Here is a 228,028-nt window from a genome sequence, read left to right as displayed (position 1 = left end):
AAACAACTCAGTACATCGTTTCTGCAAAGGGTAAAGTTGGAGTTTAATTGTTAACTCTATTCGTTCGTCGTTCGAAAGCAAGTGTTTGAACGTCTTGCGCCACGTGCACTACTCGAAGCGGTTAGAAAGAGAGCGAGAGAGAGAGAGAGAGAGAGAGAGAGAGAGAGAGAGAGAGAAAGCTAATCCCGACAGTTGCCGAGTTTACACGAATTCGCACGAAAAATGCACCACTTTTGTGCTCCCGAGACAGAAGTGCGCGAGGCGGGGAGGCAGGCAGTCGGCAGCTGGGCGCTGGAGACAGCGGACGTGTCTGCGGCATCGCTCCAAGACGGTGAGAACGGGCGCGGTGTCTCGCTGGAGTTCAGGCCTTGCCGAGAGGAAGTAATTCCTACCTTTCAGTCGTGTTGTCATTTAGACGAGTGTTTCACCTCGTCATTCAGTCGCGGCTTGCAGTCAGTCACTTCTCTCGCGTGCGTGTTTTCTCCGGTGGTTTACGAGTCGCGGAGTTCTTTTTGCAGACTGGATATTCACCATTGCTTGTACGGTAATTTACGGGCCCTCCCGGGCACCGTGTTGTCTGGTCAGTCGTTCAGCTTATGGGGCGAGTCACATAGAGTTCAAGTCTTAGCGGCGCGGGTATTGCTCGTCACGAACGGGACGTCACGTATTTGTCCCATACAGTATCAGTGCGCGGAACCGGGCTTCGCCCTACAGAATTAGTCACAAGCGGAAACGCGGCAGCCCCTTGTAAAGGGTTTGATTTACCGTATATAAAGAACCTGGAAACTGTCTTCGAGTGTGTCAATTGTTATCCTGGTGACTAAGTCCCTTGGCCACGCGGCCCGAACCCCTCTCTACCGAACACTGAGTAGCCGGCAAAATACTATCATTCAGGGGCTAGTCGGACAGGCGACGACAATATTGATGAATGGAAAAAGGAAAAATGTCCAGGACATATTTCCTTGTTCCAATCAATAAACATGAACTGAAACAGTACCTACCACAGTTTTATCACTTGGCAGCGCCACGTCAATAGCTATAAGGCAACTTCTTTTTACATAAAATACGGTTTTCAGTACCTGCAACACCTTGTTACATTATCTGTTTGTTTTGCATGAAAGTATAAACACTGCAGCAAAGTAAAGTTATTCTGGTGTGTTTAGTTATGAGTGCTAGTGAATCAGAATTTGAAGATCGTAAGAGAAGAAAGAAAGGTGTGAGAAATACACATGAATATGCGAAATAAAAGAGGAAGTTAGCTAAAGCAAGAGGATTGCATTACACAACATCAAAAGGGTTTCTTGTACATGCTAAAACCACTGGTACACCTTGTAGGTGAGCATATTATCATTGTTGTATTTTGTCTGGATTTCTTGAAGGGGTCTCCTTAGATAATTCAGTGTGGAGGTCACTGGACACCTAAGAAATATGCATATATTTGGAGAGTGTTTGGAAACAGCCTTTGCGTTAATGTGTAACATAGGCCTGTGCTTGCTAACTGCACACAGTTAAGAGCATTAGTTTGCTGTATATGTATAGATAAAATGGCCAGTATAAAAATATTTTATTTAAAGGAAGGTTTGAACTTTGCAGCATTTATAAGGAGAGGGCAAGCTCATACACCAGGACATTAAAATTTTTGTCTTTCTTTCTAGTTTTCGAAGGAAGTGTTCCAACAAATTCACAGAAGAAGAAGAAGAACAAATAGCCATAATTTCGGATTTGTACGATGGAAAAACTAAAAATGAGCAAGAATTGTACCTTTGTGAACTTACTGAATGCCTTTTAATCGCAAGATGGAGAAACAGAATAAAGGAACCAGCCTTTGTTAAAACTTCAGCTTTCAACTATTACGTAAAAAATGGGTCACAAACGATTCATGTCTGTCGTAAGGCATTTCTAAGTTTAAATCCAGTTGGTAATAAGGCTGTTCATCGCCTAACATCACTCTTGGCAAGTGGGAAGTCCCCTAAAGACAACAGAGGAAAACATCTTAATCGGGCAAATGTTTTATGAGGAAAAGTGATTGCTGCCATTGATGACCATATTAAGTCTTTTCCCAAGCACTATACACATTACAGTGGGAAACCAGCCATTTACCTGGATGCAGTTTTAACTGTAAAAAAATGTACGAACTTTTCTGTTCCAAGTATTCAAGTCTTCATGTTAAGTATGAGTTCTACCTGAAATACTTCAGGGAGAACTTTAACTATAGGTTTGGCCGTCCACAAGTAGATGTATGCTCTACATGTGAAGAACTTGGGGCCAAGTTGAAATCCACTTTTCTCAATGAGACAGCGAAAAGGGTGGCAGCGGCAGAGTTACTCATTCATAAGAGATGTGCATCAAAATTTTACAGAAAACTTCAAGATGTCACCAAGCTTTGTAAGGAAAGAGATGATGTAGTAGCCATTGTATTCGACTACATGCATAAATTGCCTTTGCCATGTCTACCAGTTCAGGAGATGTTTTACTTGAGAAAACTGTGGCTCTATGTCTTCGGAATACATAACCTAAAGAACAATACAGCAACATGTTATTGTTATCATGAAGGGCAAGCAAAATGTGGCCCAGACGAAGTGTGTACATTCCTGCTCGACTATTTAAATGACCTTCCACCAACAGTTAAGGAAGTATATTTATTTAGTGACTCTTGCGGTGGTCAAAATCGTAACCATAACGTAGTGAGATTTTTACTTTACTTAACTGTCAGCAAACGATTCAGTGTTATTCACCAGTATTTTCCAGTGAGGGGACATTCTTTTTTACCATGCGACCGAGCTTTCACAACTTTCTTGATTATCGACGTCTTCATTTGAGTCCTCATCTTCAGTATTTCCTAAATCTTCATCTATAGAAAAATTCTAATTTCTAAAAAGAAATTCGTCAGAAATTTCTTGGTTATAGACGTCTTCATTATTTTTCAACGTAGATAGTTGGGCATCATTCTCAATGAATACTACATCCCGAGCTATTGTAACATCAGTTGGATCGTCAGGATCAATCAACTTATACCCTTTTCTATCCTGAGCATAACCAGTAAATATATAGTTTTTACTTTTGAAATCTAATTTATTCCTTTTATTGTCATTTATTCTCATTTATGTTTCACATCCAAATATACGTAAATGCGATAAATTAATTCTTCTCCCGGTCCAGGCTTCTTCCGGTGTCTTACCAATTAAAGCTTTAGTCGGTGTCCTATTCTTCAAATAATTAGCTGTACTTACTGCTTCGCCCCAATAACGCTTTGATAGGTTGGCATCATGTAGCATACACCTAACTTTTTCTATCAGTGTTCTGTTAAGGCGCTCGGCCACACCATTTTGTTCGGGTGATTAGACAACTGTTTTCAGATGAATTATTCCACTAGAATTAAATAGTTCTGCAATTCAAAATTAACATATTTACGACCATTATCTGTTCTAAGAATTTTAATTATTTATTACTTTGATTTTCAACAAGAGCCTTGAAATTTTTAAACGTCTTAGTCACATCCGATTTATTTATAAACAAGTAAACAAAACTTTTCCTTGTAAAGTCATCCACAAATGTCAATAAATATTTTGCACCATCCCAACTCGGTACACACATAGGACCACAGAGATCACTATGTACTAATTCTAAAATAGCTTCAGCCCTGGTGCCAACCATTTTATAAGATCTCCTGGTTTGTTTACCCATTACACATGAAATACACTTTTCAGAATCCGCATGTCCTGATATATTGATGTCATCGGCCATACTATCAATTAATAGTTTCATTGAATACTTATTGGCATGACCCAACCTACTATGCCAAACTTTATGACTGGAAGTACTATAGAGCATCCCACTCTTAGATTGCAGTGTGGAAGTAAATGGGCGCATTCTCTCTCTCTCTCTCTCTCTAACACACGCCGATTGCCATTAGCGCTGTCGTTTCTTCGTGCGTTGTTGCCAAATATCAAACTAAATTAAAATTTTAATTTTTCGACCAAGCTTTTTTTAATATTGTATAGCATAGAAATATGCATCAGGAAATGCTTATTTTCAATACTTAAAAATATTTTAAGTGTCCGAAAAAATTAAAAAAACATAACTTATTCACTGCGAACTGTTTTGAAGTATTCCGAGATGTTTCACATCAAAAAAAATATCCTACATGTGTAATTCATTCGGATTTTTTAATTAATAAATTAATGCCTTAGGACGCCACCGAACAAATGTTAAGACAAAAACTGTACAGGTTTCACTTAAATAATTTTTTTAGTATATTGAAATGCATTTTCTCACAAACTGACACATCAAAAAGTTATAAAATTATGTTTTTTGTATGAAAATCCTTACACATGTAGATCTAACATCGAGGAACACTTAAAAAAAGTTGGTTTGCAATTATTTATTTTTTTGACATGGCAACTTAAGTTGCCACTGGGCTGTAACATAGTCGAAAATGGATAAAGTTTATCATTACAATATAAAATGTATGTTTTACTACATATTTAAATTCCAAAATAGTAAATAAAATATTTTTACAAAATTTTTATTGGTTTATATATATTTATGACATAATAATTACTTGAACTATCAAAACATGTATGTACAACATTTTCATATAATGAACAGAATTTGTGCAAAGTTTTTTCAGCTTGATTGTTTTGAAATTTACATTGTATGGAATGCTTTGAAACACTCATTAGGGTGAAGTGGAGCATCACATTTCTTGCACACATAGCTTGTCCTGTTAGTGCAAACCTTGCAGCGCCTGTATTTCGAACCTTTTGTGATTATATGATCAATACGGTCGGTGCGGATTTCTTCAAGAACTGATGAGAATGCCAAAGATGGACGAACTCCTGGAGAAACTGCAGTTTTGCCATGTGTTTTCAAGAGGTTAGTTGCACACTGACGACGAAATTCCAGTAATGACAAGTCGTAGCCTAGTCTTCGGTATAACAACCAGCTCTGAACACAACATACATCTACAGTCCATGCAAAGATTGGCCACCACCACTTTTTTGATCTGATACCACATCGGTATGTAGATACAAATTGATCACAAAGGTCCACACCACCCATGTTGGCATTATATTTGGCAATTGGTCCTGGAACTTCAACATTTACAGTTTTCTTTTCAGCGCGAGAATAGCGGGATGACTTTTTCTTAGGCTCAACTTCATCACAGTTTGTAAGAACAGTTACAGCATTATTGTCATTCCACCTTACTGCAAGGAGGTCATTACATGATGACATTGCCATGTCTCCTCGTTTGTTTTTTCGGAATGCTTTCATGTCTGGTAGCTTCATTACAGCTGCGCACCTATTCTCTCTCAGTGTCCCTGTAGCCCCAATGCCATTAGATTTGAGTTTTCTTAGAAGCGCAATAGAGGTGAAAAAGTTGTCAAAGTACAGCCTGATTCTCTTTTTGAGTTTCAAATGATCTACAAGACCCATGACAACATCGTTACCTTGCCCATAACCTGTGGTCGGAAATCGAGTAGATGTACCGCAGTATGGTTCAACATGGAAAATATAGCCAGAGGGATCAGCAGCTACCCACAGCTTGAAACCAAATCTAATAGGCTTTCCTTGAATAAATTGTTTAGCACTGTGACGTCCAAAATATGGAATCATACGCTCATCTATGCTAACTGAATCACCGACAGAAATTTGTTTGAAGACAGAATTCAAATGATCAAACAATGGACGCACCTTGTACATTCGGTCTGTACCATCCATTTTTTAATTATCTGCAATGTGTAAATATCGCAAAATTTCATCGAAGCGATTACGGCGCATAGCTTCTGCAACAATAGACACATGAACATCTGAGTAGTATATAATAGGGCATACTGCTACCGGCTTCTGGCTGTGGTGCCTGTGGTGCCGACCGCCATCTTGGATTTGTGACGTCACGGCGGCAAAAATTCCTCAAAATTCCTCAAAAATGACTCAAAATGACTCAAAATTTCCAGTTTTAAGAAAAAATTTCCCGTTTCTGAGGGAAAAATTCCCGATCCGAGGGAAAATTTCCCGTTTTATTCCTCAAATATCCCAGCGGCTGAAAATTCCTAAAACTGGCTTAAGCATCCTTAACTCAAGCCAACGTTAAGCCATTTATAGGATTATGACGTCACCGTTGCAATTTCCATTACGCCCGCCATCTTTAACTTTTTTATTTATTATCCGATTTTAATGAAAAAAATTTTAAAATTTATAAAAAAATTAAATTAATAAAATTTTAATATATTTTTTATAACAAATATACTTTTTAGACACGGAGTTCGGAGTCCTCGGTTCGAACCCGACGAAGTCAAAAAAAACCAAAAATGGCGACAGGCTCCTTCCACCACGGAAGTCACCTACAGACTAACCTACCACCACCAATAACAAGGTCAACTAGTATGATGTCATGACCGCCATCTTGTCTTCGTCTGCTGGTAACCATCATCATCTTGTTATCGTCGGCGAGAGTGCGCTGACGCCATGTTAGTTTAATTCTTATCCGCTAGAGTACAGTAATCATTTATTATTGCTGTGTCACTCGCCATCTTGTCATTTGGCCGCCATCTTGGAATCGTGTAATTATTTAGCTAGAAATTCGGGAAAAATTCCAAAAATTCATTAAATAAATCACTCATTAATTTACAGATTGATTCGATCAGTTTCAGTCCTTGGTTCGATACCCGATCGATGCAATAATGTTTAATTTTATGTAAAAAATAATAATTTCACTATTCCATGTTCAACATTCTTAAAGAGACATTAAAACCTCTACTGTCATCATCATCCTATAAGCCATCAACACCAACATATTGGTAATTCATAATTTTAATGCTAGAGATTCGGGAAAAAGTTCAGAAATCATTAAATAAATTTCCAATCAATGTACTGATTAATTAGATCGACTTAGGTCCTTGGTACGATTCTGGACGATGAAAAAAAATATCAATTTAACATAATAGTAACAGGTTCGAGGAATTAAACACCACAAGTTCTTTCACAAACATAATATTTATTACATAATTTCTATTCTACTACAGGATCACTTACGAAAGCCAGAAAATTTACAATCATTTAGTTCCGCAGCGGTGTGAAATGACTAATTCTTAGCTCCAATCGGTTTATACTAGACAGAGTCCAGCCAGAACCTTTACAGACATAGTTCTCCTCTTCTGGACAGAGTTTCTGGATACCGTTTTTAACAGTTTGCTTCACATCGTCAGAACTGTAAATTACTGCAGCCGATGTCTTGAATGCACACTTCTTCACTTTGTCATCTAACGGATACGGCTTTCCATATAGACAGTCCAACCACAAGTTATATTTCAAAGGTCCGTTTGTCGCTACGTCATCAGTAAGCTGATTGATTATGTTCTGTCTAATATCATCAAGAAAAGTACAAATGTCCTTCGACTCACCGAACGTATTTAGATAATAATAGTCTTTCAACGTTCCACGAAATGCAGACTGCGCCAAGTAGAATCCATTGTCGTTTACTTGTAATGCACCGAACACAGTCTTAGGTTTAGTTCCATGTCCAGACGTCATAGCAATCGGTTTCTGCACATCTGTTTTTTTGCTTGTACGCTCACGAGTCTCCAATCTAAAGCGAGGAGTCGAAATGTTGACAGGTAGTTCAGCAGGAGCACAGACTCCACCTTTACATTTTTTCGCATGATGTCGCAAACTGTCAATTCGAGTAAACCATTTAAGGCACTCATCACAGCGAAACTTCATTCGAGAAGGATTCTTCGTGCATTTGCTCCGCTCATGTCTTCGTGCATCATGGGAAAATGCGAACGACGTATCACAGTAGCTGCAAGGATACCGTGGTGATGAAGACGAGCCTTTCAGACCTGATCCATATACAGGCGTTGCAACAGTAGTACCATTTCCAGGCATACTCTTATGCACATCGATGCATCGTTGTTGCGCCGAAACCTTTACTTTCTGCCGCACAGCAGGACCTTTTGCATGCCTTCATGTGCGTTTTCATATTATCTTTTCTGGCAAACTGCTTATGACATTTCTCACAAACAAACATTTTACGATATAGGTTCTTGGCACATTCGCTCCTCTCGTGTCGTCGAGCATTGCTGCTGTTTGAGAAAATCTTGTCACAGTAACAGCACCGATGTTCGTTAGTTGTTGTCGATTCGGAATCCATTGAAGCCTCCATCGAGGGCGAAACGAAGTTCGTCGAGTTTTCCTGCACAGCCAGCACTACCGGCATTAAAGTCTCTTCTGCTGGTGGTATCGCGTCTGATGTGTTGTCGTCGTGGTTGTCAACGGAATCTGCTCCTTCTCCGTCGTAGCTGTCGTCAAGGTTCCCGTAGTCGACGGTACAACCTCCATCGAGTTCGACGTTAAAGACGGTAAAGATGCCATCGAGGTCTCAAGAACAGCTAATTGACACGACTTATGCACCAGAAGAAACAAACTAGACGATCCTTACACCGCCGACGTCAGTAACAAACTGAGCGACCTACTGTCTAGGACTCGCTTATATACATGCACCGTATGGAATAATACGCTAGTCAAATCAAGAACCATTTACAATAATACTAGAGTCAAATCTACAAATTAAAAAAGAGGATCATTTGATCGAAAAAAAAATTCGCTCTCTCCAATATACGCCAGGCTCCAAGAGCTACAATTCACGTCATCAGATAAATCTACATTTTGCTCCTATGCTTCAATTGACCATTAGCTGAAAGCGCTCCAACAGCTCCATCAGCTCCAACACGTAATTTACGCAATGTACGCACAATACATGCAATTTACATGCAATAAATGTAATGATCACACAGTACACACAGTACACACAGGAAACGGAACGTACACACAGTACACACAGTAAACGGAACGTACACACAGTACACACAGGAAACGGAACGTATACACACAGTACACACAGGAAACTGAATTTACACACAGTACACACAGGAAACGGAACGTACACACAGTACACACAGGAAACGGAACGTACACACAGTACACACACACAGGAAACGGAACGTACACACAGTACACATACAGGAAAGTGAACGTACACACAGTACACACAGGAAACGGAACGTATACACACAGTACACACAGAAAACGGAACGTACACACAGTACACACAGGAAACAAAACGTACACACAGTACACACAGTACAGACAGGAAACGAAACGTACACACAGTACACACAGGAAACGGAACGTACACACAGTACACACAGGAAACAGAACGTACACACAGTACACACAGGAAACGAAACGTACACACAGGAAACAGAACGTACACACAGGAAACGGAACTTACACACAGTACACAAAGGAAACGAAACGTATACACACAGTACACACAGGAAACGGAATTATCACACATACAGTAGCGGAAACACACAGGCTTAGTTGGAAATCAGAATACAAGAAATAATAACACTAAATTTTTACTTTCAATATTTAATTACTTCTCAACATTACACAAATACAAGTAAAAGAAGCCATTATTGTGAAACGCCCCTCGTGTCCTTGTTATTAATATTTATTAATATTGACAAGATGTCGACAAAACAGGCCTTGGAAGTGGCGGGCAGAAAAGAAATAATTAAGAACAAAATTTTAAACATCAGAGGCGGACACGGGGTGGGTCCAAAGAAAATTTGTAAACTCCCTATCAAGACCTGGGAGCATAGTGTGGATCGTTATTGCCTTAAGTAATAAAAACAAACAGTTACGTTTATAGGCATCCTTTTATTTAAGATCAAAGTTTGTTTTCAAGATTTTCTATTACAAGTTATAAAGAGAAAATACTTCTATCATTTAACCATTATTAAAGAGATCTCAGTTTACCTACTCATTTGCCGACCCGGGCCGCGAATAGAAAATTATTTTTCCAACACATCATTCTTAAAGAAACCGTAAAGTTTTAACATTTTATAATAATCTGTAATCACCATATTAGCTTATCATTGGTTAATTATAAAAATTTCACATATACAATTTCGAGATGGCTGAAGAGACCAAAACTGTTAAACTGGTTCGAATCTGATATCTGAAATTACATTTGGAAATTTACAAACAAAAAAAAACTTTCACTGGCACTCGCTCTCACGAACTGAAGATTTTCTGGCGGTTCGTAGCTGATGGTGAAAAGGCCGGGAGTGAGGGCTTCCAGTGGCGAAACCACCCATTCAAAATTGGAGGTCGCCGGGCTTCCTTAGTTCCCCATGATGGTTTCTTTCTCTTTTTGGGGGGGGGGGGGGTTCTAGGACCCTGTCTGTGGACAGACCAAACCAAAATAAATTAGATCTGCACCACAGACAGAACAAGGTCGGGTCAAAAAACGACCGCAAGAGAGACAAAGTTCAAAGGACCGAAGAGAGAACTTACCAAAACAGGGTAGTAGTTGTTGTTAGGCACAGCCATGTTGCCTGGTTGGAAGATGGAGGGCGATGCGCGGCCGACGTCGCGGTTAAAAGAAAAAAATATATGCGGCACCAGACAAGAAATTTGGTCCGCGGAGAAACTAGGATTACTACGTAGAGGCTATGCTGAGATGACTAAAATAAAAAAACAAAAGTTAAATAGGGAAACATCCCTTTTCTGATCAGACTACATCTTAGTACTGTTGCTCGGCGTCAGCTTTGATTTAACTTGACGGAGCCCGAAACGCGATCAGCGGTCTACCGACGCGGTCGTTCCAGAGTGCAGAGCAAGAGTCCCCTCACATCCGTGCCGCGTCGCTAATTAAAAAAAGGACTTCGTCTTAGAGGGTGGAGGGGCGTCGGAAACCTTCGGCAACTCTCGTCGTCTGGCCCGAAGTGAACTACCGTAAAAGACTTCCCTCTGTCGGAGTATGCAAGCACTAAGTTCGACCAGGGGCGAGTCGCGGTTCAGTCGACTTAAAAAAAACTACACCCTTATGTAACCAGATAAATTTAAAAAAATAAATTTTCCCAAATTAATTTAAAATTATTGTAAAAATTTAAAAAAAGGTGTCGAAATGCCTAATTTCCGGCACATACTCCCCCGCTTGAATGCGGAGCATATAGGGAACATAAAACACTTCTAGTTAGGCGAGTAACCTGGTTCCCCTGTATCCTACTACTAACTTTTATCGCGCGCGCGCGTCGCAGTCACGTCTCAAGATCAGGTTTTCCAAGGTATTTGGACTTCGTAGGGTATCATGAATTAAAACTTGGAAATACTGTTAATATTATAAACTTTAGTAGGCACTAAATTAATGACGTGAAATTTAGACGTGGTTGATCTCGATGATTGGACTAGCTGTAGATTCCATCTGTTGGGCACTGTGAGGGAGGCCATAAGGCCACTGAGGCGAAAAAGGTACCTGCGTCTTTGCACTCAGTATAAAATGGAGACTATACACTCCTTGTAACTTAAAACTAGAACGGGAATTAAAACCCCTGTACAAAACATCTTTCCACAAGAAGCCGAAGGCATTGGGACTCAGCCCTGCTCAATCAGGCTATGGAGAAGACTTGATGCTTGCTAAAAGCGAAGCAACACCTCGGTCCCGGAATCTACGGATCTTAGCTAACGTAGGCTCCGTATGTCCGTGCACTGATGGTTGATCAGACCAACAGGCCGGAGCAAAGAGACCTACGAGGGTTTTTTCCCCAAGCTAGACTGGGTTCGAGACCCAAAACGATCAACCACATTAATAAATTTGAAAAGGTAAAAATACTGTGAATGAATTTAGGAATATTATTAATAATAGCTTTGATTATACCTCTAATTAAAGTTAATGTAATGAATAAGATATATGATGTACGTTTTAAATATTTAATCTTATAGAGTGATGACTGCCTTGTATATTTTGCTTTTAGGGATTTAAGCCTCAACAACACTGATGTTTTTAATATAATTAATTCAATATCTATTATTTAAAAATTTTCTGCAAACAAAAAAAATAAATCAACTACTCTTCGCACTCGAATTTAAATTATTTAAATATATATATCGCAATAAAAATATATTAAACAAAATCTAAAAATGGGTGAATTACAATTGAGCGGTTCGACCTTCCATGACTGCTGATAGATTTCACACTGCCAGTAAGGGAGGGTTGGACAGGTCGTCCAAAGTAGAGTGCTGGGGATTTGACCCAGGGTTCACTCCAGTGGTCATGGAATATTTCACCCAGAGGACCCAGTCTTGGCTCGTTGGCTCAGAGGACTGATTTTTGTGCTGCACTGTGGCCAGCTTGACCTAAGTCCTACTTTTGAAAACACATATAAAAGAAACCAGTTTGCCGTCTGGAAGTCACGTAGCTCTTACTTAAATAAACAATGTGATCATTAACGATGTAGAATAAATACGACTTTGGGGGTAGAATGCAAAAGATAAAATAAAAAATGTCTAGATGTGACAGCTTCTGTGCTCAGACTCTATATACGTCGCTGTACATCACATTTACGTATAAGGAAAATAAAAAATATAAACTTTGTTAAATCAAAGGTCAGTTAAAAAAATTACTACAAAAAATTATGCTTGCTTACTTTACAGATTATTATTATTATAATCATTATTATTTTAAAAAAATGAATGTAATCAAAAATTCACTAGATAAAAAAATCGCCGGATAAAATTCATGAAAATTCAAAAGGCATCAGAGAAGTATTACAGAGTAAAAAACATTAAACAAAAATTAAAACTATTTACGTTAATCATTTTGCTAATGACTGAACTGAAGTATGTAAAAATTAACAATTAAAGTATCTTAAATTACCTATAGTGTGCTAGCCTATAAACGGGATGCTTAAACATACACAAATTAATTTAGTGGACCTCTCGTTGGAGGTTGAAAAGGATTTCACCACTCTCGGTGATTAGTATAAATATAAAATTTGCTAGTCACCCCGTAGGTGCTTACTTGAGGTGAAAAACGTTTTTTAATACGCTTGATTATATTATTATTTTAATACTATATTATGTTTTCAAGTATTACTACTTTAACACTGTAAGAAGTTAAATTTTTATAAATCAAATGTATTTAAGTATAGGTTGAAATAATTATTATGATGGGGGAGGGAAGCCCTTGAAACGTAGGTATATTAAAAATCTATGTTTAACTAGTACTTGCGTGTTCAACTAGTAAAGACATTGGTACCAGATAGAAAAAAAAATACTCATAACGTATAGTTCTTTGTTTACCACTAAACTTTTTCCTTAAATTTAAATACTTTTAGCTAACTACTGCGGGACGACAGTAGCAAACGATAATTTAGATAATTCTCCGTCGTAAAGAAACTACGGCGGGCGGAGATAAACAAAAACCGGCGTCACTACAAAGACGTCAGCTTTGGTCAGCCCTAGAAGATAAGACGCCGGCGGGCGACACATGGCGTGAAACGAGGAGGGGATGTAACAACATGGCAGCAACCACCTGGCTATCAGAAAAAAAGCGTGAACTAAGCAGTGGCTCACGTGAAAATTTACTCTCCAGGATTTACTGGGCATAAATTTTAAAATCATGTCGCAAGCGATCGTCTTGCGCTAAAGAGACGAAAGGGTCCCGGGGAGATGGACTTTGGGTACCCCTGAAGAAGGTACGAATAAGCTAACGCGACCCTAGGCGTCAGCAGGAACCGGGGGTGGGTGGGGGGGGGACAGGCGTCGACGGCCGGTAGAGTTACAAGCGATAAGGCAGGCGCTTGCTCGGCCGGCGTCGCGCGGCACCTCGCGCAAGCTTGCGTGGGCGTTGGAAGCTACGACGTTCACCGCACGTGAAAAACTACGAGAGAAAAATAAATTTAAAACATTTAAAGAAGGACAAGAAACTTGTTTGGTGCCAGCTCCAGCTTACAATATATCATACAAAACAGGTCTAAGTACCAAAAAAAATTTAAACCTTTTCAAAAAATTTTCTTTTTTTCTTTTTTTCTACGTATGCCTATTCAGGTATGCCTATAGACGAAACCATGCTCTGCTACCAATTGAAACGCCCCTCGTGTCCTTGTTATTAATATTTATTAATATTGACAAGATGTCGACAAAACAGGCCTTGGAAGTGGCGGGCAGAAAAGAAATAATTAAGAACAAAATTTTAAACATCAGAGGCGGACACGGGGTGGGTCCAAAGAAAATTTGTAAACTCCCTATCAAGACCTGGGAGCATAGTGTGGATCGTTATTGCCTTAAGTAATAAAAACAAACAGTTACGTTTATAGGCATCCTTTTATTTAAGATCAAAGTTTGTTTTCAAGATTTTCTATTACAAGTTATAAAGAGAAAATACTTCTATCATTTAACCATTATTAAAGAGATCTCAGTTTACCTACTCATTTGCCGACCCGGGCCGCGAATAGAAAATTATTTTTCCAACACATCATTCTTAAAGAAACCGTAAAGTTTTAACATTTTATAATAATCTGTAATCACCATATTAGCTTATCATTGGTTAATTATAAAAATTTCACATATACAATTTCGAGATGGCTGAAGAGACCAAAACTGTTAAACTGGTTCGAATCTGATATCTGAAATTACATTTGGAAATTTACAAAAAAAAAAACTTTCACTGGCACTCGCTCTCACGAACTGAAGATTTTCTGGCGGTTCGTAGCTGATGGCGAAAAGGCCGGGAGTGAGGGTTTACATTGGCGAAACCACCCATTCAAAATTGGAGGTCGCCGGGCTTCCTTAGTTCCCCATGATGGTTTCTTTCTCTTTTGGGGGGGGGGGGGGGGTCTAGGACCCTGTCTGTGGACAGACCAAACCAAAATAAATTAGATCTGCACCACAGACAGAACAAGGTTGGGTCAAAAAACGACCGCAAGAGAGACAAAGTTCAAAGGACCGAAGAGAGAACTTACCAAAACAGGGTAGTAGTTGTTGTTAGGCACAGCCATGTTGCCTGGTCGGAAGATGGAGGGCGATGCGCGGCCGACGTCGCGGTTAAAAGAAAAAAATATATGCGGCACCAGACAAGAAATTTGGTCCGCGGAGAAACTAGGATTACTACGTAGGGGCTATGCTGAGATGACTAAAATAAAAAACCAAAAGTTAAATAGGGAAACATCCCTTTTCTGATCAGACTACATCTTAGTACTGTTGCTCGGCGTCAGCTTTGATTTAACTTGACGGAGCCCGAAACGCGATCAGCGGTCTACCGACGCGGTCGTTCCAGAGTGCAGAGCAAGAGTCCCCTCACATCCGTGCCGCGTCGCTAATTAAAAAAAGGACTTCGTCTTAGAGGGTGGAGGGGCGTCGGAAACCTTCGGCAACTCTCGTCGTCTGGCCCGAAGTGAACTACCGTAAAAGACTTCCCTCTGTCGGAGTATGCAAGCACTAAGTTCGACCAGGGGCGAGTCGCGGTTCAGTCGACTTAAAAAAAACTACACCCTTAGGTAACCAGATAAATTTAAAAAAATAAATTTTCCCAAATTAATTTAAAATTATTGTAAAAATTTAAAAAAAAGGTGTCGAAATGCCTAATTTCCGGCACAATTGTATGTAGCCAGCTTTCCTCAGTTCTTTGAGTATGAAGGATATTTCTTTGATGCACGAATAGTTTCCTGCACAAAGCGAACCATGTAGAAGTCTTAGCCGGTCAACCAATATGTTTGGATCTTTCCATGATGTGTAATCAATCTCTTCTACAACCATCTTACTTGCTTGTTTATTATAAATACTGTTAATATCACAATCGTCCCAGTGATAATAATAAGCATTATCAGATTTATTATAACACGACGTTTCTATCGTTTCGGTCTCAGGACATCGCCACATTCTTCGATCTTGTCAGCTCTAGGTGCTTCATCACAGTCTATGCCTTTGTCAACAGCCTCAGAGTCACTGTAACAATCACTGTAGAAGACATCCTCTTCACCCAGATTACCGTAGGAATTCGCTATCGATGATGTCGAAGTGTCTTCATCGTCTTCATGCTTCCTTTTTAGGGGTCCATCATTTTTACAAAGAATGGAGGATCTACTGAATATAGGCTTACAATAATGGCTTCTTTTACTTGTATTTGTGTAATGTTGAGAAGTAATTAAATATAGAAAGTAAAAATTTAGTGTTTTTAATTCTTGTATTCTGATTTCCAACTAAGCCTGTGTGTTTCCGCTACTGTATGTGTGATAATTCCGTTTCCTGTGTGTACTGTGTGTATACGTTTCGTTTCCTGTGTGTACTGTGTGTAAGTTCCGTTTCCTGTGTGTACGTTCTGTTTCCTGTGTGTACGTTTCGTTTCCTGTGTGTACTGTGTGTACGTTCTGTTTCCTGTGTGTACTGTGTGTACGTTCCGTTTCCTGTGTGTACTGTGTGTACGTTTCGTTTCCTGTCTGTACTGTGTGTACTGTGTGTACGTTTTGTTTCATGTGTGTACTGTGTGTACGTTCCGTTTTCTGTGTGTACTGTGTGTATACGTTTTGTTTCCTGTGTGTACTGTGTGTACGTTCCGTTTCCTGTGTGTGTACTGTGTGTACGTTCCGTTTCCTGTGTGTGTGTACTGTGTGTACGTTCCGTTTCCTGTGTGTACTGTGTGTACGTTCCGTTTCCTGTGTGTACTGTGTGTACATTCAGTTTCCTGTGTGTACTGTGTGTATACGTTCCGTTTCCTGTGTGTACTGTGTGTACGTTCCGTTTACTGTGTGTACTGTGTGTACGTTCCGTTTCCTGTGTGTACTGTGTGTACGTTCCGTTTCCTGTGTGTACTGTGTGATCATTACATTTATTGCATGTAAATTGCATGTATTGTGCGTACATTGCGTAAATTACGTGTTGGAGCTGATGGAGCTGTTGGAGCGCTTTCAGCTAATGGTCAATTGAAGCATAGGAGCAAAATGTAGATGGATCTGATGACGTGAATTGTAGCTCTTGGAGCCTGGCGTATATTGGAGAGATCGAATTTTTTTTTCGATCAAATGATCCTCTTTTTTAATTTGTAGATTTGACTCTAGTATTATTGTAAATGGTTCTTGATTTGACTAGCGTATTATTCCATACGGTGCATGTATATAAGCGAGTCCTAGACAGTAGGTCGCTCAGTTTGTTACTGACGTCGGCGGTGTAAGGATCGTCTAGTTTGTTTCTTCTGGTGCATAAGTCGTGTCAATTAGCTGTTCTTGAGACCTCGATGGCATCTTTACCGTCTTTAACGTCGAACTCGATGGAGGTTGTACCGTCGACTACGGGAACCTTGACGACAGCTACGACAGAGAAGGAGCAGATTCCGTTGACAACCACGACGACAACACATCAGATGCGATACCACCAGCAGAAGAGACTTTAATGCCGGTAGTGCTGGCTGTGCAGGAAAACTCGACGAACTTCGTTTCGCCCTCGATGGAGGCTTCAATGGATTCCGAATCGACAACAACTAACGAACATCGGTGCTGTTACTGTGACAAGATTTTCTCAAACAGCAGCAATGCTCGACGACACGAGAGGAGCGAATGTGCCAAGAACCTATATCGTAAAATGTTTGTTTGTGAGAAATGTCATAAGCAGTTTGCCAGAAAAGATAATATGAAAACGCACATGAAGGCATGCAAAAGGTCCTGCTGTGCGGCAGAAAGTAAAGGTTTCGGCGCAACAACGATGCATCGATGTGCATAAGAGTATGCCTGGAAATGGTACTACTGTTGCAACGCCTGTATATGGATCAGGTCTGAAAGGCTCGTCTTCATCACCACGGTATCCTTGCAGCTACTGTGATACGTCGTTCGCATTTTCCCATGATGCACGAAGACATGAGCGGAGCAAATGCACGAAGAATCCTTCTCGAATGAAGTTTCGCTGTGATGAGTGCCTTAAATGGTTTACTCGAATTGACAGTTTGCGACATCATGCGAAAAAATGTAAAGGTGGAGTCTGTGCTCCTGCTGAACTACCTGTCAACATTTCGACTCCTCGCTTTAGATTGGAGACTCGTGAGCGTACAAGCAAAAAAACAGATGTGCAGAAACCGATTGCTATGACATCTGGACATGGAACTAAACCTAAGACTGTGTTCGGTGCATTACAAGTAAACGACAATGGATTCTACTTGGCGCAGTCTGCATTTCGTGGAACGTTGAAAGACTATTATTATCTAAATACGTTCGGTGAGTCGAAGGACATTTGTACTTTTCTTGATGATATTAGACAGAACATAATCAATCAGCTTACTGATGACGTAGCGACAATCGGACCTTTGAAATATAACTTGTGGTTGGACTGTCTATATGGAAAGCCGTATCCGTTAGATGACAAAGTGAAGAAGTGTGCATTCAAGACATCGGCTGCAGTAATTTACAGTTCTGACGATGTGAAGCAAACTGTTAAAAACGGTATCCAGAAACTCTGTCAAGAAGAGGAGAACTATGTTTGTAAAGGTTCTGGCTGGACTCTGTCTAGTATAAACCGATTGGAGCTAAGAATTAGTCATTTCACACCGCTGCGGAACTAAATGATTGTAAATTTGCTGGCTTTCGTAAGTGATCCTGTAGTAGAATAGAAATTATGTAATAAATATTATGTTTGTGAAAGAACTTGTGGTGTTTAATTCCTCGAACCTGTTACTATTATGTTAAATTGATATTTTTTTTTCATCGTCCAGATTCGTACCAAGGACCTAAGTCGATCTAATTAATCAGTACATTGATTGGAAATTTATTTAATGATTTCTGAACTTTTTCCCGAATCTCTAGCATTAAAATTATGAATTACCAATATGTTGGTGTTGATGGCTTATAGGATGATGATGACAGTAGAGGTTTTAATGTCTCTTTAAGAATGTTGAACATGGAATAATGAAATTATTATTTTTTTACATCAAATTAAACATTATTGCATCGATCGGGTATCGAACCAAGGACTGAAACTGATCGAATCAATCTGTAAATTAATGAGTGATTTATTTAATGAATTTTTGGAATTTTTCCCGAATTTCTAGCTAAATAATTACACGATTCCAAGATGGCGGCCAAATGACAAGATGGCGGGTGACACAGCAATAATAAATGATTACTGCACTCTAGCGGATAAGAATTAAACTACCATGGCGTCAGCGCACTCTCGCCGACGATAACAAGATGATGATGGCTACCAGCAGACGAAGACAAGATGGCGGACATGACATCATACTAGTTGACCTTGTTATTGGTGGTAGTTAGTCTGTAGGTGACTTCCGTGGTGGAAGGAGCCTGTCGCCATTTTTAGTTTTTTTTTGACCTCGTCTGGTTCGAACCGAGGACTCCGAACTCCGTGTCTAAAAAGTATATTTGTTATAAAAAATATATTAAAATTTTATTAATTTAATTTTTTTATAAATTTTAAATTTTTTTTCATTAAAATCGGATAATAAATAAAAAAGTTAAAGATGGCGGGCGTAACAGAAATTGCAACGGTGACGTCATAATCCTATAAATGGCTTAACGTTGGCTTGAGTTAAGGATGCTTAAGCCAGTTTTAGGAATTTTCAGCTGCTGGGATTTTTGAGGAATAAAACGGGAAATTTTCCCTCGGATCGGGAATTTTTCCCTCGGAAACGGGAAATTTTTTCTTAAAACGGGAAATTTTGAGTCATTTTGAGTCATTTTTGAGGAATTTTGAGGAATTTTTGCCGCCGTTACGTCACAAATCCAAGATGGCGGTCAGCACCACAGGCACCACAGCCAGAAGCCGGACGCAGTATGCCCTATTATATACTACTCATCTGGTTGTGTCTGCCAGTAGATCCTTTTATGAGGTAGGGAATGGTAACCAGATAGCAGCATTATACCTAAAACTGTAAGTATTTCGCTCAAGGAAACATTTAGTTTATGTTCGAGATGCTGACCTGCATACCGATTTGTTTCTTCTACAATGAGAAATACAAGGTCGTAACTGAAAAAGGATGTGAATGCATCAAGCGGACAATTTACTTGTTGGCGGAGAAAATCTTCAGCATTTGGTAGAAATTCAACTTCACGCTCTGGAATTTTGCTGGAAAATAATTTATCGTGAGGTAGCCAATGAACTGTTTCAGGTAAACATCTGCGCTTTGGTGGTGGCATTGCTTTGAAACCCCCATTGTTGCAGTACGCCTCTCTGTTGACGTACTTGGTGAACAATTATCAACACCAAAGTCAAAAACATTTTTGTCTGCAGTGTTAGAGTATCTTACTAATACCTGGCTTCTCAAGACACGACTCGGTAATCTGTCCAAATTACCCTGTGCTTCTCCATCGGATTTATCAGAATCTTCGTCGCTGTCAGCGCCAGGTCCTTCGTCAGGTGGAGAAACAGCTGCACTCTAAGGAATTTCCCCATCATCTTCTTCCTCAAAAGCTGCCAAAATTTCATGAAGAAGCAGTCCTTGACCATCTCTTCCTCTGACGAACCTGCAAACATTGATGCGTACACAATTTGTATTACATCAATGATGATGAAAATAATATATTATAATATTTTCTAATTATGCATGAGTTCTTGAAATAATAAAAATCAATTTTAAAGTAAAACATTGAACTTACAGAATAACTAATATTGTAACATTAAAATGAATATAAACCTCTTACTTCCCAGTGGCAACTTTAGTTGCCACAAATATTTGAGAAGCTGCAACAGTGAATGAATATATAAAAACTGCCAGTTTAAGCACACCTAACAAAAAATTATGCTTTTCTGTTTATTTAAGTAATATGTAAAGTAAAATTATAAACAAGATAAAAAACAAACTTACTTTGAAGGTGACCATGCCATGATGATAATATCCAAGCATGCGCAGTCTCTCACAAGAACCTCACTGCACCACAGACTGTGAAGAACTGAGCTCCACCAAAGAGATATTCTTCAGGCAGAAGTTTCAATGCGTAGCTAAGCCAAGGAGAAATAAATTCTAATCCATAGTTAGCAAAGCACACAGCTGGTATTGGTATGGCAAATAAAGTTGCCACTGAGCTTTAATGGATTAACCCATTGGGGACGAAAGCGTGAAAAATGTTCACAATGAATTGAATTAGTTTTTAAAAGCAGCTCCATCTCAATTGCTTTTACAGTTCCCGTGGAAATAGCTGTTAAAGATGTATCTTATCAGTACAAGAGCGCGCTTCAATAGAGGTTTCTCTCACAAGCTGCCGTCGTAAGAGGAAACAGGGTCGTGTGTTTAGATAAGTGGGGTTCTGTTCTGCAAGCAATTTCAAGTACATGGCTTCCTTAGTCAACCATGTATTTCCTTAGACACGCATTTCTGAAAACCAGCCTGCCAGTTAGTATCGCGTCTCGCGACGAAGCAACGCGTTGTGTCTGGTGACTCGTTAGGCTGGGTTCACAATTGAAAAAATAACAGTAACAGTAACAGTAACAGTAACAGTAACAGTAACAGTAACAGTAACAGTAACAGTAACAGTAACAGTAACAGTAACAGTAGGTCGTGTGCATAGGATATGAACGCCATGTTTCCTAACCTAACGATTCACAATAGCAGAAAGTTGGTCGTGTGCATGGGAGCGAGGTCGTGCGCATAGGAGTGAAATGAATATATTTTATTTCGGTCGCGTACGCATGGCAAAACAGCCAATGAGAGAACAGCAGGGTGTTTATTAGGCGGCACTAGAAATATGTTTATATTAATTAACCATTATGTGGTAAGAAAATGTCGAGATAATAATAGTATTATCGTTATTTTGAAAGTTAATATCTTTATTTACTAAAACTGCAAACAGATGTCGCATAGTTCGCAAAATTTCATTGGCTGAAATTAACAGTAAGAATTCAATTGTGAACCGATTTCGCAGTTCGCACAGGTCGTGTGCACAGGTCGTGTGCATGGCTTGCTATGCACTCGCTTAATTTTTTTAATTGTGAACCCAGCCTTACAGTTATAATTTTGACAAATTAGGCCTGTATATTAAATTTATATTATTTATTTATATTTATATAAATATATATTATATATGTTATTCTTCTGGTCAGCTCTGTGTTACTCTTATGGAAGGGGTATCAACATTGGTCAGCAGTAGCGATAGTGATTAAAAGGTATGTGATGTTATTAATTTATTAATCAAGTTAGCGTTACATTTATCGTATAAGTTCCTATGAATGAAATGTGTGTGAACAGATTCTTGCTATAAGTTAAAATTAGAAAAAATTCCTTATCGGCACAGCCTAACGGCGCAGGAAGATTTGGATGATTATGTTTCATTACATTAGAAAAAAAAGGGATTTTTATATCCTTAAACCCATATTTTTTCATCCACAAGAATACATCCGGGCGTATGTACAAGCAAGACATCTGTTTTAAAAACTGATTGAAACTTACAAAAACAATTACATTTCTCCCATATGTGTGTGTTTTTTCCCCTGTTCGTGACGGGAAAAACAGAACTAGTTAGTCGATATACGGAGTTGTTTCTACGAACACCGAGTTATCTGGGGGAAAAAACGTTTGTTTCAAATGAATTCTTCGTTGAAAAATCCCGTACATTTACTGTAATTTCTAAAAATAAAAAAATGGGACACTCGTGGGTTCGCTGACCTGTACAGTAGACTCATCATTGCTCAGAACATCGTTGCTACAAAAATATTTATAGCGATCATAGTACACAATATTGAATTATTTTTCTATCCTTTTCAACACCAAGCATCTTATCAAACATTGTTTTAGACAAAGTTTTGGAAAATAATTATGATATTTACAAACAATTTAAACAGATTTGATAAGGTGTCTACTAAGACAGTTATGTTTTTTTGAGCGGTGAAAATTTTTTTCGAACCCATGCAGTTATGGCTGGTCGTATAAAAAATTTATTTACAAATTTTTTTCGGCATTAGGTACTCCGAGTTATCATACGTTAAAACGGATTCGATATTGTTCATATTATGGGAGTTGTTGCGATTTTTCTGTTTTTCAAAAAATCTTCCCATTTCGACCCAATTGTTCGGATTTTTCCCATAACTTACTCGACCGAGAATTTCCATTACCGTATTTTATTTATCATTTTGGACATGACTTGTCCAAAAATACGGCCTTTATTGGGCCCATGAAAATGTTATATATATATGGGATTTTTAGAACATAAAAGAAAACTATAAGAAATTTTCGTCCACAATAGGTAGTTTTTATTTGAAATTTACATAAAAGTGGCATTATTACAAATTTATATGTGTAATAGTCTAAAATATTATAAATTAAATTATGATTTCTTAAAATGCTTCTTGTTCAATCCTATTTAAAAAGACATACATTTCCTTAAATTCGTAACGTGTTAGAGATTTGGAAACAGCGCGCGCCATAAGCCGTGTACTGCAATCTAAGAGTGGGACGGGCTATGGCAACAAAACTTTTAACTTCATGATCATGATTCTTTAATTTATATAGACCATTTTTATTCTCCCCTGATGCTATCAACTCTCTTTCATTTAAAATTTGATACTCATTCTTATCAAAGATGACTGTTAGTCCTTTATTGGTCAGTATATGGAAATAACCGATTCAAGGACAGGCGCAGGAGCCAGGAGCCAACCGCCATCTTGGATGACGTCATCGGCGGCCATCTTGGATGACGTCATCTAATCCGTGTGCTAATCCATGCTAATCCGTATGCCAATCTATGCTAATCCATGACAATCTATGCTAATTCGTATGCCAATCTATGCTAATCAATTCCAATCTATGCTAATCCATCCGCCATTTTGTATTTCTGAAAATTTCCACCAACTTCGAATCGTGATGTCACCGTATCACTTTTTGTCATGGCCGCCATCTTGGATTTTTTTTTCCAACTTCAACTTTTCGAAATTCGATGTAAACATCAGCCGCCATCTTGTTTCGTCTACTGGTGGCCGCCATCTTGTTTTCGTCTGCTGAAGGCAGCCATCATATAGTTCTGTTGGTCGCCACCAGGTAGCAGCAGGGATTATATATTTTTTTCTTTAACTAAAATATTTTCAGTGCCGAGGCTGGGATTCGATCCATTAGATGTGAAAACGTCGAGGACGTCGAGGTTAGAAAGCAGGCACCTTACCAACCAGACCACGAGACCAGTTTGGATATAGTTGAATAAATAATATATATATGCTACGTACTGACAGCACATTTATGATAAATGGGGGGAGGGGGGTTTTACCTTCCTTAATGCATACCTAAGGCGCCACATTTGAAATTAAAATTATTATACAGCCGCCATCTTTAATTTCAGCAGAGACTACCAGATGGCGCCAAATTCAAATATTAGTTAGGGAGTCGGCAGACAGTGTCGCACGCCGCCATCTTGGTTCTCAAGTTGGCTGGTAGATGTCGCTAGTATCGCGCGCCAAATTCAAAAATTAGTTGCCAGAGGCGCCGCCATCTTGGTTCTCAAGTTGGCTGGTAGATGTCGTTAGTATCGCGCGCCAAATTCAAATATTAGTTGTCAGAGGTGCCACCATCTTGGTTCTCAAGTTGGCTGGTAGATGGTGCCACCGTCGCCATCTTTTAGTTCATATAATCGATACCAGATGATGCCACCATCACCATCTTTAGTTCCTAGTGTTGCTACCAGAGCGTGCCACCGTCGCCATCTTTAATTCTTAAAGTTACCGCCGAAGCGCACCAAATTCAAATTTTAAAAAAACCTAGTTGGTAGATAGCGTCACTAGCAACCATCTTGGCCGGAGAGGTGTGGCATGCGTCAAAGTATACGTACCCTTATGTGCATCAGACACACACGAGCATTTTCATTGTCAAAGTCCCTGAATGTATGCTTATTGGGGATTACTCGTTTAACTGTATATACCTTTTAAGTAAATAACCTACAATTGTTATGTAGTCAGTCGAGACAAGTCGGGAACGAGTCGAGACAAGTCTAGACAGAGTAAGTCTAGACAGTCGAGACAAGTCGGGGGACAAGACGAGACAAGTCGGTAGCCTGTATTCACCAAGTTCTCCGTTGCCGTCACAGCCACCCAGGTATCTGACGAGTCCTAATTAATATACTCGTACACATCCTACCTCTATGACTTCTACAAACAGACTGACCGTACCTACTCCAAAAGGACATGTATATATATTACACCCACATACAAAAATAAATTAACCATCGCTGAAACAAATTTCCTAACATTAATTACAATAAAAAAAAGTCCGGTAAGATACTGTATTTTGTCTATAATTTAATAAATGATGATAGAGTATTTATAAAATATTGGTGTTTTGAATAGTGTTGTGTGGAGTCTCTCTCTCTTCTTCTCGTAGTGGTGGAAGACATCTCGAAGGTAGTGTTAGAATTTATGTATTAAAGCAATCACTCTAGCTGAGGAGGTTAATAACTTATAGTTACAATTTTTTTTAAAGTACTCTGAATTTAAAACAATTTTTAATAAGAGGGACCATTAAATGTTTTTTTTTTTAAATTAAAGCAAACATCGTTAATGTTAAACACATAGTTATTTAAATCTTATTACAAACAACAAGGGATAAGAAAAATCACTGATTTAAAAGAAGTAAATAATGAGTAATAAAAATTACATAATATTCACACACTACACATCATAGTGAAAAAGTTAACATAACCTATTTACATAAATAAAACCAGAGACTCAATTATACATAGTAGTATGGATGGTCGAATAGCCAGAATTTAAGTAGCTGAACATTACAATGGGCGCAATGGAATTTTCCATACATTTTTATACATTTATCCAGTCGGTTTACATAAGTCTTTAACAGTTTGTTGAAGCTAGGACAGTTTCTTTCATTATGTAAATCAACAATGTTGGCACTGCACAGTTTACTCAAGATAATTTTTTGTTTGTCTCCTAGGACGTACACTACATCTCCTTCTTCAGGGTTGACGATGTCACATAACACTGATGAGATTTGGTCAAAGCTCACTTCACCTTCGTTCCACGAGAGTCCATGCACTTCATAAGTCAGTTTACTATTCTCGCTTTGCGACTGTCTGTCTAGTTCAGACTAGTCACACGGCAGTTTGAATATGTATTCATAGGTCCTCAATACATTACCGTCCTCGATGAACATTGCTGCAAGTTGCTTAGCTACATACCCCTTTTGTGATGTGAGGCACTGAATTTTGCAGAGAAATAATGACATTTTTGCCAGTAACCACGATAACTGATGTTTAAAGCTGCACGTAGTTGATATTGAGAGCTGTCGAGTGCTAGCTCTGCAAGGCTGATGCTAGCTCTACAGGTATGACTGCAAGGCTGTAGTGCTGATGTTGTCTCTAGGATGCTTAATGTCAGACTGGTTGTAACAACCATTGGTGTCGTAGTACACACAAATTTATTATTCGTCTTCATCACTATCCCCCAAGCCACTGTCCGTTCCTTCATCCACATCTTCGTTCGCCTCTTGCGCTTCCTTTGCGGCCTCGATGTAGGTCATAACCGCATGATATAAATAGGTAATAAATACCTCTTCCTCAGGGAACTCAGCGAGAATGTTGAGGGCGGAGGATGTAAGGTGGTAATGTATATCATCAAAGTCCATACGTATGTAGCGACGTACTACCTCCATTACAAATTCCCGAACATCGTCCATCGTAACACTGTTTAAATTACAGTCACAAACACTCTCCACGCAAACACTGGTGGAAGCCATGATGATAGGAGTGCGGTTAGAAGCAGACTACCACGTTAGTGGAGCGATGCTGTGAGGCCCTAGAACTCAACCTTCAATGCATTCCCGAAAGTTAACAATAGCCTCAACAAACCGTTACACATTCCAAACCTCCCCCCCCCCTCTCTCTCTCTCTCTCTCACGAAGCAGACAAAACAGACGTACGCCACAGGAGCTAGAACAACCGAATAGCCAAATATATTAATGACATGAGATAATTCCTGTGCGATAATCATACTTTAAATAATGTAATGTATGTATAAACAATAATCATTCTTAAGTACTAGAAAAAACATGTAAGTGAGGTGTTATTCACCTTTAGCGCTTCTCGATTTCTGTATCTGCTACCCATGAATTAAATTGAGACAGGAAACCCCACCATTTCACAAAGGACCGGCCATTTCTTCGTTTGAGAACTTTTTCCACCAAATATGTGTCCGGATACATCGTAGGCTGGATCTCTTCAGCATAGAAACCACCACGAATAGGTTTGTGGTCCAAGTCTTCGAGGTAGTAGGTCCTGGGTTCCGATTCACGAACGTGTGTCGCACGGAAAAGTTCAGAACTCCAATTCGCTGTGAAACATTTCTCAAAGACACCTTTCTGCTTGGAGATTCTCACAATGTCACCAACATTAGCTTTATGCTTTCGTGTATCTTTCTTCTTCGTGTTGGTGAATACAGTCCCAAGCAGACGATCATCCTTTACATCTTTAGGCTTCAGTTTCGTGGTAGAATGCGCTGTGGAATTATATTCACTTATAAGTTTCGACAAAAGATCCAACCACTTGTAATTACCATTAACTGTGAACTGACGCCACATCCTGGTGCGCAATGTTCTGTTAAACCTTTTTACTACAGAAGCTTTAACATTACTAAATGTGGAGTAGTGATTGATAGCATGCTTTTTCATCAAAGCCTTGAAGGCTGCATTGTAAAATTCCTTGCCAAGATCTGTCTGTAGGTGTGACGGTATGCACCCATCACGCAGAATGTCTGCCATAGCCTTGGTTACATCAGCTGCATTCTTCGATTGTACAGGTCTAGCCCAGGCAAACTTGCTAAACACATCGATGACTGTAAGCATGTACTTGAAGCCCTTGTTTATTCGTGAATATGGAATCATCTCAACAAGGTCTGCCTGAAATAAATCATTAAGACCATACACTATAACCTTACGACGTTTGTAGTTCCGTCTTGCAGGAGCATGAAGCTCTCGGGCAATCCTAGCTTTACTCATGATATGTAACCTGCTTCACGCAGTTCTTCCAGAATAGTCAGTATTTCGTTATTGTGACCAGTATGTCCGGCTGATTGCGAAGCCAGTATCAAGCGAAGTCGAGAAACTAATTCATTTGGATCATCCCAATAAATATAATCTTTTTTGCACTTCAAATCAAATGTTTTTTGCACCAGTCCACTACCTTTCTGCTGCGATCCGATACCTCCAAACATGTGATATATAATGCCGAATTTTGGATGTTCCAATGTCTTATACTGTCCAGTCAAAGCATTATTATTTTTAAAATATCCATTCGTGATTTCAAGTAAATGTCTATACTGTTTTAAGGCCATGTCGGAGTATACAGATGGATCTCGTGTGAATAGTAGTTCGTATAAGCCAGGTGCAGCCCGAACAACTTCATCATTCACACGCACCTCACTTCTGGGGAGAAAGAATATTTCTGAATTTCCTATAAACCATCGGTTTTTGCGACGATATACTCCATATATCACATCATTTACTCTAGGGTTAAAATTACTTAGATATGTTTGTGCTTCATTGGTATTGGATTCATCTGATTTAGTAGGTTCTGAATTCTGATGTTTCCTATACCATAGATTCAGTGGTAAATCATCATCGCTGCTACTAGATGTAGCCTTAGGTTGAGGGTTTTTAAAAGTAGATTGTAAGGGTTCTTGCTTCACAATGGGCGCAGGTGCTACCTTTTCAAGTCGGGAAGTAATTGGTTGAAAAATAGCTTCATTGATTTCATTACGCTCTAAGCGAGCCCATTTTGCTAATACATATTTAGCACGTATATTCTTAATGACGTGGTCTAGCTTATCTGCCTCGAGCGACATAACTGAAGACAAACAAGATAACTGAAGTCTTATATAGCTCTAAACCTGAACCGATAAATGTTAGATCGATCGCACTTGTGTACCCAGATTTACATCCTACGATGTCTAAGGCCTAGTACGGGGAGCTATTGGATTAGGAGTCGCAGGCTTCGGTAGAGCTAATGGTTTAGGAGCAGCAGGCTTCGAACCTGTATTGATGAGAGAAAGTAATTTATGAATATCATTCTTCATACTATCGATAGTGCGAACCATTTGTGTAAACCGCTGAGTGTTGCCTGTGCTACTTACACTTATTGACTGCAAAGAATCTGTTAAGTTTGATGTTAGAATATTTTTAACCCCAGTCAAAATCGATTCACGCAACTTTCCTTCAAATGAAAAGAGCTTATTTTCCAACAACGAAGTAAACATGTCACTGAATTTTATTAGCATTTCAGAAAGATTTTTATTCAGTTGATCCACCGAGTGCTGCTTATTCGTTTCCATAGTATGCAAGTAGTTGGTAAGCTCTAATTGTACACTTCTCATGTCAGTGAGTGAGCTATTGAGTCCAGTAAACCGTTGCTTCAACTCATCCGAAATGGTTCTTAAGGCATGAGTAATCAATCCGGAAATACAGTCAACATAGTTTTTATTAACAGTATCATCAGGATCTCTAGGTGTGGCCACGCGTTTCAAACGTTTACCACCCGCACTGCAGTGTCCATCATATTATGTAGGAATCAAACACGACTCATACCGATGTTTAAGACTCCCACCACCAAACTTGGAGACGCTATAGTTCATTCTTCAATGATGCACAACTATGAAGTGGTCGAAACCGCGGCGATACCTGCCTTTTTGTAAAGGAAAATCCGTTACAATGACAAGAAATCCGTGCTTAATGCTCCAGCATAAGGAGCACATATCTTTAAATTTCTGAAATGACATGTCGGTGTTTACATGATCATCATAAGCGTGACGTAAATTAAGTTTGTTCATGCGGAAAAGTACTATAAAATTCGCGTTATCGCGGAGCAAAACTTTTGGGTATACGGCTATATGTCTGACACAGGTCCTATATGCAGTCTACCATGGCATGTCTGCCCATGGAAAAGTACGCTTTAATTATGTCTTGCTTCTCACACGCAACATCGTCGAAAATAATCACCGAATTTGCCCTTGCATTGTCAGGAGACACGACATCTGTATTATCGCTAAATGGAAAATATTCCAGTCCATCCACCGATTGTAGAATCATAGCCAGTCGCTGGTACTTTGGTTGTTGTAGTGATTTCAAGTATAGGTACACGTTTTCGAACCAAAGACCGTTTGATTCCTCTAGTAAACTCAGTAGTACACACGTTTTTCCACAGTTGGATGGGCCTGCGATTATGCATCGAACAGTTGAGGGTAATAAAGACCCATGTCGCGAGTCACAAGCATCGACTTCATCATCATTAGTGATGCGCACTGGTAACGACTCGCTCTGTGCTACGAGCTCCATGACACTAAGTGGAATCTATAAAACAGGCATACTTATAAAGAATACTATCAGTTCGTTGTTATGGCTCGAGCAAGAAGGAAGGTACAGAAAGGTGGAGGGTTAATAAATTATGTTATTAACAAACTACCAATTGAACTACACCTGCCAGGATATCAATACTGTGGACCAGGGACGAAATTACCGAAACGACTAGCACGTGGTGACCCAGGCATAAATTCTCTCGACAAAGCTTGCAAGCAGCATGATATTAGCTATTCACAAAGCAATAATCCAAGTGATAGGCACCTAGCCGATGGTATATTAGCAGACACAGCTGCGCAAATTGCAAAGAATTCAGGGACAAAATTTGGGGAGAAAGTTGCGGCTTGGTGTGTAAATAAAATCATGCGTGTTAAACGTAAACTCGGATCGGGTATAAGGCACAAACCCATGAAGAAAAAACAGAATAGGAAAGCCCACACAAAGAAGGGTGGACTGTTGCCCTTTATTTTCCCAGCGCTGGCTGCGCTAGGTAGTTTGATTGGTGGAGCTGCAGGTATAGCCAAGTCTGTTAACACCGCTAAGAACCAGGTGAAATTACTAAGTCAAAATGCTCAGCATAATGCTACAATGCAGGCACTAGCACACAATTAAAAAAACGGGTCCGGACTCTTCTTGCAACCTTACCCAGTTATGAGAGGAGGGGGAAGGCAGAAACCCAGAAGCAAGAAGAAGGGAAACAAGAAACAATAATAAATAACTTACCGAAACATCCTCTTACCAACGTAGACTTAAAGATAGCAATAAAAAAATTAAAAATTCCATACTTTAGAAATGTGTTTATGTGGAACAACTTGCCAAGAAAACCATGGCATAATGAATGTGCTATAATTAATTTAGATTCCTCGGAAGGGCCTGGAAGTCATTGGGTTTCCTTTAACAAGAGGGGACTGAATGTTACATATTACGATAGTTTCGGAGATTTGCCTCCACCATTAGAATTGCTACGATATTTGAAACAATCTAAAATAACCTACAACTATACTAGACAGCAGAGAATAAACTCATGGAACTGTGGTCATTTATGCATAAAGTTTCTGCTCTCTGTATATAAGAAACACAAGTAAGAGTTTAGGCTCACAGTTCAAAAACGAGGGAAAGTTGCACCACGCAGAGAGACGTAATCGTATAACCTGAAATGTCGATCACGTTAATACTAACAGGAAACAGTTCGGAACTATGTTCCACACACTTTCCTCCCCTAGAAAATAATGGAGGGGAGTGGGAAATGGCTCTTGTTGACTTCCACAGCTATAATAGCATTCTTAATGTTCATGAAACAAACAATATATTTCGATATATCCTAAAGGGCGAAGAGCAGCCACGTGAACTGGTTCTACCAACAGGCAGTTATGAAATTGCAGACATTGAGATGTACGTGAAACAAATGCTACCTACTGATATCTCCTTCACATTAAGAGGCAACCCCAACACACTACAGTGTGCAATGTATAGTGATGTAGCAATAGATTTCCATGCTAACGATACACTACGAAGCATGCTTGGCTTTGAAGCTGGAATATACAAGGAAGGAATAGTATATGAATCAACATTAGCTGTGAATATCCTTCCAGTGAACGTCATACGTATTACAACCAATATCGTCGGCAACAGTTTTCTCAACGGAAAGATAAACAGCACGCTACATGAGTTTGCTCCACTTGTACCACCTGGATATAAAATAATGGAACTACCAAAAAGTCTCATTTATACTCCAGTCACCATCAAGAGAATACAGGAACTGATTGTGCGGGTTGTTGACCAGGACGGTTACCTAATTAACTTTCGAAACGAACAAATCACTTTACGTCTACATCTGAGGAAATATGGGCGTGAAATACTTTAATCTGTATAAAGGTAGGGGAGTGACGAAACCTAGAGTCAGTAGATCACGAGACCTCAAGCGACTAACACGTGTAAACATACGCTTACTTAAGAATTTGGGGTATAAAGTTAATCAAAATGGCCGATAGTATTTTAGAAATTGAACAGCCGATACAATACGATGATGACATTACCAAAAGTGAATACCATTCTTATAGGCCATTCCTACATGGTCCCTATGAAGCAAGCTCTGAGGTAAGAATTTCAATACAAAATGCTGATATCTACACTCTAATCTCCAAGAGCATTCTACGCATACGTGGCACTTTCACCAAGGCAGATGGTACAGCACCGGATAATGCAAAAATTATAAACAATGGAATAATGCACATGATGAGTCAGATAGCATATGAGCTGAATGGTGTTCAGATTGATGAGTGTCGAGATGTGGGGACTGTATCTACCGTGAAAAACTACTTGTCACGCACAAGTGATGAAAATGGACTTAGTAAAATGTCAGGGTGGAGTCTCGAAGACAACTGCAGCCTTCCTGTTACTGCAACTGGACAGTTTGAGATTTGTGTGCCACTAAACCATCTGCTCGGATTCGCAGAAGACTATAAGCATATTATCATAAATGCAAAGCAAGAGCTAGTGATAGTATTGGCAAATACATTTATTAATGCTATTGTAGATGTAAGTGTCCAACCACAACAAGTGTCACTAACTCTAAATAGCTTCGAATGGCTTGTTCCACAGATCACTGTTTCACCATCCCAAAGAACACGGCTTCTTCGACTGGTGGAGAAGGGAAAAAATATCGACCTAGCTTTTAGATCGTGGAGCATAGAATCATATCCTAGTTTACCACATGCTCAAACAATTTCTTGGAATGTGAAATCGAGTTTTTCCACAGAGAAGCCACGGTATATAATCGTAGCATTTCAAACCGATAGACATAACACCATTAATGCAGATAAAACGAGATTTGACCACTGAAATGTAAAGAATATCAAAGTATACCTCAACTCAGAAAGCTACCCCTACATTTATTTAGAAAACAATTTCACTAATGGATATTTCTTACTTGCATATAACATGTATGCAAACTTCCAGTCGAGTTTCTATGGACGGCAGTGTGCACCACTGTTGACTCCTGAGAGTTTCAAAGACAGAGAAACTCGGTTCATGTTTGATGTATCTCGTCAGGATGAAAAGATTGCATCAAATGTAATAGATTGCAAAATTGAAGTTACAATTTCAAGGAACATCCCTGCTTTAACTCAAGCCTTTGCGATTATACTTCATGATAGACTTGTATCGTATAACCCAAGAGACAAAACTGTTAAAATACTGTCCTAGAAAGGATATTGGCTTAGTCTCATCTCGACCACCATGACGAAATGTGTAAACCTCCAAGGCTTCTCTAGTCAGTATGGATTTATTATCAAGGAACTTAGCATTGCAGATGAAGAAGGAAACGTAATAACACGTAACTTTCAACCTCCATTTGAATGGCGATATCTCACCAGGAAGCATCAAAAAACAAATGCCTGGCTCACTAGAAATTTTCATGGTTTACAGTGGGAACACGGACTCTTTCCTTATGCTTCAATACCCGACATATTGGCAAGTCATCTGACCGGACCTGTATTGGTTGTAGGAATAGAGCATAAATGGTGGCTAACTAACTATTGTAAGCAACATTTGCTAATATTAGATGTCCAAGCAGAATATGACTGTCCATCATTGAAAGAATTAAAAAAATTGTATGCGTGCAATAATAATAATAGATGTCCAGATCCGATCTCAAGACACAATGCGAGCATGTTTAGGGCTTGGATGGTTGATCACCGCGTTGGAATGTTGGAGGCCGCCAGCAAGGCGGTCGGGACAACAACGGAAGCAACGGTACATGTGACTGGACTGGAGGGGGGTCCTAACGGTATAAATTGAGGTCAACACCCTAGACACAGCAGTCAACACATAGTCGTGTGGGTATAGAGCTGCTGCTACAAATTCAAGCAAATGTCGTTCGATCCGTCTGCAAAGTACGCGGAAGTAACGCCGGGATTCCGCCGTGTGAACTACATCACCGAGGATGGATACTTCCAACTAGAGGTCTGCAACTTCGGTCATCACTGGACCAGTGATTGTGACGAGGAGGCTCCGGACATCATCGAGACATCCTGCAACAAGGTAGATTGTGTCGTCCATTATCTAAGACCCGACAGTACATTCCCTACAACATTAGAAGCGCTTAAGGCTGCATCAGCGACTGAAACTATAAGCTCGGAACCAGACTATTCCTCAGTAAGGTGCGAGTTGCGGCGCAACACCGATCCGGAGGCAGTTATTAGTTGGAAGGAACAGTGTGACGGGTTTATTCACAACACCACCTACGTTAACCATCATTGGTACACATCCTGCAGCTTTCTACTGTGTAGGCTCTACCGCTTCTTTCCCCACAGTTAAATTTGTAAGCTAAGAAGAAATTTGAGGGTCTCGTGCGGTTGTTATTATGTCTTCACGCCATGACATTGATTTCAACAGATTGTGGTGGAATATGTGTGAATGTATTAGGACCATACCCTTAGAGGACATACCAAGAGAAGCAGAGGATGAGGAAACATTTCTACACAATTGGTTTGAAATCGAGTACTGCAGACAACGAGGGCGACGGTGGTCACGTGAAGAGCCGTGGGGACGATCCCCTGAGCGTGATCGTTCACCAATAGAGTCATCACGTCAAGTTTTTGCAGACATAACCTCAAATCATCCTGCTCGTGAACCAATGTTACCACCAACCATCGTTAATAACGATGCTGTCGAACTACTGCCAATTGCATCTCGTCAATCACCTCCTACATCAATTACAGAGAGACCATCACCTCCATCAATTGTGGGGAGACCTGCACGGACATCGCATCTCATTCTAGGAGCGAATCTAACATCTAACTGTATGAACGAGAGTGAATTGTCATTTAACATCTCATAGAGTCTAACATACATCTGAAAATAATTTTAACAATGGACTGTTCTAATAAATGCTCTACTCTATGGAATTGCATAACATACATATTTATCCAAGGGATACATATATTTTTAAATACGACCCTCGACTCGTGTGATGGCAGTCGAGCTGAAACTGTGGTGGTGTAAGGACCTACAGCTGAAGTAGTTAACCAAGATGTCTAACTTTCAACCGAATAGGATATACTCCAGTGTAACACCAGGGCTAGGCACTCTTGAATATAGTGAGTGGATCGACGGGGTTTTAAAACGTTTTTTCGGAGAGTTGTGACGCTGTGTTTCACATGAAACAGGTTTTAAACCCAGGGCCTCAATATATGCCTCTAGAAGTTATCAACTGTCTGGGCTATGGACATTGTAGTGTGAATATGATGAGAGACGATACAGTTCTCCCTGCAACGCCTGAAGAGGTTTTCGCACATGCATTCAACCTACCAGCTATTTAGTCACCGCCAGCATCTGCATGTGGTCAGACTTCGTCAGTACAGTAATCGACTGCCTGTACCCAGATGAGTCCTACATCGCCAGCACCTACCACATCAGTAGCAGTCCAGCATGAACGCCGGCGTCAGCTTCGCCTTCCTACATCTCGCAAGAGTCGAACCCGAGATCTCAGTCATCTAGGTCCGATCAGTGAAGACACCACTCAAGTATGTTCCACAGAATACACTAGTGATGAAAGAACTGTTGAAATTGCTCGTGTAGCAGTGCGTTCATTACTTCTGGAACTATTAAGCAAAGTATAGTGAATATTATGTAATTTTTATTACTCATTATTTACTTCTTTTAAATCAGTGATTTTTCTTATCCCTTGTTGTGTGTAATAAGATTTAAATAAATAGGTATGTGTTTAACATTTACGATGTTTGCTTTAATTTAAAAAAAAAACATTTAATGGTCCCTCTTATTAAAAATTGTTTTAAATTCAGAGTACTTTAAAAAAAATTGTAACTATAAGTTATTAACGTCCTCAGCTAGAGTGATTGCTTTAATACATAAATTCTAACACTACCTTCGAGATATCTTCCACCACTACGAGAAGAAGAGAGAGAGACTCCACACAACACTATTCAAAACACCAATATTTTATAACTACTCTATCATCAAACCTAAACATATAAAGGCATACCTAAATAAATAATAAACATAGTTTAGAATATGGCTACAGGTTCAAACTTATCTCGACTTGCCTCGACTGGTTACACCTTGCATAACACTTGTAGGTTTTTAAATTAAAACTTGGCGCCATCCGGCGACAATGCCTTGAATTAAAGATGGCCGACAGTGGTGCCATCTGGTAGCGACTTTATGAATTAAAGATGGCGGCAACGGAGAACTTGGTGAATACAGACTACCGACTTGTCTCGTCTTGTCCCCCAACTTGTCTCGACTGACTACATAACACTTGTAGGTTTTTAAATACAAACTTGGCGCCATCCGGCGGAAACTTTAAGAATTAAAGATGGCGACAGGGGCGTGCTCCAGCGGTAACTTTAAGAATTAAAGATGGCGACAGTGGCATGCTCTGGTAGCAACACTAGGAACTAAAGATGGCGACGGTGGCATCATTTGGTATCGATTATATGAACTAAAAGATGGCGACGGTGGCGCCATCTACCAGCCAACTTAAGAACCAAGATGGCGGCGTGCGACACTGTCTGCTGACTCCCTAACTAATATTTGAATTTGGCGCCATCTGGTAGTCTTAGCTGAAATTAAAGATGGTGGCTGTATAATAATTTTAATTTCAAATGTGGCGCCTTAGGCAGTGGCGTAGCGTGGGTGGGGCGGAGGGGGCGGCCCGCCCCGGGCGGCAGCCCGCGGGGGCGGGTCGCCGGTGAAGCGGGTTGAGATCTGATCTATGATTCATTCATTACATGTGTCAGACACACTTTAATGTTCCATTTTTATCTAACATTTTGCGCACCAACTATTTTTTAATATTTATTTAAAAGAAAAACTGTGAAATCACTGACAGAGCTCTTATAACGTTTGTTTGTTTACATAGGAACGGCAACATCGCATCACGCCGCGCGAGCCGAGTTGAGCGGCACTCATTATTATGTTCATTACTCATACAAAATCATTTGTTTCACGCGTCGGCCCGTTTCGATGCCTCTCTTTCGCACTCATTGAATTTAGTACTACGCATTGTACTGTAAAGTTTGACCTTAACCCAGGGCAAACCAAACAACTTCCGCAAACCGGGACACAGTAAAACTCATATATTGCCCCGTACCGCGAGCGCAGGTAAACCCAAAAAAATATTAAAACCCAAACTAAGAGCAGGCTTAAAAAATACTAATAGGTTGCGAATAGTGAGAGGAGGCAGCAAGTTAAAAAGACGCAAAATTTATATGACAACATTTAATAAATATATATATCATAAAATCGTTTCATCACAAATCGGCGCATCCATCATAAAATACATACGCTATTACTACTTATAAAAATAGCTATATAATAATACTAAAAAAATACTTTAACAATTCCCCCCAAAAATTATAATTTGATCATATACTTCGGAGCTCCGAAAATTAAATATAATTACCAAAAAGGCATTTAAAATATATAAGAACATATTAATACAAATACAAATACAAATATAGATACGCACCGGGCGTATCACCGCTGTAAATACCAATTAACATAGGCGAAATCTAGCAAAAAATGGACACACCTTAACATGCAAATAAATATACCAAAAATTTAGCAAATTACAAATTATGGGTTTACAAGCCCTTCTCAGTTAAGTCATTTTCTAACGGTTGACGCCTTTTTTCTTCTAGGTCTGGCAGGGATTGGGTGAAACACGCTGAACGTAAAATCCCTGTTTCAGTTTTATTAGTCCGTTAATTTAAATCCCAAAAATCCACAAATTATAGTTTCGCACCAGGGGTCAAAGGGGTCAACGGGGCAGTGGCACGGCTGGCACTTACTTGCTTTTTGACGTCGTGATGTCCGGTCACCAAATACACTCGTTTGCTCACGAGTGTTTTTAATGGCAAACCCTTGCCATTATACGTTACCATAGCTGCAGTTAATTGTACGGATATGACGAATCCTTCGCCATACCGTCTTGGAGTTTATTTCGGTGCACATAATTCATCCTTGGAAAATCCTCGCGATATTCACACACGCCTCACCAACCACTCGCGTTCATCGTACCAAAGCGTTCTAAATTATATAAATGAACCCCGTTCATATTCAAAAAGGAACACTCGTATACAGTTACTTCGATGTGGAACCAATACCATGGCCAACCCGCGTTTTACTTCACGTGCGCGCCCGCCTGGGCCTACCAGGCGACTCCGCTCGCCCGTCTCACCTGACGTCACACAATCAGCTGTTCTACTCGCGCGCCGTCTAGCGCAGCGATTACCAACATATTCGGTAGTGTCCTCGAACTTTCCAGACCAATTTAATAACTTAAAATCTTAAACTTAAAAATAATAAGACTAAACAAGAATTACAAATTTCTTTTTTAAAACAACATATAACAAACTTAAATCCAAAATAACTCGTATTACCAGGGCACCCGAAAGATTAATAAAATACGTTAACCATTTCTGCCAACATAAACATTATCAAAGGTAGCAGCTGTAGCACACATGCTACAGTACTGATCTTTGTTTGTTTTAGTGCATCGTGAAATACCGTTACGCAATCACGCTTTACTCGTATGTTTGTTTCGCGAGAGTTTCGGATACGGAACGAAAGTCATTTTGATTGTGTTTCGATCTTTTAAATACTGTTACGATCGCGCTTGGCTGCAGTGCTTGGCGTCGCCGCGCTCGTTCGGCCTGTCTGCGCCCCCTTCCACCCGCATCCTCTCCCTGGTATCTCGTGTCATACTATCTCGCAACATCCTGACTGTCGCAGCGCGCATCTGCCTCAGATCGAGTTACTTAAAAGAGGCCGCACTGTGGCATAAAAGGACTCAAGACATGTTTATCGGCGCATTTTGTGGGAACCCGATGCTGTTGCGTTTATCGGCATTCTTTGAGCAGCCGCCGCGTCCTTCGCCAGGACTCACGACGCGTTTCTGGACATTTCGACGGCGAAGGTCGCGCGATATCTCGGAGACATACCCGATTGTTCTGGACGGGAACCCAAGGGCTATATAAGGAGGTAGGCCCGAGGACGTCAGTCAGTCTGAGTCGGAGACTGAGTGAGTTCTCCCGCGGCGGAGATCCGGGCGATAGTGCCGCGGGTGCGGCAGAGTGGCGAAGTCCTTGGACGAAGGTTCCAGGGCAGGGAGTGAGTGAGTTCAGTGGAGTCGGGAGTTTCCGGGCGATAGAGTTGCGGGCGCGGCGGAGTCCCGAGTGGAAGTTGCGAGCGAGTCGTCGTGTGGGATCTCGGCGAAGGGTGTGACGGCGGCGGCGGAGTGCGGCGACGGAGTCCCGCGGCGGAGACCCACGAGAGGTGCTGCGGCGAGAGTTGCGCCAGAGGTGCGGCCCAGCGAGGTGTGTGGAATGAGTGACTGCGGAATTGACATTTATTTAAGTTTAATTAATTATTTGCTAATTTAGAAGATTATTTGTAAGTGACAAGTAGTGGTAATAAATAAAACTGTGTGTGTGAAATAAAATCTTTTAATTGGGCTATCCTTTACGAACCCGCAGGGAAATCGTAACAATACTGTTGAATCTTCTAAAACTAAACATTTAGAACTTTACCCAATCTTTGAACTAGTTTTTGAAAATGAAAAGAGTCAAAGAAAGCGGTGCGGGATTCCGCAAAAAAAAGGCTAAGAAAGAAGCAGATGCGAAGAAGTCTCAAGGTGCATTACTGAAATATTTTAGTTCCATTTCTGGTTCGAAAGCCACGTTAACGTCTTCGGTGGCATCCTGCAGCAGCGGAAGTGATTCCAGTGTAAGTAGGTATATGATTCCTCCATCTAGAATCATGCATGGCCTAGAATTACTCCAGTTATTTATAATTATTATTTATTTATTGTTTACAAAAGTTACAATATTTCTTACATTAGTCTCGCAAAACCTATTCACCTAGGTTTGTCTGCGAGTACGGAGTCACACTCGTTCATTAAATCTTATTTTATAATACACTTAAAATTGCTCTAATAGCTGTTTGAACATTGATAATTGTTTAAAAAGTATGGAGTATATTAACATAAATTACATTGAGTTAAGGTACATCTTTTTAAGTTTACGACTGAATTATGTCCTGCTACTTGAATTTAAAACTTCAATAGGGGATGTTTTGTAAATCAGGTAGTAGTCTAGGAATATTATTTTTTGTTTTTGGATAACTTGATTATTGATGGTACCTGTCATACAAAGAAAACATAATTTTTCATTTAGCTCAAAAATGGCGCCAACGATTTTTCTCAAATTTCTCGTCATTTTATCTTTTAATAACATCTATAACATAGCTTACTCAGTCAGTTTTTACCGGGAAACTCTAAAAATGGTAGCTGCCATACAAAATCAATTTTGTTTGTAAATTTTCCTATAAGCCCGGAAAACCGCGCCGTCACCAAAACCACTTTTGTTTTGTGATAGATAAAATATTTATTTGAAATTCGAACGTGTCCTCCGGCCAATATTCATGGGAATACATAACTTATTTTACAGGTACAAGAAGAAGACGTACCTGCCGTCGCAGTTGGAAGTAGTTCTGGTCCCACCACAGAGCAGGGTCAAGACGAAGTCGACTCATCAAAAGTACCTCAAGCATCTAGTCATAAGCCTGCAGAAAAAGTGAATGTTGCCAAAGAAGACATAATTGAAATCGTGCCTTCTGCTCCTGCCAAAATCAAAGATGTGAATCTCGACGATGTAGGTTGCTGGCCTTCTCCTATGACCGACGAAGTAAGAACGCTTCTAGTACGTCGCGGATCTGACTCAGTACAGCACATCGATTCCAAATTTGCCGATGTTGTTCGCTCAGGGACTTCAATGAAAGGCGGTACCCGAAAACTATCCAAAGAGTGGTTCTACAAACCATTATCTAATGGCGAAAAGGTTCTCCGAACATGGATGGTGTACTCGCCTTTGAAGCAATCCTTGTATTGTTTTTCTTGCAAGCTGTTTGGCAATTCAGGCTCTAACTTCGCATCTGAAGAAGGATTCAACAAATGGTGGAAGCTAAATCCAAGAATAGGAGACCATGAAAATAGCCTGGGCCATGAACAGAGCTTCTTGAAATGGAAGGAGTTGGATGTTCGCCTGAACTGTAAAGCAACCATCGATCAGAAACAACAAGAAGTTTTCGAAAGTGAGGAGAAGAAGTGGAGGGATGTACTGTACAGGTTGCTGAATATTATCCAGTTCTTAGCCAAACAGAATCTGGCCTTCAGAGGACATCGAGAAGACATTCGAGGAGATGATAGTGGCAATCGCGGGAACTTTCTGGAGTTAGTGCACCTCCTAGCTAAATACGACCCTCTTCTAATGGAACACCTGACAAAGATAAAGCTGGGAGCAAGAGTCTCAGTTTCGTATCTATTTCCAGAAACCCAGAATGAATTTATAAACTTACTGGGACAGCAAGTTCGATCCACCATCATCCGTCGTATTCAAGAAGCTAAATATTATTGCGTAATCTTCGACAGTACACCAGACATCTCCCACAATGACCAAATGAGCCAAGTTCTGCGATACGTACATATCGAAGGAGAAAAAGTCGCAGTGGTAGAATCTTTCATTGACTTCTTCGAACCAAAAGGAAAAAATGCAGAAGATCTCAGCAACGATATAATCGCGAAGATAACATCAGACGGACTGGACATACAGAATCTGAGAGGACAGGCTTATGACAATGCTGCCACAATGTCAGGGATCCACAATGGAGTTCAAGCCCGGATTAAAGCACTGAATCCGAAAGCTATATTCGTTGCATGCACAAACCACTCACTAAACTTGGCTGGGGTACACGCTGCTTCTAAATCAGTGGATTCCGTGACGTTTTTTGGAACTCTGGAGAAGCTGTTTGCCTTCTTTTCCGCATCAACTGTTCGATGGAACGCTTTAGTTGCCGTCACAGGTCAAGCAGTAAAACGAGTCACTGAAACGCGTTGGAGCGCTAGAAATGTAGCTGTCAAGATGCTTAAAAATAAGTTTGAGGTAGTTCTTGAGGTACTGGAACAATTAACAGATTCATCTCAAACTTCCGAAACAAGATCGGGAGCCAGTCTTCTCCTGACAGCCATGCAGTCATTTAACTTCCTAACTTTTCTTGGCTTTTGGGCTGCAGTGATACCTGAAGTAGATGACGCACAGATTTACCTGCAGCAACGAGGACTAAGTGTGGATAAGTGTGCTCAGAAACTCTGCGCTTTGAAAACCCTCTTAGTGGAAAGTAGAGACCGTTTCGTGTAAGAAGCAATTGACTTTGCTAAGACTCTCTGCGAAAAACTCGGAATCGAACTCAAAACGAGAAGAATTCGCAGGAAAAAACGCATGCATGGCGATGAATCTTCTGAAGATGCAGCTTTGTCTCACGAACAGGAAATCCGTCGCGAGATTATCGCATCATTCGACAAGATCATTCAAGAAATGACGACTCGATTCCAGCAAATTCAAGAAATATCGGACAAGTTCGGATTTTTGATGCCAGCGAAACTTTTGGACAGCAAGTTCGAGTGTGATCTTTCCCATGTATTAGAAGACATCGACAAGGACGAGTTTCAGATGGAGCGGAAGCGTCTTCAGCAGTTTGTTGTTGTTGCCTGTTCTGAATCAGAGGAAGATATAAGTGGTAAAGGACCGCTGGAGCTCCTCCAGTTCATTCAAAAACTGAATCTCGGAATTTCGGTTCCAAATATAGTCATCTTGATTCGTATATATTTGACTTTGGCGATTAGTGTTGCAAGTTGTGAGAGAAGTTTTTCGAAGTTGAAGCTAATAAAAAATTACCTCAGATCTACTATGAGCTCCGCTAGACTATCAAACTTGGCTATATTGTCGATTGAACAAGAATTGGCTGCTAATATTGATTTTGACAAAGTTATTTCTGACTTCGCTGCTCATAAGGCCCGTAGAATCCGCTTGTAAAACCGCTCATCCTATTTTAACTTCAATAAAAGGTACCTCATTGCATGTGAAATTTAATTTTAATTAAGCACCTATAGAATGGGGGCGGCAAAATGGGTCTCCCGCCCCAGGCGCCGAGATGGCACGCTACGCCACTGGCCTTAGGTATGCATTAAGGAAGGCAAAAACTCCCTCCCCCCATTTTTCATAAACTTGCCGTCAGTACGTAGCATATATAGATTATTTATTCCACTATATCCCAACTGGTCTCGTGGTCTGGTTGGTAAGGTGCCTGCTTTCTAACCTTGACATCCTCGACGTTTTCACATCCCATGGATCGAATCCCAGCCTCGGAACTAAAAATATTTTAGTTAAAGAAAAAAAATCCCTGCTGCTACCTGGTGGCGACCAACAGAACTATATGACGTCACAAGATGGCTGCCTCCAGCAGACGAAAACAAGATGGCGGTCATCAGCAGACGAAACAAGATGGCGGCCACCAGCAGACGAAACAAGATGGCGGCTGATGTTTACATCGAATTTCGAAAAGTTGAAGTTCGAAAAAAAAATTATAATCCAAGATGGCGGCCATGCCGAAAAGTACAATGGTGTCGTCACGATTCGAAGTTGGTGGAAATTTCTAGAAATACAAAATGGTGGATGGATTAGCATGGATTAGCATATGGATTAGCATAGATTGGCTTAGATTGGCATACGGATTAGCATAGATTGGCATGGATTAGCATAGATTAGCATACGGATTAGCATGGATTAGCATACGGATAAGATGATGTCATCCAAGATGGCGGTCGGCTCCTGGCTTCTGCGCCTGTCCTTGAATCGGTTATTTCCATCTACTTTGGTCATTTGGCTAACTGATAATAAATTATGTGAAATGTCGGGAACATACAAAGCATCACCTATTTTTAAATCTTCAGTTAATTGTACATCACCTTCTCCAGATGATTGTATTTTAGTATTGTTAGCTACTGTTATATCTAACGTTTTAGGTTTCATTTCTTTAAACCAATCCTCTTTAAGAGACATATGGGTGGTTGCTCCACTGTCAATAATCCATTCATTTTCTTTAACTAAATCTGTGGACAATTTTGTTGCATATACATTTTTAGATTGATCATGACTTTTATCATTATATTTCCTATTGAAATTGGGGGAGGGGAGTGGTTTATGTTTGGTTTGATTTCCTTTAACTTTATTTTTATTAGGACACTCGAAAGACTTGTGCCCTATTTTATTGCAAGAGAATCATTTAAACTTGTCTTTTCCTTTAGAAAATAATTCACCCTCCTGAGGTTCATTTTTAAACTCTTTTTATAATAGCAATTTCCTAACTTGGTCACTTATAATAGAATCATTTGATGCATCCAAAGCCATAATTAAAGGATCGTATTCTTCCGTTAAACCATTTAACATAATGACACCTACAAACCCATATTCTATTGGTGAGCCAATATTATTTAATTTCTGAGAGATGGACATCATTTCATTGAGTTAACTTTCCATATTAGTTTTGAAAAGCTTTCTAAGTAGGAAGAGTCTTCTTCCCAAGTCTTTATCCTCATAAGTATTCTCTAACTCATCCCATACCTCTTTAGATGTTTCCAAACCCATTACTACAGGGTACAGATGTTCTTCTATCATTAGGTTAATCCTCGATTTGGCGAATGCGTCCTTGGCCGGATCTGTTTTTTCGCCGGTAACATACTGCCAAAACTGCTCTCCAACAAGGCAATCTTCCGTACCGAACTTCCATTTTGAGTAGTTGGCCCTTCCTTCCAACTTTCGAATAGCTGGGAGTCGCGATGCAGCCATTTAAAGTCCGTAATTGTTGAAAAATCTAAACGGTGCGATAAGTCCGATAGACACTTCCACTCTAATTACTTTTTTCTGAACTCGCGAACTTTAATTTAACACACTATTAATGATCTGGGCCCATAACCTGATGTAAATTTAGGGCAACAGTGGAGAAAGAAAAAAGCCATAATATACTTAAGATAAACGTATCTAATCTGAAATTTGAGAACGAGCAAAGGCCAACATACTTAAACACAAGAGAAACAAAATATAGAAGCGAATAAAGGTATTGACAACAATCGATATATCCAAAGAGGTTGTTCATATAAGTACATTTTCCAACAAATAAAATCTTGAAAGTCGATTTTTACCTATTTATAATAATCGTATCGATTTGAAACTTAACAAGTATATTTAATCCAGATAACAATACAGTAATTTCGTGTCTATAACCTGCACAGAGAGAATGGAGGGTCATAGGGGCAAAAAAATCTACTTTCGAGCTATGGGCAAAAACTAGGTCAGGGATGGTGGGAAATTTGCCCGAAGTTGACTGCCCTCAAGAGAAAATTTCAAAAATCGATTCTCTTTCGAACTGTAGTGTTTCCGAGCCATTCGGAGACCTGAAACTCCTCCCCACTCAGAGGAGAGGTAATTTGCCCCCGACTCTTTTAAAGCCCGGAAAATTGTTGTACGTTGATTTTGACGTGCTTCCGAGGCCTTCGGGCACCATCGGACCCCCCATATTTTCGGCACTTTGAAATTGATCTTGTGGTGCATTTCGAGATATTTTTATATAAAAAAATTGTTTCAATATAAACTAAAAGTAAAGAATCTAAGTAGTATAGCATAGGGCATCCGAGGACAGGCCTCAGGCGGTGGTGCCGGTGCCGGCTCCGCCATATTGGATTGTGACGTCACGGCGGCCATCTTGGATGGTTGTGACCTTGACCTTTGACCTTGACCTTGAATTTGATCCTCAAAATCCGCCAAAATTGGGCAAAATTTGCCCAAAATTCCTCAAAAATCGCCAAAATTTCCATTTCTGTGGAAAAAAGTTCCGCCAAAAAATCTCAAAAAATTCCACAAATTAAAAATTTCTCATTTCGGGGAAAAATTTCCCGTTTCGAGGGAAAAATTCCCGTTTTTAGTCCTTAAAAATCCCAGCGGCTGAAAATTCCTAAAACTGGCTTAAGCATCCTTAACTCAAGCCTCAGTTAAGCCATTTCTAGGAATAAGGATACCATGACCGCCATCTTGAATTATGACATCATCGTTGCAATTTCCGTTACGGCCGCCATCTTTAAATTTATTATCCGATTTTAATGAAAAAAAATTTAAAATTCATAAAACAAATTAAATAATAAAATTTTAATAAAAAATATTTAAAAAGCATACATTAACGACACGGAGCTCGGAGTCCGCGGTTCGAACCCGGTGGGTGCAAAAAAAATTAAAAATGACGACAGATCCTTCCCCCTAGGTGGCTGCTGGCAGACTGACCCCCACCACTTTTACCAATGCACATATACCATCAGGTAGTATGACGTCATGTCCGCCATCTTGTCTTCGTTGCTGGAAGCCACCATCATTGTATCGTCGGCTAGAGTGCGCTGACGCCATGCTAGTTTAATTCTTACCCACTAGAGTGCAGTAATCATTTATTACTGTGACACCCGCCATCTTGTCATTTGGCCGCCATCTTGAAAATCCGTAATTATTTAGCTAGAAATTCGGGAAAAGTTCCAAAATTCATTAAATAAATCACTCATTAATTTACATATTGATTCGATCGATTCCCGTCCTCGGTTCGATACCCGATCGTTGCAATAATGTTTAATCTTATGTAAAAAAAATAATTTAAATAAACCATGTTCAACATTCGTAAAGAGACTCTAAATCCTCTACGACCACCATCCTATCAGACATCAAGACCACCATATTGGAAATGTGTAATTTTAATGCTAGAGATCCGGGAAAAAGTTCAGAAATCATTAAATAAATTTCCGATCAATATACTGATTAATTAGATCGACTAAGGTCCTTGGTACGATCTAGGATGATGCAAAAAAAATTAAATATAACATCAATTTAACATAAAAGTAACAGGTTCGAGGAATTAAACACCGCAAGTTCTTTTACAAACATAATATTTATTACATAATTTCTATTCTACTACAGGATCACTTACGAAAGCCAGCAATCTTATAATCATTTAGTTCCGCAGCGGTGTGAAATGACTAATTCTTAGCTCCAATCGGTTTATACTAGACAGAGTCCAACCAGAACCTTTACAGACATAGTCCACCTCTTCTTGACAGAGTTTCTGGATACCGTTTTTAACAGTTTGCTTCACATCGTTAGAACTGTAAATTACTGCAGCCGATGTCTTGAATGCACACTTCTTCACTTTGTCATCGAACGGATATGGCTTTCCATATATACAGTCCAACCACAAGTTATATTTCAAAGGTCCGTTTGTTGCTACATCATCAGTAAGCTGATTGATTATCTTCTGTCTGATATCGTCAAGAAAATTACAACTGTCCTTCGACTCACCGAACGTATTTAGATAATAGTAGTCTTTCAACGTTCCACGAAATGCAGACTGCGCCAAGTAGAAGCCATTTCGTTCACTTGTAATGCTCCGAACACAGTCTTAGGTTTAGTTCCATGTTCAGACGTCATAACAATCGGTTGCTGGGCATCTGTTTTTTTGGTTGTACACTTTCGTGTCTCCAATCTAAAGCGAGGAGTCGAAATGTCGGCAGGTAGTTCAGCAGTAGGAGCACAGACTCCACCTTTACATTTTTTCGCATGATGTCGCAAACTATCGATTCGAGTAAACCATTCATGACAATCATCACATCGAAACTTTATACGAGAAGGATTCTTTTTGCATTTGCTCCGCTCATGACTTCGTGCATCATGGAAAAATGCGAACGACGTATCACAGTAGCTGCAAGGATACCGTGCTGATGTAGACGAACCTTTCAGACCCGATCTAGATATGGACGTTGCAACAGTAGTACCAATTCCAGGCATACTCTTATGAACATCGATGCATCGCTGTTGCACCGAAACCTTTACTTTCTGCCGCACAGCAGGACCTTTACATGCCTTCATGTGCGTTTTCATATTATCTTTTCTGGCAAACTGCTTATGACATTTCTCACAAACAAACATTTTACGATATAGGTTCTTGACACATTCGCTCCTCTCGTGTCGCCGAGCATTGCTGTTGTTTGAGAAAATCTTGTCGCAGTAACAGCACCGATGTTCGCTAGTTGTCAAATCAGCATCCATTGAAGTCTCCATCGAGGTCGTATCGTCGATCGTCGTGGTTTCCTGCACATCCAGCTCAGTAGTTATTAAGCTATCTTCTGCTGGTGGTATCACATCTGTTGAAATCTCCTCCAATGTTGACGTCGTCGTCGTTGCCAACGGGATCTGCTCCACCATTGTCGTCGCTGACGTCAAGGTTCCCGTAGACGATGGTACAACGTCCATCGAGTTCGACGTTAAAGTCGGTAAAGATGCCATCGAGTTCTCAAGAACAGGTAATTACGCGACTTATGCACCAGATGAAATAATCTAGGTGATCCTTACACCGTCGACGACAGTAACAAACTGACCGACAGTAATAAACTGATTCTGCTAGCTTGTAAACTTATCATTGTTGAGCAAAGATAGAGTTCTAGTACAAGCCAGAATTTTATGTATTTTTTGTTTTTATTTTAAATTTTTTTATTAATTTATTTTTATTTTTAAATATTTTTTTCCTGTAATTTTATGATATCAAAGAAAACATGTGTCGTTTTTCTCCGTGTGCTCCTGATTATTCTTGCCAATATTATGATGATGGTTTTCTCCGTGTGCTCCTGATTATTCTTATCAATATTATGATGGTTAATCCGTGTGCTTGCGATCATTCCTGCGGTTTCGGTCAAAGGTCAAAGTCACACCCATCCAAGATGGCAGCCGTGACGTCGCAATCCAAGATGGTGGACCGTGAGAAATCTGAGAAGCACTAGCAGGAAGGACGAACTTCCTTCTCCTTGAAGACTATCGATGCCATTCTTCTTATGCGACCGATAGTGAACAACCCGCATCCCGCATAAAATAAATAAATATTATTTTACCTGCAAGCAAACCATGACGTCATCTGATGTTGAAAAGCGGAACTGCTTGCAGCAAGTACCTTTGCATGAAATAAATTAACTCTCACCACTGAATAGTGCTATTGTAGTCAGTCAGAGACATAAAGTTTCGTAGCCATGCGGTCAATTAGTCATGTATTCTCGTAACCATGCGTTCTGGAAGCTTTGTAGTCCTATAGCCTCGCGATGACGTAACCTTGAAGACTTGCAATCGCATAGTCTCGTAACCTCATGGTTCGTAGTCTCGTAGTCATGATGTATTGGAGCCTCGTAGACTTGAAGCTACGTAAGCAAGTAGCTTTGTAATCTTATAACATAATGCTGATGGTGTAGATGTAGCAAAAGAGAAAATTCCATCGAAGACAGATGTGCCAATTGGAGCCTTGCAGACGAGTAGCTTCGTAGTCAAGAACTCATGCAGACTTGTATTCCAGTATCCACGCAGTCACGTAAACTCGTTTTCTAGAGGCTTCGTAGCTCTGTAGCCTCGCAGTCTCGTAAACATGAAGATTCGTAGTCACGTAATCTCGTAACCTCATGGCTCGAAGTCGCGTAGTCATGAAGTCTTAGGACCTCGTAGAATTGAAGCTACGTATCCAAGTATCCTCGTAGACTTGAAGCTACGTAAGCAGGCGGCCTTGTAATCTTATAACATAATGCTGGTGGTGCAGTTGGAGCAAAAGAGAAAATTCTGACGAAAACAGATGCTGTAATTGTAGCCTTGTAGACGAGTAGCTTCGTAGTCAAGTACTCATGCAGACTGGTAGTCCTGTATCCTCGCAGTCACGTAAACCTGTGTACTAGAGGCTTCGTAGCTCTGTAGTCTCGCAGTCTCGTAAACTTGAAGATTCGTAGTCACGTAGTTCTGTAACCATGTGGTCTCATAGTCTCTTAGACTCGAAGAATTCTAGCCTAATATATTTGGAGCCAAAAGACTTTTGGGACCAAAAGACTGTAGTTGTCAATGACTGATGGAGCCAATGAATATTGGAGTCAATGAATATTGGAGCCATTGAATATTGGAGCCAATGAATATTGGAGCCAATGAATATTGGAACCAATGAATATTGCAGTCAATGATTATTGGAGCCAATGAATATTGTAGCCAAAGACTATTGGAGCCAATGACTATCGGAGCCAAAAAACTGTTGGAGCCAAAAGGCTGATGGAACCTTTTGGAGCAATTCGAGCCAATTGATATTGGAGCTCATGGATATTGGAGTCAATGAATATTGGAGCCAATGAATATTGGAGCTAATGAATATTGGAGCCAATGAATATTGGAGTCAATGACAAATTAATGTGCTTCCTTTTCGTCGATGGTGCTGCCTTTTCGTTGTCGGTGCTTCCAAATGTGCTTCCTTTTCGTTGGCGGTGCTGCCTTTTCGTTGTCGGTGCTTCCAAATGTGCTTCCTTTTCGTTGGCGGTGCTGCCTTTTCGTTGGCGGTGCTGCCTTTTCGTTGTCGGTGCTTCCAAATGTGCTTCCTTTTCGTTGGCGGTGCGGTCTTTTCGTTGATGGTGCTTCCTTTTCGTTGTCGGTGCTTCCAAATGTGCTTCCTTTTCGTTGGCGGTGCGACATTTCGTTGTCGGTGCTTCCAAATGTGCTTCCTTTTCGTTGGCGGTGCGGCCTTTTCTTTGTCGGTGCTTCCAAATGTGCTGCCTTTTCGTTGTCGGTGCTGCCTTTTCTTTGTCGGTGCTTCCAAATGTGCTGCCTTTTCGTTGTCGGTGCTGCCTTTTCGTTGTCGGTGCTTCCAAATGTGCTGCCTTTTCGTTGTCGGTGCTGCCTTTTCGTTGTCGGTGCTGCCTTTTCGTTGTCGGTGCTGCCTTTTCGTTGTCGGTGCTTCCAAATGTGCTGCCTTTTCGTTGTCGGTGCTTCCAAATGTGCTGCCTTTTCGTTGTCGGTGCTGCCTTTTCGTTGTCGGTGCTTCCAAATGTGCTGCCTTTTCGTTGTCGGTGCTGCCTTTTCGTTGTCGGTGCTTCCAAATGTGCTGCCTTTTCGTTGTCGGTGCTGCCTTTTCGTTGTCGGTGCTTCCAAATGTGCTGCCTTTTCGTTGTCGGTGCTTCCAAATGTGCTGCCTTTTCGTTGTCGGTGCTTCCGAATGTGCTGCCTTTTCGTTGTTGGTCCTTCTATTTTTTATGTTGTTTTGACTCTAGTATTATTGTAAATGATTCTTGATTTGACTAGCGTATTATTCCATCCGGTGCATGTATATAAGCGAGTCCTAGACAGCAGGTCGGTCAGTTTGTTACTGTCGTCGACGGTGTAAGGATCACCTAGATTATTTCATCTGGTGCATAAGTCGCGTAATTACCTGTTCTTGAGAACTCGATGGCATCTTTACCGACTTTAACGTCGAACTCGATGGACGTTGTACCATCGTCTACGGGAACCTTGACGTCAGCGACGACAATGGTGGAGCAGATCCCGTTGGCAACGACGACGACGTCAACATTGGAGGAGATTTCAACAGATGTGATACCACCAGCAGAAGATAGCTTAATAACTACTGAGCTGGATGTGCAGGAAACCACGACGATCGACGATACGACCTCGATGGAGACTTCAATGGATGCTGATTTGACAACTAGCGAACATCGGTGCTGTTACTGCGACAAGATTTTCTCAAACAACAGCAATGCTCGGCGACACGAGAGGAGCGAATGTGTCAAGAACCTATATCGTAAAATGTTTGTTTGTGAGAAATGTCATAAGCAGTTTGCCAGAAAAGATAATATGAAAACGCACATGAAGGCATGTAAAGGTCCTGCTGTGCGGCAGAAAGTAAAGGTTTCGGTGCAACAGCGATGCATCGATGTTCATAAGAGTATGCCTGGAATTGGTACTACTGTTGCAACGTCCATATCTAGATCGGGTCTGAAAGGTTCGTCTACATCAGCACGGTATCCTTGCAGCTACTGTGATACGTCGTTCGCATTTTTCCATGATGCACGAAGTCATGAGCGGAGCAAATGCAAAAAGAATCCTTCTCGTATAAAGTTTCGATGTGATGATTGTCATGAATGGTTTACTCGAATCGATAGTTTGCGACATCATGCGAAAAAATGTAAAGGTGGAGTCTGTGCTCCTACTGCTGAACTACCTGCCGACATTTCGACTCCTCGCTTTAGATTGGAGACACGAAAGTGTACAACCAAAAAAACAGATGCCCAGCAACCGATTGTTATGACGTCTGAACATGGAACTAAACCTAAGACTGTGTTCGGAGCATTACAAGTGAACGAAATGGCTTCTACTTGGCGCAGTCTGCATTTCGTGGAACGTTGAAAGACTACTATTATCTAAATACGTTCGGTGAGTCGAAGGACAGTTGTAATTTTCTTGACGATATCAGACAGAAGATAATCAATCAGCTTACTGATGATGTAGCAACAAACGGACCTTTGAAATATAACTTGTGGTTGGACTGTATATATGGAAAGCCATATCCGTTCGATGACAAAGTGAAGAAGTGTGCATTCAAGACATCGGCTGCAGTAATTTACAGTTCTAACGATGTGAAGCAAACTGTTAAAAACGGTATCCAGAAACTCTGTCAAGAAGAGGTGGACTATGTCTGTAAAGGTTCTGGTTGGACTCTGTCTAGTATAAACCGATTGGAGCTAAGAATTAGTCATTTCACACCGCTGCGGAACTAAATGATTATAAGATTGCTGGCTTTCGTAAGTGATCCTGTAGTAGAATAGAAATTATGTAATAAATATTATGTTTGTAAAAGAACTTGCGGTGTTTAATTCCTCGAACCTGTTACTTTTATGTTAAATTGATGTTATATTTAATTTTTTTTGCATCATCCTAGATCGTACCAAGGACCTTAGTCGATCTAATTAATCAGTATATTGATCGGAAATTTATTTAATGATTTCTGAACTTTTTCCCGGATCTCTAGCATTAAAATTACACATTTCCAATATGGTGGTCTTGATGTCTGATAGGATGGTGGTCGTAGAGGATTTAGAGTCTCTTTACGAATGTTGAACATGGTTTATTTAAATTATTTTTTTTACATAAGATTAAACATTATTGCAACGATCGGGTATCGAACCGAGGACGGGAATCGATCGAATCAATATGTAAATTAATGAGTGATTTATTTAATGAATTTTGGAACTTTTCCCGAATTTCTAGCTAAATAATTACGGATTTTCAAGATGGCGGCCAAATGACAAGATGGCGGGTGTCACAGTAATAAATGATTACTGCACTCTAGTGGGTAAGAATTAAACTAGCATGGCGTCAGCGCACTCTAGCCGACGATACAATGATGGTGGCTTCCAGCAACGAAGACAAGATGGCGGACATGACGTCATACTACCTGATGGTATATGTGCATTGGTAAAAGTGGTGGGGGTCAGTCTGCCAGCAGCCACCTAGGGGGAAGGATCTGTCGTCATTTTTAATTTTTTTTGCACCCACCGGGTTCGAACCGCGGACTCCGAGCTCCGTGTCGTTAATGTATGTTTTTTAAATATTTTTTATTAAAATTTTATTATTTAATTTGTTTTATGAATTTTAAATTTTTTTTCATTAAAATCGGATAATAAATTTAAAGATGGCGGCCGTAACGGAAATTGCAACGATGACGTCATAATTCAAGATGGCGGTCATGGTATCCTTATTCCTAGAAATGGCTTAACTGAGGCTTGAGTTAAGGATGCTTAAGCCAGTTTTAGGAATTTTCAGCCGCTGGGTTTTTTAAGGACTAAAAACGGGAATTTTTCCCTCGAAACGGGAAATTTTTCCCCGAAATGAGAAATTTTTAATTTGTGGAATTTTTTGAGATTTTTTGGCGGAACTTTTTTCCACAGAAATGGAAATTTTGGCGATTTTTGAGGAATTTTGGGCAAATTTTGCCCAATTTTGGCGGATTTTGAGGATCAAATTCAAGGTCAAGGTCAAAGGTCAAGGTCACAACCATCCAAGATGGCCGCCGTGACGTCACAATCCAATATGGCGGAGCCGGCACCGGCACCACCGCCTGAGGCCTGTCCTCGGATGCCCTATGCTATACTACTAATCTATATGTTTAAAAACTAAAAAAAAAACAACAATATTATTCTCCGTGAGCGAGATAAAAATAAAGAGTTGCGGAACTTTTATGAGCGTTTCCTGACGTCGTCACTGAGCATTCAGGCAAGTGCGATATGCTGCCGTACAAATTTTATTTAAAGAATGACTCACCTGTTACAGCAAAATATCTGAAGGTTTCTCCTCCTAAGTTACAAATCATGAAAACTATTGTAGATCGGCTATTTAATGCCGGAGTTATCTCACAGTCAGTGTCAGATTATTGTTCGCCTACATATTTAGTGCCTAAAAAGGATTCAGGCAAGTACAGGAAGGTTCACAATTTTCAGCTATTAAACGAACGTATTTTGGAAGACAAGTTTCCGTTACCCAAAGTATATAGCACCCTGTAACATCTGGGTAACGCAAAAATTTTTTCTGTCATCGACTTAAATTAAAGTTTTCACCAATGTTTATTACATCCAGACTGTCGCAAGTATACTGCCTTATCAACCCCTTGGGGACAATACCAATTTAATCGTATTCCTATGGGAGTAAGTTTCGGGAGCCAGGCTCTCAGCCGAGTTTTGGACCACGTGCTTAGCGACTTACAGTATAAATTTGTTTTTAATTATGTCGATGACATTATAGTGTATAGTAATATTTGGGAGGATCACTTTAACACATCTGCGTGACGTTTTTGAGCGGCTAAGGGCAGCGAAATTGACTGTTAACCCTGATAAAATAGATTTTGGGAGGGACCATGTAAAATTTTTAGGTTTCATCATTTCTCAAGGTCATCTTATTATGGATACTGATAAAACATACCCCATCGTTAATTTTCACCACCCGAAAAACCTTAAGGTTGTTCAAAGATTATTGGGTATGATCAGGGGCGCAACAACTTTTTATAAAGAATCATCGATCCCCCCTATTGAAGCGGGGGGTCCGGGGGTCCTCCCTGGGAAAATTTGTATTTCAAGGTGGAAAATGGTGCTATTTAAGCAGTTTTACTATCTAAAAATTGATTACACAACACTTTCTATGCCCCCGTTTACCCCCACTTCAAGGTTTCAGAGGGGGGGGAGGGCAAAATACCCTTGCCCCCCCCCCCCTGTTGTTGCGCCCCTGGGTATGATGGGGTATTATGCGCGGTTATTTAGAAAATGGGATATTACGGCCAATTGCTTTCGTAAGTCGAACCCTTCTGGAATCTGAATGCGTCTGGGTAAATTTGAAAAAGAGGCTTTTGCTTGTCTATTTTGAGTGGAGAAGTTTGAGTCGTACATATATTGTCGTGAGTTTGACCTGTACACCGATAACCAGGCGGTTAGCTGGTTATTTAACCATCCTCACCAGCTGGGAAAGCTCGGACGATGGGTTTTGCTTTTATCGCGTTTTAAATTTAAGATTCACCACTTGAAGGGCAGTGACAATGTTGTCGCTGACGCTCTATCTAGGATGTTTTCCTTTGAAGAGTTCGTGTCTGCTGATGTTTTAATAAATTCCGAGTTAGTTAATTTAAATGTTTACAAGATTTTCCCCGAGTTTTTCTTCAATTTGCGTGACTGCCAGCTTGAAGACCCTTGGTGTGTAGAAATTATTCGTGATTTGCGCGCCAACAAGGTCATGCCTTGTGTGGTGGAGGATGGGATCATTTATTTTACTGGGAAGTCGGGACGATCGCGGAAAGTTGTTGTTCCTGTCCTGTTACGCCCTATGGGTTTCCTCCTTAATAGGTGGGCATCAGGGGATTGATAAGACTCTAGGGCGTATTTGCTCTCATTCGGCTTGGCCCGAGGGTCGTGCGGTCTTGTAAAGATTGTCAGCTTTCTAAACCTCCTCAGTGCGCTAAGGTGGGGCTCTATTGCGCCGATCCGCCAGTGGCACCCTGGCACGTGATTCATGTGGACATTTTTGGTCCGCTTTCCCGCACTAGAACAGGCAACAACTGTATCCTGGTGGTGCTTGATATCGTCACAGAGTTTGTGGTGTTGATACCGTTAAAGAACATGAAAGCTAATTATATTGTAAGGGCCCTCCGTGAACAGGTCTGGAAGGTTTTGGGGGCGCCTGCCATGATAGTGATCATGTGCGTTACTTCCAGTCTACTCTATGGAAGGACATGTGCCTGGAATGGGCCATTCGTCCGACCTACAGTAGTGCCTACTTCCCCCAGGGCAACCGATCAGATAGAGTGAACAAGGTGCTTAAGGGTATTCTCACCTCCCTCTATAGATATGATCGGTCGCCCTGGGATAGCGACCTTGATTTTGTTAACGTGGGATTAAATTCTGCTATGCACTCCGCAACTGGTTTCCCTCCTTCAATCCCTTTTCTGGGGCAGGAACTTACCCATCCCCTCCTTAATCAGTGGGGACTGCCGCCCCTGGATCCCACGACTGACGATTACTCACAGAATGACGTAATTTTGAAGGTTACGAAAAATTTAAGCAAGGCGCAGGATTTTGTTAGAGATCTGTATAATTTTCAAAGGAGACCCCATAACTTTAATGTTAATGATCAGGTGCTGTGTAGAAATTATATTTTTCCCTCACTTGCCGACATGATTAATGTGAAATTAATTCCGCCTTATTGTGGGCCGTTCAAAATATGTAAATTTTTAAATGTAAACATTGTCCTGGTAGAGAATACAAATGTTAAAGGCAAGTTTAAGAAAGCCCATGTATTACAACTTAAGCGTTTTCATTCCCAGTTGCTAAACTAAACTTCAGATAGTTTATGAGAGATGCTGAACCAGGGATCAGCGCTTTCTCCGTGGAGCAGTCTCGCCATGGATCCTTCTTCATCTGAACTTTGTCGACCCACGTACTTCGGATTGTGAATTGTATAAGAGATATGTTTACAAAAAAAAATTACAAAATTTTTTCAGCGCTGGAAAACTTTCGCTAACTTTGCATTAGAATCTTGTTTCTTGGTAGCAGAGCATGGGCCCGGCTGAGCAGAGTACGGCAGACTTTGAAGGGGAGGGGGCAATCGCCGACAACCCTCCAGAATGCGATCGAACAGTCCTAACAAAGGGCTCTAAGCTGGATTAGAAAGGGCCTGTAAAGGTGTGTCGAATTTATGTCGATACTCAAGTATTCACTTTAACACAACTATGTGCAGGTTTATTAATATGAACACTCTTGGCTCAACAATGAGAAGTTTTAGTACAAGCCAGAATTTTTAGAATTTTTTTTGTAATTTTTTTTTTTCAATTCAAATTTTTTATTAATTTATTTTTATTTTATTTATTAAATTTTTTTCTGTTATGTTATGAAATCAAAGAAAAGTGAGATCGTTTTCTTCTTGTGCTCCTGATTATTCTTGTCAATATGATGATGGTTATCTCCGTGTGCTCCTGATTATTCCTGTGGTTTCTTCAAGTGCTTCTGTCTATTCTGAGAAACCACTCTCTGCATGAAGGATTTTTTTTACCTAATGAGTTGTGACATTTTAATTGGAGTTACATTTAATTCGAGAACTTCTGCTACTAAATCAGCACTTGCAATTTTTTTTTACCAGGTGGAAATAAAAAATAAACAACCATTACTCAGTCAAATAATATACCATGAGACATCTGTGAAGCACTAAAATGCTAGACGAACTTCCTTCTCCTTGGTGTCTAGCGAAGCCATCCTTTTTTTGCGATCGTTAGTGAGCATCCAGCATCCTACATAAAATAACTAAATAATATTTACCTGTAAGCAACATGTGGTGACATCTGTTGAAAATAATCGACACTACTTTAAACAGATTATTTTGCATGAGATAAATTAACTCTCACCACTGAATGGTGCTATTATAGTCAGTTAGAGTCATGTAGTCTCGTAGCCCCGTAGCCTCGTGTCCTGGAATCTACGTAGTCCTGTAGCCTTGCAGTCTCGTAACCTTGTGTTCTGGAAGCTTCGTAGTCATGATGCCTTGGAGCCTCATAGACTTGTAGCTACGTAACCAAGTAGCCTTGAAATCAAGTAACCTTGTGTTCGGGAAGCTTCGTAGTCCTGTAGCCTCGTAATCTCGTAACCATGTGTTCTGGAAGCTTCGTAATCTTGTAGCCTCACGATCACGTAACCATGTAGACTTGCAATCGCATAGTCTCGTAACCACATGACTCGTAGTCACGTAGTCATAATGCCTCGGAGCCTCGTAGACTTGTAGATACGTAACCAAGTAGCCTTGTAATCTTATAACATAATGCTGTTGGAGCAGTTGGTGCTAAAGAGAAAATTATGTCGAAGACAGATGCTGTAATTGGATCCTTGTAGACTTGTAGCTACGTAACCAAGTAGCCTTGTAATGTTATAACATAATGCTGCTAGAGCAATTGGTGCAAAAGAGAAAATTCAGCCGAAGACAGATGCAGCGATTGGAGTCTTGTAGACTTGTTGCTTCGTAGTCAAGTACTCATGTAAACTTGTAGTCCTGTATCCTCGCATTCTCGTAAACTTGTGTTCAAGAAGCATCGTAGCTCTGTAGCCTAGCAGACTCGTAAACTTGAAGACTCGTAGTCAAGTAGTCTCGTAACTCATGGTTGGTAGTCGCGTAGTCATGATGTCTTGGAGCCTCGTAGAATTGTAGCTACATAGCCAAGTAGCCTCGTAGACTTGTAGCTACGTAAGCAAGTAGTCTTGTAATCTTATAACATAATGCTGCTGGAGTAGTTGGAGCTTTGTAGACTCGTAGGCAGTTGGAGGAGTCTTGTAGACTCGTAAAATTGAAGCTTTGTAGCCAAGTGGTCTTGTAGCCATGTAGCCTTGCAGTCATTTGGAGCCGAGTAGACTTGTATCCTTGTAAATTTATAGACATGTTGTTTCGTAGCAACGCAGCCTTTTAACCTATAGTGCTTCCTTTTTGATTATCGCAGCCATGTATAACTCGTAACCAGCTAGATCCTTGTAGACTCGTAGCCGTGTAGCCTCATAGTCTCTTAGACTCGTATCATTCTAGCCAAATATCATTGGAGCTGTTGAAGCAAAAGGCAGTTGGAGCCAATGACTGTTGGAGCCAATGACTTTTGGAGCCAAAATACCGTTGTAGTCAATGACTGATGGAGCCAATGACTATTGGAGCCAATGACTTATGGAACTTCAAACTGATGGATTCATTCACTGATGGAGACATTATATCATAACTTAACATTGACGATCGCATCCTACAGAGTTGAATGTACGTGAGAATGTTAGTCCTTTTCGTTAAATGAACTTTCGTTTTGTAGAATGTGCTTTCAAATGTGCTGCCTTTTTGTTGATGGTGCTTCCAAAATGTGCTGCCTTTTTGATGATAGTGCTTCCAAAATGTGCTGCCTTTTTGATTGCGCTTCCAAAATGTGCTGCCTTTTTGATTGTGCTTCCAAAATGTGTTTTTTTAACTGTGCTTACAAAATGCGCTGCCTTTTTGATTGTGCTTCCAAATGTGCTATCTTTTGGTTGATGGTGCTTCCTTTTTGTTGATGGAGCTTCCTAAATGTGCTGCCTTTTTGATGGGATTCTTGGTCCTCTTGTAAGCGTAAAAACATGTTACGTCGGTTTAATTGAATATAATGAGCTGTCGATGAAGAAGGTCGTGAAGTTCGGAAATAACTGGTCTATACGTCGGACATTGTTTATGACCCGGTCTCGCGGTCCGAAGACGTTTGGTCTATATGTATGTATGGCTTTGTACATGAACGGATTAGAGGTTATTCTAAGTATCGAAAAACTAGACTTTCATGTTAGACTTATCGGCAACGTATTTAATTCGACGAACATTGTCGTACATTGACTTGAGTTTTATTTTTGAAGAGAGAATGATTAATAAACTCTATGAAAGGTAATGGAAACCAAAATATAAAATTTATTTAATATTTAGTTACACTTGACACTGTTCAAGTATCTAACCAAGGATAGAAACTTGTCGAATCAATTTGTAAATTGATTGTAATTTTTTTTCTTTAGTTTCTTGGAATTTTTCCCTCATTTCTAGCTAAATAATTACACGATTCCGATATGGCACCCAAATTTCAAGATGGCGGGCACCTCAGTAATAATAAATGATAACTGCACTCTATCGGGTTAGACTAAAACTAGCATGATGGAAATGCATTTTATAAGGCGAGTACACACACAAGTTGGTGTTCTCCAGCAGACGAACACAAGATGGTGGCAATGTCCTCTAGCAGGTGGTAGCTCCTGGTAGCATATACTGAACACAAAACGTATGATCCATGATGGTCTTCAAGGTCAAAGTCAAGGTCAAGGTCAAATTTCAATTTCAAGGTTAAGGCCACCATTCAAGGTTAAGGTCAAAGTTCAAGGTTAATGTCAAAGTTCAAGGTTAAGGTCAAAGTTCAAGGTTAAGGTCAAAGTTCAAAGCCTACAGTTGAGGACAAAGGTATGGTGAACAGAAAATTATACTAACATGTCATCAGCACACTCTAGCAGACGAAAACCAGATGGTGGTCTCCAGCGGACGAAGACAAGATGGTGGAAATGACGTCATACCAGCTGACGATATATATACCTTGTTATTAGTGGTGGTATGTCAGTCTGTATGTGGCTTCTGTGGAGGAAGGATCTGTAATTTATTATTTTTTGCTCTTACCGCTTTCAAACCAAGGACAGGAATCGATCTAATCAATCAGTATTATAATAAGATAATTTTTGGTAAATTTTGAACAAGTTTTCATTAAAATCGGCTAATAAATAAAGATTTTCAAGATGGCACCTTTCGCGATAATTGATACAAGTGGTGACATAATTTAGAATGTCGCGTGAGGCGTAAGACATTTTTATTACTTTTTATTGAGAATTTTTTTATTATATTAATAAATTACTGGTTTGCTCACACCGGAAATCGAACATAGGACCGAAATCGTTTAATAACTAAACATTTTAACTAAGCAATTTTTTTAATATGTTTTGGATTTTTTTTCGGAATTTCTAACATAAAAATTACAGATTTTCAAGATGGCGACCATAACAATAATTGCAACAGTTACGCCTTAATACAATATGGTGGTTCTGACTCGAATAGGTGGTGCTATTATTACTTAAAATTAAAAAAAGTACAAGTCCCAAAATGCACGTTATTTTATATATATCTACCTTATTTAATTCTCAGTCTGGTAAATGTCGCGTTGGCCGTGCGGTTAAAGGCGTATGTTTTCCAACCTACGGATCAGAGCTGCGATGGTTCGAATCACAGAGCTTCCAATGTATTTTGCATAAAAAATTAAATTTAATATGCCGATAAGGACCACTAGAGCTCTGGTAGGTAATGGAACATCGACCTTATGTGATGAGACAGAGCGACGCTGACACTCTCTAGGAACAAACAGCAGAAACAAAGTCAACGGTATCCAAGATGGCGACCTCCAGCAGAACAAAAAAAATCAAGAGCGATGCTGGCGCTCTCTAGGAACAAACAACCGACGCAAAGTCGATGGTATCCAAGATGGCGGCCTCCAGTGGAAAAGAAAAATAATCTATATGGCGGCTGTGACGAAAATTTCATCATGAGTGAGTGGGGCACTCGATTTAAAGATTGCGGATCCAAGATGGCGGATCCAAGATGGCTGCCGAGGTCAAGGTCAAAGGTCAAGGTCATCCAATATGGCATCCGTGACATCACAATCCAATATGGCGGACCGGCTCACGGCTCCAGCGCCAGGCGCCTGGGCCCGGAGCCCCCAATACATACTTCTCCTGCACATAAAAGAAATTGCGAAATAAAAAAGATATATTATTGTAAGTTAAAAAAATAACTTTTTTTTTCGACTTACGATCATAATTTATTATATTACCATGTTTTATGTACATAATCTTTCGACGTACAAATTAAAAGAGAAAATATCATGTACCACAGGATCAAGCCAACAGGAATATGCCACCAGGTCCATCAGGATCTTTCGACGTACTGAATTAAAACCGCAAGCATCATGTACCTACCACAGGATCAAGCCAACAGTATCATGCCATCAGAATCCGGGGATAGACGTCAATTAGCGTAATTATAATTCTCCGTAATTGGCTACAGTTGTATCAAACAAAGAGATACACAATCGCGGATAAACAATGAATGGCGTTGGGAGTGTGAAAACACAGGTATTGTAATGTAAGCTTTAAACTATTATTTTTCACGAACTAGTAAGAATTAAGAAACAACTCCTTCAGGGTAAATTTAGGAACGTTTGTGAAAACCATGTTTTCCAATTTTTCTTTCCGTTATAAAAATCCGTGACGTCCGATAATTACGATAAATTTACATCACAAGTGGTGAAATTAATAAATATAATCAGATTTATTTATCTTGTGAAAGCTGTAACAGCATAAAACTTGAAGAGAAAGTAGAGTTTACACACATTTTTCAAATAGTGGCTTCCATGGATGAAGTATCCGTCGCCATTTTTATTTGGTCTTCACCAGGTTTGAACCGAGGATTTCAAGATCCATGACATTTAAATGACATTAAAAAAGTTGTATTAAAATTTTATATATATTTTTATAAAATTAAAAATATTTCTCTTTAAAATAGGATAAAAATAACGAATTTTCGAAATGGTGGCCGTTACGAAAATTGCAACTTTATAGAATCAAATATGGTGGATGTAAAGAAAAGTGCAACAATGGTCTCATACACATACAAGATGATGTGCATAACGAAAAGTGCAACATTAGTGAGTGGGGTGCTCGATTTCAAGATGGCAAACATTTATAGAAAACAAAATTATGGAAAACCAAATGCTGGTAAGTTCTAGAATTCAAAATGGCTGAAGTCATAATGACGGATACAAAAGTCAAGATAAGGTCATCCAAGATGGCCACCATGACATCACATTCCAAGATGGTGGATCGGCTCCTCAGATCCTCAACCTGGAACCTATCCCTGAACCATCCAAGATATACATATAGATATATATATATAGAAATTTCGAAATAAGAAACATATATTATTGTAGGTGAAAAAAAACTTTTTTTTCGACTTAAGATCATAATTAATTATTATATTACCATTTTTATGTACATAATCTTACGACGTACAAATTAAAACAGCAAGTACCACAGGATCAAGCCAACAGGATTATGCCATCAGGATCTTTCGACGTACTGAATTAAAACAGCAAGCATCATGTACCTACCACAGGATCAAGCCAACAGTATCATGCCACCAGGATCCAGGGATAGACATCAATTAGCGTAATTTTAATTCTCCGTAATGGGCTACCGTTGTACTAAACAAAGAGATACACAATCGCGGATAAACAATGAATGGCGTTGGGAGTGTGAAGACACAGGTATTGTAATGTAAGCTTTAAACTATTATTTTTCACGAACTAGTAAGAATTGAGAAACAACTCCTTCAGGGTAAATTTAGGAACGTTTGTGAAAACCATGTTTTCCTATTTTTCTTTCCGTAATAAAAATACGTAACGTCGGATAAAGATCATTGACATTTAAATGACATTTAAAAAATGTATTACAATTTATATATATTTATAAAATTAAAAAATATTTCTCTTTAAAATAGGATAATAATTACGAATTTTCTAAATGGTGACCATTACGAAAATCGCAACTTTATACAATCAAATATGGCGGACGTAAAGAAAAGTGCAACGATGGTGTCATACACATACAAGATGATGTGCATAACGAAAAGTGCAACATTAGTGAGTGGGGTGCTCGATTTCAAGATGGCAAACATTTACAGAAAACAAAATTATGGAAAACCAAATGCTAGTAAGTTCTAGAATTCAAAATGGCAGAAGTCATAATGGCGGATACAAAAGTCAAGATAAGGTCATCCAAGATGGCCACCGTGACATCACATTCCAAGATGGTGGATCGGCTCCTCAGATCCTCAACCTGGAACCTATCCCTGGACCAACCAAGATATACAATATACATATATATATATAACTTTACTGGGTCTTCTCAGTTAAATTTGTCTATTAAAATATCAAAGCTGGCAGTCTCTCGCAAACATTTTCAATTACTTTTAGAATATCAAGCTCATAAATTGCATTGAATAATCTTTCAATTTATTTATGGCATCTGTTGCATCTGGTATTTTATGTTAATACTTTAGAATTAATAAATAATTTCAAGTGTCTTTTCATATACGTATTTGTTCAACCGGCCGAAGTTTACAATGTTGGTATGACATGAAAATACTCTTGTCATGCGGCTGACTTATCTAATCTAAATTCAGCGTTCTACACTCTCAATACTTATCAGATTAACGTATCAGGTGTAATTACTCGCTTTATCTCCAACGCTTCAGAGATTAATTTCACCATATCACCTGTACACTGACACCGTTCATAATGTTCACAATATATACTTTCTTGGGGTCTGTGCCATGTCGTATCTTTTCTTTCGTTATTTTCCAGTGGAGTTAAAAGCAGCTGACTTTATCTCTTTAAACATAGGGGAGATTGACATAGGCGTGCCTAAAAGGGGGGGTGGGCAGGTGGTCCATGCCCCCCTCCCTAATGTAATCACTCAGATCGGCATTTTCTCTAATGCGTTCGTTAATATTCGTATATTCCTGGCACTGTGACACTCATACTGTGTGTCAGTGTTGCAGCATGCTAATTAACAATGTTTTTAAACATTTTATCGTTCTGGAAATACAGCCCCCTTAGTTTATTTAAAACATGAGGTCCCTTAAAATGGCCAAGCAAAAAAGAAATATTTTAAGAGGTTTGTTAAAGTTCTGTTGTCTTAATTGCTGTGTTTGCATTCACTAAAAAGAAGTTCATTTCAAGGTAGATCTGGACCAAGCTATTGGAAAATTCGAGGGGGGGAAATGTGTAAGTACCCTTTAAACATTGTCTATGGAAAAAAAAAAACATATTATAAGGTTGATAAAATTATACGGATATAAATATTAACTAGTAAACATATCTCGTTGATACTGCACAAAAATATAAATAGGTTAATGGGTGAATGTATTTAGGCTATTTAACATTCTAAATTCAGTTTCTGATTTAAAAATTTAGCAGGGCCCCCCTAATGGAAATGTCTGGGCACACCTATGGAGATTGAGGCAATAGCGCACCTACACTCAAGGGAAAAATAATACCACCTACTCACTTATCGTTTTTTTTTTCTTGAAACTGTTACCAATTATTTTTATATCATTCTTTCATTGATTAATATTTTTTTTTCAAATTATTTTCTTAATAATTGTAGGTTTTAGTAAAGGTTAAGTGGAACCATGTAAAGTACGGAATTGCCCCGATGTTCGGGGCAATGACGTACATAATTTTACAAAGTGAAACAAACTATATTTGACATTGACATCAATGAACTAAATTAAAATATTTCACTGCCTTTGACAAAAGTCACAAACAAAGTTCTCAGCTGTATCTGAGGCACTGAAAGCTGCGTGGATCCAACCAGAACAAGAAACACATCTGAACCACATCTCTCTGTCGTGTCCAAACTCGCCACAGATGAGGCAGATGTCATTAGATGATCCAACAGTCTTCTCTCTTGATACTACTGTAGAGGTAGCAAAGCTGAAGTGTTCCACATCATACATTTCGTTGTCATCACAAAAGTTCAAATTATCATTTCCATAATCTTCATCAGACGAACTAAAATAAATATTTCTACGGCATCCTATTTTATTACGGTAATCTTCCCAATATCAACTTTTGGTACAGAAAGGCATTTGGAATTTGTTTTTCTAAATCTGCTTTGTCCTTTTGGTTTCATGTCAACACATTTTCCTATCTTTTTAAAATAACATATATTATAAGCCTTTGGGTTGGATTGCGCCTTGGGGTAATGCCGTACACTTTGTACGGCATGGCATTGTCCGGAGTCGACTTAAATTCAATATGAAATCATAGCATAACCAAACATAAGAAAACAACCGTTACCAATACTTAATTTTAATGTTAAAAATACAAGGATTACGATGAAATTGTTAAAAGTATTGTATATGTTATAGAATCGCACTTACCTCCTAAGTAGTCAACAGCAAAAATTAGAAGGAAACCATCAAAAAACTAAAAAATATTGACGAAAACAACAGACGCTTACTATCGCTCAGCTTTCACTGCAGAAGAGTTTAGCATGGCTTCCACTAGGTAGCAGCACGACCCTGAGCGCTCTAGTGTCTTTATAGGCAACTAAAATCGCCTGTACGGGATTACCTCAATGTACGGCAATACCCCACTCTCCCCTAGTAGTCTTGATTAATATAAAAATGTAATGTTTTGCCAATAATTAAAAGCCTATTGGCTGCCAAATAATAACACAAATGTGAACTACCCACATACAGGGGCGCAGCCAGGGGGGGGGGGGGGTGTTAGGTGTTGAACCCCCCCCCCCCTTATCGCCAAATCTTTAATTAATTTCTTATTCATCACTCAAACAAATTTCATATTAAAATTAATAAAATATTTACCATTACAATATTTAAATTTAAGTACCGAAAACTGCTAAAATAGCACTATTTTACACCTTTAAATCCAAATATTCCCGGGGGAGGACCCCCGGACCCCCCGCTTTAATACAGGGGAGGGGGGGGCGCCATGCTTCTTAACACCATCCATACACAAATCCTGGCTACGCCACTGCCCACATACAACGAACACTTCCGAACACACGGAGCCGGGTGTAGGTCTGATTTGACGCTACTTAATATTTATGTGATTCATTATACTTTTATATAAGCGTGTTATGATGCTGTCAGTTGTTAGTTTGTGTGCTGTGCAAAGACACACAAATGAAAGTCAAACATGTATCCATTATTCTGTGCTATAACTTATTTTGTTATGAAAAAACTCTGGTTATTTAACTCAGCTATTCAGTGTTCAAACAGAAAAAAAATATATCCAGTCATGGGTATTCCAAACAGAAGTGAAAACTTAAAACTCTGTTTTTAAATGTGTAATATGACATCATTTCTACGTCAAATGTACGGAAGAAAATAATTTTGGTATTATATCAGTACGATGTCAGCATGATATCATTTATCCTTACATCATTTCTTAGTTACAACATATGTCAGTGGTATGTAAAAATTATGTAAAAATTCATTACCTAGCTATGACTTACCAGTGATGTCAGACCTAGGTCATGTATTCACGTGGTCAAATTAACTTCACGTACTGCTACTACAGCATGTCGGTGATGCGAACTCACAAGATTTTACCCATCCAAAAGAGTCCAACACGCACATGATACAGTCGAGTATATACAATGTATTAGTGTATATATGCGTATACATGTACACAGGCCGCTGCGATTAGCCAGTCTGCCGCAACACGTCACTAGCATGTCGGTGACGCGAACCCATAAGTTTTGCCCCTACCAAAAATCGATTAACGCGTTTAAAGAAGTTTCCACTTCAAAACATTTTGCAAAATTGAATGACTTGGTTTAAGTGGCTAGATGGCACATAACGAACACTATAACCTGCGCAAACCCCAGTGTCAGGCGGCGGTCACGTGATTCTCTAGCGGAGTGGAGTGGAGGGGATCAGTAGACGGTTGTGCTTCCTGGATACGCCGCTCCCGAGATAGTGCTTCGCAGGTCGGTTTACACGATACGGTTTGCGTTATGGCTTCAACTTCAGGAATTAAGTCACGCATTTCAGCCGGTACACCATAACGTGGACAAGCAAGGGAAATCGTTTACAATGTTTAACACATTTAAAATAACAGAAACGTTTATATAAATTAAATTACGTCACAGAATCGGCAAGTGCGGCGACAGGTGTTTCGCAATCGCAATCAACCATTTAAAGTATCATTGCGGAAGGTAAAATTAAAAGAAAAAGTATTTTATCATTTTCCACACCCACGGGTAAGAACAAAGACCGAAAGAAAAGAATTGAAGTTGATGACTTTTCCGAATGTGCGATTCGTAGGAAAATTCATGAATTTTATACCGTTAGAAAAACAGTGCCGACATTAAAGAATTTGACAAAGTCCTTACGAGATGACGGTATTGTGAACTGCAGCAAAGAATACTTGCGCAAACTGTTGAAACGTCGCAGTTTTCGATGGAAAACATGTCAGTCTAGAAGAAAACTTTGAAAGAGAAACCTGAAGTTACCGCATGGAGAGGAAAATATTTACAAGACATTCGTGCGTACCGAAATGCAGGACGGAATATAGTATATATTGATGAAACATATCTACACGCTACTCACAGTGTAAGTTCTTGCTGGCAATCCAGCACTGAACTGGGGGTCACAGAATCTATCGGTAAAGCGCAACGATTGATAATTGTGCATGCTGGTGGCGAACAAGGCTTTGTCCAGAATGCGTTATTGATTTTTAAATCAAAACAAAAATCCGGTGACTATCACGATGATATGAACTATGCAAATTTTTCGTTGTGGCTAGAACAAAAGTTGCTACCAAATTTGCCAACGTACAGTGTCATTGTTTCAGACAATGCTAGTTACCACAATGTTCAAACTAATAGAAAACCTTCATTAGCTACTCTTAAGCATGACATTCAAGATTGGCTTAGGGAAAATAGCATCCAGTTTTCTCCTGGCATGAACTAAGCAGATTTGTTGTGTTTGGTGAAAAAACATCCTTCCCCAAAAATATTCAAGGTAGACGAAATCATAAGCAAAAATGGCCATGACGTGATTCGATTGCCCCCCTACCACCCGGATCTAAATCCGATCGAGCTAGTTTGGGGGGACATAAAGAGGAAGGTCTCTGAGGAAATAGGTAACTCGTTGGACGAAAAAAGAAAACAATGTGAGAAATTATTTGCTTCGTACTCCGTCGAACAGTGGAAAAAGTGCTGCGAAAATGTTAAAGGTATTGAAGCTGAATATTTCAGAAGTGATCGAATCATGGACATCGAAATCGACAAAATTATTGTAACACTTCAATCATCATCTGATGAAAATTCAACTGGAAAATATACTGCACATAGCTTCGATTCGGACAAGGTAAGGTTAATATTTCCTATGGTTATTCAAAATATTAATTACTCTTTCTAATGGTTCTTTTGCAGCTGTATGTGATAACGATGCAGGTCGCATAGCCTATGCGAATTAATGTTATATTGGCTTGATATATTAATATTACTTATTAAGGGGAATGGTGTACTTATACCTGACAGCAAACATTTTGACTCAACTTTGTTGTCAATTTTGTTTACATTTAATTGACACTTTACGATTGCCGGGTGCATGTAATGTTTAGTTTTTTATGTCAAATGCCCTAAATAGACATGCAGTTGTTCCTCAGAGGTTCCAATGTCCTATGAGACTTTCATAGGTGACAGTGACATTTCATTAATGGGATATATTTAGAAAAGTTAAGTGCGTGCTTCTATAGATGTGCCCGTGCATCTTATCAATATGTTCATCTGGATATAGAAAAGGGAATGAATATGTAGTTTTCGTAATTTTTAGGGTTTCCAAAATACGTTTCAGGAGTCTTTTCCCTCTCGATTACCGATGTCGGACGTAGATTTCATTATTGCGTCAACCAAATGACCCCCATAATGCTGCGTCAAACGCAACAAATATTTCGTTAGCGCGAATTCCTTTCAGCTTCATCGCGAAGCGAGTGAAGTGCGTTCGTGTAAGTTGTCCTTGAGGGAGGAGTGGCCCTCCCCTACCTGCAGACGATTCGGAGGGGTGGGAGGGGTGGAAGTTAGGGAGGGAGGAGCTGCGCGGAACAGAAACGTACAAGGTCAATTACTAAGTTGCCGGGCTATAATAGAAAGCAAGCCACGTGTACACTATCTGTTACCAACAAATGTTTGTAATCTGGCAACAGCAAATACACCGGCGATAAATGCAGGGAAGAGTAGGTACTGTATGGGCCAGGAATCTTGCGAGCTGTCTGCGCGGGGGTGAAGGGGAAAGTTTTTTTTTTCCTAACCAAAGTTAAAACTAAGTGTGTAAGGGAGGGGTCTAGGTAGGGAAGACTCTAAGTGCGTCTCAGGGCAAGCCCTATACGCTCTAAACATGCGGGTTTTTAACCATGCAGAAAAGGTCACGTGCATCATGTGCTAGGAGGGGATTGGCCAGCCATGGCAGACGTTTTCGCCATGACTAACTCCCCTCACTCTTAATTGTGGACTAAAACTAGATAAGTTGGGCCCAGGTAAAACCTCCATAGACAGAGGGAAAACCCTGGGCACATACATGCGGGATGCAAAGGTCATGCATTATTACAAGCAGGTGGATTACAGAAATAGAAGGATGGTCCTGGAAGAAGAGTGGGGCGTGGTAGATGTTCTACTATGCAAAGGGTGGGGCACTTGGACTTTTAGTCCGCATTGGTTTGGTCAGGTCTGGTCTTTTGGGGGCGGCTTATGCCGTTTCCCGTCGTGCTGCCAGTTAGCACTTATTGTGGCTGTGTGATATGATCGTGTAAGTGGGGAGGTCGTAAGAGGAAAGAGTGGTTCAAGGCCGACAGGGGAAGTAGGGGTTGAAGGGGAAGGGAGTGCCATGCGATAGGAAATTCCGTCTCCCTTCCGCGTTACTAACCGTGTGAAGTATATTGGCAGGTAGTGTGCGACGAGTAATGGAGGCGAATGTAAAGCGTAGGAAAAGTAATAAAGTGATTCACGGCAAAGAGAGAGAAATTATTAGTAAAGTAATATCAATTTGTGATCAAGAAGCTCGTGAAAAATGCCTTTCGATTCCTATTCAAAAAGCAACGGAACGTGCTGCAAATTGTACAGCTGTAAGCAAAGCAACAGTGATGCGTATTCGAAAGAAACAAATTGCAATGCCAAATGAACCGCATACAACACCAGGAAAAAAGAGGTAAGCTATGCATTTTAAACATGTGAAATGTGCATTAGTGATATTAAACAAAGGGTATTTATCATTGGTTATGTTAGTTTTACAAAATATATCAGACGTGCATATGGTTTTTTTATTATTAAGATTGCTGCAGCATAATTTTTTTATATGCAGGCCACGAAAAAAAACGCAAGATCGAGATCGACAGCTTCGATAAACGTGTCATAAGAGACACAATCCAGGAATTCTATGAGGTTAAAAAAGTTGTTCCCAACAGTACGCAAATTGATTGTCTTAAAGGAAAAGATAGGTTGGCAGTGGAGCCCTTCGTCGCTCAAGAGATTATTGAGAAGTATGGGCTTCGTCTGGAAACGGTGCGAAGACAGGCGGCGTTTGTTAATCGAACGAGCTGACATAGTGACGTGGCGCTCCAAGTACCTCACTCAAATTAGACAGTGTAGGTCTGAAGGTAAGGAAGTGTTTTACCTTGATGAGAGGTGGGTGGATACTAATCTCACATTCCAGAAATGTTGGCAACGCAAAAATGACATAACGGGAGTAACTAAAGGAAATGCAACCAAGAGGCCAATATTGGTTCATATTGGTTCAAAATGTGGATTTCTCCCAGGGGGATTATTCATATACAAGTCAGGTACGTCAGTCGGAGATTATCACGGGGAAATGAATGCTGCTAATTTTGAAAAAATGGCGGTCTGAACGTGTTCTACCAAACTTGCCGCCATATTCTGCTGTAGTAATGGACAATGCGCCATATCACTCCAACACAAGAGGATAAGCCTCCTTCTAAATACAGTAAAAAACCGAAATGATTGCATGGCTAAAACGCAGAAGTGTAGAGTGTGATGAAAACATGCTGAAATGTATGTTGATGGAACTAGTAGAAAAACACAAACCAAAGGAGAAAATATTTCGGGTTGATCAACTTTTAAAAAATGCAGGACATCATGTCATTCGACTCCCACCATAAATGTGTGAGTTCAACGCTATTGAATTAGAGTGGGCGAAGATAAAGAGGTGCATTCGGGACTGCAATACCGTGGGAGAGTTCTCTGCGCATGCACTTCAGACGCACACACTGGATGCTGTTAGCTCTGTAACAAAGGATGACTGGGTAGGCTACTGCAATCATGTTCAAAAATTAGAAGACGAATACTGGAAGAGTAACTGCATCATAGACATGGCAATGGACCAGTTCTTAATAAATTTACATGACGACAGTGACGATGACGAATTCCTTTCATCAATAAGTAACAGTGTAATGGACAACAGTGATGAAAATAGTGATACTGACAGTGCTACACCGTGCTTGGCTCAGCCTTTGTAAGAACTGGTATTTATTCTTTGACTTATAGAGCTCTGCTAATATTTTAATGTTTCCATATCGCCTCGTTTCACATAACTAAGAGGTGCAATTTTGCCACTCTTGGCTTACATGAGCTGCGGATCTAACCAACACTGCCTTCATTGTGGTGAGTTTCGAAACTTTAGTCAAAATTTTTTTACAGTCACATCATGTTAGTGTCTATTCATATGTGTCCAGTGTAACAAAATGCAATTACGTTATTACAGATACACAATTAAATGTTGCTCTTTCATTACTGCGCTGCATGTTTTTATAACGCCTAATATATAGCCGGGCCGTGCCTAGTTCCGTGCGCGCCGCCCCGCCGCCGCTAGATGTATAGACAGGGCCGGCGCGTCCATACAGGCGAACCAGGCAACCGCCTAGGGCGCCAAGTAGCTGGGGGCGGCGCAGCACGACACATAACAGCTGATACAATATGTTTAACGATTATTGGAACTAGATGAAAATGGATTTTTGTAACAGTTTGGAATGTTTATATTGATATAAGTAATTATTTAAAGTCCACGGTGACCTGTTTATGATTTGTAATAAGTAAAAAAGTAAAAAAAAAAAAAAAACACAAGCCTGCTTACATTTGATTGTTGACAAAATCTTATGCTTGCGTGTTGTATTTTGAGGCAAGGAAATTTTTTTTGGGGTGTCCAGCCGGGGGGAAGGGGGAGGGGGGCATTAAGGTTTTTCGCCTAGGGCGCCAATTTACCTTGCACCGGCCCTGTGTATAGAAGCATCCGAAAAGGTATTCACTACGTGTGTTTACTTAACAAATAATTCCTAATCACTTCTACAAAGCGATAACACAAAATAAGACATGCTTCGATACTTTTCACATGCTTCAAAGTACAGCTACGAAAGTTATAGTAAGACATGAACTCACCATTAATACTCGATTCCAGTTTCACAGACAGAAGTATGTAGAAGTCGTGTGTCGAGGGGCGCAAGTATGAATATCAGATATGCAGTTGTTGACGAAACGTCTATATTGTAATATTTGTTATTTGTTATTGTATACCGGTGTTTACATAATTATGGTTTTTCAGACATAAATAAAACATATCACTTCACTCTTTTCTTAACATTTTTCAACGGCCGCGCCAGTTCTGACACCGAATCAGTATTATCACTCGGCACTGCAGCACATGATGACTCGTCACTATCAGTTTCAGAGTCGCTGGCATCACTATCCAAGTTAACAATAATGCTATCTATCACGTCCGGAATAATTCCATCTCTCTTCCAATATTCTTCCTCGACGTTCTGCACGTGTTTAAGAAATCCCGCCCAGTCTTCTTTCGTCACTGATGAAATTAAAGCTTTTATCAAGTCTTTAAGTTTCGTAAGTGATAAATCGCCAGTGACATTCTTCTCTCTAACTAGTCTCTTGATTTTTTCCCCATGGTAACTCGATTGCATTTAGAACTCACATGTAAAGAGGCAGTCTGAGTACCGTGTGACCAAACTTAATTGATGTATGCTTTTTATTTGGGCTTATGCAATTATACAAGCTTGTACAAATCTACTTTGCGCATGGTCTCGTTGTATTCAACCCCGTTGTTCTTCGGCCACAGCATAATGTCGTTTCTTACTGCATACTTGGACGGGACTTTATTTATCTCCATACTATGATATGGAGCATTGTCCATCACAAATACAGCATTTGGTGGAAGATTAGGCAATAATATTTCGTCTATCCATTTTTCAAAATTCGCGTTATTCATTTGGCCGTGGTAATCTCCCGTGGCAGTTCCTGCTTTATAAATAAGCAGTGCATTAGGAATGAATCCATTCTCAGTACCTGCATGCAACAAAATAAGACTTCTACCTGCGAATTCATCTACATGCTGCCAGGATTTGGAAACAGTTAAATTACTGTCTATCCAACTTTCCTACAGATAGACAATATCTCTGCCAAATACGCGGTAGTGTCGTATTTTGCGAAGGTAGTCATTACGCCATGTCACTATGACCGCTCTTTCAACGAGTAGGTATTTTTCTCTTTGACCTGCACTTCCTCCACGTATATCCCATGCTTCTGATCAAGCGATGTGGCGATCTTGATCCCCATGGAAACTCCATTTTGTTCTTGACAGGGGCGCAACAACTAAATTTCCAAATTTATAAAGTATCGTCGATCCCACCTATTGTGCGGGGGGGGGGGGGGATTTGTATTTCAAGGTGGAAAATGGTGCTTTTTAAGCGGTTTTATTATCTAAAAATTGATTACACAGCACTTTCTTTGCCCCCGTTTACCCCACTTCAAGGTTTCAGATAGGGGCAAATTACCCTTGTCCCCCCCCCCCCCCTTGTTGTTGCGTCACTGGTTGTTGATTATAGGCAACAATTTCGGTACAGTTGGAATTTTCTTCTCGCGAACATAAATGTCATGTATTGTATTTCTGATAACGCATCTATCGAAATCATCCACAACCATGGTAGTGTGTTTTCGCCAATCACTTCGGTTTTTACCAGGTGTTGATAACGAACTGTTAGTAGGTATATATAGTTCATATGGTGGCACCGGAGGACGGAGGGGGATTCAGGGATTATGTCACTTCCTTCGACCATGCACACACGAAAAAGTGTCCCGTTACGTTCATCAGCCATGTACGCACGAAAAAATGTCCCGTTGCAGTAGATGGAAATAGCCGGTTCTGGGACAGGCGCAGGATCCAGGATACGACCTTGACCTTTGACCTTGACCTTGAACCCTAAACTTTAACCTTGACCTTGACCTTGAACCGAGTCCTTGACCTTTGACCCTGACCTTTGATCTTGACCTTTGACCTTAACCTTTGACCTTGAACTTTGACCCTGACATTGAAATTCGACCCTTGACCTTTAACTATGACCTTGAACATTGACCTTGACCTTTGACCTTGAACCTTAACCTTGACCTTTAACTTTGACATTGACCTTGAAATTTGACCTTGACCTTGAAATTTGACCCTGACATTGAAATTCGACCCTGACCTTGTAATACCCCTAGTGTCTTAAAGAATAATTAAGTAATTAGATAAAAAGATTTGGAAACTCTGAACACTGGGGCCCCTCAATTGATAGCTATAAAAGTCAACAACAGAGGCGACACTAGGAGCAAACAAAGCAAATTTAGAGACTCCCTACGAACACTTGGGAGAAAAAGGATCGTTATTATATATTAAATAAATAAAAACAACTGTTACGTCTATAGACTTCCTTATTTTATTAATCATTGTTCTTTCTTTTTTTTATAGATTAAATTTCCCTTAATAACATCTGTTTTTCATTGATAAGTGATCTTATTTAAATTCCTCACAATTACAATTATTATATTATATTCTTTGAACTTATCTCCTATCGGGTCGGCCCTGAATGTTTAACAAAGATAACAATACTTAAGCACATTAATGAAATCAACATTGGTAACTTTAAGGGTTGTACATATAGTCCTTGCAAAACATAATCTAAATTTCTTCTCCTCGACTTGCTTTTACTGTCCGCTGTCTTAACTGGGTTACACTATTTTTGAGTTCGTGAATAAAAAGATAGAATTATGCGGGTATCACCCGGGGCTGTAGGTAGACGGTGAGCGAGGTAGTTGGCCTAAAGGTGGTGGGGTCTGCTCAAGAACCGACTCCAGAGGTTCTGGCAGAGGATTTTGGCTGCCCCAAACTTGGAACCCTGTCTGAAACAGAAGTCCAAATTCCAAAGAATTAGACCTGTTTCCAGACAGTATTCTTAAATGGCGCAAAAGGCCAATAGAAGGAAAATAAAAGGGGGGGATGACGTCAAGACTTACCAAAACAGGGTGTTGGTCCTGGCGCTCAGGAGAGGGCGCCTCGTCTCCGAAAACTCGAACCACGATTCGCGGTAGCCACGGAAGTCATCATGTGTAAACAGAAAATAATTTATATAGAAATACTAAGTTTATCTACTTTCAACTAAACTACTGACTGGTTAATAATTTTAGCTAGGGACTCCATCCCTCTAGTCTGAGCAGACTACATAATATACGGTGCGATGTCGATGATTCGCCGAAGATCGCAACTACAAACGGTACCAGTCAGTCAGGAGGCGCGCACCGAAGTAAGTTCAGAGCGGGATATCACCAGGATATCATAAGCGCGGGGTCTCTAGAGAATGGGAGGGGGGGTAGGCTCTGAGCCGAAAATGACCGAGTCCACCCGAAGGTGTCCGGCATAAAAAAATTAGATCTTACTGGAGTGACTGCGCGACTGAGGCGCTATCTTTTGGTGGCGAGAGGAAGTACTAATAAATCGACTTGTGACCGACGAGAGTGTCAAGCTAGGGGGTAATGGAGTAACCAGTGGTGCCACCTAGCGGCCTGAGACATAAGGAGGGGAAAGGTTGTCGTTACCTCCGCGCGAGCGCGGTAGTTTCGGCGCCGCCGACGCCCACAAGTGGCTTTAGTGACCACAGCCATCACTAGATGTCGTTAAGGTGCAGAATCGTAACTGCGGCTGTTAAGCCTGAGATGGCCTTGACTCCGGTTAACGTCCCCGTGCGGTCGTCGCTCCTAGCCACACTTCTGAGAAGAAAGTGGTGGGTGAGCAGTAGGGGGATGGCTTCAAAAAAACGCATGGTCTGTGGGACACAAGGCCCACGGGATCCTCCTGTCGTGTCTTGCTGCTAGTGAACCTTATACCGATTCGTGACAGAGTTAGCAGGGCTCAGCACTGCTTCACAAGCTGCTATAGGCAAAAGAAGACCCGCGAAGAAATAACGTTACCGACTCCGACGTGCCTGGAGGCGGGAGAAATATTAGCCAGAATGCTAGCCTAGCATGAGGCTGGGAAAGAAAATCAGCTCGCCTCTGAGAACAGAGGCTGAGGGCCTGGCCGTAAACAAAATGAGATGAGAAAAAAAAATATTTCCAAAAATATTTAAGTTTACACAATTTTAAATAACGTGCCTAAATCCCTAATACACGGCACATACTCCCCCGCGTTAAAGCGGAGCTTAGGGGAAAGCAAAAACAAAAACCAAAAACTTCAGTAGGACGAGTACCAGGTTCGCCTGTATCCTACTACTTACATGCTAACACACAAAAAAAATATTAAACACTCTTATGAACTAATGTGCACATTCTTAATGACTAACATGATTAAATTCATTAACTTAATTAAAATTATTAACTTAAGTGGCCACTTAAACTAACGCCTTATATTAGGTTTTCTTACAAACTAGTACCATGGATTTTTATTGTGACTTAATGTTACTACCTAGGTTTTGTATTCTTCAGTTAAACTCCTTATTGAGTCTTAAATATATATATCTGGCATGCCAAGGCTTAGAGAAAGTAATCGCTCCTATTTTAAATTCGGATGCGCTTTCTTAAGGTGGGAGATGTGCGCTCGTGTCACATACTCTCCGGAACTGGGGTCGGCTAGACTCACAGTCACTGGGGTTAGAAACCGTTGGATCTGTAATGGTCCAGTCCAGCGATACGATAACTTGGCCGATCGCTTATCGATGGCCTTACTCTGCGGATGTGCTTTGCACATTACCGTGTCATCTACCCTGTAGGGGTTAGGGGAGCGGTACCTATTGTACCTTCTCTGACTTGTTTGGTGAGCCAAATTTAAATTCCTACGCTCCTTTCTCCAAATCTCCGCGATGTCCTTGGGATCATCCGGCAGTAGGTCTTCGAGAGACCAAAGATTGGAAAGTGGTGTGTTGGGCTTATAAGTAAACATAATCTCAAATGGGGTGGATTTGTGTCCTTTATGTCGGGCATAATTAAATGCCATCTGTAACCACACCAAATTACTGTCCCATCTTTCCTGCGCATTCGCGTGGAACGCTATGAGCGCCGAACGAAGATTTCTATTAAATCTCTCCGCGTGCGAGGGTTTAGGGTAGTATGGCGATGTCGTCACATGCTGTATACCATGCGAGAAACACATGTTCTTGAAAGTTCTGGATGTAAACTGTGTTCCGTTGTCGGATACAATTATGTTCGGTAATCCTGAAGTTTTAAAAATATGATTTTGTAATGCACGCACAGTGGTGTCAGCTGTAGCCTTACGGAGTGGGATAAGCCAAACAAATTTCGAAAAAGCATCTATGCCCACAAGAAGCATAGAGTGTCCGGATTTGGATCGAGGAAATGGCCCTACAAAATCAATAAAAAGTTTTTGCATAGGTCTTTCGGCTACTTCTGAGGCAAGAAAACCGTACTGTGTATTTTGTGCAGGTTTACTTAATGCACATAGCTTACATAACTTAACTCGCTGTGTAATGTCCCGGTGCATTCCTTCCCAAATAAAATGGCGTCGGATACCTTGAATGGTTTTATAAATGCCTAAATGGGCACCGAGAGGTGAACTATGGTAATATGTGAAAATCATATCACGCAGATTTTGTGGAAGAACAATTTTAAGGTGCCTTGACTGTTGTGTACGTTTTTGTAGGAGACCTTTAGCTAACTTATTAAATTTCGGAGCTGTACCAGTTTTAACTTGTTCAATTATTTTTGCCAAATATGGGTCGGCTTGTTGATGTGTTTGTATGTCCTGAAAAGCTAAGGGGAAATCGGTTAGGAGTGCCTGACACGAAATCTGAGGTTCCTCCTGAGATATTGTTTCGGAGGGGTTCTCGAACATTCGAAAAAGTGTGTCAGCCACAATGTTTTGAGTACCGCGAATATGTTGAATATTAAATTTGAGAGAAGAAATTTTGGTGATCCACCTTCCAAGTTTTCCTAATTGTTTAGGGTGAGCTAACAGCCAGGCGAGTGCCTGATTATCAGTTTCCAATAGAAATTCCCTATGTTCCAGAAACTGTCGGAATTTATCAATACCAAAAACTACTGCTAAACATTCCAATTCATACACTGAAGATGCTTTCCTTTCCTGAAAAGTTAATGTACGTGAGGCAAAGGCAATGGGTTGCCTGGCACCATCTATTTCCTGAGACAATACTGCCCCTATAGCAACACTTGAGGCGTCTGTTTGTAAAATAAAGGGTTTACTAAAATCTGCCATGCGCAGAACAGGTGGATTCGCTATGGCTTCTTTCAAGAAATTAAATGCCTTGTCTTGTTCAGGACCCCAAATATATTGTGTATTTTTCTTACGTAATGCATTCAAAGGTGCCGCATGCTCGGCGAAATTTGGTATGTATTTGGCATAAAAATTAGCCATGCCAATAAAACGAGCTATGCCCTTTGTGTCTTTAGGTGGTTTGAATTCCCTGATCGCCTGTGTTCGTTCTGGATCAATTGTAACACCTTTGTGTGATACCAAATGTCCAAGAAAAGATATTTCGGAAGCAGCAAATTTTACCTTTTTTGTATTTACAGTGAGGCCTGCCTTGCGCAGTCTTTCAAGGACAAGAGTCAGATGCTGGATGTGTTCCTCAAAACTTTCTGAATAAATTACAAGATCATTCAAATAATTGTAAACAAATTTAAATTTAAAATCTCCTACTACTTGTTCAAGAAGTCGTGTGAGTACTTGAGCACCTGTGGCCAAGCCAAAAGGTACCATATTATACTGGTAAAGATTCCAAGGTACGCAAAATGCGGTAATAGGTTTTGAGTCTTGCGTGAGTGGGATCTGATGGTACGCCGAATTGAGATCGAACACACTGAAATACCTGGCCTTACTAAACCAATGAAAGGCCGAGTTCAAATCTGGGAGGGGTGTTTGCGGTATTTTAATCTGTTTGTTCAGTTTGCGATAATCAGTGACGAAACGTTGTTCCGTGCCCTTGGGTACTAGAAATGCAGGTGAACTGAAAGGAGAATTATAAGGTTCTATTACCTTATTATCTAACATTTTCTGTACGTGTTTTCTCATAATTTCCATTTTAGGACCTAAAAGTTGATAAGGGTGACTTTTGACTGGCGTGGTATCAGTCAATTCAATTTGATATTCAATTAGGTTAGTTCGACCTAATTTCTTAGTTAGCACATCTAAAAATTCATTACACAAATCTCGAATAGCAACTTGTTTACTGGGCTCGAGATGATCCAGGGACAAAGAATTTCTCTCGTCAGTGTTGGTAGAAACATTAGTAACTTGTCCTGACCTTTTATTTTCAGGTTCCACGAATGACATGACAAGATTTTTATTAAATTTAAATACAAAACTTCCTGATTGTAGATCAATCAAAATACCTGTTTTTGCGATGAAGTCGGAGCCTAGAATAAGCTGCGTGGCTAAGTTTTCTGCCACAAGAAAAGGGAAATTCCAAGTGAATAATTCTATCCTGATTTTCACTATAGCCACTTTGGATATACTAATTGGTTCGTCCGCTGCAGTAAAACAGCGCACATCCGTGACTTCTGTTTTCAGAACCTGCTTGTTCTTCTGTAATTCCCTAAACAAATCGCCTGAAATAAAACTACGAGTAGCTCCTGTATCTATCAGGCCAATAATTTGATTTTTGCCAAACATGGCTTTAGTGTATGGTACTACAGTTCGGACGTGACCGAAAATGTTGTGACACTTACGTTTTCCTTGGTTAGTCAGGCTAACACATGTTTTGCAAATTCTTGTGAATTTCTCAGAATTTTCTTTATGATTAATTTGCTGTGTTATAATCTTCTGTTTGTGTTTTCTGTCTTTTTCTGTGTATTCCTTTCGTTTATTTTTCTTGTGTTTTTGTTTTCCTGCGTTATGCCTTTTTTGATTTTTGTTTTGTTTTTGTGATTCGTTAGTATGCCCATTATGCACTAAAAAATTCCTCTCGGATGAAGTTTTAGGTGGACCAGGTATAAATTTGCCTGGCCACCGCCTTACGCGTTTTTTGCCTTGTTGAAATTTGGTTTGAAATTTTTGTGGTTACATTGCTCAATGTAATGTCCTGTTTGCTTGTAATAATTACAGAAAGGTGTTTGTTGTTGTATGTTCTTGTTTGAATTATACTTACTATTTCTGTAGTAGTTTGTTTTCTGTTGTGGGTGGCTATTTTGTTGTTTCGTGTATGGAAAACTATTTGCAGTTTCTGCCTGAGAATCATGCTTATCCACGGACTTCGCTGACCTGTTTCTCTGAGTGTCTGCATATTCGTAACTCATGGCCTGTATACAGAGTTGATCTAGTTCTACAAAACTCCGTGGCCTAGCCTGGAAAACAGCGCGTGAGCGCTCTGCCTGATTTAGTCCGTCTACTATGCAACTAACTATTTCGCTCTCTGATACGCCCAATCTGAGAACCGCCGCGGCTTCTCTGATTGATGCTACATAGTGCGGCAATGCTTCATTACTTCGCTGTAGCCTGTTGTACCATTCCAAACGGTAATTTGTCAAAAGTCTGGCAGGTATAAAAAAATTCAAAATTTCTTCGTGGTATTTGTCAAAAGAGTAATTATTTTCTATAGCTTGACTCGTTCTTTCACTCAGTGGTGGTTGGGTGTAGGGAAAAACTATCTCCAACAACTGTTTGTCAGGAATGCCCCCTTTCTGTCTGATTTTAAGTAAGTGCCTTATAAATTCGATTAATTTATCTGGGTCAAGACCACTTGTTTCGGGAAAACTAACAAGTAATCTCTCGACTGGATGAGCAATTTTCCCATAACAGCTATACTCAGCCGCCCTTGGCGTAACTGGTAATGTTGTTTCTGGTTGATTCTGCGTTGATGGCGGAGGTGGGGGTGAAGGGTGTGCAATTTGCGCAGTAGGGATGGTAGGGATCGGAGTTCCTTGCCCGGATGTCAATAAAGAATGAAACTGGGAATATGGATTAAAATATGACTGGTTTGTGGCGAATGGGAAAAACAAATTTTGCTGTGTTAAAGGATGCGGATTTGCAGGCAAGTTACCGGAAAATGTGACACTGGTGATGGGAGCTGTAGAAACATGCACGCCTGAGGGAATTTGAGTGGTGGCTGCTGGGATGGGAGGGGTTGAAACTGCGAAGAATGATTGAGATGTTGATGAAATGGGCGGAACCTGCCTTGTTTGGCACAAAGATACTTGTGTGTCGGGTTGCCTTATTTCCTGAGGAAATTCCGGATTTTCACTCTCTACATTTCCTAGTGTTTCCATTCCTAGGTTTTCTGCCTGGGCAATGTTGGGCCGGAGGTCCTGTTGAGTTTCTAATTGGGCTGCCCTAGCTTTCAATTTAATTTGGAAGGCGTTTGTCTGTTGCAGACAACGATTTAGCTCTGTTCGATAAACACCATTGAGCACATCTGCGGAAAGTACCACAAGATTTTCCAGTCGTCTGGTGACATGCTCTAATCGCATAATGTGTCGCTTTACATTGGGCAAATTCTCTTCCACATCTGAATAACTTACGAAAGCAGCTATGTCGTAAAATTTGGAGCAAGCTATGTTGAATTCCTCGAGTATTTCTAAATTTAGATTATGTACTGAGGTAGGTAACTTATCACGTACTGCGGCTCGAAGCCTCTTTCGCAGCTCTTGCGCATTTCCAGAAGTTGGTAAATTACGCAACTGCAACTAGTAACTTAATTCATCTACTAGTAATAGCTCCGGAGTAATCATCCTGTCCGGATTCATAGTATTACACAAAACAAAACACTACCCTCTTAAAATTATCTCTTAAACTTTAAACTTAGGTATACACTTAAATCTAGCTTATGATTAAAACAATTGCTTTATTGCGTGGGAAGTATGTGCCTTCATAATTTATTATTATTATTACTACCCGCGTCGGGAAATGAACAGTGTACTCGGGTGTAACAAGCTGTCAGGTTAGCTTGCACAACACGGTACCTACAATGAACGTCACGTCAGCCGGCAGGACTGACCTTGGCGCGTAGCGCCTTTAACTAGTGGTGTGGGGGGGGTGAGTATCTTGTCCAACGGACACGTCTCTGTTGATAAGCCACGCGCGTGGGTGGGCAGCCAGCTGCCTCTCGGGCGCACTCCAAATGTAAACACAGAGACTGAAGTGCAGCAAAACTTATGATAATTTTAAAATTCAAGGGTCAATTTAGCTACTATGTGTATCAGCGGACAGTTCACAAATTACTTACTACAAAAAGATTCTAAGTGACAAAAAAAAATATAAAAATTTTTTTATTCAATTTTTTTAATTTTAATTTTAGGTATGACCTTTCAACTTAGGTATGCCTATAGACGTAACCATGCTCTGCTACCATTTTGTAATACCCCTAGTGTCTTAAAGAATAATTAAGTAATTAGATAAAAAGATTTGGAAACTCTGAACACTGGGGCCCCTCAATTGATAGCTATAAAAGTCAACAACAGAGGCGACACTAGGAGCAAACAAAGCAAATTTAGAGACTCCCTACGAACACTTGGGAGAAAAAGGATCGTTATTATATATTAAATAAATAAAAACAACTGTTACGTCTATAGACTTCCTTATTTTATTAATCATTGTTCTTTCTTTTTTTTATAGATTAAATTTCCCTTAATAACATCTGTTTTTCATTGATAAGTGATCTTATTTAAATTCCTCACAATTACAATTATTATATTATATTCTTTGAACTTATCTCCTATCGGGTCGGCCCTGAATGTTTAACAAAGATAACAATACTTAAGCACATTAATGAAATCAACATTGGTAACTTTAAGGGTTGTACATATAGTCCTTGCAAAACATAATCTAAATTTCTTCTCCTCGACTTGCTTTTACTGTCCGCTGTCTTAACTGGGTTACACTATTTTTGAGTTCGTGAATAAAAAGATAGAATTATGCGGGTATCACCCGGGGCTGTAGGTAGACGGTGAGCGAGGTAGTTGGCCTAAAGGTGGTGGGGTCTGCTCAAGAACCGACTCCAGAGGTTCTGGCAGAGGATTTTGGCTGCCCCAAACTTGGAACCCTGTCTGAAACAGAAGTCCAAATTCCAAAGAATTAGACCTGTTTCCAGACAGTATTCTTAAATGGCGCAAAAGGCCAATAGAAGGAAAATAAAAGGGGGGGATGACGTCAAGACTTACCAAAACAGGGTGTTGGTCCTGGCGCTCAGGAGAGGGCGCCTCGTCTCCGAAAACTCGAACCACGATTCGCGGTAGCCACGGAAGTCATCATGTGTAAACAGAAAATAATTTATATAGAAATACTAAGTTTATCTACTTTCAACTAAACTACTGACTGGTTAATAATTTTAGCTATGGACTCCATCCCTCTAGTCTGAGCAGACTACATAATATATGGTGCGATGTCGATGATTCGCCGAAGATCGCAACTACAAACGGTACCAGTCAGTCAGGAGGCGCGCACCGAAGTAAGTTCAGAGCGGGATATCACCAGGATATCATAAGCGCGGGGTCTCTAGAGAATGGGAGGGGGGGTAGGCTCTGAGCCGAAAATGACCGAGTCCACCCGAAGGTGTCCGGCATAAAAAAATTAGATCTTACTGGAGTGACTGCGCGACTGAGGCGCTATCTTTTGGTGGCGAGAGGAAGTACTAATAAATCGACTTGTGACCGACGAGAGTGTCAAGCTAGGGGGTAATGGAGTAACCAGTGGTGCCACCTAGCGGCCTGAGACATAAGGAGGGGAAAGGTTGTCGTTACCTCCGCGCGAGCGCGGTAGTTTCGGCGCCGCCGACGCCCACAAGTGGCTTTAGTGACCACAGCCATCACTAGATGTCGTTAAGGTGCAGAATCGTAACTGCGGCTGTTAAGCCTGAGATGGCCTTGACTCCGGTTAACGTCCCCGTGCGGTCGTCGCTCCTAGCCACACTTCTGAGAAGAAAGTGGTGGGTGAGCAGTAGGGGGATGGCTTCAAAAAAACGCATGGTCTGTGGGACACAAGGCCCACGGGATCCTCCTGTCGTGTCTTGCTGCTAGTGAACCTTATACCGATTCGTGACAGAGTTAGCAGGGCTCAGCACTGCTTCACAAGCTGCTATAGGCAAAAGAAGACCCGCGAAGAAATAACGTTACCGACTCCGACGTGCCTGGAGGCGGGAGAAATATTAGCCAGAATGCTAGCCTAGCATGAGGCTGGGAAAGAAAATCAGCTCGCCTCTGAGAACAGAGGCTGAGGGCCTGGCCGTAAACAAAATGAGATGAGAAAAAAAAATATTTCCAAAAATATTTAAGTTTACACAATTTTAAATAACGTGCCTAAATCCCTAATACACGGCACAACCTTTAGCCTTGCGACCCTCGATGTTGCCAACCTGATGACGTCATCTAATCCGTATGCTAATCCATATGCTAACCTAACCTAACCGTCATGTCCGCCATCTTGAAAATCAATAATTTTTATGTTAGAAAAACGGGAAAAAAATTAAAAATCATTAAAAAATAACTAATCTAATTAAATAATAAAAATTAAATTAATTATTACTTAAAACCACTGTTGAACATATCGTTATGGTCGCCATCTTGGATTATATTTAATTGTTGCATGTTTCGTTAAGCCCACCATCTCGGTTGAGTACGATGTTATCGTTGCACTTTACATTATGACCGCCATATTGGATCCTATTGATGTTGCATGTTTCGTTATGGCAGCCATCATGGAATCGTGTAATTATTTAGCTAGAAATTCGGGAAAAATTGCATAATTAATTAAATAAATCACTCATTAATTTACATATTGATTCGATCAGTTCCTGTCCTTGGATCGATACTCGATCGATGCAATAATGTTTAATTTTATGTAAAAAAATAATAATTTAATAAACCATGATCAAAATTCTTAAAGAGGCTTAAAATCCTCTACTACCATCATCTTATAAGCCATCATGTCCGCCATCTTGGAAATTCGTAATTTCAATGCTAGAAATTCAGGAAAAAGTTCAAAACTCATTAAATAAATTTTGCAACCAATAAAATGATTAATTAGATCGACTTAAGACCTTGGTACGATTCTGGATGCTGAAGAAAAAATAAATATAACAACAATTTAACATAATAGTGACAGGTTCGTAAATAAAACATAGCAAATTCTTTCGCAAAATAAATTTTATTACAAAATCTATATTTTACTACAGGATCACTTGCGAAAGCCCTGCATAGGCGTGAAATGACTAATTCTTAGCTCCAATCGGTTTATACTAGACAGAGACCAACCAGAACCTTTACAGACATAGTCCTCCTCTTCTTGACAGAGTTTCTGGATACCGTTTTTAACAGTTTGCTTCACATCGTCAGAACTGTAAATTACTGAAGCCGATGTCTTTATTGCACACTTCCTCACTTCGTCTTCGAATGGATACGGCTTTCCATATATACAGTCCAACCACAAGTTATATTTTGATGGACCGTTTGTTGCTACATCATCAGTAAGCTGATTGATGATGTCCTCTCTGATATCATCAAGAAAATTACAAATGTCTTTTGACTCACCTAACGTATTTATATAAAAGTAATCTTTCAATTTTCCACGAAATGCAGACTGCGCCAAGTAGAACCCATTATCATTCACTTGTAATGCACCGAACACAGTATTAGGTTTATTTTCATGTCCAGAAGTTATAGCAATCGGTTGCTGCACATTGGTTTTCTTGCTTGTACGCTTACGAGTCTCCAATCTAAAGCGAGAAGTCGAAATTTCTACAGGTAGTTCTTCAGTAGACACACGGACTTTACCGTTGCATTTTTTCACATGCCATCGCAAACTATCAATACGTGTAAACCATTCATGACACTCATCACAGCGGAACTTCATGCGAGATGGATTCTTCTTGCATTTACCCCTCTCATGTCTTCGTGCTACATGAGAAAAAGTGAACGACATATCGCAGTAGCTGCAAGGATACCTTGCTGATGAAGACGAGCCTTTCAGACCCAATCCAGATACTGACGTTGCCGCAGTTGCGATATCTCCAGGCATACTCTTATGAACATCAATGCATCGTTGTTGAATAGAAACCTTTACTTTCTGCCGAACAGCAGGACCTTTGCATGTCTTCATGTGCGTTTTCATATTATCTTTTCTGGCAAACTGCTTATGGCATTTCTCACAAACAATCATTTTACAATAAAGGTTCTTGACACATTCTCTCTTTTCGTGTCGTCGAGCATTGCTGTTGTTTGTGAAAATCTTGTCACAGTAACAACACCGATGTCCGTTAGTTGTTGAATCACCAGCCATTGAAGTCTCCATTGAGGCTGAAACGAAGTTCGTCGTGTTTTCCTGTGTAGCCAGCACCACCGGCATTAAATTCTCTTCTGCTGGTGGTACCAAGACTGTTGAAGTCTCCACCAGTGTTGTCAGAGGCGTTGCCGTCGAGATCTGCTCCTTCCTCGTCGCCGTTGACGTTAGGGTTCCTGTAGACGATGGTACATCCTCCATCAAGTTCGACGTTAAAGTCGGTAAAGATGCCATCGAGTTCACAAGAACAGGTAATTACGCGACTTATGCACCAGAAGAAACAAACTAGGCGATCCTTACACCGATAACGTCAGTAACAAACTGAGCATCCTGCTGTCTAGGACTCGCTTATATACATGCACAGGATGGAATAATACGCTAGTCAAATCAAGAACCATCAACAATAATACTCGAGTCAAAACTACATTAAAAATAGAAGCCCACTCAACGAAAAAGGCAGCACATTTAGAAGCAAATTCGACATATGAAATGGACACGCAGTGCACGCACTTGCAGATTTCATCACAAAGTTAACATTTAAATTTCATTCAAGCGAAATAGCAAGCCAATGTCACATCATCATATTAACATCCTATTGGTCATACTATCCTCAAAATTTCACAGTATTATAAATCACACCAATTATAGACGGACTTATGGTTTCTAACACACAACATTTCAGTCATTTTTCTTTAATAAATTCATATTTTAAAATGCAAAATATACATGGTAAACGAAGAACCAGGTACGTAAATATTTTATATACTTTATGTACACTGTAGACGTCAAGAGCTTGAAAGTACATATGTAAGAAAGTTATTTAATAAAACTCATATTAAATTGTATATTTATTCCCATTAATACACATCAGATCAAAAAAAGTAGGTTTTACTATATAAACCTCGAATTTCTTAGTTCATGTTTCTTTGAGGACGTATACATTTTCAGCATTTCGCGAACCAAGTAAAAGTTTTAGTCTATTCTTCAATCATTTGGATTGTCTCTCGATGAACAATTGGTCTCATGTGCTACGGCTTCCATCTTCTTTACATATTTGTTATTATTAGTCTTAAAATCCACGCATCCGTGTCACTATCACAGACGCAAAGTTATCATCATCATCATCGTAGCTGTCATCAATATTATCATGAGCTGCATCAATATCACTCATTTTATGATATCGTTTCCGCATTTCAGTTGTCAGAGATTTACCACAATCTATGATCTTGTGAGCTTCACATTATTCTCTATTGTTTTGTAGACATGGTTAGTTCCATTCTCGTTTTCTTTAAAAGCCTGTGTGTCCAGTTTTATTATTTAATCCTTCAACCCATCATCCCAAACACAATTAAATCATCGTAGTATACAGAAAAAAAATCAACAAAGTTCCTTTCATTTAATCTTAGGAACCGCATCATTCTTTCCACCTATAGTATAGTTTCTTGAGCCCAAGAGTCTTTCATTATATACCATGCAGTGTTCTTCAAGAGATGTGGTATACTTCTAGTTCTACATACAAATCCACCCTATCATTGATTTGTTGACACATTAGAAGAAAAAAAACCTTAAAGTTAATTTTTACGTGTTTTATTAAATTATCACTTCGGCTAAAAATAATTACCACACATAGTGTGTTATTACATTTCCTTCTTCATCTGCAATGCTAAGTTCCTTGATAATAAATCCATACTGACTAGAGAAGCCTTGGAGGTTTACACATTTCGTCATGGTGGTCGAGACGAGACTAAGCCGGTAATGTACTGTCAGGTCTTAGATAATAGACGACACAATCTACCTTGTTGCAGGATGTCTCGATGATGTCCGGAGCCTCCTCGTCACAATCACTGGTGCAGTGATGACCGAAGTTGCAGACCTCTAGTTGGAAGTAACCATCCTCGGTGACGTAGTGCACACGGCGGAATCCGGGCTTTTCTTCCGCGTACTTTGCAGTTGGAACGAACAGCATTTGCTTGAATTTGTAGCAGCAGCTCTATACCCACACGACTATGTGTTGACTGCTGTGTCTAGGGTGTTGACCTCAATTTATTCCGCTAGGACCACCCTACAGTCCAGTCACATGTACCGTTGCTTCCGTTGTTGTCCTCCGCCTTGCTGGCGACCTCCAACATTCCAACACGGTGATCAACCATCCAAGCCCTAAGCATGCTAGCATTGTGTCTTGAGATCGGACCTGGACATCCAAGTTACATAGAGTATAATATACTCTGAAATACATAATAAAGAGAAAATTGATATAAATAACATTATACTTTGCTTAATAGTTCCAGAAGTAATGAACGCACTGCTTGACCAGTGACAGGTGTAAATAAAAATTAAATATATTTAGTATTTTATTTTCCATTACCTTTCGTGGTATTTATTAATCATTCACTCTACGAAAAACAACTCAAGACAATAAACCTGACCAACGAATTAAATACAGTACCGCTATGCCTTACATGAAAGTATAATTTTTCGATAATCTGAATAACCTATAAATCGTTCATGTACAAAGCCACACATACAGGCCAATTGTCTATGGACCATGAGACCGAGTCATGACAATATCAGACGTATAGGCTAGTCATTTCAGGACCGCAGGACCTTCTTCGTCTTTAGATAATAACAGTCATTTAGACCATCATGAAATTTTTATACATACTAAAGGACCAAGTGACCTTGAAAAATATTTTAGTAACACCAAGAGGTTTTGAACTAGTAAATATTCAGTCACTACATATTTTACTACGAGCAATCAACAAAAAGGAAGCACAATCAAAAAAGGCAGCACATTTGGAAACACCATCAACAAAATGGAAGCACATTTTGGAAGCACCATCAACGTAAAGGCAGCACATTATGGAAGCACAATCAATAAAGGCAGCACATTTGGAAGCACCATCAACAAAAAGGAAGCAAATTTGGAAACACCATCAACAAAAAGGAAGCACATTTTGGAAGCACCATCAATGTAAAGGCAGCACATTTTGGAAGCACAATCAATAAAGGCAGCACATTTGGAAGCACCATCAACAAAAAGGAAGCACATTTTGGAAGCACCATCAAACAGGCAGCACATTTGGAAACACAAGTTACGAGAACTAAGTCTTAGTTAGAAATCAGAATGCAAGAAATAAAAACATTAAATTTTTACTTTTAATATTTAATTTATTCCTTAACATTATACAAATAGAAGTAAAATAAGTCATTATTGTAAGTAGCCAGCTTTCCTCAGTTCTTCGAGTATGAAGGATATTTCTTTTATGCATGAATAGTTTCCTGCACAAAGCGAGCCACATAGAAGTCTTAGCCGGTCAACCAATAAGTTTGGATCTTTCCACGATGTGTAATCAATCTCTTCTACCACCATCTCACTTGCTTGTTTATTATAAATACTTTTAATATCACAATCGTACCAGTGATCATAATAAGCATTACCAGATTTATTTATTATAACACTTCGTTTCCATCGTTTCGGTCTCAGGACACCGTAACATTCTTCGATCTTGTCAGCTTTAGGTGCTTCATCACAGTCTATGCTTTTGTCAACAGCCTCAGAGTCACTGTAACAATCACTGTAGAAGACATCCTCTTCACCCAGATTACCATATGAATTCGATATCGATGATGTCGAAGTGCCATTATCGTCTTCATGCTTCCTTTTTAGGAGTCCATCATTTTTACAAAGTAAGAAAGATCTACTTGAATTCGGCTGGAATGTATTCTCACTTTTCACGTTAAGGATTCTTCCATTGTCTTCATTCTCCCATAAATCATCATAGTCCTTCAATTTAAGTTCTTCGTTGAGATCGGAAGAGCCACGAACATAATCTCTCTCAAGACAAGGAAAATTATTGTAATGCAGATCACTATTCCTTAGTCTAGTAGATCCATCGTTGTCCTCTGGCTTGTACGCAGGCTTAACATTACAAGTTCTGGCATGTCTTTTTAAGCTCTCTCTCCGCGTAAACGACTTGCTACATCAAACGCAACTTATCATATTGCGTAGTGGATTTTTAACACAGTCATTCTTCTGGCGTTGTCTTCCATTCTTTCTCAAGATAAATTCTTTGCTGCAAAACTCACACCTGTGTCCTTTCGATACAGCGACAGACACCGAATTAGGATTCATATTAGTTACTGTGACTAATGTTAGATACAAACAGACAGTTTTCCAATTGGAACCATTACTTAAATATAATTTTTTAAATATTTCTTAAGCGAGAGTTAAGTTATCTCATGCAAAGGTACTTTTTGTAAGTAGTTCTGCTTTTCAACAACAGATGACACCACGTATTTCTTGCAGGTAAATATAATTTCTTTCTTTCATGCGGGGATGCAGGATTCTCACTAACGATCGCAATAGAGGGATGGCATCGCTAGACTCCAAGGAGAAGGTAGTTTGTTATTTCAGTTAGTGTTTCTCAGAAATCTCAGGGTATTTTATAATTTGACTGAATAATGTTTTTTTTTTAAATTCCACCTAATAAAAATAAAATAGAAGCACTCAGAGAAAACCATCAGGGAGGATGTCGTTTAAAAACATCATAAATTACCAATTTTTTTTAAAAAAGTCCAAATTTAATCCTGCTTAAGCAAAGAGTTCACAAGCGGACTTGTGCTAGAACTCTCATGTTGCTTAAGCAAAGAGTTCACAAGCGGTATTGTGCTAGAACTCTCATGTTGCTTAAGCAAAGAGTTCACAAGCTGACTTGTGAACTCTTTGCTTAAGCAGAATTAAATTTGGACTTTTTTAAAAAAAATTGGTAATTTATGATGTTTATAAACGACATCCTCCCTGATGGTTTTCTCTGAGTGCTTCTATTTAATTTTTATTAGGTGGAATTTAAAAAAAATCATTATTCAGTCAAATAATAATATACCCTGAGATTTCTGAGAAACACTAACTGGAATAACAAACTACCTTCTCCTTGGAGTCTAGCGATGCCATCCCTCTATTGCGATCGTTAGTGAGAATCCTGCATCCCGCATGAAAGAAAGAAATTATATTTACCTGCAAGCAATACGTGGTGTCATCTGTTGTTGAAAAGCAGAACTACTTACAAAAAGTACCTTTGCATGAGATAACTTAACTCTCGCTTAAGAAATATTTAAAAAATTATATTTAAGTAATGGTTCCAATTGGAAAACTGTCTGTTTGTATCTAACATTAGTCACAGTAACTAATATGAATCCTGATTCGGTGTCTGTCGCTGTATCGAAAGGACACAGGTGTGAGTTTTGCAGCAAAGAATTTATCTTGAGAAAGAATGGAAGACAACGCCAGAAGAATGACTGTGATAAAAATCCACTACGCAATATGATAAGTTGCGTTCGATGTAGCAAGTCGTTTACGCGGAGAGAGAGCTTAAAAAGACATGCCAGAACTTGTAACGTTAAGCCTGCGTACAAGCCAGAGGACAACGATGGATCTACTAGACTAAGGAATAGTGATCTGCATTACAATAATTTTCCTTGTCTTGAGAGAGATTATGTTCGTGGCTCTTCCGATCTCAACGAAGAACTTAAATTGAAGGACGATGATGATATATGGGAGAATGAAGACAATGGAAGAATCCTTAATGTGAAAAGTGAGAATACATTCCAGCTGAATTCAAGTAGATCTTTCTTACTTTGTAAAAATGATGGACTCCTAAAAAGGAAGCATGAAGACGATAATGGCACTTCGACATCATCGATATCGAACTCATATGGTAATCTGGGTGAAGAGGATGTCTTCTACAGTGGATGATTTATGGGAGAATGAAGACTATGGAAGAATCCTTAACGTGAAAAGTGAGAATACATTCCAGCCGAATTCAAGTAGATCTTTCTTACTTTGTAAAAATGATGGACTCCTAAAAAGGAAGCATGAAGACGATAATGGCACTTCGACATCATCGATATCGAATTCATATGGTAATCTGGGTGAAGAGGATGTTTTCTACAGTGATTGTTACAGTGACTCTGAGGCTGTTGACAAAAGCATAGACTGTGATGAAGCACCTAAAGCTGACAAGATCGAAGAATGTTACGGTGTCCTGAGACCGAAACGATGGAAACGAAGTGTTATAATAAATAAATCTGGTAATGCTTATTATGATCACTGGTACGATTGTGATATTAAAAGTATTTATAATAAACAAGCAAGTGAGATGGTGGTAGAAGAGATTGATTACACATCGTGGAAAGATCCAAACTTATTGGTTGACCGGCTAAGACTTCTATGTGGCTCGCTTTGTGCAGGAAACTATTCATGCATAAAAGAAATATCCTTCATACTCGAAGAACTGAGGAAAGCTGGCTACTTACAATAATGACTTATTTTACTTCTATTTGTATAATGTTAAGGAATAAATTAAATATTAAAAGTAAAAATTTAATGTTTTTATTTCTTGCATTCTGATTTCTAACTAAGACTTAGTTCTCGTAACTTGTGTTTCCAAATGTGCTGCCTGTTTGATGGTGCTTCCAAAATGTGCTTCCTTTTTGTTGATGGTGCTTCCAAATGTGCTGCCTTTATTGATTGTGCTTCCAAAATGTGCTGCCTTTACATTGATGGTGCTTCCAAAATGTGCTTCCTTTTTGTTGATGGTGTTTCCAAATTTGCTTCCTTTTTGTTGATGGTGCTTCCAAATGTGCTGCCTTTATTGATTGTGCTTCCATAATGTGCTGCCTTTACGTTGATGGTGCTTCCAAAATGTGCTTCCATTTTGTTGATGGTGTTTCCAAATGTGCTGCCTTTTTTGATTGTGCTTCCTTTTTGTTGATTGCTCGTAGTAAAATATGTAGTGACTGAATATTTACTAGTTCAAAACCTCTTGGTGTTACTAAAATATTTTTCAAGGTCACTTGGTCCTTTAGTATGTATAAAAATTTCATGATGGTCTAAATGACTGTTATTATCTAAAGACGAAGAAGGTCCTGCGGTCCTGAAATGACTAGCCTATACGTCTGATATTGTCATGACTCGGTCTCATGGTCCATAGACAATTGGCCTGTATGTGTGGCTTTGTACATGAACGATTTATAGGTTATTCAGATTATCGAAAAATTATACTTTCATGTAAGGCATAGCGGTACTGTATTTAATTCGTTGGTCAGGTTTATTGTCTTGAGTTGTTTTTCGTAGAGTGAATGATTAATAAATACCACGAAAGGTAATGGAAAATAAAATACTAAATATATTTAATTTTTATTTACACCTGTCACTGGTCAAGCAGTGCGTTCATTACTTCTGGAACTATTAAGCAAAGTATAATGTTATTTATATCAATTTTCTCTTTATTATGTATTTCAGAGTATATTATACTCTATGTAACTTGGATGTCCAGGTCCGATCTCAAGACACAATGCTAGCATGCTTAGGGCTTGGATGGTTGATCACCGTGTTGGAATGTTGGAGGTCGCCAGCAAGGCGGAGGACAACAACGGAAGCAACGGTACATGTGACTGGACTGTAGGGTGGTCCTAGCGGAATAAATTGAGGTCAACACCCTAGACACAGCAGTCAACACATAGTCGTGTGGGTATAGAGCTGCTGCTACAAATTCAAGCAAATGCTGTTCGTTCCAACTGCAAAGTACGCGGAAGAAAAGCCCGGATTCCGCCGTGTGCACTACGTCACCGAGGATGGTTACTTCCAACTAGAGGTCTGCAACTTCGGTCATCACTGCACCAGTGATTGTGACGAGGAGGCTCCGGACATCATCGAGACATCCTGCAACAAGGTAGATTGTGTCGTCTATTATCTAAGACCTGACAGTACATTACCGGCTTAGTCTCGTCTCGACCACCATGACGAAATGTGTAAACCTCCAAGGCTTCTCTAGTCAGTATGGATTTATTATCAAGGAACTTAGCATTGCAGATGAAGAAGGAAATGTAATAACACACTATGTGTGGTAATTATTTTTAGCCGAAGTGATAATTTAATAAAACACGTAAAAATTAACTTTAAGGTTTTTTTTTCTTCTAATGTGTCAACAAATCAATGATAGGGTGGATTTGTATGTAGAACTAGAAGTATACCACATCTCTTGAAGAACACTGCATGGTATATAATGAAAGACTCTTGGGCTCAAGAAACTATACTATAGGTGGAAAGAATGATGCGGTTCCTAAGATTAAATGAAAGGAACTTTGTTGATTTTTTTTCTGTATACTACGATGATTTAATTGTGTTTGGGATGATGGGTTGAAGGATTAAATAATAAAACTGGACACACAGGCTTTTAAAGAAAACGAGAATGGAACTAACCATGTCTACAAAACAATAGAGAATAATGTGAAGCTCACAAGATCATAGATTGTGGTAAATCTCTGACAACTGAAATGCGGAAACGATATCATAAAATGAGTGATATTGATGCAGCTCATGATAATATTGATGACAGCTACGATGATGATGATGATAACTTTGCGTCTGTGATAGTGACACGGATGCGTGGATTTTAAGACTAATAATAACAAATATGTAAAGAAGATGGAAGCCGTAGCACATGAGACCAATTGTTCATCGAGAGACAATCCAAATGATTGAAGAATAGATTAAAACTTTTACTTGGTTCGCGAAATGCTGAAAATGTATACGTCCTCAAAGAAACATGAACTAAGAAATTCGAGGTTTATATAGTAAAACCTACTTTTTTTGATCTGATGTGTATTAATGGGAATAAATATACAATTTAATATGAGTTTTATTAAATAACTTTCTTACATATGTACTTTCAAGCTCTTGACGTCTACAGTGTACATAAAGTATATAAAATATTTACGTACCTGGTTCTTCGTTTACCATGTATATTTTGCATTTTAAAATATGAATTTATTAAAGAAAAATGACTGAAATGTTGTGTGTTAGAAACCATAAGTCCGTCTATAACTGGTGTGATTTATAATACTGTGAAATTTTGAGGATAGTATGACCAATAGGATGTTAATATGATGATGTGACATTGGCTTGCTATTTCGCTTGAATGAAATTTAAATGTTAACTTTGTGATGAAATCTGCAAGTGCGTGCACTGCGTGTCCATTTCATATGTCGAATTTGCTTCTAAATGTGCTGCCTTTTTCGTTGAGTGGGCTTCTATTTTTAATGTAGTTTTGACTCGAGTATTATTGTTGATGGTTCTTGATTTGACTAGCGTATTATTCCATCCTGTGCATGTATATAAGCGAGTCCTAGACAGCAGGATGCTCAGTTTGTTACTGACGTTATCGGTGTAAGGATCGCCTAGTTTGTTTCTTCTGGTGCATAAGTCGCGTAATTACCTGTTCTTGTGAACTCGATGGCATCTTTACCGACTTTAACGTCGAACTTGATGGAGGATGTACCATCGTCTACAGGAACCCTAACGTCAACGGCGACGAGGAAGGAGCAGATCTCGACGGCAACGCCTCTGACAACACTGGTGGAGACTTCAACAGTCTTGGTACCACCAGCAGAAGAGAATTTAATGCCGGTGGTGCTGGCTACACAGGAAAACACGACGAACTTCGTTTCAGCCTCAATGGAGACTTCAATGGCTGGTGATTCAACAACTAACGGACATCGGTGTTGTTACTGTGACAAGATTTTCACAAAAAACAGCAATGCTCGACGACACGAAAAGAGAGAATGTGTCAAGAACCTTTATTGTAAAATGATTGTTTGTGAGAAATGCCATAAGCAGTTTGCCAGAAAAGATAATATGAAAACGCACATGAAGACATGCAAAGGTCCTGCTGTTCGGCAGAAAGTAAAGGTTTCTATTCAACAACGATGCATTGATGTTCATAAGAGTATGCCTGGAGATATCGCAACTGCGGCAACGTCAGTATCTGGATTGGGTCTGAAAGGCTCGTCTTCATCAGCAAGGTATCCTTGCAGCTACTGCGATATGTCGTTCACTTTTTCTCATGTAGCACGAAGACATGAGAGGAGTAAATGCAAAAAGAATCCATCTAGCATGAAGTTCCGCTGTGATGAGTGTCATGAATGGTTTACACGTAATGATAGTTTGCGACGGCATGTGAAAAAATGCAACGGTAAAGTCCGTGTGTCTACTGAAGAACTACCTGTAGAAATTTCGACTCCTCGCTTTAGATTGGAGACTCGTAAGCGTACAAGCAAGAAAACCAATGTGCAGAAACCGATTGCTATAACGTCTGGACATGAAAATAAACCTAATACTGTGTTCGGTGCATTACAAGTGAATGATAATGGGTTCTACTTGGCGCAGTCTGCATTTCGTGGAAAATTGAAAGATTACTTTTATCTAAATACGTTAGGTGAGTCAAAAGACATTTGTAATTTTCTTGATGATATCAGAGAGGACATAATCAATCAGCTTACTGATGATGTAGCAACAAACGGTCCATCAAAATATAACTTGTGGTTGGACTGTATATATGGAAAGCCGTATCCATTCGAAGACGAAGTGAGGAAGTGTGCATTCAAGACATCGGCTGCAGTAATTTACAGTTCTGACGATGTGAAGCAAACTGTAAAAAACGGTATCCAGAAACTCTGTCAAGAAGAGGAGGACTATGTCTGTAAAGGTTCTGGTTGGTCTCTGTCTAGTATAAACCGATTGGAGCTAAGAATTAGTCATTTCACGCCTATGCAGGGCTTTTGCAAGTGATCCTGTAGTAAAATATAGATTTTGTAATAAAATTTATTTTGTGAAAGAATTTGCGATGTTTTATTTACGAACCTGTCACTATTATGTTAAATTGTTGTTATATTTATTTTTTCTTCAGCATCCAGAATCGTACCAAGGACCTAAGTCGATCTAATTAATCATTTTATTGGTTGTAAAATTTATTTAATGAGTTTTGAACTTTTTCCTGAATTTCTAGCATTGAAATTACGAATTTCTAGCATTGAAATTACGAATTTCCAAGATGGCGGACATGATGGCTTATAAGATGATGGTAGTAGAGGATTTTAAGCCTCTTTAAGATTTTTGAACATGGTTTATTGAAATTATTATTTTTTTACATAAAATTAAACATTATTGCATCGATCGAGTATCGGACCAAGGACAGGAACTGATCGAATCAATATGTAAATTAATGAGTGATTTATTTAATTAATTATGGATTTTTTCCCGAATTTCTAGCTAAATAATTACACGATTCCAAGATGGCTGCCATAACGAAACATGCAACATCAATAGGATCCAATATGGTGGTCATAATGTAAAGTGTAACGATAACATCGTACTCAACCGAGATGGTGGGCTTAACGAAACATGCAACAATTAAATATAATCCAAGATGGCGACCATAACGATATGTTCAACAGTGGTTTTAAGTAATAATTAATTTAATTTTTATTATTTAATTAGATTAGTTATTTTTTTTAATGATTTTTAATTTTTTCCCCGTTTTTCCAACATAAAAATTATTGATTTTCAAGATGGCGGACATGACGGTTAGGTTAGCATATGGATTAGCATACGGATTAGATGACGTCATCAGGTTGGCAACATCGAGGGTCGCAAGGCTAAAGGTCAGGGTCGAATTTCAATGTCAGGGTCAAATTTCAAGGTCAAGGTCAAAGGTCAATGTCAAGGTTCAAGGTCAATGTTCAAGGTCATAGTTAAAGGTCAAGGGTCGAATTTCAATGTCAGGGTCAAAGTTCAAGGTCATAGTTAAAGGTCAAGGGTCGAATTTCAATGTCAGGGTCAAAGTTCAAGGTCAAAGGTCAAGGTCAAAGGTCAAGGACTCGGTTAAAGAACAAGGTCGAGGTTAAAGTTCAAGGTCGGATCCTGGATCCTGCGCCTGTCCCAGAACCGGCTATTTCCATCTACTGTAACGGGACATTTTTTCGTGCGTACATGGCTGATGAACGTAACGGGACACTTTTACGTGTGTGCATGGTCGAAGGAAGTGACATAATCCCTGAATCCCCCTCCGTCCTCCGGTGCCACCATATGAACTATATATAGCCTACCTACTACTGTTACTATTAGTTGCATTGCGTACTTTGTTCTCCTTTCTTATTCGTTTGACCGTTGGTTCGCTTACACCTATGTAATGAGCGGCTCGACGTGTTGCTTAAATCAAAGGAAATGCTAGGACACATTTTATAACTTCATTCTCACATTTCTCAATAACCGTAATTATTATTTCGCGTCCTTCACTGTGTATCACTTTCCTCTTTTTAGTTCCGCTAGAAGCCATTGCCGAAATAAAGATTTCAATTTACAGTGGCTACATTCACACAGTTACAAATAAAAGTACTAGCAATTATAATTGTAACCGTGAAAGCCTAATGCTAGGATAAGAGGAGGGAGGCCATAGCATGGCAAGTATTGAGGAATGGTATTTGATGACATAACATAATTTCACATTATTTACTTGGCGTTTAATTAGGCCAAAAAAAATTGAGTAATGAACACGTGAACAACAACAGTGAGATAGGAAAACCAATTAGGTTTCATATAACAACGACGTTTCATATCCAGAATCAATTAAATTGACAATAAACACAGCAAAATTTCAAGTGAACGAGCCATTATCAAGGCCACAACATATAGTGAACAAGATACGAGATACGAGTTACGCCGGCGAATCAGTGCGCGGTCCCATTACGGACCATCAGAAGGGGGCGTCACAAGGTAGACGCGTTGAAAACAGCAAAATTACAACAAATTCGTTATGTAGGGAAAACCTACTACATAATGCTCGCAAGTTAAGTTACATTCTAAAATAAATAAATAATGTGGCATTTTACGTACGTCGACGTTTCAGGGGAGAACAGCTACAAAGAAAAGTTGAAAGTGAAGTTAAATTATTCAGGTAAATCCAAACATAATTTTCTAGGTGGCGATCGAAAGGGAATTTAAACAAAACAGACAAGAATTTACACAAGCTTACATGAGGGCAAGGGCCACCGCCTCACTCGCAAAGCCAAACAACACTTGCATGTTTCCCCCGAGGTCGCTCTCGCACGTCGTACTAATTAAGCCTAACTGACTACTTGCTGGGTTACAAAGACAATGCAGCTACTCGAGCTACCGAAAGAGACCAGCCAACAAATTTAACAAGACAAGACCGAATTACACTTTGACAGCCGTTTAAATAGATTAGGTGCGGCACAGCGCGCATGCGCCAACCGGAGGAGGGGAGGCGAGGAGCAAGCGAGCACACACTAGGAGGGGGAAGCAAGCACACACTAGGAGGGGGAAGCAAGCACACACTAGGAGGGGGAAGCAAGAACACACTAGGAGGGGGAAGCAAGCACACACTAGGAGGGGGAAGCAAGCACACACTAGGAGGGGGAAGCAAGCACACACTAGGAGGGGGAAGCAAGCACACACTAGGAGGGGGAAGCAAGAACACACTAGGAGGTGGAAGCAAGCACACACTAGGAGGGGGAAGCAAGCACACACTAGGAGGGGGAAGCAAGCACACACTAGGAGGGGGAAGCAAGCACACACTAGGAGGGGGAAGCAAGCACACACTAGGAGGGGGAAGCAAGCACACACTAGGAGGGGGAAGCAAGCACACACTAGGAGGGGGAAGAAAGCACACACTAGGAGGGGGAAGCAAGCACACACTAGGAGGGGGAAGCAAGCACACACTAGGAGGGGGAAGCAAGCACACACTAGGAGGGGGAAGCAAGCACACACTAGGAGGGGGAAGCAAGCACACACTAGGAGGGGGAAGCAAGCACACACTAGGAGGGGGAAGCAAGCACACACTAGGAGGGGGAAGCAAGCACACACTAGGAGGGGGAAGCAAGCACACACTAGGAGGGGGAAGCAAGCACACACTAGGAGGGGGAAGCAAGCACACACTAGGAGGGGGAAGCAAGCACACACTAGGAGGGGGAAGCAAGCACACACTAGGAGGGGGAAGCAAGCACACACTAGGAGGGGGAAGCAAGCACACACTAGGAGGGGGAAGCAAGCACACACTAGGAGGGGGAAGCAAGAACACACTAGGAGGTGGAAGCAAGCACACACTAGGAGGGGGAAGCAAGCACACACTAGGAGGGGGAAGCAAGCACACACTAGGAGGGGGAAGCAAGCACACACTAGGAGGGGGAAGCAAGCACACACTAGGAGGGGGAAGCAAGCACACACTAGGAGGGGGAAGCAAGCACACACTAGGAGGGGGAAGCAAGCACACACTAGGAGGGGGAAGCAAGCACACACTAGGAGGGGGAAGCAAGCACACACTAGGAGGGGGAAGCAAGCACACACTAGGAGGGGGAAGCAAGCACACACTAGGAGGGGGAAGCAAGCACACACTAGGAGGGGGAAGCAAGCACACACTAGGAGGGGGAAGCAAGCACACACTAGGAGGGGGAAGCAAGCACACACTAGGAGGGGGAAGCAAGCACACACTAGGAGGGGGAAGCAAGCACACACTAGGAGGGGGAAGCAAGAACACACTAGGAGGTGGAAGCAAGCACACACTAGGAGGGGGAAGCAAGCACACACTAGGAGGGGGAAGCAAGCACACACTAGGAGGGGGAAGCAAGCACACACTAGGAGGGGGAAGCAAGCACACACTAGGAGGGGGAAGCAAGCACACACTAGGAGGGGGAAGCAAGCACACACTAGGAGGGGGAAGCAAGCACACACTAGGAGGGGGAAGCAAGCACACACTAGGAGGGGGAAGCAAGCACACACTAGGAGGGGGAAGCAAGCACACTCTAGGAGTGGGAAGGAGGGACCCGACGCTACAACTGCCCTGCCCTCGCAAGCATCACCACAATGTCAATTCTAATGTCAAATAGGTTACAAAAATACTTAAAGTGTCCACGAAAAGGTTTGACTGCCAGTACAAAATAATAATTTTCATACATGTACACATACAGTCCAAAATACACGTGATTAAATACTCCAAATACATAGGCCAAGGTTTCTTGAATGATTACAAAGTCAAATTACATATAGACCAGAAGGCATCTTCAGCGCTGAAGATTAATCTTGAATTTGCGGGACGTCCCAAGAAAGTTCATGTTCATACGTGGATTCGAGCACCAGAGTTCGTGAGTCGACAGGCCGTCGCGCCTCCGGGCACGGCAACATTAGGCGTCCCCAACACTGCGTGCGGACAGGCGCCTGGCTGACTCGGCTCTTCACCTCGCACCCCTGTCGAGCGGGTTGCATGCTCACAGGGCGAGGACTACCATTGCGACCGCGTGCGTCCAGATGACTCGTTCACGGCCAGTGTCCCGGCTCCAGACGAGCGGGACGAGGATCGCACGCCAGCACCGCAGAGTAGCCGGCCGCTCGCTCAGCCAGCACAGCATCGAGCGTACCGCGGCGACTCGCAGAAGGCTCATCAGGGCGGGCCCCTGCCCTGAGAGGCTGCGTATGGCCGCACAGCGACATGTGTACGCGGAGTTCCAGATGGCTCAGGCGGCAGAAGAGGCGGGCGGCCTCGTAGACGCAGCGGCGAACGAGCGGGCATCAGCAACCACGGCGGTGCGAGCAGGCAGGCAGAGGAGCGTCAGGTCCACGCGGTGCGGATCCTCTTGAGGGCGTGGCGTCCTCGACGAGGAAGGGGGTAGGGGGAAACGATAACCAAACAAGCTGGAAAAAAAACACAAGGCCAGACGCGAACGCCAAAACAACGGCAGACCATCAAGGTTACACATTAAATTTCTTTAGATGCCCAACATGGGCTTTTTTGAATTACTTAGAGCCAGCAGCACTATGCAACAAAACAGTGTTGTCACCTAAAAATCTATTAATGACGTACGGACCAATGTACGGAGGAATTAATTTAGAATTTATGTTATCAGCCAACTTAGGCAGAAAAAAATTCTTACCTAAACAAGGTCTCCAATTACAAAACCATGAGGTCTCCGGGAAGCGTTATACATATTAGCCACAGCTTGGCGCGCCTTCGTGAGGTTACACTCCACACTATCGAGCACAGCCTCCAGTGACTCGTCATCAGAGGTAGATTCCAGAGGCGGCAGTCCCCACAAGTTAAGGAGGGGGTGGGTCAACTCTCTACCTAGGAATGGGATCGAAGGAGGGAATCGAGTGGCGGAATTAACAGCTGAATTAAGCCCTGCATTAATAAAATAAAATCCAGATCACTATCCCATAGCGACTGATCATCCCTGTAGAAAGCTGTAAGAATACCCTTAAGCACTTTGTTTACGCGCTCAGATTGATTTCCCTGGGGACGGTACGGACTGCTGTAAATGGGCTTAATGGCCCATTGAAAACACATGTCTTTAAACTGTACTGAACGGAAATAGCGTGCGTTATCACACGTTATCATGGCTGGAGCACCAAAAAATTTCCACACCTGGTCTCGTAAGGCTCTGACAATACTAACGGCTTTCATATTTTTTAAGGGAATGAGTAACACAAATTAAGAACAAATGTCCAAGATGACCAAAATACAATTATTACCCTTTTTTGAACGTGTTAGGGGACCAAAAATGTCAATGTGAAGCACATGCCAGGGGGCAACAGGAGCATCAGCGCAATACAAGCCGACTTTGGCACACTGCGGGGGCTTCGAGACTTGACAATCTCGACAAGATGGCACGTGTTTTTGAACATCAACTCTCAATTCAGGCTAAGCTAAATGCGCACTAATTCGACGAAAAGTTTTGTCGATGCCCAAGTGCGCACCCAACAAGGAGTCGTGAAAGTATTTCAACACCATAGGACGAAGGGAGGTGGGAACAACAACCTTATTTTGCCTACCGGATGTCCCGGTATAATACACTACACCCTGTTCCTCAATGTATGTCACGGCTTTACCGGCACTCAAATCCTTACGGATTTGAATACACAACGGATACTCCTGCTGACATTGCTGAATGCTAAGAAATGACTCGGGAAATACTTTACAAACAGCGGCACAAATCGGCTTTGTTTCAGCCGCAGACGAAACACGAGTGTCAAACTCATCTAGGGAAACATTCGCGAAAGCGCATCAGCCACTACATTATCACTACCCTTAATGTGATGTAATTTAAATTTAAAGCGAGACAGCCGCAACACCCAGCGCCCGAGCTTACCGAGCTGGGTCGGATGGTTAAAGAGCCAGCTGAGCGCCTGATTGTCCGTGAATAAATAAAATTCGTGACAATCAAGATAATACGCAAACTTCTCGATGCCAAACAAGCACGCTAAGGCTTCCTTCTCGTATGTACCGAGACATCGTTCCCCGTCAGTGAGTGTTCTACTGGCATAGGCGATAGGGCGTAACCTATCGTTTTCAAAATGCCCAAGTACGGCACCTACCGCGATGCTTGACGCATCTATTTGGAGTGCGAACCTGCGTTGAAAATCAGGTAGAACCAAGACAGGGGGAGAAGACACCAAAGCCTTAAGGCCGTCAAAGGCCTTCCGTTGAGCGTCGCCCCACTCGAAAACAACATTCTTTTTACGTAGCTTATTAAGCGGGCTACAAACCGCCGCGTAATCGGGAATGAAACGAGCGTAATATCCCGTCATGCCCAGAAATCTTTGAACTCCTCTGACGTTCCTAGGAGGAGGGAAATTTACAATAGGGGAAACTTTATCGGGATCCATGATAAATTTACCTTTAGAAATGATGTAACCTAAAAATTTCACGTTATCATTTCCCAAGTGAATCTTATCGGGATTTACTGTTAAATTAGCGGCTCTGAGGCGGTCAGACACCTGACACAAATGTTTTTTGTGCTGCTCCAGATTAGCACTGTAGACTATAATATCGTCAATGTAATTAAAGACTGATTTATATTTCAAGTCACCTAGAATGTGATCTAGCACTCAGCTCATCGCCTGGCTACCAAAAGACACACCCATAGGCACTCGATTGAATTGAAATTGCCCCCAAGGGGTAGAAAATGCAGTGTATATGCGACAGTCCGGATGCAAGAGCCTTTGGTGGAAGCTATCATTTAAATCAATAACAGAAAATATGGCGGCATTCCCTAAATGTTGGAGGGCGCTCTCTACAGTTGGCAACCCGTAGCTGTCCTCTTTAATCTTATCATTGAGTTCTTTGTAGTTATGAACCAGCCTAAATTCTCCAGCCTCATTCTTAGGGACTAAAAAAGACGGTGAACTAAAATTGGAAACGGAGGGAGCAATAACTCCTGCATCTAAGAGACGATCGATGATATTTTTCAATTTTTGCAATTTTGGCGGTGAAATTTTATGTCCCTTTGCCCTGACGGGAGTCGTGTCCTTAAGATAGAATTTATAGGGCATGACATCACACCTGCCTATCCGGCTGGTAATTACGTCAGAATACATATTCATGACGTCAGCTATAACCGCGTCCCTATTGATGACGTACGAATTGTCGGCGCACGACATGACGATAGGAGTGGAGTCCTGATGAATGAGTTTAATTATCTTTTAAGGATGAAAGCCGAAGACTAGTTCCTGATTAGCGACGTCTAACAAAAATCGAGTTTTCCCCAGAAAATCTAATCCTAGAATGAGCGGATGACATAACCTCGGAACAACATTAAATCGCCAATTCCATGATAAACCCGCTATTTTTAAGTGATGTTCAACTTCAACGTCTGACGTAACAATCACGCCGTTGGCGACACAAATTTTTACGTCAGAGCCGGTACTAACACGGCTTAGCAAATGCGGAGATTTGATGCAACATGCATCGAACAATTCAGAGCTGATTAAAGAACGGGTAGCACCAGAATCTATTAAGGCCGGAACAATTTCGTCAAACAGACGAACGTGTACAAAATTATTGAACAAATGATGAGCGGCTTTCTTCAAGCGACGACCGTGGCGACCACTCGCACGCCCGGTCAAGGCCCGTTTCCCGGACATTGACTTCTGTAATGCCCTGTGCGTTTACAACGGAAACATTTTCGCTGTTCGTGGCTCACGGCAGTAAGACAGTAAGACAGGAAAACCAATTAGGTTTCATATAACAACGACGTTTCATATCCAGAATCCATTAAATTGACAATGAACACAGCAAAATTTCAAGTGAACGAGTCATTATCAAGGCCACAAAATATAGAGAACAAGTTACAAGTTACGAGTTACGCCGGCGAAACAGTGCGCGGTCCCATTACGGACCATCACAAGGGGGCGTCACAAGGTAGACGCGTTGAAAACAGCAAAATTACAACAAAGTCGTTATGTAGGGAAAACCTACTACATAATGCGCGCAAGTTAAGTTACATTCTAAAATAAATAAATAATGTGGCATTTTTACGTACTTCGACGTCTCAGGGGAGAACAGTTAAAAAGAAAAAGTTGAAAGTGAAGTTAAATTATTTAGGTAAATCCAAACATAATTTTCTAGGTGGCGATCGAAAGGGAATTTAAACAAAACAGACAAGAATTTACACAAGCTTACATGAGGGCAAGGGCCACCGCCTCACTCGCAAAGCCAAACAACACTTGCATGTTTCCCCCGAGGTCGCTCTCGCACGTCGTACTAATGAAGCCTCACTGACTACTTGCTGGGTTACAAAGACAATGCAGCTACTCGAGCTGCCGAAAGAGACCAGCCAACAAATTTGAAACCAGCGATCTTAAAAATAAGCCCTCACGATGCTAGTTTCATACAAGACAAGCAACTGTGAAACCCGTCATGTTCTGAAAGAAAATCAAAATATTTCTAAACATGATCGTTTATTTTACACTTGTTTGGTTTTTATCTCTTTAGCACATTCAATGACATTTTCACATTCACTTTGGTTACATATTTTTGCACAAAAAAGTAATAACAAAGTTACATGTTAATAGAAAAGTCACAGCTCGCGTGCTACCTAATACTGCTCTGTAAATTTAATTTCAATAAGACGTTACTAAATATGTTTGCCGTCTCTTTAGGTTCAAGGTTACGCAAACAGCGTGTACGTCGCAGACAACCACGTACACCACACAGAGTTAGCTACGTTCTCGAACAACATGTTTAACCTTACAATTAATTTTACAAACGTGTCAGTCATGCAACGTGCTAGTCCAAGATCCCAGAGCGATAAGACATAACTTATTTTCACACAGATGAAACCTTAGTCTCTCAGTAGCGTCTCGTGTGCTCTGAATACCTGCGTGCTTGTGGAGCTCGCCCTGTGACACCTGGGCAGGTACCAGGTGAGAAAGTTAACTAAAAATAACAGTTATTTTACTTAAATTTATATGGCTGATTTATATATATATTTTGTAGAATATTATTCTGAAGTCGTATCATCAGTGTCAGACACTTATTATGGACGAGACTTTTGTCAGACGCTTTAAAGCTCCACAAAAAATAAATTAACTTTACTTATTTTTAAATGTCTGATTTTTAAATATGTTATTAAAGTAACTATAACAAAGTTATATTTCATCAGTTAGACAAATTGTAGTGACAAAACATCCGCTAAACACAAAAATATTCAGCCAGGAGTACGAGTGCGAGAGCACTGTGCGCATGCGTCTCAGAGTAAAAAATTTAAATATATAAAGAATACTTACTGCTTTCTATCCAAGATTTTTGCATCTCTATTTCAATAAGATAAACTTTAACGTTATGGCTATAATTAATAAATATTGAAGTAAAATAATTTATTGCATATATTTAGGATAATTAATATATTCGGAGCTATTTTGTTTTATTAGGAATTATTTTTATGTTATTGTAAAAAATATTGAACTAGTCGTATACATTTAAATTATTTTTTCTTCTTTTGCTGTTACTTCCTGCAATAAGAGAAAAATAATATTGCCATAAGTCTTCTGGCACTGAAACTTCACCGTCCTTAAGGTCATGTACAGATAAATTATTTGGCAATTTTTTTTCTCAGCTTGCAATACTGATTTCCTCAATATTAAAGCAGCCTTATTAAGAATGTCCCGATCATTTAAATTTTCTAGTAACTCCTCATCAATGACTGAAACATGTTTTGGAGCAAGTAGCTTCTTATTTTGACGCATTAGAAACTTGATCTCCTTCATAAATACTTTATTTATTTTATTCTCTAAGTTATGATGAGTCAAATTCCCCATAACTTCTTTAGGGCCGATATTATGACCTCCGGCTAAATCCTCAGGTTAGCTAGCCTCCAGATAAGGCTAGCCTCCGGTTAACGAACGAGGGGTGTATTATGACCCATACTTAGCCTGCGGTTGGCTAACCGGAACCTGACGAAGCGTGTGGTGTAATAATGGTTGTGTTGGTAATGAAATAAAACAGAATTTGGTAACTTTTGTTGCAAGACCGTTTTTTTTTTTCTGGTAGAATGTTAGTCAGCTGTTTGCTTGTATTGTGATTCGGAATGTTTACAGCTGCAGTAAAGAAATATGCCGCGAACTTTATCTTGCAACAGATATAATTAAATTAACCAAAAACTACTTTGACGTCAAACCTGCTTTGTATTAAACCATAAAATTACAATTTACGATTCAAAACCGTGTGTTTTCAACTTTACTCTTGTATTGAAACTCATGATTTTGTTAGGTTATATATTAAGCCAAAACTAACGAAGTAATTCTATACCAACAAATAAATAGGGATGACATTTTTGCTAGAGAACACATTTTTTTCATAAATTTATTTCATAATAAAATAATATAGACCCCGTTTCGGGAAAATACTTGTCGATTTTCATTTCACTGGTGTAGGTTTCATTTTTGTACTAATAGTTTCGTATCACGTATCCAAATTAATCCGATCCTGATGGAATTATTTTGTGGTATAGGATGCTTGCTGTTTTAATTTAGTAGGTCGAGAGATCCTAGATATATTCACTGGGGAAATAATTATGATTGTAAAATGTATACGAAAGAAATATATTTTTACAAGACCTGACATAATTTGTTTGCATCGTGATATGTTAGGTATGTTGTGTTATGTACAGGATTTTTCAACATTCTAAATTAAAACAGCAAGTATAATGTAAAACAAGACCAACATATAAAGGGTCATGCCGATAGGATTAAGGGATAAACTTGGATACGGTAAATAGAATAATTCCAGTGCTGTTTTCGTTTTGCACTTGCGTGGCAGGTAGATAATAAGTACCTAATGGTTTGTAAGATAGGGAAGGGATAATTGGGTAACATTTATTTTCACATTCAATTGTATTCATTGAATTAGAACCACGTCTGAAGTCGTATGAAGTGCATTTCATTCCCGGCATATGTCCACTGTATTACGAATAAAAATTCACAGATACAACTTCCACGAAAACACGCATTTTATAGGTAATAATAACCCTCGTTTTGCAATTTTAAAATTCACTTATTTACACATATTCTTAAGCAGGAACATTTAAGTTTATATACATAGCATACGTTTATGTACTTCATGATCAATTAAAGTCAAATAATAATACACGACTCGACGAGAATAGAAAAGCGTGACTACACTTTCATGTCATGTAATTTTTAATAAAACTTTGACGAATACGGCGAAGCATTTTACATTTAGTAATAAATTATTCCATCGCATCCTGCAAATATTCAATAGAATTCCTCAAATAGTCATCATCACTATCAACAACTAACCTCGCCTGATACATCGCCATTTTATTTTCTGTCGCTTAGCCTCCGGTTAAGCAGCTAGCGGCCGGTTCATCCACCCGCTAGGTTAGCCGGGACTTTAACTGGAAGGTAGACGTTAAGAGGGAGTCATAAAACCGAAATAAGAGCTAGCCTGCGGTTAAATTTTAGCCGGAACTTTAGCCGGAGGTCATAAAACCGGCCCTTAGAGTTTCCTACTTCCTCGTTAAATAACTCCTTGTAGAGTCTGTGGACATATGTAAGAAAGTAACATCGACCTTTTTCAATGACATTTTGTTGAATAAAATTACAAATTTCATCAAAAACAGCCTGATTGTGTTGACGAAGATCATGCCAAGAGGTTTTATCTGTATTTTCTTTGAATATATTTTATACAAATATTCCAATTGACATTTTTTGTAATAGTATATTGTTGAGTCCGTTGCATCTTGCACTTTTTCAATTAATTCAGCTAAGTCTGCCTCTTCATCATTTAATTTCTTTAAGAAATCGTTTTCATCGCACACATGCAATGGCAGTCTTTCAGTTTATGTATTTTAGTATTTTGGTCACAATATATACATGTCTGGTTTCCGTCAGTATTTATATCACTTTAAAATGAAGTATTATGAGAAGAGGAATCAACAGCACATTCAAATGCCACACAAGGTTCTTCAGAATTACATGACACCGGTTCAACTGATTCTAATTCAACACTTGGCTCAACACTTGGTTCAGGTATTACAATAGGTTTAGACATAGTACTAGCTGAACTTGAGTTTGATACTACATCTGAATCCGGAACTGTAGAATTATTTTGTTGACTTGAGGTAGATGTTGTACATGTATAATTATTAGTACTAAAATTACTTGGTAGGCTTTATGTCGATGCAATTGACGTATTTTCAATATTCGATAATTTTTTTTTTTTTTTTTTTAGCATTTTTTGGTTTTTCTGGAACGGCGGAATAATACTTTTTTGGCAAAGCAGTAAAATTTTTGTAACATTCTCGATGATAACCATTATCATACAAATCATCCAGTAAAACTACGTCTTTGAATTTTAGGTAGTGGATTATTCGTTGTTTTAAAACGTTTTTGTACTTTTTAAATGTCTCTTCGGTAAATAACTTTAATTTATCATGAGACTGTTGACAAAATGTACATTCCAATTTTTTTCTTCCATTATATTCACTATTGCAAATCACTTAATATCAGTCACAAATTACACGATGTAAACAACAAAAACATGTGCTCTCACGGACCCGAACTATACTGTATATTATAGGTTGCGCGCAAAGGGCACATACACAGTAGATTGTAACAGATTGTGAGACCGAGTTATTATGGACGTCTCACTCGCTCTGAGACGCATGCGCACAGTGCTCTCGCGCTCGTACTCCTGGCTGAATAATTTTGTGTTTAAGGGATGTTTGGTCACTACAATTTGTCTAACTGATGAAATATAACTTTGTTATAGTTACTTTAATAACATATTTAAAAATCAGACATTTAAAAATAAGTAAAGTTAATTTATTTTTTGTGGAGCTTTAAAGCGTCTGACAAAAGTCTGGTCCATAATAAGTGTCTGACACTGATGATACGACTTCAGAATAATATTCTACAAAATATATATATAAATCAGCCATATAAATTTAAGTAAAATAACTGTTATTTTTAGTTAACTTTCTCACCTGGTACCTGGCCAGGTGTCACAGGGCGAGCTCCACAAGCACGCAGGTATTCAGAGCACACGAGACGCTACTGAGAGACTAAGGTTTCATCTGTGTGAAAATAAGTTATGTCTTATCGCTCTGGGATCTTACTCTATGCTTAACAACTTCAACAACTTCATGATGTGCTTAACCCGAACGGCATTCATTCGTTAACATGCTTGTGCAGTTTGCCAAATACGGTCCGTCCACAAACCCGCTAGCTCAGATTACGGCAGAAATAATCTCTTACAATATAATTGCAAATTCATTATATCATATTAACTCTACTAAACACATCATTAAGTCAATTTCAAAGGGCGAGCCGAAACAAAGTGACTAGATAGAAAAAGTATAACTATTCCTAACGATCATTACTTACGCTGAGTGCTGCCCATGCACCCGCCTGTCCTAGCGACGAGGTTTATCTACAACATATCAATTCGAAAGTACGCAGAAGAAGAAGGAGTTAACCCAATTTACGTCTTTATATAGCCTCGACATGACGTCGGCGCATGCGCAGAGTGGACGGGTCCAACTCAGGAGGGGTAAGGAAGAAAAAAACCGGACCTAGAGGAGGGGAAATCAGCAGTCCCGCGGCGGGCACTTCAAAATCCAAGTCATTACGTCGGACTGCCGGCTCAAATTTAACAAGACAAGACCGAATTACACTTTGACAGCCGTTTAAATAGATTAGGTGCGGCACTGCGCGCATGCGCCGACCGGAGGAGGGGAGGCGAGGAGCAAGCAAGCACACTCTAGGAGGGGGAAGCAAGCACACTCTAGGAGGGGGAAGGAAGGAGGGGAGGCAAGCAAGCACACTCTAGGAGGGGGAAGGAAGGAGGGGAGGCAAGCAAGCACACTCTAGGAGGGGGAAGGAAGGAGGGGACGAAGTGCCAACGCCCGCACTGACGCGTGGTGTTTGCAAGTCGCGGCGAACCCGACGCTATAACTGAAACAAACGTTTAGGTCTACTTGTCTATACAGACATTGGCATTCACGTGTTAAACTGACAGCACATTTCGAATCAAACCCGACTTCTAGAGAAGAGGACCGATGTTTGCGCGCAAGACTTCACACTGTTCAGGCGACAAATACAATTGCCGTCGCCCCCCCTCCCCCCCCCCCCATGGTGTAAAGAAGGGGTCTTTCTTTACACCATGGTCCACCCCTGTTTCCAGGAAGCCCGACCACCAACACCCCTACCTCCCCATGCCCGTGCCAGGGATCTTCCCCATCAGTCACAGACAGTACACCAGTTATACCCTAGTGATTGTGTTCTGGCCGCATGATCTCAGTCTGCTGGGAGAAGTCGGGGTTGTTTGGGCAAGGATTGTCTGGAGCAGCATGTGTGTTTTGGGCGAAACACAGACGACCAAGAATGTTCTGGACGAGGCCTATTTGCAGAGTAAGTGCAGCGAAGTGAACAGTCGAGTGAATTGAATAGAGATGGCATGGCTCTGTTACCAGACACAAGACGAATTGAGATGTGATGGAAGTTTTAAAACAGTTTTTGAGAATGTCTTGTAACTCTGAATATTTAATATGAATAAGCATAGGCGTAGTCCCTGGGTTGGCCAGAGGGGCTCTTTCCAACCCCCCCCCCCCCCCAGAATTAAGAATCTTCTCTGAGGGGAACTGCCTGCTCATAAAAAGCGTGATGGGTTTGATATCAGAACTATGTCTTATGGAATACTTTCTGTATATTTTTTAAGTTTTCTGCTTATTGCATGCATGTAGGCCAGAATGTGGGCAGTGTGCAGCATACAAGCACATATCCAGAGATGACTTGTGTCGTGTCGCGTGGGCCCTCCTTGTGAATATTACAAATTTGGGCCCCTGGGAATAAGTCATAATATTGGCAAAAGTGACAGAAATAACATAATAGCTGTACGTGTACACGAAACACTTGCAGTACCTAACCTTGTACTCAGTGGTGGATACAGGAAGTTATTTCGGAACGGGATTTTAATAAAATTTATTTAGGTAATAAGAGAATTTATTTGGAAAAAACTTACGTAAACAAAAATTGTTTGGACAGTTACGTTTTCATTCTCAAAAACCAATACTGTCTTTATCGTGTGTGATTCCAGGTGTTATAACAATTCGTCGTTAGACTGACGAAGTGGCGTAAGCACCAAATGTGCAAAAATTGAGATATTAAGCCTGGGTGTCTGCTATGTGTTGATCTATGACCTGACAAAGTGGCGTATCTCTATCTCCTTTCTATTACTGTGGGGGGCATTCTGGTTTTTAGCGTAAGCGCCATATTTCCACGATTCTTGGACACACCAAGTGGCGTAAGTGCCAGGAATGGTATTTACACCACATTTTCACTCCAAATTGGTCATATATTGGTGAATACATCACTATGCTAAATTATTTCCCGAGTAGTTAATGTTTAATTAAGAGTGTATTGTGTGTGACACTTTTCATTTTGTGAGTGGTTTGTGTCAGTATAATTAATTGTGTGTATGCTTCAGTGATTGAAGAGGCATAGAAAACTATGGATGTATTAGTGAAGTGGACAAATGGCGAAAAAAAAAGTTGTTTCAACAAATGATTTAGTTACGTGTGGAAAATACAGTAAATTAAATGTAGGCATGGAAGTGAAGATGTACTGGCCTCATGAAAACATGTACTACTATAGAAGTGTTCTATAGAGTTGACATGTAACACGAAATTACATGAAGAAACTGAAAACCTTAAGGGAAATGAAGCAGGCAAAGAACATTCACCAAGTCTTGTGGGTCAGGTAGATGACAGAAGATATGAGGTACCTGCACAGACAGAGACAGGTAACCTCGAGACAGATATCGTTGAGACAGAGGAAAATGAAAGGGCTTGTTATTGGAATGAGGATAAGGTAAACAATATGATGATGTTAAGGAAACGGGAGGAGATGACAGTATTCCATGAAAACGAAAGCGAGAATTGGCATGGTGAAGAAGACGAAGCTGTTGATTCCGATCGCGATAAAACATACATACCTACATCTGACGAAAGTGAAAACGATAGTGAAGAACACCAAGTAGACAACGAAGACGATTTGGGACCTAAATCAAAACAACCACGATTTATAACTCTCCATGAAAGAAAATCTATAGGCCTACCAGGCACCTCAGCTGCGCCAGATGTCACCACCCTGTTTTCAGTAGATGGAGCCCCTCGAGAAGAACCAAGACAAAAGAATAAAAACGAAATAAGAAGAAAGAAGCCCATGAACTGTCTAGAGGACAAGCATATGTAAACCCATGTACAGGTAAAGAAGCACCAGCTCGATGCTTAAGAGAGCGGTGCATTGGCGATTGCTGTGGGAAAAAATCTAAGCAGTGTAAATAAATAACTGACGACGAAAGATGTTTGATATTTGATAGTTTTTATGGAACTAATTGTTTACAGTTGCAAAGAGAATATATTGCTAGTAATCCATTGAAAAGTTACATTTGGGGTTGCGTTTTTTAGAGGACGCAATTTTATTTTTTTGATGTGTAGGGGGGGTCAGTGTTAAGCTAAAACCAAGTTTGTGGGGTCGCCACCCTTGTCCCACGGCCGCCATCTTGAAAATAGGGATTGAAATGGTTTTTACGATATATCTCTTAAACTATTTAATTGATAAAACAATTTGTTAACATTTTTTGTTGCAAATTAAATTCTCTACAACTTTGGTCCAGTAACGTTTTGTCGTAGAACTATAAATAAAAAGTTATAAGCGAAAATCTTCAGAAATTCGAGAAAAAAATTTATATTTTTCGATATAAATTTTTTTTTTATCATTTTACGAAAAAATGATTTCTGACAATTTTTGTAGATAGTTTTTTGATGAACAACATTTATTCGCATCATTTTTTCATTAAGTTAATATCTAAGGTTTTACAGCGCTCCGAAGTGAGTACTATTTTTCAGTACTCTTAACTATACCTATATTATACGTGTGTAATAATAATATGTCATCAGTTATTGTTTTTTTTTTGTTATTATAACTTTTTTAATTACAAATTTTGCAATATTATTAATAATTAATTATTGACTCTTTTCCCCACCACCCACGAGGTAGAGTTTAGAGGCGCGTTTTTTTTTACATGGTATCCCCAATAGGCAGAATCCACGGTGATTTTCTAAATTAGAACTACTCCGTCCTCAGTCGTTTCGATGGACCAGGCTGCGGCTCAGCATCTGATCGGCTTTCTGAATTAAATACCAGTGGGAGAACTGGAGAAGGAAGGGGTGTTAATGTCGGCGGTTCATCATCAAAGTCATTTTCATTTATTAATTCTGAGAGTTCCATTAAGTTGCTGCAAGTCTCTCCAGAACAATGGAAGCACACTGCAGAACATTTCAGCCCTGCTTTTCGACATCCACACATCGCTCCACAGTTTCCTTTGCATTTGCAAAAGATCAATTTTAGAAGCTCAGGGGGTGCTGGAGGTTTAGAGTTCTGCAATTTCATCAATAATTTTCCACATTTTTTCCAGCCCCAGTCTTCAGGATCATTATAATTACCAAGCCACGACTGGACCTGATGGTAGACTCGGAAAGTATGAAAGCGATCTGTGTCATGTGTTGGAGGAAGTGAATATAAGTTAAATGTACTTTTTGTCACTGCCTTGGCGAATTGTTTGTATCTTAGCCTGTCAAGAGAATTATCATCTTTATTACCACCGTATAAAGAGATAAAAAAACGTTCACCAATTACAATGAGCAAAGCAGGGTCAACTCTCTTGTTGAGAAACAAAGCCTTTACACTTGCAAACTCTAAATGTTTTTCCAGGTTTTTCACAAATTTCATTTTACCGATATTGTAAGGAGCTGAAGTTGTGTCACATCCGGAAAAAGCATGAAGAAACAGCAAGTTATCCGCAATGACATTTCCGTACATAAAACCTGACGCACAATATAATTGTTCTGCTGTTCGTCCTTTTGATGGTTTTAAAAAAAATACATTTGCTTGTTCTCTGCCAAGTGCTGTGAGCAATATCAGTATGTCAATATCTTCAGCTACAATAGTAACGGTATTAAATAATGGAGATGCAGCAAGAGCAGTGCGAACGATAAGAGCGTCTGCGTCTGATTCTGCTTGGTCAACAGTGAAACCCATTTCCGGGAATACAGTTTTAAGAAGTATAATAAAGTTAGATTTGTTCTTCTCATTACAAAGAAATATCTTTTGTGATAATGTCGGTATGGTGTTCTTGTCAAATTTTACTTCTGTCGACTGGTGTTTTTTCGTGCGGCGCAAACGTTCCCAAGACTTTGTTCCTGCGACATCAGGGTCGTCTGAGTAACCGTCAAACACAATGCTTGCAGAGAGCCCGAAGTGTTATTGTACATATTTGACGTATTTTGTAGTTATATCCTTGGTCACTTGGGTATTTTCTACCTGAACAGTATTGTCGGTAACGGCCATCAGATTTAAAACTATTTTAAAAGTCAATAATTGTTAAATCCTGTTATGGAGTGAAAAAGAGTCAATAATTAATGACTAATAATATTGTAAAATTTGTAATTAAAAAAGTTATAATAACAAAAAAAACAATAACTGATGACATATTATTATTACACATGTATAATATAGGTATAGTTAAGAGTACTGAAAAATAGTACTCACTTCGGAGCGCTGTAAAACCTTAGCTATTGACTTAATGAAAAAATGATGCGAATAAAAGTTGTTCATCAAACAACGATCTACAAAAATGGTCAGATATCATTTTTTCGTAAAATGATAACAAAAAAAGTTATATCGAAAAATATAAATTTTTTTCTCGAATTTCTGAAGATTTTCGCTTATAACCTTTTTTATTTATAGTTCTACGACAAAATGTTACTGGACCAAAGTTGTAGAGAATTTAATTTTCAACAAAACATGTTAACAAATTTGTTTTATCAAATAAATAGTTTAAGAGATATATCGTAAAAACCATTTCAACCCCTATTTTCAAGATGGCGGCCGTAGGACAAGGGTGGCGACCCCACAAACTTGGTTTTAGCTTTAAACTGCCCCCCCCCCTACACATCAAAAAAATAAAATTGCGTCCTCTAAAAAACGCAAGGTAAGGCCTAAAAAATGTAACATTTCAATGTACTATAGGTACGTTAAGAAAGCTAAAGTTAAGAGAAAAAGGACACACAGCAGAGATTCACAAAGGTCTGCCACATTACACTACACTCTTCCAAAAGGCAATGACTCAGTTCATGTGTGTAAATCAATGTTTTCGAATACATTGGGTATTTCAGAACGGACAGTGAGGACTTGTTTGGAGAAGATAAATGCCCAAGTAATGGTAATGTCTGAAAAACGCGGTGGACGACAAGCATCATTAAAAATAAGGGATGACATTTTGAGGACCTCTGTTAAACACCACATTGAGAAGTTCCCAAGGGTTGAGTAACACTATTGCAGACAGTAATCTACCCACGAGTATGTATATATATTTCATTTCGGTGCTGCAAAAGTGGTGACAAAAACTAGTGGTACAGTTATGTGTTAATATTACATTTCACATATACTTAGTGTACACATTGCTAAACTATGTTGATTTGTATTCTTCTGCATACAAATCGTTAATTCAAAGAAAATACATATGACGTAACTGCCAAAATGGATACAATACCTTAACCTTCAGGACCGTCGAACTGGCGTTTCTCCATTTAGGCCAATATACAAAAAAAATGGCGGCAGCTATAAAACTTTTAATCATATTTTCGGAAGGAGCACCAATTATACTATTTTAATGAGTCATTACTTTGCGCACAGCTCTATAAAATATTGCTCCAGTTCAGTGAGTTTGGTGCCAATTTTCTTTAAAGTGCTCTCCTGAAAAATTGTCCTTACGGCGCTTACGACACTACGTCAGTCTAACGACGAATTACCTCGCGTTACCCATAATAACGTACTGCATTCGCCGATATCTCGCTTATTTTATCGTACTTCATGGAGGGAGGGATTTATCCCTTTACCCCTCCTTGCATTCGCCACTACTTGTGCTGTTTTTGGCAAGTGAAGAATCATAGACAAGTCTAAGTTATTTCTTCGTGCCAGCAGTTTGATTGGTTTTGATATCATTTCTGGAGGAGTGGAATGTGCAGCCAAATGTATAAAACATTTAGATTTATTAAATATGTATTTGTCCTTACCGCAGTTGAACTTGCTATGCTGAGACTTCGTATCCGTGGAATCAAGTGTAAGTTGTTGCTTCACACATGATCGCAAAGTCTACTTGGCGTGGTGTTCGAAGAGTGTGACTAACTAAATGTAACTGCCGTCAGCCGCGGTCTCGTGTTCAAGGTCGGGCGCAGGTCCTAGCGGGGTGGCTGGCTTTCTTAGAGATTTCTGTTCCGGGATGATGGTTTTCTCCGTGTGCTTCCGATTATTATTGTTAATATTATAGTGGTTTTCTCAGTGTGCTCCTGATTATTCTTGACAATATTTTGATGGTTTTTTCCGTGTTCTTGCAATCATTCCTGTGGTTTCTTCAAGTGTTTCTGACTATTCTGAGAAACCGCTCTCTGCATGGATTTTTTTTTTTGTTCTAATGAGACATGTCATTTTATTTGGAGTTACATTTAATTCGATAATTTCTGCTACTAAATCAAAACTTGCAATATTTTTATCAGGTGGAATTAACAAATATCATTACTCAGTCAAATTAATATTACGCCATGAGACATCTGTGGAGCACCAACATGCAAGACGAACTTCCTTTTCCTTGGAGTCTAACGAAGCCATCCTTCTTTTGCGATCGTTAGTGAGCATCCCGCATCCCGCATAAAATAACTAAATATTATTTACCTGCAAGCAACATTTGGCGATATCTGTTGTTGAAAAGCAGAACTACATGCATAAAGTACTTTTGCATGAGATATATTAATTCTCGCTGATGAAATATGAAAAAATTTCTATTTAAGTACTGAATCTAATTTAAAACACTCAATTGGTATCTGGCATTAGTCTCAGTAACTAATATGAATTCCGATTTGCGATCTGACGCTGTTTCGAAAGAACATAGGTGTAAGTTTTGCAGTAAAGAGTTTATCTTGAGAAAGAATAAAAGACAACACGAGAAGAATGACTGTGTTAAAAATCCACTGCGCAATATGATAAGTTGTGTTCGATGTAGCAAGTCGTTTACTCGGAGAGAGAGCCTAAAAAGACATGGCAGAACTTGTAGCGCCAAGCCTGCGTACAAGCTAGAGGACAACGATGAATCTACTAGCCTAAGGAAGAGTGATCTGAATTACGACAATAATTTTCTTGGCTCTTCCGATCTCGACAAAGAACTTAAATTGAAGAAGGTTGATGATTTACGGAAGAATGAAGACAATGGACGAATCCTTAACGTGAAAAGTGAGAATATATTCCAGCCGAATTCAAGTAGATCTTTCCTACTTTGTAAAAATGATGGACTCCTAAAAAGGAAGCACGAAGACGATGAAGACACTTCAACATCATCAACATCGAATTATTACGGTAAATTGGGTGAAGACGATTCCTTCTACGGTGATTGTTACAGTGACTCTGAGGCTGTTGACAAAGACATAGACTATGATGAAGCACCTAAAGCTGCCAAGATCGAAGAATGTGGCGGTGTCCTGAGACCGAAACGATGGAAACGACGTGATATATTAAATAAATCTGATCAAGCTTGTGATGATCACCGTCTCAAACATGAAAGTTACTCTGAGGTTGGTGGTAAAACGGAAGAAACCAGAGATCATAATATTTATTATAAAGGTGCAAGGAAGATGGTGGTAGAAGAGAATGATTACACATCATGGAAAGATCCAAACATATTGGTTGACCGGCTAAGACTTCTACATGGTTCGCTTTGTGCAGGAAACTATTCGTGCATCAAAGAAATATCCTTCATACTCAAGGAACTGAGGAATGCTGGCTACATACAATATTGACTTGTTTTACTTGCATTTGTATAATGTAAAGCAATAAAATAAATAATTTAAATTATAAGAATGTAATGTTTTTATTTCTTGTATTATGATTTCTTACTAAGACTTAGATCTCGTAACTTGTGCTTCCTTTTTGCCTTTTTTAGTTGATGGAGCTTCCAAATGTGCTTCCTTATTCGATGATGCATCCAAAATGTGCTGCCTTTTCGTTGGCGGTGCTTCCAAATGTGCTGCCTTTTCGTTGTCGGTGCTTCCAATGTGCTGCCTTTTCGTTGTCGGTGCTTCCAAATGTGCTGCCTTTTCGTTGTCGGTGCTTCCAAATGTGCTGCCTTTTCGTTGTCGGTGCTTCCAAATGTGCTGCCTTTTCGTTGTCGGTGGTTCCAAATGTGCTGCCTTTTCGTTGTCGGTGCTTCCAAATGTGCTGCCTTTTCGTAGTCGGTGCTTCCAAATGTGCTGCCTTTTCGTAGTCGGTGCTTCCAAATGTGCTGCCTTTTCGTTGTCGGTGCTTCCAAATGTGCTGCCTTTTCGTTGTCGGTGCTTCCAAATGTGCTGCCTTTTTGTTGTCGGTGCTTCCAAATGTGCTGCCTTTTCGTTGTCGGTGCTTCCAAATGTGCTGCCTTTTCGTTGTCGGTGCTTCCAAATGTGCTGCCTTTTCGTTGTCGGTGCTTCCAAATGTGCTGCCTTTACGTTGTCGGTGCTTCCAAATGTGCTGCCTTTTCGTTGTCGGTGCTTCCAAATGTGCTGCCTTTTCGATGATGGTGCTTCCAAATGTGCTGCCTTTTCGTTGTCGGTGCTTCCAAATGTGCTGCCTTTTCGTTGTCGGTGCTTCCAAATGTGCTGCCTTTTCGTTGTCGGTGCTTCCAAATGTGCTGCCTTTTCGTTGTCGGTGCTTCCAAATGTGCTGCCTTTTCGTTGTCGGTGCTTCCAAATGTGCTGCCTTTTCGTTGTCGGTGCTTCCAAATGTGCTGCCTTTTCGTTGTTGGTGCTTCCAAATGTGCTGCCTTTTTGTTGTCGGTGCTTCCAAATGTGCTGCCTTTTCGTTGTCGGTGCTTCCAAATGTGCTGCCTTTTCGTTGTCGGTGCTTCCAAATGTGCTGCCTTTTCGTTGTCGGTGCTTCCAAATGTGCTGCCTTTACGTTGTCGGTGCTTCCAAATGTGCTGCCTTTTCGATGACGGTGCTTCCAAATGTGCTGCCTTTTCGTTGTCGGTGCTTCCAAATGTGCTGCCTTTTCGTTGTCGGTGCTTCCAAATGTGCTGCCTTTTCGTTGTCGGTGCTTCCAAATGTGCTGCCTTTTCGTTGTCGGTGCTTCCAAATGTGCTGCCTTTTCGATGACGGTGCTTCCAAATGTGCTGCCTTTTCGTTGTCGGTGCTTCCAAATGTGCTGCCTTTTCGTAGTCGGTGCTTTCAAATGTGCTGCCTTTTCGTAGTCGGTGCTTCCAAATGTGCTGCCTTTTCGTTGTCGGTGCTTCCAAATGTGCTGCCTTTTCGTTGGTGGTGCTGTCTTTTCGTTGTCGGTGCTTCCTTTTTTGTTGATTGCGCGTAGTACAAAATGTAGTGATTGAATATTTACTAGTTTATCACCTCTTGGTGTTACTAAAATATTTTACAAGGTTACTTGGTCCTTTAGAATGTATAAAAATGTCACGATGGATTACGAAGGTCATGTGGTCCTGAAATGACTAGCCTATACGTCTGATAATGACATGACTCGGTCTCATGGACTGAAGGCAATTGATCTATATGTGTGGCTTTGTACATGAACGGCTTATATGTTATTCAGATTATTGAAAAATTAGACTTTCATAATAGGCTAATCGGCACTGATTTAATTCGTTGGTCCGGTATATTGACTTGAGTTGATTTTCGTAGAGTGAATGATTAATAAACTCCGCGAAAGGTAATGGAAAACAGAACCTAACATTTATTTAATAATTAGTTACAACTGTCTCTGGTCAAGAATCGAACCGTGGACAGGGATCCATCGATTCGATTTGTAAATTAATAAATGATTTTTTCGGAGACTGTTGGAATTTTTCCCGCATTTCTAGCTAAATAATTACATGATTTCAAGATGGCGGTCAAATTTCAAGATGGTGGGTACCTCAGTAATAATAAATTATTACTGCACTGTAGCATGTTAGAATAAAACTAGCATGATGGTAATACGAGTACACGCACAAGATGGTGTACTCCAGCAGGTGGTCGCTCCTGGTAGCATGTACTGAACATAAAATGATGGATCCGTGATGGACATCAAGGACAAAGTCAAATTTCAAGGACAAAGTAAAATTTCAAGGTCAAAGTCAATTTTCTAGGTCAAGGTCAAATTTCAAGGTCAAGGTCAAAGTCAAAGTTCAAGGTCAAAGTTCAAGGTCAATTTCAATGTTAAGGTCAAATTTCAAGGTCAAAGTCCAATTTCAAGGTCAAGGTCCAATTTCAAGGTCAAGGTCAAAGTTCAAGGTCAAGGTCAAATTTCAAGGTCAAGGTCAAATTTCAATGTCAAAGTTCAAGATCAAATTTCAAGGTCAAGGTCAAAGTTCAAGGTCAAGGTCAAAGGTGTGGTGACCAGATAATTATACTACATGATATCGGCACACTCTAGCAGACGAAAACAAGATGGTGGTCTCCAGTGGATGAAGACAAGATGGCGGACATGATGTCATACTACCTGACGATATATATATGCTTTGAAAAAAAAAGTGGAGGGAGTCAGTATGCCTGCAGCCACCGCGGGGGAAGGATCGGTCGCCATTTTTATTTTTTGCACTCGTCGGGTTTGAACCGAGGACTCCGAGCTCCGTGTTGTAAATGTTTGTTTTTTAAATATTTTATTAAAAATTGTATTATTTAATTTTTTTATAATTTTTAAATTTTTTTTCATTAAAATCGGATAATAAATTTAAAGATGGCGACCGTAACGGAAATTGCAACGGTGACGTCATAATTCAAAATGGCCGATAACACAATGCCGGAATGTTCGAGAAAACGAAATGACGTCATCCAAGATGGTGGATCCAAGATGGCCGTCGGGGTCAAGGTCAAAGGTCAAGGTCACATCCTGATAGAGGCTTAACTGAGGCTTGAGTTAAGGATGCTTAAGCCTCTATCAGGACATTTCTAGCCGTTGGGATTTTTAAGGACTAAATCGGGAAATTTTCCCTCGAAACGGGAATTTTTCCCTCGAAAACGGGAAATTTTTTCTTAAAACGGGAAATTTTGAGTCATTTTGAGTCATTTTTGAGGAATTTTGAGGAATTTTTGCCGCCGTGACGTCACAAATCCAAGATGGCTGACGCCGACACCACCACCACAGCCTGAAGCCTGTTTTCGGAGCCCCCAAACTATACTACTCGTATTGTTTACTTAATACGTGTGAGTGACCCGGGCACTCCTACGTCGCACTTTATTAATTAGGGGCTTTTGTTTGTTTCTGGTTACTTTATTATTGTGTGGGGAATTTTGTAGGCACGGGGAGTGCGTTGCATGCGTAATTAAAAATGGTTCGCTATTCTCTACCTTGGGCTGCGGTCCGCTCACTTGACTCGGGTGGGCCATGGCTAGGGGTGCTTTCCGTTAGCGGAGCCGAGTACTGGCGGGTGCAGGTCGGGCTTTGGGGTGGCCTTCGGCCGTACGATGTCATAACTACTTGATTGAAATAGTTAAGTATTCCCATAACACTGACGTCATGCATGCTAGATGAATAGTTTTTACCACGAACCCAATAAGAGGCCATTGAGGGTAAAATGAACTCAGCTGTGTTATTTACGAGCGAACATTGACATCTTCAAAAGCATTGTGTTGCTATAATAGTTGTATTTACACACTAAAACAGTCCTTTGCTTGTCAGACGTTACTATACTTGTCTCCTATTGCATTAAACAATTTATTAAAATCTGCGCCATCTATTATTTTATTATGTATCATCTTTGTGGTTATTTAACTCAGCTATGCAATGTTCAAACTAAAAACAATCACAGCATGTAAATTAACTTAACATTACTATTTTGACAGTGTTAACAAGTTTTCGCAGTATAAGAGCAACAAAATTTGCTTCTCTAAGGCACGGTTTATTATTTAACATAGTTATAATTCTTTATATCTAAGTTGTTGTAGGTAAATATTAAAGTTTTTTTTAAATTTATTAGAGAGAGGGTTATTTCAATGATATTCCGGAAGTGCAAACACAGATTATAAAAATATAATGAAAATCAATAACCAAAAGTATCATATATTATTATACATATTTGCTTAAAGAACTATATGCATAATCCAGTAGTATGTTAATTAAAACAAGGTTAAAAATTTATTTTGCAAATACGAGGTTTCGATCAAAAATTATTCTCAGAGTATCTCAACCATGCGCTTTGCCAATGCGCTAACGAGAATTTTGTATTCGGAATTGGAGACTAAGAGTTATCACATTGTAATGCAGTTTCATTACGTATGTTAAAACGTACCAAATATATCAGAGTAGTTTCATTTGGCATAGCATTAAGTTTGTTACATAATGTTTACGGGTAATGTTAACGGGTTTATATTGCACCTCGTGGGCCCGCCATATTGACGATTTCAGCTCGTGTGTATAGCAGAAAAATAGAACATATTCTATTAAGCCAGCCATGAGCAGTTTTCATACCAATTTTCTGTTAGAGTGCATGCTGTCGTATAAGTAACATTCAGCACCCGTTCAAGGGCTCTGGCTCTGGGTATTTAAGTTTTCATACCCGAAGTCTTAGCTAAAACAGCAATAGAACGTGTTCTATTTTCCAGTTGGAGTTGTCAAGATGGTTATTCACGTGTAGGAATATAAACCCGTAAATTAAACATTAGGGCACGTAAAAAACTCAATAGTGTGTGCCAAATCAAATTTTATGAAATTAAAACTACCGTGGAATATATTTGGTAAACTAAAATTGTCATAGAAATAAGTAATCGCAAGTTTTAAAATACGTAAGAATACTGAATTACAGGGACAATAATTCTCAGTATCCAGATCGGCAGTACATGTGTCGGCAGAATAGCGGCATAGCGTGCACTTGTGACATCGCAGGGGTATTTTATGACATGGTTCAAATCAGCGTCACTGCTTTTTTACTCTTTTTAAGATTACTGGATTATACGTATTGTGGTTTAAGAAAATATATATTAATACATTTATTTATCTCATTGATATAATATTATTAAATCCATAGCTCTGTACATTGGTTTCATTATTTCATACTTAGGCATATATCCTTTATGTTTACTTTAAGTAAAATTACATGTCTCAAGTAATTTGAACAAAAAATTAATTCTCTAATTAAAACACCAATGTTTATTAGGAAACGAATGTCCATACATTATTAATTAATAAACTAGCACTCTTCATATAAATACACAACTGTTAGCCGAAATGAAAATGTTAGATGGCTTTCTTTTACTTTAGCTTTGATAGTTACAATTTCTCTAAGTAATAAGTTAAAAATCAATAAACATATAAAATACTATCAAATGAAATTACCATAATTAATTCCGTGATTTATCTGGATGAAATGTCTGATTAATGTAATATTATAAACATATCATAAATAAACTACATTAAAGCAAACCAAATATCCCTTGTATCCTTAAAATTTTATATTACTAGATATCGAAACTAAGCTACCGATGAAAATTAAATCTCGTTAATTTCAAAATTGCTCTGTAATATTTTTAGATACTAAAACAAGTTGGTTTTACCTTTTTGAAGATAAAATATAGTATAGAAGAAAAAATAACATAATATTTACCAGGTTGCATAATTTTTAAAATAAACAGCTGGAATTTTTATTTCCCCCCCCCCCCCATCAGTATTTGGTTAAATTGAAATAAACATGTTTATCCTACCCCGATATGCTTGCTTTAGTCGGCACATACGATGGCTGATTTTTGTTAGCATCCCAGGTATCATGTGAAAGGAGTTAAGAATTCTTTCTTCTCTTCTGCTATACAAACCTTTATGTAGCAGAAAATGGCCATCGTGGGGGGTGGGCTTTCCGGTTCATTGGTACAACAACAACCTTCACACCCAGGGCCAGGCCCCTTGAAAGAGTGCTGAAATGTAACCCACAAGGAAGAAGGCACGCTGACCGAAATATATATGAAATTTGCTAAGTAATTGTGCAACGTGGCTGGTATTGACTATCCGCTACACGTCATGTGCTGCTGAGGAGATAGCGACGTCATGGTGACGTGGCAAATTCGCTGTCGCGCGTTGAGGCCTGTTCCTGCGACTTGCAGTTACAACCGCGACATGGCTGTCGCCGCGACAGTAAATATTCCCCAGCGCTCGTCATCCAGAGTGCAACCATATGCTGAGGGTAGGACCGTTCTGAACAATCAGGCCGTTTAAAAACACAATTGGACTAATTTATAAAAGTAATAAACAGCAAAAGCTACTTTAATCTCAAAAACAGTATTCTATTACATAAATATTAGTAGCAGTATGTAATAGCCGGTCCGAGGACTGGAGTCGGACTGTGATGTCTCGGCGGCCATCTTGTGTGACCTTGATCTTGACCCCGGCCGCCATCTTGTATTCCAACATCTTGGATCTGCCATGTTATAGTATGATGCCACTAATATCATTTTGTTTACCGCCATCTTGTTTTCTGTACATTTCTGTCATCTTGGATTCTAGACATTTCCGCCATTTTGAATTATATCACTATTGCAATTTTTGTTATGGCTGCCATCTTGGAAATCCACAATTTTCATCAAAAAATTTAGGAAATTTTTTTTTAAATATATAAAAAATTATTAATTAAACCTTAATAACAATTATAACACCATTTCATAATTATGACATCAAAGTCACCATCTCGAAAATCCCTTATTATTATGCTAGACAAAAAGGGAAATAATTAAATATATAAAAATTTATTTTAAAACCATTTTAATAAACAATAATATTATGTCGTGGAGCTAGGAATCCTCGGTTCTAACCACCAGAGTAACAAAATGGCAATAGATCCTTCCACGTGGAGGCCACAGACTGACCTCAAAACCAGTAACACCAAAGAATATATTGTTACTATTTATGTGGGGAGAACTACTGGGTTCGTAAGGGGTAGCACAAACTTTTACTACAGTTTTGTTAACTACTAATATTTAAATTTGTAATAAATAATTGTACTTAGGAATGTCCGATCACCAATCATTGACACTTAAAAATGTTTATCCTCAAGTCAATCAATGTCTGTCCAGTTCCACAGTTCGCACTCCTGACTGGAGCTGGGCTCAGCAGTGGTTCGCCCCTTACCTCGCGCCTGTCCACACACACAGTCTCGCGCCACTCAGTCACTCCATGTCGCAGCACTCTCAAGGGGGCTCTCACCCTCTTCACTGATGTCACACTTCCCTTCCCTTCCGAACTCGCGGAAGCCGGCGTCGCTGCTCAAGTACCTCAGGGGCGCCCTTCACGAACCGACAAGAGCAGCTGTGTCGAGTCGATAATTTTTTTTTTCAAATTGTTCTGTTAATAAATACAGATTTTCAAGATGGCGGCCGTAACGAAAAGTACAACGATGACATTATGCATAAACATGAAAGTGTGCATAAAGATAAGTACAAAATTTTAATAATCCAAGATGGCGGGTGTAATGAAAAGTGTAACGTTCTATAATCCAAGATGACAAGGGTACCGAAAAATGCAACGTTTAAAGTTAACGACTTAAAAAAAAATTTTAAATTTTTTCTGAATTTTTTGCTTGAAAATAAAATTATTTCAACCTTTTTTTTTTACAAGTTCAAGGTCAAAAATTTCCACTAGAGGCTTATTGGAGGTTTGTAAATGGGGAATATATACTTATGGGGAATTTTCATTTTTTCTATGGCAAATATCTTTTGAGGTTTATCGAATTCCTAATATTTAAATTTTTTAAAAGAGAATCTGTCATAAAATATTTGCTGGTAATTATCCGATACGACTCGCGCGCTACCTATTGTACGTTACATCACCTATACAGTAACCCTCCTCGTGTTTCAAAGGTCGAGTGTGCAAAGTTTCATCACAATCGGATGAATGAACCTATAAGGGACAAACAAACAATGTGTGTGTGCGTGCGTGCGTGCTTGCGTGTGTGTGTTTATATGTGTGTATATGTATATATATATATAACACAACATAAAACTGGCATATATATATGCCAGTTTAATGTTGTGTTGAAAATGTCCATGAATTACATTTTTTTCTGGGTAAAATTTTGTGTGACTAATAACGTAAGACAGCCTGCAAATCTCGTAATATATTCTATATTCAAAATGTCTGACGGACGTAAGTCTAATGCCATTCAAATTCTTCATAACCATTCATCTTTTGACCAACTTTGGAAAATTTTGGCGATAGACGGCAATGATGTAAAAAGGCCTTGTCTGCATTTTTATGAGTTATATTTATATTAAAGAGTTCTAATGTTGTTTGTGTATCAAAAAAACTCATCATACGAAACAAAAAAGTTTATGTATAATTCCTTAAATAATGCAGAGCATCATAAATAAACTGATAAATAAAATATTCGCTCTTCAAGTAACAAATATTCTGGACGCGAATCACGCGCACTTTCTGCGGTAGGCGCTAGAATTCGCTGCCTGAATCGTAAAGGTTGCTTGCCACCATTACGGCAAGATATTTGCACGAAACAGCAGGACATTTTAAACTATTAAAAGCGGCTCCGATAAAATTGAAAAAAAAAAATGCTTGAAAAGATACTAAAACCCGGCTTCGGACCTGATTTTTAACAATGAATTTTATTAAAATCTGCCAATTTTGTTAGAAGTTACTAAACAGCTAATACTTAAAATTGTCTGCACACATTTGAAGTTATACTTTAATGGTATTACTAAAATATTAAAAATACATATTATAATGCTAAGTATATGTATATATATTTGGTTTTGCTTAAATGACTAAAATGGTTCTGTAAGTCCTGTAAGTTATGTAAGTTCTGTAAGTCCTACAAACCAATCTTATCCTTATTGAGCTGATTCAAAATTATTATGATATATTATAATAAAAAAAGTAAAGAAAATGGTTTTTACAATGATGTGAGTTTAACCATGTCACTTGAGATCATCAAGTGAGTGCACTATCGCTGTACTACTGAGCCTTCTGGGAATTAAGAAGGAGAATATGTATTATAATCATTGTAATGCCAGTATTCATACTTTTTTTTTAATGTGAGATTACTTTTATTATGTCTATTTTAGTTTACCATATCTATTCCATGGTAGTTTTACTATCAAAATATTACATTTGGCACACTAATACATTTGGTATGTCCCCTAATATTTACGAAAGTGACTATATACGGGTTTATGTTGTTACATTTGGGTCCGCCATCTTTTGACGTGAATAGGCCTACGTCTTTAAAACTGTTTCCATAGTGAGTGGGAGGCAATTCAGAAAACGAATGATAACAAAATCGGGATATACAGTTTGGTGTTGCAGATACATATCCATCATCTCCATCCAAGATTTAATTTCACCACTGGATAGCTAAAGGATCAAAGAATTCGTTACGCCAAGTGAGGACTGTAACGCATCGCGCGCGGTGGAGGGGGAAGCGCCGTCATTTTGAGGTAATTTTGCTGCGTTTCGAGATTTACATTTAGTATAAATTTTTACTCGTAAGAAGCTACGACGTTCGTTCGTTTGCGTTTCAATCGTCAGCTCTCGTCAAAATCTATCGATTGCATATATAAAACATTAGTGTAAAATAGTTACAGTGAATATGGTGTTAAAATAAAAAAGGGGCGTGGCTGTGTGTTATTACCTGTTACGTACATGTATTCTCGTACAACACACGGCCGTGTCCATGACACAGCAATACCCCATTTTTTTACACATTTCCGTACATTCCATTTCCATTCCATTTTAACGAAATTACTCCTACTAAATGCCGTTTACAATGAGCTAAAATCTTTACACATCAATAATTTGTTTCTAAAATCTCTCACACCCACATCCATTACATACAAGGTTCTGTTTTGATATCCTCCCATAACATGCCGTTTGAGAAGCGTCGGGGTTTACGATGTCGCCATTAGTGAGAAAGTCGCGGTGACTTGACCCTGCGACTCTCATGTCGCTGGTCACGGCTTGTCACAGGGACAACAATTGTCGCTGCTCCCACCACTACTGATGACAGCCTCACGGTCATGAAAGAGGGGGGGAGATGATTAGGCGAGATTGTAATCTGTCGGCACTCGCAGCCAATGACCTTGGCGCGATGACAGAGCACTCTAGCTGTTACGCAAGTACTAAACCATCTCGCGGGTTGTAGCGGCTAGCCACTCGCGACGAGACAGCCGTGACTGTAGCTCCAGAGCGGGACGGCCTGACTCGTGACTGCAGCTACACAGCCTTCAGGTTGGTCTCTGAGTTGGCCCAGCGCGACTGCGCTAGCTGGCGTGCTTTCTCAAACCATTTCACATATCAAAATAGTGTACCTATTTCTGCATGTTGACAAGCCTATAAAGTTTTATGATGGCGGATTAGACGAGAAACATCAAAGAATATGTAGGACTTATTACTTTTTGTTAGAACTACACAAAATAGATTTAAAAGCTGTGTCTCGTTTCAGGGTATTTTGTTTTATTTTTCCATTTAACAATGTTAAATTTGTAGAGTTTTTGTGTGGCTAAGCTTTCACGATGTATATATATATATATATATATATATATATAATTTAACTCTGTAATATATTTTTTGCCAGTTCGTCCTGGCCGTGTATTACCATGTATATTTTGCGGGCTGTCATGCTTTGTAGTTAGTATCTTTATAGTGAAATAAGGAATGGATAAGTGCAGGAAAAAGACTTTATTTGTGTGGAATTTTTTCACGGAAAATAATGAGTTTGCTAAGTGTAATTCGTGTAAACAAAAACTGAGTTATAATGCAATACTATATGTTAAATAGTGACTGAACTTGCAAAATGTTTGTTTTTTTATCGATATTGGCACTGCTATCTGCCTGATGTAACTCAAATGTATATTGATATAGTATGCTCACTAATGTACCTATCTGTTTTTTTATTTTTAATAAAATCGTAATCTTTTAATGTATGAAAACACTAGTTACTAATTGTTTTCGAAAAAAGAAAGTCCATATGTTGATTACATATGTTATTAGGGTCTACTGAGAATTTTTTTGCATTTTCATAGTTGTTAGGTGCACAAATATAAATATTATATCTTTTATTAATGTACTTTTTAATATTAAAATTTCATTAGTTTTATTATTGAACGAGACGGTGTTTTAGCTTTGCTCCCTAGATCGTAGATCCACATATCTATCACCTAAGGATGATGGATCTAGAACCAGTGTCCTTGGTCTTGTACCGCTATTAGCATACTAACTAGAGTCTTCAGTCTTCGCAAGAAGCACGCACTGCGCACTGAGCGTACTTTGATGTGGGACAATAAACAAAACGACTCGTAACAATTTCGCTCTGCGCCTCTCCTTCAACGCCTTCCCCTGCGCTTCCTCTACTACATTATTTTCCTTCTTTATCCCTTATTCGTCGTGCCGCTCCCTCCCCTTTCACAAGCTCCGCCCAAGTGACCGTCATCTGCGATCGGGTTCTGCGCTCATTGGCCGTGGTGTTGTTCCAGGCGAATTCTAAACTGATACTAAAGTACTTGATACTTGAATAGTGTACTCGTTTGCAATACCTGATACAGGCATGTATCAGTTACAAAGTAGCAGTTTGATACTCTGTGACCCACCTCTAGAACAATGAGCATAACAGGACACATTAGTAGTGGGACATCCGTAGTGGGACTATGTGCGTTACGGGACACTTTTTCGGGCGTGCAGCCGGCGTTCATCGATTTATTTGACGTTGTCACGTCAAAAATAGCAAGGATCGAGTAAAACATTATGAGGAAACAAGGCAAAATGAAATATAAGAAACAGCCTTGACTTTTTTTGTAAGTAAACAGTGTTCAAATCGCGTGAATTTTTTCTGAAGCCTATACATTGTATGAGTTCCCAGGTAGGCTTCTCACACAGTCAGCACTCTGTCCCTGATCTCGAGTGGAACCATCCAGGCCTTTTCCCAGTCTGGCCACCACATGTACTCTACTTGTCACTTCTGTACTAATCCAGCTTGCTTGTTCTGGGCTCGTTTTCATACTAAAAATGAAAAACATTTAAATTAATCAAGTAAACAAATGTATTGATCACCCCACTCTTAGATTGCAGTGTGAAAGTAAATGAGCGCTTTCTCTCTTCTTCTAAGACACGCCGACTGCAATGTGCACTGGCTCTTGTTTCTTCATGGCGCTACTTCCATATATCATAAGAATTTAATATTGTATATCTTGAACAAAGCTTCTATGCCCATTTCATCACATCTAAATACGCATCTGACGATACATATTTTGCATACCTATGGCATTTTATTGGGTCGTAATAATTTTTAATTTTTTTTTTTTTTCACTGGAACCTATATGAAGTATTTCCAAAATGAATCACAATAAAAAATTGATCTACATGTATTTTTAATTAATATATATTTTAATTCATTCATGTTTTTGAACGCTACAGAATAAATCTCAAGATAAAAATGCTCCATGGTTTATATATAATTACATATATATATATATAAAATCCTAAAATTCATTTCTTCAGAAACTAACATATCAAAAATGTTATCAGTGGCAAATTTTTTTCTATTAAAGTTAGATGGAGTTCGAAAGTGTGATAGATGTTCACAATGAGTTGAATTTGTTTTTAATAGCACACCATCCTAGTTGCTCCTACAGTTTTCGTGTCCATAGATGTGAAGTCTTGTCTTAACGTGCAAAAGCGCGCTGTAAGAGAGGCCCGCTCCTAAACTGTGGTCTTGAGAGGAAACACGGCAGTGTTTTTGGAGAAGTGAGGTTATGTTCTACAAGTAAGTTCAAAGATAAAGGCTTCCTTAGTTAAACTATTTCCCTTACCACACATTTCAATAAACCAGCCTGCCAGTTTGTTCCATTCTCGCGACAAAGTGACGTGTTGTGTCTGGTGACTTATTAAATTTACACTTTTGATGGGTTATTTATTCACATAAGTGATTTTTACTTTCTGCCTTTATGTGTATTACCTACATAAATGTACCGAATATAAATTACATTGGTAGGCTACGAGGGAGGAAGCGTAAGATTCTGTTGAAAGTATTTGAATAAATTTAAAAAAAAGCATGAGTGTTAACAATGCAATTAAGAAAGTTTTAGTCAACTTTGGTTACCGGAAAAGATAGTGATTAAAATGTATGTGTTATTATTTATTTATTTGTGAAGTTCGCTTTAGAATTGTTTTATGAATTCGTACCAAATTCTTCTTGTAAGTTAGAGCAAAAAATTGTAGACTTATAAGAAATTATTAGGCATGGCAGTATAAAATTTTTTAAATTGCGATAAGTTTTTTAAAATATTTCTAAAAAATTCATAATTCTAATAAAAAAAAACACATCTCCTGAAATTGTAATGTGTTAGAAATTTGGCAACAGCGCACACTATAAGCAATGTACTGCAATCTAAGAGTGAGATGGTCTATAACAAATATCAACGACCTTATTTCCTCTCATTTAATCACATAATTTTATTCTATTAATGGTCATGATCCAAAAAAATATGCAAATAACTAAATAGAGACTGATCTAACTATATTCCATTAGTGGCGTTTCTTCCTTCTCTATGGGTTACTAACATTTCTTCAGTAATTTTTATATTCCCAGTAAGCCTACTGTAGTGTATAAATGTAGGGTAAAAAAAATGGAGGCGTGCTGAGCCCATTACCCAGAGGTCCGTGGATCGAAACCACGCTCTGCTACCATTTTTGTAGCAAGGTTCAAATCATGCTAACTGCTATTCCTTTTTGTAGCAGCAAACCATGGTCTGATTACCATTTTTGTTTTGCTGGGTGGATCTTTAGGTTTCACCAGTTTATTAGAAATGAACAAAAACAAGGTGTGATTCTGTCTGAAATATAATTACTCCATACTGAGGAAACTTATAACAGATACAAGAAAATATTAACGTACAATATTAATTACATTCTGAAACAGCTCTCAGGTATATTCAAAAAAATTATTGGCCGGCCATACATGCAATTATCAAAAGTTTCATTTACTAAAAATACATTAACCAATAAAAAAAATACAAATATGTTTAAACTATCCCAGTATATATACTTAAAGTCCAGAGATTATGTTTGTATTATTAACTTTGTTTGATGGCGTAATTTAAAGAAAGTTCAAAAAAGGGCCAAAAGATACAGAAGCACCGGAGGTCGGGGCTTCGTTTCCCGGAGATCACGCGGGTACATGATGCCAGGGTGCTTGTGTCCTGTTGTGGAAGGGAGATAAAAATGCCAATTCGGCGTCCATCTCTCGGACCCTGTCTGGAAAAGTCCTAATCAAAACTGATCAGAACTTGTACACAGACAGTATACGGGGCAGAAAATGCCCGGAAAAGTTAAGGGGAGGTTGGGGAAAGTTGCGGATCGTCACTCACCAGACAGGGAAGTTGACTTCTATTTACAGATGCGTCGCCAGCCAGGAACAGGATCCCGCGAAAATGCAGCTGGGCGTGGTCATTTTCTTCATTTTAAAAAAAATAAAAGAAAAATAACTATTACATTTGTACTATGCAGACGGACTAAACTACTTGAAAAAGATTATAGGGATAGCATCCCTTATTTAGGCGACTACATAGTCGGTTGCGGCCGGATGGAAGTCTTGCAGTGTCTCGACGACTCGCCGATAATCGCAAAATGGTCCGTCTGCAGTCGCGACGCGAAGTGTCCTGCGGAGAACCGCATCTCGTAATTAAAAGTAAATCTTGAATCAAAAGTGGAGGGGAGGGGGCTGGGAGTCCTGACCGAAAGGTCCCGAAGTTCCCCGAGTGGGTATCATAAAAACACTCTGACTGATGTCTCGAAGTTGGTAGCACTGGCCGACTTTAGCGCTACCTGTTGAGAGGTGTCTGAAATAAAAAAAATAATCGCCTCGCTAAAGGTGTCTGCTTTACCAAGGGAATAAAGGACGCAGTCTAGTGCTGCGCTCTGGCGGCCTACAGGATAAGTTGGCTGGGCGGTTAGCGAGTTTGCTGCTAGGTATCGAGTGCGGTCCATCTTGGCACACACATTATTTTATGCAAGGCGTCCTTGGAGACTGTCGCTGTCTGCTGGGGTTTCTGACCGGTCATAGACCTTAGGCGAATTCTTAGAACTGAAGGAGTAAGGGGGGGGGGCAGAAAACACAACGGCGCTGGGAACAAGCATCCATGACATGCTTTTCGAGGAGAGAACCTAATACGTATTCGTGACAGTAAAGGCTATGGTCAGCTCGCCTCTGAGAAATGGTAACAGCTCGTCCAGAGCTGCTGTAGGCGGTTTTAGTCATGAAGTGAAGTAAGGTTACAGGCCTGGGACGTGCCTGTAAGCGAGGGAAATTTTAAACTGGCTGCCAGCAAAGGATTAGATCTGCAAAATATCAGATACGTCTCTGGGAAAGGTGCTTCAGACTACTGGCACAAAGATTAACTTAGGGGAGTACACCAGCCTAACAAAGTGTAAATCGCCCTTTAGTAACCAAATTATAGAGCAAATAAAATTTCCAAAAATAATTTAAAATTATATATATTATAGAAAAAAAACGTGTCGAAATTCCAAATTTCCGGCACATACTCCCCCACTGAAAGGCGGAGCCAGGGTAAGCAACCAACACTGAGTATAAAATGATTGAAATCTGGCATACTTACCCTGTACCAAAATCGACTTAGTTAAACTACTTACAATACCTGATGAACTTACTAGGTAACATGGCCATACAAAACAATTTTAAAAACTAAGTGACATGACTATTCATTGTTTACTCATAACTTTATGAACTAGATATCATCATTCTCTTACGACCTATGTTACATATTTATGTTATGTACTAATTTACATCTCTCTTATATGTTAAGTGGATTTTACATGCTAAGTGGATCTTATGTATTAAGTGCTCTTATGTACTAAGTGGCGCCACTTAAAAATAATATCTTATCCTAAAACATTTTAATACTAAACATCTAAAATGTAAACACTCTTATAAACTAGTACCATGGATTTTTATTACTTATAAATAGGACCTAGGATTTTTAAATCTTTCAACACTGCGTGTTGCAGATGGCATGGCGAAGCTTTGTTTAAGACTCCTCGAATAGGAGTAGAAGGCTGCACCTAATTTATGTTGGGGTGCACCTTCTTTAGATGCGAAATGTGCGCGCGCGTTATATACGCACCAGAACTTGGGTCGTCTAGTGCGACTGTTACTGGGGTTAAAAAGCGCTGGATTTGCCACGGGCACTTCCAGCGATAAGCAAGTTTGGCTGATCGCTTGTCGATCGCCTTACTTAGTGGGTGTGATCTGCACAACACCATATCACCTACCCTATATGGATTAGGCGAACGTTTCTTGTTATATCTCTACCTGCTTGCCGCATGGGCTAAGTTCAGGTTATGCTGAGCTCTTCTCCAGACCTCTTTTATGTTTCGAGGGTTATTTGGGAGAAGCTCTTGTAGTAACTAGAGATTAGAAAGTGGTTTATTGGGTTTATACGTGAACATGATTTCAAATGGTGTGGTTTTGTGTCCCTCATGTCGGGCATAGTTGAAAGCCATTTGTAACCAGACCAAATTAGTGTCCCATTTATCCTGCGAGTTCGCATGATACGCTATCAAAGCGGATCGGAGGTTCCTATTAAAACGCTCCGCATGTGAAGGCTGTGGATAATAGGGAGAAGTGGTTACATGCTGTATGCCATGGGAAAAACACATTCTTGAAAAGTCTGGATGTAAATAGTATTGCGTTATCTGACACAATTATTGAAGGTAAGCCTGTTATTTTAAAAATATTATTTTGCAATGCTTGTATTGTTGTTTCTGCGGTGGTTCGCCGGAGGGGAATGAGCTATACAAATTTAGAAAATGCATCAATAGCTACGAGAAGCATGGTGTGTCCAGTTTTAGAACGGGGGAAGGGGCCAACAAAATCTATAAATAATTTTTGCATAGGCCTTTCGGCCACATCTGATGTTAAAAATCCAAATTGTGTTTTCTGTGCTGGTTTACTCAGGGCGCATAATTTACATAATTTTACCTCCTCAGCAATGTCTTTATGCATTCCATCCCAAATAAAATGGCGGCGTATGCCGTCAATTGTTTTGTATGTGCCCAGGTGTGCTCCAATGGGTGAGCTGTGATAATATTTAAAAACCATGTCTCTTAAATTCTAAGGAAGGGCTATTCTGTATGTTTTGCATTGTGTTGTTCGTCGATACAGGAGACCTTTTGAAATTTTGCAATATTTTTGCGGTGTTCCTGATTTTATTTGCTGAATAATATCTGAAATGTAAGGGACTGAATTTTAGTGACACGGTAAGTCTGAAAACGCTAAAGGAAAGTCTGTGAGTAGAGCATTACATGAAACTGGGGGTTCCTCCTGAAGATTAGGTTTGCAGGGATTCTCGAACATTCGAGAAAGAGCATCTGCTACAATATTCTGAGTACCTCTGATATGTTGAATAGTGAATTTAAGTGAGGAAATTTTTGCTATCCACCTGCCTAGTTTTCCTAGTTGCTTGGGGTGAGCCAAAAGCCAAGCAAGGGCCTGATTGTCAGTCTCTAATAAAAATTCCCTGTGTTCAAGGTTTTGCCGAAACTTGTCGATTCGGAATACAACTGCTAGGCACTCGAGTTCATAAACTGAGGACGATTTTTTTTCTTGATGATTTAGGGTGCGAGAGGCGAAAGCTATTGGTTGCCTGTGGCCATAGAACTCTTGTGATAGTACTGCACCCAATGGCGACACTCGATGCATCTGTCTGTAGTATGAATGGTTTAGTGAAATCCGCCATTCGAAGAACAGGTGGGCTGGCTATAGCTTGTTTCAAATAACTAAAGGCTTTGTCTTGTTCAGGACCCCAATTGAACTATGTGTTTTTCTTCCGAAGAGCATTTAAAGGGGCTGCATGTTATGCAAAATTTGGGATGAATTTGGCATAGAAGTTAGCCATTCCAATAAATCTAGAAATTCCTTTTGGTTCTTTTGGAGGTTGGAAATCTGCGATGGCTTGAGTGCGGCTTGGGTAAATTGTTACTCCTCTACTGGAAATTATGTGTCCTAGGAAAGAAATTTCAGAAACTGCGAATTTAAACTTCTTTGTGTTTACTGTCAGTCCTGCTTTACGCAGCCGGATGAGAACTTCAGACAAATGAGCTATGTGGTCTTCAAAAGATTCGTAATACACAACAACGTCATCCAGGTAATTAAATACAAATTTAAATTTTAAATCGCCAAAAACTTGGTCTAGGAGGCGAGTCAGTACCTGTGCACCTATGGCTAGTCCAAATGAAACTACTTTATATTGATACAAATTCCAGGGCATGCAAAAGCCGGTGATGTGTTTTGACTTTGGTGTTAGTGGTATTTGATGGTAAGCCGAATTAAGATCAAAAACGCTAAAATATTTGGCTTTGCTAAACCAATGGCAAGCTGAATTCAAATCAGGTAATGGTACCATTTCTATGTCTATCTGTTTGTTAATTTTTCGAAAATCCACAACTAATTGGTGACCTTGACCTTTGGGGACCAAAAATGCTGGAGAGGAAAAACTGGAAGTCGATGGTTCAATTACATCCTTGTCCAATAGGTCTTGTATGTGTTCGCGCATGATTTACATTTTGGGACCCAATAATTGATATGGGTGACACCTGACTGGGGATTTATCCAAAAGTTTTATATCATATTGCACTAAGTGAGTGTGACCTAGTTTTTTGTCAAGACATCTGGGAAGTTATGACATAAATTTTCCACTGCTTTCCTTTGCGATGTGTCGAGGTGTGTCAGGGATAACTCACATTCATCCTCAGCTTCGGTATGGGTTGCATTTACATTACTCTGAAACTGGATTTTAGATGAAACAAATGGGATAACAACAGATTTATTAAATTTGAACTTGAAATTTCTTGCTCGCAGATCAATTACTAAGCCTGTTTTAGAAAAGAAATCCGATCCAAAAATTAGATCAGTAGCTAAATCCTGTGAAACTAAAAATGGAAACATCCAGGTAAATAAATCAATTTTAACTTTAATGAAGACTACTTGGTTAACCCTTAGTGGTTGTTCTGATGCGGTGAAACATTTTATTTTTACTGGTTTAATTTCCTGAACCAATTTCTCCTTTTGTAAAACATGAAAAAGATTTGCTGAAATAAAACTTCGGACTGAGCCTGTATCAATGAGTCCTGGAATTTCGTGTTTACCAATTAAAGTGCTCGCATAAGGTAACACTGTTGGTATACATGCAAAGATATTATGACGTCCTCTTGCCTGAATTTTTGGGATTTATGCAATTTTCGCAATGTGTCCTAGGGTCGGTAGAATTGTTTACCTTATTTGTATTTGTGTACTTATTGCGTTTTTTCCTTCTACGAGACTTGTTTGACTTTTGTGACCAATTTGAATTTTTTGTGTATTTTTGTTGTTGTATGTCGTGATTACTCTTTGGGTGGTAATTAAATCTGTTATTGTATCTACTCGGTGCATGTGGAGTAGTGACTGTATTGCATGAATTATCTGGATATGATTTTTGTATGGGTGGCACAGAAGGATTGCTTTCTGGCCACCTCGTTACTCGTTTTTTTGGTTGTTGTTGTGATTGTTGTTGTAATAATTTTTCTGTCTGTAGATACTTAGTGCGGCATTGTTCAATCACATGCCCGGTTCTTTTACAAAATTTACAAAATGGCATCTGTTGCTGGTTATGATTATATCCACTCTGATGGTGACTGTAATCATTTTGTTTTGTTTTGTGAATTGTATTCATGTTCTCTTTTCTCGGTTGAGGTTATGATACTGACAGAATGGGGTGTCGATCAAGGTAACTCGGGTAACGATTCCTTTGGTAGTCGGCGAATTCTACATTAGTGGCATGTATACACAAACGGTCCAGCTCCGCAAATGTATGTGGTCTGCTCTGAAAAACTGCTCGCAATCGCTCTGCAGGGCTAATTCCATCTAGGATATTGGAAACGATTTCGCACTCTGAGGCCTAATCGAAGGACTCGAGTGGCTTCCTTAATGTCAGCAATGTATTTACTTAATGGCTCGTCTTTCTGTTGAAGTCTGTTGTACCAATCAAGTCGCAGGTTTGTGAGCATGCACGCTGGAATAAAAAAATCGATTATGTCAGCCTGGTACTGATCGAAAGTTAGGTTATTTTCTATTGCCAATGAGGTTCGTTCGCTGAGAGGTGGGTGGGTAAGGGGAAAAACTATCTCAAACAATTCTTTGTCTGGTAGGTTGCATTTTTGGTGTAGTTTCAGTAACTGTCGCAAAAACTCAATCAGTTTTTTAGGATCCAATCCATTGGTTTCCGGGAGATTGGTGAGTAGCCTTTCTGCTGGATGGGTGATTTTACGGTAGAAGTGGGTTGTTTGACCTTTGCCAGGTGGTGGTGGGGGGTGATTTGGTGCAGGATTAGGGTTGTGTGGAGGGAGGGGTGCTGCAGGTGCCAGAGGGAGGTACGAGGTTGAAGGGCTGACTTGGGGAATTTGTGGGTCTGGTTGGGGAATAGCTGTCATGGTGGTGGACTGTGCAAGTGAAGTCGCGGTGCTAGATGCACTTACCTGAGGTAGGGGTGAGATTTGCGTGCCAATGGCCGCAGAGGGAGTGTGGAGTTCTGGGGTGGTCTGGTAGGATGAAAATGCTGACTGGCACTGGAGGTCTGGGTTAAACATTCCCGCCATGTTTGGTGGAAGGTACATTGGTTGGGTGGGGTGAGAGGGGTGCGCAATGACTTCGGGAATAGGTCCAGTGTAGGTGACCTTGGTGACTGGCTGGGTTACCGGCCTCGCGATAGAGGCGGAGGGAAACCACATATGGGTGGATGGGTGGCCAATAATAGTGATTGCAGGAAACGGGATTCATGTAAAGGAAATTGGTGGCGGCGATGAAGGCGGAGGCGGGGGCGATACTGGTAATGGAGACACCAGAGTGACCTTGGTCTATAGTCCCGGTATTTCTGTCGGTGTTTCTTCAGGCTGTGTACTTGTACCAGGCATCTGTTCCTGGGGTATGGTAATTACGTCAGTAATACTCTCGAAGAGTGGGTCCTGTATGGTGATGAGTTTTGCACTCAACTTATGTGTGAGGTCAGGTATCTGTTGTCGGCATTTGTCAATTTCTTTGGTGTAGACACCATTCAATTTACCTCCTGATAAAATGGACAGGTTGTGGAATCTAGTGGCAACGTGGTTAAGTTGTGTGATGGTTTTTAATATGTTTGGTTTTGTTTGTTTCGTTGTGCACATCATTAGCATAAGCGCTTATGTCTTGGAATTTACCACAGACAATATTGAACTCCTCTAGTGGGTCCAAATGTACATTCCAGGCAATTGGCTGTACTTGTTTCTGGTAAACGGCTCTGAGTCGTTTCCTGAGCTCTTGGACATCTCCTGAGGTAGGTTGTCCCCGGAGTGTGAGCTCATAAATTATCTCGTCCTTAAGGAGATACTCCGGAGTGATCATGTTTAACTTATTTTAAAAACTCTTAGAACCTATAACTCTTACTCTAGGTTGACATGCAATGCACAAAACACTCTTAACTTAAACTTAAATTAACACTTAAACTATTTGGTTGCACCCTGACTCTGCATAATCAGTGGGTCGCGTACTTATAATAGTTTGCATTCCTGCCGGCGAAAAGGGTAATGTCCTCTCAGGTGAAGGACGGGGTGAAGAGGGGGGAGTAGATGGCTGCGTGCTATCACGCACGCGTGGCAAGATAAGGCCGGTCGTCCTCCGCGCGGCGGCTCGGGTCGTCTGGCGAGGGAAAAGGGGGCACGGGGTGTCTGTAACCTTGTGTGAGGCACGTATTAGGATGCGCCGCGGTGCGGTCGGGACAGCTGGAACGTCTGGGTGACGTCTAGGATGAAAGTTAGATTAATAAAGCTTGTAAGGAATTAAAATTAAAGTTACTTATATTCGAGCTTAAAAATATAACATGATTCCCACTCAAATATTTATGTTAAAAAAAATTAATATCTTAAAATTTAATTTACTTTATGTTATTTTTACTGGGATTGTTTAGAGACGAAATGTTTAGTGCCGGAAATTTGGTATTTCGACACATTTTTTTTTAAATTTACTATAATTTTAAATTATGTTTGGAAATTTTATTTGCTCTATAATTTGGTTACTAAAGGGTGATTTAAACTTTGTTAGACTAGTGTACTCCCCTAAGTTAAACATTGTGCCAGTAGTCTGAAGCACCTTTCCCGGAGACGTATCTGATATTTTGCAGATCTAATACTTTGCTGACAGTCAGTTTGAAATTTCCTCGCTTACAGGCACATCCCAGGCCTGTAATGTTACTTCACTTCATGACTAAAACTGCATACAACAGCGCTGGACGAGCTGTTACCATTTCTCAGAGGCGAGCTGACCATAGCCTTTACTGTCACGAATAGGTATTAGGTTCTCTCCTCGAAAAGCACATCATGGATGCTTGTTCCCAGCGTCCTTGCGTTTCCTCCCCCCCCCCCCCCCTCTTTCATTTCTAAGAATTTGTCTAAGGCCAATGACCGGTCAGAAACCCCAGCAGACAGTGACAGTCTCCAAGGACGCCTTGCATAAAATAATGTGTGTGCCAAGATGGACCGCACACAATACCTAGCGTCGAACTCGCTAACCGCCCAGCCAACTTACCCTGTAGGCCGCCAGAGTGTAGCACCTGACTGCCCCTTTAACCCTTGGTTTAAGCAGACACCTTGTGCGAGTCGATTCTTTTTTTACTTCAGACACCCCTCAACAGGTAGCGCTAAAGTCGGCCAGTGCTACCAACTTCGAGACATCAGTCAGAGTTTTTTTATGATGCCCACTCGGGGAACTTCGGAACCTTTCGGTCCGTACTCCCAGTCACCCCCTCCACTTTTGATTCAAGATTTACTTTTAATTACGAGATGCGGTTCTCCGCAGGACACTTCGCGTCGCGACTGCAGACGGACCATTTTGCGATTATCGGCGAGTCGTCGAGACACTGCAAGACTTCCATCCGGCCGCAACCGACTATGTAGTCGCCTAAATAAGGGATGCTATCCCTATAATCTTTTTCAAGTAGTTTAGTCCGTCTGCGTAGTACAAAGTGTAATAGTTATTTTTTTTAAATTACTTTTTTTGAAATGAAGAAAACGACCGCGCCCAGCCGCGTATTCGCGGGATCCTGTTCCTGGCGGGCGACGCATCGGTAAATATAAGTCAACTCCCCTCTCTGGTGAGTGACGATCCGCGACTTTCCTCAACCTCCCCTTAACTTTTCCGGGCATTTTCTGCCCCGTATACTGTCTGTGTACAAGTTCTGATCAGTTTTGATTCGGACTGTTCCAGACAGGGTCCGAGAGCCGGACGCCAAATTGGCATTTTCATCTCCCTTCCACAACAGGACACAAGCACCCTGGCATCATGTACCCGCGTGATCTCCGGGAAACGAAGCCGCGCCCTCCGGTGCTTCTGTATCTTTTGGCCCTTTTTTGAACTTTCTTTAAATTACGCCATCAAACAAAGTTAATAATACAAACATAATCTCTGGACTTTAAGTATATATACTGGGATAGTTTAAACATATTTGTATATTTTTTATTGTTTTATGTATTTTTAGTAAATGAAACTTTTGATAATTCCATGTACGGCCGGCCAATAATTTTTTTTTTAATATACCTGAGAGCTGTTTAAGAAGGTAATTAATATTGCACGTTAATATTTTCTTGTATCTATTATAAGTTTCCTAAGTATGGAGTAATTATATTTCAGATGGAATCACACCTTGTTTTTGTTCATTTCTAATAGACTGGTGAAACCTATAGATCCACGCAGCAAAACAAAAATGGTAATCAGACCGTGGTTTGCTGCTACAAAAATAATAGCATTTAGCATGTTTAGAACCTTGCTACAGTGACTGTGCAGAGAGACTGTAAGGAGGGCCAGGTTTGTCAGGACTGTAGAGAGTAGGCAATAGGCATAATGGCGGACAAGAGCTGTGATTGTGTGTGGCTAGTGTATGAAAATAAGTAAGGAAAACACAAAATTGGCGACGAGGATAAAAACAAACGTTATATAAATGTCAACAAAAAACGAGCAGAAACGATGGGGTTGATAGGACACATCAGGGATTTTGATCCTGATAATGAAGGTTTCGGGTCATACATAGAACGACTAGAACAATTCTTTCTTGTTAACAACACAAAAGACCCTGACAAAGTGCCGTTGTTCATCACCTTCGTAGGTGCAAAAACGTACGAAATTTTGAAAATTGTGCTGCTACCGGCAGCTCCGACATCAAAGTCGTTCGTTGAATTAGTGGAAGTGCTGACTTGCCATGTTTCGCCGGCGCGGATGATTATTGCTGAACGCTATAAGTTCCACAAACGTGACCAGCAGGCAATGGAATCGGTGTCGCAATACATCATGGAACTTAAGAAGTGTGCAAAGCCATGTGATTTTGGAATGTTTCTGGACGATGCGCTGTGTGATCGCCTTGTTTGTGGGTTAAGTTGTGACATGACACAAAGGAAACTGTTCACTGAGCCGAACCTCAACTTCGAGAAGGCATGTACTATTGCACTCAACATGGAGTTAGCTACTTCACAAACGAAACTACTACAACCAGCAGATGCAGTAAACAAGTTATCAACGAGATGTCCAGACGAAAACAACGCACGAGGCATCTATGAACCGAACGTCCATGTCTCAGGCCATGGCAAGGCAACGAGGCAGGTAAAATCGACAGAAAAATCGTGGTGCTCAGGTTGTGGTCGGGAACACGCACATGAGCGGTGCCCAGCATTAAATTGGAGTTGTTTCCAGTGTGGAAAAAAAGGACACATAGCCCGTGTATGTCGGAGTAAACAAGTTCATAAAGTGATCGAAACAGACAGCTCCGGTGACGAATCAGTGGGATCAGTGGTAATAAAACACCTGCACAGACTGGTGTGTGGTAAAGGGGCGCAGATGAATGCTGTGAAAAATCCGCTCACAGTAGTTGTCCCGGTTGTGTCAGTAGCAACAGATAAGGCTATGTTTCCCACAGTCAAGTTGCAGCACTGTGACTTGACACTTAAAGTGGTCACTGGAGATTGTTTGAAAGTAGTAGGCAAAATCCAAGTAAATGTGGTAGGCGAAAATGGACAACAGCACAGTTTGCCTCTTGTAGTGACAGCATCGCGCCGAAAGACAGCCCCACTTTTAGGTAGAGACTGGCTAGATAAAATATTATCCCACTGGAGAAAACAGTTGTGTATGGGTGCAGATAAGATCATAAGGGAGGAACTGTAGGGCTGACAACGAAGTCCTGGGAACAAGAAGTACAAGAAAAGTTTCCTGTAATATTTGAAGAGAAGTCGACGAGTGCTATACAACAGTTTCAGGCGCGCCTAGTACTAAAGAAGGATGTAACACCTGTATTTCACAAAGCCTACTCAGTACCTTATGCATTGAAACAACAAGTGGAAGACCAACTGAGGGACCTGCAGAAGTTAGGAAAAATTGTGCCAGTGAAACACAGTGAGTGGGCGAGTCGAATTGTAATGGTGAGAAAGAAATCTGGGGCTTTTAGGCTGTGTGTTGATTGCAAGGTGTCATTAAACAAAGTTTTAAATGTAGATTCATATCCACTGCCAAGGCTAGATGATGTTTTTGCAAAGTTGGCTGGAGGAAAAATATTTACTGTGCTGGACCTCAGTAATGCCTATCAGCAACTAGAAGTTGGGCAGGAATCTAGGAAATACCACACAATAAACACACACCTGGGTCTCTTTCAATGGACTCGTCTGCCATATGGTGTTGCAAGTGCACCTGCAAACTTCCAGTCTGTGATGGGTGTTACAAGGGTTGGAGGGGGTGATGTGTTATATTGATGATGTCTTGATTATAGGTAAGTCATATGAAGATTGTAAACATAAGGTAGAACAAGTGTTAGAGTGTACCAGTAGCTTTAACATTAAGGTCAATATGTCAAAGTGCCAGTTCTTTAAGGAATCAGTAGAATATTTAGGGCATAGATTTGACAAAGATGGTGTGCATCCAACCCCTCAGAAGGTTGAGGTGGTGGAAAGGGTAGCGGTGCCTAAAAATGTAGAGCAGCTAAGATCATTTCTAGGATTGATAACAATTCCACCACAAATTCATCCCAATGTTGTCAAGTAAGCTGAAACCCCTCTACGAGCTGACACAATCAAACAGGGTATGGAATTGGACTGAGGAGTGTCAAACAGCATTTGAGTGGTCCAAACAAGCTCTAACATCTGCAACATTGCTAACGCACTTTGATCCGACCTTACCGATACTAGTGGCTTGTGATGCCTCACCTTACGGAGTAGGAGCCACCTTGAGTCACCGGGTAAATGGAAAAGAAAAACCAGTAGTCTTTGCTTCCAGCACCTTATCCAAGGCAGAGCAAAACTACTCCCAAATAGATAGAGAGGCATTGGCCAATATATTTGCCGTAAAACGATTTCACATATATTTGTATGGACAGAAATTTACGTTGCTCACAGACCACCAACCTTTACGAAGGCTTTTGGGTCATGAGCAGGGGATCCCTACATTAGCCAATACTAGATTACAGCGATGGGCGGTCATACTAGCATCATATAACTATGTGATAGAGTATAGAAGGGGGTCTCTGATGGCAAATGCGTATGGCCTGTCCTGTTTGCCAGTGTTGAATGCAGCAGAGGAAGGGGTGTATTCGTTCAGTGTAACCTTGACTAGTCCGGTTGATGCGCAGGCAGTGGCAGAAGCCACAAAAGTTGACCCAATACTGTCCAGAGTATTAAATGCAACAAGATCAGGTTGGCCTAATAGCGTTGTTGACATAAACATGAAGCCCTTTTTTCGTAGGAGGCTGGAGTTAGCCTGTCAAGAGGGATGTTTAACCTGGGGTGATCGAGTTGTTATCCCATTTGGGCTTCAACACGAAGTTATGAAACTCCTACATGCCGAACACCCAGGTATCGTACGGATGAAAATGCTGGCTCGTTCTATGGTATGGTGGCCCTCTTTAGACGATGACATAAAACAAACAGTGGAGAGATGTGAAGCTTGTCAGAGTGTGATGAATGTGAGGAATGATATTCCAACAGTGACGTGGCCTGACACTTCTGAGGTATGGGAGAGGATCCACGTGGATTTTCTGGAACATGAAGGAGTAACAATGCTGATTTTGTGTGATCAGTTTTCCAAATGGATTGAAGCTTGGGTAATGCAGAAAACAACTGCAGGTTGTGTCATTGAAAGGCTACGATCTTGCTTCGCCATTTTTGGAATACCATTGACTCTAGTGTCTGACAATGGGCCACCGTTTAATTCGGGAGAATTTAGTACCTTCTGTCGAGCAAATGGCATTCTGGAAATGAAAAGTCCACCCTACCACCCACAATCTAACGGGTTAGCCGAAAGGGCGGTGCAAACCCTTAAACAACACTTAAAAAAACAGGTCATCGACAACAAAAAATGCAGTCAAATAGTTGACATGCAATACAGATTGCAAAATTTTCTATTTGCATATCGGAATACTCCATGTTCCGTAACCAAGCAGTCCTGTAGAAAAAAAGTTCAAACATAAACCTCGCACACGGCTTACGATGTTAAAACCACACAGGAAAACGGCGGCAAAGGAGACGAAAATGCAACAGCGTGGACAGGGATCTCGATATCCAGTACCACTCTATGTGTCAGGGGGAAAGGTCTGGGTACAAGGTGTAAAAGCAAAGGGACAAAAATGGTTTCCAGATCGGGTGGTGAAAATCTTAAGTCCCATGAATACCTAGTGTTGCAGGATAGAGAACAGCGCCGGAGAGTGGTTCATGTAGACCAACTGCGGAAGTCACAATTGACCGAGGAGCGTCATCCTGGGTCTCCGTCAGCTAGAGGCCCGGTTGGCCCTCCCACACTAGACTTTGCGGGGACTTGTGGTACTGGGATAAAACATCTCCTCCTCATAGTAGTGTATTAGAGAATAGGGAGCAGTGATAGAAATGGTAGCAGCTCGCCCACTAGAGAAAGGAGGTCAAGTAGTAGGGATAGCAGTACGCCTGCTTCGTCCTTCCGAGGATGGGGTACTGGTAGCACACCTGCTCCACCTTCCCAAGATTCTCCAACGAGCTACCACAAAGGGGTGTAGTCAGGCATTCTGGCAGGATGGTCAAGGCTCCAGATAGGCTTGATTTATAAGTAGGGTATTTTACATGGTAAGGTGTGAGTTCTGCATTGGAGTTACTGGTATTAGTGTTGTACTGTGTTGTTAAAGTTTTAAGAGAAGATGGAGTGTAGTGTATAAGTGTAGGGTAAGTGACTGTGCAGAGAGACTGTAAGGAGGGCCAGGTTGGCAGGACTGTAGAGAGAAGGCAGTAGGCATAATGGTGGACAAGAGCTGTGAATGTGTGTGGCTAGTGTATGAAAATAAATAAAGAAAACACAAAACCTACATGGAACTTTCTGTTATCAAATTTACATACAAAAAGAGTAAATTACCACAGTCAAAACCAAAAACTGAAAATACTGCTTGAAATTACCCATTAAGGGATGGGAATACCATGCACCCCTGCACACGCCTGTACATGCACGTCTTGGAAGGTGAATTTGCAATAACAACACCTGTACTAAACTAAACCGTGCCTTGTTTCAGAAGGTGACGATGGCGACAGACGACGCTGGTCTGACCAAGCAGCAGCTGCAGGAACTGCTGGCGCCTGTGCTGGACAAAGAGGGCAGCCGTGTAGAGGACGTGGCAGTGAGGTACCTCACCAAGCCGGGAGACAACTACGGCAGCACCATGCTCTCCGTCGACGTGACTCTCGCGCCCGGTCCAAGGACACTCCACCTGGTGGCCAAAATGCTCCCCAAGTCTGCTGTCCTGCAGGAGTTGTTCAACTGCGACGTGACTGTGAGGAAGGAGATGGACCTCTACCTCCTGGTCAGCCCCGTCTTTGAGAGGATACAGCGAGAGTGTCATGTCCCGAAGGACAAGTTCCTCGACGTATTCCCTTTGTGCTACGCAGCCAGGACTTCCTCCAAAGGCGCCTCTGCACCTGTCGACGAGACGTCGATCATTGTGCAGGAGAACTTGAAAGTGCAAGGGTTCGAGTGCGGTGATCGCTTGACAGGGCTGGATCTGGCCCACTGCGAGCTTGTGGTGGACAGGTTGGCGCGCTTTCACGCCACGGCGGTTGCCATCAAGATCAAGAGACCAGAAGAGTTCAAAGAAACTGTGCTCCGAGCTGCTACACCCGTCGCCATCGGGCCCCCGGACATGGATGCAGTGAAACCGCTGCAGACTCTTCCTGAGTATGAGGCCATGAAGAGTCGGATCGACATCGCTTTGTCGAAGGGGATGAAAATGTACAATCAAACAAATTCCAAACAACCAAGAGAACCTTTTGCCACCATAACACATCTTGACTTATGGACGAACAATATAATGTTCCGATACGAGCCCGGCTCTTCCAGAGAAAAACCAACAAGCTTGAAGTTGGTTGATTTCCAGGTGACTGGCTACGACTCCCCGGCCAGAGATCTGCTGTTCTTCCTTTATTCCAGCGCCAAGCTCGAAGTGCTGTCCGGGCAGTACGACCATCTCGTCAAGCTGTACCACGCCAGCTTTGTGGACTGCCTGCAGATCTTAGGGTGCGACTCAACGCCGTTCTCGTTTGAAGCGTTCCTGAAAGAACTCGAAGCTTCAGCTTACGTGGTGTTCTGGCATGTCGCGTTCATGCTGATCCCCATCACCACCGCGCCGGAAGATGCATTCAGCACGGACTCAATGTCCCTCGACGACTTGAAGTCAGAGCACAAGGTGTCGCCAGTGTTCACTAGTCGAGCCAGGAAGATCATATCCGATTTTGCATCCAGAAACTGGATTTAAATGAAGTTAATTTTTTCTTGTTTAAGACATTAAAATATAACAATAAGACAATCAAATTAAACATAAAACATTTAAACAATTTCATAGCCCCTAACATCATGTATCAATAAAAAAAAATTGGTTGTCTGTAAAGTCGGTTTACGGATGATAGTTTAACGTGACAACGTCATAACAAAATATTGATGAAATTATTGATCCAGAAGAAAAGGAAATATCATATTCGGCCTGAGACTGAGCCGTACTTAATAAGTTTTTGCAACCAAACCATTTAGTCATTAAAAACATTATATTCTTTGAGGAAGAAATTTGTTTTAATTTTTCTATCTTTTGTATGATAAAATCTACCTCTGCATACTTTTATGAATAAATATGAATGTATTTGATTGAAGTATCACTATTTTGTATGGATACAAAGGAGTTAAATGAAATGTACAATTGAATTAATAAATTTACTTTTATTTGCATTCATTAATTCCAATATATTTATTACTTTTGAAATGTTGCGTGCGACGTATTTATTTTTACAAGTACAAAAAAAAGTTCGCAGCTGCCGAGATTCTAACCGATAACCTTCGGATTGTAAGTCATCCACGCTAACCACAAGACCACGAGTCCATTTTGAGAATAATTGTTTTAGATAGTCTAAATTAATAATATTCCACGCACGATGTTTGTTTGAATTTCTTTTAACTAGCATATTCTCTGTTGGACTCGAAATATTTACACGCTCGTGGGCTCATAACTATTATACGGTGTGTGATTTAGTTGATCAAATAATAACTCATGACAAATAATTACCAATATCAAACTAAAGAGTGAAAAGTATCATACCAGTAATAAATATTTAGTTACACAGCTAAAACAATACTTATACAACACTGTTTAAATATACTGATTTACACTAGTAATTAAAATAATACGGACTTGTAAGAAAGCCATTTCCTTGCGAATATACTCCCGTAGCGCGGTGCACAACAATAACCTCGAACCAGTACGCCGCCACATGCCGGCCGAGTTCTCTGTACCATCCGCAACATACCATAGAGATGCCACGCATGTAGTGGGACATCGGTAGTGGGACATCCGTAGTGGGACATCCGTAGTAGGACATCCGTAGTGGGACAATTTTGTGCGTGCAGCCAGCGTTCATCGATTTATTATACGTTGTCACATCAAAAGCCACACGCCTCAAATTAAAGAAGGAAAAGGGGGGAGGAATTATGTTGTTGTGTAAGAGAGGAGTTAGATCAAACATTAATCAATGTCAGCTGGTTATGTGCCTGGGCAGTCGCAAATTTTAAAGAGATAAAACAATTTTCTTGACTATAAGATGCCTTTCACATTTCATGCATTTCTTTTAGTAAAAATTATGGTTCATAAAAATAATAACCTAGTTTTAAATGTTTCGATAACATTGAAGTCACATTTCCCACATGCAGAATGCTCTTGTTCGACCCGCGAGGATTCGCCTCCTGATGGCATGGACAGGGTGTGTGTGATCTGAAGCCCTGCCGTCGCGCCGGCTGACCTGCTCGACTTGGTGCGATGGGTTGTAGGATCGCATCCCAGGTAAATCATAAATGTATGGGAGATTTCAATTGTTAATACAGTTTAAGTTTAGCTTTTTTGTAAGCCGTCTCCGATTGTCCTAACAACATAAAATTGGGCATTTGATTTTACATAGAACAATAAGTTCATTAGAATTTCCAGGGACTTAATGAATGCCAAAAATATTATCCCCATATTATTGCATTAATAAAGTTTGGCTGTGCATGGTGACTTGAATACAGCCATGCTGGAATGTTATGAAGCACTGGCCAAGCCACATTTTAAGACATTAGAGACCATATTGCTTGGTTCTGTTTGAACACCAGGCTAGAACAACTTTCCTAATCATACGCGAGTAATGATAAATTGTTCATTGGATGCTGCTTATGTTAGATATGTAATTTCATTCTTTCTCTGGTTCACATAGTATTCGCACAACCATTGGCTGAATGATTGACAGTGGCTCTAAGTCTTCTAAAGTGAGTCATATAACCAGTGGTTCAATCGCACAGGACATAGGCACACACAGATGTATGAGGGCCATTCAATAATTGAAAGAGACAAATTGATGTAGAAAAAACTGTGTAGGTATTTTTACAAAATGAGACTTTAACTAGGTACTTACTTCTCAAAATAATCCCCAACAATGTCAATTAATTTGTCCCAATGATGAACTAGTTATTTTATGTTGTTTGAGCCACTTTCCATCAAATTCCTTGACCTCCTTTTTGCTACGGAACGTTTTTCATGTAATGCTTCCTTGAGTGGACCGAACAAATGTAAATCAGTGGGAGCCAAATCTGGACTGTAGGGAGGATGAAGGTAGTATCCACCAACCCATTTTTTTCAATGGTTTCTTGGGTCAGCTTGGTGGTGTGAGGGCGAGCATTGTCGTGTAACAATATCATGCATTTTCTTTTAGATCTGCGATGTTTTCCTCTCATTGCTAGCTTTACTTATTTTTGCCAGCATTTCTGAGTAGCAGACACTGTTTATTGTACGCTGATCTTCCAAATAATCACAAACAACAGCACCCTGGGCACCCCAAAAGCAGTCAACATGAATTTTTTTGATAATGATTGTGTTCTGAATTTATTTTGGACAGGCGGGCTGGTGTTTTTCCGTTCCATGCTTTGTCTTTTGGAATCTTGGTTCAAAATGATGAACCTAAGTTTCATCACACATTAAAATATTGTTTTGGAAAAGAGTCACCTTCCCTTTCATAGTATTCTTTCAAATATGAACACACTTTGAGTCTTGTTTCCTTGTGTTCTTGCACTAACTCTTCCCCACCTTGCTTTACTGTAGTGTTTTACTGTACTTCAGTTGTTACTGATAATGTTATGAACTGTGCCAACACATACTGCAATCATGCTGGAATTCTATATGTTCAACTGTAAAATATCGTTTTTCGCGAATAATGTAAATGCAGGTTTCAAGTGAAGGAGTTGACACTTCATCTGGCCGGCCAGGACGTTGCTCGTCCTGAGGTTCGACCGTTTTTGAACTGTTCTACCCACTTATAAAAATTTCGGTGGTTCATATAACTTTCACTATACTGTGAAATCATTCGAGAAAAGACTTTAGATGGTTTTCACCTTCAGAAAAAAAAAAAGAATCACTGAATTTTGTACACAATTAATGTGGAAACTCCAAGCGGACACGCCATCGTTAATGCATTATTGAGGTTATAAACAAAACATTTTTTATCCGTCAGCTGTTTTCAGCTCATCCTAGTGATGCAAACCTGTCGTAGTCATGGATATCACCCCCCTGTGACACTGGTTCGGGTTCTGCACTAGGGTCGGGGTTCAGGCTTTGTGGCGGGGCGAAAATACTACTATCCGCACTACAATAAAAGTTTGCCAGTTTGGATACAGCTATTTAATTAGTCCCTTACACAGTCCCTGTACTTGGGGCTACCTGAAGCACAACACCCGTCCCTCCGTGGAGTGAAGCTCGGCTGCGCGTGTTTCGGTGGGCAGGCGCCAAGTGCGGGCTGCCCCCGTGGTCTCGTGGTACGTTCGTGCGAAAAAACTAACTCTGTCCCCTTCGCGATGATGACGGTGAAGAAATTATGTTAAAATGTCGGCGACTGAGATATGAAGTCCTCTCCGCTACGGTAATGACACATCCACTGCGATGTGCAATGTCTAGTCACAAAAACCCTTATTTATAATTAGAAATATTTACAATTACGTTTCGCGGTGTGTCGACTGTAGTCCTAGACTCCCCACTTCTCGCATTTGATCTCGCCAGTTGCAGCTCTCCGTCCCTGGCCTCCGCGCACGTCTGCCTCGTCTGGTCGCCAGATGCCAACTGCCTCCTCTGCCGCGCGTCACCCCTCTACGCCCATCCTTCCCCAACACTCCACGACACGCGTAGCGCTCAGAGAGATTCCGGATGTTGGCCTCGGCTTCGTCGCCCGGTGAACAAAGTTATTTAAATATCTGACATATTTCTGAAAAAAAAACATATAATTATTAACACTATAAAATATTACGTGAAAAACATTACACATATACATATTTCTTATAGATACGTTCTTGTTTCCCAGTAACGTTTTTAATTCACAATTACACACTATCACTTACTACACTGCACGGGGCAGGGGTGGATCGGGGGTTGGCGCAGCATAACGGTCTTTATGAGCAGGGGAGACACTTGATTCGACGTCAAACCTTAAGTCATGAAAGTACAAAATCCTCATGCAAACTGTTTAATTTCTACATCAATTTCTCTTTAATTATTAAATGTCCCTTGTAATATTGTGTATATTTAGCATGGAGTTAGGATTGTCAGGAGAGGGCGTGCTGTGATGTGGTTTAAGTCACTTTTTAACCTCAACATCGCCATTTTATTCAGCCCAAAACATTGCAGAAATGGTGCTTGACCACGTCTGATAATAGCAAGTAGGTATGTATTAGAATCTTCGTCGTTAAAAGAAATCACTTTCGTAAAAAAAAATCATTTGAAACTGTTTCTACACTGCAAAAATACACTTCATCCAATGATTTGGGGGTCTAACCAATTAGGCGTAACACTTAACCGAAGAAAAAATGGCTTTACACACTTAAATGTTATCATGGGGATGTAGCAAACCCCTTATTTTTTTAGCTAAAATATAGTGTCATACAATCTATCGCACATGTTAAACAAGCTACAGTGTCAAACAGCCTATCCAGTGAAAATGAACCACAGTAGACTCCCTGATACCAGTGCTAATCGAAGGGGGCAATGTTCGAAGGTAGTCCACAAGCTGATTTACATTACTTATACTGGCCTAATAAAACATTAAAACTCGTAATATATGCGTTATTTGAATGTTTTTGCGCTGGGGAAAATTGAGTTATAATATGGTTATGGGCATACTCCATGAAGGGTTTACAATGTATGTCATAGAGAAACATCAAAAACATACAAAAAAAGATGACTACAAAGGCAAATATCAAAAAAGCCAAAACAGCTTATTTCAAATGTTTAATTCATAGAGAGCACAGAGAATTCCATGGAAGTAATAAGAAAAAATTTTACAGCTCATTTGCTAGTTTCCTGTGTGTTTGTGTATTCAATTTTTCAACATGCTTTTGTTAGCTTCACTTGTACCCAACTATGTAATCAAATCTTGAAAGTCGATTTTGACCTAGTTCTAATTAACTTATCGATTTGAAACTTTACAAGTATATTTAATCCCGATGACAATACAATAATTTCATGACTATAATCTGTAAAGAGAGGGGGGAGGGTCATAGGGGCAAAAAATCACTACTTTCGAGCTATGGGTAAAAACCAGGCCAGGGCATGATGGGCAATTTGCCCGAAGTCGACTGCCCTCAGGGGAAAATTTCAAAAATCGATTCTCTTTCGATTTGTAGTGTTTCCGAGCCATTTGGAGACCTGAAACTCCTCCCCACTCAGGGGAGAGGGAGGTAATTTGCCCCCGACTCTTTTAAAGCCGGGAAAACTTTTGTACGTTGATTTTGACGTGCTTCCGAGGCCTTCGGGCACCATCGGACCCCCCAAATTTTCGGCACTTTGAAGTTGATCTTGTGGTGCATTTCGAGATATTTTTATAAAAAAAAAAAAATATCAATTCAATATGAACTTAAATGTAAGGAAAATATATGTTTAAAAAAAATACATTTTATCTATGTTGTGTAAACAGAACAGTATAAAATAATTTTTAAATTTAAGAAATTTTTTCAACCATGACAGAATGAACTACAACTCTGTTTGATATATTTTCTTAATAAACTCAAAATAAAGTAATAAATAAAACAATTTTTAATGAAAAAAGTGGGGTGCATAATATCAGCTCTCTTAAATTTTCCATCACTAATGTTTATTCGTTAGGATAGAGTCATTAAGAAAATGAAAGAAGAGAGCATCGCAAGCTTGATATCAGATGTTTTAAATTTTCTACCACTAATTGCTATTCTTTAGGACAGAGTCACTATGAAAATGAAAGAAGAGAGCACCCAATGTTTTTCATTCAGTAAAATTGATTGTTTTGTTTATTACTTTATTATTTTAAGCTTCTTAAAATATTATGTTAGACAGAGCTGTAGTTAATTCTGTCGCTGTTGAATAAATTACTTGAATTTAAGGATTATTTTATAATTTTTAGTTCATACAACATAAGAAGCATGTTTTCTTTCTGTTTTTAAAAATATAATTTATTTTTTTCTCTTTGACATGCAGTGTAAACTGGCAATGGCGTATATCCATAAGATGCAAGGTCATTAGGTATCTAATGACCTTGCATAAGATGTTTTAATCTATCTTCGCAATACAAGAATATTTCAAAGAATGCATTAGTACCCGGTAGGAACCCAGTATGCATCAGTCGATTTTGTAACTGTAAAAGAAAATGATCCTCTAATCCCAGTATTCAGAATATGACTTGACTTTACTCTGCAAAAGTTTCTAAATTTTATACTTAAGTTGATTCCGCCGGGGCTGATCCCATTTGGCGTGGTTAAAGTCCTGGCTGCTCAGGAAGGTGATAGAGGGGGTTCGAGCCTCGTGGCCTGAGGGATCCAGCCGAGCGCAGGTGTGTCGCTCTCCAGCTCGATGAGCACCCTCCCGCTCAGGAACTGTCTCGGAGAGTATAGCAGGTTCGTGTTATCGAGCAACATGACAAACATGAGAAGCTTCTTCGCCATGTTTGCGTCCCGCGTCGGCCAAGGCGTCCGTCCACTGGCACGAGCCTCCTGCGCGCATGGCGTCTCTGCTGCCAGCAACAACATTTGACACTCGACTCCTGCGACAGCTGTAAGATCGCCACGACGACTCCTCCGACACTCCACGCGAAATGTCCCTGCAGCGCACCAGATCCTCCCTTCGCATCCACATTCTCGCCACTCTCTCCGCATGTCCCCGCGTCCCTGGTCCTTTTGTTCATTCCCCCCACCCCTATCTACATTCTTCCGCAACCCGCACTGGTGTTGCCCCGGGGGTAAAGAGGTGGCAATGTGCAACATTGGTCTAGGCAACTGGAAGAAGCACTTGAGGCGACGCCAAATGGCCCCCCCTCCTCCAAGTCCATTTTGCCTGTTGTCACCTTGGTCACACACACTGCATAACGAAGCACTCGGGCACTTGGGTATCACTGATCAAGGGGCTTGGGGTTGAGTGAGGATCGTCTGCTGAGTAAAAGCACCTGGCCACAGTAATTACTGAAGATGGGCCAGGGCCCTACGTTGTCAGGTGGAACGGCAGGGGCGTCATGTGGATTTCGGGTTCGCCCTGCTCAGGGTCGCCACGAGTGGGTTGGGCCCCACCTCCAACTCCATCCTCATCAATGGGAACCATGATAACCCCCAATGGGCCATCTGAATCACCGGGTAGTTCGGGTGAGTGGCGGGTTCGGCGAGGGCATACAATAGAGTCTGTTTCCTCCATCGTGTCCTCGGGAAATTCTACTATCAGTGTCATATCTGAGGCTGGTAAGTTAGGGTTGTCAACATTTGGGGATGGTGTGATGATAGGCCCCTTGACCTAGAGTGGGACGTTCGAATCGTCCTTACTATGAGGTGACCTTCCCTGAGCCCGGGTGACGGGTTCCTGGGAAACAGTATATTCATCAGCCGCTCCAGTTTGTGCAGTGTCACACCGCCTCACTCAATTTCATGTGATGAATGGTTGGTGCCATAGGTCGGGTCCCTCTCTGTGGGTTCCGGGATCGCGTTCGAGGTAATGTCTCTCTGGAAGGCTCTATTCCCAGCTGGTTCGGCTTCAAGTGGGGCGGTCTCGTTGGATTGGCTCGTGCGCCAAAACTGCGTGGGTACTCCCACTGGGTGGTACTCGGAAGCCTAGGGATTACAACCCAGCCTGGGGTTTTCTCTGACCTCTACACTGGGGACTAGCTCTATTCCCGAAATCTTGTTTGTGCCTGAGGGGGAGTCTCGACTGGAGTAGACTAAGGTGTTTCGGGGTTGATACCCATGTGGTTGCCCCTTGGAGATGTTCTGGTTTGTTTGGGTTCTGGTGGGATCTACCGATTTCGGTCGGGCTTGGGGCGATCTTCCATTGGTGCTGCTAGTGGTAGCTCAGGTGTTGGGTCGTCGACTAGCTACATAGCATCGCGGTGGATCTTGGCTGTTCTGCAGTTGGATGTCCTGACCAGGTAAGTAGTTGTCCCCAATCAAGTTATAACCCTCCGAGGTTCGGACCACTTTAGCACTAGGCACACACAGAATTTTCGCCCGCCAGCTGACAGGTGATGAAGATTGACGTGGACCAACTGCCTGGGGGCGAGTTGGATGGGTGGAGTGGTGGATTGAGGGGTGTGACGAGCTTGAAAATGGGCTTGTAGCTGCTGGGCCTTAGCTCGCTGGGTCTCTATTGGGGCCAAATCCTCGGTCCCGATGGCATCCAATTCGCCTGGCAGCGCTAGGTTATGGCCTTACAGCAGCTCGGCCGGGGAGTGGCCTGTGATCACATTGGTCCTAAACTGGATACAATATAGGAGAGTGGGGAGGTAGATATCCCACTTGGTATGGTCCTCATCTAGGCGGATTCGTAGTTGAGTCTTACTGTCCTGATTGTGTCTTTCTGTAGGGTTTGCCCATGGATGGTAGGTGGGGGTGATGTGGTGTGGTTATTGACCCCCCCCCCCCCGACCACCTACATGACACCCACCAGTGATGACCCATGTATTGTCTGCCATTGTTTGTCAGGAATACCTTGGGAACACTTACCGGTCCAACAGGGTGGCTACCGTTCCTGCCTTGACATTCACCAATGCGAATGCCTCTATATATCGTGTAAATACATCGGTAATTACCATGACGAACTGCTTTCACTTGGTGATATGAGGATATGGGCCCATGATACCGAGCAATATAGTGTGAAATGGTGTGTCTGGCCATCCAGGCACCTGCTGCTCCACTCCATCAGACCTGTGCACCTTGCACTGCTGGCATTGTTGGAACTTTCTCATGTAATGTTTGACCTCTGCAGCAATCCCTGGCCAGTAAAATACCTTGTTGACTTCCTGTAGGGTTTGCTCTGCTCCGGGGTGCCCTGCAAGTTGGCGAGCATGGAGGAAATACAGTACGGCTGGCCTTGTAGCAGGGAGTACGTGAATATGCCACCTGCGCCTCCCGCCAGCACCTCATATCTGGAGCAGCCCCCCGTAGCTGTGCTGGTCTGGGACTCGAGCACCGCACTCAGCATGTCGGTATCGGATACTTGGGTCACTCTGTTGGGCAACGCATGTGATCAACTAGGTCGGCCATGGTGTCGATAGTCGTAAGTGGTTATTGTGCATTAGGCCCACGCAAGGTGTATAGCATGACAGGTGGCAGCGCTGGAGCCTGAGTGATAGTGTGGTGGACCGGGGGCAGAAGGTCGTCCCACCCCTGGCTGTCATGGAAGGTGGTGTCAGGGTCAGAATTTCTGTAAAGTTCGTCAGACAGCTGGCTTTCTCGCCCAGTGACATGCTCCACAATGAACGAAAAATTTTGAATCATCAGAGCCCATCTGGTAAATTTTGACTTCCTCCCCTGAGCGGAGTCCAGCCACTTGAGGCACTAGCTGTCTGTGCGGAGGGTGAAGGGGTGCTCCTCGAGGTGGTGCCGGTACCGCTTGAGTGACACGACCGCAAGGCACTCCTGCTTGTTGATGTGGTATTTTCTCTCAGCCTGATCAAACTTCGCACTAGCATATTTAATGACTCGGTGCTGGCCCCTTGCATCCAGCTGATACAGCACAGCGCCCATACCATTCTGGCTGGCATCGGTCTGCACAAACATGGGCTCGTCCGGTACCACCTGAGACAGGGTGTGGCAGTTGCAGAAACGCTGTTTGACCAGCTCAAGGGTCTGGTCAACAGCATGTGTCCGCCTGAATTTTTATTTGGAGGAGAGTAGATCGGTCATGGGCACCATGATCATGGCTAAATGGGAATGAAGGTCCTCAGCCAATTCAAAAGCCCTGTGAGTTTCTGGAGCTGTTTACGTGTCCAGGGCGCCTGCCTGCTCTCGATGAAGGATAGCCGATTGGGCAGCGGGCTGCCACCCTCCGTGTCGACTATGTGCCCCTGGAACTCAATTTCTGCCGTCCCAATGTGGCACTTCTGTGGGGTGCAGGTAAGCCCATGCCTGGAGAGCCTTTCAAGGACCAGGGCGAGATGGTGTGCATGGTCCTCCGACGAATGTGACCAGATGATCACGTCAGCCAGGTAGGCCATGGCAAACTTGCCAATGTAGCCATCCAGGACATGGACCATCATGGTCTGGAAAGTCGTAGGGGCATCCATCAGCCCAAACGGCATCGCACAGAACTGAAAGCACAGGCCATCAGGGCTTGTGAAGGCGGTCTTGTGGCGGTCAGAGGTGCGTACCGGCACTTGCCAGTACCTCGACTTGAAGTCCAGAGTAGAAAATAAAGGCGTCTTCAAGCCCAGCTATGGCATGAGTTATACTATTAAAAGGTGACAGTGCCGGAATGGTGAGACTATTTGAAATTGGCACAGAACCTCGGAGTCCCATCCCTTTTAGTAGCCATGGCATTGCGACTGTTGTAGGGAGAGGTACTTAGCTCGATAACTCCACTCTCCAGCATCCCATCGATCTGCACCTGTATGACCTCCTGCTCTCGAATCCCGAACTCGATCACTTTTTAAAAGGGAGGTGTATGAGGCATAAAGGGATGCAGTGCTCGGTGATGGTTATCCTCCAAGGCCAGTCTGCCACTGCAAATACCTGTGGATGATTACCAAGGGTCTCATTTATATGTGACAAATGTTCTGCTGGAACACCATGACGGGGCCCGTCCAAACTTGTGACATGACTGGGTGGGGAAGGGGGTGGCCGATGGAGCCCATACACCGTCCAGCGGCCGCGGGTACCCAGGTGCATACACCTGGCCCGGACCTCGATGGTTGTGTCCACCTGAGCCAGCCAGGGAGCTCCTTTCGCAGGTCATGCAATACTAGTGTGTCTGCCTGACTTACATGGTCCCTGATGTTGAGCGTTACCTGGGTGTACCTGGTCGCGGTAGCGCTAGCTCCCTTGGTGGTCAGTAGTAATCTCTGTACCTGCTGTCATCTCCGCCTCGAGGACAAGGTGGGCTGCAATGTAGGTGCAGCTCGCGGCAGTGTCCACCAATGCCTTCAGGTCCTGCCCATTCACCCGGACAGGGATCCAGAGCAGCTCGCCCGCATCGGGGCCCAAGTGCCCGAGTCGGGGTCGCCAGGGCCGCGGTGTGAGCAGGGGCACTCGCCAGTGACTTGGGGCGAGGCCTGTCGTGGCCATGTGGGCTGGCCCCACCGACTTCAGGTAGGCGGGGCGGCTAGTTACAGCGTGGGGCTAGACGAAAGTTCAGGGGGTAGTGGCCAGCTCATTTACTACACCCTATTTGCTGTTTCCCGGTGGCGCGGTCTCCCACAGGGCGGCCCTGGTCGGACACTCGGCATGCCAGTCCGGCAGTAGCTGCAACGGGGTGGTCGCTCCTCCTGGGTATCCTGTCTGCTGCCGCGACGCTCTTGTCGTGGTTGTCGCCAGGATCGGTCAGGCGAACTTGGTTGCGCAGCACCACGACATGGTGCTGATGCCGCCGACGTCGTCGATCGTCGGAGTGACGGGGGCCAGACATATGGTACCACCGCCAAGGAGTCTTCTGGTGGTATGACAGCTGGTGGCGCAGCTGCTTGTCGTGTTCGGGAAAGTTCACGCACTGGTTGTGCTGCTAGCAGGTCCTGCTCTCCATCACAAGCCACTGCAAGGAATGTCTCCATGTCATTACAGGCAGTGCCACGCAGAAAAGGCCACAACTCCAGTCTCAGCATTTCGACGACGATGGGTAGTACCTCGCTCACTAGTCTTCCCATTACCAGGCGTCGGTGTAGTCGCCTGGGCTCGGCAAAATGATGTTTGTTGACAGCGTGTGTGTGCACGGGACCTATCAAAACGCACCTCTTATCGCGTTGCGAATTCGTCCCATATTACATTATAATCTCCTGACTGTGCCCAACAGGTCTAGGCTTCGCCGCGCAGTCGCTCACTGACGTGTTCTACCTATTCGCCTACTGGTACAGAATGCCGAGTGAGCTTGTCGCGACAGACACCGATGAATACTCGCGGAATTTCATGAGCTCGACCCGCAAACTCCGGTAAAGTGAATCCATTGCCCCCAGTGCGGAGAATGACCTTTGGTTGATCGACTGCGGCATTCATTGCCAGTCAATCACATGTGGTACATAGATACAACCCAACGCGGAAGCACAGGAACTCGAGTGCGGTCGTGCACGTGTGGTGTTTCTTAGTCTGCATTCGTGGCAAACAGTTGTCTTGCCTAACTCTCTCCGACAACGCACTGTCCCGCATACTAGTGTTCCGCATCCTTCGCCACTGGCTAAATGTTGTTCGGTTTTTATGTCCGGTAGTGACATGTCAGGCACGCAGGCGTAACTGTCCATTATTGTCCTACTGGCACTTAATTAGGCAACTGTACCACCCGCCTCCTCGATGTCGATGGCTATGTGCGCGCTGCGCCTGGTCATATCCGCGGCTGTCCATTCCGAGCGGCAGCTGGGTTTCGCCGATGGCGAGGTGCAGACATGCAGGGAGACCATCCTCTCCTCCCCCGCGACACCATGTCCTGTGTCTCGTGTCCGCTCGCTTCTCGCCCCGAGGAAGATACGACATCGCGTGGTCGCACGATATAACAGAGCCAGCAGCTTCTGCAAAGTTCGGCTCACCTCGTGGTGTGTGTGTGTGTGTGTGTGTGTGTGTGAGTGTACGTAGGGTAGTATCCGAGGACATACGTGTAATATTTCAGCGGGACTCTGAGGACCTCAAACGATCCGAGGACCTCACACAGGTCCTCGGATTGAAAGTCTTTAGATTCGCGCTGTACGTCACATAAGATGTGTAATGGTACATTTTTTTCAATTTTTTTGACGTCCTCGGTTTCAATTTGGATATTTACATGCGCAGTTCACGAGTGTGACCGCTAGGTTCTCTCTACGTCATACACTTCACACGCCGCGTGTGATTAGAACAGCTTTGCGCTTTATGCGAGGACGCTATAACACACTTGACTTACACATCACACACGCTACTATTATAGGAGCGCAGAAAACGAGGACTTCTAAACACATCTCGATTCACACTCTCTCCGAGGACCTTTAAACACATTTTTCTTAAAACCACTCCTCCGAGGACCTTCAAACACATCTATATAAAAACCGCTCTTCCGAGGACATTTACACACTTTTTGTAATCAAGTCTCTGTTCGAGGACTAACGAAATAATCTACTTACCTATAAATAATATCATGGCGTTTTGCTCGTTAATTGATGACACCTTCAGTTTTAAAGACCTTAAAGTTAATGCTAGTTTAGAAATAATTTCAGTTTTTCGTGAATCTTAACCATTAAAATATTAATCTTTGTGTCCCTCGAACATGGAATTTTTTACACTCAAGTAATTCTAATATGCAAGTCACACATTCTTTAGACTTTTTTGTATTTACTTGCAAACTTATTTTATATATATATCTTTTCGATAAATTTACGTAAGCAGGCAATTTTAAGATATTTTATTTTTTATTAATAAACATATTGAATTTTGAAACAATATATCAAAGTCAAAATATCTGATACCACGCAGTATCAATACAGCTGACGAAAGATTTTGAGGTCCTTCAAGCATTTACGCCGTTTTATTTTGATACATTTCCAGAACAGTCACAAGAAATTCTTTATATTCCAAGCTTTTAACAATCCTACTCGTGGCCTGTCTTTTATGAAGAAAAATGAAAGTTATAAAAGCGGATTAATTCCCAGTTGACTAGCCTTTGATCAAATCTGATCGGTTTCATTCCGGCCGGGAAAAGCCCCAAACTTATCGCAAGTGGGGAACGTGGCAAACTGTTTTCTGAGCCATTATCTTAATCCTCAGGAAAAAAAACTATTTAGTTATAAATTAAATATATTATTTTTAGTGCCAGTCATTGCAGTGTTTTTAAACTACAAAAAACTACATTTTCAGTCTCAATGTTGAAGGCAAAGTTTGCAGTCGTTTAGTTTACTTTTAATGTTCAGTATCTTATTAAGAGTAAATTAAATAACTTCGAATAAAAAATTCAAATTGGTTCTCTCTTGAGAAGCAAAAGCATAAAATAATACTTTTAATGGATTATTTGATTTATTATGTTTAACTAGTATCATATAATATTAACCTTATTAAATCAGTAAAGTCAGTTATTTTAGATCCCTACATAGTTTTCTTGTTTCATTTTGTGTGTTTTCTTATAGTTTTCCTGCATCTTTGAAAAGATTTTCAAGGATGGTTTCAAAACCTTTTGAAATTAACTTTTCAAGGCAATTGTAACCTTTACAGTTACAACACTTAAGGGCTTAAGTCAGATAATAATTTTCATTTTATTTAGACGATAATAATCTGAATTTATATTTGTTCCACGATTTTAAATGCGGCATATTGCTGACCGCTTAAGCTTTCTTGCAATGTAAGTGTAACGCCTTGGGATCACGGAAATACAAAGGAACTGTGAAATTACCAAAGAGGGGAGTTAAAATAAGGGATTCCATATCGTCCTCAATCTGTTCACGCCAAGTTAAGGCATTTTACTCAGAAGCGTATAGCGTGGTACAGCTTGAATCTTCTTGATGAGCTGGTAATGCACTATATGAAGCATTGATGATCCTCGGCCTTGTGGCTATGGCTCCGTGGAAGGTCGCGCCTGAGAGCGACTCACACAAGCATCGCTGCCAGCCTGTCGCAAGTCCGCGCGCCACTGTTATCGCCAGTTCCCACGATCGCGTCGCAGAGGGCCGTGCGCGGTGTTGCCGAGAGACGCGGTGTTGCCAGGCGCCTGCTTCCATGACAAGTCCTCACTTCACCTCTGCGCTATGCCGTGTGTGTCGTGTGCCAGTGCGCCAGTGCGAGCTGGCTGGGGCCTGCTAGCTGCTCGTCCACCTCTCGCCTCTTGTGATGCGCGAGGCAGCTATGTAAGCAACCCTGCTTCAGGGTTAACTCGAGCGTTAGGTTTTCAAAATAATGTGCGGTTCTAGCCTCCCATAAAATATTATTTGCTACGCATCTGTGTATAAATTAACATATTTTATGATATATTTGTTTGATTGAGTCTCTTTCGTGCATTATGCTAGGGACTCTTCACATTTCTCCACATTGGCCACTTTGCATCACCACTCTGTAGCGCGTTAGCAATACTGCTAATACTTCTGAAGAGCCCAGAATACTGGTATCTTTTTAAAGCACAGTTTTCAATGCAATGAATGTATAATCTTATCGATTTTGTTTTTACTTAAGGAAGTAAGAAAATGAGGCAAAGGCAGGAGTTTAAAAAGTCATCTAAAATTTAAGTTAATAATGTTTATTTTAGTTTGAATTAAACCAATTAATCACTTTATAAATGACAAGGGTACATAAAAGCCAGATTTTAATAAATGTTTAATATTGATGTCTAGAATAAGCATAAAATACAATAAAAATTCCATATAGAAGTACATTAATTTTTATCCCTTAAAACCAGTTTAAACAAGAAATGTCTTTTGTTACTACCTTTACAAAAAACAAATAACGATTATACTTTATTTTATAATAATCGTAGCCTATTTAAAATTCCAAAGGTAGTTGAAATTATACAAGATATCACATAAAAATTAAAATATTTATAGCTAATCGCAGTGGAGGCTTATTTTACGGCACTTTGAAAAAAATACAGTTACAGTTTGTTAGTAACAATTTTTTAAATGTAATTTTACTGATTAATTATTTGCGCATTGACTAGATACCAAAAACGAATTTTATAGCGTTATATTTTAAAACAAATTATTTAAATAACAAATATAATTATTTTTTCGAAGTCCCAACCTGCGTTGTCTAGTTTATATATATACTAGCTGATACCCGCCCGCTTCGCTGGACATGCAATAAAATTTTATTGTGTAACCTAGACGAAAAATATAAACAAAATTATTAATTTCTAAAAGATTATGAATATAAATTTTGAATTAGAGAAAAGTGAGTGTTTGTAATTACCGGTGTTAGTGAGTATTAAATATATGAGTAAAGTAATTTTATTAATAATCATTTCAATCAATGGGTCAGTTAAGCTGGAATCACAATGCCCCGACGGCCCCGACACGACAGGCCCGACAAACTGTCGTGCAGCATCTCAGCACGACAGATTTAAAAGCGTAGGGTCACAATACCACGACAAAAATAACCCGACGATTTTCAATTTGACCTTCGGCAAATCGTGCCAAGCTAAATACTTCAATTAAAATGCATTATAGAAAGCGCTAAAAACAAAGTAGGCTCTTTTATTTATTATTGACAGTTGAAGTGCAAAAAAAAAATTTAGTCGTCTGCGATACGAAGTAAGGTTAATTTTATTTGTAAAATAAAGAGTAGTTTATTATAGTTACAAGGAAACAAGATAAAGATATGTCAGTGAGGGACAGAAAAATACTCCTGATGTTAGCTGTGCGAAGAATTAAAAAGAAACGAAAAATTAAAAGATGGATTCTAAAATAACATCTTTAACCATAAACACGATGATATCTGTTAATGTTCATACAAACAGACTAAGGCAAGCTACAAATTTTTCATTTCACCCACACTTAAAACGAAATTTCACTTTTCAGCAAAAAGATTTACCAAGTAGGTAAATATTTTTGAAATTTAGTTCTGTGCTGTTTCCTTTCCGTTTCTATTTTCTTTTCTGTCGGGCCCCGACACGACGGAATTAGAAATAGATTCTATTCCTTGCGGGCCGTCGGGGTGCGTGTTTTGTCGGAATGACGTCACGGCGAGCTTGTATTTCATTGGCTGTTGAACTTGTCGGGCTTGTCGTGTCGGGGCCGTCGGGGCATTGTGATTCCAGCTTTAGTCAGCAAATCTGTCATTACACAGATTTCCGAATCACCCATGAGGTACTGTGTAGTGAGATGCGTTCCCATTATCTTACATGGCGGGTCCCCAGTAGGCCTAAACAATGAAAAATTACTAACATGAAAATAAAAATATATTATGAAAACTTTTTATTTAAAATTATTTTATTTTATTTTTGAAAACCATTGAGTTATATTTTTTTAGTAATTTACATTTTGATTAAATTAATTTTTGAAAACCATTGAGTTATATTTTTTTAGTAATTTACATTTTGATTAAATTAATTTTTTATATATGGCAATTTTTATAAATATAAACGAAAGTTTTATTTTTTATCACATTAATTTATTTATTTCAATAATTAGATACATTTAAGAACATTTTATTATCATATAATTACTTTTAAGAATTTTTAAAAAATATAGAAAATCTATAAAATAATGGAATTGCATGTTTAAAACTTCTTTGTATATAACATTCTTCGTTCGCTTCTCTGGTTGAAGAATGATATCTTCAGATGAACTCACTCTTGAACATGCTACATAAAATTGACCATGGGAAAAAACAGTCACTTTGCAAATCTACACCCGCTTATTTTAAACTCTGCCCTTGAGCTTTATTAATAGTCATCGCTAAGCAAACTCTAACTGAATACTGCAAACGCTTAAATTCAATGATAATCTGATGGAATGAAAGGTATTCTTGGGATGAATACTTTCCCTTAAAAATGGTCGCTTAAATTAAATTTTTCCGCAGAGTTTTTACCTGTAGTCTGGTGCCATTACACAATTTGGGAGGATTCAAGTTACGCAACAACATTAACGGTGTACCAATATTTAGATGAAGAATATGAGGTGGTATGCCTGGCGGGTTATGTGTATGCAGAAACTCAACAGGATAGTGAACAGTGTATTATACTTCTGACTGTATCCTCAGATTCATACTTCCTATGTTCAGTTGTTTGTTGATCTATCAGAAACGTCAGCTGATTCATTTGTTGGAGTCATAATAGCTCTTTCTTTTAACCATGATAAACTATCTAATGCGTCATGTTGAATATTCGTGTATATTCTGTCAATCAAATTAATCAAATTTCCCACAGTTTCACAAAGGTTACTGAGAATGTTTATCTTTCCTTCCTCTTCTGGGAGATTTCCGTTACCTATGTCAATCAATAATTCTGAAAACTCTTTCGCTCTCAAGTCATTGTGAAGACATACCCTCATATTAACTTTCAACGATAGTACTTTTATATGAGGCCATAAAATTGAAGATTTTCGGCAGGCTTTAATTTCATCTGCACGTGTCCCTCGTGCTACAACAGGCAAAGTTTGTCTAAAGTCACCAGCTAAAAGAATAGTCAACCCACCCATAAGTCGATTATTCTCTCTAATATCTTGAAGTGTCTGATTAAGAGCCTCATTACATTTATTGTGGGCCATAGTACACTCATCCCACACTATAATTGTTGTTTCTCTGAGTACATGCGCCATGTCACTTTGCTTTGAGATATTACAAATGGGACTATCGGAATGAGTAGTATATAATAGCCGGTCCTGAAACTGGCTTCTGGCTGTGGTGCTTGGTGCCGAGCCACATCTCTGATGTCACGTCTATCTGTGACGTCACAGCGGCCATCTTGGATGAGTGTAACGGGACACAGCGTAACGGGACACAGCGTAACGTGACATAACGTAACGGGACAAGTAGATCACGGCAGCCATCTTGGATCCGCCATTTTGGATGACGTCATTTTGTTTTCTAGAAAATTCCGGCATTGTGTTGTCCGCCATATAGGATGATGACGTCACCGTTGCAATTTCCGTTACGGCCGCCATCTTTAACTTTTTTATTTATTATCCGATTTTAATAAAAAAAATTTTTAAAAATTATAAAAAAATTTAAATAATATAAATTTCATAAAATATTTATAAAAAACATACTTTTTAGACACGGAGTTCGGAGTCCTTGGTTCTAACCCGACGAGGTCAAAAAAAATTAAAAATGGCTACCGATCCTTCCCTCACAGTGGACGCAGGCAGACTGACCCCCACCACTTATGTCAAAGTATACATATCTTCACTTAGTATGACGTCATGTCCTCCATCTTGAAATTTGGACGCCATCTTGAAAATCTTTATTTATTATCCGATTTTAATGAAAAAAATTCCAAAATTCATCAAAAAATTATTGTATTTGAATTCTGGTTGATTATATCGATGTACGTCCTTGGTTCGATACCCGGCGAAAGTAAACGGTCAATCCTTCCTCCATGAAAGCTACCTAGACTAATCTACCACCACCAGTACCAAGGTATATATCATCAACTGGTATGGCATCATGTCCGCCATCTTGTCTTCATCCGCTGGAGACCACCATCTTGTTTTCGTCTGCTAGAGTGTGCCGATAACATGTAGTATAATTATCTGGTCACCATACCTTTGTCCTCAACTGTTGACATTGAACTTTGACCTTGATCTTGAACTTTGACCTTGACCTTGAACTTTGACCTTGACCTTGAAATTTGACCTTGACCTTGAAATTTGACCTTGACCTTGAAATTTGACCTTGACCTTGAAATTTGTCCGTGACATTGAAATTTGACTTTGTCCTTGAAATTTGACTTTGTCCTTGTCGATCATCATGGATCCGACATTTTATGTTCAGTACATGCTACCAGGAGCTACCACCTGCCAGAGTACTCCATCTTGTGTGTGTACTTGTATTATGGAGTACATTTCCATCTGGAGAATTTTATTCTAACCCACTACAGTGCAGTAATCATTTATTACCGAGGTGCCCCCGCCATCTTGAAATTCGACCACCATCTTGAAATCATGTAATAATGTAGCTAGAAAAGCGGGAAAAAATCCAAAATTCATTAAATAAATCACTCATTAACTTACATATTGATTCGATTCGCTCCAGTCCTTGGTTCGATCCCTGAATGATGCAAAACATTTAATTTTATATAAAAAATAATAATTTCAATAAACCATGTTCAAAATTCTTAAAGAGTCTTTAAATCCTCTACTGCCATCATCCTATCAGACATCAAGACCACCATATTGGAAATTCATAATTGTAATGCTAGAGATTCGTGAAAAAGTTCAAAATTCATTAAATAAATTTGTAATCTATATACTGATTGATTAAAACGACTAAGGTCCTTGGTTCGATCCCTGGCCGATACAAATCATCTTTAATTTTAAAAAAGTACCAGAAAAGTGTAAGGTTCGAGAAATAAAACACCTCAAAGTCTTTTACAAACATAATATTTATTACACAATTTCTATCCTACTACAGAATCACTTGCGAAAGCCAGCAATCTTATAAACATTTAGCCCTGCATAGACTTGCCTCGACTACTTCTTAGCTCCAAATGGCTCCAAATGCTCCAAACGGCCTTCAAAAGGCTCCAAATGCTCCAATAACCACCAAATGCTTAACACAGCTCCAAATGGCTCCAAATGCTCCAAACAGCTCCAAATGCTCCTAATGTCTCCAAATTGCTCCAAATGCTCCAAATGTCTCCAAATGCTCCAAACGGCTCCAAATGCTCCAAATGTCTCCAAAAGGCTCCAAATGCTTCAAAAGGCTCCAATTGCTCCAAATGGCTCCAAATGCTCCAAACGGCTCCAAATGCTCCAAATGCTCCAAACGGCTCCAAATGTCTCCAAATGCTCCAAATTGCTCCAAATGCTCCAAACAGCTCCAAATGCTCCAAATGGCTCCAAATGCTCCAAATGTCTCCAAAAGGCTCCAAATGCTTCAAAAGGCTCCAATTGCTCCAAACGGCCTCCAAATGCTTGACAGCTCCAAATGCTCCAAATGGCTCCAAATGCTCCAAATGGCTCCAACAGCTCCAAAAGGCTCCAAATGCTTCAAAAGGCTCCAATTGTTCCAAGAGTTCCATCTTCAATTGATTGCAACTGATTCCAATTACTTTTCTTATCGAACTTGGCATGGTTACTAACATGTCTTTATTAGTATACATTTTGACTGGCAGTGGTAACGTATTTTGCACCTTTAAGTTATAAGTTTTATTTAGAAATCAGATTTCGATAAATGGTAGATACCATTTGGAAAGAAAATATATTAATTTATCTTCAAGTTTATACACATACATTTAATTTAAGCCATTATTGTATGTAGCCAGCTTCCCTCAGTTCTTTGAGTATGAAGGATATTTCTTTAATGTTCGAATAGTTTCCTGCACAAAGCGATCCATGTAGTAGTCGTAGCCTGTCAACCAATATGTTAGGATCTTCCCATGAGGTATAATCAAACTCTTCTGCTGCGTTCATCATCCTTGCATGTTTATAATAAATATTATTATCTCTGGTGTCTTTCGTTTTAACACCAACCTCAAGGTCACTTTCGTCATCGTGCCAGTGATTATCACAAGCTTGATCAGGATAATTTATTTTATTACGACGTTTCCATCGTTTTGGTCTCAAACCTCCATCACAGTCTTCGCTCTTGCATGCTTTTGGTGCTTCAGCACAGTACTCAATCATGTCAGCCTTAGTTGTGTCAGCACAGTCTTCGTTCACGCCAGCTTCTGATGTGTCACCACAGTCTTCAATCATGTCAGCACCACAAACTTGATCAGGATAATTTATTTTATTACGTCGTTTCCATCGTTTTGGTCTCAGACCGCCATCACAGTCTTCGATCTTGCCTGCTTTAGGTGCTTCAGTACAGTTCTCAATCATGTCAGCCTTAGATGTGTCAGCACAGTCTTCGTTCACGCCAGCTTCTGATGTGTCGCCACAGTCTTCAATCATGTCAGCACCACAAACTTGATCAGGATAATTTATTTTATTACGTCGTTTCCATCGTTTTGGTCTCAGACCGCCATCACAGTCTTCGATCTTGCCTGCTTTAGGTGCTTCAGTACAGTACTCAATCATGTCAGCCTCAGATGTGTCACCACAATCTTCAATCATGCACGCTTCAGATGATTCATCAAAGTCTTCGACCTTGTAAGCTTCAGATGGTTCTCCATCTTTCTCATTTTCATGGAGACGACTAGATATTGGAGTAAATATATTTTCATTTCTAATGTGGTTACAACTTCCTTCGTTTGTTTTAAATTTTAAATTATTATCTTGATCTAGATCAGTAATTTTAGCATTAGCTTTTTCGCCTTCGTTCCTCTTCCGCGATGTTGTAGCCCAGTCTTCGTTATCTTTATTCATCTTAAGTGTACAGGTCTTGTAATGTCTATCCAAGTAATATCTTCTACCAAAGGATTTCTGACACTGACTGCAATGAAATGGTTTTTGACAAGGACCCAAATTACACTCGCTTCTCTCATGTCGTTTAGCATTCTTTCTCAAGGTAAACACCTTGCTACAGTATCTACAGTGATGACGTTTCGATACAGCGTCAGATCCTAAATCGGAATTCATATTAGTTACCGAGACTAATGCCAGATGCAAACTAAGAGTTTTAAATTAGATATATTACTTAAATAGAATTTTTTAATTATTTCATCAGCGAGAATTAATTTATCTCATTCAAAGGTACTTTTTGCAAGTAGTTCTGCTTTTCAACAACAGATGTCGCCACATGTTACTTGCAGGTAAATAATATTTAGTTCTTTTATGCGGGATGCGGGATGCTCACTAACGATCGAAATAGAACGATGGCTTCGATAGACTCCAAGGAGAAGGAAGTTCGTCCATCCTGTTAGTGCTTCTTAGATTTCTCAGAAATTATTTTACTGAGTAATGATAATTTTTTTTTTAATTTCCGCCTGATAAAAATATTACAAGTAATGATTGAGTAGCAGAAGTTCACTAATTATATGCAACCTTGAATAAAAAATGTCATGTATCATTAAGTAAAAAAATCCTTCATGCAGAGATAAATTCCTCATCAGTAACCAGAAGCACTCGGAGAAAACCATCAGATGTCTAGTCAGGATTAATCAGAAGCACCCAGTGAAAACCATCAAAATATTGTCAAGAATAATCAGGAGCACACGGATAAATCCATCAAAATATTGTCAAGAATAATCAGGAGCACACGGAGAAATCCACCAGAATACTGTCAAGAATAAACGGGAGCACACGGAGAAAACCGTCATAATATTGACAAGAATAATCGGAAGCACACGGTGAAAACCGCCACAAGTTTTCTTTGAAATCATAAAATTTCAGGAAAAAATAATAATAAAAAATAAAAATAAATTAATAAAAAATTCAAAAAAATAAAATAAAAAATACATAAACAGATTCTGCTAGCTTGTGAACTTCTCATTGTTGAGCAAAGATATAGTTCTAGTACAAGCCAGAATTTTATGTATTTTTTATTTTATTTTTTTGAATTTTTTATTAATTTATTTTTATTTTTTATTATTATTTTTTCCTGAAATTTTATGATATCAAAGAAAACTTGTGGCGGTTTTCTCCGTGTGCTTCCGATTATTCTTGTCAATATTATGACGGTTTTCTCCGTGTGCTCCCGTTTATTCTTGACAGTATTCTGGTGGATTTCTCCGTGTGCTCCTGATTATTCTTGACAATATTTTGATGGATTTCTCCGTGTGCTCCTGATTATCCTTGACAATATTTTGATGGTTTTCACTGGGTGCTTCTGATTAATCCTGACTAGACATCTGATGGTTTTCTCCGAGTGCTTCTGGTTACTGATGAGGAATTTATCTCTGCATGAAGGATTTTTTTACTTAATGATACATGACATTTTTTATTCAAGGTTGCATATAATTAGTGAACTTCTGCTACTCAATCATTACTTGTAATATTTTTATCAGGCGGAAATTAAAAAAAAAAATTATCATTACTCAGTAAAATAATTTCTGAGAAATCTAAGAAGCACTAACAGGATGGACGAACTTCCTTCTCCTTGGAGTCTATCGAAGCCATCGTTCTATTTCGATCGTTAGTGAGCATCCCGCATCCCGCATAAAAGAACTAAATATTATTTACCTGCAAGTAACATGTGGCGACATCTGTTGTTGAAAAGCAGAACTACTTGCAAAAAGTACCTTTGAATGAGATAAATTAATTCTCGCTGATGAAATAATTAAAAAATTCTATTTAAGTAATATATCTAATTTAAAACTCTTAGTTTGCATCTGGCATTAGTCTCGGTAACTAATATGAATTCCGATTTAGGATCTGACGCTGTATCGAAACGTCATCACTGTAGATACTGTAGCAAGGTGTTTACCTTGAGAAAGAATGCTAAACGACATGAGAGAAGCGAGTGTAATTTGGGTCCTTGTCAAAAACCATTTCATTGCAGTCAGTGTCAGAAATCCTTTGGTAGAAGATATTACTTGGATAGACATTACAAGACCTGTACACTTAAGATGAATAAAGATAACGAAGACTGGGCTACAACATCGCGGAAGAGGAACGAAGGCGAAAAAGCTAATGCTAAAATTACTGATCTAGATCAAGATAATAATTTAAAATTTAAAACAAACGAAGGAAGTTGTAACCACATTAGAAATGAAAATATATTTACTCCAATATCTAGTCGTCTCCATGAAAATGAGAAAGATGGAGAACCATCTGAAGCTTACAAGGTCGAAGACTTTGATGAATCATCTGAAGCGTGCATGATTGAAGATTGTGGTGACACATCTGAGGCTGACATGATTGAGTACTGTACTGAAGCACCTAAAGCAGGCAAGATCGAAGACTGTGATGGCGGTCTGAGACCAAAACGATGGAAACGACGTAATAAAATAAATTATCCTGATCAAGTTTGTGGTGCTGACATGATTGAAGACTGTGGCGACACATCAGAAGCTGGCGTGAACGAAGACTGTGCTGACACATCTAAGGCTGACATGATTGAGAACTGTACTGAAGCACCTAAAGCAGGCAAGATCGAAGACTGTGATGGCGGTCTGAGACCAAAACGATGGAAACGACGTAATAAAATAAATTATCCTGATCAAGTTTGTGGTGCTGACATGATTGAAGACTGTGGTGACACATCAGAAGCTGGCGTGAACGAAGACTGTGCTGACACAACTAAGGCTGACATGATTGAGTACTGTGCTGAAGCACCAAAAGCATGCAAGAGCGAAGACTGTGATGGTGGTTTGAGACCAAAACGATGGAAACGTCGTAATAAAATAAATTATCCTGATCAAGCTTGTGATAATCACTGGCACGATGACGAAAGTGACCTTGAGGTTGGTGTTAAAACGAAAGACACCAGAGATAATAATATTTATTATAAACATGCAAGGATGATGAACGCAGCAGAAGAGTTTGATTATACCTCATGGGAAGATCCTAACATATTGGTTGACAGGCTACGACTACTACATGGATCGCTTTGTGCAGGAAACTATTCGAACATTAAAGAAATATCCTTCATACTCAAAGAACTGAGGGAAGCTGGCTACATACAATAATGGCTTAAATTAAATGTATGTGTATAAACTTGAAGATAAATTAATATATTTTCTTTCCAAATGGTATCTACCATTTATCGAAATCTGATTTCTAAATAAAACTTATAACTTAAAGGTGCAAAATACGTTACCACTGCCAGTCAAAATGTATACTAATAAAGACATGTTAGTAACCATGCCAAGTTCGATAAGAAAAGTAATTGGAATCAGTTGGAATCAATTGAAGATGGAACTCTTGGAACAATTGGAGCCTTTTGAAGCATTTGGAGCCTTTTGGAGCTGTTGGAGCCATTTGGAGCATTTGGAGCCATTTGGAGCATTTGGAGCTGTCAAGCATTTGGAGGCCGTTTGGAGCAATTGGAGCCTTTTGAAGCATTTGGAGCCTTTTGGAGACATTTGGAGCATTTGGAGCCATTTGGAGCATTTGGAGCTGTTTGGAGCATTTGGAGCAATTTGGAGCATTTGGAGACATTTGGAGCCGTTTGGAGCATTTGGAGCATTTGGAGCCTTTTGGAGACATTTGGAGCATTTGGAGCCGTTTGGAGCATTTGGAGACATTTGGAGCATTTGGAGCAATTTGGAGACATTAGGAGCATTTGGAGCTGTTTGGAGCATTTGGAGCCATTTGGAGCTGTCAAGCATTTGGAGGCCGTTTGGAGCATTTGGAGCCATTTGGAGCTGTGTTAAGCATTTGGTGGTTATTGGAGCATTTGGAGCCTTTTGAAGGCCGTTTGGAGCATTTGGAGCCATTTGGAGCTAAGAAGTAGTCGAGGCAAGTCTATGCAGGGCTAAATGTTTATAAGATTGCTGGCTTTCGCAAGTGATTCTGTAGTAGGATAGAAATTGTGTAATAAATATTATGTTTGTAAAAGACTTTGAGGTGTTTTATTTCTCGAACCTTACACTTTTCTGGTACTTTTTTAAAATTAAAGATGATTTGTATCGGCCAGGGATCGAACCAAGGACCTTAGTCGTTTTAATCAATCAGTATATAGATTACAAATTTATTTAATGAATTTTGAACTTTTTCACGAATCTCTAGCATTACAATTATGAATTTCCAATATGGTGGTCTTGATGTCTGATAGGATGATGGCAGTAGAGGATTTAAAGACTCTTTAAGAATTTTGAACATGGTTTATTGAAATTATTATTTTTTATATAAAATTAAATGTTTTGCATCATTCAGGGATCGAACCAAGGACTGGAGCGAATCGAATCAATATGTAAGTTAATGAGTGATTTATTTAATGAATTTTGGATTTTTTCCCGCTTTTCTAGCTACATTATTACATGATTTCAAGATGGTGGTCGAATTTCAAGATGGCGGGGGCACCTCGGTAATAAATGATTACTGCACTGTAGTGGGTTAGAATAAAATTATCCAGATGGAAATGTACTCCATAATACAAGTACACACACAAGATGGAGTACTCTGGCAGGTGGTAGCTCCTGGTAGCATGTACTGAACATAAAATGTCGGATCCATGATGGTCGACAAGGACAAAGTCAAATTTCAAGGACAAAGTCAAATTTCAATGTCACGGACAAATTTCAAGGTCAAGGTCAAATTTCAAGGTCAAGGTCAAATTTCAAGGTCAAGGTCAAAGTTCAAGGTCAAAGTTCAAGATCAAGGTCAAAGTTCAAGGTCAAGGTCAAAGTTCAAGGTCAAGGTCAAAGTTCAATGTCAACAGTTGAGGACAAAGGTATGGTGACCAGATAATTATACTACATGTTATCGGCACACTCTAGCAGACGAAAACAAGATGGTGGTCTCCAGCGGATGAAGACAAGATGGCGGACATGATGCCATACCAGTTGATGATATATACCTTGGTACTGGTGGTGGTAGATCAGTCTAGGTAGCTTTCATGGAGGAAGGATCGACCGTTTACTCTCGCCGGGAATCGAACCAAGGACGTACATCGATATAATCAAACAGAATTCAAATACAATAATTTTTTGATGAATTTTGGAATTTTTTTCATTAAAATCGGATAATAAATAAAGATTTTCAAGATGGCGTCCAAATTTCAAGATGGAGGACATGACGTCATACTAAGTGAAGATATGTATACTTTGACATAAGTGGTGGGGGTCAGTCTGCCTGCGTCCACTGTGAGGGAAGGATCGGTAGCCATTTTTAATTTTTTTTGACCTCGTCGGGTTAGAACCGAGGACTCCGAACTCCGTGTCTAAAAAGTATGTTTTTTATAAATATTTTATGAAATTTATATTATTTAAATTTTTTATATAATTTTTAAAATTTTTTTTTATTAAAATCGGATAATAAATAAAAAAGTTAAAGATGGCGGCCGTAACGGAAATTGCAACGGTGACGTCATCATCCAATATGGCGGACAACACAATGCCGGAATTTTCTAGAAAACAAAATGACGTCATCCAAAATGGCGGATCCAAGATGGCTGCCGTGATCTACTTGTCCCGTTACGTTATGTCACGTTACGCTGTGTCCCGTTACGCTGTGTCCCGTTACACTCATCCAAGATGGCCGCCGTGACGTCACAGATAGACGTGACATCAGAGATGTGGCTCGGCACCAAGCACCACAGCCAGAAGCCAGTTTCAGGACCGGCTATTATATACTACTGGAATGATTCAAGTTGAGAGGTAGGTTCAAAGCTAAGTGCGCCGTCTTGCCTCCATCAATTAACGTAGCTGCAATCCCTGACGAAGCAATAGCAACAGCAATATTTTTTCTACTCCTAATTTTAGCAAGCAGATGATTGATCAAGAATGTTTTCCCAGTTTCACCAGTAGCGTCAAGAAAAAATAACTTCCCTGAATTAGAATCAACACTGTTCAAGAAAATAAACACGCTCCGTCACCTATAATCTCGACAATTTGGAAAGGGATGTATTGCCTACCTATTAAAATATATTCTACGTTCATTATTTTAATCCAAACAAATAAACATCAATATGAATGGAAAAAAAGTGTCATTAAAACTCACCAACACAATCCGAGTAAATTGAAATTATAAAAGCGCCGCTTGTGAGTACGCTACTGCCGAGCCCGTTGCCATGGATACGCAGAAGGCATTAACAATGCAATAGCCGTTGTGCCATGGAGACGAATGAAGCATCAACATTGCTACAGCCGTTGCCATAGTGATTTTCTACCAAAAAACTGGAATTATGAATTTTAATGTCCCCCGAAACTCCCCTTGGGATCGGATTTCCGCAGAATCCGTTCTTAGTGAGCGTCTACATCACCAAATGAGTAACTATGCTAAATTTCAAGTCAATCGGGTGTATAGTTTCGGAGATCTCGTGATGAGTGAGTGAGTCAGTGAGTGGTATTTCGCTTATATCCTTACTTAATATTATAAATGCGAAAGTAACTCTGTCTGTCTGTCTGTCTGTCTGTTTGTTACCTTTTCCCGGCTGAACGGCTGAACGGATCGTAATGAAATTTGGCAAGGAGATAGATTATATCCTGGGGATGGACATAGGCTATATTTTGTCTAAAAAAATAAATTTTAAACGGGTTAAAAAATATATCTTAATATCTTAATATGTGTGTCATAGATATACAAATTGTTAGTGTCATTCCTCTATGTCTGCCGAGCAATAGCTTTCAAGCCATTACGTTAGGTTTTGCTATTGTAAGGAACTAAGTAGAGAGTAAGAAAAAAATATCTCTTGACAGTTTGTAGTGTCGCCATATTTGTTTCAATTTTCAATACCGTTTTTGTATATTACAATTTAAATTGCAGAAAAAAATCATGTTTCATAGACACATAAATAGTGAGTGTGTGTCATTTCTCTATGTCCACGAGGTCTCGCCGCGTCAATTTTCTCCTTGGGGCGAACCCGTCCGCTTAATTAAATAAACAGCTTTTATCGGTGAATGATTTCATGATTTATTTCATGAAAATCTGCTCTCATAAAAAAGTTAGTTTTATAGACATTCAATAGGTGTCTATCTCTCACTCTCTCTCTCTCTCTCTCTCTCTCTCTCTCTCTCTCTCTCTCTCTCTGAAGATCAATCTATGAATCGTTACAAATTTATTTACTTAATTTTTTTAGTTTGATTTGATACAATATGATTTCACTAAAAATCAATTTCTACCCCTTCCTATTTTCATTTCCACATTACGAAGTTTCACTTCTTCCACGCGGAGGGACTCCACGCAATATTTTTGCATGCAATTAAAACTATTTTTAATGATGCCAAAGAAGTATAACTTCTTATGCGCGTACCTAAGTACACGCACCCATTTTTTTATTTAATTTCTTCTATATATATTTTTTTCTCCCTACCTAGGGCACTCATAATTCTTTTAAATTTCACGTGTATGTTTTCAATGTCATTCGAGTTGTACAATTTTTTTTTGTTATATTGGTCATTATATATACTTTGTTTCATTTCGGAAACATACGTATTTTAGGTATTATGACAAATAAAAAAAATTAGTTTCCCTAACATTCTTAGGTTTTTATTGTGTGGATAGTTTCAAGTTTAATATTATGTAGGTACATAAATTCTTAAACTTATAAATTTCTTCGAAATTTATTCATAGGTAGGTAGGGCCTACTAATATTTTATATTTGTTAATATTGTTATTTTTTTACATTACCTACTTACTTGCAAGGAGTTTGGTTTAGTGTTTATAATTTATCTGCTGAGCGTCAAGAGTCTTAGGGCTACTGAGACCGAAGACCAGAAATATTTATCAATTATGTAATATATTGTTGAAAAATTTGAATTTTACTATTTCAGGTAGGTTGATTTTTTTATTAATTAGAATAGTTACGTGTAATTGCCATCTTCCTTTATTTCATATTAAACAATATGTTTGGTTGAGTGTGAGATAATTTTATTTATGTATGTTTTAATTTCATTAATTTTATATATATATATATGTATTCTTACCTACCTACTTCTATTAAATTTCAGGTGGATGTTAACATTGAAATTCCAGTTGAATAAATTTTTTTGTCAAATTATTTGTTATTTATACTTTTTGTTTTATTTTGGACTATGTTTTTTTTTTTTTTTACTTAATTCAAAGATTTGTGGTGTGTACAGGGAGTGATGTCTCTATTAATTTCTATACTCCTTTGGATAAGCGGAATATTGCCACCACAGTTTTACATATAAACAAATATTACAAATGTTTTAAACATTATGACAAATAAAAAATAGTTTCACAAACATCCTTAGTTTTTTTTTATGTGTATAATTTGAAGTTTAATATTATGTATGTACGTAAATTCTTAAACATAAGAGTTATTTATTTATTTAGATAATTATTCATAGGTAGGTAATAAGCTTTCTATTTGTCAATATTGTTATTATGGTAGATAGGAGTACAGTAAATGCCTACATTCTTATATTCCTTTATATCTCTGTCAATTTGGAGTGTTTCCGAGCCATTCGGGGTCCTCAACGTCAATCCACCCCCCCCCCCCCCAGGTGGTTAAAGCCTCAAAATTTCAAAAGTTTAAAAAATTTGAAAAATCTATCTCTTTCGATTTTAAGTGTTTTCGAGCCATTCAGGGTCCTCGAACCCCCCGCCCCCCTCTGTGAACAAAGCCCCAAAATTTCGACAATTTCAGGAATTTCAAATATATATTCTTTCGAGATGGAGTGTTCCTAACCATTCGAGGTCCTGAACATCCACTTTCCGCAAAAGTGAAAGCCCCAAAATTTCGAAATATAAGAATATATATAAATTGGATGTTGGCATGTATGTCGTCGATAAACTCTTACACCGTTTGACCGATCGCCATGAAAGTTGGCACATCGAAGTGTTTTTATCATGGAGAAGGTTTTTATGCTAACCATTTTTTTTGTAACTCGCCGATAGATGGCGCTGTAGCGCATCAACTTCTAAACCTTTCAACCGATCGCCATTGGTAAACAGAAAACCATAGGTCACAGATACACAAACCGTAATTATGTGTCATTTCTTAATGTCCACCACACTGGACATATCGCTATCCATTTTGCTGTAACTCGCGGACAATATATCACCCGGTGTTCAGCCCGGGCAAAGCCGGGTACTGCAGCTAGTATTCTATATTATAGTTCTGCATATTTTCTGTTCCTGGTTACAAAGGTAAAATGAAATCCAATCTGTCTCTATATAAAGGAAAGATGGAGTAACAGAGGAATATCTATTTGTTATTTTTAAGAAATTATTTTTACTAGGATATTTTTTCTTTATGACCCGTGGAAAGCGAAGTCATTAGAGCGGTAGGTAACATACAAATATAAGAAAAGGGATGTCGTGGGAGGAATTGACTACGGTTTACGGTGAGAAAATATCCTAACATTTTCCTGGCGAGATTTTTGAAAATGAGAGAAATCCGAAATAAGAACGGCTACCTATATTCGAACCCGTGTTCTTGAATGCAATGTCCGCCACCTCACGGGCGCACTACCTCACTGCATAAAGTAACTGCATATTAAGAAAATTTAATTTATTTTCTGTTTTTACAGAATTTCAAATAAGATATAAAAAATAATAAACAGTTGTAACTTTGCCATGTTAAACCATCTTTATAGTAATATATTTTGATTTAGACGTATCATGTTTCTAGGTTAGTTTTGGTTCACAGTTCACAAAAATTAATTAGGAAAATTCTTATCATTTTTGTTAGTTTTCATTTCCTAGCACTAAATACGTGGTTCTTTATTACTTCAATGAAACAAGGAAGCCTAATACAGCTTATGGACAAGGTAGCTTAAGCTTTATGTAATGTAACGCTTTGGCACTGCGTATTTTGCCATCTCGAAAAACTAGTGACAGAAAAAGCTGTAAATTTAGCTAAGCAGTTACACACATTCAACTAAGAAAACCAAAACGATCACATATAATTTAAAAATGTTGAAGATCACACGGCATTCTAAATATACGGCCCAGGCAAGGGACTATTCCAAAGACTTCACTAACTCGTGGACAAGAACAAACAAGAGAGTGAGTTACTGTCGAGCTATATTCCAGTGATATACTTTAATAGTAGCTTATTTAGGTTATTTTTCATTTACGAACAGACATTGAACTGCGATTTAGTGTGAATTATAGCAAGGTAGTTGAAGATATTGTGTAAATAAAAGTAATTAAATAAACACAGAGTAAAACATTCGGGCTATCCTTCGAACCCTAAACGCTCACTTGTAACAATATTTACTTTGGAAGTGAAATATTCCCAATAAATAATATAAATAAATTTAGCAGATTAAGTTGTTATTTCATTATAAAATTGGTATTAGAATAAATAGTTACTATTGAGTTACATTTAGGTGTAACATAAGAGAAATAACGTTGATGATTAGTGCATGTATATTATTAAGACGTTTTCTGAAGAACTTTAGAATTAAATTGCTCTCCTGGTTAAAATGAAGAATGACCAGGAGGAAGTAAAGAGTAGCAAGTATGAAATGAAGAAAGAAATAGGAAGGGCCAAAGATAAATTAATAATGATGTTATAAAGAGAAAAGGGAGGAAGAAGAATGCCATAAAGACTTAAACTGATGACATAAAAAAAGTTTAGGAAGATATACGAAATGAATTAGTAACTACAAAAAGAAATAAATCAATAAAAAATGAAATAAACCAGAATAAAGTTAAAACGGTAAAAGCAGTGTTTCTAACACTGCTAGCTGACCATGAAGACATAGTGGCTGACAGCTGACACATTTAAAAGACCGCTGAAAAGCGAATTGCAACTATACCTGAGAAAAGCCATCAAACGACTTAAAAAGAAACAACTATTGCAAATACAAAAGTATTAACTCTAGGTGCTCTACTCATGCTAACTCAAGGTTCAAACTACCCACCTTTTTAACACGCTTTTATTAGTTTCACCTGTATGTATGTTTGTAACTGACTCTTTGGCCTCGAATTTGCCCTACTTTTAGCGATCAGATTTAATTTAAACTTCGCACACTTGTCAAAGACTGACGACAATGCAATAATTAGATCAAAATATCCGATTATCCTGTTAAGTTTCTCCAGGATTCATAAATTTCTTCAGGGATCCTTTGCATGCGAGTAAGAGATAGAGCTAGTGCGTGAACTATATAGGAGACTAAGTGCTAGGATAGCTTAACTGGTACAGCTCTTACCGTGTAACCTATCTATCTGGGTTTGATTCCTAATCCAGGCCGTCGGAAATATTTTTTCTGTTACCGAAAATTACTCACTAAGTAGGTCTCCCCTTTCCTTTATTCTTCATTTTCCCATTTTCCTAACACACTCAAAATTACGATATCGAAATTCATGGCTCGATGTCACTCGTTATAATGTTTTACTAGCTTCATTCTGAAATGCAGAGTTAGTTTTAAAATGTCATACAAAGCACCCCACCCTTTTATAAGAGTGACATTAATATTCTCATCAGTAATTTTATTCTTATGCTAAGAATAATTTTTACTTTTTAGTTCGATTATTGCTAAAAGCGTGTTTTTAAGTTGTTTTTTTTTTAATATAATTTATATAGTCAGATTTTGTGGGCAGTACACAGGCGAAAATTCGAGACAGTTGCAGAAGTAAGTGGTTGGAGCGACAGTGAAATGGCTACAGATATCGTTTTCAATATACAAGGACCTCTACTCGTGCTGCTTTAGACCGTACTTATTCAGAACCAGAAATACATTAGTGAAAGCTTTCCCAATTAGGTATGGCGACTGACACACGGGTCAAATAAATGTACAGAACAGATTTGAAGACACGCCAACAGCGCTCTTCAGAAACATTTAAGTAGTTTGAGGAAATTAAAAGGCTTGTGCACAGTGATTACCCAGAAGCTTCTGCAGAGTTCCGGCAGCATCTAGCTATAATTGGATTCATTTATGGGCTAAGAGATCCTGAATTACATCAAACTCTTTGCTTGCACGCCACAAAAAGATATGTGATGTCCTGGTCATGCTCAAAAAATAGAATCAGTATGCAGCACTACAAGGAAAATGCAAGGACAAAGAAGTTTGAACTAGAACCATACTGCGATGGAAATACAAGTACCACCAGTACTGAAGCAGCTGAGCGGTGCACAGGGTTTGCCGTGTTGGTGAGCAGGTGGTCGCCCGCAATTCTTAATCTGCTAAGAGCCGGGAAATATAATTTACGATTATTGTAGTAATTACTTTTCGAGGTTATAGCATGGATTAAATCGTCATAATTATTATGATATTTTATTATTATGACATAAAACATATTGTAATACATAGATTAAAATATTATTTTTATAACAATGTTATTAATAGTATAACCTTGATAAGCGGACACCATTTAAGGGCTAGTTTAAGGTCACAGTTGTGTGTGCAGCCTCCAGATAACGCGGGATGCTCACATGTCGCCCTCCTCCACCCTCGTGAGCCAAATATAGTCCTAGTTATCTTTCTGCCTGGCTGGCCACGGAATTATCGCTGACATGGCGATCTGCGGTGCGAGAGACATTACATACAAATGTCAGCTTGAGTATGAAGGTAGCGCATTGTTTCACTACAAGTCACTCCCCACCCGATCTACGGAAATTCGCAGATGGAAGAAAAATTGTCAACCAAATGATGATAATAATATATTGAGTTTTAAGTTATTTAAGTAAAAATTTTAATAGTGGGGTCATTAGAGACGTGAACACACGACAGTAGCTAGAGCTATTGACGAAACAATCTGCTATGACTGTAGTAAGGAACAATCACAGCATATGCCAGGAGTGAAAAAACAATCAGATAGCCAGACTGGGAATGGAAGCCAGGTCCTGCTAAATGCGAATGGGATGTTTGACCTCTGCGCCACTATCTCGGCTGTCAGCCTGAGAGTTGGTCGGTATAACGCCAAAGCGAACCAAGCTCCAAACTCCATATTTTGAGAAAACTGAAGTTAAAGCTATGTATACTTCTAACACTTTTGAACCATAACATATTTTACTATGCCTCTTATATTATTCAAATACAAATAAGTATGATTAAAAAAAATGGGAATTTTTTTTTAAATTTATTAAAATGGTAAACCGTTACTTAGTTCACTTTGGTTGATATGAGCCGTTTAAAGAAGCACATTAGTTCACTTTGGCTGGATTATTATGCTGGATGCAAAGTAATAAAAACGTCGGCATTAGGTTTAGGTAGAAGTCATGGAAGATTTGTGAGGCATATTTAAGGGCGCCGCGCCGTCCGGCTAGAGCATATAGCCCAGGAAATGAAAGGAAAAAAATGTATAAATGTCGGAAAAATGAGAGGCAAGCTGAACTTTTGGCAGGTGTTATTACCCAAAAAGAGGTGTATTTTACCAAAAGTCCCCACCCCTTCCCTCTGTGCTTTCCCCCCTACCCCCCTTTAACAATAAATTTGCAAGCATTTGGATTACCCTTCATATCTCCGTTGTTATTTATCGCAGTCAAAATTTCTATATATCGTTTTATTCCTTATATTATTATCTACAGTAAAGGTACGTATAATGTTGTTCTAAGATTAACAGTTAACTAGATATTAGCTGAGGAATGAGAAGTTTTAAAATTTTATTTTAAGTTTGTTAAGAATGTTTAAGTTTAAAATTTTAATTTGCGACAATTTCACGAATCATTTAAGATAACAAGTGTAGAGTGATTATTTCGCTTTCCAACGGTATTAATTCTTTTATATTTTGGATGACGATGACATATGTATAACACTAGATTATGCGAGGAAGGCGCTGCATTTTCTTCTAACCTTGTTACAAGCTGCAGTGGGTGGCTCTGTGGGACGAATAATGGAAGACAGTGGACTTAATGTTTGTGGGCTACTGTGTATGGTAAAAATACAGTGCAGACCATGCTTAATGGTTATTCATATGCTAGATGTGTCCGAGCATTTGCACTCACAGCCTCTGCAATTGTTAATGTGATGAAAGACCATTGTGAAGAGCTGAAGGACAGCATCGCCACCTTGGAGAAGTTTCACGAGCAACTCCTGAACCACGACATGGATCCAGAATATGTAGTAAAGGAACCAGAAGTTATTGAAGCTCATGCTAAAATTGTCACTGCTATAAAAAAACATGGAAACATCAAGCAGGACTTCTAAACTTTGGCTGACTCTTTTAAAATGTATAGATCTAGTTCTGCAATTCATTTATGCAGAAATAACAGGAGTTTGGGATATGCATTTGGCGACATATGTGAAAATACTTCCGTTATTTCATGCTGCAGGACACTAACCTTATTAGAAATCTGCACATTAATATGTCCATCAAATGATGGACATCGACTCCAAACTAGCAGAGAGGGATCTAGAATTGTTTATAAAGAGGGGAATGTTCACAGTAAGACGAAGTGGCACATTTTGGTCAGGGACTTGGACAGATATGTGTATTGAGCAGTGCCTCATGCGCCCAATGAAATCTGTAGGTTGTTTGACACACGGCAGAGGCATAACTGAAAGCACTCTGTCCAAATGGGTGTTTGGAACACCTCATTTTTTGAAGATACAAAAGGCCATTGAAGGATTTTTGGGATGTGCTATTACATTCACTGAACAACACATATAAATTAAAGAATCAAGAAGAAACAGAGATCACGATTTGGAAAAGTTCACTGTGTGGCTTCGAGATCAAAATCCATTCACCAAGTTATCTGGTGAACTTGTCTCTTGTGTCTGACGACTCCGTGAACTGTGATCAGGCTTATGAAATCGGTATTGCAGCAATGAGGAAAATGGAAGGAAAGAGTTTTGCCGATTTACGTTTGCAGAGAAGGGACATGGTTAAAACTCAAGCGAAACCGAAAAAGGTGAAAGTTCAATCGCAAGAAGTGACAGTTAATCCTCAACAGGTTTTCAACAGAATACTGTGTGTTTGCGATAGTCCAAATAAATTAAAAGAATACCTTGCATATGAGCTGACATCTAGGCAACCATCTCTATTCGATGATGTGTCACTCCGAAAAGGCACAAAATCTTCATAAATGAAGATATTTTAAAATGGCACGCAGGAAGATATTGATGAAACTGATACTATATTTGTATTTGATGGAGGATTTTTGATTCATTATGTCAGCTGGCCAAATGGTTCCACATATGGAGATATAATTAACAACTACTGCGAATATGTAATAACTAACTATGGAGAACATACCACTATCATATTTGATGGATATCCGGAGCACTCTTCAACGAAAAACGAATAACAAAAAAGAAGAGCTGCACAAAAAATGCATGTGACATAAACTATAAAAAAAATACTAAATGTATGGTGCCTAAAGAAAACTTATTGGGAAATAGAAGAAACAAGAAAAAAATTGTTACAAGCAGTAGCTTCTGAAATGGATAAAAAGGGTTTAGCCACCTACACTGCAGAAGAAGATGCCGATGTTGAAATTGCGAAGGTTGCCATGGAATAACTAAATCCATTCTCCAAGGTGGTGGTTGTAGGTTCCGATACTGATTTACTGGTTCTGTTAGTTTCCCTAACTCCCGAGAATGTAAATATGTACTTTTTGTAAACCAAGAGGTGGTAAAGATCCAGCCAAAGTATTCTACAATGTTAAAACGTTGATTGAACAACATGACATCAGAAAAGCCCTCTTATTTGCACATACAGTGAGTGACTGCGATACGACATCATGCTTTTATGGTTTAGGCAAGGTAAAATCAGTTGAAATGTTAAAATCTTCGTCTGAGGCAAAGAAACATGCTTTGATGTTTACAGAATATAATGTATCGAAAGAACAATTGCTGATCAGCGGAGAAAGATTCGTACTAGAATTATATTTAATGAACAAATATTCTAGCTTGAATGAAGCACGATGATGGCAAAGAAGTAAAATTTAAGGTTGAATTTTTATTTGGCTAAAATGCCTTCAACAACAGAGGCATGTCAGCAACATGTGCTAAGGGTTTATTTGCAAGTTCAGAGATGGTTGGGAAATAATTTACAACCTTCTGAGTGGGGATGGAAGCTGGAGTGTGTAAGAGAAGCTGGAGGCGAGAGAAAAGTACTTAAGCCAATTACCACATCAAGTCTTTTGCACCAAACAATCTGTTGCACTTAATGTCATGTTCATGTAAATCTACATGTGGGAACAATTGTGGATGTCGAAAGACAGGTTTACATTGTTCAGCTATGTGTGAACACTGCAATGGTCTTTCGTGTAGCTAACAATGCAACAGCCATAGATGAAGATGAAGATGCAATTGATGATGAATAATTATGTATGTAGGAGTTGAGTCGAAAACGTTTGAATAGATTTGTTTGTAAAATATATTGAGGTACTTTTGTTGTAAGTAGAAATTGTCTATACAAATTAAATATCATTATGTGTAAATAATAGCAAAGTTTGGAAATGAAAAATGCACATAAAGAAGTGAATAATTCAGTAAATGTCACAACAGATTGATGCTGTCGATGATACTGTGAATAAGCAGTCATGTATTTTAGTTCACAGCTGCCGGTTGTTGCCAGTCCGGGACTCGGCGGGTCCATAGGTGGTGGATAATTGAACGATCCTATGTGGGTTAGGGTTGAAGCCCTCCCGAGCCAAAACGGGCAAAAATAAAATAAAAATTAAACCAACTTTGTTTTTCTGTATTCTGAACTAAAATTGTATATATAATTTATTAATAATAATTAGGAAGAATTAAAAGTAGCGTCTAAGGCCAGCGGAGCGAGCTTGAATAGGGCGCGGCAAATTGCTTTTAAGTCCGGGTTGCGAAAGGTAAGTTCTTGGTTTACTTACGGCCCTCTACTTCATGTTATCGTCATCCAAACTATGAAAAAATTAACACAGTTGGAAAGTTAAAGAATCATTCTACACTTTTTATCTTAAATGTTTCGTGAAATTGTCGCAAATTAAAATTTTAAACTTAAATATTATTAACAAACTTAACATACCATTGTAAAACTTGACACTCCTCAGCTAATATCTAGTTAACTGTTAATCGTAGAACAAAACAATAAGTACCATTATTGTAGATACTAATATAAGGAATAAAACGATATATAGAAAGTTTGACTGCGATAAATAACGGAGATATGAAGGGTAATCCCAATGCTTGCAAATCTATTGTTAAAGGGGGGTAGAGGGGGAAGAACAGAGGGGAGGGGTGGGGATTTTGGGAAAATATACCTTAAGTTAGTTCCTAACCCTTGCAAAAATATCAGCTTGCCTCTAATTTTTCCCGACATAAAACCTTCATTTCCTGGGATAATAAGTGTGTGACGGCGTATATAGCATGTCTTTCTTGCTCGGAGCTGGGTGGCGACAATTGGAACTACACTGCGAGGTGTCTTATCTCCTCCTTCTCCCTGCCCCACCCCCTAGTACCCTCCCTCCACCCTCCGCCCGTACTGCTGGCCAGATAACAGCAGCCGCGCTGCCTCGTCTGAATCACTCTGCGTCTTCAGTTTGCCATAGTCGGCGAGCCAATTGCATACATGTTTTGTGTAGCGATATAGCAAAATACTTATTTTAGTGGTTAATAGTAACGTGAGAACACTGTAAGTTTTCGTGTATATGTCACACAGACAAATGTGACTGCATACGTAAAAATAATTCTGTTTGAATTACTGACTTAGAATTACATGTCTTGACACTACTATACATTGATAGTTGATTACAATGTGATGTTTTCCCGGTTATTCGCAAAACTATTTGAAAACCTCTATGGTGCCACCAGTACAGTCACACTGTGAATGAGCATTTTAATTTACAAACATTTAATACCAAAAATGTTTAACTTTTGAAATCTTCCCTAATCTTTATCTACATATTTTTAATTTTTAATTGATTACTTAATTAACAGCATTTCTGCACCAGGAGCGCGGGCAGTTTTATTCAGTCACAAGGGTGTCAAAAATACATAGTGTTATGACTCGCTCTGAGCACTCTGGCAAGCGGCTTCGAGGCTCGCCCTGAGTCAAACACGAGGTGTCAGCAGTTTCAACACCGCCAGCGAAACAGCGACGCGAGTCGCCGAAGGCCGACCGCCGCTGCGAGAGAAAAGAGGACAACACGGAACATCAACACGGACGCGGACAGAAGGATATAAACGACAGCCACCGTCGAGAAGGGGCTTCTTCTGGTCACCGGCGACTGGACGGCTGAAGTCGTGACGCCGGAACCACGGAGCGCCGTGTCCTCGGCCGCCGCAGTCCGTCGTCGAATTCCTGCCGCGAGCGCGACCCAGCACAGCGTGGGTAAGGAACCTGCCGAGGTGTGGTAGCGAGGCTCCCCGATAATTGTCTAATTTGGTGACCGTTAACTCTATAATAGTACGTGACATTAAATCAAGTCTCTATATTGAATTGCCTTTCATTGTTAGTCTTGAGCCCCCTATCACCCTGTCTTAGAATAGTAAATAATTAAGATCATCTTTAGGTTGAATCATAACAATGGTGGAGGCGCCTTAAGTTTCCCACCTCTTGCTGCGAGCTACGAGTTTATCACCCCACCACCCACCCTTTTCTGTCATATTTTGTTTTTCGGGTGTAGCCAGACCTATCACACCTATTAAATAGACATAGTGCTTATATAAAATTTGCATGCAAACTAACCTCTTTTATGCTGCTTTGCTTATACTAACTCTAGTATTAAGAGTGTAATTTGTTAGTAATGTTAATATATGGCGAATGACGAGGGACCACGACCTATTAAAAGTTCAGCCAAGCGATTGTTTGAAACACTGTCAGCAAGCCCCGGCTCCAAGGCTAGCGCCTCGCAAGTACGGCTGAGTCAGGATACAAACACAAATGCCACACAGGATTTTAACTCGTTAGTCGCACGAGCACAGCAGCTTGTTACCACTAATCCAGAGGTGGTACAACAGTTGGATCACACAGGGAGACGTATTACTCGAGCATTCCTCAGTAAACTTGTTTCACAAGGAGTAGAACCAACACAAAACACTGACATAGAGTATGACGACGTTCTTAACCAGATAGATTCAGGAAAGTCAACTGGGGAAGACAACGGTAGGATCACTGTAGACATAAAGGACAAACACATGGAAACACACACATACGATAATAACATGGCACAGCAACCAATTAAAGTTTTCCTAGAGTCACAAATACCGATAGGTACATTCGAAGGCAAAGCGTTCGAAGATATAGAAGAGTTCCTACACAATTACAATACAATTGGAGAAATCAACAGATGGACAGACCAGGACCGACTACAGCGGCTAGGACTATATCTACGAGGTACAGCCAAGAGGGCGTATGAAAACTTACAGACAGTACAGGACTCAAACAGGACGTGGCAACAGACGGTCGAAAGATTAAAAGACTTGTTTACGCCGTCAGACAAAATTAATAGACGCAGACAAGAATTGCTCTCTCGAAGACAACAGACAGACGAAAGCAGTCTCTTGCATGTAGAAAATATAGTGTACCTAGCAAAACGCTATAAGGCAGATATGAAGGATGAAGAGATTTTGGACATTTTGTGGAAGTCACTTTTACCATCTGTCGTGGACAAGTTGATTTTGCAAAACATTCATACGTTAGATGACATGAAATCATGCTTGAGAAAAATAGAAATAGGAAATAGTAGGTACAAAGCCAACATTGAAAACACAACACTTAATACAGAATCATTAGAAAAGGAAATAAGTAATTTAAGAGAAGAAATACATAATTTAACAGTCAACAAAGCTAGCACGAAACAAAACATACAGCAACAAGACACCCACGAAAAAACAAGAAAACCACAGTACAGGCCAAGGGAAGTAAGATACAGGGACAGAACATTTATAAACAATAGATCGGGATATGGAAGCAAACCTCCACAGTATGCTCTTAGTAATAGTTGCGCACAGTGTCAGCATGCTCAAAACTTTATGCGACAGACACATTACAGGCAGTCGCCGAGCCAAAATAACAGTCATAGAAGAGAGCAGCGTGCGAATTATGACAAAGCTGAGAATATACGAAGAACTGAAAAGAGACATGAAGGTTTGAATGGGAGAACGTTCAATGAACGAAGACAGTACGAAGACAGACAATGGAGGAATAACAATGAAGTTGATAGGAGCAAGAGCAGAGACATAAACAGGGATAACTGGCAATACAGAAACAAGGGCAGGTCGTATGAGCAACATTCAAAAAACGAATATTGCAGGGAGTGAAAACAGTGATTCCCGCGCTCCCAAAGCAGAAAAAAATAAACGGAAATCAATCAAGAATAAAAAGTAGTTACGCCGAAGTTAGCAAGCGAAATGCTATGCCTGATAATAAATGCATTTCGCTGTATAGAAATCAATATAGAGCAATTATTAAAAAGATGCCTAAAAATAAAGAACACGAAGAGCCAAGGTGTGAAATAAAAATTTCAAGAACGTCAATAGCACAAGAGAAACAACACTGTGAACGTGCAACAAGGAGAAAGTCAAAGGATAAGGAAGGTCAAGAAATTAATGGTCAAGCGCAAATAGGATCTTATAACCGAGACACAGAACAAGAAGTCGGAATAAATGTAACAGAGAACGACAGATTTAAGAAAGTAGCACAGGTAAGAGGACCAAACAAATTCCAGGATACATGCGCAATGTGTTTTTACACAGGACATCATTTAGATAAATGCCCATTATTTACCAATCAAGATTTTGAGTGGCACACAAATGTGTCAGAAAGGTTCAAGGAATTTCAACGTAAGTTTGGTTTGCAAAATAAACAACCCAACTTGCCGTGGAGAGAGAACAATACACACAGGAAGTATCGCAGCAAACTTGATGACGCGGCGACAGCAGGCGCGCGTGCACCGCTACAAATGCAGAGTAAGCAGGGAGGTGGCGTAGCTGACAAACAAGGTCGTGACGAGGAAGGAAGAGAATCAGCTGACCACATGCGGGAAAAAAATAACAAGACACGAAGAACGCCCAAGGTCGCTGTCAAGATAGGAGAGGCCACTAGAATTGCGTTAATAGACACAGGAAGTACGCGCAGTTGCATTGCGTCTACTATCATCACCAACCAACCACTAGAACCATTGAAGGAAAAAATCACACTTGTGGGAGCCACAGAATCACTCCCGACTCCGACACACCAGGTGAAATTAAAATTTAGTATACAAGGATATTCATACACACATACATTCCTGGTAATCGAACATTTAAGTTTAGATATAATACTTGGGTGTGACTTTCTACAAAATTACAACGTGGTCCCATTTATGAAAGAAGGTATAATTGTCATGGAAACAGCAAAATCCCAGAAAATGATTCAAATAGAAATGATAAATGAAAACTTCCAAACATATGCAGGTTCGATTCAAGAATGTACTCGTAAAGTAGAGGAAATGCAGGACGAACAAGCGAAGTCACCATATGAAGGAATAAATAAAAAGTTATCTCAGCAGGAACAAGCAAAGTTACGACGACTTATTAAAGAAAACGAAGATCGCTTTGCATTTAAAATACAAGATATCACAGAAACTAAAAATTATCACATAAAAATCGAACTGACAACAGACAAACCGATCCACACAAGACCATACAGAATCGCGCCAAAAGTTAGAGAAGCTTTGATGGCACAGGTGCAGCAAATGGAGGCAGCCGGAATTATCGAGAGGTCGGACAGTGCGTACGCAGCACCATCACTGGTGATACAGAAGAAGAACGGAGGAATACGCTTCTTAACAGACTTTCGTCTCTTAAATAACTACGTCAAGAGAATGTCATATCCTTCACCACGAACGGACGATATATTACAGACGTTACAGAACTCGCGATACATAACATCACTGGACCTATTTTCAGGATTTTACGCTATACCCGTAAGGAAGGAAGACAGACATAAGTTAGCTTTCACTATTGACAAAATAGGGTTATACCACTACAATAGAATGCCAATGGGACTTTCAAACTCACCAGGTTATTTTCAAGAGTTTATTGATATTTTATTAGGACCACTGAGGTGGCACTCTGTGATAGCATACGCAGACGACATTTTTGTTATGGGAGACTCATTCGAGGAACATCTACAAAATTTACAGGATGTATTTAACAGGTTACGACAGTTTCACGTAAAAGTCAACCCTGCAAAGTGCAAATTTGCACAGGATGAAATAAAAATATTGGGACATTGTATAACACCGAATGGAATAAAACCAGATACAGACAAGGTGGAAGCCATAAACCGTATGACTCAACCAAAAAACATTAAGCAGTTACGGTCATTTCTGGGCATGACTTCATACTTAAGGAGATACATAAAAAACTACGCAACAGTGGCAGAACCATTAATAGAGCTTACAAAAAAACAAACGAACCTCCATTGGGGGGTAAAACAGCAAACTGCTTTCCAACAGTTAAAACAGGCAGTCTCGGAAGTACCACTACTAGAAAAATTTGTTGAAAACCGAGAAACAATTTTAGCATGTGACGCATCACAAACGGCAATAGGTGCAACCTTAATGCAAAAGGATGAACGCGGAAACCGTCACATTATAGCTTACGCATCAAGGAAACTGACATCCAATGAAACTCGTTGGTCAACAACAGAACGAGAATTAGGCGCCATAAAATATTTCTGCCATCTGTTTAAGCAATATTTATATGGCAGACATTTTATTATTGAGACAGACCATGCTAGCTTGAGATACTTAAGAAGCATGGCGGAACACAATACGCGAATACAAAAATTTGCCACATCAGTTGCTGAGTTCGACTTCGAAGCAAAAATAGTGAAAGGTGCGAACAATAAAATTCCAGACGCTCTATCACGTGTGCCGACGACAGATGAGCAATACATAAATAAGCGCGTAGGAAACAAGGAATATATAGTAAGAGCATGTCACGCTCGAGGTAATTCAATTTTTCACTCTCTTGCTGACGCAATATTTCCGGAAGAAAATAAGGAAAGTGAAATACAAACAACCATTGCTAAACACATCCACAAAAACTGGAGTGATTACAAAACATTTTACGAAAACCTGGGTAGCCCTATATTGAACAAAGAAAAAATTCTACTAATAAACATGAGTAAGGACGAGGTATTAAGTGAGCCTATATTACACGCAGCCGTGGAAATTTATCAGATAAATATTAAGATAATTGATATAGAAACAGGTCAAGAGAAAACATTCGAAACTAAAATGCCTACTCACACAATAGTGCTGCTCAAACATAACAAACATAATAAACAAGTATTCGAAACAGTAGTGTTGAACTCCAGGTACGATATAGGTATTGAACGAGATGAAGATTTACTATTTTCAGTGAACGACATTGTAAACACATCACCCTTCCAAGGAGAATATAGTGAAGACCCTCATATTCAAAAATTAAAAGTAGCCCTTACAGACCCGGAACATGCGGAGGGAAAATACATCAAATTAGCTCGGCGTTATGGAATGAAAAATAATGGGGAAATATATTATAAATTAAATACACCGGGAGGAGAAATTCAACTGACATTAGTCCCTAAAAATTTTCAACGGGAAATTATACAAGCCCACCATGATGCACTTTTAGGAGGCAGCCATTTCGGCATATTTAAGACAATTGCAAAAATACGCCAGGCATATTATTGGGATACAATGAGTAAGGACGTACAAAATTATGTCAAATCATGTGAAATTTGTCAAAGAGCTAAACAAGGGCGTGAAAAACCATCGGGTCAGTTGCAACCAATTGAACCGCTACCAATATTTAAACAGTGGGCACTGGATGCCAAAGGTCCACTTACTTGTACCAGGAATGGGAACAAGTATATTCTTGTTATGACAGAATATGCGTCAAGATTTGTAGTTGCTAAGGCAGTACCAAGAATCGACGCCGAGACTTGTGCAGAATTTATCAAGGACGTTATTCTACGTTTTGGATGTCCAGACAGGCTGCTGACGGACAGAGGAACGTCATTTAATAACGAGTTAGTAACAAAACTTTTACAAAAACTGCAGATCAAGAAGCTCCAGACAACAAGTTTCAATCCCTGTTGTAATGGATTGGTGGAATCTATTAACCGTGTAATTGGAGAACAGCTGACAATATGGGCAGCTGAAGACCCCCGCGGATGGGATGAATATCTCCAATACATAATTTTTAATTATAACACGACAGTAAATTCCAGCAGTAAATACACACCCTTTTTCCTTGTACACGGGGTTGAGGCCATGCAACCATCACACGCTGTGCTTGGGAAATTTCCACGTCGGCCGGTAGATTGGGAAAAACACTTGCGTAGTGATAGAGAGCAGGCAAAAATAAATATCATGCACAGTCAAAAAACACAGGAAACCAATTTTAATAAGAAATTTAAAGTCAATACATACAAGGAAGGTGATTCCGTTTGGCTTAGACGTAAAGCTCGGCATAAGTCGCTATCATTTAAATACATAGGTCCTTTCCAGGTTGTCAAGGTGTTGGGGCCAGCGACAGTAGTGTTGAGAATGAAGAAAGGTAATAAAATGATCAACGACACAGTGTCAACACGTCATTTAAAGCGAGCATACATAAACCGACAATTCGTGCTGTTATCAGAGTGATAATGCTCGGCCTAGTAATAAGAATAACGATAACAATGTGACAGTAAGGCAAGACAAATATATAGGATACTGATATAGCATAGTAGAGTATGTATGAACCTTATGGCATGTGTTTTATTACAGGGGGAGGAGCCAATCATGGAGTTCTTTCAGGGAATTTGGCATCTAGTCATACTCAGCATGTTTGCAGTCAGTGTCGTCAGTAACAATATGCCTAGCCTTCGTACTTAAGCGTGTGTGTATTGGGAAATATATATATATATATATATATATATATATATATATATATATATATATATATATATATAAGAGTAGGTAAGTATAAGGATACAACAAGACGGCCGCAAACCCGTTCCAACCAGCAGCCAAGGTACAAGTATATATGAAGAAAAAAGCACCTATATAGGTGAGGTAAAATAGTAAAATAGTTAATAAATCCTTATCCTATAAAATTCCCTCGCCATGGTACCAATTTTCACTCCCGGGAGTTCACGTTATGTAGCGCTACAGTGGACAAGAGTTAAGGGTCGACCCGTTTTTGTACAATAAAATAATGGTATAAATATTGTAGATAAGTGTCCATGTCAATAACTTACTGAGATTTCGGATATGAGGAGTAGTTTAATAAAATAAATTATGATATTAGTAATAGTTAATACAATAAATTATAACTTACAGCTTATAATACAGGAGGATGACATATGCTATAGATAGTAGGGAAATGTTATTAATTAGATATACGAAAGAAAATGATATGTATGTATATATATAAAATAAGAACATAATTATATGGAAATTGTTTTTATGTCTCCATACAAAACTTAATTTTATATTCCTTTTGTGTCAAAGATATGTTTCTTTTAGATGATATAATTATTTTTCCTTCCTTTATCAATGTGTCTGTATATTTTTGTTGTCCAAAGCGGTTTGTATTGTAATTTGTATATTTTGTTATAAGTTTGTCTTAATTTTGTTTTTGTATTTATAATTTATTTCACCTTATTTTATATATTTTGTATGTAGTAGTTGTCTTGTATGTCGTGCACAACGTTTCGACTCACTTTGAGTGTTGCTGTGAATGTAACATTGGATAAATAAATAAATCCATGATAGAGTAAAATTACAAAAAAAAAAAAAAAAAAAATCTGGTTACCACACATATAGTCAGAGTATGTTCATATGAATTGTATTGATATATTTATAATACAACTAACATGTATCAAGTTGTTAACACGTTGATTATATTAATTTGTGTTTTGTTATGTTATATCGGTTGTAAAAAAAAAAAATCAATGTAATCACAAATCGGTACCCTCAGAATACTAAATAGAAATGTTATAACAACTATAGAAAGTCTCGCTGTCACACCACGTCAGGAATGCGAGTCGATCCGCGTAACCGACCGCGAGAGAAGAAAGGACACGCGGCGCTCCGAGCGTGAAGGCACCTACAGGAAGATCGGGTCCGCGGCCGATGCATCAAGACACCTACGTTCCCGCTCCAAGATGCAGTTCCAGTGTCCTCTTGAACTAGGCTGAGGACAGCCTCTTAATCCAACCAGGGGGAGAGTGTTATGACTCGCTCTGAGCACTCTGGCAAGCGGCTTCGAGGCTCGCCCTGAGTCAAACACGAGGTGTCAGCAGTTTCAACACCGCCAGCGAAACAGCGACGCGAGTCGCCGAAGGCCGACCGCCGCTGCGAGAGAAAAGAGGACAACACGGAACATCAACACGGACGCGGACGGAAGAATAAAAACGACAGCCACCGTCGAGAAGGGGCTTCTTCTGGTCACCGGCGACTGGACGGCTGAAGTCGTGACGCCGGAACCACGGAGCGCCGTGTCCTCGGCCGCCGCAGTCCGTCGTCGAATTCCTGCCGCGAGCGCGACCCAGCACAGCGTGGGTAAGGAACCTGCCGAGGTGTGGTAGCGAGGCTCCCCGATAATTGTCTAATTTGGTGACCGCTAACTCTATAATAGTACGTGACATTAAATCAAGTCTCTATATTGAATTGCCTTTCATTGTTAGTCTTGAGCCCCCTATCACCCTGTCTTAGAATAGTAAATAATTAAGATCATCTTTAGGTTGAATCATAACAATAGGCAATCAGGCTAGTTTCCAGACTGAAGTCAGTAGTCGGGATATTTGGAATATAAATAATTTAAAAGGCACACATTTTTACTAAAGCCTTTTACATTTCGAGTTATTGATAATGGAATTATTTACATTTAATTTTTAGGATGTTTGGCATAAAGTAAAAAGTAGGTAAGATTTTAAAAAAGTGTGATAAAAAATAAACCGAATCTAGTAAATATTTAAATACTGCCTTATATTAACCTAGGATTAGTAAGAAGTTATGTTCGTGTTTTATTTTAATGGTAGTGTAGAGAATGAGAATGAGTTCTCGCAATCTATATGAGAAAGTTGTTACACACATCCACATTTAAACGTCATTACATTCAATTCAACTAATAAAATACCTCAGTTCAAGCATTATTTGTGAAGGAAGTGTAAAGAATGAGTCCTCACTATGTGGATACACAAAATGTAACATATATCACAAATACATTTTTATAATGAATTTGACCTGTCTAAGTCCTCGGTTCGTGCTTCAAATGTAGAGGCAGTGTACAGATTGAGTCCTCGTTATATGGATCCACAAATTAATACACATCACACACATGCGTCCTGGTATTGAACACGATTTCTCAAAGTCCTCTGTTCGTGCTTCAAATGTGAAGGCAGTGTAAAGATAGAGTCCTCGCTATGTGGAATAACAAATTGTTACACACATAACACACATACGTCCTTATATTGAACACGACTCGTCAAAGTCCTCGGTTCGTTGTGTTATTGACAACGACCTCAGTTCATGTGTGCCTTGTGACAGTCCTCGGACTGGCTGGCTAAACTCATAGTCCCAACAACTTTCACTTTATGTTACATGACGCAGGTCCTCGCACTGCGGCTAATGAATAAGGTCCCCGGATACTCCCCTACGTACGTATAGGTGTGTGTGTGTGTGTGTGTGTGAGGGGGGGAGGGGGGGGGAGTGGTAGAGAAAAGACGATGACTCGGCGGCAGGAAGATGTAGTTACACGATACTGTTGATCCCGACGTGTCGATGCTGTTAATCTTATCTTTGGTGTCATGCAGCCGCAGCTTGGCGAGCCGGCGGCAACATGAACCCCGCGTGAGACGCGCTGACACCTAATTCTCCTCGTTCACCCTATTGCACCTCGGCGCACCAAATTTCTGTTCACGCGCATCAAGTGTCTGTCCTTACTGCGCAGCCCTGTTTCGGACTTAGGATTTAACAAAAATTTTGAAAATTTGAAAAGTACCTGAAGGCCGCACCAGCTGGGTACCAATTTGATGTCGCCGGGGCTGATCCCGTTTGGCGTGGTTAAAGTCCTGGCTGCTCAGATAGGTGGTAGAGATGGTTCGAGCCTCGTGGCCTGAGGGATCTAGCTGAGTGCAGGTGTGTCGATCTCCAGCTCGTTGAGCACCCTCCTTCTGAGAAACTGTCCTGAAGAGTACAGCAGGTTGTTGTGGAATGAGATAACAAATTTGAGAAGCTTCCTTGCCATGTTTGGGTCCCACGTCGGCCAAGGCGTCCGTCCACTAGCACCCGCCTCCTGCGCGCTGGCGTCTCCGCTTACAACAACACTCCACACTCCACTCCTCCGACAGCTGCAAGTTGGTCAAGACGTGATGGCTGTGACGACTGCAGCGAAACTCTGAGACACGTCTTTGCCGCCCGCCAGATCCTCTTACCCCTCCGTGTTCTTTCTACTCCCTCCCTGCGCGTCATCCGCCCGCGTCTCCCGCTTCCCCTTGTTTGTTTGTTCATTCTTTCCCTGCCCTAAACGCACACTGGTAGTGCCCTCGGGGCAATGTGCAACAACAGTCTAGGCAACTGGAACGAGCACTTGAGGCGATGTCAACAAGTTAAAGATATATTACAAAATTAAGAAAAAAATGAAAGAAATACGACGGTCTTCAAAAAAAATCTAGAGTATTAAAGACAACACAAATTAAAGGTCCAACAAGCAAAATGTTATTCATGTATTCAAACTGTTCAGCTGTATTCAAGTTTCTATAATATTAAAAATAAAATAAAAAAAGGATCAGGAAAAAAGGTGTTAACTTTCACAATATATTTCAAGAGTCTCACGGATAAAGCAAAATTAAAAACAGGGTAAAAAAACCTATGTAGAAAGTTATATTTTCAATAACCAAGGTACAAATCTAATTCTTAATTTCATTGATTATATAACAAAAATATAGGGTTAAGTACACACTTAAAAAATAAAAAAAATAAATAACTAAAAAAATAAAAATGAAAAAATATATATATCAATTTTTTTTTATTAATAATAAACAGTGGTAGATAACAAAAGGCAATTAACAAGATATAAGCACAACACATACAAAAAAAATTTCTAAAAAAAAGTGAACAAACGATGTCCATGGCTAGCTCAGATCTCGTGCAAGTACTCTGTCAGTATAACTGGTCGCTGGTTAGTGTGGGTGTTTGAGGCTCACCAGTGAGCGACTAGTTGTCTGTTCCAGTCACGATGTCCATGGCTAGCTCAGATCTCGTGCAAGTACTCTGTCAGTATAACTGGTCGCTGGTTAGTGTGGGTGTTTGAGGCTCACCCAGTGAGCGACTAGTTGTCTGTTCCAGTCACGATGTCCATGGCTAGCTCAGATCTCGTGCAAGTACTCTGTCAGTATAACTGGTCGCTGGTTAGTGTGGGTGTTTGAGGCTCACCAGTGAGCGACTAGTTGTCTGTTCCAGTCACGATGTCCATGGCTAGCTCAGATCTCGTGCAAGTACTCTGTCAGTATAACTGGTCGCTGGTTAGTGTGGGTGTTTGAGGCTCACCCAGTGAGCGACTAGTTGTCTGTTCCAGTCACAATGTCCATGGCTAGCACAGATCTCGTGCAAGTACTCTGTCAGTATAACTGGTCGCTGGTTAGTGTGGGTGTTTGAGGCTCACCCAGTGAGCGACTAGTTGTCTGTTCCAGTCACGATGTCCATGGCTAGCTCAGATCTCGTGCAAGTACTCTGTCAGTATAACTGGTCGCTGGTTAGTGTGGGTGTTTGAGGCTCACCCAGTGAGCGACTAGTTGTCTGTTCCAGTCACGATGTCCATGGCTAGCTCAGATCTCGTGCAAGTACTCTGTCAATATAACTGGTCGCTGGTTAGTGTGGGTGTTTGAGGCTCACCCAGTGAGCGACTAGTTGTCTGTTCCAGTCACGATGTCCATGGCTAGCTCAGATCTCGTGCAAGTACTCTGTCAGTATAACTGGTCGCTGGTTAGTGTGGGTGTTTGAGGCTCACCCAGTGAGCGACTAGTTGTCTGTTCCAGTCACGATGTCCATGGCTAGCTCAGATCTCGTGCAAGTACTCTGTCAGTATAACTGGTCGCTGGTTAATGTGGGTGTTTGAGGCTCACCCAGTGAGCGACTAGTTGTCTGTTCCAGTCACGATGTCCATGGCTAGCTCAGATCTCGTGCAAGTACTCTGTCAGTAGAACTGGTCGCTGGTTAGTGTGGGTGTTTGAGGCTCACCCAGTGAGCGACTAGTTGTCTGTTCCAGTCACGATGTCCATGGCTAGCTCAGATCTCGTGCAAGTACTCTGTCAGTATAACTGGTCGCTGGTTAGTGTGGGTGTTTGAGGCTCACCCAGTGAGCGACTAGTTGTCTGTTCCAGTCACGATGTCCATGGCTAGCTCAGATCTCGTGCAAGTACTCTGTCAGTATAACTGGTCGCTGGTTAGTGTGGGTGTTTGAGGCTCACCCAGTGAGCGACTAGTTGTCTGTTCCAGTCACGATGTCCATGGCTAGCTCAGATCTCGTGCAAGTACTCTGTCAGTAGAACTGGTCGCTGGTTAGTGTGGGTGTGAGGCTCACGCAGTGAGCGACTAGTTGTCTGTTCCAGTTACGATGTCCATGGCTAGCTCAGATCTCGTGCAAGTACTCTGTCAGTATAACTGGTCGCTGGTTAGTGTGGGTGTTTGAGGCTCACCCAGTGAGCGACTAGTTGTTTGTTCCAGTCACGATGTCCATGGCTAGCTCAGATCTCGTGCAAGTACTCTGTCAGTAGAACTGGTCGCTGGTTAGTGTGGGTGTGAAGCTCACCCAGTGAGCGACTAGTTGTCTGTTCCAGTCACGATGTCCATGGCTAGCTCAGATCTCGTGCAAGTACTCTGTCAGTATAACTGGTCGCTGGTTAGTGTGGGTGTTTGAGGCTCACCCAGTGAGCGACTAGTTGTCTGTTCCAGTCACGATGTCCATGGCTAGCTCAGATCTCGTGCAAGTACTCTGTCAGTATAACTGGTCGCTGGTTAGTGTGGGTGTTTGAGGCTCACCCAGTGAGCGACTAGTTGTCTGTTCCAGTCACGATGTCCATGGCTAGCTCAGATCTCGTGCAAGTACTCTGTCAGTATAACTGGTCGCTGGTTAGTGTGGGTGTTTGAGGCTCACCCAGTGAGCGACTAGTTGTCTGTTCCAGTCACGATGTCCATGGCTAGCTCAGATCTCGTGCAAGTACTCTGTCAGTAGAACTGGTCGCTGGTTAGTGTGGGTGTTGGAGGCTCACCCAGTGAGCGACTAGTTGTCTGTTCCAGTCACGATGTCCATGGCTAGCTCACTTGTCCTGTAGGAATACACCGGACAGTATTGCAGCCGCTCTGTGCTGGACGCTGGAGAGAGTGGTTTGCTGAAGCATGGTGAGTGTGTGGCCGGCCGTTCGCTCCAGTACCTCCAGCTTCTCTGGGCTTGCCCTGGAGCTGAACCGGTTGAGGTTGTGTTGCAGGGTGTCCGAGTGTTCGACCAGCAAGTCCTGGAGGGGCTCTAGATCCTCGACGCTGAGCAGCGAGGCGAGGTGGCAGATGCTCAGGCATATCTGTGGTTAACAGTGAGGGAGATAGGGAAATGTACCAGTAACATTAACAACTGAAACCAACTATTACTTCTTTGGGCTTAAGTAGAGCCCCAATTTATTTAAATCTCTAATAAATTGTAAAAAAATGATTTTTATTTAAGTTTATTTGCAGTTATCATGTGAAATTATGAACTACCTCATAGCAGTAGGTTGGTTTTCACTATCTGTAGCAGAGTAATGACCGTGATGGTCACGTGTTACGTACCTGCTTGTTTTCTTTGCCTAAAGGAAAAAATTGAAATGCATCAGAACAATTGCTGCATTTACAGACCATTTGTTTAATCACACGAGCTTGAGTTTGATAGTTCGGCTGAAAAAGTTTTTAATGGTAGTGAAAAATTCAAGAGACCAAAGAAAGCAATTTCATGTAGAAGCAGGTTCATCAACTGACTCCGTGCATATAGTTAACCTTTTTTTAATTGTAGTGAATAAAAGGCAAAAGTTATGGGTTCTTGTTGTATGGTTATTTATTGACTAACTAAGGCAAAGGGACCTTCAAGATTACTGTAGACTCCACGACTTTAATACGAACTTGAGTAATGTCAGAGTGGTAACATCAAATGCAGAACCCTTGCCACTTGGACATGATGTGGTCGCAATCGGAGCAACACTATTCTCTCATTATTAAGTAGATCAGCACGGCTACTCTTTAATCTCTGCACTGGTCACAATGTATGGATGTAATATTAAACGTTTGGGCCATGGAGATCACAAGGTAGTGAGGAGTGAGTGGGCGGGTGGGCGGGCCCCCACCTGGTCGACCAGCTGGTCGCGGTGCTGGTACTCGCTGAAGGCCTCCGTGCGGTCGGAGCTCGCCAGGCCTCGCAGCAGCGCCGTCCACGCGGGCAGGTAGTGGCGCGCGTACGCAGCCCGCGAGCACGGCACGCCCAGGCCCAGCGCCGCGCTGATGCGCACCTTGAAGTTCCTGCACTCCTGCACCAGCCGCGTCAGTGCCGAGAACACGTGCTCCTGCAACGCGACCACGCGGTGGCACAGGGACGCGACGTCGTCGGTACCTGGACCTCTGGAGTTGGCCGGTGGAGGGATCATCACACAGGGACCCTTTCCGAAAATTTCCTTACAACTTTTTTAAATCAAAGCGTTTTTTTTAAATAGTTATTAGAATTAAATATAGTACAAAATAGATCAACCAATCGCAGGAACGTGCCAATTTTCATGACAAGAGAGCTAAACTCTTATCAGAGATGATTTCCAAATGATTTAATTGAAAAGTTTTCGACTATTACGTTGAACGCGTAAATATAAATTGAAGGGAGGTATTTAAACGCATGCTTTTAGAAAATCATGTTTCATGTCTTCTAGCATCGTTACTGTTTATTTCAGAACTTTGTGCCCCAAATTTTAAATAATTGGCACAAATTTATCTTTCACCTAAATTCCCTAATATAAGCTTTGTTAGCCCATTGTTCATTCTGATCAAATTTTTCCTACTAGAGTCCTGCTACGTTTTCCCAGCGCCGCAACTGATAGCCTGGTGTGATTTCGCCAGCCAAGTATTTGACATTATTTTTTCTTCCCACCTCAGGCCAAGAACGCGACAAGTAACAGTGTCTGGCTTCGTGACCGAGAGTGCTTTTCTCAGCATCCTCCCAGGGCAGCCCTCTTTCCAGAGCTCAGCTGAGGTTAGCAGCTCCAGTCATGCCCCATTCTAATGTTCCAGGGCTGTCGGGCACGTATCAGCGCCCGTCCTAACACATTTCTCACGAGCTAGCAGATCCCCCTCTATCTTTTCCAGGAACTTCCCCAAGAGCACTGATCAGAACTTAACCTCTGCTCTCGGCGAGTCGAAATCAAGGTCTTCTCGCTGGTCGACGAAAGGTCTGCCTTCGCCATCTCGTGGTGAAAATGACAACGACTTAACTTTAGTTCCGCAAACTCTAGCGACCGCCACCACTCCTCCCTCTAGTTCTCTTTTAGCCTGACAGAAGGCAATCCAGTTGGTCCCATAAGTGCCAGGCTTACGCTAGTCCCTCTTGCTGAACTTTTGTGAACTAACCTCGAGTCTAATCGGAGCGCTCTGCCTTTCTGAGAGCGAGTGACCTCCGATGCCCCTTAAGTTAAGATACCACCAACCATTGTTATTTTTTCTTTTTGTCGGCGGAGCAAGCCCTCCGTCTGCTACCTCCAGCCAATCAGAGGCCAGGTCCCCCACTTCCTAAGCCTCCGGGCTCCTAACACAAGTTTTAACTACACGCAACCCTATGGATTGATTGATTCGTCCTTGTCGTCACCGTGGTCGCATCTGTCCGGTGCTTATCGCCAGCGACTAACTTAAGGGATGTGATCCCATGTAGTCCGGAGAGTGATTCCTAAGTTTTTATTTTATTTTTCAGTTTGCTAGTCGCACGTACCTGCCAGCACGCCTCATACAGAGCGTGGTTCTTCAGCAGGTTGCCCATGGCGTAGCAGGCGTTCCAGCACACCTGAGGGGCAGTCCAGAGCACACAGTCAGCAGTACTCGACACCTGGCCGGGCACAAACCTGCTCTCACCTCCACTCAGCCTCAGCTCCACTGGTTTCCAATACAGTGATAAGCCTTTAACCCGGCACGGTAGTAACCATAACCATGCCGGATTATACGTTTACAAACATCAATATTGTGTTGACGGGAAAATCAAATGAGAAAATACGAACGCTAACCTGCTACTACTACACAGGAACACTAATGAAATGAAAACACGCAGTAACAACTTTGAGTGAACGGTACAGTAATGCAGCCTGGTGGCCAATGTCTACAACCGGAAGACACTTGAAAAATGCGGACCTGAGCGGCTCGTCGTCGGATCACAGAACGTGCCGAACCACCGAAGCCCAATCCCAGACCTTCCACTGTGCGTACACACGTTTATAAAGAAAACTGATTACTGTACTTGTTACATACCGCCATTCCTTTCATATTTACCCACATCTGGAGCTACATTATGATCAAAAACAAAAAAAAATTACTAAATAATTCTGTTAGATATTTTGCATGTACTATGCAGCTGTTTGTAAAGATAACTACATGACAGGTATATAGTCTAACTACCTTTTTCATTGCCAATGTATACAGCAAGACCATCTAACACTGTTCATTTCCTTTTGTAAGTACAGAACAGTTTCAAAAGAATTTTATGACGAAATAAATTATCTGACTCCTGCTACAGACAGCTCCTACAATGACACAGTTCCAACAGGACGGCTGCAAGGATCAATGCAGTGCATGTGAGAAACAGCTGAATGGTAGAATCAAGGAAATTCTAAATTCATCCCTTGAATCCAAACATATATTGAAATAAATTACCAAATTCATTAAGTCCTTTGGTCATATCTCAAATTCAATGTACTAAATAATGCAACTTTCAAATTAAATTAATAAAATTTTATATGTTCCTTTAAAGCACTTGACTTTTATTTTTTTTTGCTTAAAGCACTTTAAGGAAAAAATTCTGATGGTTTTTTTTCTAGTTCTCAAGTTTTAACTGTGAAACCTAGTTCAGTTTAAACAAGACATAAACAAGTCAATTCACTATATCAGGTTTTAAACTACTAGTTTTAAACTATAAAATACAGCCCAGCCTAAAGACCAAATACAGAATGTTATAAAATGAACAAGAGGCCAGCGGTGTCAAAGTAGAAAATTACTTTATTAATTGTCCAGGCTTGAAACAACACATCACTTGTTCGTTTCAGTGAGGAATAGTAATGCCCTAATATAAAAATATACAGAAGACATAAGAAAACTGAATACAAATATAATCACAGAAGACGTGAGAAATATTTGATAGCCAAATACAGTCTACTGAGCACACCTAAGACACACCACAGTTGCGAAGATGGCACAATCAGAGGTACCAACTATAAAATGCTTTGGGAGCTTAAAAGTGTAGTTACTCTATGTACTTTTTAAGGCAGGCTTCATCCTAATTCAATGTGGCGGCGTGATAGGTATTTACATGCAAAATAAATATTTTCACAATTTACACAATTTTTGGGACAGCAATTTGAAATAAACACTATTTTCTAGAATTTTAAGAGCTTATAAGGACTATAGCTTTCATAATTATAGTTTCTTGCTTGAAGATGGTGATATAATGTGATACTATTTTCAAAGTCACCTTAACAGCCAAACTACACTCTTGACTGAGCTAAATATTCTTTAAAAATGTCAGAAAGGCTGATGCTCTATTATCTCTATTATTAAAAGCAAAGACACAGCAGGATTATTGAGAGCCCGAGTCAGCAGCATGCGGCCTGTGTGGTGGAGGGGGGAGAAGAAGGCAGACTGCAGTGTCGCCAACTCCTTCCTCGCGGCTGTGAGCCACAGGCTTGTGTCTACCCCTCACTCTTTCCACGAGGCACAGTCACTCATTTCCAACTGAGAGCTCAACAAGCAACAGATAACTTCTGTCGAGAGGTTCTGGGTTCATAGCTGTGTGAGGCATTTTGAACTATAATTTTTTAGTTAAATGTTGCCTCCAGGTTAACATAAGGGAATAAAAGTAGTGGTGATATGTGTAAATAATGGTTTACGATTCCAGGTGAAAATATAAAAAAATTGTTTTTATAACATTGCTGAACTAAAATATTACTTCCCTTGTAGCATTTACCACAAAAAACCATGAATAACTAAGGTTTAAATGTGTAAATACAGTAAAACTTTTTTGTTGCGACCCCATTTATTGCGACCACCTCTCTATTACAACCCGATTCCGAGGAACCGTGAAAAAATTGCCGAAAATCCGAAGAAAATCGGACAGAAAATAAGTTTCTTGTGGTGAGTAGCGTGTTACTGTGTTTCTCTTGCCGAGTGCTGTACTGCCGTAGCCAGGGCATATCTAAAAATATATACCACTTCCTGTTGACCGCTGTCAGCGCTTAGCAACCCCCATTCCACGTCCCTTTGCCGGCAGGGTGCAGATATAGGTTTTTGTGGCAACGTGTTTACGTTTAGCTTTTTGCGAGTGTCTAGTGTGGTCCGCAGTTAAGGCAAAGCTACCTGCTGGATTTCTCTTGATTTTGATTACTATCAATTGACAATACACAGCGACCGACTGAATACACAGCGACCGACTGGATGCACGCCCGCCTCGACTTGATTTAAGTGCCGCAGCGATGTTTATTTTGACAGCTCAAGCAATTATCTTTTCCGGTGGGTTGATAGAAAAAGGTCGCTTCACCCAGCATAAAAAAAAGGCTACGCCACTTATTCCCCACGCAGGAAACACACTGGCTGCTCTCTGTCTCCCTTAAATTTATCTTTCTTCTAACATTCCACGTCTCACCTCTCGCACGAGCAATAACGAAGCGACCACGCATTGGACCGTTTTATGCTTTGTTTGGTGACAGCAGTTTGATTTTATTAGGTATATTCCTTTTCATAGTACCCTTGCTATTAAAATACATTTATATTTAAGTTTGAAAGCTTGTAAATTCCTTGCCAGAGATGACTGAACTCGAACTTGGTGTGAAAAGTGACATATTTTGACCCCTCCCTCACCGCTTTAGTACCCCATTCATAATAGCCCAATTTTACGGGAGAAGGGAGGGTGAAGTGAGCATTTTCTCACTGAAGGTTTTTCAAAGGGGAGCGAAGTTGGGGTGTTATAAGGGAGGACACTAGATGGTTTGTGTGTCTGGGAGGGATGAGCTAGCCTTGAAGAATGTTACCGCGGGGAGGGAGGGGTGAGCTTATGCGTCATGTAGCCGCTGCCGCCAGCCAGTCGGGCGAGCTTCATGGGCGCCCACTCGCGTTGCAGAACCTACAGCTGCCATATTTTTACAGGAAATGTCCCATTATTTTTTTGTTATTCTTACATGAACATTTTTGGAGGTATTAAAGCCGACACAAAAATACGCTGTGTGTTAAAATTAATAGATTGAATGATCTTCCATTTCTTTTTTTTTTCCAATTTTTTTCCTGATTTTTACATTTTGGTCAAAATTTCAAATTTTTTGACGGTTCCCGAGAATGTATTCGTAAAATCACTGCTTCGTTAAATCCGGGGTTCGTGACATCGGGGTTCTAGTGTATTTAACTACGGCAAGCAGAAAACGTACATTTAAACTAAACAGTAAAAATAAACTGTCTTTTGACATATTTTCTTTAGAGGTGGCCTGTAGGGCGACGGACTTGTCATGAAGGTTGAAGTGGGTTTAAAGCAAAGCCGTCTAGCATTGTGAGTGACAGCATCCTGCCATTGTACGGCTGGTTTCTTAGCGAGTAGCGGTTTGGAAAGAGGGGGGGTTGAAATGAACTGAAAATTTCGGAAAACATCTATTACGACCCCCCCTCTATTACGACCCTATTCCTGGGAACCGTGAGGGGTCGTTTCAGAGAGGTTAGACTGTATGTAATCATTCAATCGACAATTTTAAAACACAGCATTAAAAAAAAATTAAAGCCATTTTTCATAAAATAAATTGTAATGGATTTCATTGTATTTTGTGGTTTGCAAAAATTGTCTGGATCAATATGTAGAGTAGCAAGCAGGTTGTAGAAAAAAAGGTGAATATGAACTGAAATGAAAGGTTGTTTGGTTAAGTTAAGTTAACTGGATAATTAAAAAAAAAAAAAAAAAAACAATCATTTTATATTTTAAAAATATTTTAAAAATCAATTTTCCTTGTAATTAGTGTAGCTAACTTAACTTAACCAACCTTTCTCTTTACTATTATTTGTCTAATGTTCCAGAAGTTATTACATGTTATGAAAAAAAAAATTTCTGGGATTCTATTTCTCATTCTTACTATTCATATTCGTGAATAATGTGATACTCGTATTGTAACTGAAATAAGCTGATGTGGGGCTATACCTTCATGTTGGTGCCGGTGGTGGCGTGTAGCACGAGGGCCCGCACGGCCTCCGTGACCAGCTCCCGCGTGCCGTGCTCCTGCAGGGCGCCGGCCCCCACTATCTGCAGCAGGTTGCCCAGCGCTCGCACGGCGCTGCACCGCACCTGCACACGCCCACCGGCCACTAGCAGCGCGACCCTGCACTGCCCCCACTATCTGCAGCAGGTTGCCCAGCGCACGCACGGCGCTGCACCGCACCTGCACACGCCCACCGGCCACTAGCAGCGCGACCCTGCACGGCCCCCACTATCTGCAGCAGGTTGCCCAGCGCACGCACGGCACTGCACCGCACCTGCACACGCCCACCGGCCACTAGCACCGCGACCCTGCACGGCCCCCACTATCTGCAGCAGGTTGCCCAGCGCACGCACGGCGCTGCACCGCACCTGCACACGCCCACCGGCCACTAGCAGCGCGACCCTGCACGGCCCCCACTATCTGCAGCAGGTTGCCCAGCGCACGCACGGCGCTGCACCGCACCTGCACACGCCCACCGGCCACTAGCAGCGCGACCCTGCACGGCCCCCACTATCTGCAGCAGGTTGCCCATAGCTCGCACGGCGCTGCACCGCACCTGCACACGCCCACCGGCCACTAGCAGCGCGACCCTGCATGGCCCCCACAGGGGTCCAGCCTCTATTCCTAAATCTTTAACTAGCATAATTCTTTACAAACAAAAAAAAAATAGAATATTTTTTTTTTTTATCCAATGAAATTTTAGAAGATTTTACACACTTACAGCTCATTTTATTTTTCTTTAACTATTTCATTTTTATCTTAGTGTGTGAAAAAAAATATTAATACTAGCTGTGGTTTTTTTAAAGTAAAATAATTTTATTAAATCAAAGCTTAGTAACCATTATTATATCCTGTATTTTTAAGGTTAAATAACATTCTAACAAGAGTGTTGGTAAAAAATAACCTTGCAATTATAATGTAGCGCGTAACTGTAATTTTGATAGTGTGGGGGAGGGAGGGGGGGGTGTTATGCCGTCTCCGATCATGGGTCCAGGGCCCGTAATTGAATGTGGGGGCCGTGGGCTTACCGTCTGGTCCGCATAGGTGCCACAAGGAGGTAACGAACGTCCTCACTAGAACGAGAACTAGAACTGTCCAACTAATTATTTATACCATTATTTGACATCCTACAGAAACATACATGGTGTGCCATACAAGCATATGAGCCAAGCACCACTGAATAACAAGACCATTAGAGCCGATACTTGATAGGTCCTACAATGAAGTCACGACCAATGACAAGATTACAGACCAAGTGTATCATAACTACAAGACCAAAACAATCATACACAACATACATTCCATATCACTAGGGCCTGGAAAATTTCGGTGTTTTCAGTATGCAAAAAGCGGTACTTTCAAATTAGAAAAGCGGTGGTTTAAAGTCGGTATTTTCGTTATGCAACGGAAATTTTACCGGTATTTTAAATGTTGACTAAATTGTGCAGTTATTGAATATAATAGTTTACATATTTAATAAACAATCCATGTATACTAGGAATAGGCTAATATGCATAATAACAGCCAATTAAATCCAAAACAGTTACACAAAACAGACACATTGCTATAGATGTTTGCAACTACATTTTTTTTTTTTTTTTTTTTTTTTTTTTTTTTTTTTTTTTTTTTTTTTTTTTTTTGGCTGCCAATGCCACATGCTTAGCCGACTTTAGGTGTTTGTCAATGAAATCTTTTCTATCCCATGAAACTTTACAGTTGCAAAATTTGCACATCACTGTGCTATTGCAATAAAACCCATGTTTCTGATACTGATATGCTCGTATTTAATGGAGTGGAGGAACACGGGGTTGCCACTTGAACAAATCCCAGCGCACAAATGAGAAGAAACTTAGTGTGAACTATACCCCAGATCAATTTTGAGCATCAAAACCATACAGGAACACTGCTTATGTAAAAATAAGGTAATTATGCTGAAACACAAGACTTGGGTTAAAGGATACTTTAACCTTGTGTGGATCAGGTAGAAAACATACGGCTATAAACGAAAGAAATAAGAACAATGCTATCCTGAAATGCTGTGACATGTTTTTGGAGTAGATAATCACAGCGACAGACCGACAGGATGCGCTCCTGCCCTTGCCGCGCTCCTGCCCTTGCCGTCAGCGATGTTTATTTTGACAGCTCAAGCAATTATCTTTTCCACGTCCCTTCGCAGGGTAAAAAAAAAAAAAAAAAAAAAAAATAGAAAAAAAAGAGAAAAAAAAACACGCTGACAGTTTCTCACGCAGAAGGTTGAAATAAGGGAGGGAATGTGTTGAAATGTTAGTTGGATAAGGAGGGGGGGGGGGGGGAGGAATTGTTTTTACATGGTTTGTGGCTCTGGGAGGGATGAGCCTTGAAGAATTAGCAGGTGATGGCAGTGGCGTAGCGTGCCATCTCGGCGCCTGGGGCGGGAAACCCATTTTGCCGCCCCCATTCTATAGGTGCTTAATTAAAATTAAATTTCACATGCAATGAGGTACCTTTTATTGAAGTTAAAATAGGATGAGCGGTTTTACAAGCGGATTCTACGGGCCTTATGAGCAGCGAAGTCAGAAATAACTTTGTCAAAATCAATATTAGCAGCCAATTCTTGTTCAATCGACAATATAGTCAAGTTTGATAGTCTAGCGGAGTTATGTTCTTATATATTTTTAATGCCTTTTTGGTAATTATATTTAATTTTCGGAGCTACGAAGTATATGATCAAATTATAATTTTTCGGGGGAATTGTTAAAGTATTTTTTTAGTATTATTATATAGCTATTTTTTATAAGTAGTAATAGGGTATGTATTTTATGATGGATGCACCGATTTGTGATGAAACGATTTTATGATATATATATATATATATATATATTAAATGTTGTCATATAAATTTTGCGTCTTTTTAACTTGCTGCCTCCTCTCACTGTTCGCAACCTTATTAGTATTTTTTAAGCCTGCTATTAGTTTGGGTTTTAATATTTTTTTGGGTTTACCTGCGCTCGCGGTACGGGGCAATATATGAGTTTTACTGTGTCCCGGTTTGCGGAAGTTGTTTGGTTTGCCCTGGGTTAAGGTCAAACTTTACAGTACAATGCGTAGTACTAAATTCAATGAGTGCGAAAGAGAGGCATCGACACGGGCCGACGCGTGAAACAAAAGATTTTGTATGAGTAATTAACATAATAAGGAGTGCCGCTCAACTCGGCTCGCGCGCGCCGGGCGGCGCGGCGTGGTGCGATGTTGCCGTTCATATGTAAACAAACAAACGTTATAAAGAGCTCTGTCAGTGATTTCGCAGTTTTTCTTTTAAATAAATATTAAAAAATAGTTGGTGCGCAAAATTTTAGATAAAAATGGAACATTATAGTGTGTCTGACACATGTAATGAATGAATCATAGATCAGATCTCAACCCGCTTCACCGGCGACCCGCCCCCGCGGGCTGCCCCCTCCGCCCCACCCACGCTACGCCACTGGGTGATGGGAGAGGTAAGCGTCGCGTCGCGTCACGTCACGTATGACGTCAAGCCGCCGGGCGGGTAAGATAACATGACAGCTGAGACGGCTTTTCGTGCGATAGTGGAGGCGCCGAGCTCGGCTAGACACTGCGGTGTGGACAGCCTAGAGGGGTGGTATCTATTTTTAGACGTCTTTTGTATGCCTGCCTGCTTACAGTACAGCTCTCACCAAGATAAACGTGAACACATAGAGCCCAACAAAGCGTAACAGACTTGTTTTTCAGCCGATTTTACTCAAATTTTCGACTTTCTCAGCTCAAATTTTTCATGTTTTCTCAAAAAACGGTCATATAAACGGAATGGACGCATCAGAGGGGGCTCGCATCGGCGGGATTCTACTGTAATGGTACTTTTCGGGGATATATTCGCAGTGTAATATAGAAATGTTGTGGTTTTCGCGAATGTACTTACTTTTCGCGTTTTCATGCAAAATTCGCGCGAATTTTCGCAAAATTCGCGATCGCGAAAAATTCCAGGCCCTACATATCACTGATGCATAATTCGACACACATTCTCCATCATCGACACACATCCATCCTAGCCAATATAGCATGACACTGATTATTCTACAATCATTGTGGCTTACCAATAAATGAATATATTATTATATTCCACTGACACTTGCCAGGCAATGTATCCCACCAATACCTACCAAGTTAGCCATCTTTAACGCCTCACGTTGAGGCCTGATGAAGTGATGTATTGACCAAGCTAGCCACGCCTCACGGTGAGGGCTGATGAAGTGATGTATTGACCAAGATAGCCACACCTCATGGTGAGGGCTGATGAAGTGATGTATTGACCAAGATAGCCACACCTCACGGTGAGGGCTGATGAAGTGATGTATTGACCAAGATAGCCACGCCTCACAGTGAGGGCTGATGAAGTGATGTATTGACCAAGATAGCCACGCCTCATGGTGAGGGCTGATGAAGTGATGTATTGACCAAGATAGCCACGCCTCACGGTGAGGGCTGATGAAGTGATGTATTGACCAAGATAGCCACGCCTCATGGTGAGGGCTGATGAAGTGATGTATTGACCAAGATAGCCACGCCTCACGGTGAGGGCTGATGAAGTGATGTATTGACCAAGATAGCCACGCCTCACGGTGAGGGCTGATGAAGTGATGTATTGACCAAGATAGCCACGCCTCACGGTGAGGGCTGATGAAGTGATGTATTGACCAAGATAGCCACGCCTCACGGTGAGGGCTGATGAAGTGATGTATTGACCAAGATAGCCACGCCTCACGGTGAGGGCTGATGAAGTGATGTATTGACCAAGATAGCCACGCCTCACGGTGAGGGCTGTTGAAGTGATGTATTGACCAAGATAGCCACGCCTCATGGTGAGGGCTGATGAAGTGATGTATTGACCAAGATAGCCACGCCTCACGGTGAGGGCTGTTGAAAAGATGTATTGAAATAGTGGAGAGGAACGGGAGTACCTTGATAACATTAACAATTTTGAGAAATGGCTGTCATGTTCCCCACTTGAGGAAACTCGCCTGAAACCTGAGGACTGCCGGGGGGGAAGCCGTCAGCTCACCACAGCAAATGTCCTGACGCTGCCCTCACCAATGCACTACGGCCCAACACTGGTACCACTTCTTTTACTGCCACACGCGCTTCATTGAGAGACCTGCCGATTTAGAGGGTAGGGACATGCAATCGTACCATCTGCCTTTCGACTAAACATGAAGGGTGTACAGGATGTGTGTTTTTGTTTAGAATTCAAATCGGTGTCCATTGATTTTCAATACTTAAAAAAAAATTCTCCGCTATGTAAGCTGATATTTACTTGCCCCTGTGAATAGGTAAATGTTAACGAAAACAATTTTTAATTAGTTTTGCCAGTCATTTCAAGTACCACAACACTTATTTTGTAAGGTTTCCGTCTCTTAAATGTTGTTTGTAAGAAAACCACAGGCAAAAGAGTAGTTCTCAATAAAATTTATGCTCCAAAGCTTTTCACATGGACCTAAGCTCAACTAGACAAGCCTCTATGCTATTTTGTATTTTTGCAAATTAGGAAATAAAATAGTAAATATTTTTGTTTGGAAAGTTATAACAGATAATATTTAACTGACTATATAGATTTTGTGGTTTTGAAACAGAAAAAAAAATATTAGATAATTTCTGTCTGTAAAATGGTGAAGGCATTTCAAATTATTATTGAAGTGGCACACCTGAACACTTACATAGTTCTGCCACATATCTGTTTTTGAAACACTGATGTAATATTTCATATTAATGTAAGTTATTTAACTTGTTATTACAGAGACTTTAAAAGTACGTGCATCTAGTTGTGGTACAAGAAGGCACCTAGTTGTGGTGGGCTATTCTGTCAGACCATTTCATGAACATATTTTAGTAACTATTAACTTATTGCTGTTGTAAGTAGACAAGTGCGGCCAACTTTGAACAAAGATGTGCATATATTGTAGACAGAATGAAGAAAATGTGAAGTCACGTTTCTCCTGGGCACGGCACAAAGTAGGCAGCCACTGCTAGGAGAAAGACTTACATACTAAAATAGACATTACGAAACCTGGATGAAGTTATCAGAGCATGACAACGATCGTGAAAATAAATATGGTGTTATTCCTTTTGTTTTTTACACAATTCATTTGATTTTTTTTTTCTATTTTTAAAGAAAATTCAATGTGGTTAGTTTTAAAAGATTTAAATAAAGGAGGAATCATCATCCACTTAGAGGATCTCATCATATGTAGTATGAAACCAGAGTCAGTCTCAAGACAGTATTTGTTATTGAGGCTTCTCTTACAAGGGTTGTCAGCTAGAGGGTTAGTGGAAGGAACTGGAATCGTGCCAGGCCGTGCGTGATCACCTTCTCGTTGTCCGTGGCGGCCGCGATGCTGCACTGGACCAGCTGCACCAGGAGCGACACCGGAGCATCCTCGACCCCGTCCTCCGACCTGCGAGGCACAGACGGTCCGGCTCACACAGACTCACTCAGGTTCATGCAGGGCCCAGCCGCTTCAGCACAGTCCCCATCCTCCCTCGTACATCGACAAAACACTGCTCACTGCTCTGTGCTCTGTAATCAATCCAATCACCAATTACCATTTCCTTAAAGCAAAGCTCTCAAGTCCGGCATATTCAAGACTAGGACCATGTCCGATTAGAAAATTTGCCCGACTATTGAATCGCGATCATTGTAAAAATTAATATACGGTACAATGGTAATTTAAAATAAGTTGAAATAAGCTACTCTACAGCTGAATACTCAGTGTACATAGTTGCAATATTGGTCAAACAAGAAATGTAAAACGCTAGAAATGTCCACACGCAAGTGGCTCTATCGGTGCCGGGTTCCATAATGTGCTGAACTGAAGAATAACTGTACTTTCATTGCGTAGATGTAATAATCTAATAAATTGTGAATCATGTACACCATAAAGTAGTTTATCTGGCACAATGAATTAAGATTTACATCTACACGTATTAATTTTAATAATGTTCGCAGGCTTTCACGGCCATTGTCTGAAGTAGCTTGGCTTCTGGGTTGTAGCCGTGTCCTTGGCGAATAATTTACTGACGTTTCGGTCGACATTGCAGTCACCATCATCAGGGAGCAGTTACCTACTGCCAAGGACAAGGCCACAACCCAGAAGTGAAGCTACTTCAAGTATTAATTTTTTAGTACTGTTTTTTGTTGTAAGTAGAAAAGTTACGATTTCTGGAAGTTACATACATAGTAAAGGCATTCTAAATAAACAAAGCAAGCAAGCAAACTGTATTGTTTCTGTGTTATAAAAAAAAGCATGTTAAACCTGTAAAAAAATTTTTAAAAACAAAGTACATTAGAATTGCAAGTAAAAATAAGACTACCAATAACCCTGAACTAAAAAATGAGAATGCCATCTTCGCATCAGGATCTGGAAACCAGCTGCAATTGACTTATTCCTTGGTTTGAGGTTACCTTAGTAATACTTTAAAAATAAAGTTTTAGGTTAGTGCAAAGTGATATTCTCTTAACTAGCGGTGCACGAGTAGCATATTTTAATGTTGAGTCGAGTCGAGTAATGCAGACAATCGAGTATTTTCAAGTCCAGTTCGAGTAGTCAACAAATATTATTATTATTTTTTTTTGCATTTACCTTTTAAGCTCAACTAACAGAAAATAGTGGCCAAAAGTACACACTGTACATAGTATCTCATGATAGATTTTTTTTACTATCCTAGTACTAATTCCATAATAGCTTACAGTCCCTATCTTTAGTACTTATATTCAGAAAATAATTTTACAACTGTATATTTTTATTTTAGTTATCTATTTGAATTTTCATTACAAAGAACTTGTAGGCAACTACAATAAATAAAAAAATAGAATACACTCTTTCTAATTATATTATGAAGCAGTTTATTTATCCAGTAGCATTACAGTTAAGGACTTTAAATTTAGGATGTTAATTTAGAACATTAAAATGAAGAAAAAAAAATTCACACAGACACCATTGTTTTATTGCTTTTTTCAATATTCAAGATCTGTATTGCCCTATACAATATACGCCCAGTACAAGAATATTCAGGGTATATGTACGATAATATTGTGCTTGTGCTCAGTGCGTGAAGTAGCAGTGCTGTAACGTTCAATTTTCCCAATGTATATTTGGTTGTTTACAGTAACTCTGGTGAATGTGTGGTAGTTATTGTAGTTATTGTGCTCCTGCAGTGACTATGGTGTTTCAACAATAACTGCAGTTCTTTTTATGGTAATTATTTTATGGTAAATATAATGTTTGTGCAGTAACTTTGGTGCTTCATCCGTGTTTTTTCATCAGTCGCCATTCACTAGTCTTCACATTACATTTACGTGCGCCATTTTTTATTTCAAGCCAGGTGGAGGTAAATTAGAAGTTCATTTTGTACATTTACTTCTTTTCAGTAACACATGGTATAAATAGGGCCACGATTATATGATGAATCGGGAAATCGCGAAATTTTCCGCGAATTTATATGGAAAATGCGAAAAAAGTGATTTTTAAGAAAAACCGCTAAATAAAACCGAAATTACACAATACAAGTCTCTCATATTTTAATGTGAAAAGCTTGATAGTCAAGACTTGCCCGGGTCCTGGTTGATAAGCTGAAAGAATTTCCTGCCTTGCATTTCTACGTGCTTCCTCGAATCAGCTTTAGGGCGCCGTCGGGTCAGCGTGTGTGTTAGTGAAGCGGAATTATAAGAGCGACGCCCAATGGTAGTTCTAGCGCAAGGCTCTGAACTGGCGCGCAGTCATCTCATTCCCGTCAGATAACTGTGAAATTTGAGCGGTGACCGTAACATTATATGGCGGAAAAATAAAGATAAAGGTGTAACGCATATCCCTCTGAAACTTTCAAGAAATTTGTAACGGGTTTTATACACCTAAAACTTCGAAAACATGCCTTTCAGCCATTTTATCTCCTCTAAATCCTCTTGATCCAATATCAAAAGAACCAGTTGGGCATTAACAAATTCTTAAATGCTTTTTGTAAACAGACTCCAGTCGGATATCTAGTGTAGTTTGTAAATCACGTAGGTTTTTCGTGGCTGTGCGCGGCACACGACTGTAGTTGCCATGCGTCACACGCCGAGAATGTTGTCCGGCAGGAAGGGCGAGTATAGTTAATTTGCGGTAAAAATGAATACTTTTACGGCCCTGCTAAATCTTTCCATTAAAGAAATTTTGAAGTTTCAGTGATTTTCCAGCAGAAATAATGTTGTGTAACTAACAAACAAATTGTATCAAAACAATTAACGGTAAATGGCTGTCGCGGGGACCCTTAAAAATTTTTCATTTTACCAGAAATGGACTATACAAACCTTGCTTTGTTTCACGCAGTTTGGTGAAGGGGAGGAAGGATGTTGACAATTTCACATGCCAAAGGACGCTGCCGGAGGAGGGGGAGAGAGACACGAGGTTTGTTTGACTCGAGGTCTCTTTTTGACCTGTCAACTCTCGGGGCGCCCTTGTCAGGAAGCAACATGGCGGATGGTGGTTTTACTCGCGAGGGCAAGTTGCTCTCAGGTCACTCAGGTCATACTCTCGATGCTGCTCCTCTCGAGGAAGAGTTGCGAGGGCAAGTCGTCTGCTGGTTGCTTTGGCGCGACTTTGACGATGGAGTCAATATGTTATCAAGCTACATTTGGTGATGACGGTAATATTTTAATAGATGACAACATTGAAGCGGAAAAAACATTTCAATATAACTTATTTGGCGTCCTTTATTTAACAATCACAAGATTTTCAATCGTTTCCTAGTACAGGTTAGCTAATGCATAACAGGCGGTTTAAAGTCAAAAAGCAATATTTATATTTTTTACCTTAATCAAGCTCTCTCATAATTTGTAGTCCAATATATGGTAAATCAATAGCAGCTTCATCTTCAGATGAATTTTCATTTCCAAACAAATTTCTCACGATGTCTGCTATATTTTCCGCCATCATTGTTTTACAACAAATAGCGTTTTCTTCGTGTATTAAAAGTTACCGACTCTTTTTGCCCTCAGGTCAACTTGCTCCCAACTCTTTCAACTCCCGAGGAGCACGAGATACCTCGAGTCAAACAAACCTACGATGGTTTGTATGCCTGGGAGGGATGAACCTTGAAGTCTGGACAAGGGAAGGAGAGGTAAGCCGTATGACGTCATGCATCCGCCGCCTGTGCTGCCGCCAGCCTGTCTAGACGATATTCCCGCGCTCCCACTTACGTTGCACAAGCTACTGCTGCCATATTTTTAAGTAGAATGCCGATTTTTTTTTTCTCTTTTTATATGATCATTAGTACATTTATTATAAACCCACACAAAATATATGCTGCGTGTTAAATAATGGCTTTTAATAAGCTTTAATTGTGAGTTTTACAATTTTTTCCCCAATTATTTTTGTTTCAGATTTTTTTGACGGTTCCTGAGAATGTAGGGTACTTTTTAAGAGAAAATGTTTAACCATAACATTAAAATGTTGATTACATGTGATTCTAAACAACACAATAGGCCCAACTGCTATTTTTTATGTCACAATCATGAAATATATTGTGTAAGTACCATGAATAGCTTAAAAAAGCCACATTTTTTTAAAAGACGAAATAACGACGAAATGTGTGGTTTTAAATGACGAAATCAGGTTCAAAATAAAACCATATAATCTTGGCTCTAGGTATAAATCATATTCATTTGGAAAAGGATATACTATGCTCCTTTTAAGAAACACTTGTTACTGCAGAAAAATCTATAAAATTTTGAGTATGGCACTTGCATAGAAATTATAACTATTTTTTGTGTAGTAGTATACGTTAAAGTCAACAAAACTATGATGATGATGCGCTAAATGACCACAAGTACATAAAAACAAGAATTAAAATCATAAATAAAGTACGAAATTATGTAAAATCAACCACCATCACTAGCAAATTCAATACTTAATTACCTGCATTGTTAATTATAATGAAACGGTGGGAGAATGTATAATCACATGCTGAAGGACTTAAGTTGTAAAGAATAAATTTTTAATCAGTTCTGCATCAACTAATCACGTTGCCTACTGAACTATACTGTACAAGTACAAGCCTCGATTACTCAGGTTTTGTTTTAAATATATTTCATGAATGTTTTTATTGTGTCCCTAAACAAAACATCGAACTACTTGAATTTTTCGAGCTTTCAAATCAGGCTCGAGTCGAGTACTTAAAACTCCACTCGAAATTTAGAGTACTAGTGCATCGCTACTCTTGACTGTGTATTTTAATTGTTTTTTAATAACATTTTAATGACCCAACAACAGTAAGAAATGTCCGAAGTAGCTTGGTTTCTGGGTTGTAGCCGTGTCCTTGGCAAATAATTCACCGATGTTTCAGTCGACATTGCAGTCGCCATCATCAGGGAGCAGTTACCCAGTTGCCCAGTAGGTAACTGCTCCCTGATGATGGCGACTGCAATGTGTCGGTGAGTAATCCGCCAAGGACGCGGCTACAAGCCGGAAGCCGAGCTGCTCCGGATGACGGCCGTGGGAGAACGAGGCAGCGCGGCTCCGCGCTCCTGCGGAGGGGCGAGGTACTCACGCGTTGAGCACGAGGGCGTCCGTGAGGTTGGCGAGGGACCACGAGGCCTTCATGCGCACGGCCAGCAGCTCGTCGCGCAAGCAGCCCTGCACGGCCTCCGCCGTGTCCAGCACGAAGTGCAGGTCCTGCAACACCGCGGCCGTCACGCTCCTGCGCTCCCCGACATTCACTTACAGGCATGGGCTGGCCGGCAGCTCGGCGGGAAACCACTAGTCGCCCCCGAAACAACCAGTGCCATCCTAACAACGCGGACAGCAATGTCCAAGCCCCCAACCCCCCCGCATGGTAGACTATTTTCTACTCTGTCCAACTCTTCTTCCGGAACCATCCTTCTGTTTTCCCGTAAGCCTCCTGCTTGATATCTAGTTTTAGTCTAGAATAGTCAGTGAGGGGAGTTAGCAATGGCGCCAATTGCTGCCATGGCTGGCCAATCCCCCTCCTAGCACATGTTGCATGCTACCCCTCCTGCATGGCTTAACCCCTGCATGTTTAGAGCGTATGGGCTTCGGCCTGAGACACACTTAGTCATCCCTTCCTAACCCGGAACCCTCCCCAACACACTTATTTTTAATTTAGGTTAGGTAAAAAAAAACTTCCAGGCGAATACCAGTATGTTTCCTAATCTACCATGACACTAGCCAGTTTCTTTACCAGTTTCCTTATGTTCTTGTTTCTACGAGACTCCAAGCCCCATTACAATTGCAAAATAACTGACACTCTGTCTCACAACCCATCATCCCATCAGCCATCAGGCTTTCAGTGAACATGAACTCTGGTGTATTTCATTTAGCTCTGGACAGCATTTAAACACTGTAATCAATTTTCTTTGGACAAACATTTAAGAGGTCTACCTGGAGTAACAAGCACTGTTTCGATTTTGTAATCAAGTCAATAAATCAACTGGGGCACTAAAAGTTGTATTTCTAATAACCACCTATGGTTTCTACCTTGATAAGATTAATAAAATTTCAAAAGTGAATAAAATGCTATGAAAAACATAAAACAAACGAATGGTTTATAATAGGCATGGGCTGATTTCACATTTATTTGATTCAGATTCCAAGATTAACCTCAAGTTCGAATTTGATTCAGGTTCCAATTTCAAGTTTTACTTTCATTCTAAGTGAAACCATGAAAAATCAAGCAGAAGGCAATTGTAAAGAAGAACACTAGAGAGATCTAAGTAAATTTTCTGACATAATGAACATAAAATAAGCCCTAAATATATTTTTCCTTATTTTTTACCTGGGAAGTTTGACTAAGATGTGGGACTTTCATTAAGCGGTGGGATTTTTAAAGGTATTCTTGTTTTCCCCACACATTCATTTTATCAATACTTTATTCTCATTTCATCAATATTATCTCTAATGATCATCAAACCTTGGTATCTCTATCTCTAATGACCCTGCGCCCAAGAGATGTTCAGCCGTAATTAATTCACTCATTAATAATAAGGTTTATATTCTGAAACCATCCATACAGGTTTAGTGAAACCTCATTAATAAAAACGCTGTTAATATGTACACAACTTTAATTACAGTATTTACCCACAAAAGGATCACCCCTGAATACAGGTGGCTTCTATAATTATGGCCACAAAAATGTAACATTTTCACTGTAAGGTTCACCATCGAATAAGGGTCACACCATGTATCTGTCTTCACTACAGTTCCATGGATACAAGTGAAGTCCTTGTGTTCAGTGTCTCAGCTGGCACATGAGAAATACAGCTCTGGTGTAGACCCTTGGTTCTTCTGTGTCTGTTTCCTCCCGGAGGGTGTGTGGTGGCCCACACACATCTCTCTCTCTGTGTGTATCTCTGTCTCTGTCTCTGTCACTCACCCTCCCTCCCCCCCATATTTATACCTCTCTAATTCCCGCATTACCTAACAAAAATACTAAGTAGAAGACTATTTTTTATACCCTTGTTTCCCTTTGGTCTAATGTATTTTATTTTTTATTCATCCCTTTTTCGCGGACAGCTACTCCTTTTCAGTTCCTTGCATAAAAACTAGCACCAATGTTACCACGAGGCTGGAGGAACATAAAAGTTGCACTTATAAACACCAATTATGACTGTAGTTTTGTCACGGAATGTTCAGTTAAATAAAAGTGTGGGAAAGCTCATGCGAAAACAATAATTATTGGACACAGTTGCGTCATAAACACCTGTCAAGTTAAGACACGTTAATTGTGTAGATGCCAGTTCATAAGACATTTACAATGAGAGGGAGGGAACACCCGTCAACACTGCCACGCGGTCTGGTGCACACACATACACACATGCACACACACACACACACACACACACTCTCTCTCTCTCTCTCTCTCTCTCTCTCTCTCTTTCCGGCCGGTTTATTTTCAGGTTTTCCCCTCCTCGTCACGCCAGCACAGCGCAGAAGAAATGTCACTTGCCGGCACGACTTGGGACAGGCGGGAGACACGCCACACATACAATAACTGCACTGTTCATGGAACTTCACTCGACTGCTGAGATATTTTGATCAAACAAATTATACTTACTTGTGAGGTTATATTTATTAAAAGCCAACATATGAGGGGGGGGGAGGGGGGGAAGCACAAAGAAACCTAATTTTTGTCATAAAAAATGTATTGTTACCTTTATTTATGAAATTCTTTGTCACCTTCAAAGCATTCTCCATTAGATGCAATGCACTTGTCAAGTCTTTATCCCCACTGTTTGAAGCCCCTCTGGACTCTTCAATTTTGAAATCCTCCAGTGCCCTTTGTGAAGCTGTTTTTACTGACACAACTTCAAATTAATAGATTTTTCTTCATTCTCGGGAACAGGAAAAGGCCACACGGGGCTAGATCTGGGGAATACGGAGGGTGGGGAACGACAGACCACCTCTGAGAGGCCAAACAGCAGTTCACTCGTAAGGCTGTGTGTGCAGGGGCGTTCCAGGGGTTTCCTCCGCACATCCTCTGACAAACGTCTTAAATCTTTCAAATAAAAGTGCTGGTTAACAGTCTGCAAAGGGGGAACAAATTACTGGTGCACAATTCCACAAACATCAAAAAAGACAATGATCATCGTCTTAACATTCGACCTCACTAGTCTTGCTTTTTTTGGTCTGGAGGAGTTGGGAGTCTTCAACTGGCTTGACGCTTGCTTGGTTTCTGGGTCATACTCGAAACACAAACTATCATCACCTGTAATGACTTTGGTTAAAGTATGTATCACTTTCAATCTCTTTTTTCAAGTCCTGGATCAAATTTAGCGGCAACACGTCTCATTTGCAAATCCTTAGTCCAAATCCGCTGGCACGAGCTACAACTAACTCCTGTCTCTTCTGAAATTTCGTCGGTCGTGAAACGATGATCCTTGTTGATTTTTCGACTGGTTTTTCCCACATGTTTATAGTTTCAAGATGTTGAAGGGTGTCTAGAATGAGTGTGATCTTCAACACTCATCTCACCACGTTTAAAGCGCCCAAACCACTCGTAAACTTGTGTGCAGCTCATAATATCCTCCTTGAAGACCTGTTAAGCATTCGGTAAGCTTCCATTAACGATTTTTCAAGCAAGAAACAAAATTTCAAACACCCTCTTTGTTCTTTTAAATATGCCATGGCGACTTTGCACACGGAACACGACAACAGTAAGAGAAAAATATTACTGTACTACGATCAGACGTTAACCTACAATCTGACGCCATCTGGGCAGCTGTTTAGTTGACGTTATTTTGTTTTTTACAAGCAGAAATAATACATACTTACAAAAATCCGTATTATTTCCAAAAAATATGTTATCCAATCGTGTCGAGTTACAGATATGTGCTCATAACACTATCAGTATATCAATTATCAATCGAACCAACTATACACACGGAAACAAGCCAGTTGCAATTACTTGTGTTGTACACGCGGACCGCGGCTACGAAACTTCTGAAATGTAAATACTTCTCCTAGTTCTCCTCGAATTACATAGAATGCGCGTTCGGTGTCCACTGTTCACTCCACTCGGCAGGCGCACTAAATAATAGCCGCCGTCCGCCAGAGTTTATTTAAAAAAAGAGAGAGAGTTTAGTTAGTTAAAAGGATAGGCTTACTCGATGACTTATATGCAGTCGCCGACAAAACATTTTTTTGTATTCCAAAAGTTAAAACTTTTGCCCACTCTTATTTGTGTATTTTTATTATTTTAATATTTTACATATTTAAGGTATGTTACAAAAACTCTCTTGATTTATTGATTTTAAAACTTAACATTTGAGAATGTTTTTTCTAGCATTTATTTGGAGTCTTCAGAAAACATGTATTTACGGTTTTTCAAAGCCACCAGCATGAATTCCGTGCAAACAATTTGTGCAATTTACTTTATGGCTCAACAAAGCTTAAAACTGTAAATAGTTTAGTATTTTTCCTGGTGATTATAACGTTAAAAGCCATAATTTGTCATAAAAAATGTTAAAATTTTTACATATGTGTATTTAATGTTTTTGTTCGGAAACACCTTAAATAGCACCATTTTGCGTTTTCAAATCCAAATTTTTCCGGGGGAGGACCCCCGGACCCCCCGCTTTAGGCTCGGGCTCCGTGAATGACAGGGCTGTTGTGTAATTTGGCACCACCAATACTGAAGTCCTGCGCACGCCTATGATCACATGGCATTTTTTCACACTAAAAATTGGCATAAAATGTGCTTCTCAAATTCCGGGTAGATATGGTAATACAGAAAAATTACTGAAGTCCCTGGATATTACTTATGAGTTATAATGCAATAAAGCTTAGCAATTTTTTTTGGTACAAAATGTGATTATTATACAGTACAAGTCCCCTGGAGGGAAAAAAAAACATGAACACAATCATCCCAACGTAATGGGGAACGGAAATAATTGTGATGCCATCTCCCAGATATTGTCATTAAAACTTATGCATAAACTTGTGACCTGCCTAGCTGGGCACAAACAGAGGGGTTACCAGAGCCGGCACGGGGCAGGAGCAGGGACCCACCTCGCGGAGCGGCCGGAACTGCACGCACATGGAGAGAGCGCGCACGGCAGACGCTCGCACGTGGGGCTCGTCCCGGCTGCAGCCCAGCAGCAGCGCGATGATCAGAGTGTGTCTCTCCGGCTGCAACGAGCATCCACCATCCAGCATCCAGCAACAATCATCAAGCATCCAGCATCGAGTAACAAGCATCCAGCAACAAGCATCCAGCTACAAGCATCGAGCATCAAGCAACAAGCATCAAGCAACACATAACAAGCATCAAGCAACACACAACAAGCATCAAACATCGAGCATAAAGTAACAAGCATCAAGCAAAACACAACAAGCATCAAGCATCAAGCAACACACAACAAGCATCAAACATCGAGCATAGAGTAACAAGCATCAAACAAAACATAACAAGCATCAAGCATCAAGCAACAAGCATAAAGCAACACACAACAAGCATCAAACATCGAGCATAGAGTAACAAGCATCAAGCAAAACACAAGCATCAAGCATCAAGCATCAAGCATCAAGCAACAAGCACAGAGCTGCTGAAGGAACCACGCACCATTCACTTAAGAAATACTAAATCGATAAAACACAAGTTACTGACCATCTACGTTACTTCAATGAATGCCATTAGCATTGTTTTCAGTAAATATGAAAAAGAAAAAAGAAAAGAAAACTAAACATATTTCATAAATGTATCAATGTAAAAACAATGCAATTACAATTACCAAAGCAAAGTAATATAAAA

At 40.1% G+C, this 228,028-nt stretch overlaps 1 protein-coding gene across 1 annotated transcript; it reads left to right on the top strand.

Annotated features, from left to right (window-relative positions):
* The first annotated feature begins 256 nt into the window (after window positions 1-256).
* Window positions 257-150,601, top strand: LOC134540130 (uncharacterized). Its single transcript, XM_063382656.1, has 2 exons — window positions 257-331; window positions 148,894-150,601. The coding sequence occupies exon 2, from the start codon at window positions 148,903-148,905 to the stop codon at window positions 150,127-150,129; it is 1,227 nt and encodes a 408-aa protein (XP_063238726.1). The 5' UTR covers window positions 257-331; window positions 148,894-148,902; the 3' UTR covers window positions 150,130-150,601.
* Window positions 150,602-228,028: the final 77,427 nt, after the last annotated feature.

This window comes from Bacillus rossius, chromosome 16 (assembly GCF_032445375.1).
Source record: "Bacillus rossius redtenbacheri isolate Brsri chromosome 16, Brsri_v3, whole genome shotgun sequence".
Taxonomy (NCBI): Eukaryota; Metazoa; Arthropoda; class Insecta; order Phasmatodea; family Bacillidae; genus Bacillus; species Bacillus rossius.
The sequence above is the reverse complement of the archived record's forward strand: the minus strand, read 5'-3'. Positions and strand labels throughout refer to the sequence as shown.

Bases quoted from the DNA above. Each gene is read 5' to 3' on its own strand.
- LOC134540130 (XM_063382656.1), top strand. From the start codon at position 148,903: ATGGCGACAGACGACGCTGGTCTGACCAAGCAGCAGCTGCAGGAACTG.